Source organism: Calonectris borealis, chromosome 27, assembly GCF_964195595.1.
Source record: "Calonectris borealis chromosome 27, bCalBor7.hap1.2, whole genome shotgun sequence".
Taxonomy (NCBI): Eukaryota; Metazoa; Chordata; class Aves; order Procellariiformes; family Procellariidae; genus Calonectris; species Calonectris borealis.
This window is the reverse complement of record NC_134338.1, coordinates 6,247,878-6,511,874: the sequence shown is the minus strand read 5'-3', so window position 1 is coordinate 6,511,874 and position 263,997 is coordinate 6,247,878. Positions and strand designations below refer to the sequence as shown.

Genomic DNA, 263,997 nt, shown 5'->3' with positions numbered 1-263,997 from the left:
ATGGCATTCTGATAGCGTGTCGCGCGGTTGTGCGAGATCCAGGACTGAGAGGATTAGAGTGTCGCCGAAAACATGCGTGGCTGTCATTTGAAAAGAGGCAAAACGTAGCTTTTTTTAGAAAGGCTGTTCCAAGAAACTGGTTTTCTGCGAGGAACGTCTGGATCGCATGCAGCCTCCCTCTCCCCAACACCAGGAGCAGGCTGCAGACAAACAACTTCTTGAATTAGATTTCATGGGAAATTAAAGGCATGAAGAGACCTGTCACAAGAATTAAAGTCTGAACCGGAGCCAGACAGCTTCAAACAGATGTTGGACTTCAGCAGGAGAATATTTCTTTGTTTTACTCGGCATTTTCCCATACAGAAAAGGAACATCTGTTCCGATGCTTTCGCAGCGCTCCCAAACTGAGATAGGCTTGGATTATCCCCTGCTAGAAGAGAAGCAACTGGCCGCCAAAGCCCTCTTGGCTTCGCTCCTCCTGGAGAAGAGGGCAAGACCAGTTACGTGTTGCTCCGGTCTCAGATGAACATGCTGAAGCTATCTTAGTTGAACCAGGCTGATCGTGGTATCTATACATCCTTCATGCTTGCAGCGATACGGCTCGATGAAAACGTTGCATTCAGAGTGGTTATCGATCGAAAACTGATTCCTTAGCAGGGTTTTCTTTGTCCTCTGGGAGGTGCTTCAATAAGAGGAAAATTCTGGGGGTTGTCTTTGTTGCAGAAAAATCTGAATATCCAGGGTGTTTCAGTTTGGGCTGTTGTGGCAAGGAGGTCTGATAGCCCCTCTCCTCTTTTTTGGACAAGTTTTAGGCTACATTTCTCATGATGCTTAAGTTATCCTCAGAGCTGGCAGCTGAAATCGAGCCGGCAGCCCAGGGTGCGGAGGAGAGCCATGCGTGGAGGTCCTGGGGAGCTCTCTAGCAGCATTTCCCGGTTACAAGAATTCACTTTTCAAACTTGCAACAAAAAAACCAACTTTGCGGCCAAAGATTCCTGATTTTTCCTTTGGTCCCCCGAGAAAACGAGGCATCTGCCACAGCACGCTCCCTGGTCCTGCTTTGTAGATGACTTTTTTTTCCATAGGTTGCATCCCAACCACGTCCAACGAAGGGGAAAAGGTCAGGGAGGGAACGAAATGGTGTCACACTGAGAGTCGGCAGCAGAAGGAAGGGACAGCATGGTGTAAAGAGCAGGGGGAGGTGGGACAGCCGGATTCTGCCTTAGCTGAGAGGCACGAAACAGCTGGGACGGGGGACGTCGTGCCAATGACGGGGTCCCCGTTGCTCTCCCAGCTGCAGCAGATGTTGCCGTTTGCATGCACAGGTCAAGACGGTATCAACGCTGCGTGGGGCTAAGCCACGGCGGTGCGGAGGTGGGGTGAGGTCGACCTACTTGTTTGGGGTTTGCCGTCATCTCCAACAGCGGAGGTCCACGTAGAAAGTGCCGAGAAGCGGCAGGAGGTACGGACGGGCAGGAGAGCTGGCAGCAGCCGGGTGAAAGATGAAGCTGGAATTGGGAACGGGCGGCCACGTCCTCGGGAAATACACGTTCACCATCATTGCCACCCATTCCCAGAGTGAAACGAAGTCCGAGAAGTGCCTGATGTCTCCTGGCTGGGAATACTCCGGGTGAGCAATTACTGCGGAGCTGCCCTTGGGGTGGCCGGGGAGCCGGGCTGCGTCGCGGCAGATAGGCAGCACCAGGAACGGCACAGGGAGAGGGGAGGATGCGCCTGTGAGTCTGTCCCTGTCCAGAAACGTGATGTACCATAAAAAAAGGTCTAAAACCTTGATTAAAGGGTGCCATTTTTGTGACAAGCCCAGCCCTAAACTCGCTGCAGCTATTGTGGGGGGTTTTATTGCCAGGAGCTGGCGAACATCTCGTTAAGAGCTTGTCAAGAGCAAACTTCTGGGAGAGCTTGCTCTGGTGCGCGGGTAGCATCTGGGAGCCAGCTTGGTGCTTTCCCCACTTTTTTTTGGAAGCGGGGTTACTTCTGTCACCTCCGTCCGCTTGCTTAATTGCAGCCATCTTGATCAAACGGCCCCCAGCCCCCTCTCCCTCCGCAGCTCTGGCTATTCACTAATTGAAATGCCTAATGAGGTCCCAGGGGTCTCCTGCAGAGATGGAGCTAATTAGGGGCTCCGCCACGGACTCGGCAAGCAGCAGCAAATGAAACGAAGGTTTCATCGAACCTGCTTTTTTGCAAGGGGCCGGGGGGAGGGTGCACCAGATGTCCTGTTTCCCCGCTCCGCACTGGGGTAAGGCTGGCGCTCCACGGACTCCAGGCTCCTGCCAAAGCAGCTGGTGCAGAGGCAGTGGCTACACTTAATACATTTTAATTAGCATCATTAAATTCTTCCATTTGCTAATTGTTTCTCCTTTTGATCCTTTATCCTGACCAGATTAGCTCTCGGGGGAAAGGGACGGAATGGGGGATGCAGACACTTCTGACAAGGTGAGGACTTTATTATCTCCAAGCCTGGGGTTGTCACCAGACCTCGGGCGACCACGCTAAAACACCCTCGCTGGTGCTAAATTAAAGGCCAGATTTGTGTGTCCGGCCTGTTCTTGGCCGTCGTGGCTATTCTCGGAAAGAGTCATCCCCAAAAAGGGACATCCCACAAGGATTTATGAGAAGAGACAGTACCAGTCTAGGAAACCAACCAAAACCTTGCTTAAGTTTGAATGTAAAAGAGTTGTTTTTCAGGCAATAAAGGACCAGCAGCTGCCATCATGTTGGGAAGCAGCTGGGTGGGACCGAAAGAGAATTTCCTCCTTCTGCTTTCCAGCGGACAGAGATAATAATCCTCAATCCTCCTTCTTTTCCTCCTGCCAGTCTACATCTGCGTAATCGCGCTGAAGCCAGAAGCAACTTCCTTGTTGTCCACGTCGATGGCAGCTTCCCGTTCCTCGGGCTGCGTGGGGAGGGTGCAGCCGCACGGAGGTTAGGTAAGGTCGCTGGTCCTGTTTATCACGTTTTAGCCAAGAAAACTGTTGAAGGAAAACGAGCCTGGTGTGAGCCACCAGGCGCTGAGCTGATGTCAGCCTCGTACTCGGTACTTCGGGCAGAATTCTGTTCCCAGATGCATTGTTGTAAATCCAGAGGAACTTGGCCTCCGTTCAGTTACTCTTGACTTCCAGGGGTGTGAGTGAAAGCCGAACTGGCTGGGCATGAGAAATAGCCTCGCTTGTCTGTTTTAAATCTCCACAAAAGCATTGGGCCAACTGTTCTTCTGTCTCCTTAGAAAGGCAGGCATGGGCAGAACCGAGCTGCTAGGATTATTGGAATGTATTGAATTGAATAGAGGATTGGAAAAAAAAAGAAGAAAAATCAACCACATAATCCATCATGCTCTGAGGCCAAGTCAGGATTATTCCCCAAAGTATTATCGCTGTGCGGGACTCATTTGGTTTGCATGTTGAATGCTGCTGTGATATTTTTCTGTGTTTTAGCATTAAACGGACTGACTGGAGCCGCTAACAAATCCGTGATGTTATTGCAATTCCTTCCGGAGACACGTGAGACTTCGCTGCTTGTCTTTCAGCACTCAGCGCTGCAGGATGCCGCGTTATGGATGAGATAGCTCTGGTGACACCAAGCAATAGCGGGAAGCATGCATGGTCTGGAGTGGTTAAGCACCACGGAAGTTCATCCTGGGCGGAGATGAAGGCAAATCCGTTGATCTAAAAGGCAAGAAGTGAGATGACGGGGAGGAGATTGGGATTGTTACTAATAAGCCAAATTACAGAGACTTGATGGCATAATTCACGCATCTGGAAACTGATATCAAAGGTCTAGCTGGTTTGGGAAGGACAGGCAGGGAAAAAGCTGGAGACAAAACTTTTTGAAGAACGATGTACCCCCATGCCGACGTCCCTAAACAGAGGGAGACAGAGCTGTGCAAGGTCACTGGGTAGCAGCAATGAACACGAGGAAGACCCAGGAAGAACATCTGGAGCTCTTTGTTTTACCAGGATCCTCAAAAAGCCACAGCTGCGCAGACACCTGCTGGAAAAGGAATACAGCAGGAGGCAAACCCTCTGAGAAAGTCTTGGACAGTGGGTGGGGACAACTTTTGGGCACAGCAGGTGACATACAGCTGGAAGACAACCACAGATGACATCAATCACAGCTCAAGGGCACCCAGTGCCACAACCATCTTGACTCGTTGCGGTAGGGTCGCAGTTCATGGACCTGAGGACATCGAATCCACCTGAGGAGGTGGTAGAAGGATGATAAGCGGATTTGGGGATCTTCCTACATATTGATTTTATCTGCATCAAGTACACAGTAGACGTTGGTTTATATTCCAGGCAGCAGAGCATGAGGTTGGAGATGGGTGGGATTATCAGTAAGACATAGAATCATAGAATGATTAAGGTTGGAAAAGACCTCTAAGATCATCAAGTCCAACCGTCAACCCAACCCCCCCATGCCCACTACACCATGTCCCTAAGGGCCTCATCTACACGTCTTTTAAATACGTCCAGGGATGGGGACTCCACCACTTCCCTGGGCAGCCTGTTCCAAGGCCTGACCACTCTTCCAGTAAAGAAATTTCTCCTAATGTCCAGTCTAAACCTCCCTTGGTGCAACTTGAGGCCATTTCCTCTCGTCCTATCGCTGTTACTTGGGAGAAGAGACCAACCCCCACCTCGCTACAACCTCCTTCCAGGGAGTTGTAGAGCGATGAGGTCTCCCCTCAGCCTCCTCTTCTCGAGGCTGAACACCCCCAGTTCCCTCAGCCGCTCCCCATCAGACTTGTGCTCCAGGCCCTTCACCAGCTCCGTTGCCCTCCTCTGGACACACTCCAGCACCTCCATGTCCTTCTTGTGGTGAGGGGCCCAGAACTGAACACAGGATTCGAGGTGCGGCCTCACCAGTGCCCAGTACAGGGGCACGGTCACCTCCCTGCTCCTGCTGGCCACACCAGTTCTGGTACAGGCCAGGGTGCCGTTGGCCTTCTTGGCCACCTGGGCACACTGCCGGCTCATGTTCAGCTGTCGACCAGCACCCCCAGGTCCTTTTCCTCTGGGCAGCTTTCCAGCCACTCTTCCCCAAGCCTGCAGCGTTGCCTGGGGTTGTTGTGGCCGAAGTGCAGGACCCGGCACTTGGCCTTGTTGAACCTCATACATTGGCCTCGGCCATCGATCCAGCCTGTCCAGGTCCCTCTGCAGAGCCTTCCCACCCTCCAGGAGATCAACACTCCCGCCCAGCCTGGTGTCGTCTGCGACATGATGAAATCCTTAGGTTTGTTCTGCTGTCCAAGCTGGAGGATCGCCCCCAGTTTTGGGCAGTATCCTTCAAGGTGTGGAGTGCCTGGAGAAAGCCCAGAAGAGAGCAAGGACACAACCTACAGGAAAAGATGGACATTCAATCCGGAGAAGGGAGACATAACAGTCTTCAGCAGGTAAATTATCTACAGAGGAAGGGGATACGTGTTCCTCAGTGCCCACGGAGAGCCAAAAGCTGCTTTTCTGCTGCTGGTGGGAAGAGCTGCAGTTGAACGGGGCGCGTCTGGCCTGGCCAAAAACAAAAATAAAAGGTTATGGGAGCTGTTGGACTGGCCACGCTCCCCGATGTGGCCGTTGTCCTCAGGGGCGCTTTCGGAAAGCAGTCCTGAACCAAAGGAAGGGCAATTAGCCCCGATTTCTCACCGCTCGCCCCCCGCCACGGCCTGTTTCCTCCCCCGTAGGCCGGAGGCAGCCACAGGGTCAGGACGCCATCCGAACAGGGCCGAACGCGGGGGGAGGGGAGGCCCGGCCCCTCAACGGCCCCATTTTGGGCCGCTGCTCCCAGCACAGGGACTGGAAACAGACCCCAAAAGGGCAGGTTTTACCTCAAAATGCTGCTTTTACCCCAAAGATAGCGCGGTTTTGCGGAGGCGGCCATGCCCGCGGCGAGGCCTGCGGCGGGGGCCAGGCCTGGCACCCGCCATGGACAGTTAAGCCCCGGCCTTAATTTGCATAAACCCCACCCAATTCATGCTCCCTAAGCCCCACCCCGATTCTCCACAAGCCCCGCCCCGATTCCCACAAGCCCCGCCCCTACTCTCCCGAAACCCGCCCCCACGCGCAACAAGCCCCGCCTCGCTCTTAGCAAGCCCCGCCCCCGATTCGCTCCAAGACCTGCCCCAATCCTTTCAGCCCCGCCCCCCTCTTCAAGCCCCGCCCCTTCCCTCGTCTCGCACACACCCACCCCCGCGCGGCAGTTCCCGCTCCCGCCCGCCGCTTCCCCGCTCTCGCGAGATCTGCTGCCGGAAGTAGCACCTGTCTTCCCGGAAGCGGAAGCGGGCGGACCGGTGGGTGGCGGTGAGGGACGTCTCTCTCGGGCCGCCATGCCGCTGCGGCTGCTCCTGCTGCTCTTAGCGCTCCGCGCCGCCCCCCGGGTCGAGGGTGAGAGGCCGGCGGAGGGCGGCTGGGGTGGCCCTGAGGCGCTCGGGGCGGGGGAAGGCAGGGAGAGGGGCCCTGACGCCGGGGAAGCCCGGGGCGGGGGTGCTGGGGGGCACCTGCGGGGAGGGCAGCGGCCGGGGGCCCCGGGGTGGGGGCGCTGGGGAGGAGCGGGTGCGGTGGGCGCTCGGCAGCACCGGGGAGGGGGGGTAGCGAAAGCAGGGCAGCGCTTGCCCCCGGGCCGGGGTGGGTGTGACGCGGGCGCTTGGTTTGCGGGGGCTCCGGTGCCGCTGGGCCCCTCCTGCGGGCGGTGAGGGGGCCGGGGGGGGCTCCCTCGGGTTCGTCTCCCCTTTGGTTCCCCCCTCCCTTCTCCCTCGCAGGGGAGTTTCCTTCCCCTTTTGGCAGCGGTGGGGCTGTCTCAGCCAGCCAGGCCCGCTGCTGACACCCGGCGCGGGGGCAGGCGGTGACTGCGACCTCTGTGTTCGCTGGCAGCTGAGGGGCAGGCGCCGGAGCAAACAGAGTTCAGCAAGATTTTAGCAGGCACTGGGGCATCCGACCAGCAGGGAGCACGTAACAGCCTGGAAACTGGAGGGAATGAGGCCACAGATACCTCCAAAAGCAAGGAAGAGCCACGCACCGGATCGGATCCAACCAACAACGGAGCCTCCAGCTTGGGCACAAATAACAACGGGGTGACAGATAACAACCAGATCGGCGTGAATGTGCCTAGCCCAGGTAGCAGCGTGGAGAAGCAGACTGGTGGCCAGGGTGGCCAGAGTGACGGTGGCCAAGTCAGCGCTCAGAGTGACGGTGGCCAGAGTGTTCAAGGCAGCAACACAAGTTACCAAACCAACAAAGAAGGTGGCGGCGCTGGTAGCCAGGCCAACAGCCACAGCGGCGACCACCAGAACCAGGGCGGCAACCAGGAGAACAGCAACAAGAACCAGGATGGCAATGACAAGAAGCAGGATGGCAATGACAAGAACCAGGATGGCAACCAGGACAGCAGCAACAAGAACGAGGAGGGCAACCACCAGGACCAGGGTAATAACAGGAACGAGGGCAACAACCAGGGCGGCGACAACAACAACCAGGACAGCAAGAACAAGGACGAGGGCAGCAGCCGGGGCAGCAACAACGCAAACCAGGGCAGCAACACCGAGAACCGGGACAGCAACACCGAGAACGAGGGCAAGAACCAGGGCAGTAACAGCGATAACAAGGACAACAACCAGGGCAGCAACACTGAGAACCGGGACAGCAACACCAAGAACCAGGGTGAGAACCAGGGCAGCAACACCGAGAACCAGGGCAGTAACGACGATAACCAGGCCAACAACCAGGGCAGTAATGACAATATCCAGGCCAACAACCAGGGCAGTAACGGCAATAACCAGAACAACAACCAGGGCAGTAACGGCGATAACCAGGTCAACAACCAGGGCAGTAACGGTGTTAACCAGGCCAACAACCAGGGCAGTAACGGCGATAACCAGGCCAACAACCAGGGCAGTAACGGCGATAACCAGGCCAACAACCAGGGCAGTAACGGCGATAACCAGAACAACAACCAGGGCAGTAACGGCGTTAACCAGAACAACAACCAGGGCGGTAACGGCGTTAACCAGAACAACAACCAGGGCGGTAACGGCGATAACCAGGCCAACAACCAGGGCGGTAACGGCGATAACCAGGCCAACAACCAGGGCGGTAACGGCGATAACCAGGCCAACAACCAGGGCGGTAACGGCAATAACCAGAACAACAACCAGGGCGGTAACGGCAATAACCAGAACAACAACCAGGGTAATCAAATGGGCTCATCAAGGGATAAAAATGCATCACCACAATCAACTACTTCTGCTAATGAGAGCGACAGCTCTTTAGACGATGGAGAAAGCCCTGGAGAGGAAGAGGATGGGGCTAAAGAAGGCAACGATGCTTCCTCCTTTAATAAGGAGAGAGAGAAGAGCATCCCTTCTCCCCCCAGGGACCAGTCAGAGAGCAGCCACTTCTTCGCCTATCTGGTGACGACGGCGATTGTCGTTGCTGCCTTATACGTGGCGTATCACAACAAACGCAAGGTGAGTGGCTGTGCTCCTTACCCAGGCTCGACATCTCCCCTGCGGTTTAGGAGTTTCCTTTCCTCTCGCCCGTCGCCGCCGCAGATTGGGACCCGCTCGGTTGAAGTCTTTTCCCCTCACCCTGATTTTTGCTTCTTGCCAATACCTCCCGCTTGCTGCACGGCGTGGGTTTGGTTATTTGAGCCTCGGGAGGAGCAGAGGGGGTGTTGTGACTAGGAAAGGAGTCGAATCCCCATGGAAATTGGGTGGCCTCGGCTCTAGTGGTTATTTTCAGCTGAGAGAGGTGAAAAGGAAAAGATGTGTGAAGTTACCCTGTGTTTTCTCGCTGACAATGAGTTTTCTGTAGCAGGTTGCAGAAGACTTGTCCTTAAATAGTCTTGCACGGGGCGATGCAGCTCAAATGACGTAACTGTCTTTCGCTGTTTTTTTTTCCTCCTCCTGTAAAGCTATTTTTGAGGTAGGACAAAGAAAACAAATTCTTATTGTTTTCTGCATGTTAAGCAAACCTCATTATCGCCTGCTTTCGACCTTAGCTGGGTTTATATTTTGGCATTTATTTGTTTCGAGTGCTTTTTCAAATGAAACGTGGTCACTAGAAGGAGATAAGTGAAGCTGGTCGTTGCCCGTTAGAAAGCGCCTGCGTTTGAAGTGAGAAAAAGCTTATTTGGTCGCTTCTGTCCCGCTCACCTTGTCCCCGCTTCTCTCTCCAAAGATCATTGCTTTTGCTCTGGAAGGGAAAAGATCGAAAAGCGGTCGACGGCCCAAATCTGGCGATTATCAGAGACTGGATCAAAAGGTAAGGATCTCCCCAAAACGGGTGCTGCCTCACCCCGGGAGCCGGGCAGGCTGGGGGAAAGGGCTGCGGTGCCTGGTGTATGCTGTAAACGCGCTATATTGGCTTTTCACATATAGAAGTGGTCACAAAGCCCCTACTTGGTTGGTATTGGAAAGTGGTTTGGTTTTTTTTTTTAGCAAAAACCCCACTCTTGGTCTGGAAATGGGGTTTTGCCAGAAAATGGAAGCAATAATGCTGAGAAATGGTGGCAGAGAGGGCTAACGCAGAGCAGAATTTGTGAGTCTCAAGCTGGGGAGTGCTTGAGAATAGTTTGTCACTGGCTCAAATGACTTTTTCAAAGAAGTTCTTAGCAGAGGAAGGGTAGGATTCGGGGAGAATTCCCGTTGTTCTTCCCCTTGCAACTTTTTTCACCTGTTGTCCTTGAAGTCAGACGTGTCTGTAGTTATTTTCTGCAATGGGTAGAAGAGGCGACAAGGAAAGAAAATTTTTTAAAGTTGAAAAAATTAAGCTGAAACTTAATCTTTCATAAGGCTGTCAGCATTTGGGGCACCGCGACGATGGCCGTTTTCAAACGCCGTTAGGGATTTTGCATATAAAACTCGAGGCAGTGCCGTCCTCGGCTTGTCAGCGCTGCAGTGCACCGTTGGGAGTGGAAGCTCAGTTCTCTCCCTTCCCGGATTGCAGCCGCACCTGGCTGGGGAACCCGTCTGGGTGCCACCGAGACGATTTGCCTGCTTGAGCCTCCCCACTTAGTCTCACCAATATTTTGGGAATTTGTTTCCCTTGCCAGGAATTCCCAGACTTGTCCCTGAGGCACAGTAAAACAGGCAGGCAGTTAGAAAGAGCTTGGTTTTATTTGAAAGCTCATCAGAGACGCTCAGCCCGCTCAAACCCTGATGCTTTGTCAGAGTAGATAAAACAATGCTGAGCTTTTAAATTGTTTAAACCTTTCTTTTTGCCTTTCCAGATCTAGTTTCCTCCTCGGATGTTCAGTGGAATAATGACGGCTGGCGATGAAAATGCGGGAACACCCACCGGCTCCCCTGCTGAAGCAATCCCAGTTGTAGCTGTGCTGCCACGTTCAGATTTCAGACAACAGGAAGAAGGGGAAATGCTTTTCGTTTTGCACCTGCACCTTGGTAACGTTAAACCTCTCACTTCCTCGAAACGCGTTTCTCCTTTCCCAGCTGCCTGAAGATGAACTCGTTTTCCGCTTGGGTGTCTGGCTTCTAGCCTGTGACCCAGGAAAAGCCAGTCCCCAGCACTTGACAGAACTTTTGGGTCCAAACGAAGTGAAATTTGCCATCTACTGTACCGACGTCTCCTCTTTGGGGAGGGGGAAGAAAAAAAAAACATATCTGCCTGCGAAATGAGCCATCTGACTCTTCCCCTTCTGGAGCCGTAGAGCTGCCTTTGCAATCAGCACGGTCTTGCTTGAGACACAGACGTTCTCCTCCTCTGTCCATTGTATTTGGATGCTAAAGTTCGGCGCGTGACTGATTGCACTAATTTGGAAATGATCCGCCAAGGACTCTGATTCGATTTTTTTTTTTTTTTCCCCCTCTCTGTGATGAAGACAATGTTAGATTTTAACGTCTAGATTCTTTCTTACGTGCACATCTGTGGAAACGCCGGAGCAGCCTTTGGCCCTTGGGTTGTAGCTTAAACTTCCTCACCTGCATCTTACGCTCCACGCGGATCTCTTCCCTCGCAATCCCCGGAGTTCAGATGTTTGCACTGAAGGTGACAGTTGCGGTTTGATGCTGTGAAGGAGCACAGGTTAGGCTTAGGAAGCTTCGTGCCAAATTGCCACGCTGTCGTTGTAGCAGACTTTGCTTGGAAGATTGCTTTCCTACCCCTTGTAAAATGTAGTTATGTGGTAACGTAAACTGTACGGTAATCCTGAAGTGTTTGGGATGAGAGAAACTTGCGGCCATTCAAACCTCTTCCTCAAAAATACCGCGTTGAGGCCCTGGAGTGTCCAACTCCACTGAACGAGGCTCCGTCGGCTGTAGAGCTCGCCGCGACTGAGCCCTCGGCGTTGGCTCTTGCCGGTGAAGTGCCGCGTTCTTGCCCGGTGGAGAGGCGAGGTGGCTGCTCGTCCCCTGGGTTGCACAAGCCTTGGCAGCGCCTCTCGCCTTGGGAAACCGTTGTGGCCCGCGGCGCGGGCGCCGTCTTTTCTGCCCGTGAGTCACCGCGGGGCGTCTTCTCCCCGAGGCCACCTCCTGAGCAGGTGACCGACACGCGAAAGGGCTTACAGCCGGCACAACCTCTTCCCGCTCTTCCGCGGCTCTGCCGGCCCCAGCTTCGAGGAGTTTTGCGTGGTTGAATGTACGCGGAACCAGCTGCTTGTGGCTGAGCTGGTCGCTTCGGTATTACTGCGGAGCACTTAAACTAGGGCCTGGGACGTGCTGGTTATATTTAAGGCTGCAAAACACGTTGATTCGTGAGTTATAGCTGTGAGGTGGTTTTTATTTTTGTAGTTCTACTCCAAAGATGTTTGTTTGAGATGGGACGTTTCTGAAGAGGGTATGAAGTGCCTGCCTGGCTCGTGCTTTTGTTTTTTCCAATATGGGCAGAAAAAAATTGGTATGAGGCATCTAGAGCTCTTCACACAGGTCTACGCCCGAAGCTCGTGCCAGCCGTACGTGAGTCACCCGCTCCGTGCACTTGCCGACTGACTGCACAGGAAGAATCCCGGTCGGGTTAACTTCCCTCCAGCTGGCTGCAAAAGCAACTTGTGGGATGAGGCCGGCCTTTTTCCGGCCTTCCCGAGGTTGTGAACAATTGGTAATCTGCCCTGTGGTTGCTAAAGATAGTCACGTTTGACGGGGGCAAAGACGTTTCCTTGTCTGGACATGAAAGCTACAGCTGTATTTTTTTTTTCTTCCTAGTGGTTCATTCCCCACGTAAGAGGGGAGAAGGGGCTTGACCCTCTCTTAAAAGAAAAATCCTCTTTTTTTTTTTTTTTAATTTGCTGGCTGTTAGCAAGCACAAAGAGCAGGAGAAAGTCCCTCTTGGCTTTAAATAGCTTTCAAGGTTTCCGTAGTAAACTTTTCTGATGCTAAAAGTACTTGCAGAAGCTATTTTGGAGAAGGGGAGCATGAGGTGGAGGGAAGAGAAAGGAAAACAAGTCTGGGAACATAACCCTTGGGGGAAATGTGCCTTCTGAAAAGGGTGGGAACTCCTGCAACAAGACTCCACTGTTTCAGCGATCCCGTAGGATAAGTCTGAGGCGCGCTGTTGTGCCGCTGATTTATGGGCAGGATGCGGGGTGGGAGGTGGTGGCTTTTGTCTAATGACGGTGGGGGGAAAAAAAACCGTATTCCCACATGTGAAACACCATGTGCTTCCGAGCTGCTCGTTCCTGAATTTTTAGAGTGTGAGCGCTGTTTTCTTGCTTTGTCCTATTTTGTTTTTTTTTTTTTAAATTGAAAAATAATTTACAAAGGGTTTTTTTTCCACCGTCTGCTTGCTTTTCTACCCCGCGAGCTTTTTTCAAATGCCTTTCATCCCTCTGTCGTTCCAAGCTGTGTTGGAAATCCCACCCCCGTTACCAACGGCAAGCCGAAGGGCGGGAGTTCTTTGGAGAGCAGGACCGTCGGACCTCAAACATCTCGTTGGGCCGAGCACGAGCTCGTTCGTCAGGTTAACGAGGACGTACGTCACGTCTCGGTGGGAGCTGTTGGTTTGCTCGGTGCCCGGCGCGGCTCTGGCGAAACAAGTGCCCGAGAAGTGCCGGGTTTGGGGAGAGGCAGAGCTCGTGCCAGGCTAACGCGGGGGGAGCCCCCCCAACTCTCCTCCTACCCCGCAGTCCTGAGGGCAGCGCGTGTCTGGCAGCAGTCGCTGTAATTGTCCGAGCTGCGTGAAACCTCTGGGAATGAGTCCCGGTTTGTTGATTTTTATGGTATTTAAATTTATGCAACGTGTTTCAAATGGGTCAAGGTGCACGTAACCTTTTCCCTTTGGACACAACATGGTTTTGAACGGATGGTATCTGTCGGTAGTTTTTTTTGCCAAATGTTACTACTTTTAGGCCAGCTGCCTTGCCGGTTTGAATCAGCAAACGATTTGTTTTTCTGCTGCAGTGAAATGCAACTTGCTTTGAAGGATCAGAATTTTTATATTTCTTTGTACTTTTTTTTTTTTCCTGTGTGGTGAAGTAAATAAATGGATTTAAGAAAAATAAATAAGAAGTTTTCACCTCTTTTTTTTTTTTTTGTGCGTGTTCTTTTCCTGGTCTCCTTTGAAACCTGGTAACGACGGTTAGTTCCTCTTTGTGCCCCCCCCCCCAAAAAAAAAAAATGGTTTTAACAAAAACAGCGCTCTTTGAGCTGAGTGGTTTGCGCTCAAAGCTTCGCGTCCTCGATTTGCACATGCAAACTTGGTCCTTGCGTGACCAACTAACCCTGCAGCCGGAAGGAGCCGAGACAGGTTTCAGCCGAGAGCGGATTTGAAGTTTCCAGTCTGCTTCACGATCACCCTGTGTCGGCAACCCCGTTCCTCTTGACCGCCTCGGTCCCTCGTACGCGTGGGAGTGAGCGGGGTTATTTAGGACCTGACCTTAAGACGGTGTTTAAACCGCTTTTAAAAGAGCTCGGTTGGGGATCTCTCCTGTTGTATTTCTTCTTTCACCCACAGGGAGGCTCCGAGGAGGATGCAGCCCGGATCCCAGCACAGCCGAGACTGGGAGAGACTGGAAAAGAGAGAGCCCGGCAGTGCCGCTTCTGTTCCCCCACGGCGAGAGCAGCCTGCGTGGGATGCTGCTGCCCGAGCAGCCGTGGAAGGGGGAAGAGAAGGTGCCGCGATCCGCAGCAGATGATGAGGGCGCTTCTGGGGAGCGTTTACTGCTCCTTCCTGCAGCAAATGGAAGAAACTTTCTCCTTTCCCCCACTTTTTCCCTAAAAGGAGAAAATTCACCCTCCCGCGCTCTCCTCCAACTGGGCTGGACGCCAGCTGCCTGGCAGCGAGTGCGGGGGACGGGCTAGGAAAAAGGGAGGACCGCTTGTTTTCCTGTTGACGGGGCTGCGGAGAGCTTGAGGGAGGAAAAAAAGGGTGGAAATGGGGGATTAAAATAAAAATTCTCCATTCATCTGCACACGGGGCTGTTGAATCGAGTGCTCGTCCAAGTCTTCCTACGAGGAGATCGGAGCACCGCCCTGCTGCCTGTTTTTAGGGCGATTTCCCGAAGAAACGAGAATTACTGAACCGTGCTCCAAGAGCTCTTTGAACCCCTTGCCCAGTTCCACCCTGATTTGAGAGTAAAGCTCTCAAAACCATTTTATTCCTACAGGTAGAGCGAGTGTAGTGAGGAAGGAACAACCCTGCAGGTCCCTCAAGGGAGAGAGGCGGCGGCACGAGCATCCCATCGCGCGTGCCAGGACGCGGTGAGTGCCGAGCCGCACCGCGCGCCTCCCGTGAGTCAAAGTCCAGGGGTGGGGGGGGGGGAAAAAATGCTAAATGAAACCAAAATTATCTGCCAGCTGGGTTGGGCTCTGCTTATTGAAGCCGAATTGCTCCGCGCTGTGCCGAGAAATACCGATACGGCCAGAGTTTATCCGAGAGGCCCTTAGGGTGGGGGCGGCGCAGGTTTAAATAAAGAGCTTAATGCGTGAGCGCAGGGTGAAACTGCCGCTTCGGTGGGGGTCTCGGCCCCCTTCAACCGCTCCCTCCTCCTGCGGCCGCCTGAGGACCGGTCCCCTGTCCGGGGGGGACACAGCGACGTCGCTGTGTTTGCACAGGAGCCCTTCAGGCTTTTTTATTGACGCGGCTTTCGTGCTTATTCTTGGTACCAAAGAGACAACGGGGGGAGAGGACTTTGACTAAATACGTCAGGTCCAGGAGGTGTCCCAGCCCATCCCTTCCCTCCGCTCGCATCCCGGCCGGAGCTTTTCCCCTCTCCCCTTGTTCACCTAAGAAGGAAGCTCGCAAAGACCCAATTATTCATCACGAACTCTGAGAACTACCTTGAGCAAATGCTCTCGAATCCACTCCCTGATCTCCACTCCAGGTCCCTACTTAACCCCCCAACCTGCAAATCTTGCTAACCACCCTATTTTATTTTTTTTTTTCTTAAAGCCTTGAATTTTTAAACAGCCTCAGCTCGAACATGAGCAGGGCAGCAGTATTTTCGTTATGGGTAGGGCACCAGCTAGGTAAACACATCAGCTTTGCCTCTGTAAGACAAAAATCCATGGCCTGCGCAGGTTTGCTTACATTTAAGAAAAACCAAAGTGGGTGAGATTGGCATTTGCAAGGTTGGAAATCTTTCGTGTAAGAAAATCGGGGAGAAGCAGGTTTACGTCCCGCTCTGGAGCGGTGGGTAGCCCTGGCTGCTGTTGGGTGTTGGGTGTCGCTGCACTGTCCTGTGCTTAAATCAGATGTTTCTGCTCTGCAGAAGGTCCTGTGGTAAAATTTACCCCAGCTGCACTTATTTGTTAAAACCTCCCCCCAGGATGGCTCCGGCACATCCCAGGTGGAGCCGGTCTCCTTTCCAGAGGGCTTTTCTGTTGGTTTTCTTGTAACTTGTCCTTTTTTCTCCATGCATGACGGGGAACTTCTTGCAGCCAAGCTGCTGCCCTTCACCCCTCAGGCTTTTCTGCAGAGCTGGCAGCCCTCAAACACCGTCTGCCTCCTCCAGGATGGGCGCCGAGAAGGGGAAGACCTCCTGCAGCAGGTTGGTGACGAAGCAGGGCATCTCCTTGCACCCCTGGTAGGTGCCCCTGGCCTGGCAGTGAAACGCCACCTCCCAGTTAACGCGGGTCATGAGGCGGTTGAGGGCCAGGTGACGTTCCTCTCCCTCCAGGACCTTGAGCAGGGCCTGGAGGAACATGGATCCGAAGACGTTGAGGAAGGCCACGTAGCCTGCGGAGCGTAAAGGAAGGAGAGCAATGTTGGCTGTGCCGTGGCCCCGTGATGGCAACACGTCCGAAAGGAAAGGGTTTTGCCCGGCGTTGCTGTCTCGGGGGCTCTCCCTTACCTGGGCTGCAGGCGAACATCACGACGGTTTGGGGGGGGATGGAGAGGTACTCTGAGAAGCAGTCTGGCTCGCGCTCTGCCTTCGGCTCCCCGCTGTCACACTCCACGACCACTCCCTGGTCGAATTCTCCCCCCCGGCAAGCCTGCGGGCAGAATGGCTGTCGTGAGCTTCCCCCTGCTCTGCTCTCTCCCCCGTCTCCAGGGCAAGCCTAAAGCTCCTGGGGGGCTCCCTGTGGACCTGTACCCCCCCCCAAACCAAGCCTACAACCCATCCCGTGGTGCAGAACCCCTCCCAGCTCCCCTTCCCTGAGTCCTACAGCCCCACACGGTTCCTCTCCCATCTCCACCCCCTTCCCATCTCATCCGTCGTCCATCCTCCTCCTCTCTCATCCGTGGCAGCTCAGCTTTGCCAAGCCTCTCTTGGGACGAGCCGAGAGATGGGGCTCCCTCCTCTCTTCCCTACGCGTTTCTCACGAGGCTGGTTCCCCTTCTCTTTGCGTTTACCCCTTCCCTCCATGGTGAATGCATGTGCGACCCCAGAAATACGCCTGGAAACACAAGAATCCGCTGGGAAAATGCTGGCAGAGATTCCCCTTGGAGCACAGCCCGCCGGCAGCCCAGTTTGGGCACGGTCCTTTATTCTACGTGATGGTTTTGGTCTTTCTTGCAGGGACTGGTGCTGGAGAGGAACTGGAGCTGCTGAGGCTGCTCTGAGGGCACGTTTCACCCCTGCCTGGAGCCGTGCTGGTTGGGACCAGACCAAACGGCAGCGGTGGACGTCTCCCAGCGTTAGGGGAGAGGGGAGCATCCCCTCGCCTCTCCCGGTGCAAACTCCCCGCCAGACGCCAGCGGTAAATCCTCGCTCGGGACGTGGCCCGCAGAGATGCCCGCAAACTGGCTGCAACACCCTGGCACGGAACAGCCCAGAGAGGTGGTCGGTGGCCACCGGGACCTGAGAGCCATGGTGACGCCGAGGGGAAGCAGCTTCTTCTCTTCCAGCCCGGGCTCTGGGCACCCTCAGCCCCGCGGTGTTTGCTCTACGAGGACAGTGTTCATCAGCACGAGCACGAGCTTTGCCTGCCGATCGACGTGCCCAGACCAGTCTCCGGGTTTGTTGGCTTGTCTGGGGGACGTCCCCGGCTGTCACCGCTCCCTTGAACAGCGGCCAAGCCCTTTACCAGAAGGAAACGAAAGCCTTGAGTGATTTATACTTGCTTTCAGGTGGAAAGATTTCTGTCTATTTGCATAACGTTTGCAGGGCTCGCGCTATCTGCTTGTATCCATCCAGTCGCTGAATTATTTGTTTGTTCAGTGATCTAATCCTCCCCGTCGGATCGGCGTTACGGCGTACTTCCCGGGCTTCTTTCCTGCAAGGGCACGTTCGCGTTTCCCGCTGCTTCCCTGCTTGGGAACCAGCTCCGGGCTTTATTTTTTTATCCCTACTCCATCCCCAGTTCACAGCTGGGGCTTCTCCCAGTCCTACCCCAGGAGTTCGCTGTGCCCAGATGTCGCGGTGATGGGATTTGAAGGCGGCTTTTACCGCTTCGTTTATATCCTGGTGGTGTCTGGGAGGAATATTTGATCCCAGCAGTGTCATGGATCGTGGATTTGGATTCAGCCCAGGTAGTCCAGAGGCTGCAAACCACTGGGAGAAACGTTCCTGGCTGGAGACACTGGGAAAAGACGGAGGCTGTTTCCCCAAGAAGGAACACGTGTATGGGTGATGACAGGCGGGGAGAGGAGTGTTTGCAGTGAGCGAAGAAACCTCAAAATCAGTGAAAGCATGAAAAAAGAGGGATGGAGGGTTGTGGTGGGAAGCTGGAGGGCGACGGAAGGATGGAGCTCTCACGTGGATGTAGCAAAATCCACGATTCAAACAGATTTACACCAGCAGCAACCTTAAGCCTCGTGCTTGGGCCAGCCTAACTCTGCACAAACGTAGCAAAAAGGGGATCAAATTATCATCCAGCGGCTCTGTTACCTGGATAAAGAAGATTTTGGGTATTTTGGTGAGCACCGGGCACTTCTCTGACGATAAAATCTGGAAAATCCGGGTCAGTTTAACCGGCTCCGAGTCACAACCGAATATGACCCCCTCCTCTCCGTGGCTGGAGATGATGCTCACAAAGTACTCCCCGTGCTCGCAGCAGCGCTCTGCAAAGACACGGCCAAACCCACGCCGTCGAGCCTCCGCTCCGGCTGTCGCGGAGGGTGCTTAGACCGAGAGGTGGGAAAGGGGAGATAGGGGGGCTTGGGGGAAGATGAGGAGGGGGTTTAGGGGCTGCCGGGGGGGGGGGACGCGTACCTTGTCGGTAAAGGTCTTCTATCTCCTTGGCCGTCTTGTTATGCATCAGCTTCACCTTGTAGTTGAGCCGTGCGAGTACGTTGGAGAGCTTCTCCGCTTCTCTCTTGGCTCCTCCCCGGCTCCCAAGCACCACATCACCGCCGCTGCTGCAGAAATTGGTGTTGACGACGACAAGAGCCCGGCTTTGCCTTGGCTGGGACATTCTGGGATGTCCCCTGGGATGGGTAGGTGGTCTCCAAGCCCCCCCTGCCGTGCGGGCGCGGAGGTCGGGCTTGTCTAGCGGTGAGCCCCGAGTGCTCCTTTGGGAGGTCCGGGGGAGCGTATCCTGCTCCGCCGGCTGACTCAGCACCAGCGTGGCTGATTTTCAAGGGCAAGGCGGGAGCAATGCCCTGTCACCCGCTGAGATGGCACCTGGGCGTGACAGGGCTGGGCTGGCACCGTCCAGCCCGGAGCATACGGGGCATATAAAGAGATTTTTTTTTTTCTCCAAAGGGATGGCGGAGGGGCTGGGGGAGGGAGATGCCTGCCCTGCGGGAAGCTCCAGGAGCAGCCAGGCAATCCCTCCCTGCCTTTCTCACCCTTCGTTTCCCAAAAAAGCCAGGCAATTCCTGCTGATCCTGGGGAAAACGGCCCCTTCCAGCTTCCCCCGCCAGCTCCTGGCCGGGCTTTTGGTTGCTCATTGCCCGCTCCCGGGGAGGCAGCGGGTTTTACCCGCTTTTACCCATTTATGGCACTTCTGCAATTATTCCTCCCCAAAACAGTCTGTGGCGGTGCAGGACGAGCCCCCAGCCCCACGCTCACAAGGACGGGTCTCAACCGCATCCCCTCTCTCCTTCCCTTCCCAAAATTTGCCCACCTGGAGCGTCGGAAATCAGCCCTCTCGCACCACCCTAACCCCAGCCCTGCTGATCCCACATCACAAGGCGCAAATCACAAGACGACGACGATGATGATGATGATGAAGATTTTATTTATTTCTGGTCTCACGCGCTTCCCTTCCCCTTCAGAGAGGACTTTGATCGCGTTCCCAAGCTTTTCCCAGCAGACAGAAAGTCTAGACTTTTGGTTTTTTTTTTTTAAATTGCTAAAGGAGCGGGCGTTTGCACCATCGCGCGTCTCCGGGCGACGGAGGGTAGAGCAGCACCGAAATATCGCAGCATCGCAGGGCCGAGGGGCTGCATCGCTGCGCAACGCGCTGGTCCTGCTACTCTACTGCAGCAGGGCGCGACTTTGAAAGCACCGTACAGCACCGTTGCTCTTAAATAGCTTTAAACTTGGCTTAAAATCACTCCAGGCTTCACGCCTGGTCTTGGCACGCCAGAAGGACCCACTTACTCCACCGCCCCGTTGAGTCAGGAACCGGCTCCTGCCGAAAGGACCGCGTCCGTGAGCCTCTCCCCCGGTGTCCTCGTTAAAACACGGGGCTGAGGTTGGTCTGATTTCCCCTTTGCTTAAATGCAGCCGGTGCCCGTCCAGCGGCTGGCGGGGGTTTTACCAAACCTGCCTGACGCTGCCTGGACGAGCCCGTGCACGGCCCCGGCTCGGGGAGGTGCTGCTTCCGCAACCCCCGGGGCTGTCGAGTCCCACGTGGAGCTTTCGGAGCCTCGTGAAGCTTTAGGAGCCCAACTCGGCGCCAAAGCTGTCGTCTGAAAGTGGGGGGGGGTTCGCTCCCCTTGACCCAGCGGGTCTGGGGGATGAAGATGAAGGTTGATGCTCTTCCGATGGTCCAGGCGGCTGTCGGACACCGGTGGGGGATCAAGCGACCGTGGGTGTTGCTGGTAGAAGCTGTTGGGTTTTGTCTTCTGGTGCAGCCTGGTTTTTGGGGTTGCCTTGACTTCTCTCCTGGCCACTCCTGCACACGGCAGCTCTTGGAGCTCCTCTTCCCTACGCCGGGAGAAGGGGTTTGCCCTCAAAAAGGTGGCCAGGGATCAGCGCTGGCTTTTACTCGCTAGCGGCGGACGTTGTGGTGGAAGGAGGTGAGCTCTAGGTGGGTGAGGTCCAAGGCAAGCTGGCTGGAAATGGGTACGCGCCGTCTTCCCGGGCTGTAACCCTTTGACTTTGCTTGAGAGAAGGATGTGCTACGGGTGATTTACAGCTGAAAATAAGGTGCTGGGGGGAAAGGGAGGTCCTGGCCGGTGGGACGGCAGGCGTCAGTCCCTCTTCTTAGAGTTGGTGGCCCGCATGCGCTTTTTCAGCCACAGCATGTCGACGTAGAGGTTACGCTTGAGGACGGCGCTGGTGCAGATGAGGGCTCCTTGCAGGGCTCCCACGAAGCCGCCCAGGCACAAATCCTGCCCTGGAAGAGAGCGGGAGGTGCCGATGGCCGCGGCCGTGGTGGGGACCCGTGGCGCTCTCTGTCCCCAACTGACCCTCAATGCTGCTGGACGTCACCACCCCCACCCATCCTCTGCCCTCCCCACCTTCCAGCTGCCCCCACGCCAACCCTTGGGTTTGAACCCGCAAAACCCCTCCCTTCTCCCCAGCAGGGAAAGGGCCTCATCCTGCCCAGCCAAAATAAATCAGCAGGGAGACGAGGTGCAGGAGCTGGAGGAGGCACAGCCCTTTCCTCCTCCCGTTGGGACCATGCAGCTCCACTTGGACCTGCTCCAGCGGCTTGGCCCCTTATTTCATTGAAGGATTGAAGGTTTTTCTCCCCCCATATCCTGCTTCCCCAGAGATGTCCTCATCTGAGAACGTGGTGGCCGTGGTACCTGTCAGGTAGAGGTTGGGGACGGCCGTCTGAGCCCTCACGGCGGCAATGGCTTCGGCTTGCAGGCGGGCGATGCTGTGGTCGATGCCGTAGATCTCCCCCCTGGGGCTGGCGATGTAGTGCTGGTTGGTGAGGGGCGTCCCTCCGGACGTGTACTCGATCTGGGGGGGGGGACAAGGGGACAATGTGGTCTGCATGGGGTAGGTGTGATGGTGCGGGGTGTCTCATGCTCTAGAAAGCTGTTTTCATGGGGTAGGGGCTGGGACAGGTTTCCTCGCAGACCTTTGGGTGGTGGTTCTGGCCAAGTTTGGTCCCAGCACGGTCCTGGAAGCCCATCATACCCCCCACTTGCACCACGCGTGGTCAGGAGGCAGCAGCGATGGGTTGGTGCTGGACCTCACATCCAGCAGACCCAGACCCTGCTCCGACGTGTGCAGGATGGGGCTGGGTGGACAGGACCCAGGAGAGGAGCTGGAGGACCCACGAACCCCGGGTTTCCTCACCCTGTCCTTGATGCGAGGGTAGAGCTTGAAGACAGCCTGCATGACGCTGTCCACAAAGGTCATCTTCAACTCCTCGTAATCGTCTCCCCGCTTATTGACCTGCTTGTCCTTCCACTCCTCAAACCACTCGTATTTGGCGAAGGTCACGACGGACAGCGTGGATTTACCTGCAGCAGGACAAGGTTGGGACCACAAACCCAACCCTTCCCCACGCGAACACCTGGGATGTCCCCAGGTCTTTATGGTCCCATATCCTGGTCCAGTTATCTTGAAGACCGCTTTCCATGAGCAACCCGCTCAGCAGCTTTGACCGTGGCTATTTTAGGAGAACCTCCTCGTTCGCAGTCATCAAACCAACCAAATCCCAACAAGAGTTTTCAAGCCACTCCCAAGCGTGTGGGGTTGGGTTTCAGCCTTTACCTGGGTGCCTCGTTTCCCAGGTGGGGTCCTTGGCTGACGGGCAGGTGACAAACAGAAAAGGGATGTTCTTAGCAGCTTCTTCTCGGGAAGAAGCCAGGTAGCGATTCATTCTGCAGAGAGATACGAGGGTTTGAGGTGGGTTTTGATGCAAACCTTTCCGTGAATACTTGCTACGTCCGAATCTCCACGCAGCGAGAACCTGCCGAGAGCGTTTTGAGTCACCGCCCAGGAATTCATCTCCTTACGCTTAACGAAGCACGTCTAAGGGGAAGCCAAACCTACATTTCATCCAGGTCATTTCCTAGGTACATGAAGTAATTGGTGGGCTCCAGCCCCAGCTCTTCCCTTGAGCCGTTAAGACCTACAAAGACGGTGAAACCCCCTTCGCCGTGTGTCACCATGCGAAGCTGAGACTGGATCTCTGCGATATGGAGGGAAGAAGGGGAAAATTAATATTTCCTGGGACCCTCAGCTACGGAGAAGCGGTTTCTCCCGAGAAGCAGCCCCACTCGTATCTACGTGGCTCCCACGTTGGCTTGTAAAAGTGATTTTTCTTGAAACATCCCGTGTGTGCACAAGGGCTGGGATGGCAACTCCTGCAAACTGTAAGGAAGGCAGCAGCGCTGCCATTTCCTATAGGGGATGCTTTAGGGTACCCTTGGCTTGAGCTTTTGCTGGTTTTAATGGTCGTTAAATCACTGGATTCAAATGTGCCCCTGATCTGCCAGCGTTGAATGGTTGTAGACCAGGACCATATTGTTGCCCAGAAAGCTCCCACCCAACCGTGCCCCTTCCCACCCAACCGTGCCCCCTTCCACCCAACCGTGCCCCTTCCCACCCAACCGTGCCCCCTTCCACCCAACCGTGCCCCTTCCACCCAACCGTGCCCCTTCCCACCCAACCGTGCCCCCTTCCACCCAACCGTGCTCCCCTCCCACCCAACCGTGCCCCCTCCCACCCAACCATGCTCCCCTCCCACCCAACCGTGCCCCTTCCCACCCAATCATGCCCCCTCAAACCCCATCATGCCCCTTCCCACCCAACCGTGCCCCCTTCCACCCATCCGTGCCCCTTCCCACCCAATCATGCCCCCTCAAACCCCATCATGCCCCTTCCCACCCAACCGTGCCCCCTTCCACCCAACCATGCCCCCTTCCACCCAACCGTGCCCCTTCCCACCCAATCGTGCCCCCTTCCACCCATCCGTGCCCCTTCCCACCCAATCATGCCCCCTCAAACCCCATCATGCCCCTTCCCACCCAACCGTGCTCCCCTCCCACCCAACCGTGCCTCCTCCCACCCAACCGTGCTCCCTTCCACCCATCCGTGCCCCTTCCCACCCAATCATGCCCCCTCAAACCCCATCATGCCCCTTCCCACCCAACCGTGCCCCCTCCCACCCAACCGTGCTCCCCTCCCACCCAACCGTGCCCCTTCCAAAGCAGCAAGAAGATTTTGCGGCGGCACTGAACCCAACTTCAGGCGGCCGTTCCCCCACCTTTCACAGGTTTGGGGGCACCACGCTGTGGTTTTTAGGGAAAGCGAGCAGCAAGCCAGGGCTTTGCCAACTGCACGGCCAGTTTTGGCAAATTAATTTAGGCTTGATCAAAAAGAAACGTATGGCCAAAAAATGAACGTTTTGAATGCCGCAACACGAACGACAGGGTTTCGCTGATGTCTAAGAATTAATTATAAAGAAGCTGTTTTTTGATGCGGCTCAGAGGGGGATCAACGCCGTAACCCCAACGAAACCCAACGCTGCCGTGTTTTACCAGGCAACGCCCGCGCCTCCGCCGGCAGGAGCCGTTCGTAGGTGTTGAAGATCCCGGCATCCGAAATGATAACGGGAGCGAAGATGTTCACCAAATCTTGACCTTTCTTGACGCTGACGCCTGGAAGGAAAAGGCGAGAGGGGGAGGAACGGGTCCGGTTAAAAGCAACGCCGCGGCGGGGAGAAGCCACGTGTGCCCCATCCCGTGCCGACGCTCACCGCAGGCTTTGCCCTGGGAGTCCAGCAAGATCCTCTGCACCGGCGCCTTTCCCAAAACGTTGCCTCTGGCTTTCCGGATAACGGGAACGGTGTGGAAGACAATTTCTCCGGCCCCTCCTTTGGGGTACCACGCGCCACGGAGGAAGTGGTTCACCAGGATGCTGTGCATGGAGAAGCTGGCCTTGGAGGGGACCACGCCTGGAGAAAGGGGCAGCGTCAGGTGAGTTTGTGCCGAATGGTGGCTTTGTGGCTTATCCTAAAGTTTTTAGGGTGAGGAATGCCCTGTCCTCGGCTGGACGCGGTGCTGTGAGGAAGGACGGGTGCGGGTGAGAAACAATGGGTCGTCGGTACCCGGAGGAGCAGGGAGGGCGTCAGGCGTGGGTGGCCCCGCGGCTCTTTTCGCAACTCGGGCTGCACCCGCTGAACCGGCCGGGGGGGCCGCGAGCAAACCCCCGGGGCGGGCGGGAGGAAGGGAAGGGGAAAGGCTCAGGGCGAAAAGGTTACGGCGAGGCCGGAGCGACGGGTGCCAGCGCGAGGTTAAGGACGGGGAGACGTTCCCTAAGAGGAGCGACGCTGCCGCGCCGCGAGGATGCGGAGGGAAAGAGATGAAGGCGAGCAACGAGGACGCGGGGACAACCAGCCGCCGGCTTGGGGACAAAGACGCTGGCGGAGCATCCCTCCCCCCCGCACAACCATCACCCTCGTTAAAGCGAAGAGAAAAAAAAAAAAAAGGATATTCTTGGGGTTTTTTTTTGTTTTTAAAGGGTTTAACTTCACCTCCGCGGCACCCCGCAACCTGCCGGCTACCTACCGTAAGTGGGGAAAATGTAGCTGAAGACGGCCCGGAGCTCGCGGTTGGCGGTGAGACCGTCCACCACCTCCTTCAGGCTGCGCGACGCCAACCGGCAGAAGGGGCTGAGCCGCGGCAGCAGCCCCGAGCGGCAGAGCAGCGCGGCCAGCGCCCGGGGGATCATTTTCAAGACGCCCAACAGGACGGGGCCTCTGCCGACGCTCTGCGGACAACCCCGGGGTAGGCTCGAAAGATGCTCAAAAGCGGGTTTTTTGGGGTTTTTTTTGTTTTTTTTTCCCCTTAAATTTATCGCATTTCTGCCCGGGGAGCTGCGGGCAAGGGGAGCATCTGCCCCGCCCCCCCCCCCCCCCCAAAAAAAAACCTCCCCTGGGGCAGAGGTTCCCAACCTTGGCAGTGGTTTCAAAGCATAAATTAATTAATGCTGATTTAGCACTGATTGATAACGATTGTGATCACTCCATCAGCCGGGAGGAGCCGGAGCATCATCCCACGGGGCTCAGGGGGGCGTCGGGTCCCACATCCCGTGGGACCGCGGGGAGCGGGGTTAAAACTGTGGGTTTTTGAGGCAGAAAAAGGAGATTTTTTTGGACGTGTTTCCCAACGCTTTTGGGGTCGGGTTGTGTAACGCCATTATTCTCTGCAGTTGCCCAATATCTGAGCATCGGCGTCGGGCGTGGGGGAATTTCCCCTCCCCACGTGAGCCCACAGAGAGCCAAAAAAATCCACCCCCCCCCACGCGGCGAAGCCCCTTCTACCTTCAACAGCCGGGCGAACTCATCGATAGCTGCCCCCTCCCCGGGAAATTGCTCCTTCAAGCCTCGGAAATATTCCTCTTTTCCCGAATAGATGCGATACGTCCTGCCGCGACCGGGCTCCCCCAAAACCACGGCGTCGTAGACGGCCGGCAGCCGAGCCCACTCCAGCTGCCCCTCCGTCAGCTGGTCCATCAGCAGGCGGCTGACGGAGCCCTCCTGCATCTGCCCCACGTAGTGGATACCTGGAAGATGTATTTTTGCTTTATTTGGTTTGGTTTTTTTTTTCCTTTTTTATTTTTTTTTTCTTTTTTATTTTTTTTTTACACCCCTGGGATGCACAGGACCCTCCTTTTATTTCTCCACACACCCCCCCGCCAGCAGCTCCCTACGGAGGGGAAAGGGAAAAGCCGGGAAATATCCGCCTCCCGTTCTAGGTTGAAGGGAAAACCAAGCGCTCGCCGCCCCGGTTTTAAGCAGCTTTTAGGAATTTCGTGATTTTTTTTTTTTTCCCCACTCTCTATCTCGCCGTAAATAATTAATCCCGTGGAGCTCGAGGGAGGGACTTTGTCTTGCTGGAAGGACTTTGCCAAAGGGAGATGTGCCCTGAGATGACATCCCCCTCCCCCCCCTCCACCGACGGGGAATTCTATAGGGGCTGAGCCGGATACGAGGAATTCTATAGGGTTTTGATGTTACAGCGACGGGGCGCCACCGGCAGCACCTCGTCCTTCAGCGGGAGGATTTTGGGGCGAGGGAAGGCGTGTGCTATCACGTCGCTCACGCAGAAAAAGCGCTTGTATAACTCGGGGCGGGTGCTGGGGACGCCCATGCTGGGTCCCCACGGGTGTTTTGGGTGCGATTCCCACCACGGGCATCCCCCACCCCTCCCCGCGCCACCTCACAATGAGCCAGGGGTGAATTTGGGACCCCGAACGCCGCCGGGGGCCGTACCGGTGTCGAACTCGAAGCCCTTCTCGCTGAAGGTGTGGCAGCAGCCCCCCAGCTTCCCGTGCTGCTCCAGCACCAGCACCCGCTTGCCCGCCTTGGCCAGCAGCGCGGCAGCTGCCAGGCCCCCGATGCCGCTGCCCACCACGATGGCATCGAGCCTCTCGGGGACTTTATCTGCCGAGAAAACTTGGCGGGGGGGGGTGGCATCCTCAGTGTGGGATGTGGCACCCCCCCCGAGCGGGCACATGGTACCTGGAAGGTGACCCCGAAAGCTTGCTGGGGGTGGGGTGTCACCCCAAGGGGTGATGCTGTGCCGGGGGGTGATGCCACCCTGGGGGGTGATGCCACCTCACCGGGCAATGCCACCCCAGGGGCATATGCCACCCTGGGGGGTTAATGCCACCCCGGGGGGTGATGCCCCCCACCGGCGGGTGATGCCCCCCCGGTGGGTGATGCCCCCCTGGCGGGTGATGCCACCCCGGCGGGTGATGCCACCTCACCGGGCGATGCCACCCCGGGGAGAGATGCCACTCTGAGGGGTTAATGCCACCCCGGGGGGTGATACCCCCCCCCCCGCGGGCGATGCCACCCCGGCGGGTGATGCCCCCCCGGTGGGTGATGCCCCCCCGGTGGGTGATGCCCCGCCGGCGGGCGATGCCACCCCGGCGGGCGATGCCCCCCCGGTGGGTGATGCCCCCTCGGCGGGCGATGCCCCCCCGGTGGGTGATGCCCCCCCGGTGGGTGATGCCCCCCCGGCGGGCGATGCCTCCCGGCAAAGCGCAGGGACGGGGGGTCCCAGCGTGGGGGCCGAAGCCGCCGGCGGGCGGAGCCCCGTACCTGTCTTGAGCACCGTCCTGCGGGCAGCCTTGTCGGTGACGAGCGGGGCGGGCGGGCGGCGGGCATCGGCGGCGAAGGGGCTGGGGCCGCTGCCCGCGCCCCGCAGGAACCGGGCGAGGAGGAGGAGGAGGAGGAGGGCGAGGAAGAGCAGCACGTACGCCCACATGGCGCTGCGCCCGGAGGGAGACCGGGACCGGGAGCCGGGACCGGGCGCTGGGAAGTGGCACTGCTCGCTGCACGCCGGGTCCCGCCAGCCTCGTCCCGCCCCGACGGGCGGCCGCGTTCGCCGTATTCTGACCCTCCTGCGCCGCCGTCGGCCTCCCCGCGCGGCGCCTGCCGGGCGTTGTAGTCCCGCGTCCCTCCTCCAGGGGTCGCGGCGGGGCGGACTACAGCTCCCGGCATGCAGCGCGGCCGCGCCTGCGCACTGCGCGGCGGCGGCGGCGGCGGAGCGGGGCCGGCGGGCGGACTGGGAGGCCCGGACGCCGCTTCCGGTGGGCGCGGGGTCAAAGGGCAGCGGGTCAAAGGGCAGAGCGCCCCGGAGGGGCGGGGGTGATGGTCGGGGACCGGGACCGGGAGCGGGGTGGGGGGGCCGCGGGAAGGGGCGCCCCGGGGCCTGCGGGGGGGGGCAGGCCGCAGGAGAGGCCTGAGGCCTCTGGGGAGGCCCTGAGGGGGGGCTGTCACCCCCCGGGGCCACCCGGTCCCGCCACCTGAGGCTCCGCCGCGGCTCCCGCCGAGGGGGGGGAGGCCGCGTTCTTCCCCGCAGGCCATGAGCGGAGACGCCGGGGGCTCGGAGCGGCCCGAGGAGCGTCAGCGGTTCCCCCCGCCCGGCAAGTCCCTCCCCGTGCGTGTCAGGCCCGAGCCCTGCCCCGCGGTGTCAGACAGGCCCCCCCCGCCTCATCCCTTTATTTCTCCGTTTATGTCCGTATCTTTCGGGGTACCGAAAATGACCTTTCTGTTACCTGAGCTGCCACAAAAATGCGCCCAAAGGCGGCCGGCGCGGTCCTCGGCCGGCGAGCAGAGGACGGGGTTGGTTCCCTGAGGGAAGGGCTCAGGGTTTTGGGGAGCGGTTGGTTTTCTGGGTCTCTTCTGGTGGGTGACGGCTGCGTCTCTCTCTGTCTCCGCTTAGATCTCGGCTCTGAGACAAAATGGTCTCCTGCAGGCTCTCGTGCGGGGAGCGGGGCAGCCTGCGGGCGCTGGTAAGCTTCTCCTCTGCTTCCTTTGTCTTGATCTCATTGTTTCCCGGGGGGGGGAAACGCCTGGGGAGCCCGAAGAACCCCGCGCTGGGCCCACAGGCAAACCTGAGTGGCTCCGGCGTGGCAAAGCCTTTGCCTCGCTTTGTCCCCGATTTGCCGAGGAGAAACCTCGCAGCGTTTCGGGAGACGCTGAGGTTTTTCCCTCAGAGAAGGGGAAATCCTGCCCCGAGATGTCCTGGGCAGTGCTGGGGGAAGGGAGCAAACACCCCCCTGGGTCTCCCAGCCGACTCCAACCTCCAGCGTGCCTTTGTTCCGGCAGAGATCAGCGAGGAGCTGCGGCGAGCCCAGGAGGAATGGGAGGCTGTGGAAGAGATCCAGTCGGGTACGGCTGAGGCCGGCAGCGCCGGGGATAAGGGGGATTGTTACAGAGTTGGACAGAAAAAGTCTGGGCAGGGGAAGGGACCTGAGTCCTGAGGGCAGGAGCGGGTGGGTGTGCAGTTTTGGGGGGGTGGAAGAGAGCTGGGGAAAGGACTAGAGGGGGCGGGAGACCCGCTGCTTCCCCCCAGCTCCCCAAATCTTCGCCCTCCCGCCGTGCAGGAAGCTGGGAGCGAGCTCCCCACGCCGGAACGGCTGCTCTGGCCTGAGGCGGGAGCTCGTTTCGGCAGCGGGAAGCTGGAGCGGAGGGCAGGGCTCACGCTGGGGAGGGGGCTAACGCCGTTCTCTGTCTCCCTGCAGGGCTGGGGGGGACGTCGGCCGGCGCCGCACCCCCGATCTCCTTCAACGAAGCGCTGCAGTACTTCCAGACAGCCGACCTCTCCGAGTGCAGGGTACGGGCAGGGCCCCGCGCTCTCGCCCTCTCTCGTGGGGGTAGTTTTAGTAAGTAGGAGAGGGGAGTGCGGCGGGAGAAGCGCAGCGCTCCCCTCTTTCCCTTCCGCCTTCCCTCGGCTCGGCTCTTCGCGTGATCCCATCCCTCCCGGCTCACCCACGGGTTTTATTTTTTTTCTCCTGCCCCGATTCCCCGAGGGACCGGCCCTGATCGTTTCTTTGCGTGTTTTCTCCTCCGCAGAAGAAGGTCCGGGCGACGGTGCGCAGGCGAGGCCTGGCTGCTCTGATTCGCTTCCTTTTCGGCCCTCCCCGGCTCCAGCCGCAGCTGCAGGGAGAGCGGGAGCTGGCCCTGGCCATGGCGCAGTGTGAGTGTCCCCAACGCGAGCCGCTGGCCCGGCCGCCGTCACCTTTATCGTGAGAGCGTCGTGGGAATTGATTTGAGGGGGGCTCGGGGGTGCAGTGGGGTCTTTGCCTGCTTATCCCGTGGCAGCTGCTTATCCCGAAGGACGCGTTCTCCGTCTCTTTTGCCCCCCTGCTGCGGACGTACTCACTTTTGGGGGGGAACGATGGATCTCTTGATCCCTTCTGTCGTAGCCGTTCCACGTGTACACCTTGACGTGGCACCGGGCAGGCGCCCCACGGCTCTACAGCCCTTCCCGCTCCTCATTCCGTGACCAAAACAAACAAGACGTGAATCCTCCCGGTACCGTGGCGTGACGTGTGTCGTTTCTGGCTGTCCCGTGGCGGATTGCGCGTGCTGAGCACGCGGAAACTCCTCGCCTGTGGTTTGCGGTCGGTCGTGTTCCCCGGGCAGCGCTGCCTCAGCCAGCAGAACTTCACGTGGTGCCCGAATTATTCGTCACCCCCACGCTCACACACACACGGTCGTATTATTTGTGTTTCTGCACCTCGAAGGCTTTTTTTTTTTTCCTCCTTCCCTTCACCCCTCCAGCAGGATAAACACGGCCGGGACGCTCTCCTTCTCGCCGTAAGCCGTTCTCGGCTGCGGGATTTCATTTCCAGCGGGACTCTGGCTTTACCCTGCAGCTGGCGGTGGTTTCTTTCCCCACCTGCCGATGCTCGAGGGCAGCGGGGCAGGGGTGCCGAGGGGCGTTTTTTAGGTGCCGAGGGGCGTTTTTTAGGTGCCGAAGGGCGTTTTTTAGGTGCCGAGGGGTGTTTTCTCTCCGCCAGGTGGTTTGGATGACAACGAGAGAGTCCACATGAGGATCCTGCAGACCATCTACAAGAAGCTGACCCGCTCCAGGTTGGGCTGCCCGCGCTACGGGGCGCACTGGGAAGAGCTCGGCTTTCAAGGTAGGGCAGAAGGAGAAACCTCTGGAGCAAACCTGTGCCGAGAGAGATTGCGCTGGTCCCATTCCCTCCTCCGGAGGTGGGATCCAGAAGGATTTGCTGCTCGTTCCCTCTCCCTTCACGCAGCTGCTGCTTCATAGAATCGTTGAGGTTAGAAAAGACCCTCACGATCATCAAACCCAACCACAGTTGCCCGTGTCCAGCTGGCCCGGGCATAACAAGAAGCAGTTGGTCATTAATGCTCTTCATTAGCAAACGATCTCTGTGGCTAATGAGCCGTCTCCGGAGGGCTGGTTTATTAGCGAAGCGCAGATCAGGGCTCTGTCACTAAGGTTGCGTCGCAGGTTGCTTTCAGCCTCGGCTGTGTAAGAAAAACAGCGCGATTAAAGCTGTCACACGCGGCCTCGCAGGAGATTTCGGGCTGGTTGACTCACGAGTTAAATAGGCCGGGTTTTAATGAAGCCTAAAACCTTCAACAGGAGGGGAAGGGCTCCCGCTCCGCCGTCCTGTCGAGCACACAGCTGGTTTTAAGCGTTAATTTACCAGACAAATGTGCCCCTGGGGTGAGCTTGGAGCCGCTAATTGCTAGGGAAGATACGGGAATGGGTGCGTGGGTCGGAGAGCCCACGTGAAAGAGGCTACGGCACCCGTTGGGCTCCGGTTAGGGAAATCCCCCGAAAGCTTTCCCTCAGGATATGGTTCCTGAAGGGAATCACTGGGATTCCTCTGCTTTCGAAACACCGGGACAGGGTAGAAACAGCCCGTGGAAGCGGGGAGGTGACCAGAGAGCGACTCCGTGCTGTCCCTCGGCTTCACCAGCCTGTCCCGGCCCTTCCAGGTGCGGATCCCGGGACCGACCTGCGCGGGACGGGGATGCTGGGCTTGATGCAGATCCTGTACTTCGTCATGGACTCTCAGACGCTGCCTCTGGCTGAAGAGATTTTCCAGCTCTCCCAGCACGAAACCCAGGCACGTCCTTCCGCCTTCTTCGCTCGCTCCCTGCGGTGGCATCTACCCGGTTGTTTCTAACGCGCGGGGAAAGGGAAGCGCAAAAACCTCTTCAGAGTAAGGTTTTTTTGCTGCTGAACCCCCCTCGCGCTGGTCAGGGGAGGAAGGTGATCCCCAAAGAGCTGAGGAGCTCCGATCGGAGGCTGGAGCCGAGCTCCAGGTGTTGGCTTTAGTCTGGGAATGAGATTTTAAACGTCCTGGTGGAGGTTGGAGATTTGCTCCCGGGATTCTGGGTTGGAGCTGAACTTGTGCAGGTTAAAAGGGCGAAAATGGGAGCAAGCGGAGCCCCTCTCCTTAAACTTGGCGTTTTGGTCTCGGATATGGTTGAGTTTAAGCCTGGATATAAGCTTGGCTCAACCCCCAGCATCCTTCTAAGCCTGTATCCGCCGTATCATTATCCTGCTACGTGGATCTGCTGCCTGCAGCCGCCATCCCGTGGGTTTGGGGCCGCGCGGATGCGGCGTAAAAGGGCTGGGGGTGCCTGATCACCTCCGCCTGCCGCAGGAGAGGCGGCTTTTTCCAGCCCAGCTGCGATAACGCTCCTTCTCTTGCAGAATTTCCCCTTCTGCATCATGTCGGTGAACATCACCCGCATCGTCATCCAGGCCCTGAGGGAGGAACGTCTCTCCAGGTGAGATCCGGAGCGGCCGACGGCTCCGTAGCCGAGCCGGGGAGGGGGTGGTTTTGGGGACCTCGAAAGGCATCGGTGGCTCCTTCCCCTCCGTCCGTTTCAGGGAGTGCAACCGCAGGCAGCAAGTCATCGCCGTGCTGAACGACCTGTACGCGGCGGCTTTTCTGCAGCTCTACCGCGTCTGGAAATGGCAGCACAAGACCGTCGCCGACTCCGGCTTTCTCCTAAAGGGTGCGTTTCCCCTCTTTTCCCAGCCGAGGAAAATAACCCGAGCCCCAGAGGACAAACCCGGTGTGTTCTCAGGACGCTCGCGTCCTGCTGAGCCCAGCCCCGAGGGATGTAACGCCCAGAAAGCCCCGACGGTTCATCGTTTAATCTTCACGCCGAGATTTTCAACATCCGAGTGCCCTGTGGGGTGGTTTTTCCTCTCCCCCCTCCCTCAATTTTGCATCTCAAAGCACCCGTGGAAGCGCCCGCCGTGTTCAGAGGGGTGCCGTGTCCTGGTGGCTTGAGGTGGGGGGACAACAGGGGACGTTTCTCGCTCCCCAGGCTCGCTGGCGTCACGCAGCGAGCGCTAAATTAACCAGCGGGATTATTTACTCCGGAGGAGACTAATGTCAACAGAGCCGCTCGGATGCGCCGTGCTAATGGCTGCCTCTTAAAACGGGGCCCGGCTGCCGCGATCTGGCTCCGCTCCCACCCATCTCCCCGGGCTTTTCCCTCCCGGGTGGGGGGGTCTCGGGAGAGCTCGGCTGGGGCTTTTGGCGAGGAGCTTTTCGCGCTCTCTCATCCCAAGCAAAACATCATCGTGCCCTTTCCCGAGGGGATCCGTCGGGACGCCAGGAATAATACACGGCTCAAAACCTTACCCCGCGTTGCGTCCCCGCCGCCGTCCAGACCTCGCTCTCCGTCCTCATGCTTTTCCCTCTGACCCCTCCAGAGCTGGAGTCGTCCACCAAAAAGAAACCGAAGCGGCTCCTGAGATCCCTGGAGGCCTACGTGAACCGAAGCCCCGCGCCAGACGGCCTTCAACAGCCGCCCCCTCCCTCCGCCCCCGTCGGCGGCAGCCGGGCCGGCGAGGAGATCGCCTTCACGGGCCTTTGCGACCTGCGGGTTGAGCTGGAAGGAGAAGCCCGACTGATCTGAAACGGAGGGGGACGCGGTGCGGGGAGCTCTGCTCGCGGCCCGGCGCTCGCAGGGTGCCTGCCCCTCTGGTTGGGGGGCTCGGGAAGGGCCGTGCGGGTGGAGGTGGTAGCCGCAGAGCCGTGGGAGGTGGCCGCTGCCCCGAGAAGCGCAGCGAGGGAAGGGTCTGGGACCGAGCTGAGGGCGGTCGGGAGCCTGGGGCGCCGTCGAGGATTTTTGCCCTAAATCCCCAAAAAAGGGTGGCCCGGTTCTTCCCCCTCTCGCCCCTCAAGCCACCCGGCTGCGGCGTCGGCATCGCGCGGTGGGATTTGACCTTCTCCAGGCAGAAATCTCCGGGAGCAAAGGAGGAAAAAACGTGGCAGAGGGGGTAGATTTTATCAGCCGCCAACCTCAGGCTGGGACCGTCCGTCTGTCTGTCTGCAATCCGTGCTCCCGTCTGTCTTTACCCCTAAGAGGAAAGTTCAGCGATGCTCCAGGCGGGGCTGGAGCACGGTGACGGGGCTCCTGGATCAAGTCACGGCTCCGGCAGCCCCCCGGGAGGGTTTAAGAGCCCCCCGGGAGGGTTTAAGACCCCCCGGCTCCGGGCTGCGGCACCTTCGTGTCGCGGCGACGGCGGGGTAGGAGCGCGAGCTCGGCCCCGTTGCTGGGGCAATGGGGGCAGCTGGTCCCCCAAGATTTGGGGAGCTCCCTTGAATTCCCACCCCCCCGGGGCGTTACTGTGCGTGTCAGCGCCTAAATAAGTCAATAAAAAAAGGCAAAAAAATGCTTTTCTTGGCGTAACGGAGACTTTTGGACTTGGGTTCGCTCCTGGGGTGGGAGGAGAGGGTTTCTGCTGGCAGAAGGCCGCTGCGGAGAGCGGGGACGGGCGCCGGGGAGCCCAATTCGGGGCTCAGCGGCGGAAAAGCTGGTTCCCGGGGGCCGAGGTGCGGTTTCCCAACACGCTCCCTCCTTTCCCAGCCTTCCGTGCCTCAGTTTCCCCCTTTACGAAACCCAAATTACGGCCCCGTCCCCGGGTCGAAGCACGGGACCAAGCTGGGAGCGGTAACGGCTGCTCCGCGCCTGACACGAGCCCTCAGCGGGTGCTTAGAAATGTTCCAAAAGCATCTTTAGACCTCAAAAGAGGGGGGGGGAAAAAAAAGCTTAAAAAACCCAGATCTGGAGATAAAAGGTGGTTTTGAACAAGAGAAGCGAGGAGCTGGTGGGGTAACAGAGCTCTGCGTCGCCGTTACCCGCTGAAAAGGCGACCGCCTTCGCGGCAGCGGGGCTGGAAAATGCTTCCCCTGGCCAAAAAAAAACCCAATAAATGGGCAAAAACCCCAATAAATGGGCAAAAAACCCCCAATAAATGGGCAAAAAAACCCAATGAATGGGCAAAAAACTGCAATAAATGGGCAAAAAGGAGCCCGGTGCTGGGTTTTTTCTCTCCTAATCCTGAATTATTGCATCAATCGTTCGGAGGTGGGGGAGGAGAAGGGTGGGACGGGGGCAGCCGGGCTCGGGGGGGGGTGGGAAGCACCTTGGGGGTGGTTTTTTGGGGGGGGATGAGGGGAGCGGGGAGATGGGGGGATGGGGAGCGTGGCCTCGGCTCCCTGGGGAGGACGTGGGTGCCGGGGAGGGACGCGGTTACTGGGGGGGGGGGTGCTGGGGGGGTATGTGGGTGCCGGGGAGGGACGTTGGGTGCTGGGGGGGGACAGAGGTGCCAGGGAAGGGATGTGGGTATCAGCGAAGGAGGGGGGGCCCCAGGGAGGGAGGAGAGGGGATGTGGGTGCTGGGGGGGATGTGGGTGCTGGGGAAAGGGTGCAGGTAGCAGGGGGGGTGTGGGTGCTGGGGGGGATGTGGGTGCTGGGGAGGGGACATGGGTGCCAGGGAGGGGTGCAGGGACCTGGGGGGGGGGGGGATGCAGGTACCAGGGAGGGGCGTGGGTCCCGGGGAGGGGGAGATGTGGGTGCTGGGGGGGGGTGTGGGTGCTGGGGAAGAGATGGAGGTGCCGGGGAAGGGATGTGGGTGCCAGCGAGGGGGAGATGTGGGTGCTGGGGGGGGGGGGGGGGGTGCTGGGGGAGGGACGTGGGTGCCAGGGCGGGACGCGGGTACCGGGGAAGGGACGCGGGTGCCGGGCAGCGGGTGCCGCGGGACTGGGAGCCGCGGGGGACGGAGCGGAGCCCGCAGCGGAGCCCGGCCCCGCCGGCGGCCGCGTGTCCCCCCGCTACCGCCCGGTTCCGCCCCAGGGGCGGCGGCTCAGCGCCCCCCCCCACCCCGCGCCCCCTTAAAACCCCGCGGAGGCGGCGCCCGGCAGCGCAGAGCCCGGCGGCGGCGGCACCGGCACCGGCAGCGGGAGGTAGGGTGCGGGCAGCGCGGGGTGCGGGCAGCGCGGGGTGCAGGCAGGGCTGGGTGGGGGCAGCGCGGGGTGCGGGCAGCGCGGGGTGCGGGCAGGGCTGGGTGCAGGCAGCATAAGGGACTGCAGGCAGCGCGGGGTGCAGGCAGCGTGGGGTGCAGGCAGCGCCGAGTGCGGGCAGCATAAGGGGGTGCAGGCAGGGCTGGGTGCAGGCAGGGCAGGGTGCATGCAGCGCGGGGTGCAGGCAGCGTAAGGGGGTGCAGGCAGGGCAGGGTGCAGGCAGCGCGGGGTGCAGGCAGCATAAGGGACTGCAGGCAGCGCGGGGCAGGCGGTCGGGAGCAGGCAAGGCAGCGGTGCAGGCAGGGGAAGGCAGGGCTCCAGGTGTGGGCAGGGAAAAGCAGAGGTGCAGGCAGAGCAAGGGTGCAGGCAGGGCGAGGGGCTGCGGGCAGGGCAGGCAGCACAGGGCAGCGTTGCAGGCAGAGGTACAGGCAGCAGCAGGCAGGGGACCAGCAGGCAGCCCGGCGGGCAGCATGGCAAGGGGCACCCCGCACCCCGCGACCTCGTCCTCCCGCACCCCGGGGCACCGCTGAGCGCCGGCGGCCGGACCCCGCCATGGAGGGCCCCGAGGGCGGTTACTCGGTTCAAGCCACCGCCGCCATCGCCGCCGCCATCACCTTCCTGGTGCTCTTCACCATCACGGGCAACGTGCTGGTGATCATGGCCGTGCTGAGCAGCCGCTCGCTGCGAGCACCCCAAAACCTCTTCTTGGTGTCCCTGGCGGCCGCCGACATCTTGGTGGCCACCCTCATCATCCCCTTCTCCTTGGCCAACGAGCTCCTGGGCTACTGGTACTTCGAGAAGACGTGGTGCGAGATCTACCTGGCTTTGGACGTGCTCTTCTGCACCTCGTCCATCGTCCACCTCTGCGCCATCAGCCTGGACCGGTACTGGTCGGTCAGCCGCGCCATCGAGTACAACGCCAAGCGGACGCCGCGACGCATCAAGTGCAGCATCTTCATCGTCTGGACCATCGCCGCCGTCATCTCCCTCCCGCCCTTGGTCTACAAGGGGGAGAAGAAGGCGGCGGCGGGGGGGCGGCCGCAGTGCAAGCTCAACGAGGAGGCCTGGTACGTCCTCTCCTCCAGCATCGGCTCCTTCTTCGCCCCGTGTCTCATCATGATCCTCGTCTACCTGCGCATCTACCTGATCGCCAAACGCCGCCACCGCTCCCGTCCCGCCGGCACCAAACCACCGGGATCGGTGCCACCCAACATCACCCCCCCTGCCAGTGCGGACCCCCCCGGGACCTGCCCGCCGGCGGACAGGACCTCGCTGCTGAGCCCCGAGGAGCCCCCAACGTCCCCCAACGCCGGGGCAGGGACGTCCCCGCAAGCCGAGGGACGCCCCAGGGACACCTTGGCCACCGGGACGGGACGGGTGGTGTTGGCCCATCGGGCGCCGGCGTTGAACCCTTGGAGGAGGAAGACTCAGGTCAACCGGGAGAAACGTTTCACCTTCGTCTTGGCCGTGGTCATCGGCGTCTTCGTCCTCTGCTGGTTCCCCTTCTTCTTCCTCTACAGCCTGGGCGCGCTCTGTCCCCGGCGCTGCAAGGTCCCCAACGGCGTCTTCCAGTTCTTCTTCTGGATCGGTTACTGCAACAGCTCCCTCAACCCCGTCATCTACACCGTCTTCAACCAGGACTTCCGCAAGGCTTTCCGACGCCTCCTCTGCCGCTGCCGCGCCCCGACGCCCTGGTGAGGGGCTCTGGCCGCCCCCTTCCTCCTCCTCCTCCTCCTGGCTGCGCTCGTTTGGGCTTGGGGGGGGGGGCTTTGAAGCCCCCCAAAGTGATGATGGGTTCCCCCCTCCCCGCTGCCGGCGCCTGCCCGTCCGCTGCCTTCTCTCGCTGCCAGATTTCCCCGGGGGCCCCAGGGGCCACAACCCCTGTCCCCAAGCCCGGTGACATCCCGGCAGACCCCCCCCTCCCCCCCCAAGGCGGCACCGTGGCCTTTTAACAATAAAAGATATTTTGTAATAAGAAAAAACGTCACTTTTTGTCAAGGGGGGGGACGTGGGGGGTCCCGGGGGGTGTCCGTCCCCCCCATCCCGGGGGGGGTGTCCGTCCCCCCCATCCCTGGGGACAGTTGGGGACAAGAGCCGTGGCCCGTGACGGCCGGCAGCGCGGCCGGGAGGAATGTGTGCCGGCGGAGCGGGAACACGATGTCTGGGGGGGGCGGGGGGGGGGGGGGGGGCACGGTTATTTATGGCAGCGCCCGGGAAAGAATAAATAATAATAATTAAAAAAAAAAAAAACCCCAAACCCTAAACAACCCCAAAGAATAAATCTCGGCAGCTGCCGGCCCCGAGGACGTTCAACCCGAGGGGGGGGGGACGGGGACAGAGCCCGGCGGCGGGGGACGCGGTGGGGTGGGGATTCGGGGGGGTCTCGTATAGGGTTGTGCTGCCCACCCGGGGAGAGGGTGACGCGTGTCGGGGGCTGCCGGGGGGGGTTCGTGGGTTGTGTTGGGGTGTTGTGACCCACACCACGGTGTCGTGGTTCGTGGCGGTGTATCGCGACCCGCAGCAGGGTATTGCGACGCCCGCTGGTGTGTCGTGACGCACGGCGGCGTGTTGTGACCCACCCCGGTGTGTCGTGACTCAGGCTGCGGGACCAGGAGTCACGATGGCACCCGGTGGCCCACACCGGCGTGTGGTGACCCTCACCGGGGTATCGTGACCCACACCGGTCCATCACGACCCACACTGGTGCCTCGTGACTCATGATGGTGCGTGATGACCCTCACCAGTATACGGTGACCCACACCAGTGCACAGTGACCCACACCAGTATACGGTGACCCACACCAGTGCACAATGACCCACACCAGTATATGGTGACCCACACCAGTGCACAATGACCCACACCAGTATACGGTGACCCACACCAGTTTACAATGACCCACACCAGTATACGGTGACCCACACCAGTGCACAATGACCCACACCAGTATACGGTGACCCACACCAGTTTACAATGACCCACACCAGTATACGGTGACCCACACCAGTGCACAATGACCCACACCAGTATACGGTGACCCACACCAGTTTACAATGACCCACACCAGTATACGGTGACCCACACCAGTTCACAATGACCCACACCAGTGCACGGTGACCCACACCAGTGCACAATGACCCACACCAGTGCACGGTGACCCACACCAGTGCATGGTGACCCACACCAGTTCACAATGACCCACACCAGTGCCCGGTGACCCACACCAGTGCACAATGACCCACACCAGTGCACAGTGACCCACACCAGTGCACAATGACCCACACCAGTGTCTGGTGACCCACACCAGTTTACAATGACCCACACCAGTGCACAGTGACCCACACCAGTTTACAATGACCCACACCAGTGCACAGTGACCCACACCAGTGCACAATGACCCACACCAGTGTCTGGTGACCCACACCAGTTTACAATGACCCACATCAGTGCACAATGACCCACACCAGTATACGGTGACCCACACCAGTGCACAATGACCCACACCAGTATACGGTGACCCACACCAGTGCACAATGACCCACACCAGTATACGGTGACCCACACCAGTGTCTGGTGACCCACACCAGTTTACAATGACCCACACCAGTGCACAATGACCCACACCAGTTTACAATGACCCACACCAGTGCACAGTGACCCACACCAGTTCACAGTGACCCACACCAGTTTACAATGACCCACACCAGTGCCCGCTGACCCACACCAGTATATCACACCTCACGCTGGGGTACCATCACGCACACCAGTGTCCCCCATCGCCGGGGGACATGACCGGCGACACCTCACCCCCGCAGTGGCGCAGCCGGCCCCATCCCCCCGCCCCACTACAGGATTTCACCTCCATCCACCCCGAAACCAGTTGAACTTTCGGGAAGCCCTTTCCCAGCCCGGCTGCTCCCCTCCTCCCCCGCGAGCCCGGCACGGCCGGCGGCCGTTGGCCCGTCCCGGCGCGCTGGGAGGATGCTCGGGGTGGGAGAGGTCGTGCGAACGGGGCCGGGGCCGCGGGGCTGCGCACGCCGAGCCGCTGGGACCCCCGCCAGCCTGGCCCCGGGGCGGCTGGACCCGCTCCCGACCTCCGGCACCGCCTCCCACTGCAGCTCCTCTGCCCCACGGCCGCGTCCACGCCGGTCGCTTCGCACCCTACGTCGGGGGAGATGTGGGGCCGGGTGTGGTCTGGTTGGGATGGGGGGTTCTGTGGGGCTGGGCATGGGGCTGGGGGTCTCAGCATGGTCCTGTGGGGCTGGGCATGGTCTTGTGGGGCTTGACGTGGTCCTATGGGGCTGGGCATGGTCTTGTGGGGCTGGGCATGGTCTTGTAGGGCTTGACATGGTCCTATGGGGCTGGGCATGGTCTTGTGGGGCTGGGCATGGTCTTGTAGGGCTTGACATGGTCCTATGGGGCTGGGCATGGTCTTGTGGGGCTTGACGTGGTCCTATGGGGCTGGGCATGGTCCTGTGGGGCTGGGCATGGTCTTGTGGGGCTTGACGTGGTCCTATGGGGCTGGGCATGGGGCTGGGGGTCTCAGCATGGTCCTATGGGGCTGGGCATGGTCCCATGGGGATCTGAGCATGGTCCGGTGGGGCTGGGCATGGTCTTGTGGGGCTGGGCATGGTCCTATGGGGCTGGGCATGGGGCTGGGGGTCTCAGCATGGTCCCATGGGGCTGGGCATGGTCTTGTGGGACTGGGCATGGTTCTGTGGGGCTGGACGTGGGGCTGGGGGTCTCAGCATGGTCCCGTGGGGCTGGGCATGGTCCTATGGGGCTGGGCATGGTTCTGTGGGGCTGGACGTGGGGCTGGGGGTCTCAGCATGGTCCTGTGGGGCTGGGCATGGTCTTGTAGGGCTTGACATGGTCCTATGGGGCTGGGCATGGTCCTATGGGGCTGGACATGGGGCTGGGGGTCTCAGCATGGTCCTATGGGGCTGGGCATTGTCTTGTGGGGCTGGGCATGGGGCTGGGGGTCTCAGCATGGTCCTGTGGGGCTGGGCATGGTCTTGCGAGGCTGGGCATGGTCCCATGGGGCTGGGCATGGGGTTGGGTGTCTCAGCTTGGTCTCATGGGGCTGGTCATGGTCTTGCGGGCCTGGGCATGGTCCTGTGGGGCTGGGCATGGCCCTATGGGGCTGGACATGGGGCTGGAGGTCAGAGCATGGTCCCATGGGGCTGGATATGGTTCTATGGGGCTGGCCATGGTCCCACGGGGATTTGTGTGGTCCCGTAGGGATGGGGATGGCCCCGTGGGACCAGCCTGTCCCCAGCGGGACCCGATACCCCCCTGCCCACCCCGTGCCCCCCGGCGCTGCCGGCTCTGCCCCCCCGACCTTCTCCCCCTTCCACTCCCCACTAATTCCCCCACAACAGCCCACGGGTTGCCATGGTGATTCCTTAATTTCCCCCCCACCCCCCCATATATTCAGCAGAACCAGGTTTGCTGCAAAAAAAAACCTGGAAATTCAAGCAGGGTGAGCTTTTTGCCGAAAAATGGGTTAAAATGGGTTAAAATGGGTTAAAATGGGTTGGGGGGAGGGTTATTCCCCCTCCCGCGGCGCTCGGGGCAGCGGCTGACCCTCGCGGTGAAGCCGCCGTGCCGCTGACCCGGCGTTATCGCCGCCAGAATAATTGACATCCCCTCGTTAGCGCTGGGGAAGCGGCGGGAGGGGGAGGTTAATTAAGCAGAAATATTAATTGCTGACGTCCTCCCCCAGGCGCTTGCTCCGGTTTTGAGCTGGGAGGGGGATGTTGAGGACCCAAACTGGGCCCAGTATGAAGGCGCTGCCTTAAACTGGTGTGGGAAACCCTTGCAGGGAGCTCGGATGACGCCGTGAGGTGCAACGAGTTCTTGCCAGGGCTCAGCCTGCTTCTGCTGGGGCTGCTCCAGGGCTTACCCCCAGGGCTGGGCTTTTAATTAACGCCGGTTAATTATATGATGAAATATCATAAGGATATGATAGACGTGCCAAAACCCTCGGCGCCGGCGCTTGGGATGATCCCTCCCGCGCTCTTTGATTTTATTTTGGGGAGTTTTGACAAAATTTGGCCACTTTCGCCGGCGGAGGAAGGTCAGGCGTGAAGCCGGCGGGGGGGAGGGGGAAATGATTTCTTCACGGGGGGGGGAAAAAATGCGCATTCCCGTTCAAATATTTAAAAATAAGGAGCTGGGAACGGCTGCGAAAGCTTTTTATTTGTATTTGGGTTTAATGGCAGAGCAATAAAAGCCGGGGAAGGGAAGATACGGTAACCATAGCCACCGCGGCGGGGGGGGGGGGGAGCCACGGCGGCCGATTTATGCTCAAATTATTTAAAAATTTAAAATAAAACCAGGTTGGGTTGCCTGAAATGTTCCCGTTTCGGTGATCCGTGATGGGCGACGCAGCGTGAAGACGCTTTGCTGTTATCGGGGTCCCCCGAAAAGCAAGAAAAAAAAACAGAAAAAGCTGGGGAGGGGGGGGGAAAAGTGAGAAAAAGGCAGAAAAAGCGCAAACGGGTCCATTTTCGGAGCAGAGGGGCTCAGGGCAGGCAGGATCCGGCTAAAACGCCTCCCCCCCGTTATTTCTGGCCCCCTAAAAAGTGCCCCCCAAGCCCACGGGTATCGCAGTGCCCCCCCCCCCCCGCTCTCCCTCCTCCTCTTCCCTTCCAAGTAAATAATTTTTTTTTTTCTTACGTTTTTGCTTTTTTCTGGTCTTTTTTTTCTCCTTTTTTCTGGTCTTTTTTTTTCTCCTTTTTTCTTCTCTTTTTTTTTCTCCTTTTTTCTTGTCTTTTTTTTCTCCTTTTTTCTGGTCTTTTTTTTTCTCCTTTTTTCTTCTCTTTTTTTTTCTCCTTTTTTCTGGTCTTTTTTTTCTCCTTTTTTCTGGTCTTTTTTTTTCTCCTTTTTTCTTCTCTTTTTTTTTCTCCTTTTTTCTTGTCTTTTTTTTCTCCTTTTTTCAGGTCTTTTTTTTCTCCTTTTTTCTTGTCTTTTTTTTCTCCTTTTTTCAGGTCTTTTTTTTCTCCTTTTTTCTTGTCTTTTTTTTCTCCTTTTTTCTGGTCTTTTTTTTTCTCCTTTTTTCTTCTCTTTTTTTTTCTCCTTTTTTCTTGTCTTTTTTTTCTCCTTTTTTCTTCTCTTTTTTTTTCTCCTTTTTTCTTCTCTTTTTTTTTCTCCTTTTTTCTGGTCTTTTTTTTCTCCTTTTTTCTGGTCTTTTTTTTTCTCCTTTTTTCTTCTCTTTTTTTTCCTCCTTTTTTCTTGTCTTTTTTTTTCTCCTTTTTTCAGGTCTTTTTTTTCTCCTTTTTTCTTGTCTTTTTTTTCTCCTTTTTTCAGGTCTTTTTTTCCTCCTTTTTTCTGCTCTTTTTTTTCTCCTTTTTTCTTGTCTTTTTTTTTTCTGGTCTTTTTTTTTTTTTTTCTTCTCCTTTTTTCTGGTCTTTTCTTTTTTTTTTCCCCCCTCATTATTTCCCCGCCAGAGGATGATGAAGGGATAACAGCTCCCACCTGCACTTAAAGGCAGATTTGCAGCATCAGGCAGGTGAAAAACGTTGCCTTTTTTGGGGCGTTTTCAGGCAGATTCAGCCCGTTCGGGCTCCCCCGGTTCCTTGCTCTTTCCTGGAGGTTTTTGAGGTCTGGGGTGACAGGGATGGGGACCAAGGATGGGGGGGCTGGTGGGGACGTGGGGTTGATGTCCCCAAAGGTGATGGGGCTGGGACCTTGTGATGGGGCTGGGACCTTGTGATGGGCTGGGGCTGATGTCCCCAAGGGTGTCAGGGACCTGGGAAGGGGCTGGGGGGACCTGGGATGGGGCTGGGACCTTGTGATGGGGCTGGGCTGATGTCCACGGGGGTGACAGGGACCTGGGATGGGGATGGGACCCCATGATGGGGTTGGGGATGGAAGTGATGTCCCCAAGAGTGATGGGGACCTTGTGATGGGGCTGGGACCTTGTGATGGGGCTGGGGCTGATGTCCCCAAGGCCATCAGGGACCTGGGAAGGGGCTGATGTGCCCAAGGGGTGATGGGGACCTGGGATGGGGATGGGAACCCATGATGGGGCTGGGACTGATGTCCCCAAGGGCGTCGGGGACCTGGGAAGGGGCTGGGGGGACCTGGGATGGGGCTGGGACCTTGTGATGGGGCTGGGGCTGATGTCCCCAAGGGCGTCAGGGACCTGGGAAGGGGCTGGGGGGACGTGGGATGGGGCTGGGTTGATGTCCACGGGGGTGACGGGGACCTGGGATGGGGATGGGACCCCATGATGGGGTTGGGGATGGAAGTGATGTCCCCAAGAGTGATGGGGACCTTGTGATGGGGCTGGGACCTTGTGATGGGGCTGGGCTGATGTCCACGGGGGTGACGGGGACCTGGGATGGGGCTGGGACCCTGTGATGGGGTTGGGGATGGAAGTGATGTCCCCAAGAGTGATGGGGACCTGGGATGGGACCCTGTGATGGGGTTGGGACTGATGTCCCCAAGGGCGTCAGGGACCTGGGATGGGGCTGGGGTTGATGTCCCCAGGGGTGACGGGGATGGGGACCCAGGGGGTGACAGGGGTGGAGGCCACGTCCTCAGGGGGGACAAAGGTCCACGAGGGGGGGCAGGGGCTGGAGGCCCGGGGGGGGGTGCCCAGGCCCGGGGGGGGCGCCCAGGCCCGGGGGTGCCAGGCCCGGCCCGGGGGGGGGGTGCCCAGGCCCGGGGAGGTGCCCAGGCCCGGGGGTGCCAGGCCCGGCCCGGGGGGGGTGCCCAGGCCCGGAGGGGGTGCCCAGGCCCGGGGGGGTGCCCAGGCCCGGGGGTGCCAGGCGCGGCCCGGGCCGCCCCTCAGGGCCGGGCTCCTCCGGGGGCGGAGCGGGAGGGACCGGCCGGGCCTGCGGCGGGTGAGAGCGGGGGGCCGGGGCCTGGCGGGGGGGGAGTTACCCCCAGGCCTGTGGGGGTGTGGGGTGTGCTGCCCCCCCCGGTTCTATAGGGGCGGTGGGGCCTGTGTGGGGTGTGCTGCCCCCCCCCGTTCTATAGGGTGTGTGGGGCCTGCTACCTGCCCCCCCCAGGTCCTATAGGGTGTGTGGGGCCTGCTACCTGCCCCCCCCAGGTCCTATAGGGTGTGTGGGGCCTGCTACCTGCCCCCCCCAGGGCCCTATAGGGGCTGCGGCGTGTGTTCCCCCTCCCCCAGGTTCTATAGGGTGTGTGGGGCCTGTGTGGGGTGTGTTACCCCCCCAAGGCTCTATAGGGGGTGTGGGGTCTGTTACCCCCCCCCCCAGGTTCTATAGGGTGTGTGGGGCCTGTGTGGGGTGTGCTGCCCCCCCCCCCCAAGGCCCTATGGGGGGTATGGGGTCTGTTACTCACCCCCCGCCCCGGGTTCTATAGGGTGTGTGGGGCCTGCTACCTGCCCCCCCCAGGGCCCTATGGGGGCTGTGGGGTGCGTTCCCCCTCCCCCAGGTCCTATAGGGTGTGTGGGGTGTGTTACCCCCCCCAAGGCCCTATGGGGGCTGTGGGGTGCGTTCCCCCCTCCCCCAGGTCCTATAGGGTGTGGGGGGCCTGTGTGGGGTGTGTTACCCCCCCAATGCTCTATAGGGGGTGTGGGGTCTGTTACCCCCCCCCCAGGACCTATAGGGTGTGTGGGGTCTGTGTGCCCCCCCCCCATCCCCCAAGGCCCTATGGGGTGTGGGGGGGGTGTTACCCCCCCAAAGCCCTATAGCACATGTAGGGCCCAGGGGGGTGGGGTCCTCTGCCAGCAGCCCCTCTCCGGGTAACCAAAACCTTCCAAAAAAAGACTTTCTGCCTCTTTCTGTCGTCTTTTTTCCAGGACCCCCGAGCATCCCCGCGTCTCTTCTGCCCCGCTTTGGGGACGTCCCCCCCCCACCCCGACCCCACGCCGGGGGCTGCCAGCGCCGTCCCCCCACCCGCGACGCCCGGTCCCGGAGGTAGGTGACTCCCTGGGGACAAGGGTGGGCACCGAGGGGACGCTCCGGTCCCTAAACAAGGGGGGGGTGACCCCCCTTTCCCCCACACCATGAGCACCCCCTGGTAAATTCGGCCGCTGGGGGTGTGGGGGGGGGTTTCCCAGTGGGTCCCAAACCTCGCTGGGGTTTTCTTCTCTCCAACCTCGCTTTTCTTTACGCCCCCCCCGCCCGCCCCCCAGCAACATTTTAAAACCAAATTGTTTTTTGTTTTCCTCCCTCCTCTCTTTTTTGGGGGGAATAAAAATCCCCCCCATAACAAAGGGAGGGGGTAGACGTGATTTAAAAGCCCCCCATACCTTGCAGGAGGGGTCTCTCGTCCAAGCAGCCCCTCTGCCAGCACCGGGGCAGGGGGGGCAATGCTGGGTGCCCCAGCCTGATTTTTTTGGGGGGGGGGGTGGGTGGGTGTCGAGATCTCAGCGTTTGGGGGCAGGCTGCGCTGCGGAGTTTTTGGGTACAGATTGACATCTCCTTGCAGGGGGGGGGGAGGAGGGTGTGGGAGGGAAAAGTCAATTGTAGCGGCACCGGAGCTCGATTACGAAGAATAAATTCTTTTCCCAAGGGCTTTTGGCGCGTTGGTTGCTGGGTTGGGGTTTTTTTTCTACACCCCCCCCTCTTTTTGTGCTATTTCCCTGCTGAGGAGGGGAGAGGGGCTCGGCAGCTCCCCCCTCCGCGGGTCCCTGCGTCACCCCGTTGCCCCACAGCTCTGGTTATGGTGGTGGAAGGGTCTCCCGCTCGCTGCCAGGCTCGGTCGATGGAGGCGGGGTGGGGATGAGGGGTTTGGGGTCTCCCCGTGCACCCCCCTGCTCTCGCTGACCCCCCTCTTGCCCCCAGCTGAGCTCCGCGGGCTGGTGCCGGACGCGTCTCCGGGGGCTCATCCCTGCGCAGAACCCGCTGCCCGAGCACCCCCCGGGGGTGCTGATCCCACCGGATCCGGGTCCCCACGCTCCTCCGGTGACAGCGGCGGAGAAACAAAGGTGACTTCTTGGCCGGAGAGGTGGGCAGCGTCCCCCTTGGGGTGGGGGAAGCCAGCTTGAGTCTCCCCTTTTGTGGCTGCCCCTTCCATCCCAGATAAATTTGCTATATTTCTCCCCAGTAAACCCAGTAACAGGACTTCTCCCCGCAGCCCGAGTGCATTTTGGGGAGCATTCACCAACGTTTGGTATTTCCAGGACGAGCAGGGTTCGTGCCATCCCTCCCTCCCCCCCCTTGTTTTTCTTTCCCTTCTCAGATGAAAACCTGGGTCTGCGATTCGGGGCAGAAACTGGAAATTTTCATCCCTTTTCTGGGCAAATACCGTCCGTTTTCGGGGCGTTGCTGCCAGACCTGCACCCCGAAGAGCTGGGTAAGAACGTGGCATTGGAAGCTCTGGCCTTCCCAGAGCCGGTTGGGAAGAGACTCTGGGATCCCGGGATGCTGGCGAAGAGGACGAGCCCCATCCGAAGGGTCTCGTGCGCCTGGCGGGAGGGCTGGGGCACAGCCGAAACCTCCCCGCGCTGTCCTCCTCCGAAGTTGCCGTAAGAGCTGACCCCGCTTTCTCCTTCCAGGGTGGTTTCTACCACAAGCACCTCTCCTCCCTCGGCTTCCGCGACGCCATCCGGGTGACGGAGGAGGACACACGGTGAGGACGGGACCAGCTCTGTGCTGGGGATCGCTGGACAAACCACTTTTTTTCCCCAGGTTTTATTCTCCCTTTTGTCCGAATCCCCGTGGAAATCCCTTTCCCTGCTGTGCAGGAGTCTAGGGACGCCTCTCCGTCATCCTTGCTCCCTAATTAGTCCAAGAAAGAGTTCTGTTAATTATATTTTGAAAGGCTGGAAGCTGCATCTCCAAGCGCAGAGCGTTAATAACAGCAGAGGGGAGAGGGCTTGGTCTGTTCCTCCGGCTGCTGTCACGCTCAGGCTGGGGCGAGAAGTTGGCCACCGAGTCGAAGATTTGGGGTTGTTTCTTTTTTTTAAACAAAACTTGGTATCTTGATGCTGTTGGGAAGAGTTTGGCGGGGGAGGGGGGGGCTGGGGGTGTTTTCGTTCTCCTCTCTGGCTTCGGCACAAGGACAAGCTCACGCGCGCAGCGCTTGGAGCGAGCCCTGGCTCCCGGTTCCCCGGGGAGAGGCGAAATGGCCTCTTCCCCAACCCCTCCTGCTCTTCCTCCTCCCCACGGGCCCTCGCTCCGGACCCCCAGGAGCTGACGTGGAGCCTAGGAGCCGTTTCCTTGCCAAACGCCTGATATTTTTTTGTTCCAGAGGTGCTGAACTCCTTCGGTTCCTCTCCCCTTTCGGAGCAGTCCCTGGTGGCTCTAGCAATTTTGCGCTGTAATTTTTTTCCAAATCGGGTCATTATACTTCATTCAGCTCGAAATATCCCAGCTTTCAAACTCTTTGAATAATTCATCTCCCCTCGCAGCGACTCGGGAGTTGCGGGATGGCTAAAAAGAGCCGGGTGATGGGTGGCTGAGATCACGAGCGGAAAGACGAAGGTCTGAAGCTCCCGTGTCCCTCTCCGGCCACCTGCAGCCCTTTCGCTGGGTTGCCGCACGCTCTCTGATTTATCTAAAACCTCACTTGCGTCCTTTTCAGGTGCTGCCTTGCTCTGATTTGGGGACAGATTTGGAAAAATCCCCGATTTGGGACCTCTGCGGTATCCCCTGCGCGTTTCTAGCAATTGCAGGTTTCCTTCCTGCGCGCGGAGCGATGCTGCAAGGACCGGGGCGGCCGGGAGCATCGCTCTGCTGGTGCCTCCGTTTTTCCCAGCTGTAAAACGGGGAGAAAAATCTCAAATTCTTGCCAACGCATAGCTAGAGGGTTGGAAAAGCCTCTAACCACCGGGACGTCGCTGTCTGTCTCCCTTGTCCAGGTACCGGGGCTGGCTGGTCCGAAGGGTCTGTGGTTTCCTGGCTGTCTGGGACTGGAAAGTTCCTGCTGACACCCCGGGAGATCTCCCGGCGAGGATCTGCCGCAGTAAGAGGTAGGTGGGAGCAGCCGGAGGGGCTCTGCGGGGTCACCTTCACCCGTGGCAGGACCCGGGTCCTGCAGCCTCATCCCCCAATCCTGCGGGATCCCATTCGGTCACCGGAGCGAGGGATGCGCTCGTCTGCTCCCGGCGGAAAGAAATGTGCCAGCTCCTCCTCGCTCCTGCGCCCTTCCCATAAGCTCACCCCGAGGAAGGGGCTTTGTAGCCGCTCTCCCCGGGCTCAGCACCCCCAAAAAGGGGCTGGTACCCCGATTCGGTGCAGAACCGGCTCTCCCATCTCCGGGCTCTGCCCCCGGATGCCGCCGAGGCTCTCCCAGTCTCGCCCCGTCCCGAGCACGTGGCGTCTGGGGTGACTGGCAACTGTCACCTAACTCGTTATCATCGCTAATTACACGGCACGAGGCTGGCAGCCAGTACATTGTAATTACTGTAATGCAGAATGGTTTGTTTAAACCCCTGGCTCTGCCTCGTGCTTCCCACCTCCTCTCCATCCCCTTGGCAGGGTACGGGATGTCGCTACCAGCCGGTCCCGGAGAGGGGACGGTGAATCCCAGAAGGAGAAAATACTCAAGATCCTGGCTGAAATCCAGGCCCCGCTCTCCCTTCTCATCCTGAGGTCTGCATTCCCTCGCCGGGGAGGGTTGTGGGTGCGGAATCCCCCTTCACGGGCATCTCCCACCTCCTCCTGGAGGGATCCCAGTTCCTGGCTGGGGCATTCCCAGTCCCTCTCCTCCACTCCAGGTCTCTCACGCTCTTAATTTCTGCATTAAGCCCCTTCGGGTGGGTGTTGAGCGCTGGGTCGCTGCCTCGCTCCCACGCGCCGTTGTTTGGGGGACGCCGGCAGGGCTGGCAGCCCTTGGGGTCCCACGCAGCTCCTTGGGGATAGTTCCCCCAATTCCAGCTGGAATCTGACGCTGGAATGGAGAAGGGAGGGAGGAAGAAAAAAAAAAACCACTGGGAGGATGGAAATCAAAGCAAAGCAAAAGGGAACTTTTCCTTTCTCTCTCCGCTTTTTCTTTTTTTCCTCCTGTCATTGAGAAATTGGCAATTAAAGGTTGCATTGTAGCCTAATTGCTTGTCTGATTGAGCTGTAATAAAAGAACTCTCTGCGCAGTCTGAAGTATTTAAAGGGAAGAAATTACCCGGGGGATAAAAGCGTTCAGATCCTTCCCGTAAACAGCGTGCGGGAGGACGGGGAGATGGAGGGGTAATTGACTTCAGCTTTTGTTGCCGGGCGGAGAAGGGGGTGGTCTTGTCACATCCAGCCTTTAATGTTTTAACTTAATTTATAATAAAGCTGTTTATTTGCTTTACGGGAGCTGAAAAGTGACATTTCGAGTTGGGCTGTCTCATGCAACCGCCTCGCCTGCCTGCATGGGGAAACTGAGGCAGGGAAGGGTGGCCCGGATAAGGTCTCCGGGGGGGTTTTGGGAGCAGCTCACTTGTTTCTTGTCCTGCAGGTTCTGCCACTGGGCTCTGCTCAAGCTCCTGAACCGCCTCTTCCTCAGCCTGCAGCTCCACCGAGGGCAGCTGGAGATGGTGCTGAGGGCCGCCAGGACGGTAGGGAGCCCGGCGAGCCGCGCTCGGCCCTGTGCCTTGCCGTCGGCACACCGGGCGCTGAGCCCTGGCTTTCCTTGCAGCCCGGCGTGCCGCTGGTTTTCCTCTCGACGCACAAATCCCAGCTGGATGGGCTGCTCCTGTCCTTCCTCCTCTTCTCCCAAGGGTTGGGGGTGCCCAGGGTGACGGTGGGCGGCCAGGTCTGCAGCCCTCGCCTCCGGTAAGGCACGGCAGACCCCGGCTTGGGGCACTCACGAAGGCCCCGAGCCGTGGTGGGGAACTGGGGGGGACGTGGCCCCATGCAAGGTGGGCGCCCGTGGTGTCGTCTTTCCCCCGCAGAGCCTTGCTCGGCCGCCTGGGAGGGATTTTTCTGCCTTCGAGGACGGAGCAGACGCTGAGCAACCAGGACGAAGGGCTGCCGGGGGCTGTCCTGGCCACGGTAGGTCCAGCCCGGGCTGCTGGAAGGGATAAAACATCCCCCCCCCGAGCTCCAAAAGCGTCTGGGGGTGTCTGGACCGTGGGCTGGCCGAGCCTTTCGGTTGTGCGACGGATGCTGGCAGCTCCCGTGCATCCAGTGCCGCCAGTGTCCCCCAGCCTCATCCCGTCTCCTCCCCCAGTACGTCGAGGAGGTGCTGAGGAGCCGACAGCCCCTTCTCATCTTCCTGGAAGAGCCCCCCCTCGCCCTGCATCTCTCTGCCCCTGCCCGGGAGTGGCTGGCCCTGGTGTACCGAGCCGTGCGGGACGGCGCCGTCCCCGACGTCCTCCTGGTCCCCGTGGGCATCGCCTACGACGTGGTCCCCGGCGGTTTGCACCGGGAAGGAGCGGTGAGAGGTTTTGCCGATGTGGGTGCAGCACCCGAATCGTCGAGCGCCTCCCCCCCCCCCCCCTCGGGGAGCGACGCTCGCCTCCCATCACCCCGTTAATGCTTTGGTTCCCCTCTTCTCCCAGCGCGGTGCTCGACCCCTCGGTCTCGGCGCTTGCCTTTGGGCAGCGTGCCGGGCCGTGCGCCGAAACCTCGGCTGCGCCCGGGTGGACTTCGCCCAGCCCTTCTCCTTACAGGTACGGCCAGGGCTCCTGGCTGGATCCCTCCCGGCCCCGGAGGATTTATTGCCGGGATGTCGACGGCTGTGCGGGTCGGAATGAGGGGTTTGGGGTGGCTGGAGGGGATCCGGTGTCCTCCGGGGGATCCTGTGTCCTCCAGGGGATCCGGTGTTCTCCAGGGGATCCGGTGAGCCTCCCTTTAGGGGAAGCCGGGGAGGTTGCTGGGGCAATGGGGGCCCTGGGGACCCAAGGGATCAAGTCAGGTCGTCGGCGCCGAGGGCTGCGAGCGCCGACGGGCTCGTTTGTCCTTCCCAGGAGTTTATAGCCAAAAACCTCGTCAGGCAGAGCGGCGAGGGGAAGCCGCCGGAGGAGGAGCTGCTGCTGCCCGCCATCCTCGGCACGTGGTAAGCAGGGGCCTCGGGGCAGCGTCTCGCCTCCCACGTCTACTCCCGGCCCCGCTTTCTCACCCTTCTCGCCCCGTTTTCTCCAGCCCCAGCCAGCCGGATGGCAAAAAGGCGAAGATTTGGGGTCCTGGCCCCGCAACGGCCGCCGGTTTGGCGGCAGAAGAGGAAACGTTGGTGACCGAGCTGGGCTTGCACTCCCTGAGCGGTGAGGGGGTCTGCTGGGGGAGGCAGGAGTCCGTCGTCCCGCCGTCTGGGTGACACCCCCAATCCCCCGATGGCTAACGAGCGCCTCTCGTTCCCTTGCAGACGGCGTTGCCTGCTCCGCCGTCATGGCTGTGGGGATCACGTCCGCGCTGCTGCTGCACAAGCACCGGGAGGTGAGACAAGGAGATATCCAGGTTTCTTTTTCTTCGGAGCAAGATTTCCAGAGCCGTCCCCGTCGTGGAGGGGGCCAGCTCATCCTCCTCTTCCTCCAGGGCGTCTTCCTCTCCCGGCTGATGCCGGACTTTGCCTGGCTGCTGGAGGAGATCCTGCTGCGCCAGCACGACGTGGGCTTTTCCGGGCAGCTCCGCGCCCTGGTGCAGCACAGCCTCGTCCTGCTCGGAGCCCACCTCACCTTCTACCACCTCTCCCCCATCGGTGACGTCCTGGTGGTCCCCGAGGCCTCGGCGGAGGCCCTGAGGGAGCTGGGTCACCACAGCGCTGCCATCCTGCCCGTCTTTGCCAGCGAGGCGGTGGGAGGTGAGGAGCGAGGCGGGGGGCATCGGCGACACCAGGGATTGGTGACGCCGGGGGGGGAATTGGTGACGCCGGGGGGGAAATCGGTGACACCAGGGGGAATCGGTGACGCCGGGGGGGAAATCGGTGACGCCAGGGGGAATCGGTGACGCCGGGGGGGAAATCGGTGACGCCAGGGGGTATCAGTGACGCCAGGGGGGAAATTGGTGACGCCGGGGGGGAAATTGGTGACGCCGGGGGGGAAATTGGTGACGCCAGGGGGAATCGGTGACGCCGGCGGGGAAATCGGTGACGCCAGGGGGAATCGGTGACGCCGGGGGGGGGAATCGGTGATGCCAGGGGGAATCGGTGACGCCGCTTTGCCGGCAGCCTGTGCCATCCGTGCCTTGCTGATGGAGATGCTGCCCTTCCTGGGGGTGACCGTCGGACCCTCCAGCATCGTGCTCAGCCAGAACGAGCTGCACCGCAAGACCCTGGAGCTGCTCCGGCTGCTGCCCCCAAACCTGCTGGGGTTCCCGGTAGGGACTGGCGGCGCGGGGTGGCACTGCCATCGCGTGGAAGTGGCCCGTCACCGCTGCCTGGCTCCGGGGAGTCCGGCTGCCTGCCAGCCCCTTTCCTCCTCTCCCCCAGCCCTGCCAGCCCCTCGACTGCCGGAGCCAGGACATCGTGGACAAGCTCCTTCTCTGTGGGCTGCTGGAGACTGAAGAGGTGGGTGCTCCCCCCCCCGGGACCCCCTCCCCACGCTGGGGTGGCTCAGCCCTTTCTGCGTCCTCCGGTCCTGGCTGGGAAGGGGACGAGGAAGCGGGGTCCCCTGCGGGGTGACATCAAAGGTCCCCGTAGCCGGTTTGTCCCCGCAGCCGGAGAGCGAGCGCTGGGTCTGCGACTTGGCCCCACGGCCCTTCTGCAAGGGACAGCCCTGGGCGGGGATGGACTTCACCGACAGCGACAGTGACAGCGAGGACGAGGTCCCCAAACGCTGCTTCAAGGTACTCGAGGTGTCCCCCGACGCGCCCCCCCCTGCCTCGGTGGCGGGGTGAGGACAGTCTCACTAAACTTTGGCTTCCTCCACCCAGCTCAGCGAGCCCCAGGGCTCGCCCGGGTTCCTCCTCTTCCTCTGCCGGCTCCTGAGCCCCGTGCTGAGGACCTACGCCAGAGCGGTGGCTTTCCTGGACCGACCCAGCTGGCCCCAGCCCGGTAGGACCCCCCCCGGGGTGGGCAACCGCTCCTCCAACCTCACCAGCCCCCCTTGGCTTGGCTCTTGGGGAAACTGAGGCACAGCCGAAGCTCCCTTGCAGCCCTGGCTTTGCACCAAGACCGGCGAGGGGCTGCACCCCGCCCCCCGGGAGCTGGGGGCGGTGGGGTTTGACCCCCCTGTTTCTCCCCAACCCCAGAGGCCGCCTACGTGGAGGCGTTGCTGCAATTCCTGGCCGAGGAGGACGGGTTCGGTGAGTCGGGGTAGGGGGACGGAGGGGTCAGCACCCAAAAGCCAGGCTGTGGGTGCCCGGAGGGGGGGATGCGGGTGCTCCCTCGGGGTTTTCTCTCCCTCCAGAGTACCCGAACAGGAGCCTGGCCCTCAGCTCTCTGCAGACCTTCAAGAAGATGGGGGTAAGCTCTTCTGGGGGCTCTGCCAGCGTCCCCCCAACCTCGAGCTGCCCCCCCCCCAGTGACGCTCCTCTCCCTCCCCAGGTGCTGGAGGAGGAACAGACCCCCGCCGGACCCCTGCTCCACCTCTCCCAGCCTTTCCGCTCCAGCACGAACCGGGAGAAGCTGGAAGCCTTCATCCGGCAGTTCACCCAGCCGTAGCCGCCGGCGCGGCGCCGATAAACCTGGGAGCAGGTACCCGCCCCGGCTCGTGGATTTATTGAACCCCACGGTGGGGTGGGGGGTGGGGGGGGGAAGGCAGCCGAATCGGGGCGAGATTTGGGGTGTCCGTCTTCACACCACCTTGTTGCAGATGGTGCCCAGCTCCTCGATCTCGCACTGCACCTCGTCTCCTCTCTGTGAGGGGCAGGGAGATGCTGGCAGCCCCCCTCTCGCCTTGTCCCCCCCCTTTTATGTCCCCGCTCTGCCACCCCAGCCCTTTCCCTCACCTTAAGAAACACGGGGGGCTTCCGAAAGACCCCCACACCAGGAGGGGTTCCCGTCAGCAAGATGTCCCCAGGGACCAGCGTGACAAACCTGGGGGGCGGAACGGGGATGGGAGGCGGCAGCCGTGGGCCCCCCCCCCTAATTCCCCGGGGAGCGGTGCTGGTGCCGCCAGCCCCCTCCCAGCACTTACTGGGAGACCCATGCGATGAGTTTGGGCAGCCTGAAGATGAGCTGGCTGGTGCTGCTGTCCTGCATCAGCCGCCCGTTGACGCTGCAGCGGATTCTCAGGTTGTGGACGTCTGCGGGGACGGAGGGGACTGCGTCACACCGGGAGGGGACGTGGGGACAAGCGCCGTGGGACCCCTGCCACCGCCAACACCCCCCCCCTTGGGGAAAACATGGATGTTTTGGGGCAAATTTGGTGCCTGCTGCCTCCTGTGTTAGCTGGGAAGGAGTCCCCGTCCTGTCCCCGTCCTGTCCCCGTCCTGTCCCCACCTGCCACCGCCTCTTTGGTGACGAGGGCTGGCCCCAGGGGACAGAAGGTGTCGAAGGTTTTCCCCAGCAGCCATTGCCTCCCGTTCCTCCTCATCTGCCAGTCCCGGGCGCTGACGTCGTTGGCCACCGTGAAGCCCACGACGTGGTCCAGCGCCGATGACTCCTTGGAGGGGGGGGGGGTGACAACGGGGACTCGCTTAACCGGGGCGGGGGGACACACACACCCACAGACCCCACCGAAACGAGGAGGGGGCCGGTGGGGGGTTACCTCGATGTGCCGCCCCTTCTTCCCGATGACGGCGGCCAGCTCCACCTCCCAGTCCACCTCCTGCGGGGAGAAGATGGGGGGGACTCGGAGGGGCTGCACCCCATGGCGGGGTTGGGGGGGGGGGGACAGGGTCCCGGGGGGACTCACGCTGCTCTCCTCGGGGTGCACGATGTCATCGAAGGGTCCGATGATGGCGCTGGGGAACTTGCTGAAGATGATGGGTTCCTTGGGGATCTTCACGTCCTGCTCCAGGCAGTGGTCGCGGTAGTTGAGCCCCACGCAGATCACCTTCTCCGGGTCCCCGACGGGCGCCAGGAGCCGCACCGTCCCCCGCGGCAGCCGGTGCCGGCCCGATTCCAGCGCCCTGCGGGGCCGGTGAGGCTCAGCGCCGGGGTGGGATCCGGCGGCGATGCCGGTGGTGACGCCGGCGCGGGGGCACCCACCTTTTGGCGGCGGCCAGGCCGCTCTGGCCGGTCTCCAGGAAGGCGCGCATGGAGCGGGGCAGCGCCGGCTCGGCCGCGCTCAGGTCCACCAGGCTCCCCCCGGCCGCCTCCTCCAGCCCCAGCCGGGGCTCGGCCCCCCCGGCCCCCCGGAACCGCACCAGCCGCATGGCCCCCGGCAGGCGCATCCGCCGCCTGCGGGTACCGGGGATCAGATCCTCAGGATCCCGCCCGGAGCAGATCCCGGCCACCGGCCGTTGGCCCCAGGGTGCTTGGGGCTGGGGACTTTGTGTCGTGTCCCCCCCCCGCAGGTGGATCCCTCCCGCACCGGGTGGGATCCCTGGGGCTGACACCCTGCCGTGGGGCGAGGAGGGGCCCTTGGGGAGAGGGGGAAGGGGCAGATCCCAGCACAGGAGGGATCCTGGAGGGAGGGGAGATCCCAGCACCAGGGTCCCCGGTGGAGGCGGAATAGATTCCTCCAGGGGGGACAGATCCCAGCATGGGACAGATTGGGAGGGGAGAGGGGATCAGGCCCTAATAAGGAAAGGCTGGGGACAGTGGATCCCTCCCCGGGGGGGGGGCAGATCCCAGCACGGACGAGATCCCCGGTGTGGCAGCGAAACCCTCCCACGGCAGGGAATGGATCCCAGCGTGGGACAGATCCAGGGAAGAGCTGGGATCTCCTAGCACACCAGATGAGGGGGAGCAGATCACCTGATCCCACACAGCCTGGATCCTGGGGGATCCCTGCAATCCTGCACAGCCCCCATCCCAGGGATCCCCCCGATCCCACACAACCCCAGTCCTGGGGGATCCCTCCCCCTGATCCCACACAGCCCCAACCCTGTGGGATCCCCCCAGTCCTGCACAGTGGGGATCCCTGGAGGATTCCCTCCCATGGTCCTGCACAGCCCCACTCCTGGGGGATCCCCCCCCGATCCCACACTGCCCTGATCCCGAGGATCCCCCCGATCCCAGGGGATCCCGCACTGCTCCGATCCCAGAGGATATCCCCCCACCCCAACGCCACTCAGCCCAATGCCAGGGATCCCCCCTGATCCCAGGAGATCTGCCCCGATCCCGCTCAGCCTGATCCCAGGGATCCCCCCGATCCCGCACAACCCCAGACCCGGGGGATCCTCCCCCTCCCCCCCCGATCCCACACAGCCCCGATCCCAGAGGATATCCCCCCCCACCCCGTACGAGCTCAGCCCGATCCCACGGAACGCCCCTGACTCCGGGGGATCCCCCCCCAATCCCGATCCCAGGGGATTCCCCCCGGACCCCCCCGATCCCGCTCAGCCCCGATCCCAGGGGTTTCCCCCTCCCCCGATCCCGAAGACCCCCCGATCCCGCGGTGCCCGGACCCGGGGGGGCGGACAGGGGATTCCCCGATCCCGGAGGGGGGGGGGGCACAGGGGATCCCGGTGCCACCTACGTCACGTGCCGCGTCACTCCCCTCTCGGCACGCGCCGACCCCGCTCCCCGCCTCAAGGTCCCCGCGCCGAGTCCCCGCCCCGCCCTCCGATCGACCAATGGGAACGCGGCGAAGGCGGGGCGGCGCCGGCCGCGCCACCAATGAGAGCCGGCGGCGTTCTGCCACGCCTCCCCTCCGCTGGAGGGGAGGGGCAGCGGCGTTGCTAGGATACGGGGAGCGGCCGCCATGACAGCGCCCCGCCGCCATGACAGCGCCGCCATGACGGCGCCGAGGCCGGGGCCGGCGGAGCCCCTGGCCGGGAGCGAGCCGGGCCCAGGCGGGTGTTTCTCACCTTTATTTCATGGAAACACGCAGTGAGTGAAGGAGCAACAGGCGGCTGCGGAGGAGGGGGCCGGGCCGGGGGAGGGGGGCCGGGGCAGGGGCCTGGCTGAGGTGCGGCCTGGTCTCCCTGGCCCATTTGTGAGGAGAAAAAAAGCAGAAATAACCCAAATCACCTTCCTGGCTGCATCCCGCCATTTCGGTGAGCGAAGCCACCTCTGCCACCGCCACCCCGGGGCTCGGCGTCGCCCTCTCCGGCCCTCGCAGCCGTTGACTTCCCCCTCGGCTCCCCGGGCGGCACGTTTCATCCCTAAATCGTCGCCATTTGTTTTATTTAGAAAATAAACCCTCTCTCCTCCTGCCGTTGGGAGGTGGGGAGCGGCCTCTCTCCTCGCTGTGGGTCCCCTTAAGCGATGGGCGGGATGGGGGGAGAGGAGGTTCCTGTGCTTTCAGTCGGCCTTCGGGAGCTGCCATTTCACGGCTGCGATACAGAACCCCCCCCTCCCCGGAGGGTCCCCTCCCCGAAGGCGCGCGTACCGGGGGAAGGGGGTCCGGCTTTGTGCTGCGGCGAGGTCTCCTGCACCACCCGGGGCAGAGGGATCCTCAGTTTTGGGGGGGGGGGGGGGGCTCTGCCCCCCAAAATGGGTCCGGCTGGCGGGGCGGGCATCGCCAGGCACCGTGTCGGGGAGGGCTCAGGCGGATGAGCCGGCAAAGTCGTCCGTATCTTTTCTCGTCTCTTGTAACTGGAGTGCCGGGAGCCAGGTGGATTATTTTCTTCTTTCCTTTAACCTCTCGTTTTGTTTGAAATTGTAGGAAAAAAAGTTCCCCTCGGGCGCTGGCGGGGCCGAGCGGGTGGTCCCGGATTCTAGATCACGTTTTCGAAGATCTGCATGGAGCTCATGATGTCCTCGTCCTGGTCGGGGCAGGAGGGAGAGGTCAGAGCCCCCGGTCCCCCTCCTCCCGTCATCCCCCGTCTCTCCTGCCCCCCCCAGCACGTCATTTTGGGACGAGACAAGGAACGGGGTTATGGCAGCGAGGAAGAGGAGGATGGCGGTGACGCCGAAGGCACCGCTCACCTTCTGGCACGTCTCCAGGAACTCCTCGAAGGTCACCACGCCGTCGCCGTTCCTGTCCATCTTCTGCAAGGGAACAGCGGGGGCTCAGCGGGGACGTCCCCGTCCCCAGCGGTGGTGACAAACCCCGGCCCGTGACACACCGGGGGGGTGTTTGGTGGCCGCCGGGAGGGGACAAGGGGACAAAGCGAGACGGTCTCACCTGGAAGAACAACTCCACGTGCTCGGCGGGCGCGCTGTCCCGCAGGGTGGGGTGGGTGCAGCGTCCCATCATGTCGTAGATGGACTTCATGATCTCCAGCATTTCCTAGGAGGGGACAGAGGGGGGGCAGGGTGACAAGAACCCTCCCCGCCGCCCCCCCAGTCCTCGTCCCCCTTGCCCCGTGTCACCTCCTTGGTGATGTAGCCGTCTTTATTAATATCGTAGAGGTTAAAAGCCCACTTCAGCTTCTGGTGCACCGTCCCCCGCAGCAAGACGGAGAGGCCGACGACAAAATCCTGCCGGAGAAACCGCGGCCGTCAGCGGCGACGTCCCACGGGCAACCGCCGGCACGCCCAGACCCCCGGGGACGGACCCCTGTCCCGCCCGGCTCGGCCGTTCGCCCCCCCCCTCCAACGGTGCCGCGGCGCTGCCATCGATCGCGGGACGCCCCGGGGGATTTTTTTTTTTTTCCTATTGATCCCATTTCTATTCTCGCTCGTAGCTATTTTTAATCACAACGGTAAAACCGGCGCCGGCCCCCCCCGCCAACCACCCCTGCCGCAGTGCCTGGAACTCTCCCGGCACAGGCTCGCGCCGTCGAGGAGTCCGAAAATTTTGGCTGCGCCCAGCTTTTATCCCCGACCGCGCGCGGGCGAGGGGGGAAGATCTGATGAATCACGCCGCTGGGCACGCTTACAGCCGGCCGCGGCTCCGGGAGCGCTGCGCCGGCACGGCTTTGCCGGGCGAGAAGCCGGGCGCGGCAGCGGTGCTGGGACGCTCACCTGGAAGCAGAGAGCCCCGCTGCGGTCGGCGTCGAAGGCGTCGAACAAGAAATGCGCGTAGGTGCTGGCGTCTGCGAGGGGGGGGGAAGACGAGAGCCGGTGAAGCCCCCTCCCGCCCCGGCACGCGCCGGGATCGGGATCCAGCCCCCCTCCGACTCCCCCACGCCTCGGGGGTCCCCCCAACTCACCGCCTTGGGGGAAGAACTGCGCGTAGATGAGCTTGAAGGTCTCCTCGTCCACGAGGCCGCCGGGACACTCCTGGGGAGGAGAGCGGGCGCCCGGTGAACCCCGGCTCCACCAAAATTCGCCCCGCGGGGCGGGGGGCCGGGGCGAGGGTCCCCCCCCCGCCCCCACTCACGTTCTTGAAGCCGCGGTAGAGGGATTGCAGCTCCTTCTTGGTGAACTTGGTCTGCGCCAGCAGCTGCTCCAGCCCCTCGGGTTGGTGCCGTACGGCCGAAAGCTCCAGCTCGGCATCGCCGCCGTCTGCCGGCAAAGACCCCCGTGGCTCCGGCAACCTTTCCGCATCATCCCGCGCTTGATCCGGGCTGGTTCCAGCCCCGGATCCGACCTTGCTTAAAACCAAACCCCTCGACCCGGTGACGAAGCCCAAATTCTCCTCGTGCCGGGAGGAAAACCGGGGAGCTCCGGGTTTCACATCCCGAGGGAGAAGCCGGCCGACCCGGAGGGTTTCCCCAGGAGCCGCCGGACCCGTGCCCGCCTCCGGCAGCACATTCCTGGGGCGCGGAATATCCCGGAGCCGCCTCTCACCCTGACCCCGCTAATGCTCCCTCCCGCCCGCGGAAGGTAATTAATAAATGATGGCTCATTAATAATTCCAGCTTGGGAAGCCCCCGCGGAGCCGTTCAGCGCCGAGACGGGGATATCGGGAACTTCGGGCTGGGAAAACCGGGCCAGGGTTGGGAAGAGGCTCCGCCGTGCCGCATCGGTAGGGACACCCCGGAAAACCCCGGGGTCCCCTGGGTGCTGCCGTGGGGGGGTGTAACCCCCCCCCATCTCCTGCCGAGCCGGGGGTGCCGGGGGGTGCCGGGGCAGCGCCGAGCCCCTTCCATGCGGCTGGGGTGGGGTTGGGATTGGGGGGTCCCCAGTGTCCATCTCAGGGAGGATTTGGGGGGTCAGTGGGCGATTGGGGGTCCCCCCGTGTCCTGTCTCCAGAGGGTTTTGGGGGTCGATGTGGGCTCAGAGGCCCCCAGCATCCACCTCAGGAGGCTTTTGGGGGTCAGTGTGGCCTGGGGGGTCCCCAACATCCCACCTCAGGAGGGTTTTGGGGGTCAGTGTGGCCTGGGGGGTCCCCAACATCCCACCTCAGGAGGGTTTTGGGGGTTGACGCAGGCTCAGAGGCCCCCAATGTCCCACCTCGGGGAGGTTTGGGGGTCACTGTGGGCCGGGGTCCCCCCGTCATCCTGTCCCGGGGGTTGACAGGGGCGCGGAGGCCCCCAGCATCGCCCCTCAGGAGGGGTTTGGGGGTCAGCATGGGCTGGGGGGTCCCCAGCATCCCCTCAGTGGGGTGTTTTGGGGGGGCCGGAGCCGGCCCAGCCCCTCGGGGAAGGTCAGAGCAAGGCTGGGCCATGACGCGGCAAGTGCGGGGGGCAGGGCGGGGGGCTGCCGGCTCCCCCCGCACCCCCAAACCCTCAGCCTTCACCCCCAAACCCTCCTCTGAGGTGGTGCCCCCCCAAAAAAAAGCAGGTTTTACCCCACGGGGACCATTTTTTGGGCCCAACAGGTCCTTTAACCCGGGGCGGGGGGAAGGATGGGGACACCCCAAGATGCGGCGGGGGGGGCTGAAAAGAAATGAAATTAATTAATTAAAATTAATTAAGGGGGGGTGTTACCTTCCACGGAGATGGGCTCCAGGATGCCGAACTGCTTGAGGACGGCGATGAAGAGGAGGATGACCACGGCCACGGCGCACAGCTCCATGCCCTGGATGCCCATGGCCGGTGGGGGGGGGACCGGTGTCGGGGTGTCCGCTGTCTGTGTGTCCGTGTCCCCCCCCCCTCCCCCCTAAAAAAATAAAAAGCGGGGCACCCCGGGGTGGGGGTGAGGGTGCTGGCGGGTGCCGTCCCGGCGAGCGCTGGGGCGGCTGCCGCGGGGCCGGCCTGCGCCGTCCCGTCCTGCCCTCCTCCCTTGGCAGGCGCCCACGGCCCCCCCCCGCGCCGCCACCCTCGCTGCCATTTTTTTTTTTTTTACCATATTTTCTCCTTTCAGGTTTTTTTTTATTCCCACCCCCACCCCAAAGGAGGCCGGGGGTGCTTAGGGTGCTGCCTCCCTTCCCCGCCGGCCGCCCCCCGCAGCACCCATGGGTGCCCCTTCATCCCAGCCTGCAAAAACGGGGAGGGGGGGGTCCCAAACTTGCGCAGGCCTTAAAATGGGGTAAAAAAAGGTTGGTTTCGCCCCCCCTCCTCGGGCGGTAACGACCCCCCCGCCCCGTGGCCCCTTTGGGGGGGGGTTAATCGGAGGCAATTAGCGCCGGGGTGGCTAACGAGCGGCGCGGGGATCGATGGGGATGAGTAAGCAGCCGAGGGCTCCCTGGGGGGGTGGGGGGGAAACTGAGGCAGGGGGGGCCGGGGGGCTGTCCCTGCCCCCCCCGGCCCCGGGGACATCGTCCCTGTCCCCCCGGGTGCCCCCCCACGGCCACCCCCCGTCACCCCTCCCCAGCTCCTGCTGACCCCTGGGGTCGCACAGAGGGGCGGGGCTTCTGCCTCAGGGGTGGGGCTTCTACTCCCAGGGGCGGGGCTTCTGCTCCAGGGGCGGGGTTTCTATCTCAGGGGCGGGGCTTCTAGCCTAGGGGCGGGGCTTCTATCCCGGGGCGGGGCCTGTTGCTAAGGGCGGGGCTGTGGTCGCGGGGGGCGAGGCGCGCCCACCGCCCAAGGGGCGTGGCCGAGCCGCGCTCCCCGCCCCGCAGTGCCGCCACTTCCGCTTCCGCCGCCGCGCCCGGAAGTGCTGTTCGCCGCTGCCGCCGCCGCCATGGCCTCAAGGTTACTGCGGGTGAGCGCGGCCCTGCGGCTGCTGCCCGCCGCCTCCGCCCGCGCCGCGCCCGCCCGCTGCCTCGCCGTGCCCGGTGAGTGAGTGAGTGGAGGGGGGGGGAACCGGGAGGGGCGGCGGCGGCAAGGTGAAGCCGCGGCCTCCCGTCTGACCGCGGTGCCCCGCAGGCGGCCTCGCCAGCGACGAGGAGCAGGCGACGGGGCTGGAGCGGAAGGTGCTGGAGGCCATGAACAAGGGCCTGGTGAGTGCGGGCGGGGGCGGGGGGTTCGGGGGGGGGGGTTCGGGTGTGCCGGGGGGTGCGGGGCAGGGTCTGGGGGTGCGGGGCAGGGTCGGGGGGTGCCCCCCCCGCTCACCCCGCCCCCCCCGCCCCCAGGACCCCTACAGCATGTTCCGGCCAAAGCGCTACGCGGGCACCAAGGAGGACCCGAACCTCGTCCCCTCCATCGGCACCAAGCGCATCGTGGGCTGCGTCTGTGAGTGACACCCCCCTTGTCCCCCCCCCTCCCCCTCCGTGTCTCCCTCCCTCCCACCCTCCTCTTCCTCCTCCCAGGCGAAGAGGACAACAGCTGCGTCGTCTGGTTCTGGCTGCACCAGGGGGAGGCCCAGCGCTGCCCCTCCTGCGGCGCCCACTACAAGCTGATCCCCCACGAGCTGCCCCACTGAGGCACCCACGGGGCGGGGGGTGGGGGGGGAACTGCACTGACACCCCCACCCCCCAGCACCCACTGGGGGGCCCGTGGGTCACGCCCCCCTCCCCCCCACCCAGCACCCACTGGGCGTCTTCTGGGCCTGCCTCCCCCCGCTGTGTGTGCCCCCCCGTATAAAGAGTTTGTGTGTGGAGACCCGGGCTCTGTCTGTGCGGGGGGGGGGCGGGGGGCAGCACCCATGGGTGCAGCGGGGGGGCGGGGGCAGCACCCATGGGTGCAGCGGGGGGGCGGGGGGCAGCACCCATGGGTGCAGCGTGGGGGGGGGGGCAGCACCCATGGGTGCAGCGTGGGGGGGGGGGCAGCACCCATGGGTGTAGCAGGGGGTGGGGGGCCAGGCCATGGGGGTGAATTTATAGCTATTACTGTCATCACGAGCTGGGGGGGGACACTGGGGGGGGGTGGGAAGCGCTCATGACCTCGGAGGGGGGTATTTGGGGTGGGGGGGACCCCACCTTCACCCTCCCTGCACCCTGGGAATGGGGGGGGTCCTGGGGTGCAGCCTTGGTGTCCCCCTGGTTGGGTGGGGGGAGCTCCAGAAGCAAGACCTGCTTGACAGCCTTGACCCCCTCCCCAAAAATAAGCCCCCACCCACCAAGGGGGGGGCTGGATTCCCCCCCTCCCACACAAGGTGTCCCCCCAAAATGGTGGTCTGGGCTGCACCCCACCCCTCTGTGCCCTGGGGGGGCTCTCTGTCCGCACCGGGGGGGCCACAACTGGGCGCTGTCCTCCACGGTGGCCGCACCGCGGGGCCGGGGTGGTGTCCCCGGGGGTGTCAGTGGCCCCCTGAGGTCCCGGTAGCCCACGGCCACTCGCCTGTCACCACCCCGTCACCCCTGCGGACGGGCTCCTCCCGGGAGGGGGGGCTGAACCCCCTCGGGCCCCTCCCCCGCGCAGACGTTGCTCCTCAACGCAGGGCCCCGCGCTCACGGAACCCGCCGGCGCCGCGGCCGTTCCTGGCCCTCCTCGCTCCCGCCGGCGGGCACAAACCACCCCGGGGGCTCTTGGCGCCCGCGTGACCTCAGACCTCTCCGGACAACGGGGGGGGGGGCCCCGCGCTCGGCTGTCCCACGGGCGGGTGCCCCTCGGGGCCGGACCCTCCCGGGGCTCCCCCGGCCGTGGGGCGGCCCCTGCCCCGGCAGCAGCTCCCGGGGGGTCCCCGGCGGCTGCCAGATCCCCGGTGTGGCTCCTCCTGCCGCTGACGTGATCGATGACGCCAGGCTGGCCGGCCATGACGTCATGCAGGCCGGAGGGGGCGGGGCTCCGGGCCTCACCGCCGGCACCACCCTCCTCCCGCGCGCGGCCAATGGGAGCTGCCGGCGGGCGTGACTGGCAGCCGGGAGCGGCGGGGCTGCTGGTGACGTCACGGCGCCGCGCTTCGGGGACCGGCGTGGGGCGGGGCTTGGCCATCCCCGAGCGCGGCCCGCCCGCGGGGCGTGGCTCCGGCGGGGGGGGCGTGGCTGCGGCGGCGGCAGAGGGCGCGCGGGGACGCGGCGGGCGGGGCCTTCCCCCGCCCCACGTGAGGCGGGAGGGGCGGGAGGGAGGGCGCCCGCGGCGGAGTGCGGCGGTGACGTCACCCCTGTCGCAGAGGGGCGGGGCGGGGCGCGGGGCCGCGCGCCGGAAGCGGGGCGGCGCGCGCGGAAGGGCCGGCGCGGGGCGGGCGGGCGGACGGACAAGATGGCGGACGGGGACAGCGGCAGCGAGCGCGGCGGCAGCGGCAGCGGCAGCGGCGGGTTCGCGACCGCCCGCGGCGGAGGCGGGCCCGGGGCCGGCGGGGGGGCCGGCGGCGGCGGCGGGGCGGGCCCGGAGCAGGAGACGCAGGAGCTGGCCTCGAAGCGGCTGGACATCCAGAACAAGCGGTTCTACCTGGACGTCAAGCAGAACGCCAAGGGCCGCTTCCTGAAGATCGCCGAGGTGGGGGCGGGCGGCTCCAAGAGCCGCCTCACGCTCTCCATGGCGGTGGCCGCCGAGTTCCGCGACTACCTGGGCGACTTCATCGAGCACTACGCCCAGCTGGGGCCCTCCAGCCCCGAGCAGCTGGCCCAGGCCGCCGGCCCCCCCGGCGAGGACGGCGCCGGCCCCGGTCCCCGCCGCGCCCTCAAGAGCGAGTTCCTGGTGCGGGAGAACCGCAAGTACTACCTGGACCTGAAGGAGAACCAGCGCGGGCGCTTCCTCCGCATCCGCCAGACCGTCAACCGCGGCCCCGGCGGGCCGGGGGGCTTCCCGGGCGGCCCCCCCGGGCTGCAGAGCGGCCAAACCATCGCCCTGCCCGCCCAGGGGCTGATCGAGTTCCGCGACGCCCTGGCCAAGCTGATCGACGACTACGGGGGCGAGGAGGACGAGCTGGGCGGCCCCGGGGGCGGCGGGCCGGGCGGCGGGGGGCTCTACGGGGAGCTGCCCGAGGGCACCTCCATCACCGTGGACTCCAAGCGCTTCTTCTTCGACGTGGGCTGCAACAAGTACGGCGTCTTCCTGCGGGTGAGCGAGGTGAAGCCGTCCTACCGCAACGCCATCACCGTCCCCTACAAGGCCTGGGCCAAGTTCGGCGGCGCCTTCTGCCGCTACGCCGAGGAGATGCGCGACATCCAGGACCGCCAGCGGGACAAGCTCTACGACCGACGCGCCGGACCGCCGGGTCCCGGCAGCGGCAGCGGCGCCGGTGACGACTCCGACGGCGACGACGTGGACGACGACTGAGCCTCCCCCGCCCTGAACCCCGTCGCCGGCCCCCCCCCGACCCCTCCCCGACCCCCCCCGGGCCCCCCCTTTCCCCCCCACCCCCCCCGCGACGGGGCGAGGGGGGCCCCGACACCCCCCCCCCCCCCCCGCCGCCCGCCGCCGGAGGGGGAGAGAGGAACCGGCCCGACCGCGGCGCCGACCGCGTCCCTCCCTCCTCCGCACGCACCCCGCCGCCGCCGGGACGAGCCGCCACCGTCCCCCCGCCGCGGGGGACCCGCCGCCGGCGCCCTCCTCCCCGCAGCCCCGAGGACTCTTCTGCTTTTCGGGCGGGGGGTCGGGGTGGGGGGGGACCCCGCCCGGATCCCCTCTCCTCTCCCAAAGCCCGACACGGTGCCCCCCCCACCACCACCATCGAAACCAGCATCCCGGCGCCCACGCCGCGCGGAGGGGAGCCGCCCCGCGCCGAAGCCCTCGCCGGCGGAAGAGGAGCCGAGCAGGGGGGAGAGCGGCGGAGCCGGCGAGCGGGAGCTTTCGGAAGCGAGAGCCGGGGCGGGGGGGGGGCGGCGTCTGGACCAACGGCCGTTCTCTCTCCTTTTATTTTTTCCCTTTATTTTCCTTCTTTTTTTTTTCCCCCCCTTCTGCCCCCCCCCACCCCCCACCTTTTCCAGATTTCTGATTTTTTTTTTTTTTTTTTTTTTTTTGGGGATGCAAACTGCTAAACTCCGGGCGCCCGAACTGGAACCCGCACCCGAGCTAGCGCCAAGCTGGCAGGTCCCTGAAAATTAAGGAAGACTTTCTGGGTTTGGATGATTTAGTGCTATTCCCCCCACCCCCCCCCCCCGCCCCGTTTCCCCCCCGGTGGCGGGGGTGGCAGAGAGAGGCAGGTTCCCGCAGGCACAAAGCACAAGGAAAGCTCGACGGGGCGCAAGATCTTCCCCTTCTCTCCAAATAAGGCGGCCTCCGGCGAGCGCCGGCTCCGTACCGGGAAGGCCCGGCCGGGTTTCCTTCCCGTTTTACCCTTTCGCCGGCACAACCGGCACCGAAGGCGGCGGCGCCGGGACCCTCGGGCACCGTAATCCGCCCCTTCTCCTCTTTTTTTGTTTTTTTTTTCTTCCCAAAACCAACTCGCCGCCTTTCCTCAGTACCTCACGCCGCGGCGGCGGCTCGGTAGCACCGGCGAGACTCCGCGCCCCGGCAGCCGGGGCCTCCGGTGTTGTTTTTTTTTTTGGGGGGGTTTGGGGGTTTTTTTCCCCTTTTTTTTTTTTTTTTTTTTTGTTTTTACCACCTTGGCCACACTGGCTCTGCCGCCTCGGCCAGCCGCGCCGGAGCCAGCGGGGTCCCTCCAGCCATCACCTCCCGCATTAAATGGATTTTTCCACTCTCAAATGGTCTTTTTTTTTTTTTCTTTTTTTTTTTCCCCCCCTCTCTTTTTTTAGCTAAATCGGGTCAATCCTGCCCTTTCCAGAAAGGTATTTTTTTAGCCACGTTATCCCAGGAACTCTGAACTGGTTGGGGTTCATCGCTCTTCATTCCAAAGTTTCAGGTCTTCTCGTCCGACGGCTTCTCCAGTTTTAGGACTTTTTTTTAAATTAATTTTTTCCGCTATTTTTTGGGAGCCTGCGCACGCCCGCCTTCCGATCTCAGCTGCCTCCTTAATTTATTGTCGCGGATCCCGGCGTCTCCCTCTCTCCGCTCGCTCCGTATTTATTGGGAAGCGAGGAACGGCCGGCAGCGACTCGTCTGCGCAAGGCGGGGAGGGGGGACGACGCCAACTCCGTCCCCCGCCTCGCCCCAAAACCCAGCAGAGCCCCGGGGGACGTTGTCTGTCCGTCCGTCCGTCCTCCAAACCCCGTCCTGCCCTTCTCCGCCTCCGTAGCTCTTTTTAAAGGGATTTTTAAACGCAAAATTTCTTCCGTTTATCCCATTTTTAATTCTTCTCCGTCGCAAAGGACTGGGTTTCCTCACTCACACGGGAGCAATAGTCTTTTATCTCGATGTCCGAACCGCGTCCGTACTGTATTTTGTACCCTAAGGCAGCTCTTTCCAGTGACGTCCTGCTGTATTCGCCCATCGTCCCGTTCTTGTGTGCGCGCGCCTTCCGTTCTTTGCCGCGGAGAAAACGCCCGAACGCCGCCGACGGCTCCGGATCGGGGGAGACGGCGGCCACCGCTCAGCCGCCCCGGGGGGGACGCCCCGGCTCCGCGGTGATGGACTTGCCGGCGTTCGGCTGCCGGTTGCAAAGACGCAGGCGGTACCTCTCCTTTTATTTTTGAAGAGGATCATATATATATATATATATATATATATATATAAAAAAATATATATATATTCTTTTTTTTTTTTTTTTTTTGGCTGAATTGCGGTAATTTAGCCTTACCTTTCTACTCTGGGATAGCGGCGGGGTCGCCGCCGGCCCGGCTCGGCTCTCGGTAGCCGCCTAGGAAATACGTGGAAGAGGAAAAAAGGCAAGAAACGCCAAAAAAAAAAAAAAAAAACCAAAAACACCACCAAAACAAAACCAACAAAACACAAACCCAGGACCCAGCGCCGCAGACGGCGTTCGCTCTGGCAGCCGGAAACCTTTCTCCTGCCGGAGAAGCGACGCATCTGTACAGAAACCTTCCGCAGCTCCATTTGACCTTCCACAAATGGGTGAGAAGAGCAGAGCGCGTCGGGGGAAGAAATCTCACAGCGAAAAAACCATCAAAAACCAAGAAAAATGAGAAAGGAAAAACAAAAAAAAAAAAGGTGTTTTTTTTTTTAACCTGCCGGCGGCCGGCGAGAGCGATTCGGAGAGGCGGGCGGACGCGCCACGGGTGCGAGCGAGGACTCGGGTGGTTTCTGCGAGGGGGGAGACGGGGTTTTTTTTTGGTGAGTTTTGGGGTTTTTTTCCAGTCGGTTCAGCCTGCGGACGGCGGGGTGGGGCTGCCGAGGGGGGGGGAGCCGGCGGGGAGCCCCCCTCCCGGCGCCGCGGAGCGTTCCCCGAGGAAAAGCGGGACGACGGTTACGCCGAAGCCGTGCTGCCCACGCCGGCCTCTCTCCGCGGACTGGACCTCGTCGTCGCCAAAAACGCCTGCCTGCAGCCGGGGCGCGGGGAATCCGGCGGCGGCGGCGGCGGCGCGCGCGCGGCGGGTCGGAGGGTTTGGTTGTTCCCTTATATATATGTATATACACATATGTGTGTGTGTGTGTGTATATATATGAGATTTGGTTGGGGTTTATTTTTTTGGTTTGGATTCTGTAGAAAACAGGCAAATTGCTTTTTTTTTTTAAGTTGTTTTTTTTTTTTTTTTAAACCGGAAGGGGGGGGAAAAAAATGTCCCGAATTCTTGGAGCTTCCAGATTTCTGTTGCCCCAGGAGGGACGGTTTGAGAGCGCGACTATCGCTGTACAAAAAAGAAATCTTGTAAATCTTGTATAGCACCCCAAAATCAATGTAAATACCCAAAACGTCCGGGCCGAGAGCCGGGAGCCGTCGGTGGCTCCGTTAAAAGTTAAAACCGCTTCAATTTTTTTTCCCCCCAAGAGAAAAATATGGAAGAAAATGGGAATTATCCTGCCTTGTTTCCAGCCATTTTGGGGTCACGGGCACGAGAGTCCCCTCGTGGTCCCTCGCTGCCGGCGGAGGACGACTCGGGGGGAGGTGACCGGTCCCCGGGGCTGCTGTGCCGGGGAGAGCGGCGATTTCTCTTGTTGGCGATAAAAAAAAAAAAAAAAAAAACCCCACCAACCCCCTCGCCGGCTTCTCTTTTAAAAAAGAAAAAAATTTAAAAAAAAAAAAAAAAAAAAGAAAAAAATAGAAAAAAAAAAGAAGCGTGAGCGAGTGATGACGGTACTTGAGCTGATGCACGAGGAATCTCTCAGCAGATATTTGCCGCCGCGCTCGCCGGGAGAGGGTTCCCGGTGGGAAATCTGAACCGGCTCGGCGTCGCAGCGGCTCGCCGGCGTCTCCGTGGATGCTCGGAGAGGTGTTCCTCGTAGGGCGAGGCTCGGCCGCGGGCGCCGTCGCCCTCCTCTTCCTCGCGGAGCCGGTCGAGCCAGCGGTGCCTGTGCCAAGCGGAGCTGGCGTTCGGTGTGTTGGCGCGAGATCCCAAATCCAGGCGCCGGAATGGATCTCGGATCGAGCCAAGCCGGGAGAGGAACAGCCGGTGAAGAGCGCGGCACCGGCGTCGGCGGCTTCTCACCGCAGCGGTGGCGACCGTCGGGCTGGCGGTCGCAGGCGAGACCTCAGACCCCGCGCCGGTGTCTGGCGCCATGGTTTGGGGTTACCGGTGGCGTCGAGGCCCTCGGAACCACGGCGTTCCCGGCGAGCGAGAGGCCCCGGGGATTTCTGGCCTCGGAGCAGCGCCGACGCAGCGGCCAAGAGCGGGTCCGGCACGGGCGGCTCTCCCCGGGCAGAGGTGGAAACGTGCCGGCCGGTTGGTAAAACGTCGGCGCGGGAGAGAAGCGGATCCTCCTCCAGAGCCGCCGGGGCCGGGACTGGCTTCGGCCAATATCTGCTGAGAGACCAAAACGTTCACCCCGAAGTACCTTGACGAAAGAAGAAAGTTTTATTCCTCTTATTTTTTTAATGAAAGAAAAACAAAAAATAAAGCAAACCATGCACTTTAGGCGGCCCAGCGCGGGGCTGCCGGCGCCCGGGGGGGGGGGGATCCCGTCCCCCCCCTCTCCCTTCCTCTGCGGCCGGCGGGGCGGCTTCGGGAGACGCCGGGGAGCGGCCGGCGGTTGCCGAAGGCAGGTCCTGGATTTTACCACTAGCAAAGACGACGCCCGACGTGACGAACTCCTCATGCTAGCGAGCACTCCTTACCGTAGCAGATTTTTGCAAATGGAGTTTTACAAGTCTATATTTAAAGAATTGTATGTTTGTAACAAATAAAAAGTATGCGGAAAAGTGAATGAAAAACCCAGCCCGGCCCCGACTCGCTGCTTGGGGGGGTTGAGGGGTCCCCAACTGTCCCTGGGGGGGTCTTACTGGTGCCACCGTTAAGGGATGGGGTGGATAGGGTGGCCCTGTGGCGTTGTGGGGGTGTCTTGGGGACCCTCAGGGCTCGGGGGGACACACACGGGTGTCCTGAGGGTTGGGGGTGGCACAGAGGGGGCACGTGGGGTCCCCCACGCGCGTTGTCCCCAAGCAGGGCCCTGTCCCCAGACCCGGGGCGGCTGTGGGGGGCACCGCGGGGAGTTGGGGGGCACGTGGGGGGGTGCAAGGGCTGGGCAGCGTGGGGAGGGAGGAGGGTTTGGCATGGCACACGCGTGTTGCGTGTGTCACGGCTCAGGCAGGCACGCTGGCCTGCGCAGACGGGCCCGGCAAGCCATGTGCGCAGGCGTAAGGCGTGTGCGCAGGCGTGTGTGAGGCGTGTGCGCCGTGCACGCGGCTGCGTGGCGTGTTCACAGCCGTGTGCGTGGCGTTGCGGCCCGCGCCGGGCAGTCCCGTACCGCCACCGGCAGCGAGGCAGCCCCGCGTCCGGCCGGCGTGCGGTGACGCAGGCGCCGCAGCCCGCGCCACATTTAGCTCTGCGGCTCCCTGCGGGCACGGGCTCATCTGAGGACACGAGCGGGAGCCGCCTGCGCATGAGCCGCTGCCGCCCGCCGCGGCACCGCAGCCCCGCCGCCGCTGCCTGTCCCCGGCGCTGCAGGCAACCGGGGCTCTGGCCTGACCCCCGTCCCCGGGGGGCTGGATCCCCTCTGACCGGGGTCCCTCACCCCTCAGGCCCCTCGGGGAGCAGCTGGCAGCGTCCCCAGGCACTCCATCCCCCGGATGCCGGGGTGGGCAGCTGCTCCAGCCCCCCTTGGACGGAGCCGGGGGGCTGTGGGGGGAGCACTGGGGACAGCTGGGGGGGCCCTGGGGACGCAGCAGGCGCCTGCAGCAGTTGCTGCCCGCGGGGCAGGTGCCGGCAGAATTCCCCGCCGGGGGGAGCGGGAGCAGCTGCGAGGCCGGGGGGCTCAGGGCCCCCAGCTCCTTGCCCGCAGCAGGGTCACCCGGGCACCCCGAGCCCCCCCCCCAGCAGCTGTAGCGAGGGGCAGGGGCTGCACGGTGCCCCCCACACACCCTGCCAGGTCCTGGAGGGAAACTGAGGCACGGGATACCCAGGGTGGGACAGTGAGAGTGCAAAGGTGCCTTCCTCGTCCCTCTCCTCTCCTCCTCCTCCTCCCCAGCCCGGCACTCCCCTACCTGCTCCATCGTCGGCAGAGCCAAAGGGCAGGGCAGGCTCCAGGGCTCCTTCCACCATGCCGAGGCTGGGGCTCCACCGCGCGAGGGCCTCTTGAGCTCCCGAAGCTGCCGCTCCTGTTAGTCATCAACCCTCGCTCTCTAAAATCCAAAGTTTCTCTTCTAAAATTAACCTTGTCACGTAAATCGGGTTCGATTCGATGCCAGAACAGGCTCATCATGAGAAATTAAGAATTTTTATTTCCCGTCCCTAACACCACACCGACCTCCGATGCGGACCAGAAATTTTTTGGGCTTTTTTTGGCCATATTTTATCCCTGCCGTTTCCAGCGACCATCCCTTCTGCCTCTCAACGCCCCCCCCGTGCTCCGTCCCAAATCCCCCCCCGGGGCTGACAGGGACGGCCGGTGTTACCCCACTGCCGCTGCCCTTCTTCTCCCTTATCTCGCCCTACGGGGCAGGACCAGCCTTTATTTCTGTATTTCCTGAAAAACACACAGGGACGGACTCAGGCACCGCTCTCCCGAGCCACCCCCGGGCCTCAGCGTCACCTGGGGGGGATTCCCCTCACCTCGGTGCTGCCCAGGCCGGCCGCTGCCTCCTCCAGGCACGGAGCTGGCACTGTCAGCAGCCGGGCTGGGCCCGGCGCAGCGGCTTGTAACCGAGGTGGAAGCCTCCCTGGGCTGCGCCTCAGGCCCGAGCCCTTCAGTCGGCCGTGGGGGCGGTGACGGGGCCTGGGCTGGACGGGGCCCGGGTGGGAAACGCCGTCCTCCCCCGAAGGCGGCGGAGGGGAGCGGTGGGTCGGGGATAACCCGGGGTGTGTGGAGCTGCCCCGAGGCCTACAGAGGCCGCGGGCCCCAGGGAGGGCCGGGCCCTGTCAGGAGCCGAGCCCCGTTGCCCGGGGAGAGCCCGGCCCACGGCCGGGCAGGCGCGGCGGGACCCGCCAACGGCCCTGACAACGGCCGTGCCCGCGGAGCGGGGCCTGGGCCCCGCCTGTAACGGCGGCGGAGCCGGGCGAGCCCCCCCCGCCGCCCCGCTCCCCTCAGCGCCGCATCCGCCCCCTCCCCCGCTCCGCGCAAACAAACAACACGGGGGGGCGGGGGGAGAGAATGGGCGGGAAAGGCTTCTCTCCTTCCATTGGCTCCGCGAGCTGTCTGTCCGCCCAGCCCCGCCTCTCGCCAGCCGGTCAGCTCTTTCTATTGGTAGACGGTCACGTCACTCCGCTGCACCGCCCACCGGCTCGAGGCCGCCGGGCACGCCCCCCGCCCTCACCCCTGCGTGCCGTGTGCAAAGGAAAAACAGCCGTTAAACGGGCCGCGGGGCGGAGCTAGCGAGCGACCAAGAAGCGGCGCCGGGATTGGTGGTAGCGGGATGTTCAAACAAATATGGGACGCCTTGATTGGCTTGGGGCTGCCGCGGCAGGCCGGGCTCCCTCCTCGCGCTCGGGCGGGTCATTGTCTGGCGGCTCCTGAGGCGGCTCCAGCGCGGACTCAGGACCACAGGACAGGCGGCGGCGCCGACGCTAAGAGCGACACCATGGTGAGGGGCGGCGGCGGCGGGCGGGCTCGGTCCGGCTCCTCTGGGGGGGCTCTGGGGCCGGTACCGGAGCCGGTGGGAGGCTGAGGCCGGGAGGCGCCGCTGGGCCGGGGCGGCCGGCTGCAGGCCCGGAGGTGACAGGGGCGCCCGGCGGGGGCTGGAGCCGGCGCTGTCAGCGGGGAGCCGCCTCCGGGGTCGCGGCTCCGCTCGGCGAGACGCCGGGGCCGCGGCGGGGTGGGGGGGTGGGGTGCGGAACGGGCGGCTCCTGTGCCGGGCTCTGTCACCGGATCCGTGACCTTGGGCACGGCGCCGCTCCCTGCCCTTCCCGAGGGGCTCCCCGGCAGCCTCCCCTTGACGAGGCGCCTGGAGGTGCGCCGAGAACCGCTGCACCCCAACCCCTCCCCGCGCTCCCCGGGGCTGCCGCCGTTGGGTAACCGAAGCCTCTCGCCGACTTTTATCTCGTTGCGAGGCCCCTCGGGAGAGGATTTGGGCCGCTTCCCGAAAGCCCGGCCCCGCCGATCGGGCCGGCGGGAGGCGAGCGGCGCAGCCGGTGACTCCCTCGGGCTGTCAAAGCTTTTCCGGGGGAGCTGGGGGACGCCGTGAGTGCCTTTATTTCATCCGTTACGGGTTTGGAAGGAAACTGCCTCTTTTAAAGCTACTTGTCGCGCTTACATATTTTAAAAGTTGATTGTGTGATAACGAACTGACTGTCACGGGCGTAAAACCCGCTGAGCGAGGAGCGAGTGGCCTGAAGGACGTCTGACAAGCGGCCCGGCCGCCTTCCCCAGGTAGCCCCTGCCCCGAGGAACGTTTGATTTCAACGGTTTGGATTCTAACCGACATCTCCGTGCGCGTTGGCGCTCGGCAGAGCTCGCTGGTGGCTTCCCAAGGAAAAGTCTGGTTCCGTAAGGGGAGAAGGCTGGGGTTTAATCCTCCCTGGTGCCTCGTTCGCGTGGCCTGGCAACTGAAACTTGTGGTTGCGGGGTCTGTAACTGTCACTTAGGATACGAGGAGGTTCCCGAGCGGGAGATAAGGGCCCCGATCGCTAAGGGTTAATGTGGAAATGGTCTGTGAGATTATGCAACCCTCGCCGGCGCTGGAGGATATCTTGTGGCAATAGATAAAAAGTTGCTTTTTGAAGTATTTTAGTCCTGTTTGAAATAAGAAGAAGGAAAAAAAAAAAAAAGCTGCTTGCTGGCTGCGAGAGACCCAGCGCGTTCAATCCGGTGCGGTTTCGGTGTGGGAACGTGCTTCCAGCAAGCGACTTCCGTGGGGAGAAGGGAAGGCGACGTCGCGTTCCTGCGCCTGTCAGCGCGGTCCCCTCCGGATGAAGAAGCGAATCGCCGCTGTCTCCGACCCGACTGAGCCCCGAGAGCGCCGCATCCCGAGGAAGAGAAGGAAATCCCCGCGCTGCGAACGTGACGTTGGTCAAGGAGCCCTCGCTTCTCCGCCGGGACCGTGGCCGGGAGGGGGATGAGCTTCCGCAGGGAGCCGGTGGCGGCTCGGCTGTGGGAACCTGTTGCAGCGTTTCCTCTTCAACCCCACAGAGGGTTTAGACGTTGGTGAAGATGGAGGCAAACCTCGGCACTTCCGCTGTGAGACTTCCCTCTTTTTAGTCAAATATCACGTAAAGAATCATCAGGCGGGCAGCTGCCAGCTGGAAAACTTGACAGAGAAGTGGGAAAGTTCACAGCTGGCTGATAAAAGCCCTCGGTGTGAACAGCCAGGGCTTTTCCCAGAGCTGTCTTTTATTTCTAGAGCGAGGAAATATCCCCACATCCCCCTTCCTGATTTTTGAAGTTTTACTGAGTGACGTTTTCTACTGATAAAAGTAACTCCTGATGCTTCACCGCAGCAAAGTGTTGAGTCGGCGCTTCAAAGCCTTTCTGGATACATCCAAGTCATCCCTCGGCCGCTCTCCTAACGAACGAGAGCCAACTGCTTCTAAAGACGCTCCTGTCCCGGCGTCGGCTGCCAAAATGCCGAGCGGGTTTGCCGGGTGCCAGCATTCCCGCAGCCGGATCTCCGCTGGCAGCCCCGGCGCTGCCACGGGGAGGATCCCACCTCCCGGCTCTCCTGCCAACCTCGCCCAGCTCCGATCCACTTGTTTTATTGCCTCCAGATTACATATTTTCCCCTTGCGATTTATTTTTTTTTTTTCAATGTTTGAGTTTAAACGGGGCCAGCGCTGGTGCCAGCGCGTGGTGTTAACTCCCACCTCGCTGGGATGGGACGCGGATCTCAGACATCCCCGTGTTAAGCCGGTGTCTTATTATTTTAAGGATTAATACGCTCGATTCGCGTCACCTTGGTCTCCTGGGGATCTCTGGATCCTGCGGTTCCTTCCGAATGAGGGGGAAGGGCTGGTGGCAGCTTTCAGCTCCCTCACGGCGAGACGTAATTCCCCCTTTTTCAGAGGGGATGGGAATTGTGTTGGCATTGTGGGATCAATATGTGGTGTAAAAATTACAAGTATGGATACTTTTAGGGCTCCGCTTTCCCTTCGCGGTGCCTGTACGGGGGCTTCTCCGCTCATCGCGGGCCGGGAGACTTAATTTTGGGGGTTCTAATTGCCGTCATTTCTTAAACGGGCCAGATTTTGGGTTGGTAACAGCAGGTCTGGGTACTGCACGGCCGATAAATGTTACTCCCATCTTTGAGAGACTTCTCCCTTTTCCCTCTGGTAAAAAACACACGTGGGCTCTTTCCGACTGCCCTGCTGCACCGCCTGCCACTCTCGCCTTCGTTAGAAGCGGTTCTCGTTAGCTCTTAGTGACATCACGGTTTCTTTCAATATCCCTTGAATCAATCGATTCCTTACAGCATGGGTGCGAGAGCCTGGCAAACCCACGTTTGATTCTTCCTCATTGCTCGGTACCTTCCAAATTCTCACGCTTCAGGGTTTTAGCCGCTCCCCGCAACACGATTTTCATTAAATCCGTGATTTCTGGGGCTCCCTGATGATTTTCCGCTCCGGAGCAGGAAGGGAATTGCCCTTGAATCCTGCAGGGCCGGGTTGCAAATTCCTACGCTCAGGAACAGTATCCTGCCGCGCGGCCTATGTCAGCGCCTGCCTTCGGAGCGGAGAAAACGAATCTGAAATCAAACTGTTCTCACAACCACTGCAAAAAAACCCCGGGGTTCTTTGGGCTGGTTTCCTCCCGTTTGGCATTTTTCTGGAAAATAATGGGAATAGCGGTAGGAGGAAATGAGAGACACCCGGGGCGATAAAGCAGTTGCCGCACCCCTCGAATTCGCCTCTTTTCGGGTCCTTTGAGAGGCCACAAGTTTCTTGCAGCGGCAGAGAGCGTGTTTGCCTCTGGATTACAGCGCAGCAGGTCTCTCTGGATTAATTAAGATTAATTAATAGGCGCGTTTCTCTCTTGCAGGCTGGTGGCAAGGCTGGAAAGGACAGTGGGAAAGCCAAGGCAAAGGCGGTGTCGCGCTCGCAGAGGGCCGGCCTGCAGGTAAGGCACGACCGTGCCCGCTGGTTCCCCGATCTCATCGTAAAATGTGAATTTCTGAGTAAAACTTCCAGTTCTGGGGGACAGGTTGCCCCAAACCTTTTTTTTTTTTGGGTGAAAACTTCATGTTTTGTGATTTGTGTTGTCATTATGGAGCGACAAGGACCCCGGAGCTGTTTGCTCCCGGCTGACTCCTGACTCAGGCAGGATCCCTCTCTCCTACAGAGAGGGTGTGAGGATTAATTGGGATAATTATCATGAAATCCCACGGGAAACGTGTGGGATCTGCCGTTGAGTGGGTTCTGTGTCTCCCTCGGCTGCGCCCTCGTTAAAGCCCACGTTAACGTTGTTACAGGAGCTCCTGGAAGCCATAGACATGCAGGGTGGGCTAAAATCAGGGGGTGTAATTATGCAAATGTATAGGGTGTTAATGAAGTGTTGATTGCTCCCACCCCAGTTCCCTGTGGGCCGGATCCACCGGCACTTAAAGACCCGGACCACCAGCCACGGGCGAGTGGGAGCCACCGCAGCCGTCTACAGCGCCGCCATTCTGGAGTACCTCACCGCTGAGGTGCGTCCCTGCGCTTGCCTTGGTCCGGTAAAAAAAAAAAACCACCCAAAAAATCGTTTCCCTCGGGATCCCGAGTCTCTTCCCGATTTCTCGGCAGGTGCTGGAGCTGGCGGGCAACGCCTCAAAAGATCTAAAAGTCAAGCGGATCACTCCCCGTCACCTGCAGCTGGCGATCCGTGGGGATGAGGAGTTGGATTCACTGATCAAAGCCACCATTGCTGGTGGAGGTGGGTGTCATCCCCCCCCCCTGCCCCCTTCCTATCCCTAACTGGGAATTTTAGCGAGAGGAGGGGGAAGAAAATATGGGAAAATATATGGGAATTTGGGAGCGGTGAGAAATACCGGAGGCTCGCTGCTTTCCCGGATCCAACCGGAGCGTGATCCATGGCGCGGGAGGAAATGTTCATGCCGGGTTATCGCAAAACTCCGCTGGGAATCGAAGATTTCTCAGAGCTTTTTTTTTTTTTCGGGGGGAGGGGGGAGCTTTTTTGGGAGCGTCTGACGGGAATCCTCCTCTTCTCTCGGCAGGCGTCATCCCACATATCCACAAGTCTCTAATTGGAAAGAAGGGACAACAAAAAACGGCATAGAGAGGGGGGAAAAAAAAAACCCAAACAAAGCGACCCGTTCCCTCCTGTCGTTGTACTGTGCCCGGGACAGAAGAAATCTTGGGGATATGTGGAATTTTTTTTTTTTTTTAAGGAATAGTTCAAAGGAAGACCATAGGTGATTGACTGTAGGAAACATTGGTATGGGCTTTAGATTTAAAGTTTGATGCGAAGTTGTACCTTGGTGGGGGGGGTGGCAGTCGGGGTGGTGGGTGAGGGGCTCGGCTGCTCCCCTGGGTTTTATACAAAAATGGAAGGGATAAACCATTTTTTACAAAAAAAAAAAAAAAAAAAAAATCCAAAAACCACACCTCTCCGGTGGTGTCGGGGGGTTGTTGGGGCTCCCTGGGGAGCGGGTGGGGGCTGGGGGGGGGATAACCGGGACCCCCGGCTGCGGGCGGTGGGTGCCAGCGCGGCGCTGTCCCGCGCCCAATGCAAATTTGTCCCCGCCCCGTATGTAAATAAGCTCCTGAGCTGTGCGGTCCGGCCCCTATGCAAATAGGCGGTGGCAGGGGCGGGGCGTGCCTCAGGGCTCCGCCCCCCTCCCCGGCCCCACATGGCCGGGGCTCTGCTGTGTCCCGGACCCCGCCCCGCTGGCGGCTTGGGGAGGGGCCCACGGGGTGGTGCGGGGGGGGGGGGGGAGGATCTGTCCGTCTGTCTGTCTGCCCTGGGGGTGTGGGGCCTGGGGGTGTGCGTCCCGGGTGTCCAACTGTCCTGAGTGTCCGTCTGCCCGGGGCGTGTGGGTCCCCAGGTTGTCCGTCTGTCCTGGGCATGTGGGTCCCGGGTGTCCATCTGTCCTGGGTATTGGGGTCCCAGTTGTCTGTCTGACCTGGGTGTCTGGGTCCCCATCTGTCTGTCTGTCCTGGGCATATGAGTGTTGGGTGTCCATCTGTCCGGGGTGTCTGGGTCCCCGTCTGTCTGTCTGTCCTGGGCATATGGGTGTTGGGTGTCCATCTGTCCGGGGTGTCTGGGTCCCCGTCTGTCTGTCTGTCCTGGGCATATGGGTGTTGGGTGTCTGTCTGCCCTGGGCGGGTGGGTCCCAGGTGTCTGTCTGTCCTGGGTGTCCGTCTGACCTGGGTGTCTGGGTGCCCAGTTGTCTGTTTGTCCGTCTGTCCTGGGCATGTGGGTGTCGGGTGTCCATCTGTCCTGGGTATTGGGGTCCCAGTTGTCTGTCTGACGTGGGTGTCTGGGTCCCCATCTGTCTGTCTGTCCTGGGCATGAGAGTGTTGGGTGTCCATCTGTCCTGGGTTTCTGGGTCCCCGTCTGTCTGTCTGTCCTGGGCATATGGGTATTGGGGTCCTGGGTGTCTGTCTGTCTGTCCTGGGTGTCTGGGTCCCCAGGTGTCTGTCTGTCCTGGGCATATGAGTGTTGGGTGTCCATCTGTCCTGGGTGTCTGGGTCCCTGTCTGTCTGTCTGTCCTGGGCATATGGGTATTGGGGTCCTGGGTGTCTGTCTGTCCTGGGCATATGGGTGTTGGGTGTCCATCTGACTTGGGTATTGGGGTCCCGGGTGTCTGTCTGTCCTGGGCATATGGATGTCAGGTGTCTGTCTGTCCTGGGCATATGGGTGTCAGGTGTCTGTCTGTCCTGGGTATTGGGGTAGGAGATTTTTGTCCTGGGTGTCTGGGTTCTGGGTGTCCATCTACCCTGGGCAGGTGGGTCCCAGGTGTCCGTCTGTCCTGGGTGCATGGGTCCCGGGTGTCTGTCTGTCTGTCCCACATATGCAGGGCCTGGGCGTCCATCTGTCCTGGCCACGCAGGTCCTTGCCCAGCCCATCCTGGCACACCAGGGAGACGCCGGCGCCAGGACCCGGCTCCTGGGGCTCCGCGTGCTGGCGCCTGACCCTGGGAGGGGCCGCGCCGGGCCGGCAGCCGGGCAGGTGCCGCAGGCCGCTGGCGGTGGAGGAGGAGGAGGGAGCTGGGAAGGCTCCAGCACTGGCAACACCAGCGGCCGGTTGCATCAGGCGCCAAGAGGTCACGGTGCCATCCACCGCCCGGTGCCATCCACCGCCCCGCCGCCGCCTCAGCCCCGTCCCACCGGGCCGCAGCCCCTCGGGTGGTCCCGGGGACCCGGTACCGGCTGGCAGGGCCTGGCTGGCCTGCGCGCCCTTGGCCATGGCGGTGCCTCCGCTGTTGTCACAAGATGGCGGCGGGAGGCGTTGGGGTGGGGCGGGCAGCGTTCGGGCGGGGGACGAGCGGGCGGCCCAGGCGGGGCGCGGGCAGCCGGTGCCGGGGGGCGGCGGGGGCCGAAGGCCGCACAATGGCGGGGCCGCTCAGCCCGCAAGATGGCGGCGGCGGGGAGGGGCCGTCCTCGCCGCCCGCGGACGAGGCACCGCGCATGCGCACTCCGCGCCGCCACAAGGCGCATGCGCCAGCCGCTCCGCGCCGCAGGGCCGCGCGGGAGGCTCCATGCGGCCGCACCGGGGGGGGAGCTGAGGGGGACGCCGGTTCCCGCCCGCCCCGCCGCGCCCTGGGAGAAGGCGAGACGGCCTGCTCGCCCTCTCGGCCCCGTTGGCCGCCCGGTTGGCCGCGGGGGGCGCGGGGCAGCCCCAGCGGGGGGAGGTCGCGCTCGGCGTTACGTAACCCGCCTCCCCCGCCCGACGGCGGTGGTTCCGCCGTCCCGCCCCCGCGGCGCGTTCGGCGCTCGCCATTGGTGGGAGGAGGCGGAGGGGCGAGGCCAGGAGGGTATAAATAGAGGCGGGGCGGCGGGTGTCGCGCTCAGTCCGCCGCGGCCGTTGCAGCTTTTCGTCGCTTCTCGCACTCCCGCCGCGCCCGCGCTCCCGCCCGCCGCCGCCGCTCCGCTACTGCCATGAACGGGCAACTCAACGGCTTCCACGAGGTGTTCATCGAGGAGGGCACCTTCCTCTTCACCTCCGAGTCCGTGGGCGAGGGGCACCCAGGTGCGGGCCGCGGCGGGGCGGCGAGCGCGCAGGCGCGGCCCGGCGGCGCGCGGCAGCCTCGGGGCGGGCGGGGGGAGGAGGAGGTGGAGGAGGAGGGGGGAGGGGGCGCGCCCGGCGGGGGTGGGGGTGGGGGGTCCTGGCGGACAGGTTGGTGGGGGGTGGGGGCCGGTGACGCCAGCGGGCGCGCGCGCAGTGCGGGGCGGCGCGCGCCGCATTGCGGGCCCCGGCGCGCACGTGCTTCCCGCGTGGGGGGGGGGGGAGGGGGGCACACACACAGGGGACACGCCACGCCACGCACCGGGGGTGGCGGGGGGGGGGCCGCCGTGACTCAGTCGTGACTAAGCAGCTCCCGCGGGGCGGCGGGACCCGGTGTGTCCCCTCCCCCGTAGCGTCCCCGGTTCGCCCCGTGGGCCCTCCCCCACGCAGCTGAGCGTCCTCAGAGCACCCTGCTCCCCCCCCCACTCCACCCCACCCCACGGGGTGTACCCGGCTCTCCCGCCCCCCCCCCCCCCCAGCGGTGGGCTGATGGAGCACCCTGCCCGCCCACCCAGGGCTCCTCAGATGTTGCCCCCTCCCCAAACAGCTGGAGGGTGGGGACCCCCGTGGGGGGCTGCTTTAGGGTCCCCCCGAGCTCCCAGGCCTCGCTTCGGCGCAGTGCCGTGGCGTGCCGGGCTCCCACCCTGCCTTTGTGCTCGCCGGTTGGGGGCACATGACTGGAAAACCTGCAGCACCCACCGCCTGGGTGCTCCCCGACTCCCAGCCAGCCATCCCGGCTTCCCTTCGCTCCAGCTCGCCCGCTGGCACCCACACTGCCCGATGGCGTAACCAAAACCCTGGGGGTACTTTTGGGGCTCCTTCTCCCCCACTTTGCTGGAAGGGCTCCCCGTACCCGAGATCGCGCGCTGCCGTGAGGGATAAGGAGTTTGGCAACCGTGCGTGGGTTCCGTCCGTTCCCTCCCCTCTTGCACCCCAAGAAGTGGCCGGGGGAGCCTCCTCCCCTCGCCCCAGCGAGGCGCTGCCTCATCCTCTCCCGAATCCGGCTCGAAAGGTCACTGCCAAGGACGTCCGCAGTCCAAGGGAAGTTGCTTATTCCCCGAGCGGCCCTTGGGAAGCTCCGGGAGCAGGAGGGGGCTCTCCCTCTCCCAGAATAAAACATCCCGGGTACTGGAGGGAACTGGGTATCCAGTGGGAGCTGGCTGGGCGCACGCCAGGGCAGCTGCCGGCACCGGGCACCCCCCCCGGGAGCTGGGGGCAGAGCTGCCGGGAGGCCGGAACGCTCCGGATTTGGAAAGCCGGGGCTGGAGAAGGGGGTGCCGGTCCCCTTCGGCGATGCCGTAGGTGGCTGAGCCCAAGCTCTGACCTGACTGTAACTGGAGCTTAACTGGTAAATGCCTGAAATTCCAGGCTAAAAACCCAGCGCGGGGACAAGGCGAGGGCTGTGTGCGCCACGGGAGGCTGCCGGCTTAAGGGGAGGCTTGGGCTTGGCCGCGGCTCCAGTTCCCGGCTTAGCGTGGGCTCGGCTGCGCCGAGGGACAGCGGCTCAGGAAGGAAGGGCTGTGCCGCGCCGCCGTGACGGCATCCCGCTCTCTGTGTCCCCCCCCAGATAAAATCTGCGACCAGATCAGCGACGCTGTCCTGGACGCCCACCTCAAGCAGGACCCCGATGCCAAAGTGGCCTGCGGTGAGTCGCTCCCTGGGGACGTGGGGTGACGCCGGCGCTGGGTGGGTGACGCCAGCGCTAGGTGGGTGACGCCGGCGCTGACGTCGTCCTCCTTTCCTTCAGAAACGGTGGCAAAGACGGGGATGATCCTGCTGGCGGGGGAGATCACCTCCCGGGCCGCCGTCGACTACCAGAAGGTGGTCCGGGACACCATCAAGCACATCGGTTACGACGATTCCTCCAAAGGTATGTGCCGGGGCGGGGGTCACCGGCTCGCGCCGGTGTAGGGTTCGGCGCGCCGGGTTCACCGCAGCCTCCGCTCTGCCCCAGGCTTCGACTACAAGACGTGCAACGTGCTGGTGGCCCTGGAGCAGCAGTCGCCCGACATCGCCCAGGGCGTCCACCTGGACCGCAGCGAGGAAGACATTGGTGCCGGGGACCAGGTGAGTCTCTGCGCCGCGTGAGCCGCCGCAGTTCAGCCGGGAGGAGTCGTGACTTCATCGCCCCCTCCCTCTGCCGCAGGGCCTGATGTTCGGTTACGCCACGGACGAGACGGAGGAGTGCATGCCCCTCACCATCGTCCTGGCCCACAAACTGAACGCCAAACTGGCCGAGCTGCGGCGTAACGGCACCCTGCCCTGGCTGCGCCCCGACTCCAAGACGCAGGTGAGGGCCCCGACGGACCTCACTGGGAGCCGCCGCCTCAGCGGGGGGGTGTCCCCAAAACCGCTTCCGAGTCCCCAAACCTCCCGCCTGACGCCCCGGCGTTCCCCCCCGGCAGGTGACGGTGCAGTACATGCAGGACCGTGGCGCCGTCATCCCCATCCGGGTGCACACCATCGTCATCTCGGTGCAGCACGACGAGGAGGTGTGCCTGGACGAGATGCGGGACGCGCTGAAGGAGAAGGTGATCAAGGCGGTGGTGCCGGCCAAGTACCTGGACGACGACACCATTTACCACCTCCAGCCCAGCGGCCGCTTCGTTATCGGCGGCCCCCAGGTACGGCGCCTTTTTCGGTGAAGCGGTGGCGACGCGACGGCGGCACGACGGTGACGGCGATGTCCTTCACAGGGTGACGCCGGTCTGACCGGTCGCAAGATCATCGTCGACACCTACGGGGGCTGGGGGGCCCACGGCGGCGGCGCTTTTTCGGGGAAGGATTACACCAAGGTGGATCGCTCGGCCGCCTACGCCGCGCGCTGGGTGGCCAAGTCCCTGATCAAGGCCGGGCTGTGCCGCCGGGTGCTGGTGCAGGTGGGTGCGGGCGGGTCTCCCCCTCCCTGTCCTTTCAGTGGGGGGGCTCCTCGGGCTTAATCTGTGCCCCCCCATAGGTCTCCTACGCCATCGGGGTGTCCCACCCCTTGTCCATCTCCATCTTCCACTACGGCACCTCCCAGAAGAGCGAGCGGGAGCTGCTGGAGATCGTCAAGAAGAATTTCGACCTCCGCCCCGGGGTGATCGTCAGGTAACGGGCGCCGGAAAGGGGGGGACACGCGCCGCTGGGAGAGGAAAGAGGGGGGGACACCGGGGCGGTGGCAGCGTGTGGGGGTCCCCTCCCCGGCCCCGGAGCAGCCGCGGTCACCGCCTGGTGCGACTGGAACCGGCAAGGAGAGCCGCTTATGCCGGAAGATAAAAGCGCTTTCGGGCGCGGACGGGGGTAAGTATCCGCTGAGAGCCGAGCGCTTGGAGCTTCTCCGGCTTCTCGGGAATTTGGGGGGCTGGAGGGGGGGGGCAACCGGGGAAGCTCCAACCGCCCCCCGGGGATGGGGAGGAGACGGAGGCGACGCCGCAGACCCCCCGGCCAGGCAGGGAAGGGGCGAGCGTGCGACCGGATCCTCTTTACTGAGTTGAGGACTTGTATATTCCAGGGATCTGGATCTGAAGAAGCCCCTCTATCAGAGGACCGCAGCCTATGGCCACTTTGGTAGGGACAGTTTCCCTTGGGAAGTTCCCAAAAAACTAAAATACTGAAAAAAAAAAACAAAAAACAAAACAAAACAAAAAAAAAGCCTTGTTAGGCTTTTTCCCCCCATTCCTGCGGGCGTAGGCTACAGAGAAGCTCGCGGGCTCTGGGGGAAAGAGCTCCTCGGCCCCCCAGGCTCTCCTGGCCCCGTGTCCCCCCTCCCCCTCCACTTCTCTCTCTCTCTCTCTCTCTCTCTCGCCATCGTTTCGGTTGCGTGGGGACCACGCGCGGCCTCGTGCCTCTCCCTGAGCCCCCCCCCACCTCCGTCTCCCCCCCCCCTCCCCGGCCGTGGCCGCCGATCCCTCCGGCTTCTTTTTAAACAAAAATCTGGTGTGACGTCTGAGCTCAGAGACGGCAAAAAGCCCCCGAGCGCTTCCCCCACCCCCCCCCCCACTCTCACCGTCCCGCTGCCGTGGCGGGGGAGGGGGGGGGGATGACATTTTGACTCCCTCCCCCCCACCTTTCCCGCCGGGACCTCGCTGGTGCTGGTTTTGTTCTTAACAAAATTAAGATTTTAAACCTCTCTTCTCTCGGAGGATGCACGTTTTGGGGTGTGGGGGGGTGGGGGATGGTGTTAAAACCGCCCCCCCCACCACCACCCCTCCCCCCAAATCCCCCGTGCGGGTTTGGTACCGGAGGAAAATGTTTTATGGTTCTTTTTTTTTTTTTTTTTTTTCTTTATAAGAAAGCTGAAAGTGACTCCACAACTGCACAACCCCCCCCCTTCCCGCCCCCAGCTCGGCGCTGGGGTTGGGGGGGGGTGGGGGGGGCTCAGCCGAGCTTTATAATATATATTTTTGGGGGAAAAAGGGGAGGGATTTGGCCCTTCATACTTGAACGTTTTTTTTTTTCTAGCGGTGTATTTATTGTGTGCTGAGGCGCGGGGCGTGAGTACAGAGAAGCCCCCGGGCTCAGACGGCAGCTCTTGATTTTCCTGAAAGCCCCCCCCCTAGCACCTTCACCCCCCTCCAGCCCCCTTTCCCCCACCCCAAGGAGACCCAGACGGTTTCCGAATCGGGGTGAAAAAAGGGGAAATCGGGTTTATTGATGGAGGGGGGGGAGAGGGGCAGGCAAGCGCTGGGGCTGCCCGGCCCCGGGACCGCGGCGCATTTGGCCGGTGTGGTACAGAGAAGCCGGCTTGTTTACCTGCCCGTCCCGGGGGGGGCCGGTGCCCCCAGAAGTGCCTTGGTGGGGTGGGGGTGACGGCGGGGGGCTTTCTCTTTTGGTTTTTTTTTTTTTTTTTTTTTTTCTTCTTTCTTTTAATATTTTTCTGGAGGTTTTATTACATTTGTTTCGAATTTCACCAATTCCAAAAAGAAACTAAAAAAGAAATCTCAATAAAATTTGCTGGGTTTGACCGTAACCGTCTCAATCTGCACCCGGGGTGGGGGGGGAAACTGAGGCACGGGGGGTGGGGCTTAAAAAAATTGAGTTTATTGGGGGTGCTCAGAGCTCGGGGCCCCCCTGTCCCTCCCTGCCGCCCTCGGGCCGAGCCTCCTCTTCCTCGCCGCGCCAGTTGGCGAAGGTCACCTCCTGCGCCAGCTGCTGCAGGGGCGGCCGGCCCAGCGCCAGGTTGCGGAGGGAGATGCAGGTCATCAGGGCGCTGCGAGAGTTGGGAGGGGGGGGGTCAATAAATGGGGGGGGGGGGTGTGGAAATGAGGGGGGGGAAAAAAAAGGTGATTTTGGGGCCTCACCTGCGGCGGAAGAGGTAGAATTTCTTGCGGAGGAAGCGGAGGAAGCGCTGGGCCAGGCCGGCCTCCCGCCGCCGGCTCTGCTCTTCCAGCCGCCGCTGCTGCCGCAGGAACGCCGTCACCACCGGGTCGGCCACGGCCCCCGCCGCCAGCGGCTCCCCCAGGATGGGCCGCAGCTCGGGGGGCAGCGGCTCCTTCTCTGCGGGGAGGAGAAGGGGGTGAGCTTAGCGGGGGGGGGGGATTGGAGGGGGTCCCCGAGACCCCCAAGCCCCGGGGCTCACCGGTGCCGTTGCGCACTCGCTCCCGCAGCTCCTGCAGCCGCGTCAGGTTGCGCTCCAGCGCCAGCGCCGTGGTGTTGACGTAGAGGTACATATAGCAGGAGGGCTCCGGCGACACCGTGTGCACCTTGTGGTACTGCCCCGCCGGCACCTGGGGGGCAGGGGGTGTCAGCAGCTCTGGGGGACCCCCCCCAAACCCCCTCGCCCCCCCCCAAACCCTCACCTGCATCCCCTCGCCCTCCCGCAGGGAGCGGTTGCGGCGCTGCTCCACCAGCTCCACCAGCACCTCTCCCCGCAGCACCCGCAGGCTGGTGTTACCCAGGTCCTCGCTGACGAAGTTCTCCAGGTGCAGGCCTGGAAAAGAGGGGGTGCAGCCCCGCGGCGCCCCCGCTAAGGTGGGTGCCCCCTCCCCACCAAACCCCAGGGGATCCCCCTCACCACCATCCGCCTACCGGGGAAGTCGGCGATGAAGACGGCGTCCGTGTGTCCGTCCAGCCGGCTCTCCAGCTCCTGCAGCCGCTCCCGCCAGGGCGACAGCTCCAGCAGCAGCGGCAGCAGCCAGGGCGTGGGGCTCCACGGGGACCACGGCGCCCGCACCACGTCCACCCGCGGGTCCACCAACCTACGGGGGGGACGGGCCGTCAGCAACACCCCCCCCTCTGCATCCCCCCCCCCAAACTGCGTGGGGGTGTCCTGTCTGCCCCCCCAAAACCTCTGCTGGAAGCGGTCGTTGATGGAAACCCAGATGTCGAAGTAGATCTGGGGCTGGGAGACGTTGTAGCGCGGCAGGAGGCGGCTCAGGCAGGTCGAGTATTGCTTCAACATGTCCGCGTGGTCCTTCCAGCGCCGGCTCTGCGTGAACACCTACCCCACGGCGGGGGTGTCACAGTGATGGGGACCCCCCCTCATATCCCCCCCCCCACCCTGCCCCGGGGTCCCCGCTCACCCCCGGTTTGAGGTAGCCCACCTCCCCGGTGAGCCCGTCCCGGTAGGTGATCTTGACGTGCTGGTGGAAGCGGGAGTGGACCATCATGTCCCAGGAGTAACCGTAGAGGCCGTTGGTCCAGTTGTTGTAGCCCTGGGGGGGGGACACGACACAGGTGGGGGTGACACCAGGGGACAGCGGTGTCCCCACCCCACAGTGACAAGGGATAGGGGACCCCCCCACCACCTTCTTCATCCCCTGGGTGAGCCCCCTCCCATGGCAATGCTTCCCCCCAGTCCTTACCCCCCCTGTTGTCCCCCCCCCCCATGCTTGTGTCCCCCCCCATGCTGTCCCCAAGTCCCCCCCCCCCCACCCCCAGCACTGCCTTCACCCCAAGCCGCGCCTCGGCACTGCCCCTGTGCCACCTCCCCCCCCCGCCCCGCAGCCCCCAGCATCCCCAAAAATGCCCCCGTGTCCTAAAAAAAATACCCCCCACGTCCCCCAAAATAACCCCCATCTCCCCCAAAATGCCCCCTCGCCCCCCCAAAATGCCCCCTCAATCCCCCCAAATAAACCACATCTCCCCAAAAAGGCCTCCCGCATCACCAAAAATGTCCCTTCACCCCCCAAAATCCCCCCTCGCCCCCCAAAAATGCCCCCCGGCCTCAAAAATGCCTCTTCCACCCCCAAAAATGCCCCCTCACCCCCAAAAACATCCCCTCACCCCCAAAAACGCCCTCCCATCTCCAAAAATGCCCCCCCCCATTACCAAAAATGCCCCTTCCCCCTCCCTAAATGCCCCCTCACCCCCAAAATGCCCCCTGCCCCCCCCTCAAATGCCCCCTGGCAGTGCCCTTCTGCCCCCCCCCCCCCACCTGGGTGATGAAGTGGGAGTAGGGCAGGAAGAGCTGCTCCAGCACATAGAGGAGGGTGAAGGCGGCGGCCAGATGCTGGCGAGGCCGAAGGCTCCCCCGCCCCCCCCGGCCCCCGTAGTGGCAGTCGGGGCTGGGCCGGGGGGGCTGGGTGCTGGGCAGCACCCGCCGCAGCCAGGGTGGGCAGCGGGCGCAGAGGCGGCGGGGCCAGCTGGGGTGGCAGAACAGCCCGCTGCTGGCCAGCATGGTGTAGGGGAACATGCCTGGGGGGGGGGACACCCCTTAGGGACCCCCCGACTGCACCCTGGGGACCCCCAGGGTGTTGGGGAGGGTGTTGGGGTGCCCCTGGCCAGGCAGGGGGTGTTTTGGGGGGGCTCTGAGGGTGCCCTGCCCTGGGCTGGGGGTGTTTTGGGGGGGGTGGGAGGGTGCCCGGGTGCCCCTGTCCTGGCTGGGGGTGCTTTGGGGGTGCCCAGGGGTCCCCTGCCAAGGCTCAGGGTGCTCTGGGGGGGGGTGGGAAGGTGCCCGGGTGCCCCTGCCCAGGATGGGGGTGCTTTAGGGGGTGCCCAGGGGTCCCCTGCCCAGGCTCAGGGTGCTTTGGGGGGGCTCTGAGGGTGCCCTGCCGTGGGCTGGGGGTGTTTTGGGGGGGGTGGGAGGGTGCCCGGGTGCCCCTGCCCTGGCTGGGGGTGCTTTGGGGGGTGGCCAGCGGTCCCCTGCCCAGGCTCAGGGTGCTTTTGGGGGGGCTCTGAGCGTGCCCTGCCCTGGGCTGGGGGTGTTTTGGGGGGGGTGGGAGGGTGCCCAGGTGCCCCTGCCCTGGCTGGGGGTGCTTTGGGGGTGCCCAGGGGTCCCCTGCCCAGGCTCAGGGTGCTTTGGGGGGGCTCTGAGGGTGCCCTGCCCTGGCTGGGGGTGCTTTGGGGGGGGTGGGAAGGTGCCCGGGTGCCCCTGTCCAGGATGGGGGTGCTTTGGGGGGTGGCTGGGTGCCCCTGACCTGGCTGGGGGGGCTCTGGGGGTACCTGGGTGCCCCTGCCCAGGATGGGGGTGTTTTGGGGGGTGCCTGGGTGCCCCTGCCCAGGCTGGGGGGGCTCTGGGTGGGAAGGTGCCGTGTGTCCCCCCCGCCGGTGCCTCACCGATGCTGAAGAGCTGGGAGTTCATGCAGTGGAAGTACGTGACGAAGATGAGGGCGAGGGGCCGGGTGGCGTCGAAGAAGAGGAGGAAGCCGGCGGAGAGGTCGAGCACCAGCCCCCCCCCGTGCACCACCAGCAGGCTGGTCATCTCCTCCGACAGCACCAGCCTGCGGGCGGGGGGCCTTCACCCTCCTCATCCTCACCCCATCACCCTCCTCGTCCTCACCCTGTCACCCTCCTCGTCCTCACCCCATCACCCTCCTCGTCCTCACCCTGTCCCCATCACCCCATCACCCTCCTCATCCTCACCCCGTCACCCCCCTCGTCCTCACCCCATCACCCTCCTTGTCCTCACCCTGTCCCCATCACCCCATCACCCTCCTCATCCTCATCTCAACCCTGTCACTGCTCCCATCACCCTCCTCATCCTCACCCCATCACCCCCCTCACCCTCCTCATCCTCACCCCATCACTGCCCTGTCACCTCCTCATCCTCATCCTGCCCCATCGCCCCGTCACCCTCCTCATCCTCACCTCGACCGTCACTCCTTGTCACCCTCATCGTCACCCCGTCACCCCCCCTCACCCTCCTCATCCTCACCCTGTCCCATCACCCCGTCACCCTCCTCATCCTCACCTCAACCCTGTCACCCCCCCTCATCACCCTTTTCATCCTCACCCCATCACTGCCCCTCACCCTCCTCATCCTCACCCCATCACTGCCCCGTCACCTTCCTCATCCTCACCCCATCGCTGCCCCATCACCCTCCTCATCCTCACCCTGTCCCCATCACCGCCCCTCACCCTCCTCATCCTCATCCCATCACTGCCCCGTCACCCTCATCCTCATCCTGCCCCATCACTCTGTCACCCTCCTCATCCTCATCCCGACCCCATCCCCATCCCCCCACCCTCCTCATCCTCACCCCATCACCCCCCCTCACCCTCCTCATCCTCACCCCATCACTGCCCCGTCACCTCCTCATCCTCATCCTGCCCCATCGCCCCATCACCCTCCTCATCCTCACCTCGACCGTCACTCCTCGTCACCCTCCTCATCCTCACCTCGACCGTCACTCCTCGTCACCCTCCTCATCGTCACCCCGTCACCCCCCCTCACCCTCCTCATCCTCACCCTGTCCCATCACCCCGTCACCCTCCTCATCCTCACCTCAACCCTGTCACCCCCCCCCATCACCCTTTTCATCCTCACCCCATCACTGCCCCTCACCCTCCTCATCCTCACCCCATCACTGCCCCGTCACCTTCCTCATCCTCACCCCATCGCTGCCCCATCACCCTCCTCATCCTCACCCTGTCCCCATCACCGCCCCTCACCCTCCTCATCCTCATCCCATCACTGCCCCGTCACCCTCATCCTCATCCTGCCCCATCACTCTGTCACCCTCCTCATCCTCATCCCGACCCCATCCCCATCCCCCCACCCTCCTCGTCCTCACCCCGTCACCCTCCTCATCCTCACCCTGTCCCCATCACCCCATCACCCTCCTCGTCCTCACCCCATCACCCTCCTTGTCCTCACCCCATCACCCCCCTCGTCCTCACCCCATCACCCTCCTCGTCCTCACCCCATCACCCTCCTCGTCCTCACCCTATCCCCATCACCCCATCACCCTCCTCATCCTCATCTCAACCCTGTCACTGCTCTCATCACCCTCCTCATCCTCACCCCATCACTGCCCCGTCACCTCCTCATCCTCATCCTGCCCCATCGCCCCGTCACCCTCCTCATCCTCACCTCGACCGTCACTCCTCGTCACCCTCCGCATCGTCACCCCGTCACCCCCCCTCACCTTCCTCATCCTCACCCTGTCCCCATCACTGCCCCTCACCCTCCTCATCCTCATCCCATCACTGCCCCGTTACCCTCATCCTCATCCTGCCCCATCACCCTCCTCATCCTCATCCTGACCCCATCCCCACCCCCCCACCCTCCTCATCCTCACGCTAACCCTGTCACCCTCCCCCCGTCACCCTCTTCATCCTCACTTGAAGGGCGCGAAGAGCCAGTGGCGGGCAAGGGAGCCCATGGAGTAGCCGCCCACCCAGTCGGCGTCCAGCTTCTTCAGCCCCGCGATGAAGTAGACGATGAAGATCTGGGGGGGGGGGGGGGAGGGGGTAAGAGGAGGTCCCGGAGGGACCCGAGGCGTGCGGGGTGGGGGACAGGGGACCCCGGGCGCCCACCTGGGCGCGCAGCAGGGCGTAGTTCCACAGCGGCACGTGGGCGTTCCTCTTCTGGGGCCGGAGGAGCCCGTCCAGGGACCTGCGGGGACACGGGGGGGACCCCCGGAGAAAGGGGGTGAGCAGGCCACTGTCACCCTGTTGTCAGTGCCATGGAGGACACGTGTCACCACCTCATGGGGAACCCTGGGGTCACCCCGTGGGGACCCCCAGTGATGTGAGGGACACCGGGACCTGTGCCACCCCACGGGGACCCTGGTGCCACAGGGGACACCGGGCTCTGTGCCACCCCACAGGGACCCTGCTGCCACAGGGGACACCGGGACCTGTGCCACCCCCTGGGGACCCTGGTGCCACAGGGACCTTGGTGCCACAGGGGACACCGGGACCTGTGCCACCCCCTGGGGACCCTGGTGCCACAGGGGACACCGGGCTCTGTGCCACCCCCTGGGGACCCTGCTGCCACAGGGACCTTGGTGCCACAGGGGACACCGGGACCTGTGCCACCCCACGGGGACCCTGGTGCCACAGGGGACACCGGGCTCTGTGCCACCCCACAGGGACCCTGCTGCCACAGGGGACACCGGGACCTGTGCCACCCCACGGGGACCCTGCTGCCACAGGGGACACCGGGACCTGTGCCACCCCACAGGGACCCTGCTGCCACAGGGGACACCGGGACCTGTGCCACCCCACGGGGACCCTGCTGCCACAGGGGACACCGGGCTCTGTGCCACCCCACGGGGACCCTGCTGCCACAGGGGACACCGGGACCTGTGCCACCCCACAGGGACCCTGCTGCCACAGGGGACACCGGGCTCTGTGCCACCCCACAGGGACCCTGCTGCCACAGGGGACACCGGGACCTGTGCCACCCCCTGGGGACCCTGGTGCCACAGGGACCTTGGTGCCACAGGGGACACCGGGACCTGTGCCACCCCATGGGTGCCCTAGTGCCACAGGGGACACCGGGGCCTTTGTCACCCCATGGGGTCCCACAGCCAGGGGACCTTGGTGCTACAGGGGACCCCAGGGCCTGTGCCACCCCCTGGGGACCCACAGCCAGGGGACCTTGGTGCTACAGGGGACACTGGGATCTGTGCCACCCTCTGGGGACCCACAGCCAGGGGACCCTGGTGCCACAGGGGACACCGGGCTCTGTGCCACCCCATGGGTGCCCTGCTGCCACAGGGGACACCGGGCTCTGTGCCACCCCCTGGGGACCCACAGCCAGGGGATCCTGGTGCCACAGGGGACACCGGGCTCCGTGCCACCCCATGGGGACCCTGGTGCCACAGGGGACACCGGGCTCTGTGCCACCCCATGGATGCCCTGCTGCCACAGGGGACCCCAGGGCCTGTGCCACCCCCTGGGGACCCACAGCCAGGGGACCTTGGTGCTATGGGGGGACCCCAGGACCTGGGGACACAGAGCCACAGGGACCCCAGTACAGTGGGAGGGATCCCTGTGCCACCCCACAGTACCACGGGTGACACCGGAGTTTGCACCCCCCCCCCCAGAGAACACCAGCTCTGCCACCCCAGCGACCTCAGCACCTCGCAGGACCCCCGGAGCGCTGCAGTGACCCCCATCCCACCCCGTATCCCCTACGGGCACCCGGGGGGGGGACCCCGCGAAGCCCCCGGGGTGCCGGCGGTGCCCACCCGTAGCGGTCGGCGCCCAGCAGCGCCAGCTGGAAGGCCAGGAGCCCGTAGAGGTAGGAGTGGTTGTTCCAGGAGGTCTTGTCCAGCAGCAGCAGGTACCAGTAAGGCCCCAGGAAGGCGACGCAGCTCAGGCGGTAGCAGCACCCCGCCATGACACCCAGCGCCCCTGCGGCACCGCCGCTCCTGTCACCGCTCCCAGTCCTGGCCCCCGGTTCCGCTCCCGGTGACCGTCCCAGTCCCAGTCCCACTCCCCATGGCCATCCCAGTCCCTGTGCCCAACCCAGTCCCGCTCCCCATGGCCATCCCAGTCCCAGTCAAACTCCCCATGGCCGTCCCAGTCCCTGTGCCCAACCCAGTCCCGCTCCCCATGGCCATCCCAGTCCCTCTGCCCAACCCAGTCCCGCTCCCCATGGGCATCCCAGTCCCTCTGCCCAACCCAGTCCCGCTCCCCATGGCCATCCCAGTCCCTCTGCCCAACCCAGTCCCGCTCCCCATGGCCATCCCAGTCCCTCTGCCCAACCCAGTCCCACTCCCCATGGCCATCCCAGTCCCTGTGCCCAATCCAGTCCCACTCCCCATGGCCATCCCAGTCCCTCTGCCCAACCCAGTCCCACTCCCCATGGCCATCCCAGTCCGTGTGCCCAATCCAGTCCCACTCCCCATGGCCATCCCAGTCCCTCTGCCCAACCCAGTCCCGCTCCCCATGGCCATCCCAGTCCCTCTGCCCAACCCAGTCCCACTCCCCATGGCCATCCCAGTCCCTCTGCCCAACCCAGTCCCACTCCCCATGGCCATCCCAGTCCCTCTGCCCAACCCAGTCCCGCTCCCCATGGCCATCCCAGTCCCTCTGCCCAACCCAGTCCCATACCCAGTCTCTGTGCCTACCCCAGCACCAGTCCCAGTGCCAGTGCCCATCCCAGTCCCAGCACCCATCCCAGTCCCAGCACCCATCCCAGTCCCAGCACCCATCCCGGTCCCAGTCCCTGTGCCTACCCCAGTCCCAGTCCCAGTATCCACCCCAGTCCCAGTCCCTGTGCCCACCCCAGTCCCAGTCCCTGTGCCAGTGCCCATCCCAGTCCCAGCACCCACCCCAGTCCCAGACCCAGTCCCCATCCCAGTCCCAGTGCCCACCTCAGTCCCAGTCCCAGTCCCCCTCCCAGTCCCAGTCCCTGTGCCCACCCCAGTCCCAGTCTCAGCACCCACCCCAGTCCCAGTCCCCCTCCCAGTCCCAGTCCCTGTGCCCACCCCAGTCCCAGTCCCCATCCCAGTCCCAGTCCCCCTCCCAGTCCCAGTCCCTGTGCCCACCCCAGTCCCAGTCCCAGTCCCTGTGCCCACCCCAGACCCAGTCCCCATCCCAGTCCCAGTGCCCACCTCAGTCCCAGTCCCCCTCCCAGTCCCAGTCCCTGTGCCCACCCCAGTCCCAGTCCCAGCACCCATCCCAGTCCCTGTCCCCCTCCCAGTCCCAGTCCCCGTGCCCACCCCAGTCCCACTCCCCCTCCCAGTCCCAGTCCCCGTGCCCACCCCAGTCCCACTCCCCCTCCCAGTCCCAGTCCCAGTCCCTGTGCCCACCCCAGTCCCACTCCCCCTCCCAGTTCCAGTCCTCATGCCCACCCCAGTCCCAGTCCCACTCCCCCTCCCAGTCCCAGTCCCCGTGCCCACCCCAGTCCCCGTGCCCCTCCCAGTCCCAGTCGCAGTGCCCGCCGCTGCCCCCCGTACCCAGGAACATGGTGGCGTAGAGCAGGTACATCCAGTCGAGGGGCAGGGGCCGCAGGAAGGGCAGCAGGGGGAAGCGGCAGAGCTCCAGCCCCTCCAGGAACCGCGCCTCCAGCTGGCCCAGGCCCCGCTCCTGGGGCACGTCCAGCGCCATCAGCAGCCCTGGGGGGGCGGGGGGGGGTCAGCGACCCGGGCACCCCGCCCCCACCCGGGCACCCCGCCCCCACCCGGGCACCACCTCCCTCCCCCGCTGCCGGGCCCTGCGAAGGGGGGGCGGGGGGGGGGGGGGCCGGGGCGGCCGGGCGGGCACTGACCCCCCCCCCACCGGAACCTTTGCTCTGCTGGGGACGTGTCAGGGCCTGGGTGCCTGGGCCCCCCCCGGGACGTGGGCCCCCCCCCCCCCCGGGATCCCCAGCCCCCCTCCCGAAGCCCCAGTGCCCCCCGGAACCCCCCAGCCCCCGCTCTCCCTGTCCCCCTGGTGCCCCCCCCCCCCGGAGCCCCGCCCTCACTGAAGACCCCCCCCGTTCGCCCGAGCCCCCCCCTTACCGACATCCCCCCAGTCCCCCCAGTGTCCCGGAGCCCCCCCTCACCGAAGGCCCCCCAGCCCCCCCCTCACCGAAGACCCCCCGGTCCCCCCGAGCCCCCCCTCACCGATGTCTCCCCAGTCCCCCCAGTGCCCCGGAGCCCCCCCCTCACCGAAGGCCCCCCGGTTCCCCGGCCCCCCCTCACCGAAGCCCCCCACTCCCCCGGAGCCCCCCCCTCACCGAAGGCCCCCCGGAAGGCCCCCAGCGCGGCGGGGTCGGCGGGCCGGTGCAGCAGCCGGACGAAGCGGTGCCACCGCGCCAGGTCCCGCAGCTCGAAGCCCAGCAGGCGCCGGGCCAGGCTGGGACCGGTACCGGGGTCCTCGGGGGGGGGAAGGGGGGGACCCGGGGGTCGCCCCGCCGCTTCCCGCCGCCTCCGCCGCGCCGGGCCTGCAACGGGGTCGGGGGTCAGGGGTCGGGGGTCAGGGGTCGGGGGTCAGAGTGCACCGAACCGAACCCCCCCGCCCTGGCCCGTACCCTCCGCCGCCGCCGCCGCCGCCGCCGCCGCCGCCATCGCTACGGCCCCGCCCCTTCGCGCCACGTCACGGGGCGCGGCCGCCAATCGCCACCGCCCTGGCGCGAGGGGCGGGGGGCGCGTGCCTCACCCCCCCGCCCCCAGCCCCCATCACCCCCTGACCCCCCCCGTCACCCCTGACCCCGCCGCGACCTCTGACCCCGCCGTCACCCCCCACCCACCCCTCCGGTCCCGCCGCGACCCCTGACCCCGCCCCGCCGCTCCCGGAAGCCCCGAGCGGGGCGGGGCCGGGGCAGGGGCCGCGGCGGGAGCGGAGCGGAGCGGGCCCGGCCATGGTAGGACCATGGGGGGGGGTATAGGGGGGCTATAGGGTGCCCCGGGGTGCCTATGGGGCGCCTATGGGGCGCTTAGGGGGTGCCCGGGGTGCCCATGGGTGGTCTGGGGTCCATACGGGGCGCCTATGGGGCGCTTGGGGGGTGCCCGGGGTGCCTATGGGTGCTCTGGGGTCCATACGGGGCGCCTATGGGGCGCTTGGGGGGTGCCCGGGGTGCCTATGGGGGGTCTGGGGTGCCTATGGGGCGCCTATGGGGCGCTTGGGGGGTGCCTGGGGTGCCTATGGGTGCTCTGGGGTCCATACAGGGCGCCTATGGGGCGCTTGGGGGGTGCCCGGGGTGCCTATGGGGGGTCTGGGGTGCCTATGGGGCGCCTATGGGGCGCTTGGGGGGTGCCCGGGGTGCTTATGGGTGGTCCGGGGTCCATACAGGGCGCCTATGGGGCGCTTGGGGGGTGCCCAGGGTGCCTATGGGTGCTCTGGGGTCCATACAGGGCGCCTATGGGGCGCTTGGGGGGTGCCCGGGGTGCCTATGGGGGGTCTGGGGTGCCTATGGGGCGCCTATGGGGCGCTTGGGGGGTGCCCAGGGTGCCTTTGGGGGGTCTGGGGTCCATACGGGGCACCTATGGGGCGCTTGGGGGGTGCCCGAGGTGCCCATGGGGGGTCTGGGGTCCATATGGGGCGCCTATGGGGCGCTTGGGGGGTGCCCGGGGTGCCTATGGGGGGTCTGGGGTCCATACGGGGCGCCTGTGGGGTGCTTGGGGGGTGCCTGGGGTGCCTATGGGGGGTCTGGGGTCCATACGGGGCGCCTGTGGGGTGCTTGGGGGGTGCCTGGGGTGCCTATGGGTGGTCTGGGGTCCATACGGGGCGCCTGTGGGGCGCTTGGGGGGTGCCTGGGGTGCCTATGGGTGGTCTGGGGTCCATACGGGGCGCCTGTGGGGTGCTTGGGGGGTGCCCGGGGTGCCCATGGGGGGTCTGGGGTCCATACGGGGCGCCTATGGGGCGCTTGGGGGGTGCCCGGGGTGCCTATGGGGGGTCTGGGGTGCCTATGGGGCGCCTATGGGGCTTTTGGGGGGTTCCCGGGGTGCCTGTGGGGGGTCTGGGGTCCATACGGGGCGCCTATGGGGCGCTTGGGGGGTGCCCATGGGGTGTTTGGGAAAGTGCCTATAGGGTGCCTGGCAGGTGCTTGGGTGGATATGGGGCACCTATAGGGTGCTCAGGGTCACCTATAGGGTGACTATAGGGTGCTTGGGGAGGTCCCTTTGGGGTGACCAGGGTGCATATGGCGGGGGCTGGGGTACGTATGGGGTGCCATGGGGGTGCATATAGAGTGCTGAGGGGTGCCTGAGGTGCTTATAGGGTGCTTGTGGAAGTACCTATAGGGTGCCTGGCAGGTGCTTGGGGTGCATATGGGGTGCATAGGGGGTGTTCAGGGTGCCTGTGGGGTGCTTTGGGGGTGTATAGGGGGTACTTGAGGTGCGGGGGGGTGCCTGGGGTGCCTATAGGGTGCTTGAGGAAGTGCCCAGGGTGCCTATGAGGTGCCTGGCAGGTGCATGGGGTGCATATGGGGTGCTCGGGGGTACATATAGGGTGTTCGGGTTGTATGTAGGGTGCCCAGGGTGCCTATAGGGTGCTTGGGGAAGTGCCTGGGCTGCATATGGGGTGCTTGGCAGGTGCTTGGGGTGTATATGAGGCACTTATGGGGTGCTTGGGGGTACTTTTGGGGTGCTCAGGGTGCCTATGGGATGCTTGAGGTGTATATAGGGTGCCTAGGGGGAGCTTGGGGTGCGTATGGGGTGCTTGGGGAAGTGCCCATAGGGTTCTGGGGGGTGCCCAGGGTGCGTATGGGGTGCTGGGGTGCATATAGGATGCCTGGGGTGCCTATAGGGTGCTTGGGGAAGTGCCTGGGGGGGCACATGAGGTGCTTGGGGTGGATATGGGGTGCCTATGGGGTGCTTGGGGGTGTATAGGGGGTGCCCATGGGGTGCTTGAGATGCATATGGGGTGTTCGGGATGTGTCTGGGGTGTATGTAGGGTACCCAGGGTACATATACGGTGCTTAGGGAAGTGCCTGGGCTGCATATGGGGCGCTTGGGGTGGACATGGGGCACCTACGGGGTGCTCGGGGCACCTATAGGGTGCTTGGGGGTGTATATCTGATGCTTGAGGTGCTGTGGGGTGCCCACGGGTGCCTATTGGGTGCTTGGGGTATCTATAGGGTGCTTAAGGAAGTGCCCGGGCATCACATAGGGTGCGTGGCACATGCTTGGGGTGGATATGGGGTGCCTATGGGGTGCTTGGGGAGTGCCCAGGATATATAGGGGGTGCTCAGGGTGCATATGGGGTGCTACGGGGTGCCCAGGGTGCACATGGGGTGCTGGGGGATACCTTTGGGGTGCCCATGGGGTGCTCAGGGGGTGGATATGGGGTGCCTATGGAGTACATGGGGTGCTGGGGGGTACCTTTGGGGTGCCCATGGGTGCTCAGGGGGTGGATATGGGGTGCCTATGGAGTACATGGGGTGCTGGGGGGTACCTTTGGGCTGCCTATGGGGTGCCTATGGGGTGCTCAGGGGGTGGATATGGGGTGCCTATGGAGTACATGGGGTGCTGGGGGGTACCTTTGGGGTGCCCATGGGGTGTTCAGGGGGTGGATATGGGGTGCCTATGGAGTACATGGGGTGCTGGGGGGTACCTTTGGGGTGCCTATGGGGTGCCTATGGGGTGCTCAGGGGGTGGATATGGGGTGCCTATGGAGTACATGGGGTGCTGGGGGGTACTTTTGGGGTGCCCATGGGGTGCTCAGGTGGTGGATATGGGGTGCCTATGGAGTACATGGGGTGCTGAGGGGTACCTTTGGGGTGCCCATGGGGTGCCTGTGGGGTGCTCAGGTGGTGGATATGGGGTGCCTATGGAGTACATGGGGTGCTGGGGGGTACCTTTGGGGTGCTTATGGGGTGCTCAGGGGGTGGATATGGGGTGCCTATGGAGTACATGGGGTGCTGGGGGGTACCTTTGGGGTGCCTATGGGGTGCCTATGGGGTGCTCAGGGGGTGGATATGGGGTGCCTATGGAGTACATGGGGTGCTGGGGGGTACTTTTGGGGTGCCCATGGGGTGCTCAGGTGGTGGATGTGGGGTGCCTATGGAGTACATGGGGTGCTGGGGGGTACCTTTGGGGTGCTTATGGGGTGCTCAGGTGGTGGATATGGGGTGCCTATGGAGTACATGGGGTGCTGAGGGGTACCTTTGGGGTGCCCATGGGGTGCCTGTGGGGTGCTCAGGTGGTGGATATGGGGTGCCTATGGAGTACATGGGGTGCTGGGGGGTACCTTTGGGGTGCTTATGGGGTGCTCAGGGGGTGGATATGGGGTGCCTATGGAGTACATGGGGTGCTGGGGGGTACCTTTGGGGTGCTTATGGGGTGCTCAGGGGGTGGATATGGGGTGCCTATGGAGTACATGGGGTGCTGGGGGGTACCTTTGGGGTGCCTATGGGGTGCCTATGGGGTGCTCAGGGGGTGGATATGGGGTGCCTATGGAGTACATGGGGTGCTGGGGGGTACTTTTGGGGTGCCCATGGGATGCTCAGGTGGTGGATGTGGGGTGCCTATGGAGTACATGGGGTGCTGGGGGGTACCTTTGGGGTGCTTATGGGATGCTCAGGTGGTGGATATGGGGTGCCTATGGAGTACATGGGGTGCTGAGGGGTACCTTTGGGGTGCCCATGGGGTGCCTGTGGGGTGCTCAGGTGGTGGATATGGGGTGCCTATGGAGTACATGGGGTGCTGGGGGGTACCTTTGGGGTGCTTATGGGGTGCTCAGGGGGTGGATATGGGGTGCCTATGGAGTACATGGGGTGCTGGGGGGTACCTTTGGGGTGCCTATGGGGTGCCTGTGGGGTGCTCAGGTGGTGGATATGGGGTGCCTATGGAGTACATGGGGTGCTGGGGGGTACCTTTGGGGTGCTTATGGGGTGCTCAGGGGGTGGATATGGGGTGCCTATGGAGTACATGGGGTGCTGGGGGGTACCTTTGGGGTGCTTATGGGGTGCTCAGGGGGTGGATATGGGGTGCCTATGGAGTACATGGGGTGCTGGGGGGTACCTTTGGGGTGCCTATGGGGTGCCTATGGGGTGCTCAGGGGGTGGATATGGGGTGCCTATGGAGTACATGGGGTGCTGGGGGGTACTTTTGGGGTGCCCATGGGGTGCTCAGGTGGTGGATGTGGGGTGCCTATGGAGTACATGGGGTGCTGGGGGGTACCTTTGGGGTGCTTATGGGGTGCTCAGGTGGTGGATATGGGGTGCCTATGGAGTACATGGGGTGCTGAGGGGTACCTTTGGGGTGCCCATGGGGTGCCTGTGGGGTGCTCAGGTGGTGGATATGGGGTGCCTATGGAGTACATGGGGTGCTGGGGGGTACCTTTGGGGTGCTTATGGGGTGCTCAGGGGGTGGATATGGGGTGCCTATGGAGTACATGGGGTGCTGGGGGGTACCTTTGGGGTGCCTATGGGGTGCCTGTGGGGTGCTCAGGTGGTGGATATGGGGTGCCTATGGAGTACATGGGGTGCTGGGGGGTACCTTTGGGGTGCTTATGGGGTGCTCAGGGGGTGGATATGGGGTGCCTATGGAGTACATGGGGTGCTGGGGGGTACCTTTGGGGTGCTTATGGGGTGCTCAGGGGGTGGATATGGGGTGCCTATGGAGTACATGGGGTGCTGGGGGGTACCTTTGGGGTGCCTATGGGGTGCCTATGGGGTGCTCAGGGGGTGGATATGGGGTGCCTATGGAGTACATGGGGTGCTGGGGGGTACTTTTGGGGTGCCCATGGGGTGCTCAGGTGGTGGATGTGGGGTGCCTATGGAGTACATGGGGTGCTGGGGGGTACCTTTGGGGTGCTTATGGGGTGCTCAGGTGGTGGATATGGGGTGCCTATGGAGTACATGGGGTGCTGAGGGGTACCTTTGGGGTGCCCATGGGGTGCCTGTGGGGTGCTCAGGTGGTGGATATGGGGTGCCTATGGAGTACATGGGGTGCTGGGGGGTACCTTTGGGGTGCTTATGGGGTGCTCAGGGGGTGGATATGGGGTGCCTATGGAGTACATGGGGTGCTGGGGGGTACCTTTGGGGTGCCTATGGGGTGCTTATGGGGTGCTCAGGGGGTGGATATGGGGTGCCTATGGAGTACATGGGGTGCTGGGGGGTACTTTTGGGGTGCCCATGGGGTGCTCAGGGGGTGGATATGGGGTGCCTATGGAGTACATGGGGTGCTGGGGGGTACCTTTGGGGTGCCCATGGGGTGCCTATGGGGTGCTCAGGGGGTGGATATGGGGTGCCTATGGAGTACATGGGGTGCTGGGGGGTACCTTTGGGGTGCCCATGGGGTGCTCAGGGGGTGGATATGGGGTGCCTATGGAGTACATGGGGTGCTGGGGGGTACTTTTGGGGTGCCCATGGGGTGCTCAGGTGGTGGATATGGGGTGCCTATGGAGTACATGGGGTGCTGGGGGGTACCTTTGGGGTGCCCATGGGGTGCTCAGGTGGTGGATATGGGGTGCCTATGGAGTACATGGGGTGCTGGGGGGTACCTTTGGGGTGCTTATGGGGTGCTCAGGGGGTGGATATGGGGTGCCTATGGAGTACATGGGGTGCTGGGGGGTACCTTTGGGGTGCCTATGGGGTGCTTATGGGGTGCTCAGGGGGTGGATATGGGGTGCCTATGGAGTACATGGGGTGCTGGGGTGGTACGTGGGGCACTTGGGGGGTACGCCCAGGGTACATACGGGGTGCCGGGGCGTATATGGGGAATGGTGGAGAGTGTCAGGGTCCCTATGGGGTGCTGGGGTGCCACCGACTGCCCACCCTAACACCTACCCCATGCTACCAGGCGGGCAGCGTCGCAGGCAGCGTCGCAGGCAGCGTCGCAGGCGGCGAGGCGGGCGGCGTCGCAGGCGGCGTCGCAGGCGGCGAGGCGGGCGGCGGGCGCGTGCGGGCGCTGCAGCGGGAGGTGGAGGGCGTCAAAACCATCATGACCCAGAACGTGGAGCGGATCCTGGCGCGGGGCGAGAACCTGGAGCAGCTCCACAGCAAGAGCCAGGACCTGGAGGCCACCGTGAGGAGCAGGGGGGTCACCGGGGTGGCACTGGGTGCCCAGGCTGGGCACGGGGTCCCCAAGTTGGGCAGGGGGTCACCGGGGTGGACATGGGGTCTCCAAGGGCACTGGGTCCCCAAGTTGGGTGCAGGGCTTCAGAGGTGACACAAGGTCCCTGAGGTGGGCACGGGATCCCTAGGCTGGGCACGGGGTCCCCAGGGTGGGCACTGGATCCCCAAGTTGGGCATAAGGCTCCTGAGGTGTCACAAGGTCCCTGAGGTGGGCAGGGGGTCCCCAGGGTGGACATGGGGTCTCCAAGGGCACTGGGTCCCCAAGTTGGGTGCAGGGCTCCAGAGGTGACACAAGGTCCCTGAGGTGGGCACAGGGTCCCCAAGTTGGGCACAAGGCTCCTGAGGTGACACAAGGTCCCTGAGGTGGGCAGGGGGTCCCCAGGGTGGACATGGGGTCTCCAAGGGCACTGGGTCCCCAAGTTGGGCACAGGGCTCCTGAGGTGTCACAAGGTCCCTGAGGTGGGCACAGGGTCCCCAAGTTGGGCGCAGGGCTCCTGAGGTGACACAAGGTCCCTGAGGCGGGCACGGGGTCCCCAGGGCGGGCAGGGGTCCCCAAGTTGGGCACAGGGCTCCTAAGGTGACACAAGGTCCCTGAGGTGGGCGTGGGGTCCCCAGGGTGGGCAGGGATCCCCAAGGTAGGCACTGGGTCCCCAAGTTGGGCGCAGGGCTCCTGAGGTGTCACAAGGTCCCTGAGGTGGGCACGGGATCCCTAGGCTGGGCACGGGGTCCCCAGGGTGGGCACTGGGTCCCCAAGTTGGGCGCAGGGCTCCAGAGGTGACACAAGGTCCCTGAGGTGGGCACAGGGTCCCCAAGTTGGGCGCAGGGCTCCTGAGGTGACACAAGGTCCCTGAGGTGGGCACAGGGTCCCCAAGTTGGGCACAAGGCTCCTGAGGTGACACAAGGTCCCTGAGGTGGGCAGGGGGTCCCCAGGGTGGACATGGGGTCTCCAAGGGCACTGGGTCCCCCAAGTTGGGCACAGGGCTCCTGAGGTGTCACAAGGTCCCTGAGGTGGGCATAGGGTCCCCAGGGCGGGCAGGGGTCCCCAAGCTGGGCGCAGGGCTCCTGAGGTGACACAAGGTCCCTGAGGTGGGCATAGGGTCCCCAGGGTGGGCAGGGGTCCCCAAGTTGGGCGCAGGGCTCCTGAGGTGACACAAGGTCCCTGAGGTGGGTACAGGGTCCCCAGGGTGAGTATCGGGTCCCCAGGGTGGCACCAGGGCCCAGAGGGGGGTGCAAGGTCCCAGAGTGGGTGGCACCACGTCCCCAGGGGGGTGCAGGGTCCCTGGTTGGGTGCAACGTCACCCTAGGTGGCACGGGGTCCCCAAGGTGGCACAGGGTCCCCAAGTGGGATACAGGGTCCCCGAGGTGGTAGCAGGTCCCTGTTTGGGCACAAGGTTCTCAGGGTGGGACTGGGTGTCCCTGGGTGGCACCAGGTCCCCAAGGTGACACTGGGTCCTCAGGCTGGCACTGTGACCCCGGGGAGGGGACATAGGGTTGGGGGACACGGGGTCCCTGAGGGAGAACGGGGTCCCCAAGGAGGCTCCAGGGCACTTACGTGGCAGCGGTGTCCCCAAGGTGGCAGGGGGTGTCCCTGGGGTCACAGCGGGTGTCCCTGGGGTGGCAGTGGGGGGTCCCCGGGGTGGCAGGGCTGTCCCCAAGGGTGGCAGAGGGATGTCCCTGGGGTGGCAAAGGGCTGTCCCCAAGGTGGTAGCTGGGGGTCCCCAGGGTGGCAGCAGAGGGTCCCCGGGATGACAGTGGGGGTCCCTAGGGTGGCACTTAGTGTCCCTGGGGTGGCACTGGGGGGTCCCCAGGGTGACAGTGGGTGTCCCTAGGGTGGCAGTTAGTGTCCCTGGGGTGGCAGTGGGGGGTCCCCAGGGTGGCAGGGCTGTCCCCAAGGTGGCAGGGGGTGTCCCTGGGGTCACAGCGGGTGTCCCTGGGGTGGCAGTGGGGGGTCCCCGGGTGACAGGGCTGTCACCGGGGTGGCAGGGGGTGTCCCTGCGGTGGCAGTGGGGGGTCCCCGGGTGACAGGGCTGTCACCAGGGTGGCAGGGGGTGTCCCTGGGGTGGCAGTGGGTGTCCCTAGGGTGGCCGGGGTGGCAGGACTGTTCCCAAGGTGGCAGTGGGGGGTCCCCGGGTGACAGGGCTGTCACTGGGGTGGCAGGGGGTGTCCCTGGGGTGGCAGTGGGGGGTCCCCAGGGTGGCAGGGCTGTCCCCAAGGTGGCAGGGGGTGTCCCTGGGGTCACAGCGGGTGTCCCTGGGGTGGCACTGGGGGGTCCCCGGGTGGCAGGGCTGTCACCAGGGTGGCAGGGGGTGTCCCTGGGGTGGCAGTGGGGGGTCCCCCGGGTGACAGTGGGTGTCCCTAGGGTGGCCGGGGTGGCAGGACTGTTCCCAAGGTGGCAGTGGGGGGTCCCCGGGTGACAGGGCTGTCACCGGGGTGGCAGGGGGTGTCCCTGGGGTGGCAGTTAGTGTCCCCCGGGTGACAGTGGGTGTCCCTAGGGTGGCCGGGGTGGCAGGGCTGTTCCCAAGGTGGCAGTGGGGGGTCCCTGGTTGGCAGGGCTGTCACCGGGGTGGCAGGGGGTGTCCCTGGGGTGGCAGTGGGGGGTCCCCGGGTGACAGGGCTGTCACCAGGGTGGCAGGGGGTGTCCCTGGGGTGGCAGTTAGTGTCCCCCGGGTGGCAGTGGGTGTCCCTAGGGTGGCCGGGGTGGCAGGGCTGTTCCCAAGGTGGCAGTGGGGGGTCCCCGGGTGACAGGGCTGTCACCGGGGTGGCAGGGGGTGTCCCTGGGGTGGCAGTGGGGGGTCCCCGGGTGACAGGGCTGTCACCGGGGTGGCAGGGGGTGTCCCTGGGGTGGCAGTGGGGGGTCCCCGGGTGACAGGGCTGTCACCAGGGTGGCAGGGGGTGTCCCTGGGGTGGCAGTGGGGGGTCCCCGGGTGGCAGGGCTGTCACCAGGGTGGCAGGGGGTGTCCCTGGGGTGGCAGTGGGGGGTCCCCGGGTGACAGGGCTGTCACCAGGGTGGCAGGGGGTGTCCCTGGGGTGGCAGTTAGTGTCCCCCGGGTGGCAGTGGGTGTCCCTAGGGTGGCCGGGGTGGCAGGGCTGTTCCCAAGGTGGCAGTGGGGGGTCCCCGGGTGACAGGGCTGTCACCGGGGTGGCAGGGGGTGTCCCTGGGGTGGCAGTGGGGGGTCCCCGGGTGACAGGGCTGTCACCGGGGTGGCAGGGGGTGTCCCTGGGGTGGCAGTGGGGGGTCCCCGGGTGACAGGGCTGTCACCAGGGTGGCAGGGGGTGTCCCTGGGGTGGCAGTGGGGGGTCCCCGGGTGGCAGGGCTGTCACCAGGGTGGCAGGGGGTGTCCCTGGGGTGGCAGTGGGGGGTCCCCGGGTGACAGGGCTGTCACCAGGGTGGCAGGGGGTGTCCCTGGGGTGGCAGTTAGTGTCCCCCGGGTGGCAGTGGGTGTCCCTAGGGTGGCCGGGGTGGCAGGGCTGTTCCCAAGGTGGCAGTGGGGGGTCCCCGGGTGACAGGGCTGTCACCGGGGTGGCAGGGGGTGTCCCTGGGGTGGCAGTGGGGGGTCCCCGGGTGACAGGGCTGTCACCGGGGTGGCAGGGGGTGTCCCTGGGGTGGCAGTGGGGGGTCCCCGGGTGACAGGGCTGTCACCAGGGTGGCAGGGGGTGTCCCTGGGGTGGCAGTGGGGGGTCCCCGGGTGGCAGGGCTGTCACCAGGGTGGCAGGGGGTGTCCCTGGGGTGGCAGTGGGGGGTCCCCCGGGTGACAGTGGGTGTCCCTTGGGTGGCCGGGGTGGCAGGGCTGTTCCCAAGGTGGCAGTGGGGGGTCCCCGGGTGACAGGGCTGTCACCGGGGTGGCAGGGGGTGTCCCTGGGGTGGCAGTGGGGGGTCCCCCGGGTGACAGTGGGTGTCCCTAGGGTGGCCGGGGTGGCAGGGCTGTTCCCAAGGTGGCAGTTAGTGTCCCTGGGGTGGCAGCGGGGGGTCCCCAGGGTGGCAGGGGGTGTCCCCGTGTCCCCCCCTGAGCGATGTCCCCGCAGTCGGAGCACTTCAAGACGACGTCACAGAAGATGGCCCGCCGGTACTGGTGGAAGAACGTGAAGCTGCTCGTCATCCTCGGCCTCGTGGGCGCCATCGTCCTCATCCTCATCATCCTCCTGGCCACCGGCACGATCCCCACCTAGAGCCCCCCCCCTCCGTCCCCACCCGCGGGGACCCCCCCCCGGCCACCTGCGCGTCCCCAGGAATAGAGGGGTGACGAGCCGTGTGGGGCTGGGTGTGTGTGTCTGTACCGGGGGGGGCGGGGGGGGGACACACGTGGGGACAGGCGTGGGGACAGGCGTGGGGACAGGCGGCGCCGTGCCGGGGGGGCGGGGAGCGGTGCCAGACGGGTGGCTGGCACCGGGGGACAAAGGGCGCAGTGTGGTGGCACTGTCACCCTGGTGGGGCCTGTGGAGGGGGGGGGGGGGCTGTGGGGACATGGGGGTCCCTGGGGACCCAGGTATGGGGGGGGGCATGGGGGGACCTGCATCTGGGGGCGTTTGGGGACGTGGGGGTCCCTGTGGGGACCCACGTCTGGGGGGGGGTTTGGGGACATGGGGGTCCTGGGGGGACCCACATCTGGGGGGCTGTGGGGACATGGGGGTCCCTGGGGACCCAGGTATGGGGGGGGGGTATAGGGGGACCTGCATCTGGGGGGGTTTGGGGACATGGGGGTCCCTGCGGGGACCCATGTCGGGGGGGGGTTGGGGATATGGGTGTCCTGGGGGGACCCACATCTGCAGGGACCTGGGGGGACCCACATCTGGGGGGCTGTGGGGACACGGGGGTCCTGGGGGATCCGTTTGGGGGGGGGCACAGGGGGACATGGGGCGTTCTTGGGGGACCCACGTCTGGGGGGTTTGGGGACATGGGGGTCCTGGGGGGGGACACCCTCACATCTGGGGGGCTGTAGGGACGGGGGGACTTTGGGGGACCCACATCCGGGGGTGCTGCGGGGACCTGGGGGGCTTGAGGGGGGGGTCCTGGGGGACCCGGGGCCGGGGGGTCCCGGGGGGAGGTCCCACACCCGCGGGGTCCTGGGGACACCCCCCTCGGGGGGCTGCGGGGCCGGAGGTGCCCGGGGAGGGGACAGACGCTCCCGGTGTGGGGACGCGGGGACACCCGGGGGGCGGTCCCGGTCCCTCCCGCCGGGGGCGGCCGCTGGGGCCCGGGGTGGGACGGGGACGGACGCTCCGGTACCGGCACCCACCCGGGCACCGACCCCGGTACCGGCACCGACCCCGCGGGACCATGGTGAGCGCCGGGGGCTTCGCCGTCGCTTTCGCTTTCGCTTCCCGGGGGGGCGGACCGGGACCGGCACCGGCACCGGCACCGGGGCGGGGGGCGGGAGACACGGGACCGCCGGGGCTAGGGACCCCCCCGGGGCTCGGTGACTCCCCCCCCGGTCCCGGTGCCCCCGGGGCTCTTCCTGGTGGCGGGAGGGACGAGCCCCAGCCGGGGGGGGGGGAGTGCGGGGTGGCCCGCGTGGAATTTTCCGTGTCCCCGTGTGTCATTGTCCCCGGCCCCGGGATCCTCGCGTGTCCCAGCCCGGCCACCCCACCGTGCCCCGTCCCCACCGTGTCCCCACGTGTGACCCGGACCCCACGGTCCCCGTGTGCCCCACCCGTGGGTGCCCCTGTGCCCTGTCCCCGTGGTGCCCCTGCCCCCATGGTCCTGCTGTGCCCCATGGTTCCCGTGTCCCCGTGTCCCCGAGGTCTCCTGTCCCCCACGGTCCCCATGGTGCCACTTCCCTGGGGTGCCCAGGTCCCCATGTCCCTGTGTGCCCCCTCCTCACCGTGCCCGTGTCCCCCTGTGCCCCATTCCTGCAGTGCCCAGGTCCCCATGTCCCCACGGTCCCCTATGTCCCCATTGTCCCCATGGTGCCCCTTCCCTGGGGTGCCCGTGTCCCCGTGGTGCTTGTGTTCCCACGGTCCCCATTGTCCCCACAGTCCCCTATGTCCCCATTGTCCCCATGGTGTCACTTCCTTGTAGTGTCCTTGTCCCCATGATCCCCTATGTCCCCATTGTCCCCATTGTCCCCATGGTGCCCCTTCCCTGGGGTGCCCTTGTCCCCATGGTCCCTGTGTCCCCATGGTCTCCTTGTCCCCATGTTCCTTTTGTCCCATGGTCCCCTTGTCCCCGTTGTCCCCATCTCCCCCTGGTCCCCATTGTCCCCATGGTGCCCCTTCCTTGCGGTGCCCTTGTCCCCATGGTCCCCATTGTCCCATGTCCCCGTGGTCCCTGTGTCCCCATCGTGCCCCTTCCCTGCAGTGCCCTTGTCCCCATGGTGCCCCTTCCTTGCGGTGCCCTTGTCCCCATGGTCCCTGTGTCCCCATGTGGGTGCCCATGTCCCCATGGTCCCTGTGTGCCCCCCTCCTCACAGCGCCCTTGTCCCCATGGTCCCCTTCCCTGGGGTACCCTTGTCCCCATAGTCCCTGTGTCCCCATTGTCCCCATGGTGCCCCTTCCCTGGGGTGCCCTTGTCCCCATGGTCCCTGTGTCCCCATGGTCTCCTTGTCCCCATGTTCCGTTTGTCCCATGGTCCCCTTGTCCCCGTTGTCCCCATGTCCCCCTGGTCCCCATTGTCCCCATGGTGCCCCTTCCTTGCGGTGCCCTTGTCCCCATGGTCCTCATGGTCCCTGTGTCCCCATTGTCCCCATGGTGCCCCTTCCTTGCGGTGCCTTTGTCCCCATGGTCCTCATGGTCCCTGTGTCCCCATTGTCCCCATGGTGCCCCTTCCTTGTGGTGCCCTTGTCCCCATGGTCCTCATGGTCCCTGTGTCCCCATTGTCCCCATGGTGCCCCTTCCTTGCGGTGCCCTTGTCCCCATGGTCCCCCTTGTCCCATGTCCCCGTGGTCCCTGTGTCCCCATCATGCCCTTTCCCTGCAGTGCCCTTGTCCCCATGGTCCCCTATGTCCCCATTGTCCCCATGGTGCCCCTTCCCTGGGGTGCCCATGTCCCCACGGTCCCCTTGTCCCCATGGTCCCCATGTGCCCCTTTCTCACAGCGCCCATGTCCCCATGGTGCACCTTTCTTGCAGTGCCTTTGTCCCCATGGTCCCCTATGTCCCCATTGTCCCCATGTGCTCCTTCCCTGGGGTGCCCGTGTCCCCATGGTCCCTGTGTCCCCATGGTCTCCTTGTCCCCATGTGCCCCCTCCTCACTGTGCTCTTGTCCCCATGGTGCCCCTTCCTTGCGGTGCCCTTGTCCCCATGGTCCCCATGTCCCCCTGGTCCCCATTGTCCCCATGGTGCCCCTTCCTTGCGGTGCCCTTGTCCCCATGGTCCCCATGTCCCCACAGTCCCCTATGTCCCCATTGTCCCCATGGTGCCCCTTCCCTGCAGTGCCCTTGTCCCCATGGTCCCATATGTCCCCCCCCATGGTGCCCCTTCCCTGGGGTGCCCATGTCCCCATGGTCCTTGTGTCCCTATGGTCCCCTTGTCCCCGTGTGCCCCCTTCTCACAGCGCCCTTGTCCCCATGGTGCACCTTTCTTGCAGTGCCTTTGTCCCCATGGTCCCCTATGTCCCCATTGTCCCCATGTGCTCCTTCCCTGGGGTGCCCGTGTCCCCATGGTCCCTGTGTCCCCATGGTCTCCTTGTCCCCATGTGCCCCCTCCTCACCGTGCTCTTGTCCCCATGGTGCCCCTTCCCTGCAGTGCCCTTGTCCCCATGATCCCCTGTGTCCTCATTGTCCCTATGACCCCATTGTCCCTATGTCCCCATTGTCCCTCTATGTCCGCCTAGTCCCCATGGGGCTCCTTCCCTGCAGCGCCCTTGTCCCCATGGTCCCCTTGTCCCCATGTTCCTTTTGTCCCATGGTCCCCCTGGTCCCCATTGTCCCCATGGTGCCCCTTCCTTGCGATGCCCTTGACCCCATGGTCCCCATTGTCCCATGTTCCCATGGTCCCTGTGTCCCCATCGTGCCCCTTCCCTGCAGTGCCCTTGTCCCCATGGTCCCATATGTCCCCATGGTGCCCCTTCCCTGGGGTGCCCATGTCCCCATGGTCCCCTTGTCCCCATGGTCCCCAGGTGCCCCCTTCTCACAGCACCCTTGTCCCCATGGTGCACCTTCCTTGCGGTGCCCTTGTCCCCATGGTCCCCTATGTCCCCATGTGGGTGCCCATGTCCCCATGGTCCCTGTGTGCCCCCCTCCTCACAGCGCCCTTGTCCCCATGGTCCCCTTCCCTGGGGTACCCTTGTCCCCATAGTCCCTGTGTCCCCATTGTCCCCATGGTGCCCCTTCCCTGCAGTGCCCTTGTCCCCATGGTCCCTGTGTCCCCATGGTATCCTTGTTCCCATGTTCCTTTTGTCCCATGGTCCCCTTGTCCCCATTGTCCCCATGTCCCCCTGGTCCCCATTATCCCCATGGTGCCCCTTCCTTGCGGTGCCCGTGTCCCTATGGTCCCCATGGGCCCTGTGTCCCTATTGTCCCATGTCTCCATGGTCCCTGTGTCCCCATGTTCCTATTGTCCCCTATGTCCCCATTGTCCCCATGGTGCCCTTTCCTTGCGGTGCCCTTGTCCCCATGGTCCCTACGTCCCCATTGTGCCCCTATGTCCGCCTTGTCCCCATGGGGCTCCTTCCCTGCAGCGCCCTTGTCCCCATGGTCCCTGTGTCCCCATGGTCCCATTGTCCCCATGTCCCCATTGTCCCCATGTCCCCCTGGTCCCCATTGTCCCCATGGTGCCCCTTCCTTGTGGTGCCCTTGTCCCCATGGTCCCTGTGTCCCCCTGGTCCCCATTGTCCCCATGGTGCCCCTTCCTTGCGGTGCCCTTGTCCCCATGGTCCCCATGTCCCCATGGTCCCCTATGTCCCCATTGTCCCCATGGTGCCCCTTCCTTGCGGTGCCCTTGTCCCCATCGTCCCCATGTCCCCATGGTCCCCTATGCCCCCATTGCCCCCATGGTGCCCCTTCCTTGCGGTGCCCTTGTCCCCATGGTCCCCATGTCCCCATGGTCCCTGTGTCCCCATTGTCCCCATGGTGCCCCTTCCTTGCGGTGCCCTTGTCCCCATGGTCCCCATGTCCCCATGGTCCCCTATGCCCCCATTGCCCCCATGGTGCCCCTTCCTTGCGGTGCCCTTGTCCCCATCGTCCCCATGTCCCCATTGTCCTTATGTCCCCATTGTCCCCATGGTGCCCCTTCCTTGCGGTGCCCTTGTCCCCATGGTCCCCATGTCCCCATGGTCCCCTATGTCCCCATTGTCCCCATGGTGCCCCTTCCTTGCGGTGCCCTTGTCCCCATGGTCCCCATGTCCCCATTGTCCTTATGTCCCCATTGTCCCCATGGTGCCCCTTCCTTGCGGTGCCCTTGTCCCCATTGTCCCCATGTCCCCATTGTCCCCATGGTCCCTGTGTCCCCATTGTCCCCATGGTGCCCCTTCCTTGCGGTGCCCTTGTCCCCATGGTCCCCATGTCCCCATGGTCCCCATGTCCCCATGGTCCCCAATGTCCCCATTGTCCCCATGTGCCCCTTCCCTGTGATGCCCATGTCCCCGTGGTCCCCACGGTCCCCATAGTCCCCTTCCCCGCGGTGCCGCGTCCCCGGGGCGCGGGTGTCCCCCCCGACGTGTCCCCCGCTGTCCCCAGGCGGGGCTGGCGCAGTGCCAGCGCGAGGCAGAGGAGGTGACGGAGCTGATGAAGCAGAACTTCGCCCGGGCGCTGGAGCGGGACGGGCGCCTCAGCGACCTCGACAGCCGGGCCCAGGAGCTGCGCGCCATGGTGGGCACCTATAGGGACATATAGCCCTGGGGACAGACACACACAGAGCCCTTGGGGACACTATAGGGATAGACAGCCCCGGGGGGGGACACATTATAGGGACATATAGCCCTGGGGACACTATAGGGGTAGACAGCCCTGGGGGGGACACACTATAGGGACATAGAGCCCTGGGGGACATTATAGGGATATACAGCCCCGGGGGGGTGGGGATAGCCCTGGGGGACACTATAGGGACATATAGCCCTGGGAGACACTATAGAGCTATACAGCTCTAGGAGTTGGGCATAGCCCTAGGGGACACTATAGGGACATATAGCCCTAGGGGACACATACTGTAGGGACATGCAACCCTGGAGAACACTACAGGGACACACAGCTATAGGGACACACTATAGAGAGACACACTATAGGGACATATAGCCCTGGGGGACACTATAGGGATATACAGCTCTGGGGGGGTAGGCATAGCCTTGGGGGACAATATAGGCACATATAGTCTCAGGGGACGTATACTGTAGGGACATAGAGCCTGGGGGACACTATAGGGACACACAGCCCTGGGGTGACACACTATAGGGACATAGAGCCCTGGGGGACACTATAGGGATATACAGCTCGGGGGGGGTAAGCATAGCCCTGGGGGACAATATAGGCACATATAGTCTCAGGGGACACATACTGCAGGGACGTAGAGCCCTGGGGGACACTATAGGGATATACAGCCCTGGGGTGACACACTATAGGGACATAGAGCCCTGGGGGACACTATAGGGACATACAGCCCCAGGGGACACATACTATAGGGACATAGAGCCCTGGGGGACACTATAGGGATATACAGCCCCCCAGGGGGTGGGCATAGCCCTGAAGGACACTATAGGGACATATAGCCCCAGGGGGAACACACAGCCCTGGTTTGACACACTATAGGGACATACAAGCCCTAGGGGACATACACTACAGGGACATATAGCCCCAGGGGACACTATGGGGACACACAGCCCCAGGGGGGACACACTATAGGGACATACAGCCCCGGGGGGGGACACACAGCCCTGGGGGACAGTATAGGGACATACAGCCCTGGGGGGGGGTGGGACAGGATTCTAGGGGACACTATAGGGACATATAGCCCCAGGGGGACACACACTATAGGGACATACAGCCCTGGGGAGCAGGGTGGGACAGGACCCTGGGGGACACTATAGGTACATATAGCCCCAGGGGACACAAACTATAGGGACATATAGCCCTGGGGGACACACACTATAGGGACATACAGCCTTGGTGGGGGATGGGATGACACTGGGGGGTATGGCTCTTTGGGGGGGATGGGACACTATAGGGACACTATAGCGACCTGCAGCCCTGGGAGGACGGCCTGGGGGGCCACACTATAGGGCCATATAGCCCCAGGGGAAGGAGGGCACTATAGGGACGTACGGCCCGGAGGGGGGGTGCTATAGGGCCATACGGGCACTATAGGGACGTACGGGCACTATAGGGACGTACGGCCCGGAGGGCGGGTGCTATAAGGCCATACGGGCACTATAGGAATGTACGGCCCGGAGGGGGGGTGCTATAGGGCCATACGGGCACTATAGGGATGTACGGACCGGAGGGGGGGTGCTATAGGGCCGTACGGGCACTATAGGGACGTACGGACCAGAGGGAGGGTGCTGTAGGGCCATACGGGCACTATAGGGACGTACGGCCCGGAGGGGGGGGTGCTGTAGGGCCATACGGGCACTATAGGGCCATACGGCCCAGAGGGGGGATGCTATAGGGCCGTATGGGCACTATAGGGACGTACGGCCCGGAGGGGGGGTGCTATAGCACCTATAGCACCCCCCCTCTGGGCCGTACGTCCCTATAGTGCCCCCCCCCAGGCACTCTAGGCCCATATGGCCCGGGTGTGTGTAGGGGGGGACCCTATAGATCCCCCGTCCCCGCAGGGCGAAGCCTTCACCCGCAGCACCCGGGCGGTGGCGCGGCAGCAGCGCAGGGGGCAGCGGCGGTGGCGTCTGGCGGCCATCGGCCTCGTCGCCGCCTTCCTCCTCCTCCTCGCCCTCGGCCTGGCGCTATGGCTGTCACGGCCACCCCCCGTCATCGTCACCGTCACCGTCCCCCCCGGTACCCCCCCCGGCGGGGACTGAGCCCCCCCCCCCCGGCACTGCGGGGAGCCTGCCAGGTCTGGGGGAGACCCTACAATAACAAAGCGGTGGGATCTGTTTTGGGAAGACCCTACAATAAATAAGAAGCAGGACTTGGTTTGCGGAGACCCTACAATAACAAACCAGTGGAAGCTGCTTTGGGGAGACCCTACAATAACAGAGCAGCAGGATGATCTCCGGGGAGACCCTACGATAAATAAACACCAGGATCTGCTTTGGGGAGACCCTACAATAACAAACCATCGGGATCTGTTTTGGGGACACCCTACAATAACGAACCAGCAAGATGATCTCCAGGGAGACCCTACAATAACAAACCAGTGGAACCCGTTTCGGGGACACCCTACAATAACAAACCAGCGGGATGATCTCCAGGGAGACCCTACAATAACAAACGTGCCAGACCCTACGATAACTAAGCACCACAACCTGCTTTGGGGAGACCCTACAATAACAAATCAGGGGGATTGGCTTGGGGTAGACCCTACAATAACAAACCAGCAGGATGAACTCCGAGGACACCCTACAATAACAAACCATCGGGATCTGTTTCGAGGAGGCCCTACAATAACAAACCAGCAGGACCCACTCCAGGGAGACCCTATGCTAAATAAGCACCAGGATCTGCTTTGGCGAGACCCTACAATAACAAACCAGCGGGATGATCTCCAGGGAGACCCTACAATAACAAACATGCTGGACCCTACGATAACTAAACACCAGGACCTGCTTTGGGGAGACCCTACAATAACAAGCCAGGGGGATCGGCTTGGGGTAGACCCTACAATAACAAACCAGCAGGACACACTTCAGGGAGACCCTACAATAAATAAGCACCAGGACCTGCTTTGGGGAGACCCTACAGTAACAAACCATCGGGATCTGTTTTGGGGAGACCCTACAATAACGAACTGGCAGGATCCTCTCTGGGGAGACCCTATAACAAATAAGAACCAGAACTGGTTTTGGGGAGACCCTACAATAACAAACCAACAGAACCTTCTCCGAGGAGACCTGACGATAAATAAGCACCAGGACCTGCTTTGGGGAGACCCTACAATAACAAACCACTGTGCCTTACTCCAAGGTGACCCTACAATAACAGACCAGCAGGACCTGCTTTGGGGAGACCCTACAATAACAAACCACCCTGCCTTGCTTCCAGGAGACCCTACAATAACAAAGGGACCCAATTCAGGGAGACCCTACCACAATAAACCAGCACAACCCACTCTGAGGAGACCCTACAATAACAAACCAGTGGGACCAGCCCTGGGGACACCCGGTCTTGTCCCCAAGTGCCACCAACCCCGGGTGGGGGAGGACAGACGGGGGGGGGCACCCTGGGGACACGAAGGCACCCGGGGAGGGGACAGGGACCCCAGGGAGGGGATGGGGGGGTCCCTGGGGACATGGCACCCATCGTCACCCACGGGGGGTGGCACCATGGCACCGGGGACGTGACATGGTGACACACCGGGGGGGATGGGTCACCTCGTGCCTCAGTTTCCCCAAGCAAAGCCAGACACCGGAGCCTCGCAGCACCTTTATTGACACCGGGCGGCGGCTGGCACCCGTCCCCGGGGGTGGCAGTGTCCCCGGGGGGTGGCACCCGTCCCCCGGAGGGGGTCAGCAGCGTCACCCTGTCCCTCGGCGCTTGCTGAGCTCGTCCTGCACCCGCTGGCAGAGGGCCCGGCGCAGGGCGGGCTCCAGCGGGCTCCGGGCGCACACCCGTCGCGTCACCTCCTCCGCGCTGTCCCCCTGCGGCACCCTGTCACCCGCCGTGCCCCACGGCGGCACCCACACCCACCCGCTGCATCCCAGGGGACCCACCGGGCACCCGCTGCGCCCCACGGCACCCACCCGCACCCATGGGTGCCCCTCCCCTTGTCCCCGCCCCCCCCCATGGGTGCCCCTCCCCTTGTCCCCCCCCCCTCCACACCCACGGGTGCCCGGACTCCCCCCAAGACACACACAAAGCCTCCCAGCCACCCTGCACCCATGGGTGCCCCCCGGGGTCCCCACCTGGTGCACGATGACGGCGGTGACGCGCCCGTCGTCCCCCTCGTACTCCAGGCAGAAGAGCCGGGGCCCGCGGGTGTCGGCGGGGGGGGGCCCCGGGCTGGGGTCTCCCCCGGGACCCCCTGCGGCGCCTGCACCCTCAGGGGGCTGGCAGTGCACCCCGCCCTCCCCCACCCCCCTTTGGGTGCTCCCCCACCCACTCCAGCCCACCCAGGGGTGCCCCATCCCCATCCTCCCCTTGGGTGACCCCACCCAGGGGTGCTCCCCCCCCATCCCCAACCATCACTTGGGTGCCCCCCCATGTCCCAGCTCACCCTGGGGTCCCCCCCATGTCCCCCCACCCATGGGTGCCCCCTATCCCTGTGTCTCCCTTGGGTGCCCCCCCATGTCCCAGCTCACCCTGGGGTCCCCCCCATGTCCCCCCACCCATGGGTGCCCCCTATCCCCGTGTCTCCCTTGGGTGCCCCCCCATGTCCCAGCTCACCCTGGGGTCCCCCCCATGTCCCCCCACCCATGGGTGCCCCCCACCCCTGTGTCTCTCTTGGGTACCCCCCCATGTCTCAGCCCACCCTGGGGTATCCCCCCCACCCTTGGGTGCCCCCCCCATCCCCATCGCTCCCTTAGGTGCCCCCCCCTCCTCAGCCCACCCCTGGGTGCTCCCCATCCCTGTCGCCCCCTTGGGTGCCCCCCCATGTCCCAGCCCACCCAGGGGTGCCCCATCATGTCACAGCCCACCCAGGGGTCCCACCCATGTCCCCCCACCCATGGGTGCTCCCCATCCCTGTGTCTCCCTTGGGTACTTCCCCCCATGTCCCAGCCCACCCTGGGGTCCCCCACATTTCCCCCCCACCCATGGCTGCGCCCCCCCAATCCCACCCCACCCCGGGGTGCCCCATCACTCCCATGGGAACCTCCCCATGCCCCAGCCCACCCTGGGGTGCCCCATCACCCTCCCCGTACCCATGGGTGCCCCCATGTCCGAGCCTACCCTGGGGTCCCCCCCCCATGTCCCCCCACCCTTGGGTGCCCCACCTTCTTCAGCCCACCCTTGGGTGCCCTCCCCCCACGTCCCAGCCCACCCAGGGGTGCCCCATCACCCTCCCCCCACCCATGGGTGCCCCCCATGTCCCAGCCCACCCAAGGGTGCCCCATCACCCTCCCCCCACCCATGGGTGCCCCCCATGTCCCAGCCCACCCTGAGGCCCCCCCACCCCCGATTTGTCCCCACCCTTAGGTGCTCCCCCAGGGTGCTCCCGCCGCTCACCGGGCCGGCGGGGCCGGTACACCTGCTGGTCGGGGCGGCGGGGCCGGGGGGGGGTCGGGGTGAGCCGGCCCCGCGCCCGCCCCCGCGCCTGCCGCACCGCCCGCTCGTAGGCGTCCCTGCGCACCGGGGGGGGACCGGGGGGTTACCGGGAATGTCACAGGGGGCCCCGGAGCCGCGCTAGGGGGTCCCCGGGAGGCCGCGGGCCGGTTCAGGGCCCCGCCGGTGCCGGGACCGGTACCTGGCGATCTGGTTGCGGCGGATGTGCCGCACGAAGCCGTGGCTCATATCGAGCCGCCCACCCGGCCGGCAGCGCCAGCCCGCGGCCGCCTCCATCAGCCGCCGCCACCGGGGCCGGCCTGCAGGGGGGGGCCGCGGGCGGGGCCGCCCCGCCGGTAACGGGACGCGGTCCCTTTAAAAGCCCCGCCGGCCGCCGCGGGCCCTACGCGCATGCGCCAGCGGAGCGGCGCCGCAGTGCGCAGGCGCAGAAGAGGCGTTGCCCGCCCCGGCGGCTGCGCACATGCGCAGTAACGAGAACGCGGCAGCGCTGCCGGTTGGCCGATGGCGCATGCGCAAAGTGACGGCTGCGGCGGTTCTGCGCATGCGCAGTCGCCACTTAGCACGGTCTGACTCCGCCCCCTCGGTTGCGCCTGCGCGGTGCCACCGCCGCGCCTGCGCACTGCGCCCCCCGCGCCTGCGCAGTGGGCGGGATGTCGAGCCGCGGGAAGCGGGAGCGGGAGCGGGAGGCCCGGGCGGCCCCGCGGGGGGCGGGCGGCGGCGGCGGCTCCTCCTCGTCGCGGGGCTCGTCGCGGAGCCGCCGAGAGGGGGAGGCGGAGCGGTCCCGGGGGCGGCGGGAGGCGGAGCGGGACCGCGGGCGGCGGGAGGCGGCGGAGCCGGGCCTGGCCCTCCCGCTCCCGGTGGATCCCGCCCGTATCAAGCGGGAGCCGGGCACCGGTACCGGCTTCTGGGGGGGCTCCGGCACCGCCACCCCCACCGGCCCGGTGCGGGTCAAGCGTGAGCGTGAGCCTGATGGCGACTCCGATCCTGAGCCCGAGCCCACCGGTGGGGATCGGGACCGGGGGTGGGGGGACCGGGGGGTGGGACCGGGATGTGTAGGGGGACTGAGTGTACGGGGGGGGGCACCGGGGTGGTGGTGGTGGTGGGGAACCGGGGTGTGGGGAGGTGGACACCGGGGTGTACGGGTGGGCACCGGGACTGATCCTGGGGGTCCCGGGTTTAGGTCTGGGGAGGGGAGGAGGCACCGGGGGGGGACCGGGCTCAGCCCCGGGGGTGCTTAATGGCGGGGGGGGGGAGGCATTTGCTCCATCTCTGATGCAGGGTGTCATCCTGAGCCCCCCTGCACCCCTCTTCGCTAACGAGCCCCCCTTCGTTAATCACCCCCCTTCGCTAACGAGCCCCCCCTTCGTTAATGACCCCCCTTCGTTAATGACCTCCTTTCGTTAACGAGCCCTTCCCCCCGCAGTGCGCTATGGCCGTTTCGACCCCGAGGACCAGCGCAGCCGGCACTGCCCCTACCTGGACACCATCAACAAGTGAGCTGGGGGGGACGGGTCAGGGCGTTTTGGGGTCCCCCAGGGGTTCCCCCCCCTTCCTGGGGATCCCCCCCTATCCCTGGGGGTCCCCCCCCAGCTCACCCGCAGCTCTGTCCCCATCCCAGGAGCGTCCTGGACTTTGATTTCGAGAAGCTCTGCTCCATCTCGCTGTCCCACATCAACGTCTACGCCTGCCTCGTCTGCGGGAAGTACTTCCAGGGTGAGCCCCCCCCTCGCCCGGGGACCGGGGTGCTGCTGGGGGGGGACACCCAGGGGCCAGGGTGCTGCTGGGGTAGACATAGGGGACACTCAGGGGCTGGGGGGCTGCTTGGGGGGGGACACTGGGACACCCAGGAGCCGGGGTGCTGCTGGGGGGGGACATCCAGGGTCTGGGGTGCTGCTGGGGTGGACATGGGGGACACTCAGGGGCTGGGGGGCTGCTTGGGGGGGGACACTGGGACACCCAGGAGCCAGGGTGCTGCTGGGGGGCGACATCCAGGGGCTGGGGTGCTGCTGGGGGGACACACGCAGAGGCTGGGGTGCTGCTGGGGTGGACATGGGGGACACCCAGGGGCTTGGGGGCTGCTTGGGGGGGGACACTGGGACACCCAGGAGCCGGGGTGCTGCTGGGGGGGGACATCCAGGAGCCGGGGTGCTGCTTGGGGGGACATGGGGGACACCCAGGGGCTGGGGAGCTGCTGGGGGTGACATGGGGGACACCCAGGGGCTGGGGTGCTGCTGGGGGGGGACACTGGGACACCCAGGGGCCGGGGTGCTGCTGGGGGGGGACATCCAGGGGCTGGGGTGCTGCTGGGGTGGACATGGGGGACACCCAGGGTCTGGGGTGCTGCTGGGGGTGACACGGGGGACACCCAGGGGCTGGGGTGCTGCTGGGGGGGGACACCGGAACACCCAGGGGCCGGGGTGCTGCCGGCGGGGACATCCAGGGGCTGGGGTGCTGCTGGGGTGGACATGGGGGACACCCAGGGGCTCGGGGGCTGCTTGCGGGGGGACACTGGGACACCCAGGAGCCAGGGTGCTGCTGGGGGGGGACATCCAGGGACTGGGGTGCTGCTGGGGGGGGGGACACTGGGATATCCAGGAGCTGGGGTGCTGCTTGGGGGGACACAGGGGATACCCAGGAGCCGGGGTGCTGCCTGGGGGGACACGGGGGACACCCAGGGGCTGGGGTGCTGCTGGGGGTGACATGGGGGACACTCAGGGGCCGGGGTGCTGCTGGGGTGGACATGGGGGACACCCAGGGGCTCGGGGGCTGCTTGGGGGGGGACACTGGGACACCCAGGAGCCTGGGTGCTGCTGGGGGGGGACATCCAGGGACTGGGGTGCTGCTGGGGGGGACACACCGGGACACCCGGGAGCCAGGGTGCTGCTAGCGGGGACGCACCGGGACATCCAGGAGCCGGGGTGCTGCTGGGGGGACACATTGGGGACACCCAGGGGCTGGGGTGCTGCTGGGGGTGACATGGGGGACGCCCAGGGGCTGGGGTGCTGCTTGGGGGGACACACCGGGACACCAGGAGCCGGGGTGCTGCTGGGGGGGGATACTGGGGACACCCAGGGGCCGGGGTGCTACTGGAGGGGGGGACACCCAGGGGCCGGGGTGCTGCCTGGGTGGGGACATGGAGGACACCTAGAGACTGGGTGCTGTCAGGGGACACAAAGGGGACACCTGGGGGGACTCTGGGGACACCCAGCGGCTGAGGTGCTGCTGGGGGTGGGACACTGGGGACACCAAGGGTCCAGGGTGGGGAACAGGGGACACCCAGGGGCTGGGGTGCTGCCGGGGGGGACACTGGGGACATCCAGGGGCTGGGGTGCTGCCGGGGGGGACACTGGGGACACCCACGACACCCAGGGGCTGGGGTGCTGCCTTGGGGGCACACGGGGACCCTCAGGGTGGGCAAAAGCAGCCCCAGGTGCGGGTGGCGAATCGCTTCTGTCCCATCTCCACCTTCTCCTGGCTTCTCCACCCCCCCGTCTCTCCTCTCCGGGGACCCGAGGCTCCCCGTGATCCCCCCTCGACCCCCCCAAGCCCCCACCTTGACCCCCTCCTCTTCCTCCCAGGCCGCGGGCTGAAGTCTCACGCCTACATCCACAGCGTCCAGTTCAGCCACCACGTTTTCCTCAACCTCCACACCCTCAAATTTTATTGCCTCCCCGACAACTACGAGATCATCGACTCCTCGCTGGAGGACATCACGGTGCGGCGGGGGGGGGGACCGAGCCCCCCTCCCCGGGGCGGGTTCAGCTTCGTGTCCCCCCCCCTCCTCACCTTTTCCGACGCCGTTTCTCTCCCGCAGTACGTGCTGAAGCCCACCTTCACCGCGCAGCAGATCACCAACCTGGACAAGCAGGCCAAGCTCTCCCGTGCCTACGACGGCACCACGTATCTACCCGGCATCGTGGGGCTCAACAACATCAAAGCCAACGACTACGCCAACGCCGTCCTTCAGGTATCACCCGTGGAGGAGAGCTCCACGCTTCATTTTTGGGGTGGAAACCCTCCAAATTCCCTCCCCGGGATTCTTCCCAGCTTCTTTTCCCGCAGGCTTTATCCAACGTGCCGCCGTTGAGGAATTATTTTTTGGAAGAGGAGAATTACAAGAGCATCCAACGCCCGCCCGGGGACATCATGTTCCTGCTGGTGCAGCGTTTCGGGGAGCTGATGAGGAAGTTATGGAACCCCCGGAACTTCAAAGCGCACGTTTCGCCCCACGAGATGTTGCAGGCCGTGGTCCTCTGCAGCAAGAAGAACTTCCAGATCACCAAGCAAGGTGAGGAGCAGGATTGGGGGGGGAGGGGGTGCTGGGTCTGGCCCCCCACGTTCTGATTTACCCTCTGGTTTGTAGGGGACGGGGTGGATTTCCTCTCCTGGTTCCTGAACGCCCTGCACTCGGCCCTGGGCGGCACGAAAAAGAAGAAGAAGAGTGAGCGGAGGGTGATGAAGGCCCTTGGGGCACCCCCTCGGGTAACGTTTGTCACCCCCGGTGCCCCCCTCAACGTCTTTCTGTCCCCACAGCCATCGTCACCGACGTCTTCCAGGGCTCCATGCGTATCTTCACCAAAAAACTGCCTCACCCGGATCTGGTGAGTACGTGGAGGGGCGAAGCGGGGGGCATTTCTCACCCCCGTGGGGGTCTACGAACCCCCCCCTCTGAGCCCCGTCTCCCGCAGCCGGCCGAGGAGAAGGCGCAGCTCCTGCAGAACACCGAGTACCAGGAGATGATGGTAGAATCCACCTTCATGTACCTGACGTTGGACCTTCCCACCGCCCCGCTCTACAAGGACGAGAAGGAGCAGCTTATCATCCCCCAGGTCCCCCTCTTCAGCATCTTGGCCAAATTCAACGGCGCCACCGAGAAAGAGTACAAGACCTACAAGGAGAACTTTCTCAAGCGCTTCCAGCTCACTAAACTGCCTCCCTACCTCATCTTCTGCATCAAACGCTTCACCAAGAACAACTTCTTCGTGGAGAAGAATCCCACCATCGTCAACTTTCCCATCACGTGAGTGGTGAAGATGCCTCGGTGGGCGCTTGGCGTCTTCGTCTCCCTTTCTCTGTGCCACGTTGGGGGTTTGGAAGCATCCAGGAGAGGTTTGAAAGCATCTGGGGGAGGTTTGGAAGCATCTAGGAGGGGCTTGAAAGCATCTGGGGGGGCTTTGTAAGCATCTGGAGGAGTTTGTAAGCATTTAAGAGGGGGTTGTAAGCATCTAAGAGGGGGTTATAAGCATCTGAGGGGGACTTGAAATAATTTAGGAGAGGTTTGAAAGTATCTGGGCGGGTTGAAATAATCTAGGAGGGGTTTGGAAGCATCTAGGGGGGTTTGAAAGCATCTAGGAAGGGGTTGTAGGCATCTGGGGGGGTTGAAAGCATCTGGGATGCGTTTGTAAGCATCTAGGGGAGTTTGTAAGCATCTAGAAGGGGATATAAGCATCTAAGGGGGGCTTGAAATAATCTAGGAGGGGTTTTGAGGCATTTAAGGGGGGTTTTGAAGCATCTAAGGGGAGTTTTGAAGCATCTAAGAGGGGTTTGGAAGCATCTAGGAAGGGACTGTAGGCATCTGAGGGGGTTGAAAGCATCTGGGGTGCGTTTGTAAGCATCTAGGGGAGTTTGTAAGCATCTAGAGGGGGTTATAAGATCTGAGGGGGGCTTGAAATAATCTAAGAGGCATTTGGAAGCATCTAAGGGGGGGTTGGAAACATCCAAGGGGAGTTTGAAAGCATCTAAGGGGGGTTTGGAAGCATCTAAGAGGGGTTTGAAAGCATCTAAGGGGGGTTTGGAAGCATCTAAGAGAGGTTTGGAAGCATCCAAGAGGGCTTTGGAAGCATCTAAGGGGGGTTTGGAAGCATCTAAGAGGGGTTTGGAAGCATCTAAGAGGGGTTTGGAAGCATCTAAGAGGGGTTTGGAAGCATCTAAGGGGAGTTTGGAAGCATCTAAGAGGGGTTTGGAAGCATCTAAGAGGGGTTTGGAAGCATCTAAGAGAGGTTTGGAAGCATCCAAGAGGGCTTTGGAAGCATCTAAGGGGGGTTTGGAAGCATCTAAGAGGGGTTTGGAAGCATCTAAGGGGGGTTTGGAAGCATCTAAGGGGGGTTTGGAAGCATCTAAGGGGGGTTTGGAAGCATCTAAGAGGGGTTTGGAAGCATCTAAGAGGGGTTTGGAAGCATCTAAGAGGGGTTTGGAAGCATCTAAGAGGAGTTTGGAAGCATCTAAGGGGGGTTTGGAAGCATCTAAGGGGGGTTTGGAAGCATCTAGAGGGGTTTGGAAGCATCTAGGGTGGTTTTGTGGGTGGTGTAGGGGTTCCTCTGAGGTTTGGATGCTGGTGACACCCAGTTGAGGGGTGTCGCGTGCTCCGGGGGTGTCCCCCACAGGAACGTGGACCTGCGGGAGTACCTGTCGGAGGAGGTGCAAGCGGCGCACGCCAACACCACCTACGACCTCATCGCCAACATCGTGCACGACGGGAAGCCCTCCGAGGGCTCTTACCGTATCCACGTGCTGCACCACGTGAGTGTCCCTCTTCCCCTGGGTGGGGGGGGGGTGTGACAAGGAGGGGTGGCCCCCCCGGTGTCACCGCTGTCCCCTCGCAGGGCACGGGGAAGTGGTACGAGCTGCAGGACCTGCAGGTGACCGACATCTTGCCGCAGATGATCACCCTCTCGGAGGCGTACATCCAGGTGAGGGGCTTGGGTGACAGTAGCCGGGGGGGGGGTCCCAAGGGCCACTTGTCACCCCCAAAAATGTCCCCTGACCCCCACCCCCCCACCCCGCTCTGCTGCAGATCTGGAAGCGGCGCGAGGAGGACGAGACAAACCAACAAGGCGCCTGAGCCCCCCCCGGGGACACCCATTCCCCGCCCCCCCAGGGACACCCGCAGCCCCCCTGGGAGCACCCACAACCAGGGGCACCCACAACCCCCGCGGGGGCACCCACAGCCCCGGCGGGGGCACCCAAATCCCCCCCCCTGCTCCCAATTGAAGGCCACCCGCCGTATTTTTGTAACCGTGTCCCGCCTTCGCTCCTTTTTGGGGGCGGGGGGGTCGTGGTTTTCGCAGCTTCTGGGAGGTGCAAAAACCCGCCTGCTTTCCGAGAAAGCCGCACCCCGTCACCCCCCCCCGCAACACCCCGAAAAATTGGGGAAACTGAGGCAGCATCCAAGCTTTATTTGGGGGCTGGGGGGCGGGTGGAGGAGGGGGTGTCCTTGTGCCCCCCCCCCCCTACACCCAGACGTGCTCCTGGCAGTGCTGCAGGGCCTGGGGGAGAGCGGGGGGGGGTAAGTTGGGGGGTGAGGTGGGTGCCAGCCCCCCCCTTTGTCCCCCCCCCCCCCCGCCTTGTCCCCTTTGTCCCCCCCTCACCTGGCAGCGGCGGGCGGCCGCGGGGCTGGAGCACCAGTAGGTCGGGCCCAGGGCGCAGGGTCCCGGGTTTAGGGACAACGCGGGGAGGTCCTTGCGGGGTGGGGACACGGATGTCACCGGTGCCACTCCCCCCCCCGAGGTGGGGACACCCCCAGGAACCCCCTCCCCAGGGCTGTGACGTCCTTGGTGAGTCCTTTTGGGGTTGTGGCACTCTCGGTGTCCCCCCACCTTGGGGGGTCCTATAGCTGGTGGCACCCCTGAGGGTGTCCCCTGGGGGCTGTGACACCTTTGGGGGACCTGGCACGTTCTCTGGGGGTGTGACACCTTTTGGGGACCTCGCTGTGTCCCCAGGGGTCATGGCACCCGCTCGGGGATGTGGCACCCCTGGGTATCACCTCTGGGGCTGTGACACCTCAGGATGTGTCACTTGGGGCTGTCACACCCTGGGACATGTCCTCAGGGGCTGTGTCACCCTTTGGGCCCCCAGCATGTCCCTCGGGGCTGTGACACCCCTGGGATATGTGCCCAGGGCCTGTGACACCCCAGGACATGTCCCTGGGGGCTGTGACACCCTGTAGGTCCCTAGGATGTGCCCTTGGGGCTGTGACACCCCCAGGATGGGTCCCCAGGGCTGTGGCACCCTTTGGGTCCCCAGCATGTCCCCAGGGGCTGTGACACCCCAGGTCCTGTCCCCAGGGACTGTGACACCCTTCAGGTCCCCAGCATGTCCCCAGGGGCTGTGACACCCCAGGACCTGTCCCCAGAGGCTGTGACACCCTTTGGGTCCCCAGCATGTCCCCAGGGGCTGTGACACCCCAGGACGTGTCCCCAGGGGCTGTGACACCCTTTGGGTCCCCAGGACGTGTCCCCAGAGGCTGTGACACTCTTTGGGTCCCCAGCATGTCCCCAGGGGCTGTGACACCCCAGGACGTGTCCCCAGGGGCTGTGACACCCTTTGGGTCCCCAGGACGTGTCCCCAGAGGCTGTGACACCCTTTGGGTCCCCAGCATGTCCCCAGGGGCTGTGACACCCCAGGTCCTGTCCCCAGGGGCTGTGACACCCTTTGGGTCCCCAGGACGTGTCCCCAGAGGCTGTGACACCCTTTGGGTCCCCAGCATGTCCCCAGGGGCTGTGACACCCCAAGTCCTGTCCCCAGGGGCTGTGACACCCTTGGGTGCCCTGTCACATCCCTGGGGACCATCACCCCCCCCCCAGGCACGTCCCCAAGAGCTCACCCCGCAGTGCCACCCCCACCCTCGTCACCCGGTGCCACCACGGCCATCCCGTCACCCCGCTCACCTCAGCGCCGACAGAAGCAGCCGGTGAGACCGCGGTGGCCCCGAGGGGACGCCGGGGAGGTGACAACGGGGCGTAACCCTCCTCGGGGCGGCAGGAGAGGAGCAGGTGACAGAGCAGGCGGGGGGCCAGGCGCCCCAGCAGCCCCTCCAGCGCCAGCACCGCGTACCGTTGCGCCAGGCACTGGCACGCGCCCGCCACCGCCACCGGCAGCACCCGGCACAGCCCCGCCGCCGCCGTCGCCACCGTCTCCTTGGGGACGGTGGCCTCGGCGCGGGCCAGGAAGGTGCGGCACAGCCAGCACAGCGGCAGCGGCACGGGCAGGGCCTCGCCGGCGGTGACCTGGGGACAAGCGTTCACTCTGGAGGCTAATGGTGGGGCTCTGGATGTGCTTGTGTCTGTAGAGGGGCCTCTGGGTGCCCGGCTCTGTGGCTGTGTCTACACCCGTGTAGGTGCCCACAGAGGTGCCCCCGAGGGTGCCCCTGTTCGTGGCCGTGTAGGGGCACTTCAAGATGCCCGTGTAAACACCCGCGGGGTGCCCCTATAGAAGCCTGTGTAGATGCCCGCGTAGATTCCTGTATTTATGGCCATGGTTATGCCCACATAGACACCCGTGAAGATGCCCACAGGGATGCCCGCATAGATGCTCACAGAGACGCCCATGGAGATGCCCATGTCCATGCCCATGTAGATGCCCACAGAGATGCCCAGAGACACCCATGGAGATGCCCACAGAGATGCCCATGGAGATGCCCACAGACACCCATGGAGATGCCCATGTCCATGCCCACAGAGGTGCCCAGAGAGACATCCGTGCCCATGTCCATGCCCACGTAGATGCCCACAGAGACTCCCATGGAGATGCCCATGTCCATGCTCACATAGACGCCCACATAGACACCCACAGAGATGCCCACAGAGACGCCCACATAGATGCCCAAAGAGATGCCCATGTAGATGCCCACAGAGACATCCATGGAGATGCCCATGTCCATGCCCACGTAGATGCCCACAGACACCCATGGAGATGCCCAGAGAGACATCCACATAGATGCCCATGTCCATGCCCACAGTGGTGCCCAGAGAGACGTCCATGCCCACGTAGATGCCCACAGAGACACCCATGGAGATGCCCACAAAGACACCCACATCCATGCCCATGTAGATGCCCATGTCCATGCCCACAGAGGTGCCCACAGAGATGTCCATGCCAATGTCCATGCCCACGTAGAAGCCCACAGAGACACCCGAGTCCATGCCCACGTAGATGCCCATGCCCACACTGATGCCCAGCAGAGCCCATGCCGATGCCCCCGGGCACCCACCACCCCCAGCCCCCAGGACCCGTACCTGCAGGCGGGTGCTGAGTGTCCTGAGGGGGGGCACGGCCGGGGCCCCCCCGGGCTCGCCCGGGCACAGCTCCAGGTGGGCACAGACGGCTGAGGGCTTCTGGGAGAGCAGGGTGAGGGCACCCAGCATGGGACACTCCAAGGTGACCCGGATGGCACCATGTCCCCAAGCACCCCCAGGTGTCCCCAGGTGGGCAGTGTCCCCAATCCCCCCAGCACCCCAAGGTGCCCCCAAGCACCCCCAAGGTGTCCCCAATCCCCCCAGCACCCCAAGATGTCCCCAACTGGCACAGTGTCCCCAAGGTGGGGACAGATGGCATGGTGTCCCCAGCACCCTAAGGTGTCCCTGGATGGCATGGTGTCCCCCAGCACCCCTGAGGTGTCCCCAGATGGCACGGTGTCCCCAATCCCCCCAGCACCCCAAGGTGTCTCCACTCGATGCGGTGTCCCCAATCCCCCCAGCACCCCCTGCCGCCCCCACCCATCGGCCGCAGCACCCGTGGGTGCCCACTCACGAGGTACCCCTCGAGGTCAGTGAGGAGGAGGCTGAAGTACTCGTGGACCAGGTTCTGGCAGGGTGGCACCATGGTGGGCACCGGCAGCGCCGCGCACTCCCGCCGCAGGAAGCCCTCCACGGTCGCCTGCGCCCACAGCCACCATGGCACCTGTGCTGTCACCCGTGGTGGCACCCACGGTGGCCACCCCGTGCCCACCCCATCCCCATGGGGCCCACCTTGGTGGCCGACTCGTTGACCATGTGGGTGAGGAGGGTGACGATCTGCTGGCAGTCGGCGCATATGTCCTGCGAGAGGTGGCACCAGCCACGGGGACATGGGACACGGGGACACGGGACATGGGACATGGGGACACAGGGTCATGTGACGTAGGGACATATGGCATGGGGTGTAGGATGTGGGGAAATGAACTTGGGGACATAGGGAGATATGGCATGGGGACAGGGGGACATATGGCATGGGGACATGGGGATGGGGCATGGGGACATGGGGACATATGGGGACATGGGGATGGGGCATGGGGACATGGGGACATGGGGACATATGGCATGGGGACATACAATTGTGTGGCATGGGGACATGGGGGAATGGGGACATGGAGACATTGGGACATGGGGGACATGGGGGAATGGGGACATGGGGACATGGGGGAATGGGGACATGGGGGACATGGGGACATTGGGACATGGGGACATGGGGGAATGGGGACATGGGGGAATGGGGACATGGGGACATTGGGACATGGGGGCATGGGCGACATGGGGACATTGGGACATGGGGGACATGGGGACATTGGGACATGGGGACATGGGGGACATGGGGGAATGGGGACATGGGGGACATGGGGACATGGGGACATGGGGGACATGGGGGAATGGGGACATGGGGGACATTGGGACATGGGGACATGGGGGACATGGGGGAATGGGGACATGGGGGACATGGGGACATTGGGACATGGGGACATGGGGGACATGGGGACATGGGAGACATGGGGGAATGGGGACATGGGGGAATGGGGACATGGGGACATGGGGGACATGGGGGAATGGGGACATGGGGGACATGGGGACATTGGGACATGGGGACATGGGGGACATGGGGGAATGGGGACATGGGGGACATGGGGACATTGGGACATGGGGACATGGGGGACATGGGGGAATGGGGACATGGGGGACATGGGGACATGGGGGACATGGGGGAATGGGGACATGGGGGACATGGGGACATTGGGACATGGGGACATGGGGGACATGGGGGAATGGGGACATGGGGGACATGGGGGAATGGGGACATGGGGGACATGGGGACATTGGGACATGGGGACATGGGGGACATGGGGACATGGGAGACATGGGGGAATGGGGACATGGGGGAATGGGGACATGGGGACATGGGGACATGGGGGACATGGGGGAATGGGGACATGGGGGAATGGGGACATGGGGACATGGGGGACATGGGGGAATGGGGACATGGGGGAATGGGGACATGGGGACATGGGGGACATGGGGGACATGGGGGAATGGGGACATGGGGACATGGGGGACATGGGGGAATGGGGACATGGGGGAATGGGGACATGGGGACATGGGGGACATGGGGGAATGGGGACATTGGGACATGGGGGACATGGGGAAATGGGGACATGGCACACGGGGACATGGTGCATGGGACATGGGACGTAGGGTATGGGTCCCTACAGGGGGCATGGGGACAAAGGGAGGGGACATTCGGGGGGGCTCTGGGGACACACGGGGGCCCGGGGGCGGTGGGTGGGGGGCGAGGGGCTCTCACCGTGGCGGGGGGTGCCCAGGCGCGGCGGGCGCAGTGCCCCAGGGCCCCGCAGCGCAGCGCCGTCTCCCAGCTCTGGCACCAGGCGGGGGGGGGCACCCCGCAGCGTCCCCCCGGCACCCCCAGCCCTGCAGCCGCCGTCAGCACCCAGCACCCCCACCCCGGTCTCGTGGGGGACCCGGGCGTCCGGGACCCCCACCCCAATACCACCCCCCCTCCCAGGTGCCCCATCCCGCCCCCAGCCCTCATGGGGGTACCCAGGTGTCTGGGACCCCCCCACCCAAGGACCCACCCCTAGCCTCAAGAGGGCACCCAGGTGTCCGGGCCCTTCACCCCCAATGTGGGTCCTCCCCCACCCCCAGCCCAGCCCTGGGGAGGGGACCCAGGCGTCTGGGCACCCCCCACTCCACCCTAGGGTCCCCGGGGGGGGGTGCACCCAGCTTTGGGTGGGCACCCAACCCTGGGTGGGGTTGCACCCAGCTCTAGATGGGGGGCACGCAGATCTGGGGGGGGGTTGCACGCAGCTTTGGGTGGGCAACCAGGTCTGGGGGGGGGTTACCCAGCTCTGGGAGTGCACCCAACTTTGGGGGGCACCCAGATCTGGGCATGCACCCAGCCCTGGGCGGGGGGGCACCTAGCATTGGAGGGGCACCAAGCTTTGGGAGGGGTAGCACCCAGATCTGGGGTTGCACCCAGCTTTGGGGGGGGCACCCAGCTTTGGGGGGGGCACCCAGCTTTGGGGGTGCACCCAGCCTGGGGGTGGGGGGGGGCCCTACCTGGGGTGGCACAGAGGAGGGCGAGGAGGAGTGCCAGCGCGGGTGACGGTGACGGTGGCGGTGCCATGGCAGCGCTGGCAGGGCCAAACCCTGCGGCCTCTTATAGCCCCGGTGGGAGGTGGCCGCTGGGACGATGCCAGCGGCGCAGGGACACGTGCGCCCCGGCCACGGGGACATCTGGGGGCTGCCACCCCGTCCCCCACCCCCTGCCTCTCCCGCTGTCCCTACACCCCCGTGTTCCCCATGGCCATGTCCCCATCGGGGTCCCCGTGTCCCCGTCCCACCCCGGTGCCCATGGTGGCAGGGGACACAGTGCCACTCTTGCGGTGACAAAGACTTTATTGAGCTGGGAGGGTCGGGGTGGCCCATGGCGTGGGGGGACAGCACGGGGGGACAGCACAGGGGGACGTTGGTGACATCGGGTGCCCTCGGAGCTGGCTGGTGCCTGGCGGGGGAGAGGTGGCAGCGGGGACAGGGCACCCATGTGTCCCCATGTCATCACATCCCCACGTCCCATGTCCCATGCCCCCATGTCCTAGTCCCCATGTCCCCCCGTGTCCCCCGTCCTATACCCCCATGTCCCCACACCCCCACGTCCCCATGTCCCCCCCACCCCTCCACGCCCCCTTGCTCCCATGTCCCCAAGCCCCCATGTCCCCCCATGTCCCCATGTTCCTACACCCCCAAGTCCCCATGTCCCCATACACCGATGTCCCCATGTCCCCAAACCCCCATGTCCCCCCACACCGCAGTGCCCCCCATGTCCCCCGTGTCCCCATACCACCATGTCCCCACATCCCCATGTCCCCATGTCCCCCCTTGTCCCCTTACCACCATGGCTCATGTCTCCATGTCGCCGTGTCCCCCCCTACCCACATGTCCCCATGTCGCTCATGTCCTCCCATGTCCCCGTGTCCCCATACCCCCATGTCCCCCCATGTCCCCATGTCCTCATGTCCCCATGTCCCCCCATGTCCCCACATCCCCATGTCCCCATGTCCCCCCATGTCCCCACACCCCCATGTCCTCCCATGTCCCCGTGTCCCCACACCCCCATGTCCCCATGTCCCCCCGCCCCCCCACACCCCCATGTCCCCATGTCCCCACACCCCCACCCCCCCACACCCCCATGTCCCCCCATGTCGCCACACCCCCACACCCCCATGTCCCCCATGTCCCCACACCCCCATGTCCCCATGTCCCCACACCCCCATGTCCCCACACCCCCATGTCCCCATGTCCCCACACCCCCACACCCCCATGTCCCCACACCCCCATGTCCCCATGTCCCCACACCCCCACACCCCCATGTCCCCACACCCCCATGTCCCCATGTCCCCACACCCCCACACCCCCATGTCCCCACACCCCCATGTTCCCATGTCCCCATGTCCCCACACCCCCATGTCCCCACACCCCCACACCCCCATGTTCCCATGTCCCCACAACCCCACACCCCCATGTCCCCATGTCCCCACACCCCCACACCCCCATGTCCCCACACCCCCATGTCCCCATGTCCCCACACCCTCCCGTTCCCACGCTCCCCCTCCCGCCGTGGCAGCACCCATGGGTGCGCCCCCCCCCCCGCTCCCCTTCCCGTCAGGGCTCTGAAGCACCGCGCCCCACCCTCCTCCACTCGAGAGCCCTCGTGGGCCGGGCGGGGCCCCGCGTGGGGCGGGGGGGGGGGGTCCTCACCTGCCTCAGCGCTGCGGGTGGCACCAGCGCAGGTGGGCGCAGAGGTGGGCGGGGCTCTCGTGCCGCGCCAGGGCCTTCTCGATGCGTCCCAGGGCGTGGCCCAGCAGGCGACGGCAGAGCCCCGCCCCCGCCGGCAGCCGCCCGCACACGCGGTGGGTGACGCGCGCCACCCCCGCCTGCGGCACGCGTCAGCACCCGCCACCGGGGGGGGGGGCGGGGGGGGCTGCGCACGAGGGGCGGCGCGGGGGGGGGGGGGCATCGCCTTGCACCAGGGCCTTGCACGAGGGGCGGCGCGGGGGGGGGGCGGCACCTTGCACGGGGGGGGGGGGATCCCCTTGCACGGGGGGGGGGGATCCCCTTGCACGGGGGCTTTGCACGGGGGGGGGGATCCCCTTGCACGGGTGGGGGGGATCCCCTTGCACGGGGGGGGATCACCTTGCACGGGGGGGATCACCTTGCACGGGGGGGGGATCACCTTGCACGGGGGGGGGGATCACCTTGCACGGGGGCTTTGCACGGGGGGGGATCCCCTTGCACGGGGGGGGGGATCCCCTTGCACGGGGGCGTTGCACGGGGGGGGGGATCCCCTTGCACGGGGGCGTTGCACGGGGGGGGGAATCACCTTGCACGGGGGGGGGATCCCCTTGCACGGGGGGGGATCCCCTTGCACGGGGGCGTTGCACGGGGGGGATCACCTGGCACGGGGGGGGGATCACCTTGCACGGGGGACGGAATCCCCTTGCACGGGGGCGTTGCACGGGGGGAGATCGCCTCGCACGGGGGAGGGGGGGCTTGGCACGAGGGCACCGCGTGTCATTGTCCCCCCCCCCCCTCACCTTGTCCTTGGGGTTGACCACGACGTCCCCGAGCGCCGTCACCACCCGCTTGCAGAGGGCGCAGCGCACGGTGCCGGGGGGCAGCCCCCCCCCGCTCTGCGCACCCGCGCCTCAGCACCCGGCGCTGCCACCACGCCACCCCAGTGCCCCCCAGTGCCATCCCAGTGCCCGCCAGTGCCATCCCAGTGCCCCCACAACGCCACCCCAGTGCCCCCCAGTGCCTCCCAGTGCCCCTACAACGCCATTCGTGCCCCCCAGTCCCCCCCAGTGCCCCCCAGTGCCATCCCAGTGCCCCCACAATGCCACCCTAGTGCCCCCCAGTGCCCCCACAACGCCACCCCAGTGCTCCCCAGTGCCATCCCAGTGCCCCCACAACACCACCCCAGTGCCTACCAGTGCCCCCCAGTGCCATCTCAGTGCCCCCACAATGCCACCCCAGTGCCTCCACAACGCCATCCCGGTGCCCACCAGTTCCCACCCAGTGTCCCTTCTTGGTGCCCACCCCAGTCCCCCATGGATGCTCCCCCAGTGTCCTCCCAATGCCTGTCCAGTCCCCCATGGGTGCCCTTCCAGTGCCCACCAGTACCCCCACCAGTACCAGTACCCACCAGTGCCCACCAGCACCCCCCACTGGGATGCCACCCCCAGAGCCCTTACGGGTGCCCCCTTGGTGCCCACCCCAGTACCCCTGTAAGTGCCCCCCCACTGCCTGCCCAGTCCCTCATGGGTGCCCCCCCCAGCCCCTCACACCCCCGGACCCCGCCGTGTCCCCTCACCATGATGTCATCGTCACTCAGCTGGAGCCCGTCCTCGGTGTCGGGGGGACGCTGGCACCCCGGGGTGCCCAGCCGGGGCCCCCCAGCACCCACCGGCAGGGTGCCCGGGGGGGGGCCCTCAGCCCCCGCCAGCAGCAGGGCTGGGCAGTGCCACATCAGGGGACACGTCCCCACGTCCCCTCCCCTGCCCCCATGACCCTCCTGTCCCCCCCATGTCCCCATCGCCCCCATGTCCCCATCGCCCTGGTCCCCATGTCCCCCATGACCTCATGTCCCGTCCCCCCCATGTCCCCCTCCCTGTCCCCTATAGCCCCATGCCCCCATGTCCCCATGTCCCCCTCCCTGTCCCCCATGTCCCCATGTCCCCCTCCCTGTCCCCTATAGCCCCATGCCCCCATGTCCCCATGTCCCCCTCCCTGTCCCCCATGTCCCCATGTCCCCCTCCCTGTCCCCCATGTCCCCATGTCCCCCATGTCCCCATGTCCCTGATGTCTCCATGTCCCCTTCCCTGTCCACCATAGCCCCGTGTCCCCATGTCCCCCTCCCTGTCCCCTATAGCCCCATGCCCCCATGTCCCCATGTCCCCCTCCCTGTCCCCCATGTCCCCATGTTCCCCATGTCCCTGATGTCTCCATGTCCCCTTCCCTGTCCCCCATAGCCCCATGTCCCCATGTCCCCCTCCCTGTCCCCCATGTCCCCATGTCCCCCATGTCCCCAGATTCCCCTCCCTGTCCCCCCATGTCCCCACGTCCTCCTCCCTGTCCCCCATAGCCCCATGTCCCTGTCCCCCACGTCCCCATCCCCCCAACACCCTATGTCCCCAACCCTATCCCCCCTGCCACCCATGTCCCCATCCCCATGTCCCCATGCCACCCATGTCCCCCTCCCCGTCCCCATGGGGTCCGCACCGGTGACCCCGGCGAGCAGGGCCAGCAGCAGCGGGGCCATGGCTGCCTGTCCCCGAGCCCCGGGAGACCTTTATGTCCCCGCAGGGTGGGGTAGCACCCAGGGTGACAGCAGGAAGGGGCCCCCACAAAACCACGGTGGCCGCAGCGGGGGCGGGGGGCCCAGGCATCCGGGAAGGTGACCCCGGCCACATCTGCTGGGGGGGACAGGGGGGAGAGGGGGGGCTGGGGGGGACAGCGGGGGTTGGGGGATGGGGGAGTCCTGGGGGACATTGGGGGGACATTGGGGGGGACAAGAGGAGATCATGTGGACCTGGGGACATTGGGGGGACATTGGGGGGACAAGAGGAGACCATGGGGACCTGGGGGACATTGGGGGGACATTGGGGGGGACAAGAGGAGATCATGGAGACCTGGGGACATTGGGGGGACATTGGGGGGGACAAGAGGAGATCATGGGGACCTGGGGACATTGGGGGGACATTGGGGGGGACAAGAGGAGATCATGGGGACCTGCGGACATTGGGGGACACTGGGGGGACAAGAGGAGACCATGGGGACCTGGGGGACATTGGGGGGACATTGGGGGGACAAGAGGAGATCATGGAGACCTGGGGACATTGGGGGGACATTGGGGGGACAAGAGGAGACCATGGGGACGTGGGGGACATTGGGGGGACATTGGGGGGGACAAGAGGAGATCATGGAGACCTGGGGACATTGGGGGACACTGGGGGGGACAAGAGGAGATCATGGGGACCTGGGGGACATTGGGGGGACATTGGGGGGGACAAGAGGAGATCATGGGGACCTGCGGACATTGGGGGACACTGGGGGGGACAAGAGGAGACCATGGGGACGTGGGGGACATTGGGGGGACATTGGGGGGGACAAGAGGAGATCATGGGGACCTGGGGACATTGGGGGGACATTGGGGGGACAAGAGGAGACCATGGGGACCTGGGGACATTGGGGGGACATTGGGGGGGACAAGAGGAGATCATGGGGACCTGGGGGACATTGGGGGGACATTGGGGGGGACAAGAGGAGACCATGGGGACCTGGGGGACATTGGGGGGACATTGGGGGGGACAAGAGGAGATCATGGGGACCTGGGGGGACATTGGGGGGACATTGGGGGGGACAAGAGGAGATCATGGGGACCTGCGGACATTGGGGGACACTGGGGGGACAAGAGGAGACCATGGGGACGTGGGGGACATTGGGGGGACATTGGGGGGGACAAGAGGAGATCATGGGGACCTGGGGACATTGGGGGGACATTGGGGGGACAAGAGGAGACCATGGGGACCTGGGGGGACATTGGGGGGACATTGGGGGGGACAAGAGGAGATCATGGGGACCTGGGGGACATCGGGGGGACCTTGAGGGGGACGAGAGGAGATCATGGGGACCTGGGGGACATCGGGGGGACATTGGGGAGACATTGGGGGGGACAAGAGGAGACCATGGGGACGTGGGGGACATTGGGGGGACATTGGGGGGGACAAGAGGAGATCATGGGGACCTGGGGACATTGGGGGGACATTGGGGGGACAAGAGGAGACCATGGGGACCTGGGGGACATCGGGGGGACATTGGGGGACATTGGGGGGGACAAGAGGAGACCATGGGGACCTAGGGGGACATTGGGGGGGACGAGAGGAGACCATGGGGACCTGGGGGGACATTGGGGGGGACAAGAGGGGACCTGGGGTGCTGGGGAATGTAAGGGTGGCCGTGGGGGGGGAGCAGGGGAGCTCGCGGGGGGACAAGGGGGGGCAGTGCCACCTTCCTGTTCCCGGCAGGTCCCGGGGCCACCGCAAAGCCCAAAGCCACGGGGGGGGGGGACACGGGGGGGCCCTGTCCCTGCCCCCCCCTTCCTGTCCCCATCCCCCCCCGTGAAACCACAAACCTCCGTCACGCGGGGGGGGACGGGGGGACGGGGGGGCAGGGCAGAGCCGGCAGAGCCCCCAGTGCCCCCAGTACCCCCGCCCTCGTTGCTCCCCGGTGCCCCCAGTGTCCCCATTACCCCCCAGTACCTCCCAGTACCCCCCAGTACCCTCCATTACCCCCAGTATCCCCCAATACCCCAAGACGCCCACTCCCCCCCAATACACCCAGCACCCCAATTACCCGAACCACCAGTACTCCCAGTATCCCCCAGTGCCCCCCAATGCTCCCCGTTACCCCCAGTGCCCCCACTACCTCCAAGTACCCTCCATTACCTCCATTACCCCCAATATTCACCAGTGCTCCCAATATCCCCTCAGTACCCCCAGTATCCCCTAGTGCCCCCCATTACCCCCAGTGCCCCCTGGTATCCCCCAGTACCCCCAGTAACCCCCAGCACCCCTACTACTCTCAGTTTCCCCAGTACCCCCATTACCCCCAGTATCCCCCGGTGTTCCCAGTACCCCCAGTACCCCTGTTCCCCAGTTTCCCCAGTATGCCCCATTACCCCATTACCCCCATTACCCCCAGTTTCCCCAGTACCCCCCATTACTCCCAGTACCTCCAATGCTCCCAGTACCTCCATTAAACCCAGCATCCCCAGTTTCCCCATTATCCCCCATTACTCCCAGTACCCCCAAGTATCTGCCAATAGCCCCCGTTACCCCCATTATCCCCAGTGCTCCCAGTACCCCCCTTAACTCCAGTACCCCCAGTTTCCCCAGTATCCCCCAGCACCCCCTGTTACCGCCCAACACTCTCAGTATCCCCAGTGCTCCCAGTATCCCCCCAATACCCCCCTGTTACTCCCCATTGCCCCCAGTACTCCCCAGTACCCCCCAGTTCTCCCAGTATCCCCCCAGTACTCCTCAGTACCCCCCATTACTCCCAATATTCCCCCAGTACTCCCAGTAGGTACTGGGGGGATACTGGGAGCACTGGGGGTACTGGGGGTAATGGGGGGTACTGGGGGAGTTACTGGGGGTAATTGGGGGTACTGGGGGTAATTGGGGATACTGGGGGTAATGGGGGTATTGGGACCACCGGGGGTACTGGGGGTAATGGGGGGTACTGGGGGGATACTGGGGGTACTGGGAGTACTGGGGGAATATTGGGAGCGCTGGGGGATACTGGGGGTACTGGGGGGGATACTGGGAGTACTAGGGGGTAATGGGGGGTACTGGGAGGGATACTGGGAGCGCTGGGGGATACTGGGAGTAATGGGGGGTACTGGGGAGTACTGGGGGGATACTGGCAGAACTGGGGGATACTGGGGGTACTGGTGAGTACTGTTGAGAACCCCCCCATTACCCCCAGTATCCCCAATTACCCCAGTACCCCCAATTACCTCCAGTATCCCCCCAGTACCCCCAGTACCCCCAGTACCCCCAGTACCCCTCATTACCCCCAGTATCTCCCCAGTACCCCCAGTACCCCCCATTACCCCCAGTATCCCCTCAGTATCCCCCCAGTACCCAGCAGTGCCCCTCATTACCCCCAGTATCCCCCCAGTACCCCCCATTACCCCCAGTATCCCCCCAGTACCCCCAGTACCCCCCATTACCCCCAGTATCCCCCCAGTACCCCCCATTACCCCCAGTATCCCCCCTGTACCCCCAGCACCCTCATTACCCCCAATATCTCCCCAGTACTCCCAGTACCCCCCATTACCCCCAGTATCCCCCCAGTACCCCCAGTACCCCTCATTACCCCCAGTATCCCCCCAGTACCCCCCCATTACCCCCAGCATCCCCCCAGCACCCCCCATTACCCCCAGCATCCCCCCAGCACCCCCCGTACCCCTCATTACCCCCAGTATCCCCCCAGTACCCCCAGTATCCCCCATTACCCCCAGTATCCCCCCAGTACCCCCCATTACCCCCAGTATCCCCCCAGTATCCCCCCAGTATCCCCCTAGTACCCCCCATTCCTCCCCGGCGGCCTCCAGCCGCCAGGGGGCGCTCGCCCGCCCCGCCGTGCCAAGATGGCGGCGCCCGCGGCTGCCCGGGCGCTGCGGGTGAGGGACGGGACGGGGCGGGGGGGAGCGGGGCCACCGGGCCTGGGGGCCACCGGGCCTGGGGATACCGGGGCCACCGGGCCTGGGGGCCACCGGGCCTGGGGATACCGGGGCCACCGGGCATGGGGGACACCGGGCATGGGGGACACTGGGAATGGGGGACACTGGGAATGGGGGACACTGGGAATGGGGGCACTGGGGATTGGGGACACTGGTTATGGCGGGCATGGGGGACACTGGGTATGGAGGGCACCAGGGGCTCCAGGCCTGGGGGGGTCTGGGCTGGGGGGGGGATGTGGGCATGGGGGGGCTCTGGGGACTCCGGGTATGGGGACACCAGGGACACCGGGTATGGGGGACACTGGGAATGGGGGACACTGGGGATTGGGGACACCGGGCATGGGGGACACTGGGAACGGGGGACACTGGGGATTGGGGACACCGGGCATGGGGGACACTGGGAATGGGGGACACCGGGCATGGGGGGACACTGGGAACGGGGGACACTGGGCATGGGGGACACTGGGAATGGGGGACACTGGGCATGGGGGGACACTGGGAACGGGGGACACCGGGCATGGGGGACACTGGGAATGGGGGACACCGGGCATGGGGGGACACCGGGCATGGGGGACACTGGGCATGGGGGACACTGGGAATGGGGGACACTGGGAATGGGGGACACCGGGCATGGGGGGACACTGGGAACGGGGGACACCGGGTATGGGGGACACTGGGAATGGGGGCACTGGGGATTGGGGACACTGGTTATGGCGGGCATGGGGGACACTGGGTATGGAGGGCACCAGGGGCTCCAGGCCTGGGGGGGTCTGGGCTGGGGGGGGGATGTGGGCATGGGGGGGCTCTGGGGACACTGGGCAGGGGGACACCGGGTATAGGGGACCCCGGGTCTGGGGGACACAGGGGACAGCGGGTGTGGGGGACACCAGGGACACTGGGTACAGGGGACACTGATTATGGGGGCCATGGGGGACACTGGTGATGGGGGGCACCAGGCATGGGGGGTGTGGGCATGGGAGACACCAGGTGTGGGGGACACAGGGGACACTGGGTATAGGGGACACCGGGCATGGGGACAATGGGTATAGGGGACACCGGGCATGGGGGACACAGGATATAGGGGACACTGGTTATGGGGGCCATGGGGGACACTGGCGATGGGGGGCACCAGGGGCTCCAGGCCTGGGGGGTCGTGGGCTGTGGGGGGGTTCCAGGCATGGGGTACCCTGGGGACACTGGGTACAGGGGACACCGGGGACCGGGCAGGGCCAGCCCCACCCCGGCTGCTGTGGGGTGCCCACTGTCCCTCACCCCTGTCACCTCAGCAGGCAGTGCCCCGCATCCGCCCCCTCCCCATCCCCGATGCCACCCGGCACCTCCACACCACCCCCGCCTGCCTCAAGGTAAGCCCCGGGGGTGCCCCCTCCCCGCCTCTCCCGCGGGGTCCCCCCCACCTCTGACGCCACCGTCCCCGCAGACACGGGCGGCGCGGGTGCGCGTGGGCAAAGGGGACAAGCCGGTGTCCTACGAGAAGGCGCACGCCCCCCACTACATCGCCCACCGCAAGGGCTGGCTCTCCCTGCACACCGGTGGGTCACCCCACGCCCCCTCGGGGCCGGGGGGGCACCGTGCGGGGCACGGGGCGCTCGTGGGCATCGCGGGGATGGGGGGTGCAGGGATGGGGACATGTGGGGCACGAGGGCATCACGGGCGTGGGCTATAGGGTGTTGTGGGGACAGGGACGTGTGGGGCACCTGGGCATCGCAGGGATGGGGACACGTGGGGCACGAGGGCACCGTGGGGATGGGCCATGGGGCAGGGTGGGGACAGGGACATATGGGGCACATGGGCGTGGTGTGGGCAGGGACGTGGGGCACGTGGGCATCGCAGGGATGGGGCACACGGGGACAGGGCCATGTGGGGCACGAGGGCACCGTGGGGACGGGCCATGGGGCAGGGTGGGGACAGGGCCATATGGGGCACGAGGGCACCGTGGGGACGGGCCATGGGGCAGGGTGGGGACAGGGACGTGTGGGGCACAGGGGCATCGTGGGGATGGGGCACGTGGGAAGGATGGGGACAGGGACGCGTGGGGCGGGGGCAGGAATACGTGGGGCATCGCAGGACGGGGCACGCAGGGACAGGGCTGCCACGTGGGCGCTGTGGGGACGGGTCATAGGGCGTCGTGGGGACGGGGACACGCGGGGCGCACGGACGCCGTGGGGACAGGGCCGCGCGGGGCGGGCACACGGGCACGGCCGTGCTGGCGTCACCCAGGACGGCGGTGCCGGCGCCGACGACCCTCTCTGTGCCCGCAGGGAACCTGGCCGGGGAGGCGGGCGCGGCGGAGCGGGCGGTGGAGGACGCCTTCCTGCGCCGCTTCCTCTACGGCACCTTCCCCGGCGCGCTGGCGGACGAGGCGGTGCTGAAGCGTCGCGGCAACCTGCTGGTGATCTGTGCCGTGCTGGCGCGGGGCCTGGCGCCCGCCAAGCTCTACTTCTTGGTGGGCTACGCCGAGACCCTCCTCGCCCACTTCTACAAGTGCCCCGTGCGCCTGGAGCTGCAGACGGTGCCCGCCAAGGTGGTCTACAAGTACCTCTAGTGCCCGCCGGGGCCGCTCAGGGGGGGAATAAAGAGGGGGTTTGTGCCCACCCTGCCCCGCCTGTGGGTCTTGAGGGTTTTGGGGGGGGGGTGGGGACAGTGTGGGGTCGGGGGTGGAGATGGGGACAGCGCAGGGGACATGGGGACGGTGTGGGGGACATGGGGTCGGGGGTGGAGATGGGGACAGCGCAGGGGACATGGGGACGGTGTGGGGGATGTGGGGGACGTGGGGATGGGGATGGAGATGGGGACGGTGTGGGGGACATGGGGATGGGGATGGACATGGGGACAGCACAGGGGACATGGGGACGGTGTGGGGGACATGGGGACAGCGCAGGGGACATGGGGACGGTGTAGGGGACATGGGGATGGGGATGGACATGGGGACAGCGCAGGGGACATGGGGACGGTGTGGGGGACATGGGGATGGGGATGGACATGGGGACAGCGCAGGGGACATGGGGACGGTGTGGGGGACATGGGTCTGGGATGGACATGGGGACAGCGCAGGGGACATGGGGACGGTGTGGGGGACATGGGGACGGGGATGGAGATGGGGACAGCGCAGGGGACATGGGGACAGTGTGGGGGACATGGGGACAGCGCAGGGGACATGGGGACGGTGTGGGGGACATGGGGACGGGGATGGACGTGGGGACAGCGCAGGGGACATGGGGACGGTGTGGGGGACGTGGGGACGGGGATGGACATGGGGACAGCGCAGGGGACATGGGGACGGTGTGGGGGACATGGGGATGGGGATGGAGATGGGGACAGCGCAGGGGACATGGGGACGGTGTGGGGGACGTGGGGACGGGGATGGACATGGGGACAGCGCAGGGGACATGGGGACGGTGTGGGGGACATGGGGATGGGATGGACATGGGGACAGCACAGGGGACATGGGGACGGTGTGGGGGACATGGGGACGGGGATGGACGTGGGGACAGCGCAGGGGACATGGGGACGGTGTGGGGGACATGGGGACGGGGATGGAGATGGGGAGAGCACAGGGGACATGGGGACGGTGTGGGGGACATGGGGATGGCAATGGACGTGGGGACAGCGCAGGGGACATGGGGACGGTGTGGGGGACGTGGGGATGGGGATGGAGATGGGGACAGCACAGGGGACATGGGGACGGTGTGGGGGACATGGGGATGAGGATGGACATGGGGACAGCGCAGGGGACATGGGGACGGTGTGGGGGACGTGGGGATGGGGATGGACATGGGGACAGCGCAGGGGACATGAGGACGGTGTGGGGGACGTGGGGACGGGGATGGACATGGGGAGAGCACAGGGGACATGGGGACGGTGTGGGGGACATGGGTCTGGGATGGACATGGGGACAGCACAGGGGACATGGGGACAGCGCAGGGGACATGGGGACGGTGTGGGGGCCATGGGGGCAGCACAAGGGGCATGGGGACAGAGATGGGGACACTGTGAGGACATGGGGACGGGGATGGGTGTGGGGACAGCACAGAGGGGACACAACAGCGTGAGGGACATGGGGACAGCGCAGGGGACATGGGGATGGCATGGGGGACACGGGGATGGGGATGGACATGGGGACAGCGCAGGGGACATGGGGACGGTGTGGGGGACATGGGGATGGGGATGGACATGGGGACAGCACAGGGGACATGGGGACGGTGTGGGGGACATGGGGGTGGGGGTGGACATGGGGAGAGCACAGGGGACATGGGGACGGTGTGGGGGACGTGGGGGTGGGGATGGAGATGGGGACAGCACAGGGGACATGGGGACAGGGATGGTGATGCCCCTGTGCCCCGAATGGCCCCATCCCTGTGGTGCCCAAGTGCCCCACAGGGCTCTGTCCCCACCGTCCCCTTGTGCCCCACATGTCCCCATCCCCGAGGTGCCCACGTGCTCCCCCCCTCCTGTCCCCGTGTCCCCTGTCCCCGCACAGACCCCCATGACACTTCAAAGCCAAGCTGCAGTTTCTATATAACCTGCCCCTGCTCTCCTGCCCGTCCCAGTTAAACCCAGTCCTAAATCTGAGAAAACCAGTTTAAATACCACGGTGCTAGAAAAAAAAGTGGTGTCGGGGAGGGGGTGCACCTACGGCGATGGCTTGTGGCGGCGGGGGGGGGGGTGGCCACCGTCACCTGCAGCACCCCGCTGCCGCAGCGGGGGGGCTCGTGCGGGGCCCGTCCTCCCGCCAGCGGGGGTGGTTTTTAGTAGGTCTGGAAAAAAATCCTCTTGGGTGCTGGGGGTGCAGAGCAGTTGGGCTCGACCCCCCCCCCCCAAAGACGGACGCTGGTGCAGCACAGGGTGACAAAGGGCTGAGAGCCGGGGCTGTCACCGGCAGCACGGGGGTGGGGGGGTGGGGGGTCACTGCGTGTTGGTGTTTGGCTCTGTCCGGGGGCGGGGGGGGGTAAAACAGCCTCGGGAAGAGGCGAAGGACACGGAGCGAAGCGAACCGGATGCAAGAAGCTGTTTTGCGGTGACGGTGACGACGCGGCGGCTGCGGGAACGGAGATGTTCGGAACTTGAGCGGGGTGGGGGGCGGGGAGGGGGGGGGGCTGGAACCACACAACCCCCCCTCCGCCCTCACATTTCTACCCACGCAGGCAAACCGGAGCTGCTGGGGTTGGAGGGGTCTCCCCCCCCCGGGAGCTGCCCAGCCCCCACGGTGGGCGAGGGGACGCCGCCAGCCCCTTGGCTCGTGGTTAAGGCAGGCTGCTTTTTGGGGGGGGGGGCGGCGGGGGGGGGGGGAAATACAGCAGCAGCCAAAAGATTCCCAACTCCCCTCGGGTTTCCAGCAGCTTTTCCCCTCGGGAGTGGGAAACACGGGAGCAGGGGACACGAGGTGAGGGGGACGCAAGGCCTCTGCGATGGCCAACGGCTCCGGGGCGAAGCCCAGCCTGGCCGCGGGCTCGGTGCCCGGCCGGTGGCACCAGCAGCACAAGTCCAGGAATAAAGCCAGGCCCAGCAAAGCTCAAAGCTAAGCTAAGCTCAAAGCTAAGACTTTGTTCCCTGCCTTTGAGCCCAAGGGACTGCACAGCCCTGGTTTTAACGCTCCCTCCTACGCTAGCGTGGAGCCTAAAGCCAGGCTTAAGCAGCCGCTCAGGGCTTTCTGCAAAGTTAAATGCGTCGTGTCGGTGCCTCGGGAGCACCGGCTCCGTCGGTGCCCGCACCCGCCCGTAGCCGGACCTCGGCACCGGCAGAGCCGCCGCCGCTCTCCGAAGCCCGGTACCAGTTAAGCTTCGCTTTATTGGCAGCTCTGGCTTAAGAGAGCCCTGGAGAAGAGCCCGCGAAGCCAAATGCCCGGGGGCTGCCGCCCAGAGCAGGCGGAGAAGCCGCAAACTGGAGCGAGAGCGAGAGAAAAGGGGGAGAAGAAAAGGTTGAAAAAGCACCCCGAGGCACCCCAAGTTTCACAGTGAACCACAGCCCCCCCCCCCCCCAAAAGACTCTCCCCCCAGCATGGAAGCAGCAGTCCCCCCCCCCCCCCCCAAAAGACTCTCCCCCCAGCAGCAGCCCCCACCAGAAGCCTGGAGCGACACCTGCGTGAGCTGCAGAGCTTTGGGGGGGCCCAGGGCCACCCCCTGCCCCCCCCCCCCCACTTCCCAGCAGTTCTTCTACGTGCTGCCTTGGTCCTCCCTGCCTGGGCCTGGGGGGGGGGGTCCCCAGCAAGAGCAGCCCCCCCACACACTGGGAGGCCAGTTCCCAGGAGCAAGGGGGCTGCCGGGGGTCCCCAGGGCTAAGGGGGTCCCCAGGGCTAAGGGGGTCCCACTAACAAGGCCCCCCCTTGTTTCTACCACACACAGGGCCCCCAGTCATAAGGGCCCCCCCCCCAGACCCCCAGCCAGGGGAGCCCCTGAAACCCAAAGGGCCCCCCCCCCCCGACCCCCACCCAAGGGGGCCCCCTCCTCAGAAGGGGGCCTTCCTCTGAGGGGTGGGTCCCAGCTCCCCGCCCCCCCACCCCACAGCTCAGGTAAAAATTGCACCCCACCCCTCCCCCCCATACAAAAGCCCAGCCCTGGGGGGGGAGGGGGGGGGGCATGAGGACAGGGGCCCCTGTACTGCAGCCCCCCCACTTTGGGGAGAACTGGGAGGCTCCAGCTCAGACCCCCCCCCAAAGGGCCCAGGGGACCCCAACCCACACAGCTGAGCCTGGCACCCAGCATGGGGGGGGGGGGCTACACCCTGGGAACCCCCCCAGATAAGAGGGGGCTCACACCCAGGGCAGCCCCTGCCCAGGCAGCCACAGCCCAGGGTTCAAGGGGGGGCTTCAGCCAGGAGCCAGGGCTGGGGGGGCACCCAGGGGGCTTCAGGGGGGGCCCTGAGGTCCAACCACGCCTGGGGGGGAAGCCCCCCAGCCCCAAAAGAGAAACACGGGCCTGCTGTGGGCTGGGGGGGCCATCCAGGACCCCCCACCCCTGGGAGGGAGCCAGGAACCCCCTGGGGAGCAGTGGAGCTGAGGGGGGGCCCATCCAGGACTCCCCCACCCCTGGGAGGGAGCCAGGCCCAGCCCCATCCCCAGGGCATCGCCCCCACCCCAGGGCTCGGGGACACCCCCTGCTCACAGCAGGGTGGGGACACAGCACCCCCAAACCCGCCTGGGGGGGGGGGTGAGGGCACCCAGTGATGCTCTGTGCCCCCCCCCCAGCAGCCCTCCCAGGCACCACCCACAGAGCCCCTGCAAGCAGCAGCAGGCTCCCAGTCGGCACCCAGTCACTCCCAGTAGGCACCAAGCCACTCCCAGTAAGCAGCTAGGAGCTCCCAGTAGCCCCCACAGGGGGTTAAGAAGCCCCGGGAGCCGGCCCTGCCCAGGCCCCCGATGGGGCACAGCTGTGCTGGGGAGGGGGGGGCAGCCCCCCAGCACCTGGGGGTCGTTGCTTCGTTAGCACAGCCGGTCCCGTTAGCACCAGCACCCAGGCACCCTTCCCGGGGAGGGGGGGGGTTCGCTCTATGTCCCCCGCCATCCGTCCCCACATTTGGCCCATCGCCAAGCCGGGAACGCCGTGTCCCAGTGCTGGGGACCCCCAGCAGGACCGGGACCCCCCCATCTCCCCCGGGGCACGGCGGGGCTGGAGGGGGGGGGGCCCTTCCCCAGGAGCAGCCCCCCAGCACCGTGCGGGATGGGGTGGCAGGGGCTCGGCTGCCAGCGGGCGGGATGGGGGGGACGCGGGATGGGGGGGACGCGGGATGGGGGGACCAGCACCCAAAACCAGAGCATGACCTGCCCAGGGACCCTCAGCCGTGGGGCAAACCCCCCCCCCCTGCAGGGAGGCCAAGGGGGGCCCCGGACCCTTCCCAGCGGCGAAGCTCTGCCCCATCGGGTGCAGAAAAGGGGGCTCGGGCAGGGGGGACGGGGAAGGGTGGGATGGAGGCGGCCGCCCCCTCAAATAAAAGCGATGCCAACGAGGTGCCCGCGCCGCCGGCTCTGCCTGCCCGGGGCAGGGGGGGGGGTCCGGATCCCCCCTCCGCCACCATCTCCCCAGCGGGCGACGTCCCTGGGTGCCTCCCGAGTCAGCGGCCGGCACGCGCTTCTCTTTCGTAATGAAATAATTTATTTTCTAACAGTCGAACAATACAGAAGTATCCATGTACACAGCAAAGGTCTTCTAAAACACGGAGTTTCTAAAAACGCCTGTGCTCACTGTAATAAAAAGCACCATCGGTTGGGCTTGACACAGGATTCAAAATGACGACGTGGTATTTACAGCAGGAACCCAACGGCTGGAAACAGAATTCGCGTTCTGCCGCTCCCCGGCTCTCGACTGCTCAAAATAAAGCCGGCGCCGGAGCGGGTTCGCTTCTCGGGAAGTAAAAAGAAAGGGAAAAAAAAAAATAAAAAAAAAAGGAAAAGCGCAAATAAAACGTCTCGGAAAAAAAAAAAACAAACCCAACGCCCGGACGGTTCTGGCTGGGACGTTTCGGACGGCTCGCGTGCCGCTACAACGGATAAATGGAAAAGGATGAAACGAACCTCGCGGTTTTCGGCTGGCGCCGCGGCAAGAGCGAGGATGCGACGCTTCCCGGGGAAGCGAGCGCGGAGCTCGGCTCCAGCACCTTTCCCCCCCGGCGCGGTGCCGCGTCCAGACCCGAAACCTGCTACAAAGAAAGGCGGGCGATGCCCGGACCTGTTGCTACGCAATGAGGGGGGACGACAATTTGGGGAGCAAAGCTCCGGGGCGGCGATCGGCTCCAGAGGGTTTTGGATAGAGCCCCGTTCCCGGCAGCTTTCCCCTTCTCCGCCTGGATGCGGGTCCTGTCTCTCCCCAGCCGGGACGGTGGCTCCGGATCTGCCTTCTGCAAGGAAAAAGAAAAAAAAACAAAACCACCCAACGCCCCCCCCCCCCCCCAAAAAAAAAAAGCGCGTTTTGGACTCACGCCCGTCTGTGCAACGATCCCTCGTAAACGCGGGGTGCGCGAGCGGCTCCTCGCACCCCCCCTTTTTTTTTTTTTTTCTTTTTTTTTTTTTTTTAAATTTTAAATCACAATCTACAAAAATGTCCTTCCTGCAGCTTATTTCTTAGGAATGCTGGTGGATCAGTGAATTCCAGGAAAAGGCTGGCACAGCCGCCGGGCGCCTCGGCCGACGAAAAGCAGGGGGGGACCCGGAGAGACCGAAAGTCACTGGAAACGGTCCCGGCCGTTCGCTGGGAATCAACCGCCGGATTTCCAGCCTCGTTCCAGGTTAGTGCATCGTTTCGGAAGGTTCCCGTTTCTCTTCGCCCTCAGGCTGGAGAGGAGCTCATCCCAACAGTGCAAAGGTCCGAGAATTCTTAGTTTGGAACAGAAAGAAAAAGAGGTGGGGGGGGGGGGAGGAGGAGAAGCAACCCCCACGCGGCGTTTCGCCAACAGAAGTAACTCAAAAAGGCAGAACACCGAAAAAAACCCCAAGAATTTACGTCGAGTCGAAACCGTAAGACTCGGTCTATCTAAACGACAACCAAAAATCAACCGTTTTCTGCCTCCCCTTGAACCCCGACGGTGCTTTCCCCCCCGACGCCTGACGTCACCCCGCCTTGCTCAAAGGTGGCAAAATCCGCGGCTCCGTTGGGATTCCCGAGGCGGTTTCCGGAAGAGGGCGAGGGAGGGCTCTCGGCAAACGTCCACCGGAGCCACTGGGCCTCGAAGTGCTGATATTCCACTTTTTTCTCTGTGCTTTTCATCTTTTTTTGCCTTTTTTTTTTCTCTTTTTGAAAGCGCAGGGGTTTTGAGCTCGCGCGCCGAAGGCCGGCTGCCGGGACTCGGGCTAAGGGCACCCGAGCCGCGGGTCCGTGCAAATCTACCGGACGTTGGAAAATTCCGGCTGCTTTAAAAAAAAAATAAAAATCCCTCACGGTTTTGATTTTCTCTCTTTTAAGACGTAGCTCGCGCAAAAAGAGCTGAGACTTCGGAGATTTTTGCAATCCGCTAGCCCCGTCTTCCCATCCTCTTGCTTCTCGAAGACTTGAAATCATCCAAAAATAGCTTAAGGATATTAAAAAAAAACCCAAAAAGAAAAAAACCAAATCGAGTTAAATATTCTTCATACGCTCGCACTTTGTGGAGCGTCTCGGTGGCTTTTGGAAACTGCGTTTGAAGGGATTCGTACAGAGCGCGGGCGCGGGGGGACGCCGAGTTTTGTCACCCACCGCTAAGAAAAGCCCTCGGAGAGCGAAGCGGCTCCTCGCCGACGGGGACGGGGCTTTGCCGAGGGGGGTGGAAAAGACCTTCGACCGGCTCAAGGGGAAAAGAAACGTCTCCGTTAGCAGACCTCTACGTATCAAAGTTTCCAGAACATCTATAAAAGCAGAAAGTCGTACGAATGTTATCTCCAGTACATAGAAAAAGGAATAAATACTATTTATAGCTCGCGGGTTTTCTGTACATTTCCGTGTGCTCTCAGGTCGGGACCCCCCCCGCCGTCGGGGCGGTGGGAAGGGCTCTGGCCCTTTCTTGGCGTCTTCGGGTTTGTCTCCCTAAGGCGGCGACCGAAATCCTTCGCGAGCCCATTTTGAGTGCCCGAAAAGATCCCCGCCGGCTGGAGAAGGGCTTCGGACGCGCCGGCGGAGATCCGTGGGGTCCCCTCGGGCGCCAGCGGCCGGAGGCTGCCCCCGTTCCCCCTCACCGTCGGGTTATTGCTAAACTGTCGCGCGATGGATTCGAAAGGGGCCGGGCATCGCTTCCGTAAAACAAATGAGGCATCATCTTTGTTGTTTTTGTGCTAAAGGGATGGAGATAATCTTTGTTCATCTCTCCGAGGTAGAAAAAAATTTGTCCCAGAGACCAAGAAGCGTGGAAAAAAAACTCCAGGAGCCCTCGCCTAGAACAGCGATGTGCAGCCGCGACGCAGGAGGCGGGACGTCGCGCGGGACGGGGACCGTTTGGTTTTAGGTAGGACAGAAAACTTCCCAGACCGAAGGCGTCCGACCCGAGGCTCTGCGAGAGGGGGGGGGGGGACGACGACCGCCGAGCCCCGCAGTCCCCCCTCCCCCGGAGCAGCGTTCCCCACGCGAGTACGGCTGCGGCTCCGGGAAGAGGGCAGGGCTGGGGTGTACACGGCTGCTCCCCTGAATATTTAGAGTCGGCGGAGACGAGCCCTCCGACTAACGCGCCGGCGGCGGACGGTGCAAGCCCTGTGCCCCCGTCCAAGAGGGGACGTAGCCGAAACGCTCCGCGTGCCGACTGCTGCCTTGCCTCCGCTCTCTCCCGGATCTAAACTACCCAAAAGTCCAGCTCGGCCTTCGGATCGTTGCCCAAAAACTCTAATTCTGGGCCCTGCCGCCGATTATGTGATGTTGCCGGGCAAATGCGGAGTAGATCCGGAATAGCGGGCAGTGACAGCAAGCCAAAAAACTCAGCGGAGGGCTTTTGAGGTTGCTGTTACTGCTGCGATATTCTCGGGCACGTCAAAACGCGGCTGGAACGTTCGGTTTGGCGGAGAGGAGTTTCGGATGGGAAGAGAAACCAGCGAACGCGAGCGGAGGGGCGCTCCGGGGAGCAGCCGGCCCCGCCGGCCCCGCGCGGTGTTTTGGGACTTGGGCGAAGCTCGATTTCCTTTCGGTCGGCGGTACGTTAAGGATTTTGACGTGCAAGAGAACGGCGGGACGGTCCAGTGTGCTACCTAACGAGATCCAAAAGGGAAAGAGGGACGGGTGAAACGGCTACGGGAGTTGCTTCTTATAGACCGAGAGAAGGCTTGCGATTGCTCTGCGACTTCAGCCTCTTCACGCCGGAGCTGGAATAGCCCTCGTCGCTACAGACGCTCTGCAGGCTCCCTCTTTCGTCCGAGTCGCTCGGGCTGCTGCTGCTCCAGTCGAGGTCCGCAGGAAGGTCGTCCGTGCTCTCCACGTCCACGTCTATCTCTTCTGCAAGAGAAACCGTCAGCGTTACAACGCGGCCGGCCAGATCTCTCGTCAACGAGAGAGCGGGGGTCTCACCTCTATCCGAGTCCGAGCGCTCCGAAGAAACGGTGGATCCGATACTGTCCATCCTTATCCTCTCTATCCCCAGCTTCTCCAGCTGCCTTTTCAGGTGCCGCTGCTCCCGCTGCAGCTGGTCTATTTGGTGTACGGCTTTCCTGTCGTAGTCTTCAAGCTTCTGCGGAGGATGAAAAAGGCGGCACCCTGAGCTCCCCCAGCCTCCGGCCGCGCGTGAAACATCGCTGTCGCTACCTGAGCCACCTCAACGTGGCCGCCGTCAACTGCCGAGGGGTTCCCCGGCTCCGGCTCAGGACGTCGAGCACGTGCGGATGCGATTTGCATCCTGCCGCAAGCCGACAGACTTGGGCGCAGCGATGGAGAGGTCCGGACCTGCCCCGAGGCCGCCGGAGAAAATACGTAAAGGACGCTTTCCCCTCCAGACAGTTTATACGCGCAGCTACGCTGGAGCCGGCCCCATCCTATTTATATCTTTTCAGAGTTTTTGATAACCAGGGAGTCGAGCGCAGGCCGATGCCAGCGCTCCCCCGCTTATCTCTCAGCTCGTGGAGCTCTAAATACGCCCAGCGAGGAGAGCCCTGGCGAGTCAAAGCCTAAAGGACAGAGAGCGAAGTACGAAATACTCTAGAAAAGAAAGGAAAAAAGCAGCTGTCCTCTAATCCTGCGGCCAATCTCATCCCGAAGGCTCCCGGGCGTCGCTGCGGCGTAGGCGGCGTGTAAAGCCGCGTGGCCGCCCTCTACGAGCCCGTCGATAAGGAGAATCGCAGGGATTCGCCGTGCCAACTGCGAGAAGGGCGATGCTGAGCCGCAACAGCATCAACCCCCGGCATTATTTCCAAAGCAACGTCCTGATCTGGCCGTTACCTTCGTCCCGCTGGAGGATCCGGATATCCCGAAACCCCCCGCGGCCCCGTCCGGCAGTGCTGCTCTCAAAACCGAGCTCAGCACCCACCCGACGGGGACGGAGCCCGATTTATTACGTCTCCCAGCGAACGGACGCGCGCTCACCTTGATGTGCAATTTAGCTTTCGTTAGTAAACTGAGGGTGGTGTGTCTGCTGGCTTCGGGTCCGAGCGGTACCAGCCCTTTCAGCTTCTCCAAACACAACCGCAGATGGGCACGCCTGTAAGAAAGATCACACGACGCGCTTGAGCGTTCAGGTACCCGCTTCCCCAACGGCGTTTCACCCCTCCGAGTGTGAATCGGGGTGGTTGGGAGCTAAACCGAACCAGACGCCTTCCCACCCTCCGGCGGTTTCCATACGCTGGGCAAAAACTCTCCGAAAAACCCGATTCCGGCTTTGGCCGACCCCACCGGCAAAACCCTGGCGGGACGCTGGCTGGCGAGGAGCTGCCAAAGCCCTCGACTTTTTGGCCGAGGGTATCCGCTTTTGGCCTTTCTCCTCCCAAAAAGCTCCACTACAGGGACGCTGTTTGGTCACCACCTCGCACCACCGACAGCTAAAGCCATCCGGGTCGACGCCACGCAGCTGTAAACCCGGCGCGTCCCTCGGGAGCGCTTCCTTTCCCTATTTTTTAGTAGGAACGGGCCGGGTTTTTTCAGATCCATCACCTCGGCACACGCAGCTCCGGTTAAAACAAAACCTGGTGAAAGCCAAACCCGAGCAGCACCACGCTCCTCGGCCGCCCCGGCGCAGGAGCCTGCCGGGAATCCCTCCCTCCCCGCGTAACACCCGGATTTCGTCGGCGTTAATACGTAGGTTAACGCTTTACCGCTGGCATAGCACCGCCGAGGGAGACTCTGGCTCCTCGAGGGAGTCCCCTTATCCGTCGATAACCGAGATGCTGCCAGCATGGGCCGGTTTCCCTCGCGTTCGGCACTCCAACCCCAAGATTTAGGTGACATTTTTGGGCAGCGGTTGCAACACCCGCCTTTGAAATACCCGATCGACACGGGCAGCTGCAAATTGGGATTTTGCAAGTACCTGCCTATCTTGTTTTGGGCACGCTGGGAGTAAACAGGTATTTGCCTACGTTCTGAATTACAATGCAAACAAAACACGTGGTCTTTACCGTTCGGGTAAATCCCAAACACCGACAGGCTCAAAGATGAACCTTTGTAAAGATGATTTTCCTGAGCAGGGGGAGGAAGAGCTGCCCGGAGCGGTGCAGACCTGTCCGACCGTGCCGTGCCGGCTTACAAGTGATTTACCTACGAGATTTACGGATAAGGAGTTAGCCCAGCCGCGCTCCACGAGGGCTGCGGCAGCAAAATCGAAAATCCTCGGCTACCTCTAATTAAAAAAAAAAAAAAAAAAAAAAAAGCCTTGTCACGCTGGCCGATCGCACCAGAAAAAACAACGAATGGAAAAAACCCGCCCGGCCTGCCGAGCAGAAGTTACGCAGCGGGGGGAAGGCAGCAGCAACCCGCCCCGCTCGGCCAGCGCCGAGCAAGTTTCTGGATTACACAACGCCAACGCCGGCGTCAAAACTGGGGTTTCCGCTTCGAAGTGAGAGGCGCAGCGTATATAAAAACACGTTTCTGCCACCCTTCACTCAGCTGAAACCGCTGCCACGCTTAAAAAAAAAAAAAAACCCCAGAAATGCCACTGGCTCATAATACTAAAAGAAAAAAATAAAACCCTGAAAGGATTTATTTCCCCAGCAAAGGACCTTCCAAGCCCATCGGCTCGTTTCACGGCGCTTGTCCTTACGCTCCGTGAGATCTCCATCGCCCTCCCGCCCCGTAGCAAACCAAGCTGCTTCCTCGTGCCGGCGGGGGGAAGCCGGAAAACTTTGGTCTCCCCTAGATTCGGCGGCTCAGGACGGGATTAAGGTGTCTCTAACGAGGAGCGAAGGGAAGAAGGGGTGCGTAACCCCTGTCCAGAGAGAAACTCATTTCTCCAGCCTGTTCGAAGGGGCGGAAAAGACGGAGCATTTACTGCACTCGCTTGTGCAACGTTACCAACAGGATTTCGACACGGCTCTGGTCTGAACAAGGCGAGAGGGACGCAAGGTGAGCCTGAAGTAATCAAATGCTCATTTTCTCGGTCTTTTCAAATGAGGAATAAACAAATGCTGGCCTTTTCTAGCCCACGTCACTTGGGATAAGGGCAGTTCTGCCTCTTAAGATACAAATCGATCGAGTTGACGCCAGTCCGGCGCCGGCAGCGGGACACGGTGAGATGCGAGCCGCGTCCCAGCCGAGAAAAAGAGCAGCCTGTCGAGGAGGCGAAGCCGTCTTTCAGCTGGGCGACAAAGACCGCGCCGGTCTGTCGCAAATAATCGGAGTTACTTGTGCGCACAGCTCCGGCCGTGCACCTACACCCCGACCGCGGGCGAGCAGAGGATAACGACCGTCCCGCCGGCACGGGATTGCCCCCGGGAATCGGGAGAGGGCTGGAAACCCTTCTCCCCAGCAAGCTCAGAAGGGTGAACTGGGAGCTGGCAGAGGAGATAATTATCGTTCCCACCTTATTGCACAGTGGCCAAGGACAGGGAATGGCTTCAAGTCCGAGCGCTCACCTCGGGCAACATCAGGAACCTCCTCGGCAGCCGCTTTATCCAGTCGCCCCGTCCCTTCTCTCCCGCTCCCCACCTCAACGCCGCCTCGGCTCCCCGACCCCCTGGAAAAGCCGCGATTCACCCAAACCCGGCTCCTAACAAGGCTCCGACACTCACCGGTTCTTTTCCATCTCGTTGTGCGTTGACCTGAAAAAGAAAGAACAAGTTATTAACTCCTGCGTCTGACTAGGTTAGGGTTAACAATTAGGGTTAACACGAGGGCCTTAGTAAACGCTCGCCGGAAAAGTTGCAAAGCTCGGGGGCTCTCGGAGCCGCTCGGTACCCTGAGGACGGCGAAAACGGTGGAAGGGACACAGACAGCCCGGCGCAACGGAGAAATTGCCAGGTAAATGGCAATAAAAGGGCCAGTAAAACCGTAAGATGGGATTTTAACGCGGAGAGGCTCAGTTTTAGAGCTAGGACTAGGATTAAGCAGCCGTATCAGCGCCGTGACGCAAGAGAGGGTACGCCATCCAAAAGCGAACGCTCTCTGGGCTCGCGGTGGAGAAGGGGAAGCGCCAACCCCGAGATCCACCGCACGCTCGGGGCAGAAGGGCTGATCTCTGGGCAGGGAAATTGCTCCATCGCAAGACAAACCCGCAACCGAGCCTCTATCGGGAAGAAAGCGGGTTTTCGGAGGTGCCCTGCAGCGCTTTTTTTTTTTCGAAGCAGCTTTTTAAAGGCTTCTTGCACAAGAAGGGCAGAGAAAGCAAGAGGAGTATCTGCAATTCTTGGCACGTAAAGCGAAGGGCCGGGGGCTGACGGCTCCGGGGCAGCTCCGGTGCTCGGTGCCGGCTTCGGGGAAAGCACGCCGTCTTAAGGCTCGTCCGAGCGGTCGTGTCTCGCGCCAGGAGCCCCAAACCGGCTCAGAACATGAGAGCCATACAAGATGGTGGCCGGGAGCCCCCAAAGACTTGATGGCCTCCGACTTCCGTGCCCATCTCCGCTGCCCAGCCAGCCGTCTCTCTGCAAAACTGGGGCGAGGCGCCAGGAAGACGACGTGTAAAGAAAAAGATTCCCCGCGGCCAACAAGGGGTTAACACCTCCTAAAGGGAGACGCCAAACGCGATGTTGAAACCCAGGCGGGCGTTAACGTCCATTTACACGTTCCCCTGAAGCTCCTAATTTCGACGAAGCTAAGAAAAGGCAGAAAACGCAAGCTGCTGCTTATTTTCTCTCCGTCGAAACCCGGGACAGCTACACGAGGCCACGTTGCGCGTGACACCAGGACCGACGCTTAGGGAAGAGCCGCTTCCCTGCCCGGGCTCTCCTTTCTCCTTCACAAAAAGCATTGTTATGCGCCTGAAAACTTAAAAGATGTAAAAAACCCACAGGCTGTTCGGTTAAGGACGCCTACGTGGAAGCCCCCGTCGGCTCTGGGAGCGCTGGCTTCCCCCAGGCCCTGACGCCGAAGGAAAAACAAGGGATGCCACCGACGCAGCAGCCGAAAACGCTCGCCGGGGTCTTCTTCGCTTCGCCAGCGACATTTCGCGATGGATCAGCAGCGCTCGGGAAGCTACCGCAGCCCTTCTTTCGTCTTTCTAATGAGATTCATCTTAGCCCGGCTCCTTTCGTTTGCTTTCCGGTGGCGTTGGTTGAAGCAACCCGCTCCCAAAGGCCAGCGTCCCGCTCGCAGGCGATCGGAGAGAGTCCAAAAACGTTCGATTCTCACTTAAATGGACGGGCGTTATCCTGAAGCGCAAGGGAATGGCGAATTCTCCCGAGCAGAGCGTCTGCGAAGAGCCGGGAAGGACTCGGGTCTTTGGCTGCCGTGGGATCTCTCCATTAAATTTTTTTCTGGATAAAAGTCCCGTGTTTTACAGCGCCACAGACGCTCGCAAACCTCACGCAAGGCGATGAACTGCAGCTCCACCCTTGGTGGTAAATAAGCCAAATGCTTTTCGAGCATCGACAGAGATGAAGGCTCCCATCACCACTACGCTTTTATTAATAACAAATTCATTCCCTCTTCCGCGGCTTTGTTCTTCATCCTTCTCAGCACCAGGGTTTTTTTGGTTTTTTTTTGGTTTGCATCCACAGTCGCTAATATTTAGGAAAAGGTTCCTTAGTTGACGGATTTTAATTTTGAATAAAATAAAAGGGGAGAGGACATCAGAGGGGACCGTAGCTTCACCCCGGGGCTGGCGGACCCCTTCGCTGCGTGCCCCCAGACCCCTTTCAGAGCGTCTTCGTGCCCGCGGAGCCGCTGGTCGCGCCTCCCGCTAACCGAAACCTCGCCTGCCAGCCCCAACACTTGAGCCGATCGCCAGCGTCGCCTTCGAAACGCGGCCTTTTCTCCCGCAGACCATAACAACAGAAGGTAACGGCACGCGCTGCAGCTACCTGTTCTCTTTTTAATACCACGCAGACCTTTGTTCTGAACAACTTAAGGGCTGTTCTGATTCGCTTTAAGCGAAGAACAAGCTCCAAATCTTCCGAAAAGGAAATTCGGAGCACGTGCAGGCGCGACAAACACCTACGAATTCACTCGGAGCCTGCTTGAGAGGAGACCGAGAGACCTCACCTGCCTTCACCTCCCTCGACGGGAACCCGGCCGCCCCGAAATCCCCGTGCGGGAGGGAGACGGGAACGCCCCGGCTCGGGGAGACACCAGGATTCAGGCTATAAACAAAATTCACGGGGCGTTCCGGGCGGTATTTGTTGTTACGGCAGCTATCAAAGGTCAGCCGTCGCTGCGTCACGCAGACAAGTTTGCTCCCAACCAGGAAAATGTGACATATCTGGTGACATCGCCGCGTTGCTCCTCCCTGGGCAAACAGCCTAAAATAGGCCAGGGAGAAAGGAAGCGATCGGTCGCCGGTGACGTGTCGAGATGAACCTGCTCGGGCTGCGCTCCGCCTGACGAAGTTTCCCTCGTAGCCGTTGCGAGGGGGTTGGATGTGCGCGTCCTGGCACAGAGGCGGGCATTTCGGAGCCAGCCCTCCCGAAAGTCAACCGATAATTTCACCTCGACGACGCCCCGAGTGATTTTAACGTTATTAAAAGCGAATTATTAAACCCAATAAAACCACGACGGGCGCTGGAAAGAAAGAAGTCCGCACGGTGACTCCGGTCCGCGCCGTTGCCGCAAGCGTCGGCTACGAGGTGGCAGCGTCTGTCGTACAAAAGAGGAGAGCGAGCGAATAAAAGAAGACACGGGAGCGTTAAGTGATTAATCCGCGGGCCTGGGAGGCATAATTAAATATTCCCTGAAAAAAAAACCAAACCCCAAGCCCAGCTGGGACTTGAAAAATTTCGCTTTCTTTTACGGAGAATCCTCACGGACTGAGAGCGGTTTCGCTTCCCGAGCTTCGGCGCAAGCGAGCCTGAAATCAAAAGCCCAACTTCCACCTTCCCTTCAGCAAACCCAACCGCCACGTCAGACGATCGCAGGTTTCGTCCCCAAGTTTGCCCAAAACGGGAGGTTTTTCCCTCACATCTCAGGGGGACGCTGCGGAGAGACCCCGGCCCGGCAGGGTGGGCGCGCGTTGATCCGAATTGGGGAGCGGGGAGGCTGCCGGTGGAGGCGTTAGGGGGGAGGCCGGGTGGTGGGGGAGGACCGCGGGGCTGGCTGTGACGGCAGGACCCTGGCAGGGCCCGAGCAACCGCCCGTGACGGCCGGGTCCCCCCCCCCCCGCCAGCCCCGCCGGGTGGGACCCTGACCGCGGGGCCTTACCGGGCCCGGTGAGAGGAGCCCGGCCCTGCCAGGCGGGACCCCGACAGATCCCAGGCCGCGATCCCTCCCCCGCTCCCGGTGCGGGGCCGGGTTCCCCCCCCCCCGCCCGCCCGGTACCGGCCGTTACCTGCTGCCGCCGCCGCTCCTCCTGGCCTTGGCGCGGCGCCGCAGGGCCTCCCCGTCCTTACCGCCGGGCAGCAGCGAGGCGTAACCGTGCTCGGCTTCTGCGGAGACACAACCGCGGGCCGCCCGTCACCGCCGGGCCCGGCTGAGGCGGCGGGGGGGGGAACCGGGCCGGGCCTGAGGGGGCCCGCGGAGGGGGGGAAGCGGTACCTCGCTCCCGCCGCTCCAGGTACTCGGCCGCCTCCAGCAGCATCTGGATGCTGAGGCCGCCGCAGGCCGCCATCTCGCCGCGCTGTGAGGGCCGGGCCGGCCGGGCCGGGAGCGGCGGCGGGGAGCGGGGGGAGCGGCGGGGGGGGCGGCGGCGCCGTCTGTCCGCCTCGCCCGGCCGCTCCGCCAGGCCTCGCGTGCCGCCCCGCCCCGCGCCGCCGCTCATTGGGCGACGCCCCCCCCCGCCGCCGTTGCCCATTGGAGGAAGGGTGAGGGAGACCCCGCCCAGCGCTCGGACGGGAGGGAGGGCGGTAGGGGGCTGTGCCCGAGGCCACGCCCCGCGCTCGCTGTCATTGGGCGAGAGCGCCCCGCCCACCCGCCGTTGGCCCGGCCCCCGCGGCGCCCCGCCCACCCAGCCACCTCTCTGGCCCTTCCCAACCGCCTCGCCCCATTGGGCGGCACGCCCTGCCACACCTCTCGCCCTGACTCACTTCCTGCCCGGACAGCCAATGGCGGGGCGGGAAGCGGAAAGGGGGCGGGGCACCAGCTTCAGGTGGCAACGTGGGACCGCGGGGCTGGGACCCCCCCGACAGGGCAGGGAGCACCGAGGGACCCCCTCCCCCCCAGGCAGGAGGCACCCAGGGGCCCCCCAACAGGGCAGGGAGCACCCAGGGACCCCCCCCACCCCCCCCCCAGGCAGGAGGCACCCAGGGGCCCCCCAACAGGGCAGGGAGCACCCAGGGACCCCCCCCCCCAGCCAGGAGGCACCAGGGACCCCCCAACAGGGGAGGAAGCACCCAGGGACCCCCCCCAGGCAGGAGGCACCCAGGGACCCCCGCCCAGTGAGGCAGCACCCAGGGACGCCCCCCCAAAGCAGGGCAGGGAGCACCCAGGGACACACAGACACACACCCCCCCCCAGGCAGGAGGCACCCAGGGACCCCCCCGACAGGGCAGGGGACGCACCCAGGACCCCCCAGGAAGCACCCAGGGACCCCCCCAACAGGGCAGGGAGCACCCAGGGACACCCCCCCCAGCCAGGAGGCACCAGGGACCCCCCAACAGGGCAGGGAGCACCCAGGGACACCACCCCCCGCCCCCCAGGCAGGAGGCACCCAGGGACCCCCCCCAGGCAGGAGGCACCAGGGACCCCCCAACAGGGGAGGAAGCACCCAGGGACCCCCCCCAGGCAGGAGGCACCCAGGGACCCCCCCAACAGGGCAGGGAGCACCCAGGGACACCCCCCCCAGCCAGGAGGCACCAGGGACCCCCCAACAGGGCAGGGAGCACCCAGGGACACCACCCCCTGCCCCCCAGGCAGGAGGCACCCAGGCCCCCCCCCCCCCCAGCCAGGAGGCACCAGGGACCCCCCAACAGGGCAGGGAGCACCCAGGGACCCTCCCCAGGCAGGGAGCACCCAGGGACCCCCCCCCAGCCAGGAGGCACCAGGGACCCCCCAACAGGGGAGGGAGCACCCAGGGACTCCTCCCCAGGCAGGAGGCACCCAGGGACCCCCGCCCAGTGAGGCAGCACCCAGGGACCCCCCCCCCCAAAGCAGGGCAGGGAGCACCCAGGGACACACAGACACACCCCCCCCCCCCAGGCAGGAGGCACCCAGGGACCCCCCCAACAGGGCAGGGAGCACCCAGGGACACCCCCCCCAGCCAGGAGGCACCAGGGACCCCCCAACAGGGCAGGGAGCACCCAGGGACACCACCCCCCGCCCCCCAGGCAGGAGGCACCCAGGGACCCCCCCCAGGCAGGAGGCACCAGGGACCCCCCAACAGGGGAGGGAGCACCCAGGGACCCCCCCCAGGCAGGAGGCACCCAGGGACCCCCCAACAGGGCAGGGAGCACCCAGGGACCCCCGCCCAGTGAGGCAGCACCCAGGGACCCCCCCCCAAAGCAGGGCAGGGAGCACCCAGGGACCCCACCCCAGCCAGGAGGTACCCAGGGACCCCCCAACAGGGCAGGGAGCACGCAGGGAGCACCCCAAGAGGGCAAGGAGCACCCAAGGACACCCCCCCCCAGGAGGCACCCAGGGACCCTCTCCACTCAGGAGGCACCCAGGGACCCCCTCAAACTGGGCAGGGAGCACCCAGGGACCCCCCCAAGCAGGGCACCCCCACCCTGGGCAGGGCTCGGTGCCCCCTTCCAGGGCAGAGAGCACCCAAAGCCCTCCCCACCAAAACTGGGAGCACCCCAGCGCAGCACCCCGTATCCCTCAGCCTCCCCCTCCGGCCACCCACGGGGCGAGCCAGCCGTTAATTAGCAAAAGAGGTTAATTAGCAAAAGAGGTTAATTAGCAAAAAACGGAAGCAAAGCAGCGAGCGGAACACCCCGCTGTTGGAAAACACCCAGCCGGGCCGTCCAAAAATAAGCAAAAAAAGGGGTTTTCCACAAAAAAAGGCCCCAAACGGGCGCTGCCGCCGTCACACGCTTTTTAATTTATTTGTATAAAATTTATATGTATTTGAGTGACACGGGAACGAAAACCGCAACCGCAGCGGCGCACGCAAACACCGGCCGGAGGTTTCCGGCAGCCGCTTGAGTTATTCCTAAATTATAAAAATAAAAAGAAAAATCTCTACGGGGTTTTATCGGAACAGCGTCAAAAAACAACAACGGGAAAACCACTACGGGAATCCCGGTGAGGAACCAACCCCGAGGGATATCGTAAAAAAAAAAAACCACATACAAAAAAAATCAAAGATTCCCGGGAAACGGTGACTCGTACCCGCTCCGGCTGCGGGGCAGGGCGAGCGCGGCGGGATTTGTTGGGAATAACCCAAATTCCTCTGAAATCCGGTCTCCGAGCCGCGTGCGGCGGGAAGCGAAGTCCGTCTGGGCGGTTCTCCCCCGAGCCAGCCCGGCGTCAGGCGATGAAATCCAGGGGTCGGTTGAATCCTCCTTTCCTGTTCATGTACTGCCTGCCGCCGCGGGGAGGGAACGGCGTCAGCCCCAAAAATACCCGAGGGCGGCCCGGAACCGCGCTCGGTGGCCGCGGGGAATGGAATTCCCCAGGGATTTGCACCAAGGAGGGCGGGAAAGCTCCCGGCGAGGAGGCGCGGGCTGTTCGAGGAGCCCGGCGCTTGTCTGGCTAAAAGAAGCGCCCGAGCCGCCGCTGTTTTGCTCCTCATCTCTCCGCTTTCACCGTTTTTAGGAGAAAAAGAGCCCTCTCGCCTCTGTTTGAGAGTAAAAACTGCAAATTTCACCTTCGCCGGTGGCGTGGGAAGCCGGATCAACCCCCCCCAGCGCGCGCCCAGAGACGGCGGCTGTCACGTCCGGCTGCGGAGTTTCCTCCGCGCTGCGTTATCTGGTCAAAAAACCTCTCTTTCTATCAAAAAAAAAAAAAAAACCAAAAAGGCTGGGCACAAACCTGTACTTCCTCTTCTGGGACACGTTGATGGCGTACGCGTTGGCGGCGCCGTCCACCTTCTTCCCCTGAAAGACATTAAAAAAAAAAAAGGTGCCAAAACTCAGCATATTATCCCCAAAAAGGGCACGGCGCCACCGTGGGAGGCAGCTGCGGGCTCCAGCGCGCCGATCCGCACTCACTTTCGTCGTGTCGAAAGAGGCGAAGCCCATCGTCTTCATCATCTCAATTTCCTCTTCCGTCTTGCCCTGCAAATCTTCCTCTGCCGAGGCAACAAAATAAAAGAGTTCGACGTAACGCGGCCATCGGGATTCACCAAAAACATTTTAAATCAAGCACCCGGGGCGTCCCCTGGGCTGGTCCCAGCGGGGAATTCAACGCCCAGGATGTATTTAAGGAGGAGAATCCACCCCCTCACCCGTGATCTGACGCTCTTTGCCTTTGGAGTCTTTTATCTCTTTCTTTTCTTCATCCCGCCTTTCCTTCAGCCGCGGCGGGGAGGAGGAGCTGGATCGATGCCGTCTCGGTGACCTGACGTTGCAAACGCAGCCGGGTTTGCGGTTCCCCGGCTGTGCCGTTACCGCAGACGGTTTTCCAGCGTTAACGACTTCCCGCCGTTCCCGTGCCACCCCAACCGTGCCTCAGCCGGGCTCTCCAGCTTGCCCCCAACCCCGGCATTGGCGTTTCTGCCCCTCACCTGGATCGTCTCCTGTGCGGGGAGCGGGAACGGCTCCTCCTCCTGTCCCTGTCCCGGGACCGGGATCGCTCCCTTCGTCTCCTCTCCCTCTCCCGTGAGGTGGACCGCGAACGCCTGCGCTCTGCTCGGAGAAAGGCAGCGCGCTTTCACGTCTCTCCCCCTTCGCTGCCCGCTTTTCAAAGAAAATCCCGTCGACGCTGCGACAGCTTCCAAGGAGAGACCCCATAACAACCCCCGCTCACCTCCTCCCCCCGATCCCTCCGTGCCTGGGCTCAGAGATCCCCACCGGCACCCTCGGAAGTGGGAAGAGCGGCAGGAAAAGCCCTTCGCCCAGGAGTGGGGTGACCAACCTGTCGGCAAACCGGTCCCCGAAAAGCTGAGGGGCGTGGAGGGGGACGGGAGCCGGTGTGCGGGGGGAGGAGGAGGAGGAGGAAGGCAGCCTCTGCTCTCCTCAGAGCGAAGACCCGAGGCCTCATCACCGCCCCCCCCGCGCCGTGGAAGAGGTTCACCCCCTCGCCCAAGGGTTGGCGGGGGTCCCAGGGCCCTCTCCTACCCCTGGGCCGGGGCCTGGGCTCCCCGCCCCGGGCCTGGCTCCTCCATCTTCCCCCCCTCAGCGCAGCCCCGTCCCCTCGGGGCCGGATCCGCCCCTCGGCGCAGCCCCAGCCCCCCCGGACTCTTTCCTCCCCCCCGGCCTCTCCCGGTGGCCCCCCCCCGGCCCCGGCCCCCCCCTCACCGCGCCGCGGCGGCGACCGGGAGCGGCTGCGGCCCATGGCCGCCCCTCAGCGCCCGCACTTCCGGCCTGACGGCCCCTTGCACCCCCACTTCCGGCTCTCCCGCTCCGCGCTCCTCCCTGCTCTCCCAGGAACCGACGCCACTGCACTTTGGTTCCGCAGCGAATACGGTCCGGGGGGGTGCCCAAGGCGGTGAGGCGGCTGAACCCTCCCTCCCCGGCGGCCTCCCCTCCGCATCCAGAGCCGGGGCGTGCGGGCCCAGAGCCTCGGCGAGGCCGTGATCCCCCCCACCCCGGTACAGGCCTGCAGCGAGGCCGTGATCCCCCACTCCAGCTCCAGCCCCAGCCCCAAACCCAGGCCCAAACCTAGCCCCAGGCTCAGGCCCAGGCCCAGGCCCAAACCCAGCCCCAAGCCCAGGCCCAAACCCAGCCCCAGGCCCAGCCCCAGCCCCAACCCCTGCCCCTGCTGCAGCCCCAGGCCCAGGCCCAGGCCCAGCCCCAACCCCTGCCCCTGCCGCAGCCCCAGGCCCAGGCCCAGGCCCAGCCCCAACCCCTGCCCCTGCCGCAGCCCCAGGCCCAGGTCCAGGCCCAGGCCCTGCCCCAGCCCCTGCCCCAGCCCCACAGGAAGGCCATGACACCCCCTCAGCCCGCCCCGAGCTCCACAGCGCTGGCGGGTGCCAAACACGGGGTTTATTTACAGACAGGCGTTACACAGCGCTTTCCAGCGACGATTGTCAGACACCGGCGGTTGCCCTCGCCAGCCCGCAGGCAGGGGGACGCCCCGCTCCCGCCCGGCCATGCTCCCCTCCGGCCGTGGAGGCAGAGCCGGGGGCGGGCAGCCTCCTCTCAGGCTCATTTGGGTGGGTGTTCAGCAACCGCACCCTCACCGGGGCTCGCTGAGCCGGTCCCGGGGTGTCTGCCAGCCCCAGGTAGCAACATGGGCTCTAAATCCAGCTGAAACCCCGGCATCGCCCTCCTTTCCTGCGGTGTGTCGACATATCTGTGGCCGAAGATGGAAATCCGGCCTCTCTTCTTTTCAATTGAGGGTGCAAATATGGAGGGCGATGGCCCCGTGGGCAGCGATCGGCACCTCTCGGAGCACCGGATCAACGATTTGCCTCACAGCCGGCAGCCAGGGATACATCCCTGCCTCTCCGCCGCAGTAAAACCCACACCCAGAGCCCGGCCCGGGGTGCTTGGGTCCGGGCAGCCTTGCCAAAAAGAGGTGAGGAGAAAGCAGCGAGCCAGGGGCTGCCCGCAAGCGGCAGGCGACACGCTGGCAGGGGAGAGGGGGGAAAATGATCCGGAGGGATGGTCCCGGGGATACCCTGACAGACGGGGGAGCCGCGGCATCGATGTGATCCTGTGTCTGTTTTCTTCTAGCGGAGCGTCGAGGCCCCACATCGCGGCGGTGGCCATTTGAGCCTTCCTCCCTGCTGAAGGCACCGGTGTCTCTGGCTTCCCTACCCTGCATGAGACGCCGAACGCACCCCGGACTTCCACAGCGGGATGGTGGGGGGGGAAAATAAATCCCTGTCTCCTCTGCAAAGCCCCTGGCCCTGAGAGAAAAGGGGTTGCAAAGCCCCTGGGAACAGACGGGAAGGATTCGGGTCTTCGGCAGCACTGGCCGGTCCGGCGGTGGGGTGTGCGGCAGTGTTGTAATTCAGGTAATCACCCTGGGAGCGACCGTGCCGTCTTGGGGGGGGGCACCGCAGCCACCCCTGCGGGGGTTTTGCTGGCCTGGGTCATGCAGAGGGACAGGTTCGATGACAAAAATGGCCTGAAAGAGCCTTAAAATTAGCGGCAGTAAACACCACCCCGTGGGAAACGGTTACAGAGCTGTGGTTTGCCTCTCGAGGGCTGTCTGCTGAATAGAACTGGATATAGGCAAGAGCGGGGGGCTGGTGTTTGCGCCATCCCTCGCAGACAGTGAATTTAGGAGCTGAGGGTCCCCCCCTCCTCTGCAGGAACACGATGGGGAGCTGTGGCTCTAACCCCGGCGCGGACATTCGGCAGGGCAAACGCTCTCCCCAAAAACCGGGCTCAGGTTGGCCCTGGGGCTCTGGCAAGGTACCTGCCAGGTGTGTATTTTTTTTTTTGCAATTTTTAAAAGCTTTTGGATGTTTTACTTTTCAATTCAGGCCCAACCTGCCTTTACAAACCTCCTCCCCTCGACCCACGGCTGCCTGCACCGGCCCCGCTCCCTGCCTGCGCCCCGTGTCCTCGCTGCCCCCAAAATCGCCACCTCGCTCTTCCGGAGGGGAAAATTAAAAGCCGAGAGCTGCAAAAAGATTTTGAAAACACGGTGCTGGCGCGTGCGAAAACCATATTGGGGTGAGGAAACCCAGTGCCCTCAGAGGAGGGGGGGGGGTTCTGGGGCTCCCCGCCACAGCCCAAGCCCCCACTGGGCAGGGGTGCCCGGTCCCCACGGGCAGCGCTGCCCACGCAGGCAGGCTTGGGGCGAGCACCCCAAGATGCCAAACCCCTGTGGCTTGCGGGAGGATGATCCTGTTGGTTTTGTCTCCTAAATATCAGCGTGGGAGCGGCTGCGGGGCATTCGCTGGTTTTCTTCTTCCCTTGGGGAGGTTGTAACGGGGGTCGTGTCGCCGTACGGAGCGCTGGAGGCAGGGAGGCGAGGCTGGGTGGGAAGGAAACACCAAAAGAGGATTTTTAACTTGTGCTCGGGAGTCCGGAGCTGGGGAAAAGCAACGATCCGGCCTCAGCCGCGTGGACGGGCGCTCGCCGAGCCCGGGATCGGCGCGAGCAGAGACCTGGCACAGCCTCGGCCGCGCGTGCCGGCGTCGCCGTGAAGTGGTGGCGGGGATGGGGGGTGGCGGTGTCGGCAGTGCCTCTGACTGAAGTGAATCGGCAGCGTGTGTTCATCCCGAAGTAGCACTTAGTGAGTGAAGTTTTGCTCAGTTTTAAATAACGCAGACGCTTTGCGGAGGCTTTTTTCTTCTCCTTTCTCAGGTGCGGTTGCGGCGGGGGCTGTCCCGGCGGTGTGAAATCCTGCCGCTCTTCCTCGTACGGCAAATACGTGAGACGGTGGCACCAGGAGAAGGGGACTGAACATGGCTTCTCCGGCCCGGGGAGAGGAAGATTACGATCCGGGAAGGAAAGGCTCCCAGGCCCACCGCCTCGGCCTCTTCTTCGGGGAGAGCAATCCCCCCGCGTTCGGCTTGATCCGATTCCCCCAGCGAAGCGGCGAACAATTTTGCCCCGGGGGTGAAGCCAACGCCATTCCAGCGGAACTTGAAACAGAAGGTAAAAAAAAAAAACAACCAAAAAACAACAAAACACCCCTTTTCTTCCTCAAACCAAGCGGATCCGGGCTGCGCCCCATGTTTCATGAGGGCTCTGCAAGCGGCGGGTGGGGGAAAAAAAAAACCCGACCCTTAGCCCGCGCGTGGGAAGGGGCTGATGCCCGGGAGGGAGAAGGGAGAGCTCGTGGGAGGAGGGAGATGGCAGCGGGTATTTCCCCAAGCGGCAAACGGGGGCCACAATCTTTCGTAAGCTCGGTGACCGCCTCCAAAAGCGGGTGACGGGGGACGAGGTGCCTCGGTGCCAGGAGTACCCGGAAAACAACTCGCCTCCGGGGTTTTCGGCTGCGCCTCGGCCAGACGCACGACGCAGGAACTGTCCCCTCCGCCTCGGCGCCTCCATCCAGAGAGGTGCCCGGCCGCCGTTGCGGCGGGAGGCCTCGGAGGAGACTCAAGATTCAATTTTTTCCTTCTTTTTGCCTTTTTTCAGGAAAGATGGGGTCCGGAATTTCTTCTTCTTCTTAGAGGGTGATTTGGAGGGTGAACCTTCGGGGGAGACGGGGCTGCTGGTCACCGTCTCCTTCTCCTTGGGGGCATCCGGGTCAGCGTTGGCGGGGGAGGTCGTCCGGTCCCCCCCTTTGCCCAGGCTTTCCTCGGTGCTTTGCTCCTCGTCCTTCCCGTTCACCACCGCCGGCGGCTCCTTCTCGGCGGCGGAATCGGCTGGCGCTTGGCCGCCGTCCGCCTTCTTGTCACCTTGGCAAGGGGAAAGGGGAGACGTGAGGGTTGGGGCAGCAGTGCCCGGTGCTGTGGGGGTTTAAATCCCCCCCAGCTCGCCGGTTTGACCTGGGCAGGAGCAGGATTTGGCCCCCGTGGATGGAGAGCGCCGGGACCCGATCCCCTCCTGCCGCAGGCGCCGCTTTCCTGAACCTTCCCCCCCCTCCTCCCCGCGGGACAAGCGACAGCGGGATGGAGAGCCGGGAAAAGGCAGGCGGGGAGGGCGGCTGGCTCCGTCCCGGCCTCGCCGCTGGAAATAAAGCGGGCGGCAAAGAAAACGAGGCAACCCAAGGCATTTCCTTCTGCGAAACCCTGAGCAGGGCGTCGCTCCCCGTGGGAGCGCGTCCGAAACGGACCAGGGAGAGCAAAGTCACCCCGAGCTAGCGGGGAGCGCGGTCGCCCGCGTCCCTCCTCCCGCAGCGAGGCTCGAGGCCGGCCTCTCCGTACTTACTACAGTGACAAGTATTCAGAGTCAGAGGTAACTCCTTGGGGGAAAGCCACGCGTGGAGGAAAGAGAAAGGAAGACGTTGTGGAGACAGACAGACAGACAGACACCATGAGACACGATGAGAAAGCGAGAAGCCGCGCGCTCCCGCTGCCCTCTCCCGTGCCCCCGAGACCCGTCCGCGATTTGTAGATGACAAATTTGCGCTCGGGGGAATATAATAATGGGAATATTGCGTCCGTCGGCGTGTTAGGAGGGGGGACGGAGGTGTCCCCTGCCGCCCCGCAAAGCCACCGGCGGACGCTCGCGTCCTCCCGCCGTGACGTTCAAGGCAAACGGCGGCTTTGGTGCCTTTGCGGTGTGAATCCCCATCGGCTCCACCGGAGCGGGGACCCCCCTCGGGGAAAGGCGAAGGGACCCGGGGGTGACATTTATCTGTCTTTCAGTGGACTTTGGCTACAGCCACCCCTCGCTGGAGACCCGCTCCTCCATTCCGCTCGGCTGGCGAGCCGGGGCGCTCGCTAGCCCACTCACCCTCCGAGGGCTCCGCAGGCGTCGGGGCCGGGCTCTCTGCCGGCGCCGCGGCTGGGCTCTGCGGCGGGGAGGTGGGGGGCGATTTGGCGGGGGGAGCCTGGCTCTCCTCTGCCGCGGCGTCCTTCTCGCCTACCAGCAGAGAGATGTGCTGGCCCCGAGGTCCGTCGGGTGCCGGCCCCGAGGGGGATTTGGGATCAGGGTTCCCCCGTACCCCTCCTACCCTGCAGCCCCAGCTTTTTCCTCTCCACCTCCTGCTTGTACTCCTCCAGCTCCTGGTCGGTGAGCTGGCTGAAGGGGTTCGGGGGCTCCGGCTCGGGGGGTGCCTCCTCTCGGGACGCCTCTTTGGCCTCCGCATCCCCCAAATGGCTCTCTGTGGACTGAAACACACCCCCACCCCCCCAGAGCAGCGTCACCCCCCTCCCCCCCGACCACCGGTGGGGTGCCGGGGAGCCAGGGAAGGGCTGGGTGCTGCGGGGAGGGGAGATGGGGACGGGGGGCTGGGGACACGGGGTGACGCACGGGGCTGCGGCTGGTCTCGGCGATCACGCTGGCCAGCAGCTGCGACTGGGGCCCGGCCGACTTCACGTCCTGGCGGTTTTGTTCTCGGATCTGCGGGCGAGATGCAGAGCGAGGGTGGGGAAAAAACCCTCCCCTGTTAACCTGGGGTCTGCCGAGAACCCCTGCACCCGCGTCCGAAAACCTCTGGGGGTTTTTGGAAGGGGACCGTACCTTGTTCCTCATCTCCAGCACCTCCTGCGGGTCCGTGTAGAGGGGCACGAACTGGTTGGGGTTCTCGATTCGGATGGGGGTCCCGCTGCTGCCTTTTTCCACCTCGTCCGCTTTCAGCCACTGCGCATCGCAGAGATGAAACCCCAATAAATATGCGCCGTGGAGAGAGGAGACCCCGATAAATGCATCTTGCATAGAGGGGAGACCCCGATAAATGCGTCTTGCATAGAGGGGAGACTCCGATAAATGCGTCTTGCTTAGAGGGGAGACCCCGATAAATGCATGTTGCTTAGAGGGGAGACCCCGATAAATGCGTCTTGCTTAGAGGAGAGACCCCGATAAATGCGTCTTGCTTAGAGGAGAGACCCCGATAAACGCGTCTTGCATAGAGGGGAGACCCCGATAAACGCGTCTTGCATAGAGGGGAGACCCCGATAAACGTGTCTTGCTTAGAGGGGAGACCCCGATAAACGCGTCTTGCTTAGAGGGGAGACCCCGATAAACGTGTCTTGCATAGAGGGGAGACCCCGATAAATGCGTCTTGCTTAGAGGGGAGACCCCGATAAAGCCCGTGGTGCTCGGCCCCCTGGGCTGGGGAGGTGGGATTTTAAAATAAATATTAAGGTGGGGGGAATAGAGGAGGGAAGGAAAACTTGCGTTAAATAAGGGCACCAGATGAAGCATTTCTCACTTCTGGGTGTTTCTGCACACCAAATTTTGGTGGGATCAATAAAATCCCAGGCATCCCCCCCATCTGCCTTTTTTTTTGGTACCCAAAAATTCCGCCCCCCCCCATCCAGCTGATGCCATTCCCCGTGCCAGACCCCTTCCCAAATTAACCCCCCCCCCCAGGGTGGCCGCAGCAGCCCCGCACCGTCGTCTTCGTCTTCTGGCTGCCGGCGCTGCCCTGCTGCTCCTCGGCCACGTTGACCCTCATGTAGGTGTTGGGGGTGTTGAGCCACCGCGTTTTCTCCTTCTGTTGCTTCTGGGCGTGCTGCCGCAGCGCGGGGACGGGGGCGGCCTCCTCCTCGAAGACGAAGGCCGTCACCGTGGCGGGGATCAGCACGTCGCTTTTGGGCTTGCTCTTTTCCTGCACGAAGGGGTAGCGGTAGGTGTAGCCCGTGCGGTAACCCTGGAAAGAGAGCGCTTGGTCGTGAATAATACAGGGATTAAAAAAAAAAAAAGATTTTTGTGCGTTTTGGGGGAATTCGCCGCATTTCGGCACCGGTTGGTGCTCACCAGGTTGTCCAGCATCCTCATCAGGGCTTCGAATTCGTGCTCGCCCAAGCGGCTCTTCTGCATGGGCCCGAAGGTGCTGCCGGCCCAGCGCACGGAGCCCACCTCGTGGGGCCGGTGCTTGGCGCGCTCCAGCACGATCAGGTTCTCCACGCCGCCCGCGCTCGCCAGCGCCGACACCTACGGCCGAGCCCGGGGAGAGGCAGCTGATGCAGCCGGACGGGGAGCAGCGGGAGGACCCAGACCTGCCCACGGCCCCCCGTGGCTGCAGGGCTGCGCGGCTCTGTCCCATCCGGGGCACTGCGCTGGCTGCAGAGACCTGGCACAGCTCAGTGCGTGGTCTTGGAGCACCACGCTGGCTGCAGAGACCTGGCACAGCTCAGTGCATGGTCCCAGGGCACCACGCTGGCTGCAGAGACCTGACGCAGCTCAGTGCATGGTCTTGGAGCACCACACTGTCTGCAGAGACCTGACGCAGCTCAGTGCATGGTCCCAGGGCACCGCACTGGCTGCAGAGACCTGGCACAGCTCAGTGCATGGTCCCAGGGCACCACGCTGGCAGCAGAGACCTGGCACAGCTCAGTGCATGGTCTTGGAGCACCACGCTGGCTGCAGAGACCTGGCACAGCTCAGTGCATGGTCCCAGGGCACCACCCTGGCAGCAGAGACCTGGCACAGCTCAGTGCATGGTCCCAGGGCACCACCCTGGCAGCAGAGACCTGGCACAGCTCAGCGCATGGTCTTGGAGCACCACACTGTCTGCAGAGACCTGGCACAGCTCAGCGCATGGTCCCAGGGCACCACACTGGCTGCAGAGACCTGGCACAGCTCAGTGCGTGGTCCCAGGGCACCACGCTGGCTGCAGAGACCTGGCACAGCTCAGCGCATGGTCTTGGAGCACCATGCTGGCTGCAGAGACCTGGCACAGCTCAGTGCATGGTCTTGGAGCACCACGCTGGCTGCAGAGACCTGGCACAGCTCAGCGCATGGTCCCAGGGCACCACGCTGGCTGCAGAGACCTGGCACAGCTCAGTGCATGGAGCACCACATTGGCCTCAGAGACCTGGCACAACTCAGCGCAAGCTCCCGGGGGCACAGTGCTGGCAGCAGAGACCGTACACAGCTCGGCGCTTATTCCCGGGGGCATCCCGCTGGCAGCTGAGACCGTACACAGCTCGGCGCATGCCCCGGGCGCTCACCTGGATCTCGCAGGCCGCCTGCAGGTGGAAGATGCTGTAGAAGGCCTCCTCGGCCGTGTCGCCCAGCGCCAGCACCCCGTGGTTGCGCAGCACCAGGATCTGCAGCACCGAGCACGGGGGGGAGGACATCAGCGGGACAAGGAGGAGGGGACGGGGTCGGCACGGTGGCCTTCGTCCCCCCCCCTTCTGCCCCGTCTCCCCTCACCTTGCAGGTGGGGCCGAGGGATTTTTGGAGTTCGATCCGATCGGCTTCGTCCTCCACCTCCCCGCGGAAATCGAAGTAGGCGACGTCCCCCAGCAGCAGGGCGGCGCGGGAGATGGGCAGCACGCCGCAACGCATGGCCGACACCTGCGGCGGAGCGGGCAGGGCAGGTAGGGTGACATCCCCCCCCCCAAACCCCCCCCCCCAAAAAAAAATCCCACCACCCCCCCAATATCTTACTGCGGCGGTGGCCGGCGTGTGCAGGCGGACGATGCAGCGGGTGTCGGGGCGGGCGGCGTAGATGGCGGCGTGGAGGCTGAAGCTGCGGGCGTCGGGGGCGAAGCCGGTGCTGCCCTGCTCCACCACGGCCCCCAGCACGTTCACCTTGATCTTATGGGGGGGGATTTGGGGGGCTCAGAGGTGGTTGGTTCCCCCCTGGCCTGGGGTGCGGGGATGGGGACACTCACCAGGCTGGCGGCTGTCACCTCGCTGCACGCCAGCCCCTGCGGGGCCACCAAGAAATGCTCCTGCTCCTTGCTGACCCGCAGCTGCGCCGGGGAAAAAAATCCATACAGGTATAAAAAAAACCCCCCAAAACCCCCAACATCCCTCCCCAAAACCTAACCCCCCCCAACAACCCCAATGCCCCCCCAAAAAAAAACAACTGCCCCAAAAATCCCCAAAACCTCCCCCAGAAAAACCCCAAACTCCCCCCCAAAACCCCACCTCCCCCCAAAATAACAACTCCCCCCAAAGAACCTCCCAAGCCCCCCAAAAATCCCCAAACCCCCAACCCCTCCAAAATCCCCAAACCTCCCAGACTTGCCCCCACCCCCCCAAAATCCCAAAACCTCCCAAACTTGCCCCAACCCCCCCAAAATCCCCAAACCTCCCAAACTTGCCCCCACCCCCCCAAAATCCCAAAACCTCCCAAACTTGCCCCAACTCCCCCAAAATCTCCCAAACTTGCCCCAACCCCCCCAAAAAAACAGCTCCCCCCAAAGAACCCCAATCCCCCAAAACCCCCAACCTCCTCAAAACACCTCAAAACCCCCAAATCCCCCCCAAACCCCACCAAAACCCCCAAATCCCCCCAACGCCCCCCAAATCCTGCCTCCAAAAAACCCTCAAACCCCCCAAAACCCCCTCAAAACCCCCCCACCCGAAAACCCTACCCCCAAAAAAACGCCCAACCCCCCCCAAAAAAAACACCAAACCCCCAACCCCCCCAAAATCCCCAAACCTCCCAAACTTGCCCCCCCCAAAATCCCAAAACCTCCCAAACTTGCCCCAACCCCCCCAAAAAAACAACTCCCCCCAAAGAACCCCCAACCCCCCAAAACACCTCAAAACCCCCCAAACCCCCCCAAAACTCCCCACCCCCCAAAAAAAACGCCCAACCCCCCCAAAATCCCCAAACCTCCCAAACTTGCCCCAACCCCCCCAAAGAACCCCCAACCCCCCAAAAACCCCCAAATCCCCCAAAACACCTCAAAACCCCCAAATCCCCCCCAAAACCCCCCAAATCCTGCCTACAAAAAACCCCCAAACCCCCCAAAACTCCCCACCCCCAAAAAACCTACCCCCCCAAAAAACCACCCACCCCCCAAAACCCCCAAAACCCCCAAACCCCCTCCCAAAATCCCCCAACCCCCACCATCCCCCCCAAAAACCCCCTCAACCCCCTCCCAAACCCCTCAAAACAACCCCAAGCCCCCCCCGCAACCCCTCCCTCTCCCCCAACCCCCCCCTCAAAAGACCCCCCCCCGGGTTTTGGGGTGCTCACGGTGACGGCGGCGTGTCCCAGCTGCGCCCAGCCGTAGAGGTCGAGCAGGCGGTGGATGCTGCCCACCTTGCAGCGCATCAACCGCTCCCCCTTGGCCAACGCCGGCGCCTCGGGGCCGTGCAGGTCATTGATGGGGGTGACAGCCGCCAGCCCTGGGGACGGGGCACCCCCCCACCCCTGTAAGTGGGGTTTGAAACCCACCCCCCAAACCTGGGGGCTTCCCTGGGGACAGGGGAGTGGAGGGTTATGGAGTTGGGTTTGGTGGGTCCCAAGGTTTGGTGGCCTCCATGGTTTGGTGGTCCCCGAGGCTTGGTGGTCCCCAAGGCTTGGTGGCCTCCAAGGCTTGGTGGTCCCCAAGGTTTGGTGGCCTCCAAGGCTTGGTGGTCCCCAAGGCTTGGTGGCCTCCAAGGCTTGGTGGTCCCCAAGGCTTGGTGGTCCCCAAGGCTTGGTCGCCCCCAAGGCTTGGTCGCCCCCAAGGCTCGGTGGTCCCCAAGGCTCGGTGGCCTCCAAGGCTCGGTGGCCTCCAAGGCTTGGTGGGCCCCAAGGCTTGGTGGCCTCCAAGGCTTGGTGGCCTCCAAGGCTTGGTGGTCCCCAAGGCTTGGTGGCCCCCAAGGCTTGGTGGCCTCCAAGGCTTGGTGGGCCCCAAGGCTTGGTGGGCCCCAAGGCTTGGTGTCTGCATTGTGACCCCCCCCTTCTGTCCCCACGGTCCCCAATCCCCTCCCTCCCCCCTTGCCCTTTTCTACTAAAAATAAAAAAAACGGAGCCCCGCGGGATGTTTTCTCGCCTACAACATCAAAAATTAAGGAAAACCCTCAAGAATTTCACCAAACCGTTCCATTTTCCCCCCCAAAAAAAAGCCTTTGGTGGGCGCGGCCGTACCCATGGGGGAGGTGGGGAGGACGGCGGGGGACGTGGTGGCCATGAAGTCGGCGATCTGCCGCAGGGCCCAGACGTGGGACGAGTTGTTCCCCTTCTTCATCTGCTCCTGGATGAGGCTCTCCAGCTCCTCCCTGAAAGACTGCGGCATCCCGGCCCCGCCGGCGTCACCTCCCCCGGGGAAGGGACGCGGTGACCAAACAGGGACCGTCCGGTGGCACCGGGATGGGGGGCAGCACCGGATCGGTGGTGGCAGCATCACCAGCTTGGTGGAAGTGACACCACTGGCTTGGTGGCACGGTGATGGTGGCACCACCGGCTTGGTGTCAGCGACACCACTGGCTTGGTGGCACGGTGATGGTGGCACCACCGGCTTGGTGTCAGTGACACCACTGGCTTGGTGGCACGGTGATGGTGGCACCACCGGCTTGGTGTCAGTGACACCACTGGCTTGGTGGCATGGTGATGGTGGCACCACCGGCTTGGTGTCAGCGACACCACTGGCTTGGTGGCATGGTGATGGTGGCACCACCGGCTTGGTGTCAGTGACACCACTGGCTTGGTGGCGCGATGATGGTGGCACCACCGGCTTGGTGTCAGCGACACCACTGGCTTGGTGGCACGGTGATGGTGGCACCACCGGCTTGGTGTCAGTGACACCACTGGCTTGGTGGCACGGTGATGATGGCACCACCGGCTTGGTGTCAGTGACACCACTGGCTTGGTGGCACGGTGATGGTGGCACCACTGGCTTGGTGCCATGATGACGGCACCACCAGCTTGGTGTTGGTGACACCACTGGCTTGGTGGCACAGTGATGGTGGCACCACCGGCTTGGTGTCAGTGACACCACTGGCTTGGTGGCATGGTGATGGTGGCACCACTGGCTTGGTGGCACAATGATGGTGGCACCACTGGCTTGGTGGCACAGTGACACCACTGGTTTGGTGGCACGATGATGGTGGCACCACCGGCTTGGTGTCAGTGACACCACCGGCTTGGTGGCATGGTGATGGTGGCACCACCGGCTTGGTGCCATGATGACGGCACCACCAGCTTGGTGTCGGTGACACCACTAGCATGGTGGCACAGTGATGGTGGCACCAGCAGCTTGGTGGCACAATGACACCACTGGCACGGTGATGGTGGCACCACCAGCCAGGTGGGGACATGCCCCGAGCCAACACGTGGTGGCATTTGCTTTGGGGCAGGAGGGATGAGGTTGGGGATGAGAGGGACGGGGTTGGGGACAGGAGGGGACGGGGCGGGGTCCCTCACCGGGCTCTGGAGGATCATGGTGACCCTCTTCTTCTGCTCCATCATGTTGAAGTCCTGCCGCAGGTCGGCCGCCACGTTCCGCGCCCGCAGGTACTCGGGGTCCTCCTCGGCCGAGCGCTCCAAGTACCGGGGCCCGGGGGCGGGGGGCGAGGGCAGGGGCTCCGGGCTGGCGGCCGAGCTCATCCTGCCGGCGGGGACGGACGGACGGACGGCGTCAGTCCCCGTCACCCTCATCCCCCCCCCCACCCCCCCAAAAATACGGATTGCGAAGAAACCACCAAACCCCCCCCCCGCCTGCGCCCCGCAGATAAGCCCCGGCCAGCCCCCGCCCTGCCCAAGGCGCCACCCATCCGTGTGACGAGTTGGCAGGCGGGGGACACTCGGGGGGGGGCTGGGGGGGTCCCCGCTGCCCGCACCCCCCGGGCTCGGTTCCCCCCCACCCCGCCCCCGAGGAAGCAGCAGCTGAGAACGGGCAGCTCGGTGCACCGATGGGCGCAGCGTCCCTGACCCCCGCCTTTGGGGCGGCTGCGAATCGGGGCCACCCGCCACCGAGGGGGTGACGCCGCACATTTCGGGGGGCCAATCCCCACCGCCCCGGACCCCAAAACGCCGACGCTACCCCCCTACGCCCCCCCCCCCCCCCCCGCACCAGCTGAGAGCATCTTCAGTGAGGAGTTTCGGGGGTGCTGCTGCAAAGGGGACCCCCAAAATACAGGGCACCTCTCACCCCCCAAAATACGGGGGGGGGTGCACGTGAGCAGGTTGCCCAAACCCAAGCTACTCCCCCAAATCCCGGGGGGGTACCCCCCAACAGAGCCCCCCCCCCATATCACTCACCAATGCAAAAGCAGAGCCCCCCCCCCAGCCCCCCCAGTTTTGCTGCTCCGGGACCGACCTGGCTCAGAGGGAAGCGGGGGGGCCTTTTCCAGGCTAAAATTCCCGGGTGGGGGGTCCCACGGCAGCCCCCGGCCCACGCCGGAGGGTGAGCGTCAGGCGGCGGCGGGGTCCTGAGCATCCCAGCGGGATTTCCCCCCCCCCCCCCCAAGAAGAAGGAGGGAGAGCAGAGGGGTCTCTAAGGGGCCCCCCCAAATCACTCGGTGCCTGGGGGTGGGGGGGGACGACACCCCCAGGCTGCACCCACACCCCCCCCCCCCCCCCCCCCAGCATCCCCGGCCGCCTCCGCCCTCGCCGCACCCAACGCCGCTGCGGCAGCCGCAGGGATGGCGGAGGAGGATAAAAATAATAGGGGATTTTTTTTTTTTGGGGGGGGGGGGCTGCAGCATTGCACCCCCCCATGGGTGGGGATCGATGGGGGGGGGGGTCGGGTACCCACCACCCTCAGAGGATAAAGGCCTTGGGGGGGGGGGGGGGATGCACTGCAGCCCCCCCATATCTGCATGCAGACAAAAGAAGGAAAAGGGGGGGGGGTGTCACCCAGCTGGTGTGTCCCCCCCTCCCCCCCCAGCCCCCCCAAATCCCCCCCCCCGGGGGAGGGGGATGCTGCGCTGCCATCACCCACCTCCTCCTCCTCCTCAGAGCATCCTGACAAAGAGCCGCCCCCCCCCCCCCCCCCCCCCCGCGCAGGTCCAGCTCCCTCTGCCGACACGCCACGCGTGGCCCCGCCGCCGCCCCGCCCCACCCCACGGGGGGGGGGGGGGGAGCCCACGGACACCCCCCCCCGGGAAAGTCAGTGAGTGTGAATAACCAGGGAAGCACAGACGAGCACCGCAGACACCCCAAAAATCCCATTTTATGAGGAGATCGTTAATTGGGAGCCGTTACCTGGCAGGGGGAGGAGCAGCAGGGCTAATTGCTAATTACAGTTTCACAGAGCAATTAATTACCGCTCTGGCCTCCCACCGTGTTTTAGGGGTGACAGACACCCCCCCCCCCCATTTTGGGGCCAGGGCTGGTGTAATGGGGTGCAGGGCTGGATCCCCCCAAGATTAAACTGGGACCCTCCTAGGATTAAATTGGGGTCCCCCAGGATTAAACTGGACTCTCCTAGGATTAAACTGGGTCCCCCCCAAGAATAAACTGGACCCTCCTAGGATTAAACCAGGGTCCCCCAGGATTAAACTCGGACCCTCCTAGGGTTAAACCGGGGCTCCCCAAGATTAAACTGGACCCTCCTAGGATTAAACCGGGGTACCCAGGATTAAACTGGACCCTCCTAGGATTAAACCAGGGTCCCCCAGGATTAAACTCGGACCCTCCTAGGGTTAAACCGGGGCTCCCCAAGATTAAACTGGACCCTCCTAGGATTAAACCAGGGTCCCCCAGGATTAAACTCAGACCCTCCTAGGGTTAAACCGGGGCTCCCCAAGATTAAACTGGACCCTCCTAGGATTAAACCAGGGTCCCCCAGGATTAAACTCAGACCCTCCTAGGGTTAAACCGGGGCTCCCCAGGATTAAACTGGACCCTCCTAGGATTAAACCGGGGTACCCAGGATTAAACTGGACCCTCCTAGGATTAAACCGGGGTCCCCCAGGATTAAACTGGACCCTCCTAGGATTAAACCGGGGTCCCCCAGGATTTTTGGGGCCACGGCCCCAAAACTTAGGTGCTCAAGCATCGAACTTGGCCTCGCGCCGGGTCCCCCGCGGGGCACCCCGGTTTCTCAGGGATCAGCAGGAAAAACCTTAAAAAAAAAAAAAAAAAGATTTTTTGCTCTTTTAGAATATTTTTGGGGAGAAAAAGCTGATTTGAAGCAACCTCCGGTTTCTGTCGATATAAACCAGAGGCTCCCCAAAACCCCAAGGCCCACGGGTGCCCCCACCCACCCCCAGGGTGTCCGTGTCCCCCCCCCCCCCCGGCTGGGGTGACCCCCAACTCACCAGCCCCCCACTCTCCTGCAGCGGCCCCGGGCAGGGGGGCAGGCCGGGGGGACCCCACGGGCAGGGGGGGGCACTGCCAGGCCAGGTCCCGGGGATCCCCCGGGGGGGCACCCGCCCGCTGTCACCCAGCTCCTGCTCCGCATGGGTGTCCTGCCGCTGGGAAAAGCGGGAGAAAAGGTAAAGGGGAATTAAAAACCCACCAAAATTGAGATTCCGCCCCCCCGCAACCCTCAGCTGAGAAACACCAGAATAATTTCTTCTTTTTCATTTTTCAATTCATTACCACCTGAAAAATGGCATCAGCCCCCCCAAACCCTCCCAGGTGTTCTGTTTTGGGGTGATCCCCCCCCCACCCCAGTACCTCGAAGCCCCCCGTCTCTTCCAAAACCAGGCGCAGCAGGCGGATGTACTCGGCGGCGGCTTTCAGGGTGTCGACTTTGCTGGGCTTGCGGTCGCGGGGGATGAGGGGGACGATGGTCTTCAGCCTCGAGAAGCCGCTGTTCAGGTTCTTAATCTGCCGGGAGGAAAGAAACGGGGTCACACCCCACGGGGATCCACGGCGAGGGGACCCCAGGATTAAACCGGGCCTCCCTAGCGTTAAACTGGGTCTTTCCAAGATTAAACTGGGTCTTCAGGATTAAACCGGGGCCCCCCCCCAAGGATTAAACTCAATCCCTCCCAAGATTAAGCTGGGACCCTCCTAGGATCAAACCGGACTCTCCTAGGATTAAACCAGACCCTCCTAGGATTAAACCAGGTCCCCCCCCAAGATTAAACTAGATGCTCCTAGGATTAAACTGGGTCCCCAGGCTTAAACCAGGATTTCCCCAGGCTTAAACTGGATACCCCCAAGATTACACTGGGGACCCCTTGGATTAAACCAGACACTCCTAGGATTAAACTGGATCCCCTCAAGATTAAACCAGCCACTCCTAGGATTAAACTGGGTCCCTAGGATTAAACTGGACCCCCCCAGGCTTAAACCAGACCCCCCCCAGGCTTAAACTGGATACCCCCAAGATAAAACTGGGGCCCTCCTAGGATTAAACTGGATCCCCTCAAGATTAAACCAGGGCTCCCCAAGATTAAACCAGACCCTCCTAGGATTAAACCAGGGCCCCCCCAAGATTAAATTGGACCCTCCTAGGATAAAACTGGATCCCCAGGATTCAACTGGACCTTCCTAGAATTAAACTGGGGCCCCCCAGGATTAAACCAGACCCTCCTAGGATCACACTGGGACACTCCAAGGATTAAACCAGGGCTCCCCAAGATTAAATTGGACCTTCCTAGGATTAAACTGGGTCTCCAGGATTAAACTGGACCCTCCTAGGATTAAACTGGGCCTCCCCAGGATTAAACTGGACCCTCCTAGGATTAAACTGGGCCTTCCCAGGATTAAACTGGGGCCCTCCTAGGATTAAACCGGGGCTCCCCAAGATTAAACCGGACCTTCCTAGGATTAAACTGTATCCCCTCAAGATTAAACCGGACCCTCTTAGGATTAAACCGGGGCCCCCCAAATGCAGATGCAAAGACACCCCCCCCCCCCAAGCACCCTCGGGGTGATGCTGCTGGACGTCCCCCACCTAGAGCCACCCTGGGGTGGCCCTGGGTGCCACCACCACGGGACATCGCTTCCAGCCCCCTGGGATTTGCAGCCAGCTCCATGGTTTTTGGGGGGGAGGGGGCATGCAGAGGGGTTTTGGGGGGGTCCCCTCACCCTCTCGCGCTCCTTGGCGTTGGCCGCCTGCCGTCGCTCCAGCATCTCCGCCAGGTCCCCGGCCGGCTGGTAGCCCCCGGCCGGCTGCTTGCGCAGACGGGCGATGGCGGCGGCGCGGGGCAGGGGGCCGTACCGCTGGCTCAGCACCCTCTCCAGCACCTCGGGGGCTGGGGTGGGCAGCAGGACCCCCGCCGGCCGCCCCCCAGCTCCGCTGGCCTCCCCCATACCTGGGGAAGGGACAAATCCTGCACCCCAACCTCACCCCACTGCGCTGCCTCCCAAAAAGAAGGAAAACACTTAAAAAAGGTCCTTAAATACCCCGGGAACCCAACGAGCTGCAGGTGGGGCCCAGCCCGGGTTAACGAGCGGGGCGGGTGCAGGGTTTGGCCGCTGAGTAGGGAAACTGAGGCATGGCCCGAGCCCCCAAAGCCGGTAGCCACAAAGCCTTGACCCGAAAAAGGACCCGAAAACACCCCCAGGAGCACGAGGCGGACCCTCAGTGGGGGATGAGGCCTGACGCCCCGGGGATGGGCAACCAGCATTGCCCCGCAGGGAGAAAGAAGGGTTTGGGAGGCTTCGTGCGTCCCTAAAAACGTGGGAAGCTCTTTTGGGGTGGGGAAAATAAAAATATGAGGAGTTTAATAACGGCGAGGGCCGTTTCGGTAGATGGCAGTGTTAGTCCCTGCGACGCTGGAAACCTCAGGGCTGCCGGAAAAAGGGGAAAATTTCCCTTTTGCCCACCAAAAATTGAGGCTGGCGGCCGCCTCGTCACCCCGGGGGGGAACCTCATCCCAGTCCCATCCCTGGGATGACTTTCCCCCTCCCGAAACGCCGCTCGGCCTCCCTGCGTGCTCCCCTCCGGTGTTTTTGGGGAGAAAAGCCCCCCCTAGGCGGCTCGCCCCGCTTTTCCCAGGGTGGTTTGGGGAGCAGGTGCCAGGGGTCAGTGCGGGGAAGATGGATGTGCTCCCCCGTGCAGGGCTGTGGCCGCCGTGCCTCAGTTTCCCCAAACCTGAAAGCACTTGGGGGGGGGCTGAAAACCACCCCCGGGCTGCACCGGGGTCCTGCCATTTTTCACCCGGAGGGAGAGCGAGGCTGGAGGAGCAAATTGCAAAGAAATCCCCAAATGAGCCCCAAAACGAGCCTCGGAGACGCCTGGAAGGCAAACGAGCTTTTAATAGAACCTCAGAAAACCCAATTTTCTCCTCTTTAATGCTCCGTAATGAGCTTCCCTATCCCGCAGCCGGATCTGGATAATCCCATTATTACTGTCCCGATCGGGGGGGGGCAGCAGATCTTCCAAATTAATCCGAGGGCGGGTGGGTTTAAAGCCACCCCCAAAAAAAGATCTGTGCACGCCTGCTCACTTTTAGTCGGAGGTGGAAGCATCCGAGGGGGAACGAGGGCTGCCGAAATCCCCCGCCCCCCGGCAGCCGCCGTTTGCTCCTTTCCCCTTGTTTCATAGCTGGGAAAATTGCCCCGGTTTGGATTAAAAATCGAGGGAAAAATGGGAATCGGGGGGGAGCGGCGTGGGGGGGTGGGCGACGGAGGGATTTGGGGGTTGCTTGTGCAAAGGGGATTTGTAGGAGTCTCGCCCCGAAGGGAAGCGAGCAGAGCTGGGGGGGGGGGCAAAATTATTAGGCGTCAGGGTTATTAGGGGACGTGGTTATTAGGGGTCAGGGTTATTAGGGGACGTGGTTATTAGGGGTCAGGGTTATTAGGGACCATGTTTTCTAAGGGTCACAGTTATTTGGGGTCACTGTTATTAGGGACCATGGTTTTTAGGGGTCGTGGTTATTAGAGGTCACAGTTATTAGGGGTCAGAGTTATTGGGGACCATGGTTATTAGGGGTCAGGGTTATTAAGCGTCGCAGTTATTAGGGCTCAGAGTTATCAGCCCCTGCTTGCAGCAAGCGCAGGGGAGCATCTCCGGTGGGTGAGGATGCTGCAAAGCCAGTCAGGAATTTTTCTTCCCCCCCTCTATTTTCTGCTTCTGCCGGCCCGGGACATGGCCCCCTAAAAATAGCAGCGGCCTCGTGGAGCCGGCGCGAGCCAGCCGAGAGCAGAAGTGAAAAGCCGGGGGGGAAAGGGCCGAGCTCCTCCAGCAGCGAAGCCTCTCCGGCGGGTTCGGATAACGGCTCGAGTCGCCCGAACCTGGCCTGAGGGCATCCCCAGGATTTCTGAGTTTTGGGGGATTCACCCCAATTTCCCTCCCGCCGGGGTCGCAGCCCGCTTTGCTCCAGGCCAAGCACCCTCTGCACAGCTCCCGGCAGGGATGGGAGCTTGGGAAGCATCCGGGGCTGAATTCCTGGAAAACAGCAGCCCGGGGGCGGTTTGTCCGTTGGGAACGCTTCGGGCCGAGGCTGTTTTCCAACCGTTCAGGCTCAGACGTGCCCAGTTATCCCTTGCATTTTTCCCAACTCTGAGCATGGCCGGAGCAAGAGCCGGGCTTTGATCCCAAAGCCCCGGCACCGACTGCCATCCCTAGGGATGCTCCTTTGAAGCTGGGTGACCACATCCCATCGGCTTCGCCCCATCCCGCCCGGCCGGCAATGCCGACGCTCCGGTTGGGATCTGACATTTGCCGTTATCATGAGACTGGAAAAATTACCAGGCGGTTTCTAATTACCACAGCCGGGTCGGTGCCGGGAAGGTCAGGGAAAAGGGCTGGTGCCAGGGCTGCGGCGCAGCCGGATCCCGGCGCGGGGCAGCTGCTGACATGCGATTAAACCCAATCTTTCTTGGCGCGGTCCCAAACGTCTCGGAGGTGGCCGGTCCCTGCCGGAGCCACCGGCCTCGTGCCGACTCCCAGCTGCCCGTGAGCGCCCGTGATGGGCTGGATCCTGGCCACGGGTGGGGAGCGCTTTAATTTAACGCTTTAATAAAACGCTTTGAGGTGCTTTATTGAGCGGTGGCATCGCCGCCAGCCGCGGCAGAGGATGCGGGAGCTGCGGTCGGCGTTTCCACCTCTCCCTCCTCCTCCTCTTGCTGTCAAACGTGTCCCGAGATGCCCGCTCTGCCGGGCAGCTGCACCCAGGAATTCGTGGCATCGTTTGCAGCTGGGGTTCCTCATGGAGCTGCTGCCGAATTGGCAAATCCTCGTCCCCGAGCTCGCCAGGGGCCGAGCCTGGCTTGGCATCAGGACCACCCGTCCCGCTTCCAGCGGGTACTGGGTGCCCGGGGACGGGGCTCGCGGCCGCTGGTGTGGGCAACGGGGGAGCGCAGGTGGCCGTACGGCCGGTGAGGCCTCCTTAAAAGCTTTTATCCTGCTATGAAAGTCATAAAATCATCTCTTTGGCTGCCACCAACGCTGCCGGCGATATCCATAGCTGCGTCTCCTTGAACGCCTCGTCTGAGCAAAACATCACCGTGCTCCGGCAAGAGGCAGAGAGCTCCGTCTCGGCCGAGGTTTTCCGTCTCGGCCGAGGTTTTCCGTCTCGGCCGAGGTTTCCCGGCTCACCCGGCTGTTTGAGCAGGAAATTTGAAGGCGTATTTGTGAGGGAAAGTCCGGAGGCTGCTTTCGCACCCAGCCGTGGTGGTGATGTTGCGGGAGTTGCAGCCGGGTGGGTTCCCGGCACGATGCCCGGGGGGCTGAGGGGGGGCATCCCGGGGGGTCGGAGGGGGGCATCGCCGTCCTGCCCGCGTCCCGACCGGCCGCTCCTCCATCGCCTCTTTCCAAAAAGAGGTTTAATGAAAAGCAGGAGGGGCGGCGCTGGGGAGGTGGGGACGGTCCCCAGCCCCCCCGCCCCCCGAGGACCCTAGGGGGTCCCACGGTGGGAAAGGGCAGGTCTCGCCCCCGCCACGTGCCGAATTATCCGCGGGTCAGGAGGGACGCTAACGGGGTTTATCGGCTGGCACCCGCCGCGACGAGGATTTCGGCAGGGCGATGGGTCCAGCATCGCTTGGCATCGACCCGACCTTTATTACGGTGGGAGATGAAACAATCCCGGCTTGGTTAAATAAAAAGAATAATTCAAGTCCTGCTGGGACTGGGGACGGGGCCGGGCCACCCCAGCCCCACTCCCGTCCTGGCACATCCGTGAAATGTTCACAGTTGATTTTCTTTTCCCATTCCTGGAGATTCCCAGCGCGGACGTGCCAGGAGGTGGATTGTAAAGCCGCCGGTGCCGAGGGCTCGGTGACGTTTCCTCCACGCCGGCAGCAATAGGAGCGGGTACGGAACAAAGGTGGCTCTGTCCTTCCCGGCTTGAAGAAGCCTTTTTGTAAAAGCCGGCGGCCGGAGGATCCCAGCCTGGAGCCGCCGGAGTTCTCCCTGTCCAAGCGCAGAGGAATTTTTAGAGATAAAAGAAGTTTCCATCAGTCGAAGGTGTTGCCGTGGCCGGTGGCTGCCGGGGGGAGTGGCTCGTGGCACGGCTGCCATCGCAGCCGGTGTGGCTGTGAGCGCCGGGGGGTCGGGGTTCTGGCTGCCGCCAGCCCCCCGCCCCCGTCCCGGGGTCTGGATTAGTGCTGGGCTGTCACCGTCCTGGGGCTGGATTAGTGCTGGGCTGTCACCGTCCCGGGGTCTGGATTAGTGCTGGGCTGTCACCGTCCTGGGGCTGGATGAGTGCTGGGCTGTCACCGTCCTGGGGCTGGATGAGTGCTGGGCTGTCACCGACCCGGGGCTGGATGAGTGCTGGGCTGTCACCGACCCGGGGCTGGATTAGTGCTGGGCTGTCACCGTCCCGGGGTCTGGATTAGTGCTGGGCTGTCACCGTCCCAGGGTCTGGATTAGTGCTGGGCTGTCACCGACCCGGGGCTGGATTAGTGCTGGACTGTCACCGTCCTGGGGCTGGATTAGTGCTGGGCTGTCACCGTCCCGGGGTCTGGATTAGTGCTGGGCTGTCACCGTCCTGGGGCTGGATTAGTGCTGGGCTGTCACCGTCCTGGGGCTGGATTAGTGCTGGGCTGTCACCGTCCTGGGGCTGGATTAGTGCTGGGCTGTCACCGACCCGGGGTCTGGATTAGTGCTGGGCTGTCACCGTCCCGGGTCTGGATGAGTGCTGGGCTGTCACCGTCCTGGGGCTGGATTAGTGCTGGGCTGTCACCGACCCGGGGCTGGATTAGTGCTGGGCTGTCACCGACCCGGGGTCTGGATTAGTGCTGGGCTGTCACCGACCCGGGGCTGGATTAGTGCTGGGCTGTCACCGTCCTGGGGCTGGATTAGTGCTGGGCTGTCACCGTCCCAGGGTCTGGATTAGTGCTGGGCTGTCACCGACCCGGGGTCTGGATTAGTGCTGGGCTGTCACTGTCCTGGGGCTGGATTAGTGCTGGGCTGTCACCGTCCCGGGGTCTCGATGAGTGCTGGGCTGTCACCGACCCGGGGCTGGATTAGTGCTGGGCTGTCACCGTCCCGGGGTCTGGATGAGTGCTGGGCTGTCACCGTCCTGGGGCTGGATTAGTGCTGGGCTGTCACCGTCCCAGGGTCTGGATGAGTGCTGGGCTGTCACCGTCCTGGGGCTGGATTAGTGCTGGGCTGTCACCGTCCCGGGGTCTGGATTAGTGCTGGGCTGTCACCGTCCTGGGGCTGGATTAGTGCTGGGCTGTCACCGTCCCGGGGTCTGGATTAGTGCTGGGCTGTCACCGACCCGGGGCTGGATTAGTGCTGGGCTGTCACCGTCCCGGGGTCTGGATTAGTGCTGGGCTGTCACCGTCCTGGGGCTGGATTAGTGCTGGGCTGTCACCGTCCCGGGGTCTGGATTAGTGCTGGGCTGTCACCGTCCTGGGGCTGGATTAGTGCTGGGCTGTCACCGACCCGGGGTCTGGATTAGTGCTGGGCTGTCACCGACCCGGGGCTGGATTAGTGCTGGGCTGTCACCGTCCCGGGGTCTGGATGAGTGCTGGGCTGTCACCGTCCCAGGGTCCGGATTAGTGCTGGGCTGTCACCGTCCCAGGGTCTGGATTAGTGCTGGGCTGTCACCGTCCCGGGGTCTGGATTAGTGCTGGGCTGTCACCGTCCTGGGGCTGGATTAGTGCTGGGCTGTCACCGACCCGGGGTCTGGATTAGTGCTGGGCTGTCACCGTCCTGGGGTCTGGATTAGTGCTGGGCTGTCACCGACCCGGGGTCTGGATTAGTGCTGGGCTGTCACCGTCCCGGGGCTGGATGAGTGCTGGGCTGTCACCGTCCTGGGGTCTGGATTAGTGCTGGGCTGTCACCGTCCCGGGGTCTGGATTAGTGCTGGGCTGTCACCGTCCCGGGGTCTGGATTAGTGCTGGGCTGTCACTGTCCCAGGGTCTGGATTAGTGCTGGGCTGTCACCGTCCCAGGGTCTGGATGAGTGCTGGGCTGTCACCGACCCGGGGTCTGGATTAGTGCTGGGCTGTCACCGTCCCGGGGTCTGGATTAGTGCTGGGCTGTCACCGTCCTGGGGTCTGGATTAGTGCTGGGCTGTCACCGACCCGGGGCTGGATTAGTGCTGGGCTGTCACCGTCCTGGGGTCTGGATTAGTGCTGGGCTGTCACCGACCCGGGTCTGGATTAGTGCTGGGCTGTCACCGACCCGGGTCTGGATTAGTGCTGGGCTGTCACCATCGGCCACGTGCCCTGGGGATGGGGACAGGAACCAGGATGGGGCCAGGTATGGGATGGGGACAGGGACCAGGAAAAGGATGGGGATGGGACAGGGATGGGGACAGGGATGGGATAGAGACAGGGACCGGGATGGGGACAGGGATGGGGATGGGGACGGGGACGGGGATGGGATGGGGATGAAATGGGGACAGGGACCAAGACAGGGATGGGGACAGGGATGGGGACAGGGACCATGACAGAGATGAGGATGGGAATGGGGGGACAGGGATGGGATGGGGACAGGATCGGGACAGGGACCACGACAGAGATGAGGATGGGGACAGGGATGGGGATGGAGACAGGGCCAGGGCCAGGGATGGGGATGGGGATGAGGACAGGGCTGGGGACAGGAACAGGGACAGGGATGGGGATGGGGATGAGGACAGGGCTGGGGACAGGAACAGGGACAGGGCTGGGGATGAGGATGGGGATGAGGACAGGGCTGGGGACAGGGACAGGGACAGGGATGGGGATGAGGACAGGGGCCTGGGGCTCAGTTCTGCCTCGCTCTCCCCAGCCAGCGCAGCACCTTGCAAAGGGAAGGTGCCAAGCTTAGAGGCTGGACTAAGATTTAAGGCTGGGTTTAACATTCAGCACATCCAGGTGGTGCCTGAGCCCTGGCGGGGAGCCTGCTTCCCCCCAAAATGAGCCTTGCTCCTTCTCTCCAGCCCCCGTCACGGCCCCTGGGAAACCTGGGGCTGCAGCTCCATCCCCCTCCTCCTCGACGGCACTTTCTGCCTTGCCCGTCCCAGATAACCACGCCGGCACCGATTGCCGGTGCTGCCCGGCCCTCCCAGACAGATAATCTCCGTTTGGTAGAATTAATAAGCGCAGCAACCTTAAAACTCTTTGCTCGGCAGCTCCTCTCCGGCAGCGGGGAGGGGGGACTCGCGTACCCACGGTCGTGGAGGGACGGAGCCACGAAGCCACGGGGCCGGGGAAGCTGCCAGGCCACCCCCCCTCTTTTTACCCCCCCGTCCGGGTTGCTGGGGGTGCTCCGGGACCCCCAAAGCTCTGCCTAAGCGGAGGAGCCGCCGCCGCCGCCGCGCCAGATGCCCGCAGATCCCGATTAAGCGCTTGGCCGGGTAAGAGCCATGTGGGTGGCCCTGCCCCACGTGCACACACACGTGCGACACGCACACGTGCACGCGCACGATACCTCGTCTCCACGGCTGTTACCGGGACCCGACCCAGCTTGGAGCTTCCAGCCCCCTTGCAAACGCATCCATCCCACCCCAGCATTCATTTCTCCCTTTTATTTTCCCTCCCCAGGAAAAAGGAGAGAGGATTCCTCGGTAAAACTGTCCGCACAGAAATTGGGGCTGCGACAAATAAGCCAAGTCACCCCCCCCCCCCAAACGGGGTTGGGGCATCGCGGGGGTCGCCCGTGGGCTGGTCCGTGATCCGGCCGCTATTTATTGCCATGCAAAGGGGTTCGGCACGGCGGGATGCTCCGCGGGGGATGGTGCACGGTGCGGGACAGGAGGAGCCCAAAGCCACCAGCACCGCGCACAAAGCATCACATCCCCGACGGCTCCGTCGTGCTCATCCCACGGCTCCGGGATTACACCGGTGCCGCTAAAATCCCATATTTATCTCCGCAGTGCCCAGCCAATGACCTCGGGGCTGACGCGCAGGACCTTCCTCCGCAGGGATCAGAGATGATAAAGCTCTGCCGCTCCCGGCTCGCCGCGGGGCACAAGGTTCCAGTCCCAGCAAACCGTCTCGGATGCTCCAAGGATGACGTCCGAGCACGCGGCAGACGGGATGGACAGCAAGGGCTTCACCCAGGTAAGGGGATTTTCTCCCTGGATTTGGGATTTGGGGGTTTTTTTTTTTTGTTCTTGTACCTGGCTAAGGAGCTGCGATGGCCCCGGTGCGAGGGGATGAGTGGCCAATTCATCCCAGTGCCGCTCGTCGGAAAAGGGAGGAACTGTGGGTAGCAGGGGATCGCAGGACGGATGCCGGTGAAATAATTCATGGAAGGGTGTAGGAGAGCTGTTTCCCAAACCTCTGGCCCCGAGCCGGGCGGGCTGATGTCGAAGCAAGGCGCGATGTAATATTTGGGATGTTTTTCTGCCCGGCAGAGTGAATTGAATTAAAAATAAATGAGCGGGGGCGTTGAGACGTGGTCCTCCCTGCAGGGAGAGGTGCGAGATGCTGCTTTGGGCGAGCGATGGTCCAGGGGAGAGCCCGGCTCTGCTCCTGCATCCCGGGGAGAACTGGCCAGGCTCCGGGCTGGGGTTAGGGATTGCTCCGGATTTGGGGGGGGGGTCAGTGGGGTTTTAATCCTTCCCTGCTCACCAGTAGTGCCATCCGCTTTCGGCTGGGCTTTTTGGAGGGGCGGGAGGTGGATGCCCAAACCAACCTGGGTTTTAAGAGGCTGCCCAGCTCCCTCCACGGCTCTTGCCAGCATCTCACCCCGAGGGGGGGTTGGGGGGGAGCACCCATCCGCACGCGGCTTCGCTGCGCGGACGCGGGTGCTGGTCCCCGCCTGCACGATGGCTTTCCCTGCAAGCCCAGCGAGGGTTACAGGGTGGGATCCTGCCGTAGCCGTGCACCCGGGTCCTCCTCGACGCCGAGTTTTGGGTTATTTCCTCCAATCCAAAAGGATTTTGCAGGGATTGGAGCTGACGGAGGCCCTTGGGGGGGGGGGGTTGCATTTGGGATTTGACCCCAGCTCGGTCCCTGGGCTTTCCCCGAGCCTTCACCTCGCTGCTTCACCTCCGGCTGCTGCCGCCTCCACGGCCCTTCCCTCCAGCATCCCGGCAGAGCCGGAGACTTCCCACGTGCTCCCGGCTGCTGCCAGCCAGGGCTCGAGGACCGACCCTGCACCAAGCCTGGGCTGGATGCGGCCGTGGCACAGGGGTGTTTCGGGGCTCCTGGGTGATGGCAGGGTTATCCCTGCCGGCACGCTCCGGGGTGGGACCCCTGAGACCCAGAGCTCTGGGAGCCTGGTGTAGCTGGGGGAAAAAACCAGGGGATCTTCCGAGCATCCCAACTCTTTGGCTCAGCAATAGAAGTGGCACCCGCACACTTAGCACCGGCTACAAATCCCCCGGGGCTTGCTCGTACCCAAAACTCCGGGAGGAAGCACAGGGGGTCCCACGGAGGAGGCGAGGGAAAAACCCCCGGCACCGAGCGTTCCCCTGCCTGCTGCTGCCTGCTCTCCCAGCACCCTGCCCGCTGCCGCTCGCCCCGCTCGTGCCCCAGCTCCGCTTCGGTGGCACCGGGGACGTGCGCTCGCCCCACGCCGCGGGACGTGGCGGTGACCCAGCTCTGCCGCTGCCGACGGCCGGGAAAGCGCCTGGGGGACGCAGGAGAAACCGCCTTTTCCGCTGCGATTGAGAAAGTGCCGCACGCGGGAGTTATTCATCCCAGGGCGCCGTGACTCAAGGTCCTGTGTCCTCGCCGGGACTTTTGACCTCAGAGGTGTGCCAGGCTTGCGCGGTGCCCGGCACAGCCCTTGCCAGCCTCGGGGACCCCCCCCCCAGCTCTCCCTAAATTTGGCCATGGCAGGTTTTGGGGACACCAGCCATTCTGCCAGGGTTTCTGCCAGCTCCGCCATCCCCTCTGGGGTTTGGGGACCTTGTTGGGGGTTTGGGGACCTTGTTGGGACTTTGGGGACGGTGCAGCTGATGGAAGTGCAAAGGGCTCAGACGTCTCCTCTCCCCATTGCATCGCGGGGCTGATCCTGGGGCTGGTCCCACTGGGGATCCGATGTCCCCTCAGATCAGGAGATGTTTGATGGAGCTGGCAGACTCCTTGGCAGCCGGATAACCCGAGAGCTTACGGCCGGCGCCGCCACGAGGGAGGTCAGGGCAGGCAGCGGAAAGCAAACGTCAACCTCACGCCACAGTAGTTCGGCAGGAGGCAGAGGGACAGCGGCAGAAGCTTGGCGTGGATGGGGCAAACTGGAGTTGCCAACGCTGAGGCTCCCACTATAAAAATCCTCCTGGGCAGGGGAGGCTGCTCAGGGATGGGCATGCTTCCAAGGTTGGGGATGGCCACCAGCAGTGGAGGATGGCCACCAGCAGTGGAGGACGGCCATCACCAGTGGAGGATGGCCACCACCAGTGGAGGATGGCCATCACCAGTGGAGGATGGCCACCAGCAGTGGAGGACGGCCATCACCAGTGGAGGATGGCCATCACCAGTGGAAGGTGACAATCACCAGTGAAGGATGGCCACCACCAGTGGAGGATGGCCATCACCAGTGGAAGGTGACAATCACCAGTGAAGGATGGCCACCACCATTGGAGGATGGCCATCACCAGTGGAGGATGGCCATCACCAGTGGAAGGTGACAATCACCAGTGAAGGATGGCCACCACCATTGGAGGATGGCCATCACCAGTGGAGGATGGCCATCACCAGTGGAAGGTGACAATCACCAGTGAAGGATGGCCACCACCAGTGGAGGATGGCCATACACCAGTGGAAGGTGACAATCACCAGTGGAGGATGGCCATCACCAATGGAGGGTAGCCACCACCAGCGGAGGGTGACAATCACCAGTGGAGGGTGGCCACCACCAGCAGAGTGTGACCATCACCAGCAGAGGGTGACCATCACCACCGGTCCCCTCTCAGCAGAGGTCCAGCGACCACCAGTGCCCCCCGCACATCACTCGCACCCGCCACCAGGTACCACTTCCCAGCCAAACCCCGTTTGGTTTCCTCCTGGCCTGGCTGGTGGCCCCGTGGCTTCGGGGCGAGTGAAGGGTTTGAGGAGAGCAAGGGAAGAACCAGGGCGCCTGTAACACGTGAGGAAGCTAAAATTAGGCGGCTGCATCTAATCTAATTTAATCTCCCCTTTTCCGCCCGCCTCATGGAGATTAGCCTGGTTGTGCGGGGTGGGAAGGCTGGGCCGCAGGAGCTCGGGGTGGCCCAGCCTGCGGGCACCCGGTGTCCTGGGTCCCGCCTGACCCGCGGGGAATCCCTCCGGCCGTTTTGGGGGGGGGGCTGGCTGTCGGGGGAGGATGGCCTCGGGATGCGGCTGGACGTTTTAGGATGGGTGGGTTGGACGTCAGCTCCGGGGTTATGAGCACCCGCAGAGGAGCAGCGGTAGGACGGACGGACGGACGGACGGACGGCTTCCCACCAGCCCCCCCCCCCAGCACAGCCAGGGCCCCTCTCCTTCCACCTTACGGAGCGGTTTGGGATGGACGAACCTCATCCCTCGCCGCAGAGCTGGGGAAAGGCTCTTTCGCCGAGCTCAGCCCCAAGGTCACGCGTTCCCTCCCACGGCTGCCGAAGAAAGAAAAGTTCTCGGACCGGTTTTCTATTCCCAACCCCGTGCGAGGGCTGGGTCCGGCCAAGTTCAAGGTTTCCGGTGCGTTGGGTGACCAGGCAAAGTAAATAAATGGTCACCGGTGTCATTCTTCTGCCGAGGGGTTCGGTTGGGATGTGTGTGTGTGTGTCAAATGAAACGTTGTTGGAAACTATGTAGAGCACCGATGGAGCGATGAATCACGGGGCAGGTGATCTAAGAGGAATTAACGCCTCTCCTGGAGCGGATCCAGCTCCAAGATCATCCTGGCTGCTCCGTGCCGCACAGCGGCCTCGAAAAATCGGATGCGCCGGGTCCGGTTCCCAATTCCTTTATCCCCATCCTGATCCGTGCCTCAGTTTCCCCAGTACAAAAGGGGGATATTACCCTCGCCAGGTTTGCAACGCTCTCTCTTGGGGGGTCCCCAAGCCCCTGGGGCAGCAGCGGTCCAGGGCTGCCATGGGTCAGGTTGACCCCGCTTGCATCCAGAGCTGGTCCCATGACTCCGGAATGCTCCATCCCTGCTCCGGCTGCTGGGCACGGCCCTTCCTTTCAAGCTCCGACGTTGTCATTACCGCAGTCATTCGTCTTTAAAGAATCGCATTAGAGAAATTAGAGCCGGTTGTAACTTCAATCCCTGCAATCAGCCCATTTCCTTTTGCTAAGGAACGCGGCATTAAATGCCGATAGATTATTACAAGCCCATACGAAGCCGGGAAGCAGCTGGGAGGGACGGCTTGAAAAGATTTTGATTTTGAGGTTTATTACGTGAAAGGAATTATGAAACACCTTAGAAAAACTCATTTTAAATAAAAAAAATCACTTTAAAAGCAAGCGCTATTTAGAGAAATGCATTGACCGGAGACCCGCTCCTCCTGCCTTTTCTTGGCTAGGCTGTTATCCGGCAAATAAATTGAGTTTTGGGGAACGTGCCTCCCTGAATAAACTGATTTTGCAGAGGTGAACTGAGCTCCCGAGCGGGACAGAGGGACGAGACAGACCCCTCATTTTGCACATACAGTCGCTTCCTTCATCCAGCCGGGCAAGCGACAGATGGAGAAGGTGGCCAGATGTGCCCGGCTATTTTTAGGCTAAACTCTGCTTTTAATTTCATCTTAACCACTGAGAATTTGGGTATTTAGCAAAAAAAAAAAAAAAAAAAAAAAAGCTGGATGAAAGGGTGAATTGAAGTGCAGGCGCAGGGATAAAGATTAAAAACCATCAGCTGCCGATACGGGGCTTTAACCGAAACCCTGGCCAAACGTGGGCTGGATGGGCAGGGTCCGGCAGGACTGGATCACCCAGGAGAAGGCGTCTGGCAGCGGGGTTGTCTCGGCTCCGTTTCTTTGGCTCGATTTCGGTTGCTTCCCCCCCCCCCCCCCCTTTTTTTTCTCTCTTTTCTTTGAAATGGAGTTTCAATTCCTTGGAAAAATGATGTAAATGACCACTTAGAAAGAAATATTACAAAGTAAAAGCCGGGAAGGGTTTGAGCTGCTCAAAACTGGTTGGGAAAGCGCGGCGGGGAGCGGGCAGACGGGTTGGGTAACTCCTGCCCCAGGGCTGCCGGGACCGGCTCTTCTGGGAGCCGGGAGCCGGGCAGCAGGAGCCGCTCCGGAGGGCCGGGCGGGCGGAGGACGTGCCCCGGCCCTCGTAGGGCTCCGGCCGCGGGTCTTCGCACGGCTCCGGCCCTTCCATTCCCAGACGGAGCCGGGAGCAGGGAGCCGGGATGGAGGAAGGAGGGATGGTGGGGGCAGATCCCGGCTTTTCCCTGGGATAACGCGGGGAGAGGCTTCCCAAAGCTTCGGGGTGCACCGAGCACCCCCCCCCCCGCGCCGTCAGCCCTGGGGGAGCGGGGCACACGCGTGCGGGTGGAGGAACCGCCACGGGCTGTGGGCTGATGGATGCACCCTGACGGGTGCGCACGGATGCGCACGTTGATGCGCAGGTGATGGCGCGCGCGCGCACACGCCCACGCGGTGCGCGGACACCCGTGCACCTGCAGGAACACAGCGAGGCACACGCAGACGTGATGGGCACGACGGGTGCGTGCACGGACACACGCCGATGCGCGTGCACACGCATGCAGACACTCACGCACACGCGTGCACACACGCACACGCATGCACACGCACACACAAGCTGCTGTGTGCCCCCCCCCCCCCGGCGTGCACACACAGACAGCAGTGCACTCCCCCCCCCTCAGCGCACCCCCCAGACCGTGCAACCCCCCCACTCCCTGCGCACTCCCCCACGCACACATACCCCCCCCAGTTCACGTGCACCCCCCCAGTCCACCCTCAATGCGTGCACAACCCCTGGTACACCCCCAATGTACCACCTCCCCAGTGCGCTCACAGCCCCCCCAGTTCACCCACACTCATCTCCCCTGGACTGCCCCAGTGCCCACCCGAGATCCTGTTCACCCCCCCCACCACCCAGCACCCCACACCAGCTCACCCCAGTACCCCCCACTACACCCCCAATGCACCCACACCTCCCCAGTGCACCCACAGCCCTCCCCAGTTCACCCACACTCATCTCCCCTGCAACCCCCCAGTGCCCACCCGAGATCCTGTTCACCCCCCCGCCACCCAGCACCCCACACCAGTTCACCCCAGTATCCTCCATTCACCCCAGTAACCCCCCAATCACCCCAGCACCCCCCCATTCACCCCACCACCCCACACCAGTTCACCCCACTACCCCCCCATTCACCCCACCACCCCACATCAGTTCACCCCAGCACCCCCGCATTCACCCCACCATCCCACACCAGTTCACCCCAGTACCCCCCCATTCACCCCACCACCCCACACCAGTTCACCCCACTACCCCCCATTCACCCCACCACCCCACACCAGTTCACCCCAGCACCCCCGCATTCACCCCACCATCCCACACCAGTTCACCCCAGTACCCCCCATTCACCCCAGTACCCCCCCATTCACCCCAGTACCCCCATTCACCCTAGCACCTCACACCAGTTCACCCCAGTACCCCCCCAGTTCACCTCACCACTCCCCATTCACCCCACCACCCCACACCAGTTCACCCCAGTACCCCCCCATTCACCCCAGCACCCCCCATTCACCCCCCATCGCCCCCTCCCTCGGGCGCCCCCTAGCGGCGCGCGTCAGCCCGGCGCCGGGCACACACCCTCGCGGCTCAACCAATCAGAAGCCGCCGCGGCGCCGCGTCACTCGTGGGCCGGGGAACCTCCTCAATGAGCCACATTGTCGCGGGCGAGTACCGCGGCGCGCGCTGCTCCGGGGCCGCCTCCGCTCCGCTCCGCACCGCTCCGCACCCCGCCGCGCAAGATGATCGCCTCCCACCTGCTCGCGTACTTCTTCACCGAGCTCAACCATGACCAGGCGCAGAAGGTGAGGGGGGGGCGCGGGGCGGGATGCGCGGGACAAAGGGGTCGGCGAGGGGAAATGGGGGGGGGGGGGGGGAAGGAAGAAAAAAGGGGGGGGTAAAAAAAAAAAAGAGAAGGGAAGAAAGGAAAAAGGAAAAAGGAAAAGAAAAGGAAAAAGAAAAAAAAAAGGAAAAAGGAAGAAGGGAAAAAAGGAAAAAAGGAAAAAAGAAAAAAAGGAAAAAAAAGGAAAAAGAAAAAAAGGAGAGGGGAAAAAAGTCAAAAAAAAAAGGAAACAGGAAAAAAAAGAAAAAGAGGGAAAAAGGAAAAAAGAAAAAGAAGAAAAAAGGAAAAAAAAAGGAAAAAGGAGAAAAAAGAAAAAAAAAACCCACAAGAAAAAAGGGGAAACGGGGGGAAAGCAGCGGGCAGGGGAGGGGGCGGGCGGGAGGCGCCGTTGTCGCCCCGCGGGCCCGTGCGCTGCCCGGCCGGGGCCGCCGTGCGGTACGTGCCGCGGCGGGCGGCTGCGGGACCCCGCGTGGCCGGGCGCCCCCCGCGGGCCGGCGGCGCGGAGCAGCAGGAGGAGGAGGAGGAGAAGGAAGAGGAGGAAGGGGGGGTGTCTCCGCTCCCCTCCCCGTCCGCCCCCGCGGGACTCGGGACCCCCGGGCCGCCCCGCGCAGCACGTGTCGCCGCTTCCTGCCGCCTGCGCGGAGCATCCGCGGGCGCGGAGCATCCCCCGGAGCCGGGACCTTCAGCCCCTCGGCGGGATTCCGCCTCCCCCCGCCCCCGCCCCAGCTCCCCGGGGCGCCGAGCCGAGGTCCCTGCGGGGAGCGGGGCCCTGCCTTGGCCCGGGGCGCGGCGGGGATGCCGGAGGGGGTTGCTCCGAGCTCGGAGGCAAACGCAGCACCTCGGGCTGCCCTTCCCCAGGCTGCGCCCCCCCCACCTCCTGCACTGACTGGGATGGAAAAACATCTTCCTGCCTTCCCCCTCCCTTAATTTACGGGTCCTGAACGACCAGAGCCTGTTCCTGGACCGCAAACGCAAGTCGAAGCGTCCCGTTGGGATGCACGGAGCGTTTGTCACCAGTAATTCATGAGTTCAGGCACTTGAAAAATGCAAGTGTTTCTGCTCTCCTACGGCTGGGGGAACGCAGCCGGCCTTTGTTTGGCCAGGACAGCGCTTAGGCTCTAAACAAGAATGATTCCTAGAAAAAAAATGCTGGCTGGGAGACTTTGTGAAGGCTCAGGCTCTTCCCCCAGCGTTTGGGGCATCTAAGGATATGTCAGAGAGGGTTTTGGCTCCGAGTCCTGAGGTCGTGCAGCGGTTCCCATTACCAGGGTGACAGTGCCCGGGTGTGGGGTGGTCGGGATTTGCAAATGCCCACTTAAAAAACCCAAGCAAAATGCAAAATGCACGGCCGCAGAGAGCCCCGTCTCGCTCCATCGGATAACGCTGGGGACGCCGACGGAGAAACAAAACTCGCCACGTTGGCCCTTCGCCTGCATTAAATAGGAAGTAAAAACGAGAGGGAACATTAAAAAAAAAAAAAAACCGAAACAAAACCAAAGTGCGTAGAAATAACTTCTCGACACGAAGCGATCTGTAAGGAAACACGAGCTCGGCTTCTCCCTCCACTCGCGAGTGTCCTGGGGTTGTGCAACAGCCAAATCCACGGGAAGGGGTTGTGTAACTCGACGGCAGAAATAGGCCAGCGGCGCAGCCCGACTTCTGCCTCTCGGGCTCCGGGCAGCTTCTGAGTTCCTTATCGGGAGCTGGAAATAATGGAGAGGGAAGGGTTTGGTTTAAGGTATTCAGCTTCATTACCCACTGGGAAAAGGGTGTGCGAAGCCGCGGGAACCGGCTTCGTTTTCTTCCCAGTTCCGAAGCCCAAACAAAATGGGTTGCTGAGATGCAGGGGGGTGGAAAAAATATCCAGGAGCCGTCGGCTGGGGCTCTGGCTGCTGTGGGAGATGGCTCTGCCCTCCCGGCCCCACACAGCCGCCTCCGCAACTGGATTTCTCTGGGTTATTTTTAAACAAATGCCTGTGAATCCTGCCGGTAAGGCAAAGCTGGGGTCGGCGCAGCCTCCAGCGAGCGCACGGAGCTCGGCTTTGCTGCAGGGGAGGGGGGAGAAGTGGGGGAAGCAGCTGGGTTTCCGAGCTGGATGCTTTCACCATGAATGCAAAAATTATTCCCGGCTTATAAATCTTCCCAGGTGGGGGGGAGTCCCCAGCACAGGGAGACGGAGAGGCTGAAATTCTTGGAAAGCTGGGAATTTTTTTTTTTTTTTTCACCAAACCCAAAGGCTTTACCCAGAATTTGAGACTATTTTTGGGAAAAGATTTGAGGGCGATAGGCCGGCGTGTGTTCGAGTCGTGCGTCTTTTTGCTTTGGATCGGGCAGAAAAGGGGCTCGGCCGTGGGAAGAGAGTGCCCTTTCCAACAGCTGTGCTTTGCGTCCACATCAGGGCCTTGAAAACAGCCCCCCAAAAATAGGATTTTTCTTCCCATTCTTGACACGGAGCAGCTTTACCTGCTCCGCTGCCCACCCGGGGGGATGTCACATACGTCCCCGAACTCCTGCCCTTCGCTTTGCCCGGCCGGGAAGTGGGTTGCAGCGCTAACTTATCTAACCCCCAAGCGATTGTGCAAACTTTAATTAACCTCAGCAGCGTCCTTTGAGATCCTGGCTTGAAAGTTTGCCACGGATGAACCACGTTCCCTTCGGATGTGCCGGCTCGCGCTGGGTTTCCTGGTCCCTGAACCTCAGCCTCGTCATGCGACGGGAGGAGCGGGAAGCAAACGAGCTCCATAACCGGGCTGGCGGCTCTTCTTCCCCATCGCTCCTTCGAAAGAAGGAAAAACTGGCGATGGAGTTAATTTTCCCGTAGTTGTGGCCGTTCCCAGGCAGGGGCAGGTTTTCCTTTGGGTTTTTTTTTTTTTTTTAATTTTTCCTTTGCTAGGGGGATTCGTTTAATCCAGCCGGTTCCTCCCTGGCCGCCTCTCGCAGGTTCCTCCGCGGCTGTGGGAGGGGTGCCTGATTGCAAATTCCTGGAAACCAACTGAATAACTTCTCTTAAGCCCGTCAAGGTCAGCGGCAGGACGGCCTTTCCCGTCCTTGGCACCTTCCGGGAGCCATCGCGTATCCCCTCGCTCCTCGGCTTCTCGTTTGAGTTACCGTGGGGAGCCTCAGTTTCCCCAACTGTGGTGGGATGCACCCAGCACCCACGGCGGGGGGGGGGGTCTGGGTGCCACAGCGCGGCTTTCCGATCCGAGGGGGATGCTGCCTCTTCTATCTGCCCGGAGACCTTCTGGGTTTAAACTGGGAGAGGAAGAGGACGCGTGGGCAGGGAGGCGTCTCAAAGGCCGGCTGGGGCTGCTGGGAGCTGGGAGCACTTTGACGTCTCCGACTCCTGAGCTGGAAACCAGAACGTTTTCCCAGTTAAACTGGGCTTTTTTGGGGGGCAGTGGGGTCACCCAAGGACTGGTCCCCGGTGCTTTGCAGTGCGACTTCTCCGCCGTGGGTGCCCGGCTCCACCTCCGGCGCGGGGTTCAGCTGCCGTCCCGGGGGGGGGCGAGGATGGGGAGGAACCGGCCGAGCAGGAAACCATCTGACTCACTCGGGTTCAAGATGACTCCGGGCGTGTGTCATCAGAGGCTTGGCTGCGGCGGGGAGGGCACGTGGGGTTTAATTCGGCGCGGAGCCCTCAATAGCAGCCAAGGACGTGGGTGCTGCCGGGGTCAGGGCTGGAGGAGGGTGGGTGCAGCCCGGCATCAGTCCTGCGTCGCCGAAGGCTGGGGAGGTCGGGGAAGGGGACGAGCCGGTTTCCCGGCGCTGAGTCAGCCCAGGCTGGGTAACGGCGCGGTGACACGAGGATGGGGAGCGCTGGTTTTCGATATGCAGGGGCCAAGGACGTGGCACAGGGTCCGTCCCGTGCTGCGGTGCCCATCCCCGATCCGACAATAAAAGCTGTAAAATGCACGCTGGGTTACGGTCCCGTGCCAGGCAGTAAAACGCTCTCCGTGCTGATTGCTTTCCCGGATTCACCCTGTAACCTCGGTGAACTGCTGCCGCTCCCTCTGCCTCAGTTTCCCCGAATCTGTCACATCCTGCTGTGGATCCGGGCAGGATGGGGGCACGGCTCTGGCTCGCCCTGGTAACTGCTGGGTGCTCGCACAGCGTCCCCCTCTGAAAGAAGCAGGGAGAGAGTCGGTATTCCGAAAAACTTCAGTGATTTTTAAAAAAGCAGCATGTTTGAAGTTAAAAACTGGGATAGGGAGGGAAGGAATTTAAAGAAAAAATAATTTCAGGCAGAAATTACCCTGGGGAGAGGATTGACTCTGCTCACTTGTGGGTTAGGAGTGCTCAAGCCTTCCCCAAACTTGAACATCTCCCTGTTGTTCTTGTCCACAACAAAGATTTGACTTTCTGTTGCCAAAAAGGAAAAGAATCCAGCCCAGAAACCAGCTGCTAACCTCTCCCAGCGTTACGCTTTTTTCCCCAAACGCTGCTGAAATTATGCACACCCAGCTGAAAACTACGGCGAGCAGATACTGGGAGACTGGAAACCTTCGCTCCCAGTCTGGTTCTCCCCAGACACGTGGTTTTGGAAAGAGACCCAGAGCAAAACTGAAACTAAAGAGGAGCGGTTTCCCCTTCCCAGAGCCCGGGATCGTTAACAGGGCAGATGTGGCCAAGACCTTATTGCATGAGAATAAAGCACCCTGAGTCCTTCCCCTTCCCCGCCGCTCTTTACCGGGCAGGAAACGGTTGCGCTGTGCCGGAAGCCGCTGTCACGCTGTAATTTCCATCACCGAGAGCAATCCTGCCCCACATCCCCACCGAGCAATGGGGAAAAAGGGTCCCCGCTACCGCTGCGAGGGGAAGGGCACCCTTCACCCTCCCTGCCGTACCGCCGGCCGTGCGTCCCCCCGCCGAGGGGGGGGACGGCGATACGGGGTAGATCTGGGTAGATCTATCGGGGAGGGGTTTTCCACTCTGCGGTGATGGGACCGTCTTGCAAACATATAAGCCGAGGAATTGATTTTTTTTTTTTTTTTTTTCTCCGTGGATAATGGCATTGAATTGGGGCGAAGTTATTCGCAGGCGAATATATTTGTAGCGCTGACCCCTTAGGGTCTAGCCCCGACGGGAGGATGAAGAGAAGTCTTCAGGCAAAAGAACATCATCCAGCTGTGGTGCTGGTACTGGAACCGTGAGTTATTACCGTCATTGCAAAGGCGAACCTGGCTTTTGGGGTACTTTAAGCCCGGCTCAGGCACGGCGCAGCTCACTCGGCTTCCAGCTGGCGGCAAAAATTGGGCAACTTGAGGTTTTCTTCAGCCTTGGGGCGGATGGACCTTGCCCAACGGTGGCCTTGCAGCTGGGAAGGGCGACGCTGGGCACTTCCCCAGCACCCGGCGGCAGATGCTCGGTGTAGAAATTAGCTGAGCCTTTGGAGACAGCCCTGAGCTAGGAGGTGGGGATTTGCTCGGGTTTAGTTCCAAAAAATGACATCCAACTCGTTACACCCGCAGCGGCTCTAACGATCCGGTTCTTTTAACAAAACGTCCTGCCCCTGTGTGCAACTCTCGGGGGCTGTGAGCACGCCCCGCACTTCCCAGCTTAAATCTGTTCCTCCTCCATTCAGTTTAGATTTCCTCAGGGAAAGATTATTATTTATGATGGAAACTTTCCAGAAATTAAATTGCTCCGTTCCGGATCCTAACCTAGTGACTTGATTTATTTGGAATTGGCAATGATCTTAAGAAAGGTTGAAGAACCAAGGAGGTTGGTTGTCTTGAAAGATGCTCGTGCTTCGGCGCTGCCGACTAAATTCCCCTGTTTCACCCCATCTTTGCTACAGTTTGAGGTGCGCTTGGGTGCAGGGGGGGGTTAATTGAAGTAACGAACCGGGCCATGGAGCTGGGAAGCCTTCGGCGTGAAGGTGGCCGTGGCTTTTCCTCGGCGGGGCTCGGGTGCACCCCAAGGTGGTCTCGCTTGGGAAGGAGCTGAGCTGCAGGACGCCCTGACCCGCCTTAGCTGCCAAGTGGGACGACGTCTACGTTCGTAGGAGAAGATGATCCAGGTTTTAAAGGGCTTTGGAGATTAGAAGGAGGTCACCTTGTTTCTCACCCTACCGATTATTCCTGGGACGGTGGAGCCTGGAGGACATGGGGAACGTGCTGAGCGGTGCCTGTCCTGGAGAAAGGAGGTGAAACCTCCGCGTCGTTTCCCCGTGCTGTGGTTTCGGGGGCTGGCGGGTCGTGCACGCAGCATCTTCGCTGCCCCGTGCCTTGGGCAGGAATCGAGGAGCAAACAGCGATGGCTTCTTGTGCATCCCAGCTTCCAAAGCACCCAGCTTCTCTGGGGTGAGACCTTCCCCTAGCAGCACCTTGCCAGTCTAGGAGGAAAAGCAAGCACAGTCGGGGTGACAGACGGGAGAGGAACACCGGCAGCTTGCGGTTCGGGCAAGGGTGAAGCTCTGCCCCGAGCCCTGCTGGTGCGGTGCCCCACCGCTGGGATGGGGACACCTCGCTGGGACCCCATCCCCACTCACGCTGGTGTCACCAGGACCCCCTGAGCACCCTAGGGTGCCAAAGAAGTCCAGTGAAGGAAGGTCTGGCGGGGGGTGAGAGGCTGCTGGGGGGCAGAGCACCCAGCGTCGGCCGGGTTTGTCTCTCGTTATCACCGACGCCCCGGGTCAGATGCTGCTGGAGAGAGGAGACGGGGGCTGGTTGAGGTCCTCCCCGTGCCGAGGGCAGGTCGGTGGCTCCCGAGGAGGTTGTGAAAGGCCAGGATAACGCTCTCTCTCTGTCTCACAGCTAAGAAATGGGGTTGGGCCGTCTGTCCTGGGTCGACGGCATCGACCGATAACCATCGGGGCGGCTAAACGGGAGATCTCCTACCCCGGGGCCGGGGTGGAGGTGGGCTCCGCACCCCGGACCCCTCTTGAAGCTGGAAGAGGAAGGAGAGGGTGGAGGTGAACTGGGGCAGCGGCCGCCTTCCCTGCGCCCGTAACCGGAGCCTGGGTACACGGGTGGCAATTTTCAGCAAGCGAAAGCAAATAGGAGGGGAAGGAGGGGGGTGTTTGACTTCCTGCCGCTGGGGTGGGGAAGGAGGAGCCGGTAAACAGCCGGCACCGGGAAACCTCCTGGTTTCCTTATCCTCGTTCTTTCCCTCGCGCCTGCCTGGTCTCCCAGCTGGTGGGTGCTTGTTCTCCGCTCCCGCTTAATGGGAAGGAGCGAAAAGCAGCAAGAGAAATCAGGAGGAGGTTTTACCCATCGCACCGGCGAGGATGCCGTTCCCCAGGGAATAAAGCATCTCCTGGAGCGTGCTCGGCTGGGCTTCCCTCCATCCTCGCCGCAGCGAGCGGAGCAACTGGGGACTCGGCTTCCAAATTTCCAGCAGAACTGGGAGGGGGAAAGGATACGCCGGAGCATCCCAAGCCTGAAACGCAGGCAACCAAAACCACAGCAGAGCTGTTTTGGTTCAGCCCGGGGTCCGAGCGGCTGCATCCGTGAGCGAGGTCACGCTGGGGCGGATGGCTATTACTCGCCCACAAAATGCCCATTTCCTATAGCGTAGCCCTATAAAAAAAAAAAAAAAAAAAAAATTGGTGCTTGATTTCGGCTGACCTTATGTTACGTGCCTACAGACAGGTGAGCTAAGCGGGTGGAGTTTTCCTCTGACTTCGCAGGGCTTGCAGCTGCCCTTTAATTAATTTTAAGTGAAGTTAATTGAAACAGGGCATAGTTTGGGAGCTGGCAGTCTGTCCGCCTCTCCGTTTACCTTCCCTGCTCCGGTCAGGCTGCGGAGACGTGCACGGGGCTACGGGATGGGTCGGGGAGGAATTTTTCCATGCCTTTCCTGGGAAAGACGAGACGCTTTGATGGCATTTAGGGAAGGAGCTGGGCATCTTCGTAGCCTCAGCGTAAGGGTATAAACTATTGCCAGGAGCACGGGGGGGGTGGATTTCTTCCCTTTCCGGCCACGGCACCCACTTGTGTCACACAGCGCTGTTTGCTCAAGGGCACCGTAACCCTTTGTAGGGGTGATCTCAGCAGCCAAGAAATGAATGGGCAGTGGATTCCTGCCGAGCATCCTTCACGTAGGAAGAGGCCCTGGGGGGGGATCAAGGTCGAGGCACGTTGCCGCCGCGACGTAGGAAAGGTTCCGCAGCTGGAAAACCTCCGGCACCGACCTCCTGACTCACAACCGGGATGGGGAAGGTTGTTGAGTTTGGGTCCTACTTCTGTCGCAACCTGTTTGGGTGCCCGTAGGTGAATGAGCGGAGGAGATGCTGCGGAGCATCGGGAGCTCCTCGGCGTTTGAGCGTTCCCAAATTGGCACCCGTCCGGGCAGCCGAGGAGGGCACGGGGTGGCTCTTTGGAGAAGGGCCCCGGATGCTCAGGGAGAGGTGCAAGAACGGCGGCGGGCGTTATCGGCGTGCCTGGAGATAAGATGTTGCGGCGGTGCCGTGTTGGCAACGTGCCGGCACAGCCGTGTCCTGCCCTTCAGGGTGGGTCACGACCTGCTCCTGCTTCTTGCATCAGCCCCAGCAGACGTGAGGGGGGGCTGACCGCTGTCCTGAACGTGTCACAGGGGTTGTGCCCGTGTCCCCAACCCTCCGGCTGATTTTTTGGCTTTATGTCCACCTTTCAGATCGACAAATACCTCTACCACATGCGGCTCTCCGAGGAGACCCTCCAGGAGGTGTCCCAACGTTTTGGGAAGGAGATGGAGAAGGGGCTGGGAGCAGACACCAACCCCACCGCCTCAGTGAAGATGCTGCCCACCTTCGTGAGATCCACCCCGGATGGGACAGGTACCGTGAGACGGGGAGCAGAGGGGGAGCGCGGTGGGGAGGTCTCGGTAGGTGCCAGGAGGGAGGGCTGGGGCCACCCATCCTCATGCACTGCCGAAATGAATGGCACCCATGGCCACCTTCACTCCCGGTCCCTGGGGCTTCATCCTGCTTCTGCCGGGCGAGGCTTAGCGTGGGGACAGGTCTCGTTCCCCACTCTGTGCTGGGACTGGGGGGGATCCCAGTTCCCGCTGGTGGGAGGGAAGGTGGAAACCAGCCCTCGCGTGCCCTTCCTGGCAGGACGGAGACAGTCACGGGTCCGGCTCATCAGATTTCATTAGCGCTGAAGCGGGCAGCGGTGCCAGCCGCTGTCTGAATGCCGTGAGGGCCACGGGAGGAGAAGGGGCCTCTCCGGACTCGGCTTCTCACAATGCGGCCTTTCTGCCCGCTTCCCGTGCCGGCAGGAGCCGGGCTGCCTGCAGCACGCTCCCAGCCCGGCGCATCCCCGTTTCGGGCTCCGGTTTGCTCCTCTCGACCCAAAAAAATGCTTCCTCAAGCATCCATATGGGAAATTTCCTTGTGCCTCCCCCTCCTAGCTCGGTGTTTTAGGAAAGAGCTTTGTCGGGGTCCCTGCAGCGTCGCCCCTTGCCCGCCGGCACGCAGCGGGATGCAGATACCCCCAGGACCTGCCGAGTCTCCCGGTGCTCGAAGCCGGTGGGGTGGTCCTGGCTGCTGAAGGGCAGGGAGGGTCAGAGAGCCCCGAGCAGCCGGAGCTGCCCCCAGTTCTGCATCTGGGCTGGCAGCAGCCCTGGAGAAAGTCCCCGGGCCAGTCGGTCCCGTTGGCTGAAGTTGCTCAGAGTTGGGGTGGCTCCAGCGTCGGCACCTTCACGGGGATCCTTGCAAAACCTCGGCGGCAGAGGTGGCCGACAGCCAGCAGGAAAGGTGGAAAAAGAGGAAGGGAGCTGATGGAAAGACCCATCTGCCCTTCCCTCCCCATCCCCAGCTCTTTCGCCACCGCTGTAGTTTCATACCGGGCTTTCTGGAGGCGAGCGGGTCCCAGCAGATGCTGGGGCTGGGGTCTGAAGCCACCTGGCCTCGGTGGGCAACGACTGGGCAGACTGGAGTTTCCTCCCCCGAGAAGCACGCCGGTTGAGTGATGGCGTTAAATAGGGCGTACCCGAGAGGTACGAACGGGCAAGGAAACCCCATGGCTGCTGGCTGCCCGCTCCCTTGAGGCAAGGACGGAGGTGATGAGCTGAAGGTCTGCGTCACGGCCACCTCTGGCTGCTTGCTGGAAACATCTCAGCGAGGTCTGGGGTGGCATCTCCCAAGTCCCTGGAGAGTCGCAGGCGTCATAGAAGGGTTTGGGTGGGAAGGGACCTGTAAAGGCCACCTAGTCCAACCCCCTGCCGCGGGCAGGGACATCTTCAACCAGATCAGGTCAGATCCTGACCTTGGATGTTCCCAGGGATGGGGGATCCACCACCTCTCTGGGCAAGCTGTGCCAGGGTTTCACCACCCTCATTGTAAACAATTCCTTCCTTAGATCTAGTCTAAATCTCTTTTAGTTTAAAACCATTCCCCCTTGTCCTGTCGCTACAGGCTCTTCTAAAAAGCCCCCATCTTTCTTCGAAGCCCCCTTTAAGCGCTGAAGCATCCCTGCACCCAGAGCCATCCTGCCTGCTGCATCCCACGCGCTCGGCCCCCCCCGCTGCACGTACACCCAAAAGCTGGACCTGGCTGCCTGCCCCGGGATCGAGATTTCAATCTATTTAAATATTTGAGAATATTTTTTAATTACAGGGATAGTCGGAATGCCGCCCCTGGGCATAGGAACTATTGCAGCCAAAGGTGCTGGGTGCTGGCGGAGCGTGTGTCAGAGCTCCCGAGAGGCAGGAGCAGGGCCCTCAGCACCCTGACCCGTGTTGGGGAGAAGGTGCAAGCCCTCTCTTTGCCCTTCCTTCACCGTATCCTCCCCATTAGCAGCTTCTCCAGTGGCCCAGCTGGCATTTCTTGCCCAAAGCAAGCTCAGCACGTGGGGAAAAGCGGCGCGGCAGCATGGAAAACGTTACGCAAAAGGGACGCTGGGGCAGTCACGGGGCTGCAGCTGCCCAGGGACTGGAAAACCGGAGGTTTTCGAGCAAGTCCCAGGGAGCCAAGAGCTGGGATTCCCTGTATGGCTCCAGCTGGATCCGGGCCGTGGGCGGCATCAGCATCTCTGCTGTTGGGTTGCGGAGAGGGGGACGGGAAGCCCCCAGCCCGAGGTGGGGCTCCCCGACACATCGCTTCGCGAATGCGGCAATGGCTCGGGGAGAGCTCAGGGGCGCGAACTTCCTTCTTCCACCTTTTTTTTTTTTTTTTTTTAAGCTTCTGAGCCAAAATCTGACTTCGGCTGGGCACGACGCCCTGCTCCCACCTTGCTGGGGTGTCACCTGAAAGATGGGGTGCCACGTCGGCTTCGGGGCTCCGTATCTTCCTCCTCCAGAGCATCCCTGCCCTTCCCACCCCTCCTTGCTGTAGCACAAGTTGTCTCTGCTTTCGGATTATGCCCCGTCTAATGCGCAGCCGGCAGCTCCCCGGGATCCGGGCGGATGAGAGGCGCTTATGGAAACACAAGGTCACATCTGCGGGTTGAAGTCAAAACACAGACCCGGCTCCCGACCCCTCCACCCTCCTCTGCCACTCTTGGTGGCTTCGCTGGTCCTGATGCGCTGTGATAAGGGGGGGGGGGGATTTCGGCTTCTGAAGCGGAATCTCGCCTAAAAGCGACTTTTCTTGCTTTGCTCGGCTCCAGCCCCCACCGAAACGCCTGGTGGGCATCCTACCGCAGGCTGGTGGGGGAAAACAGACCCCAAATAAGTTTTTCCTCGGAGCCCCGGTGACTCTGAGCAAAGGTTCTCCTTGCTTAGTGCAAACACCACCTTCCTCCCTGCTCCTTTCCTGGTTTTTCCAGGCGTTGCCGCCGTCACCGTGTTTCCTCCTCTGCGCTAACATTGACACAAGGATCTTCTGGTGCGTCCGCCGTTAATCCCCACCAGCTGATATCGGTGGCTTGGGGTTTTCGGGAGGATGCTGCAGGACTTCGGTGGTCAAATCCCTGGAAAGTCAAAGGATGGTTCTTTGCAACACCCTTCCCTTGGCCGGTGGGCTCAGTTCCTGCCGATAACCGGCTGCTTCCGCAAGGAAACCAGCTCGCACGGCCCATGGTCTTAAAAGGTTTTAAAGAAAACGCCGTTTTCATGCCCAGAGCCCCTCGCCCGGCGATTTGCAGCAAGGAATCGCGTTGGGGAATTGCTGCCGGGCGACTCTCACCGCGGGCAGCGTGAGCTGCTCTTTGCTGGACCCGACTCTGTCCAGAACAAGCCACCAGGTTCATCCCGGATCTTTTGTTGCTGCAAACCCGGTGTTTTACACCCAATACATCCTAAGCCCCTTCGCTGCTCTCCAGCAGTGGAGATGCTGATGCGAGCACCGGGGTTTTTATATTCCCTCTTCTGCTCGAAGCCTCTCAACTTGCTGAGAGGAGGCAGGGGAGGGCTGGCAAGGGGATGGAGTGGGAACCGCGGGGTGGGCTGCGCCTCCACCTCCTCCCGCACCAGAGCCTGGACCCGCTCCAGCTTTTCTCTTCCTCTTATTTTTTTTTTTTTTTATGAAGCTGATTCAACCGAGGATTCCTACAAAATGGGATTGCAGTCAGTCGGGAGCCTTGAAGTTTGAGGTGAAGGTCTGGGGTGAGCAACCTCCTGCTGGGGCATGATCCTGCCCACGATGCTCCGGTCCCCTGGCCCCAGCCTGGCCAAGGACGGGAAAACTCCCTGCCCGCTCTGCCCCGTGCTTTCTTCCCGGGAGCGCAGGCGTTTTTAAAGGCAATAAACACTCACCCTGAGGTGGTTTGCTGAGAGCGAACCAGAACTTGAATCACAGCTAAGTGTTTGCCCTCGTTGTTTGGTTTCTGAGCTCAGCCTCAACGTTATCGCGTAACGAGCTCTAATCGAAGGGAGGACCCAGACGTGGTATTGGCCAGCGGAGCCCATCACGCAGCTCTATTGCTTCAGCCTGGGGATTTTCCAAGGGAGATTTTGCTGCCTTTTTCCTCCTGCAAAGCCGTTCCGCCCGGGAATCCGCCCCTCGAACCACTTAGAACCTCTCCTGTGGCTGTTGAGCAGCTCGTGAGGGGGTTTTGGGTTGGGTCCTGCTGCTGCTTCGCGGTGAGGGTCGGTGGGCGAGGGAAAGCCTCGCGGGGGTGGTTCGGCCAAAATACCGGGTGTGCGGAGGGCTGGGCAGGACGGGACAGCCTTGTCCCCGGCTCCTTCGCCTTTTTTTTTTTTTTTTCCTGGGATGTCTGTTCCTTCTGGGTTCCCCGCATTATCTCCAAGGAGCTGAGCAACCGGCGACCCTCTTGGCTCCAGCGTCCTTCGCCCTGGCATATTTATCGGCCCCCTGAGGTATTTTTCATGCTCTGCTAGCAAGCAGAACAGCATCTGTGCTGACGGCAAGGGAAGCAGGAGCACGCCTTGACCCGTGTTTTTGGGGCAGAACACGATGCCAGCGGTGCCCAGCCAAGCATCGCATCCAGCTCTGCCCGTCCGTGGCTGAGGCTAAATCCTCACGGCGGCATCAGGACAGCTGAGGAGCTTTGCTCAGGGTTTTCCCGGTTGCGTTTTCAGCATCCGCGTAAAGAGACGTGGCCAAGGCATGTCCTGTGGCTGGCAGACAGGCTGCAAAATGAGCTGCCAAACTGGTTTAAACCTCAAGCCTGCAAAGGGTCAACGCAGGCGTGAGGCGAGGAGGAGAAATGAATATCCAGGGTTCCGCTGCCCCAACGCATGAGCTCGGGCACCCCGGTGCTCCGCTGGCTCCCGTGCCGTTCTCCAGCCCTGTAAGCGCTGACCGGGACGGCTCTTGGCTACGCTGCCTCGCTCAGAGCTTTGCCGAGGGTTTTATTCGAGGAGGAATGAGTTGCAAAACTTCGATGGGGTCCAGATTTGGGGTGCTCTCTGGTCCGGGGTTACCGGCTCTCGCAGGGAGGGTGCGCGTGTTGCTCCAGAGATGAAGCGAGGGGTGGCCAGAGCCCGCGCAAGGACTCGGCTGAACTTCAGCGTTGGTTAAAATAACGGTGTAGCTGCCTCGGCATCTCCTCGTCCCGCCGGTCGGTCGATCTCGGGGTGTAACCTTAACCGACGGGGCTGCAGCCAGAGCATCGCAGCGGGGCTGGTACCGCCGCAAACCAGGACCCGACCTGCCCTGCATCACCCCTGGGGTGACGCGCTGACCCCCCGCGCGCCCCCTCTTCTCCGTCCCGAGCCGCAAGGCCGTTGGACGGACCTCTGAGCCCCTCTTATTCCTCATCTTCTCATGGAGCACAAGGACTGCTTTTAATAGACCTTTTTCAGCTGCAGAGGGACTTTATAAAGCCGCTCTCAGCCCAGAGTCCGTCACCGTCCGCAGTTCCCTCGCCCCGAGCCCTCGCAGGGTCAGCCCCAGGAAAGACGCCAGGACAGATGGACGTCCCGCAGGCTTGGACGGCGAGCTGCCTTTTCAACTGGAGTCACTGGAGATGCTGGCTGGCCTGGTGTCATTTGAATACTAATAAACCACATTTTTTGTTTCAACTGGAGCCCCTTTGTAAAAGCATCGGCGGGCACAATGCGGCCCCCGGGAGCCGTAATCTGCCCGGGGGAGCCAGCGCAGCACATTTAGGGCATTCAGAAATCAAACTGTGCTGATAGAGGGCTTTCCCCCGTCCCTCTCCCCGCACTGGTAGGTATTTAAAACAGCCAGCTTGGCATTTTTCCCGCATCCCAGGTCTCAGCTGGGTCCAAAATTCAGCGAACTGCCTTGGCGCCCGGTACAATAAAAACAAACAGGAGGTGAAACCTGCTGGGCTCAGCCCTTGGGTCTTGGAGGCAGCAGGACCCCAGGCTCCTCTCCCCCAACACCGACGGAGAAACTCGGCTTCCCGGGGAAAGCAGCAATGAGTCCCCGAAGGTCTTTGGGATTTTTTTTTTTGGTTTTTTTTTGTTTTCCTCCCTGGTTTCCTGCTTTCAATCTTGCCTTCGGCAAGAAGCCGCATGCCGGGAGTGCACGGGATTCCTGGGGCAGGGGAGGTTGTCCTGGACCGCGGCAGCCAAGCCTGAACATGAGGGGTTTTTTTCCCCACATATCAAATGTTTCGCCAAACTCTAGCGTTTCGACAGCTGCCTCGCAGGGTTTTAACCGCTTGGGCTGGAGATTTAGGAGCTTTCGCCAGCATCCTGCATCCGTAGGGTGAGGACCGGATCTGCCGCCTTCTTCCTTATGGAGCCCGAGGCTGGAGCTCTTCTTCCCTGGCGGCGCCGTGGGTTTGGGCAGGGGCTGGTCTGGATGGGGCCGGTGGGATCCGTCCTCCTGCCGGCCGGCGCTCCCGGCTCGGCCGCCGCCTCTGCACTCCCTACCCAGGGCACGGGGGTACGTCTCAAAGATATTGCTTTGAGCCCCATCAGCTCTGGGGGTGCCCGGGGTGCAGAGGAGGGGCAGGAATACAGCCACGGCTCTGATAAAATATAATAATAAATAAAATAATGAAAAAATATTAAAAAAAAAATCTACCTTACCCTCATATTTATGAGGTGGCTGGTTACCTCCTCGCCTGCTCCAGGGCTGTCCGGCGCGGGCACCGATGCTGCCGAAAGGGAGCCGCCGAGTTAAACGGTTGTTCTTGTCTGGGCTCCCGCAGAGGACGGGGACTTCTTGGCGCTGGACCTCGGTGGCACCAATTTCCGCGTGCTGCGAGTGAAGGTGTCCGACAACGGCCTGCAGAAGGTCGAAATGGAGAACCAGATCTACGCCATCCCCGAGGAACTCATGCGCGGCAGCGGGGTGCAGGTGGGTTCAACCCTTCTCTCCCCCATCCCCGCTCTCCTGGGCAGCCCCCCAACCGCAGGGCTTCCCCCGTGGGGGGGGGACCACCCACCTTGGGGCAGTTCTCCTGCCTGAAGGGAGGGCTGGTGTCACCCCAAGACCCCGAGCTGTGTAATGGGGTTGGAGAGCACCCTATGGCTGCCTTGCCCAGCAGGATCCAGGTAGATCCTTGCCGTCCTTTGCCTGGAGCTATTAATTCCTGACACCAAGTAACCATGATGGGTGAGGACCACGGAGGGGTGATGGGGGTGGCAGACCACCCGTCCCTCAAGCGGGCAGGGATGCAGGCGCTGCTCTGGTGCATCCTCTCGGTCGGGGCAGCCGGGCGAGGGCTCACCCTTTGCCTTTTTTTTTTTTTTCCCCAGCTCTTTGACCACATCGCCGAGTGCTTGGCCAACTTCATGGAGAAACTGAAGATCAAAGACAAGAAACTCCCCCTTGGGTTCACCTTCTCCTTCCCGTGTCACCAGACCAAGCTGGATGAGGTGAGTGAAGGTCTCGCCTCCTCGCGAGGGTTGTGGCTGAGCCCGGGGCGCGGCGGGATGAGGGCGAGCCGGGGGCAATCGCCGTCCCACACCAATTTAACTTGTGCTTTTAATTAGGCTCGTTGGGTTTGGGTAGCGGGTAAGGTCTTGGTGCTGATGGGAGCGAAGGGGGTTCCTGGGGCTTGCAGGAGGTGATGAGATGCTGGTTGCTCCGTGCTTCTGCTCTGGCCGGGTGCCTCGACAGAAGGCAGCGTTTCCCCCTCGGCAGTCGGAGCTCAAGGCGAGCGGCCGCGGTGCGGAGAGCGGCTCCAGCCGCCCGCAGCCAAAGCAGCCCAGACGTGCCGAGCATCACATCCCCCGCCAGCGCGGGGAGGGGGGCGGGGGGGGGGAGATGTCACCCGCCCCGGCTGCTCGCCGTGCTGCAGGCAGCCGGGAATCGATGGCTGTCAGCTCCGCTCAGCTGCGCCGGCTCTCCGCCGGGAGCCGGTGACCTCGCTGGGAGACAAAACGTCTGGGCAAGCAGAGCCCGGCGGAGGCACGTGGCCCCGCTCCTGCCGCCCACGGCCTCTGCCGGGCTCTTGCTCTTGGAGCGGGGGGAGAGCTGGTGCCTTCCTTGCCCTTATCTCACCCGGCTTCCCGGGCAGGATGGGAAAGGAGGGCGGCTCCATGGCGTGCTGGCGATCCAGCACGTCCTCGCCGGGCGGGAACGCGGCGGCGTTTTGTACCAGGGATGGGGCAAGTCGTGCTCTCGTGCCTGAGCGATTCAGCAAAAGTAATGAGGAAGAAGATTAACGCTTTCCTCGTGGGGGTAGCGAGGGCTGTAAAAAAGCAAAAAAAAATAAAGAAGTTGGGAGGGGAAGCACCTGTCCCCGGTGACCTCGTCCAGTTTGCTTCCCTCTGTGCCTCGGTTTCCCCATCTGTGAGGCGGGGCGGGTGTTTGCCTCGCTAAGGCATCTGGGGCTCCAGGGTTGGAGATTTTGAATGCAATCGAGTCCTTTCCCTTCCCCCAAGGCTCAGCGCAGCCTCCGGCCGGGTGACTGCGACACAGCCGGTGCCTCCGGCTGCGGGGGACGGTGAGACCCCCACCCCGCAGGCTCTGGGTGAAGGAGCTCTCCCTACGCTCGGGAACAGGTTTTGCTCCAGGGCTCCATAAAATCCAGTCACGGGAATCACGTTCCCTCCTGCCGGAAGCAACAACGAGCGACTCGCGTGCTATTTCGTGGCTATAAACTTTATCTGCGCGGAGATGCGGAATTCATTGCCGATACCGCAGCTCGCAAACTGAGAACAGGGAGGGACCCACCTGGCCTTGCCCCGGGGAGCCCTGGAGACACCGTGGCTTGGTGGGTCTGTCCTCCAAGCCCTCCTTCTTGCTCTTTCTCCGTAGAGCATCCTCGTTACGTGGACGAAGGGCTTCAAATGCAGCAGCGTGGAGGGGAAAGATGTGGTGTCGATGCTGCGCAAGTCCATCAAGAAAAGAGGGGTAAGAGGTCGGGCAGGTCTGTCAGCTCCTGGGGTGGTGGGACGGGGGCACACGGTTCCCTGGGACAGGCTCCACATCTTGGCTCCCCGGTGACAGCAGAGAGGTTTCGGTCTCTTTTGGCCGCGCTGACTCGATCTCTCCCCTCTCAGGACTTTGACATTGACATCGTGGCCGTGGTGAACGACACCGTTGGGACCATGATGACCTGCGGCTACGACGATCATAACTGTGAAGTTGGCCTCATCGTTGGTGAGCTGCAGCGAGGGGGGAGAATTGGGGTCCATCTCCTCACAAACTCCGGGAGGGGATCACGGTTTTTTTGCAGGTTTCAGGGTCTTTTGGGGGAAAAAGAAAGGGGATAATGATGTTAGAAAACCAGCGTTGCCCGGTGTTTGTTTTCTTCCACCTTCGCTTTCTGTGGTGCATTTGGCTGTTGCTAATTATGGGGAAAAGCAGCAGCCTCGCTCACCGCGTCCCTGTGCTTGGTTCAGGTACCGGCACCAACGCCTGTTACATGGAGGAGATGAGGCACATCGACCTGGTGGAAGGGGACGAAGGTCGGATGTGCATCAACATGGAGTGGGGGGCCTTCGGTGATGACGGCGTGCTCAACGACATCCGGACGGAGTTCGACCGCGAGATAGACATGGGCTCGCTCAACCCTGGCAAACAATTGTAAGCAGATTCTTGGCTTGGGCTCAGGCTCGGGGTTTGCTCTGCATTGTCCGTACTCCCATCGCGCCGGCGTTAGTGGGGCCGAAGGGGTCGGTCCTGGTTAAGTAGGTCACCGCGTCCTCCGCCGCGCCAGCTACACCAATGCAAACAGGGGCTGTATCACAAATTTGGGTTGGGTACGCCCAACCGAACCACTCAACACCCGCTTCCCTCATCAGCCTCTCACGTGAATGTGTCGATTGCTGTTTCTTTCCCCGGCCAATGAAGTTATCTGCTAGCCAAGGCAAACACCACCACCTAATGTCCACATCCAAGTCCTACAGATCTCCCATTCCCCAAATGGCTTCTGGCAGCACGGGTGGGATTTGGGGGGGGGGGGTCTCTGCAAACTGACAGACCCCCTTCAGGTGGCCATAAGTTCTCCTTGCAGAATGATGGTTATGTCAACATGGCTTTATTTTCTCAGTGATGGGATAAACTACTCTGGAAAGAGATTGCCTAGATTGCATTTGGGCCTGGAAGGCTACCAAGTGTTTTTAAGGTCAACCTGTGGCCACCTCACGGCACACGTAGCCAAAACAAACACGTCTTGCGCTTCCCCCGTCGGCAGGTTCGAGAAGATGATCAGCGGGATGTACATGGGAGAGCTGGTCAGGCTCATCCTGGTGAAGATGGCCAAGGAAGGGCTCTTGTTCGGAGGAAAGCTCACACCAGATCTGCTCACTACCGGCCACTTTGAGACTAGATACGTCTCCGCTATTGAGAAGTAAGTAGGATCCGGATGGTTTCCGGGGGTCCCAGCCCATCTCCTGACATCCGTGCTGGTGGAAAACAGGACCCATCACAGGGCTATCCGCTGAGCAAACCGGGACGCTTCAGATGGCGAAAGTTGGATTTCCAGGCATGAATCCTGTTTTGTTCTTTGATGTGCAGGGAGAAAGAAGGGCTGCAGAAAGCCCACGAGATCCTCACCAAGCTGGGCCTGGAGCCGTCTCATGAAGACTGTGTGGCCATCCACCGCATCTGCCAGATCGTCTCCACCCGCTCGGCCAACCTGTGCGGGGCCACCCTGGCAGCCGTGCTGCGACGCATCAAGGAGAACAAGGGGGTGGACCGGCTGCGGTCCACCGTCGGCGTGGATGGCTCCGTCTACAAGAAGCATCCTCAGTGAGTCCTTGAGGATAGGCAAGGCTGGTGGGGAGAGAGAGGGAGAGAGCACGGATCTGCTCCTGCCAGCAGGGGATAAAGCTTGGCACAAGCAGAGCATCTCCAAATGTTCCCCTGGGCACCTCCGTTTGGATCCCAAAGGATCATTTACAATCCCAGAGGGTCACATCACACTCAGGTCCTCTTCCCTCCTCCGTAGCTTTGCCCGGCGCCTCCATAAGACAGTGCGGAAGCTGCTGCCGGACTGCGAGATCCGTTTCGTGAGGTCAGAAGATGGAAGCGGCAAAGGAGCAGCCATGGTGACGGCGGTGGCCTACAGGCTGGCCGCCCAGCACAAGGCACGGCAGAAGATTTTGGAGGCGCTCAAGCTGAGCCACGAGCAGCTCCTGGAGGTGAAACAAAGGATGAGGATAGAGATGGAGAAAGGGCTGGGCAAGGAGACGCACGCAGAGGCAACGGTGAAAATGTTGCCCACCTACGTGTGCTCAACTCCAGATGGGACAGGTGAGGTACCACGCGTATAAGCCCACGTACGTCCTGCGTGGGGCAGAGAGCCAGCATCGCTGCTCCCAACATCTGCACCACTTAGGGAAGGGCTGGGACCGTTGCCATGGCCAGTTCCCTCTTCGTGGTGGGAGCAGCACAAAGCTTTTTAACCTCCAGTACGATACTGGGAAAAGCGGTTGAGCCTCCAGGACGTTCTGCACTTGACTTAACACAAAGCCTGGCTTTCACTGCGGTTGTTGCCACCGCAGGTTCCTCACCACCATTGTCCTGGCTTGCGCTCCCAGTTCTGTCGGTGGCTTGGGTGTGCGCCTGCCCCTTGGCTTGAAAACCCGTGATCTCCCCGAGTCTGGAGCAAACCTCTCCATCCGTTGCCTTCCGACCTGCGCCTGCTGATCTCCATTCCCAGCCCCGTCTTGGTTTCTGGTCCTCTCCCAGGAAGAAGGCAGATTCGGATCCGCTTTGCGCCACGTTCACGATGCCCCTCGTCGGGATCCCTCTCCTAATGATTCTCTCTTGGGTTTCAGAAAAAGGAGATTTCCTCGCCCTGGACCTGGGAGGTACCAATTTCCGCGTGCTGCTGGTGCGCGTCAGGAACGGGATGAGGCGCGGCGTCGAGATGCACAACAAGATCTACTCCATCCCGGTGGAGATCATGCAGGGGACGGGAGAGGAGGTGAGGATGGGCAGCTGGAGGTGGAAAACTGGTGGAAATCTTCTCTGGGGTGGCAGCAGAAGTGGCAGGCAGTAGTGCCGGCTGACCACAGGAGCTGGTTTTTGCCTTGCTCTGCTTTCCGGGGTGCAAATCCGGGAGGGTGGAGAAGGCTGGTGCTCTCCTGCCTTCAGAGCAGAGAGTTCTGCCCAAGGCTCTCGAGTTTGAAGCGTGCTTCAGGAAGCTCGAAACTGGTTTTTAGGTTAGAAATCGTGTTATACCCAGACATCACTGAACCTCCCTGAATCCCACACGCTCCGCAAGGGCAGATAAGCATCATCCCGGTTTCCCAGATAGAGAAACCACAACACAAGTTAGAGACGTCTCCAGAGTCTTATTTGCAGATGGGAAGAGTTTTGCAAACCACCCCAGGCAGTGCTCGGGTGTATTTCTAGCAGGAGCCGAGGCAGATGGGCTCTGGGAACGCCTTGCAGAGGGACCGGATTCCCGTGTCACCCCTGGGAAGCTGGTGACCTCCCCGCTGGCCCCTCCATCCCTTCTGGGTGCAGTAGGGGACCTGCAAGGTGGAGGTATCACAGTGAGGTGACCGCATTCTCGGTGGGGAAGAGGAGGAAAAAGGAGCCCTTTGGGGCTTGCTCCCCTCCCGCAGCGCAGCCGAGCGGCACGCCGGTCCACTCAAAGCCCTGTTGGCTTGGGAATGGATCAACATCTCCAGGAGGTCAGGCGGGCTGGCATCCAGCTGAGTTTCTTGCTGTGACGGTAACTTCTCCTTTTGGCTTTGTGCACCCAGCTCTTTGACCACATCGTCCACTGCATCTCCGATTTCCTGGAATACATGGGGATGAAGGGTGTATCGCTCCCGCTGGGATTCACGTTCTCCTTTCCTTGCCAGCAGACCAACCTGGATGAGGTAACCCCAACCCACCTCGTAGCATTCAGGGCTGGCTGAAAAGCCACAACCCACTGGCAACTCCGCGTACCAGCATCAACAGCCACGTGGCAGCTCAGGGGAGACCCAAGGGGGGGGGAAGGCAGCAGCTGGGAGCTGCCGGAGCTTCTGAAAAGCTGCGTCAAAGCAAATGCAGATCCCTTGAGCTCTAGGGACAACCCAGTTGAGGCATCCTCCACGCCTGAGGATCTGACCTCCACCGAGAGCTGGTGGACGTGGGGTTGCTGTCCCTCCCGCCCAGCGGCCCGGGTGATTTACCGCAGGGTATTTCCACACCAGGGGATTCTCCTGAAGTGGACGAAAGGTTTCAAGGCGACCGGCTGCGAAGGAGAAGACGTGGTGAACCTGCTGAAGGAGGCAATTCACAGGAGAGAGGTGAGCGTCCGTGTAGCTGTGAGAAGCCGGTTGCTTGCTCCCACACCCCGGCTGTCTTTGGCATCTTTAATTGGCCTGTAAAGCAAATTAATGGGCTGAGCACAGGGCTAATGAGTGTCTGAATTTTAACAACCACCCTTAGTCATCACTAGAGGTTGGATTTTCAGACCCCGGAGCTAAGAGCTGGCTTCTGGCCAGGGCTGGAGCAGACTTGTCTCGCCGTGAGTTAGGGAGACACCGTGCTCGTTTCCTGGGTGCAGACCACCCAAAGCTCCTGCCCCGGGGGGTGCTGCTGGCAGGGCTGTCCCAGCGTGCCAGCTCCTCCGCAGTTGCGTCTTGCTGGAGGTGTCTTGAGGTTTGAGCGTCCACCCGCAGAAACGTGGGGCTGCAGGAGGTCCGTGGGTGCCTGGAGGACTCCCGTGCTCAGCAGACAGGTCCTTTCCCAGTCGTGGGAGCAGACGTAGCAAGCTGTGTCCTCCAGGAATAACCCACGCGATCCCATCCCTCTGCAGGAATTCGACCTGGACGTGGTCGCGGTGGTAAACGACACAGTTGGCACCATGATGACCTGCGGGTATGAAGATCCATATTGCGAAGTTGGGCTGATAGTCGGTGAGGACTGAAACTTTCTCACGGAGTTCCTGTGCCCGCGGTCCCAAACCTGCCCCCGTGGGGTGCCCCTGGCTGCAGGAGGTGTCCGAGGGCTTCTCCAACGGCCCCGTTGAAAGATGCTTCTCTCTTCTGCAGGCACAGGCAGCAACGCCTGTTACATGGAGGAGATGAGGAACGTGGAGCTGGTGGAAGGGGAGGAGGGCAGGATGTGCGTCAATATGGAGTGGGGGGCGTTCGGTGACAACGGGTGCTTGGATGACATCCGGACGGAGTTTGACTTGGCGGTGGATGAGCTGTCGCTCAACCCTGGGAAGCAAAGGTGCGTGGTGGCTTTGGGGGGCTGGGGAGGGACCCCCGATGAGGCTGGGTGTCCGGGAACGGTTCAGAGCTGCCCCACCAGCCTCTTGGTGGAGCATCAGGGGACGATGAGCAGGGCCACACACTGGTGTGTCCCTTGTCCCCTGCCCGCAGGGTGGGGACCGTGCTGCTAGACTTGCTCCAGGGTGTCAGGGGTTGTGACAAAGGCAGAGCTGGGATCCCGATCCAGACCCAGTGTCCCTTCTTGTCCTGATGTCCAGCCTTGCCCTCTCCTTCCCAGGTTTGAGAAGATGATCAGCGGGATGTACCTGGGGGAGATCGTCCGAAACATCCTGATGGATTTCACCAAGCGAGGGCTGCTCTTCCGGGGACGGATCTCAGAGAGGCTGAAGACCAGAGGGATCTTTGAGACCAAGTTCCTGTCCCAGATAGAAAGGTGAGGTCCAACGGGCAGGGTGAGCACCAACTCCGGCCTTACAGCTGCAGGTCAGAGCAGAGAGGTGGTTGGGGGCGAGCGTTCCCAGGGCTTGCGGGAGAATTCCCACCCAGGAGCCAGGGTGACGTAGGGTGGTAGAATTCCCACCCAGGAGCCAGGGTGACGTAGGGTGGTAGAATTCCCACCCAGGAGCCAGGGTGACGTAGGGTGGTAGAATTCCCACCCAGGAGCCAGGGTGACGTAGGGTGGTGCAACGCAGATAAATTGGCAAAATCCAGGTGGTTCTGACAGCGCCGGTGTTGAGAGACAAGGAAACCCTCTGGGGTTGGCAACACAGACGCCTCTTTACCCTCTGCCCCGGACAGAGAGGGGCCACATGCTCTAAGTCAATGGCTTTGTCCTGAAATAGCCTCACTGTGACATCAAAGCCACATCCAGGTCTGAAAGCTGAGGTTAGAGGGGAGCTGTAGGGTCCCTCCAGTCAGTGTCACCCAAGCCACGAGTCCCTGGGATGTAGAGAGGAAAGGAAAAGCCACACATCCAAGTTGCTCCATCTCCTAATGCTGCCTGGTCCTCCTGTCCTCCCCAGCGACTGCCTGGCCCTGCTCCAAGTCCGCTCCATCCTCCAACATCTCGGCCTGGAGACCACGTGCGACGACAGCATCATCGTGAAGGAGGTGTGCACGGTGGTGGCCCGGCGGGCAGCTCAGCTCTGCGGAGCCGGCATGGCGGCCGTGGTGGACAAGATCCGGGAGAACCGTGGGCTGGACTTCCTCAAGGTCACGGTCGGCGTGGACGGGACGCTCTACAAGCTGCACCCTCAGTGAGTTGCTCGGTGGTGTGCGGTTGTCCTCCAAGGAGGCTCACGCTGGTGCATCTGCCCATCTTGGGGTGCCAAGTAAGAGCCAGCGTGGGAAGCTTCACGGGGTAGTTGGAGAGGAGAGGACGTATTTTAGGGTCTGAAGGGTTGCCGGTAGCTCAAGGCACAGCAAGAACCAGCTGCTCCCTAAAGGATGGGGCACCAAGACAGATAACGCAGCAGGGACCTCGCACCAGCCAGGACCCAGTCCCACAGTACCTGAGGCCAGGCTGACCCAGGGATGGTGACCAGGTTCAACCAGGAGCCCGGATCACCAGGCAAAGCCATGGGTACGAGGCAGGTCTAAAGCAAGAGATCCATGATCCGGATCAAGACGGCCCACGGCCAAGCAGAAGCATGACTACGCCTGAGCTGAAAGCCGGTGCTCCCAGGACAACGTTGCTTAGACAGGGACTAAAGGCACAGGGCTGAGCTTAAATAGGGCTCAGGGGCCCATGGGTAGAGGGAGGGCTCTGGAGATCCCCCCAGGTGGGGCTGGTTGGGGCTGTTAAGGTTTATTAGTGCTCTCAGGGCCGGATTTAGTCCTGGGTGGAGGGAGAGCGTGATTCCGTTGTGCTGGACTTGCGCTGGAGCGCGGAGGCTTAAGCTTTCCGGTGCCTCGTGCCTGGCAGCTCCCTCTCCATCCTCCTCCTCGGAGTCTGCAGCGCTGTCTGGGACTGTTGGAGGCAGCTGTGACCATCGGTGTGGTTTGGTCCTCGTGGGGCTGGCACCCTCAGCCCGCGGCACGTTAAATCAGCATCTCTTCCTTCCCCCCCCCCCACCCCGTGCCCTGCAGCTTCTCCACCGTCATGCGCGAAACAGTGAAGCAGTTGTCTCCGAAGTGCGAAGTGACCTTCCTCCAGTCGGAAGACGGCAGCGGCAAGGGCGCAGCGCTCATCACGGCGGTGGCCTGCCGGATCCGGGAGGCCGGCCAGCGATAGAAGGAAGGAGGTTTGCCGAAGAGCTTGGTTTCAGCAAAACAGGACGTTTCCCCCCCCCACCCCCCCCACCCCGGTCCCTCCCCCCCGCGGCCGCCCCTTGCAAGCAGACTCTTAGCTTTACTTGTTCTCTGGAGATCCCACCAGTGGGACCGGAGATGCTGTGTGCTTTGTATAAAGAGTTGTCTTAGGAGTTTTATTGCATGCCATAAAACCGTGTATCAAGTAAAGCTAAAAGCGTCTTTTGGCTGTCTACCTACATTTGCAGTTAGAGCCGGACCTGTTCCGCTCGCAGCCTCCTTCAAGCACCAGCTCTCCCCCCCGCACCTCCTAACCACTCTCGCACCTTCCCTAACAGCAGAAAGGATAACGCTCGAATAATTAAGACACTGCATTGTCACTTTATAGTAACTGGTACCTATTTATGTATGTCGGAGTTGTAGCGCGTCCATGCTGTAGAAAGCAAACCTCGTTAAGATTGGGCTAAAGACCTCCATTAGTCTTTTACCCTGATCAAGGCTGTATTATTTCCATGAAAGTCATGGTAACTCTTAAAGCACAGGGTGCAGAATTTCAGCCGGCGTGTTCTGAGTCTGCACTGAGAGATACCAAGTATCTCTGTTGGTGAGAAATATTAAAGAACCTGCTGGACCCGAGTTAGAGGTGCCCCTTTAACTGCTCCAGCAGAGCAGGTGCCTGGAAATAATTGGGGACTCAGGGTCTAATCCCATTTCCCGACCTCTCACCCGCACCCTGAACAGAGCGTAGTGACGTGGCCTGTTTGTACGGTTGTGTTACACCCCCCGGAAACCACTAGCACCCTGCCCTGGCGCGGACACAAGGAGCCGCCGGCGAGACGGGTCGGTCTCTTCCCTGCCAACACCCCCCCCCCAAATGTCGTGGCCGTGTGTCTCCGCTTGGCGCGGTGAGTTTGGTTTGCTTTTTGTCTGTGAAATAGTTCTGCGTCTTCAGCCTTTTAGGTGACACCTGGATTTATACACTGTATATTTATGTTTCAAGAGATCTTACGTCTTTTTATGTACATAGTCTCGGGGGGTTGTATTGCTTAGTTTTGACTTCACCTTTTAATGTCATTTAAGAACGGTACAGAGTACTTATTTTCTTCTTTTTCTTGTGTGATTTTTTTTAATTTAAAATTTCCTGGGGGTAGACTGGAGAGAGAGACCCAAATTCCTGAGCACAGTTGTACAAGAGGCTTGGGCATTCTGAATTTATCTTCAGAGCAAAAGGGAAACCAGAAAGCCGGGGATGCGACGCAGCGGGGCCCTGCAGCGAAGCTTTCAGGATTAGGCTGGTTTTAACCTAAGGAGAGGTTTTATTTTGTCCCCCTGCCCTCCCCAGCCTGCTTTGCTCGGGAAGGTCACATCGCTTCCTATTGCAGTGGTGAAATAACCCAGGGCTCTGCAGGGACCCGCGCCTGAGCCCGCATCCCTCACGCCACCGTCCCGGTCCAACGAACGCTGGGCACGGGGGACGTGCGCTGGAGTGCTGACGGCTCGCAGCGAGGCACCGGCCAGGGCAACCTCAAGGTGTTCGGTGAAGTTAGCGGCAATAATCGGTGTCGCCTCATTTCCCTTTGGCATCCTCAGGGCTGTCTGCAAGCGTTCCCAGGGACGCGCGGGCCCGGAGCATCACTTTGCGTGCCACGGTGAAAAGCAGCGATTAATTTTTGCCGACAGAAAAGCCGACGGATGAACTAAGCGCTGCAAGTTCTCTGCCTGAGCGAGCAGAGGCCTACGGATGGGGGTGGGTACGTTTCTGTAAATATTTAGCAGAAGATAATGAAATTCCAGTGATGTACAAAAAAAAAAAAAAAATTAATAATTCCCACGAACAGACCTTCAGTTTGGAGGATAGAGTTTTTGTCTATTTTTATGTATATTTTTATACTGCTTGGGGTAACCTCATTACCAAAAGTATCTCTTCTATGTTGGGGGTCAAGTTCAGTAGCACAATTTTAAAGCAAAATTACTCTTTGGGCATTTTAAATGCTTATTTTTTTATAAGCCTCAAGACAATTATAACAAGTAAAATCTGACTGTGTATAGAAATGATGTAAGAAACCAAGTTTAGTGGAAGTTTTAGAAGCTGTTAAATAAATCTTTGAAAGATGATACAGAAATCCTCTAATACGGTACCAAGCAGTCGTGTGTGATTCTTTCCTCAGAAAATCAGCATTTTGCCTACTGAAAAATTGAAACGGAAATGGTTTTGCCTGCTGCACGGCGCAGAAGGTTGCATTAGCGGCTGTGTTTTTAAACTCTTATCCAGCTGTACCCCTTTTGGAATACGTAGTGTTTTCATCAGGTAGCGAGCTAAATTTTATACAACTGTAGTTTTGGGGGGAGAGTGGGAAAGATTGGGACTATGGGGCAGCCCTGCTTTTGTAGCCGATTCAGGCTCCGGTTCAGCAAATGGTCGGAGCGGGTGACTAAAAGGGTGAGAAGAAACCGTGGGTCGTTAAGTACCTGGTTGGCAAGGACGGGTGGAGCAGGGTAACCTCGCTCCCCTCGCCTTTCTTTGCGGCAAAGGACGGGCCGTGACTTGACGGCGGCAGGAAGGATTAGCCCTGGGCTCGCGGGGTGGTGGTGAATTGCTGAGAGTTTTCTCTTCTCCTGGAGCAGAGGACGTCAGCAAGGCTCCTGTAAAGCTTGAGCGCTTTTGCTTCCCCTTTGCTTTGACTCAGGATAAAGCAGGGTCTGAAACATTCCCAATTAAAAAGCAATACTTGAAGCGTTACAAGACACCTGTGTTAACCCGCGACCGCAGGTACGGCCTTGGCTGTGGCTGTAAGAAAGGTTTTTATTGAACACTTTGAGCAGTTTGCGCTCCTTTTTGTCTCAAAGGGGATGAGCACCAGAGATGTTTGCTGCGCAGTCTGATTGTAACCTCGGTGGGACTGTAACCTCACACCAAAATGTTGCCATGGGATGTTATGTGAATGTGTTTAAAATGAAGAAGGGAAGATTAAATCGTAACTGTCGATATGAAGGGAAGATCGAATCTGTTCTCTGTAGGGAGAGATGGACAGACTGATCAACTCGACTTGCTCAGTCTTCTCTTTCCCCCAGTAAGAAGTGCTGCTCTATGGATTTGGGATGGCTTTTGTTTTGCTTGGTTGTTCCCATTAGGATGCATTTTCTTTGCGCTCCTGGGGTTGTGCTGGCAAGTTCTCTAGCCACGCAGGCAGCAGAACAGGGTCTTCCGCTGCATCAACTGCTACGCTGGAGACGCTGACCTTTCCTCCCTGGCAATTCTCTCCTTGTTGGTACTTTGGGACAGGATTTTATCGTTACTGCTTTTTTTTTTTTAAAAAAAAAAATATATATATATACAAGCAGCAAATTATTGAGCCTTGCAAGAGGAATTTGCCTCTTCCCTTCTTGGAGTCAAAGGCTGTGTAGGGAGCAGCATCGTATTCAGTCACCCAAGACGTACGAGGAGTGTCTGAGAGCACCCGAGACGCGCAGATCTCTGGCCTGGAAGCCCTCGAGGTAGTCTGACCGGAGGGGGTTGGTGCCTCTGCGCCGCGCTCTCCTATCAGGCAATCCAAACCAATCCGAACGTGTCCAGGCTATCTGAGAGATAAGGGGGTGAAAAGGTCCAGCGCGTGGGAGGGGAACGGGGAGAGGTGTAAAACAGTGACGAAAACCACAAGTCCCCATGCAAGGGGTGACAAGGTACAAGACAGCAACAAAATAAACGGGAACGGGGGAAGCCTTCGTCCCCCACCTCACCACAATCTCCTCCCCTCCAGCAGATAAAGAGAGGAAAACCCCTTCTTTTGACAGATCATTTTGCTTGCTCTGGTAGAAAAGTGGTCACTGAAGGCAAAAGAGGCGATTCCTGGTCACAAGGTAATCTGGAGTAAGAAAGAGTCAAATCATTTACCTTGTGACATCCCTGGCAAGTCTGGAGTCTTTTTGGCCCGAAGCAAAGAAAATGCATCTTAATGTGGGTGTTGGCTCCGCGCGGGGCAGGGGGAGTTAAATAAAGCCAAAGACTGTTCAGCTGCTAGCAGAAATGAGTGACTGTAGATTCACCCGATGTTGTTATTTTGTGTTTACAATATTTATTTTTAGTAATTGACTGCAATTATATTATATAGAAGCTTCCTTATTTTTGTACTTTTCATACCGTTTTCCTGAGTGTGGTGTTGTGCTTCTCAGCTCCCCTTTGCCACGATTGCTGCTCCTAGTCAGTGACAAATAAAAGAGAGAAAAAAAAAACAAAACCACTCACCCATTTTCTGGGGTAAGTTGTGATGTGTTTGGGTTTCGGTGCTCCTCTCACTCCTGCCCCCTGCACTGAGGCACTCCTGAGCAATCCCTTAGCAACGGCACCTGCACCACTGCCCCATCCCAAATCCCCGATCCTGTCCACTGGGAAGAAGGACCAAAGCTGGGAAGGGATTTGTTTCTTTGCACTGACAGTCCCTCCACAACTGGGAGGGCGAGGGGGGGCACAGGTAGGACCAGGACACCCGTAGATCAAGGGAAGGAGTCGTTAGTGTCTGGAAAAAAAAATCCAGATGAGTTTCATGCAAGCTCTTGCTCCATATCCCACATCCTCATTGCGCTGCAGCGTGGCGGTTCCCCGGCAGCAAGGGCAGATGTGCAGGGGGGTGTCCCTGGCTTGTCCAGGGTGAGCAGGGGCTGTGGGTGGACTGGGAGCCAGCGGGGTGCAAGGGCAGCGCAGGATCTGGACCTGAACGGGAGGTGCTAAGCCCTCAGCACAAAGCAGGAGCCCTGCGGCAGCTCAACCCACCACCAAAGCTTAGATTTCAACTCTGGCATTACATAAAAAACAGGTATTTTAACGTACCTGTTCTCTTTGGCCGTTAACAAGCAGCCCCTATTTCTTTCCACTTAATCAATCCACAGTTTTAAAGTCTCAGTACTTCTAGTTTAAAAAAAAAAAACAAACCTGCTTCCTTAAGTATCTAAATACCAAGTTCGATTCTGTAGCAGATGAACGCCTTAAACTGCTTCTGCTTTCTGCTTCCGAAGGAGTACGACACAACGCAAGATCATACAGAGGTGCATGGGGCTGAATCCAACAGAACAAGCTAGTCATGGCAGAAAAGGATAGACACTGGTGAGTATTCCACTTGAAATCATTTATTGACAAGTTGCCGTGTTTTTCCATCTTGCCTAACACATTTTTATCCTTGTTATAAACTACAAATGGTTTTATACTTTTCTGACAACATTAAAAAAATAGGCTACTAAAGAGGCAAAATTCCCACTTTGAATCCAAAAATCCTGCTGTAAGAATTCAAAATTGCAATAGACAAACATAAAACCCAACACATACAAAGAACAAATACAGTGTACCTCTTACACTTGACTCGTTCGTCAAACCAACTGAAAAGGAATCCCTTGTTCCCAGCTCTCACTTTGGACCCTGTGACCTTGCTTAACTGATGTGAAGTTTGTGTTAACACATACAACTCAAAAGGCACTCAAAGGTCACAAGTTCCTGAGCTAAAAGGGGATATGTTCCCAATGTAACAGTTAAAACAAGTCACAAAAAAACAATGTTTAAAAACTGGTATTTGGTTCATGTGAGTATAGTAAGCATTCAGTAGAACCCTAGCTGAAAGCTGCTGTAAAATCGACTCAAATGACGGTTAGTACAGTAGAGTATTTTCAGTACATGGAAAAAAATAATTCACTTAGGAGCATCCTTATTAGCAAATTCACGTGCTAAAAAGAAGAGATAAATATTTGCTGCAACGTTAAGAAAAGCCCAAGAACAAGAAAGAAATGTACGTGTATGAGATGCAATAAAGGCTTAAAAACAAGCAGGCTTGAAAGTCTGTACAGTTAAATAACTAACAAAAGTTGAGAGGCAACATTTACACAGATGTATTTGGCCCTAATGGAAAAGGACCACAAAAATAAGCAGAATATGGATCTGGTATTTACAGATCAGTTATTAAAAAAAAGCCCAAAAACCACACTAACAAAAAACACACAACGTGTGCTCAGAATCTGACAGGTAAGTTCGTAAGATGTCATTCACACAAATTCCCTATTTCCAATTTGGCTCAGTTTTCGCCCAGAAAAATAAACGTGTAACACCTCTCAAACACGGAATGGCTACTGTCTGAAGATGCAGGACAGAAATAAAAAAAAAATATGGGATAACTAGTTTTGGCCTATATAATTTCTGATCGTCTCTTCAGATATGCATAGGAGTATACTAAGGCCATATATATTTGCTACAGTGTAAGGCCTTTTTTGTTGTCAAAGCTCTGTGCGTCAGCAGGGCATTTAACGTAAAGCAGGCATACAGAGTTATAGAAGTGCTACTATATTCCACTGAAGAGGTCTCAGGCTTCCGAATTATCTAGCAGTGCCTCACTGTCGGCCTTCTTCTCTGGCGATGTGTACAAAAAGTTACAGCAGATATAGAGCGGGAAGATCAGGAGCGTACTGTCCAGATTCATTACTATCTCCTCCTGTAAAGCAAACACAGAGGACATTTGCATAGTAAGTGATGCCGTTAGAGGGAAGGGCATCAAAAAGCACACAAGACTGATACTAACAGGCATTCTATAAATTTTAATTCCTGTGTATTAAAAAGCAGAAGATAAAAAACCCCCCAAGATAGTAATTCCCCTTCACCTTAAGTAGATGTTTTATAATATTAACACTGGTAGGATATTCTCAAAATGCTTATAACCCTTTGACCCAGCGCTGCAAAACCTTCTGCATCAAAGATAACAGAACCGTAAGAAATGGCTGAGCAAACTTTACCTTCAAGCATGCTGGAGAGAAAGGGAGACTTTTCTGCCACTATCAGTTTCAGGAGATTTAATCAACCAGGCAACCCACAGCAGTCCGTACTTTAAAGCAAATTACAGTTTGTTGGTAGGAATTTTTTGGTTTTACTCTAGGAACTGGTTTTGGGGCAGCAAAAGTGAAACTTCATCCTACAGTCAGGATGGCATTTACAAGGAAAAGTTTTCTGTGTACGCACCATCTACACATCACCGCTGATTAGGATTTAAGAAACGTGATGATCAAGGCTTTCACATTCCTTACTAAATTCTGCTGTCACAGATGGGTGGAAATGGGCGCATTCTCTTAAGAAAACTCCCTCCTCTCTGAGGCTTTTTTTTTTTTTAACAGAGTAATAAATACCACCCTTGAACAATTTGCAGACATTCTTTTAACTCTTCAGCTTACAATACAAGAGAGTCTTCAAACAAACTCCAAATTTGCCTCTAAATAAGCAGGAGCCTGATGGACGTATTATTCAGACGGGCGATCGCACCAGTGTTGGAAGTCTGGGAAAGCGAGCAGTCGTCCAGCAGAAAACCACGCCAACAGCTGATAGCTTCAGCAGCTCCATGGGAACTAATTTCACTATTATCAACTCTAATGAAATCCACGCTATCCTACTGTAGTTACACTTCACAAATTAGCTTAATCTTCCACTACCGATAAAAGGAACACTTGAAATCCCACATAAGCAATGACAACAAGAACAACAACTCTTCAAAAGCAATGTTGACAGCATTTTTTCACGTCCTGGACTCCACAACTCAAGTTCAACAGCTGAAAAATCCACAGACATACCTGGTCCTTCTCAAGGGCGAGGATCTGATATCCTGTTGTTCTACTGTAGACAATTTTCCCACTGCTATCAAAAGAGGCTAGACGTAACCTAGGGATATAACAACAGTTACATTACTTAGTCTCCCATAACTTAGTTTTTCCAGCACAAAGCGCTTCTCCCAAGGAGACAGAATAACATTTTCAAACATAACTAACTTGGTGGCAACAAAATTTAATGCAAGCGCAGATGGAAAGACTTAGTTAAGGTAAGACATTTTAGCATACACCCCAGGGTCCGCCTTCTTGGTTATTGTTTACCTGAAGGCTATGTTTCTCCGAGGCTGCAGACTGACTGATCCACTGCATGGCTGATTCAGCGTATTCCGTTTGAAAATGATGTAACGATTTGTATAAGTAACAAGAAGGTCAAAGCCAAAGTTGAACCCAGTCCACCGCCAGCAGTACTGAAGGATGTAAGTTAAAAAACAAAAACTAGTCTGAGTATTGGCTACAACGTGAATGATAAGTACCGCTTCTCCAACAAATCAAACTTGGGAATGGGATTCTCAGCTACAGAGATGTACGGTGGATTCAGGGATCCTTGCCAACACCTATTTTAAACATAAGGCATCTTGGTAGGCAACCACTCACTTTAGCAGCCAACCTTTGCAGACAGATGACTACACGAGACGAGCTTAGTATCAGCTGCCTTCCCAACATACAAAAATACATTTAACACAAGTAGATCTAAAATACTTCTGCAGTCTAGTAACTGGTGCTGTATTTCTGAGTAGCACTGAACTACACGTCCCATTCACGCTTAAAGCGCTCCCTGGAGTACAACATCCTTATGTTAAGAGACTTCAGTGGGAAAAAAATTCACGTTTCCTGTTTTTTCACAGGACCTGTTACCTAAAGACACATATACGTATATGGAACACACAGGGGTTCTGGCTGTGGCTATTACGCATTTTATCTAGACAGCTTCCTTTTCCAGTTAAAACAAAAAAGACATCAGTGATCAGAGCTGTATTTTAACTGTATGTATTTTACAAGTCTCAAATGAGAAGTCACGGCTACGTTCCCTCCTTTCACACACTAAAAGTTTTTCCAAACATGGGCTTGCTTGCAGCGCTAGAACACAATTAAAACACTAATTCCTTATTCATCGCAAAGACAGCAAGCGTTTTCATCCTTCTAGGGAGAACAAAATAACTCCTTTAACGTACCATCTCCATTACATCTTTTTGATGCAGTTTGACAATTAAGACCTACGTGTTTTGAAAATACCTAACATGTCTAAGACATGTCAGCTATGCACAGGCTTAGCCACATGCCATACTTACATCACCATCCTTTGCAAGTTTTCGACCACACCTCATGCTGTTTCCTTCCAGTTCCTCTTTATTTATTTCTCGAGGCCTACAAAAAAAAGGGCATCTTTAAGGACACTTAAACAGCTTTGTACGGTACTTGAACGTGGGAAAGATGAACAGACCTGAGTAAACTGGTCTGAACGCACAACTGACCCTTCTCTGAGCAGAGCTTAGACTAGATGACCTCCCAGGATCCCTTCCAGCCCAAATTATCCCGTGAACATCCAACTACTCTACAAAACTGCAATATAAACCTCAGTTAGGTAGGACTTTTACAAAAGAACCTTTCCAGATAAGAAAATAATAGCTGTTGCAGCGACATACATTCTCCAACCCTCCTAAAAAAGCTAAGTCCTTTTTAAACACAGGAGTCCCGACTTAGCAGGCACAAACGTCCATGAGTGCTACTGCTAAGGAAGAGCTGCAGGACTCCGCAGAATAGCAGCGCCATGAAGAAGCACCCGCAGAGACATTGTGAAAGATTGCTCAAGTGGCTGGTTATGCAACTTGTCTAAAAAAAGTTTACCCACAGTGATCACGAAGTGCCACAAGCCTCTTGATTCTGTCATCCTATACCAACATGAACTTGTTTCACCCAACAGTTTCCACTGGCGCTTCCAAGACGTAGAAAATCTTGCAGAGCCAGCATCAGTAAAATCAGTCCCAGTTTTCCAGAGGTATGCCACTCACTTAACTTTAGACACGATTACATCATTAATCAAATAAGCAACCATTGCCAGAAAGTCTTCAAGTTACACTGAGGACAAACGTTTAAAGTGAGTATTATAAATCACAATGAAAGGCAACCCCCCCCCACGCAAGTTAAATTATAAACCCACAATATCAAACAATATACTTCAAGCTATATAAGCAAGAAGAAATGCAGCATCTGTTCTCTTCCTACTGTACACACACCACAAGAACTTGCGGCTATAGCTTTTAGGAACAAACTCAGTCTGTGGTCTTTTCGCCCCGTTTCTGTAAAAAACAATCCTGGAAGATTAAGTATTTTATGAATAAGTTAAGCAAATAAGCTAATCATGCTAACCAAATTCATCCAAAAACCTCCTATGTGCTTTTTCCACATCTTCTAGCTGAACTGGTTATGTAGCTGACCTAAATTCAGCAATGGTGATAAAAGATTTATTTCTGTTTAATTAGTGACAAATTTCACAAACATTAGTACATAATGTTCAGACAGACATTAGTATTCCCCCTCTCAGTTCCTCGAGCAGCCTCAGAAGATGCAAAACTTCCAGCTTTAACCACTTACACTGGCCTACCATATGCTTAGTGAACAGTCAAGTTATTCTGTTTCATTCTTAAAGACTGCCAAAGAGACTATTAGAGTAGAAACGATTCCAGTCATGGACTTGAAAGATCTGTCTTGCATCTGCCACAGAACAAATGTTTAATTAAAAAAAAAAGTGATCCACTTTAGCACAACAAGTAAACCTTGAGCAGCTACAGTTCAAAGTCACAAACTCCAGTATTACACTACAAAATTCTCGAATTCTGAAGAGTGAATAAACAGTTTAGTCCTTTTAAATGCAAACTACGTAAAGTAGAAGAGAAGCATTTTCTTCTCCTCTCTAAAGTTACCAAAAGAGCAAACCACATCACACATTTCAAAGCAATACCATTTCCATATTGGCAGTCCTAGAATAAGCAGGTGCAATTATGCTATGCACCAGGTGGGATATGAAAATAGAGCCTTACTTCAGCTCACTGGGAGTCAGACTTCACATTTCATTCAGCTTACTAAGTTTGCATCCTTATCTCCAAGGAAAAAAAATGCGTTAAGATACCGATACAGGCAGTAAGTGTGAGAGGAAGGGCAGCAGATCTGGATAAAAGTCTTATAAAACCTTAATTCTTTTCTTTCAGCTACAGGTTGGTCGAATGTCCACAATATTTGCTTTAATACAAAGGAACAGTTGCATGTCTTCCCTTCTAAGACACGAGTTACGAACCACAGGCATCTCACTGCAGGGTGGCACGACAGCTTGCCAGTAGAATACAGAGAAGTGATCTCGGGACTTCAAATAACATTTATCTTCTCAGAGATTGCATGCTGCGGCTTAGCGACATTACAACTGAACTGCACATAACTACAGGGAAGCACTCCAAGCATGCATGCACACGCACCCCCCTACCATCTCCCTCCCACACAACTCCAGAGAACACCCTGTTCAAAGACAATTAGTCCATTATTGACTATTAAACAAACAGGAACCTGGATGCCACCTTGAACCATTACGTTTGTGTACTACTAAAGTCAAAAGCTAAGACATACTGAGAAGAAACACTACATCTCACCCACTTCTTACCATTGCCATTAATGAAAGACCTTGGCAATGAATGGCAGAATAAGAGACTCGGACAAAGAGATGTCTACTGTTAAGTACAACTTTCTTTGCCTGAGATTTTCAGTTTTAGCTGTCTTAAAAAAAAAAAAAATCCCATACTGCAAAAGAGAAAACTAGACAAGCAAGAAAAACATGGAAAAATAATCTGCTCATTCCAAGAGTCACTGAAATAATCAGCACTGTAGTTGAACATAAAAGTTACTCATTTTAAAAGCTGGTATGATCCCCATCATCTTCACTTCAGTTTTGTATGAGAGCTTACTTTTTCAGAAGCATGTGTATCTGATGACTGACAATTAAAATACTCTCACTGCATTACAGTGAGCTACGAAAAGACATCAAAAATAAGCAAATACACGGTCTTATCTTGTGTCAGAATTTTGATGACTATGTTAATACTCACTTTCATATTAACCGTGGTTCCCATACGAGCTAGAAGGTAATGCACAATGTACGTTCGTCTACTGTTAGATACATCAATGACAGCGTTATAAGAAAAGTCTTCCCAAGAAAGCAATAGTATCAGAAACAAGCTATGACCACCTGACATTAATCTTCAGGAGCTGAAATGATGAGATTCACAGTTACATACTTTACGATTTTCTAAAGCACTGCTATTGATAAAGAGAACCACTTCTTCAAGATCTTCTTAAGACCAAAGTCTGAGTTCTGGGGATTTTTTACACTATTGCATGATAACACGAAATGGAAGTAATTAAGGAAGTATTTCCTACATAATACGCAATTAAGCCACAGAAGCCACTGCCACAGGGTGTTGGAGCTAAAGCATAAGCTGTTTCAAAACAGAACTGCACGTATTTAAGAACAGGTCTATTGGTGGTTGGTCGTTCAATAACGATCCAGCCAAAACCTCCAGGTGGAAAATCCTTAACTACTCGCTGCCAGAGAAGCACATCAAGAGAACACTCACTCTTCACTTTAAAGGAAGATGGGAGATTTGTAACTCTACCGCTGAAGGCTGCCACAGTCTGCGTGGCCTTTGGTTCAAATCAGGACAGTGGTTCTTACGCTTTTCAGACTGCAATTAATAAGTTAAGCCTACCATTGCAATTGAACATGCTCATCTTCAGAACGGCAAATGCTGGGCTAACAGAACTGATGGAAGAAAATAAAGAAGTTGGTTTATTGGTTTTTGAAAAGTAACAAACATTTTGCAGCTTCCTGACCTGATATTTATTCTCCAAAAGCACACCAAGATCTAGGAGAGAAGACAAAGGCAGGAACAACTTCCCCAGCTGCATTTTGCCATAGTTTCAGTATTTAGAAAGAGATCAAGGGACCTGGCTCGATGCAACGTGGCAAAAAGCAAGCAGAAGGAAGGGAAACAGTTTGCGATTACACGCATACATGTAACGTACACTAAATCAACATGCCTCGCTGCCCAAGCCACCAGCGACAACCCTTGTTAGGCACAGGCTCAAGAAACGCAACTACGCGTTACCCACACAGACACCAGTCAGGGTGTTACAGAAAGTACAGCTACATGCAAATCTTTGAGAGGGCACAGAAACATGGTAGTCGTCATGGAATTTCCTCAATGGCAATGCAATGCCAACACAGCGCAGCACATGGTCTAGGAAGGAGAAAAGGTAGGATATAAAATAGGAGGATTACGGAGAGAACAGGGTTTTAGCAGTGGGGAAGGATGCACTGGCTGGGAAAAGCTGGAGGTGCTGGCAGCGAAGAGAGCTATCAAACAGAAATGCTGGGTGGGGGAAAGGCTGTGAAATTAGAAGGGAATGAGGCGAACAGGTCACAGGATGCCAAGCCCTGCTGGGTGCTGGGCCCTCGCTCGCTGCCTGGGAGGCTAGGATGGGAGAGGCAGGAACAAAGGTTAGCGCGCAGTAATCCCCACATAAACAAAAAATGACAAATTGCCTGCTACGCCAATACAGTTAGTTACACCGCACCACAACCTCTTGCCCACCTAGCCCAGGGAGGAAGGAAGCAGGGCGGAAAAGGCTTCTTCTCCATCTGCAGTACTTTTCCTAAAACAGTCCTTAAAATGGAAGGCTAATAAGTTATTCTTTCACAGCCTCAACACGTGTTTCAAGGCAAACTACTGGTGAGAAGCATTAACCAACATAAAAGAAAATACAGAACATCCCTCCCCAGCGTTTACCTCTGGTCGCATTATACAAGTTTTCTAGAGTTCTGCTGTTTAAAGGACGGGAGATCAGCCAGCCCAAGGGAACAGACGGCTCCACAGAGAACAACAGAGTTTAAAACCACTGAAGTATGCTTTCCCCCCCGCTCTCCTTAATGTAAACTCCAAAAGTTAATCATGTCAGAATTTATGACAGGAAGGTTTCTAATTTAAGAAAGAAAAAAAGGAAAGCCTGTAATATACCTACCCAATATCATTGTCTTGTTCTGCTCTGAGCATGGCAAACCACTGCTGTTTGTAAACAGAGGACAGCCATTCTAAAATTAAAAAAAAATAAATAAGCTTGGTGTTGTCTTTGGAGCTGGGAATGGGGATGTTCATAAACATTTGAAATATAGAAATAAAATTACATTGAAATAATAAGGTTACACTTATTAACTGGATGGCCTATGCAAACCCACCACCTGATAACGCGCTTGTGTTATTCATCTCCAGGCCTCAACTACAGAAGAAGCGGTACAGATAAAAATCAACAACTAACACTAAGTAACTCAGGACTACGTTCACCTTATCAAGCATTCATGATTGCCAGAAGTGATGCAACTCAACACATTTTCTCGGCGCACAAAGTTCTGTTAAGCCAAGGAGCTTGTTAACAAGCTCTTGGGAGAAGATGCTGTTTTCTGAATCCCCAGCAGAATTCTACACAAGTTAAACAAGAAGAAAACAGAATCAAAGGATAAAGGAAACAGTGACTTATCACGGATATGGTAAAAACAAACAGAAATTGTCCCCTACTAGGAATAAACATAAATCATGTCTTCCTCTGAGAACACCATAAAGATTTTATCGGCTGTATTAATTTAACAGTTGCAACCAAGAGATAAAACAGAACAAAAACTAATAGCTTGTAAATCAGTTACACGAAAGGGATCAGAGACACCCAAAAGCACAGTATGTAAGTTCTTCTTAGTCAAGATAACGAACAGGGGCAAGTATGCAAGGTCACGTACGAGAACAAACTCGATGGAGGACTGGACTGGGATGATAGAAACAGTAAGAACCACTGTTACCACGAAAACAAAACAGGTAGTTGATGAAGATGATAGAAGGGAGAAAAAGTGAGATCATAGTGCTGAGATCGCCTTAGAAGTCTCAGACACAAAAAATAAAACCAGCCCTTGCTCTACTAACTCTAGAGTTAAGATTCAGACTGCGATAGGACCAAAATAGGAATTAACCAAAGTACAACAGAAAGTATAAAAATGGTTTAAGGAAAACTACACAGGTTAGGAACAGAGAATGGATGTGCTGGAAGGAAAAAAAATGAAAATCAGGAGATAGAGCATCTTCTCTATTTTTGTATATGTACATATCTATTTCATACCTCATATTTCAACTGTAGTTCATCTGTTAATTTGTAAACATTAAGAGGGAAAATACTGTTTAGGAAATGTTCAGAAGTTACGAGGTAAAACAGAACAATGAACGCTTCGCTGCTTACAGACAGACACATCATGTATTTCTGTCTCTTACACCTTTTCTGTGCAAACAAGAACAGACTCCCTGTTGTGAATGCCTAATGCAGTATTTCAATTTTCTCCTGAAAACACATACAGGTTATTAAAAGGAAAAAAAAAACCAAACCACCGTTTCTTTCAACTATTCAACATGATTGCCTTCTTTACCTCCCTGAGAACAATTTAATCTAGAATAATCTAAACGGCTTAGACTACAATACAAACTACCCAGCAACTTCCACATTTGTAGACTCTCTCAGGTACGATGCAATCACCTCAAATATAAGATGCTGCCAGCCAATAATCTGTTTGAAAGTGCAGCACCAACATTTATCTAAGCCTCCTTTTAAATGATGAGCAAAAGTTCCTGATCTTAACACAGCTTTTGGCTACAAACTGGTATCAACAGATTACAAGGGCTATCAAGTATTAAACTCTAACAGCACTTCATTACACACATAGAGGTCTCCACATTCTATTCTTCTTCCCCTCCCGCTCTCCCAGTTCTCTTGGAATTCAAACTTTTTTCTTTTTAATTAATAATCAGTGGTAGAGCGTAAACAGCAGATACTCTTCCTGCACTAACCACACACTCATTGTCACCACACTGCCTTTCCCCCTGTACGACTGCAGAGCGACCAAGCCTGTTTCAGCATTTATCACAGCTTATGAACGGTTTAACTATGAAAGAGTAAACATTTTGCTCTCTAATACCTTGTGAACTAAGCAAAACTTGCACATTCTTTTTCAGTAAGCACAAGCAAATCAGCCTCAAAGCTGCAATTAATCTTGTAACAATTTAAGAAACACTCTTCCTCTGACGTACGTAGATAGAAGGGTTTGAGTATGGACACAAAATTTATCCACTGAAGAACGCCAAGAAAAGGCTGCCCATCACAGTTCTGGTAAGTGATAACAAGAGCAACACTGAGAGAAGGAAATCAAGCCTAGTACTGGCAAATTTCTGGTTTGCAACATCTTATTCAGATGCTGACAAAGCCACTTCACAAGGAAATAATCCACTGTTCTCCTGCATCATCATTAAATTAAGGATCTAAAGGGTCCAAAGTTGTCTTATTTTGTATTACAGGATGAAGATGCCTTGCACTTAGATTATAATCTGTACCAATATCAGCCTTAAGTAATATGGATGATATTTACTTTATACATCACTTAAGCGTATAAAATATCAGATATCAAAGATCAGATCTGTTCTTTTTATGCGTAATAGAAAATTTTATCACTTGCTCGAGGTCAAGAACTGCCCCACCTACTGGACATAACCGACCAAACCATTCCTCCAAAGCGCACCCCCGCTCCACGCAGCAGTCCGTAAGGCACTGCCTCCACCTGCTGTTCGAAGAACACTTTTAAACAGACGTTTTGAGCACAGGATAACCGAGTTCCTTCATATTTTGCTTTGTCAGAACTAGTGCAGAAGACAGTCTCTTCTCCACCTATTACGGCATTCATTTCAACCAGAACTGGGAGTAGGGAAAGCCAGGACATTTAAGCAGCAGTAGTTGTCCACTTCCACTCACGAGACTGAAAGATTTCTAGCACGGTACCCTCCCCACAGGTACCCCCTATCACAGAGGGTCGTAATTCAGCTTCCGACAGCTGCATTCTTCAAACATTTCAAAGTGTGAGAAAGAGGTGCTCAAAGTTATTCGGACACGCCGCTACAAAGAGCAACTAAGGCACTATTTCTGGCAGAGACAGGATACGGCAGTACGAGACAAACCGAGTCAAGCGAAGCTCGCTACATCATCTTAATGGCAAGGAAAGTGTTTTAAAAGCATCTAACAATTTGATCAGGCTTCAGAAGAAATATCCCGACAAGTCTGTTCTGGAATTATATCATCATTGTGTTGACATCTATGGCAGCATGAAGGAAAAAGCCAGTATGAGATGAAAAAAATAATTTTAATTTTAGAGGAAGATAGCAGTGTAACTCAAAGACAGGTTAAATATTTACGTATGGCAAGAGTCCAAAGCGACCCCCTACAAGTATGGACAGATGACAAGAACACAGTTGTCAAGAAGTTACAAAGAAGAGTGATAAACAGCTCAATAAAAGCAGTCTTAATTAACATTTGGCAATTACACCTATAAATAGACATCACAGAGACACAGATGAATGGATAGTTATACTGTGGACAGATATTAAAAATTCAAAGGCAGAGCATGAGAAGTCCAAACACCATTACAAGGAGCACAACTAAATAAATATTAAAAAAAAAAAGGAAAAAGAAGGAGGGGCAGGCGTTTCACATGATAAAAGATATGAATATAGTAGAAAAACTTTTTCAAGTGAGAGCCCAACTTGATAACTCAATTCCAGTCTTATTTGTCTATCAGCAGCCAGGTTTACACAGCTTCCAAGCTAAGAACAAAGCCTATCTGAACTCGGACTTCAGCAGCAAGATGAGAATGGGGCTTTTTATTTTCCAGTGATAACGTAATGTTAATAGCAGTAATCTATAACAACATTAAATGGCATTTCACTCTATGGGCTTCAAAAAGCACCAGGACCTAGAATGAGGATGTATTTTATACAAGTCAAAATGCAAAAAATAGGACAAGAGTGGGATACGTAAATACCCTAAATATCTGTTAGTAAACAACACTTTGAAGATAGGAAAAGAGTTCACAGCATCTTATGCTTTTGGTTTTCATTTTCAGGTATTATTCCAAATGCTATCAAAAACTACCCAGCTCTTTTTAAAAAGATAACGGCTAGAAAACAGTTGAGTCACAGCAAGTTTTGCTCTCTTAGAAGGAAAAGGGTTTTTGCATGTCTGGGGCTCTGGGGTCTCTTAAACGCTGATAATGTACTATGTATTGATTATAGAGTATTTTGATAAACCGACTGATCAACGAAATGCTTAACACACCTACGTGTGTGCCTATTAAAACTTTTACGCATGTAAATTTAATATTCAGCTCCTGCTGGATCTTCAGCCACAATTCAGACGTTGGAGATAAACACGTGAGTGATAAGACCAGTAAACGCACCTAGATCTTCCCAATTACTCTCGTGCAGGACAGGCTAGGAAAGGCACACAAAACGTGATGAGCTGAGTACTCACTCACCTGAGGGTATTAGGGAATCTCTCTCAATAATTCTGGCTGATGCCAAGTCACTGATGATATACTGTAATCTCAGGTGTGTGAACACCGGCAGGAAAGCATTCCCCTGTTCTGATTCCAGGAATGCAGTGTCATCCTCAAAGTCTGCAAGACAGAGCACCTGTATTACAATTTGTTCTCCTAAATATTTTCCAGACCCTGTTTGTATTTGAGATTGAGTTTTAACTTATTGATCAGAGGAAGTTATTATGCACAGGCAAATCATCTTTTGCAGCTAAAATTAAGAAATTACTTACATTCAAATCCTTTCAGCAGAAATGTTAGACGAAACTTTTCCTCTTTTGAAACACACTAGTGCCTTCTAGTGAGAAGGCAACAAAAGCTTGCCCTAACTGAACAACAGCAAAAGCAACAAAGCAAAAATAGTGACCATGTCTGCTCACTCGAAAACATGGGGACAAAACAGTGAAAAAGCTATCCATGTTGAGAATCTGATGCCAGGGACCGCTAGCAGAGGCAAGCCTTCCCAGAGAAAACGGGAGGAAGTCTGGAAGCGGAGGAAGACTCCTGTATTTTACTTCTAACCAGCACCTTCCACAACCCAAGGCCATGCCAATTAATCCTACCTTTCCTACGCTTGGCAAACCAGGCATCAGCTTCGGTTAAGAGTTGTTTCAAAGACCCATTCCAAGAAGGCACTAGCTGAAGGAACATCCACTAGGTAAAATAAACAAACTCTAGTGAGTTAATTGAAGAAGTTTTCAAATAAGTAATACATGCATTATCAAAGGGACATTTTCATAATGCATTCATTCCTACAAGGATTCTGATATTATATTAAATACGTCCAGTAAATACCCAAAAGGTTAAAATTCTCATTGCGTTACAAATCAACTACTTCTCAGGAATTCAGCTTCATAAAGCCCCAGCCAGCCCCTTTGCTAAGTACCTTTTTGAGAGCAGTATACACATCCATTTCCACTTGCATTACAAATAGGTTAGAAGAGCTAATCAGCTGTTTCATGAGGTTTATGCTGAAAAAAAAAAAAAAAAAAGTCGGTAAGAGTTCTCTGAGACAATATAGACAAAAACAAGAAAGGAAGCTAGGTAACCAGCCGTCATCAATAGCCTAGAAAGTCATTTGCAGTGAGCTATATACTTCGGAAGAAATTGTACTTCATCACTCAAAGTTAACTGAAGCCTGAATACCTGAGTTCTTTGAAGAGTTCAACACTCTGGTGAGTCATCAGGTTATTCAAGAGCCATTCAAGGCACCTAGATTAAAAGCAAGGAGTTAGGACCTTCTTTTTTTTCTTATATACGTCAACATTCCCGCAACAGTTGCTCGGGCTCACAAAGCCTAATTATGTACCGCATGATTTTGAAATACTGCTTTAACCCAAGACATGAATGCATAAAAATATGAAAAACAGTTATTTCAAAAACATGAAGGTTACCATAAAATCTTCCAGACTTTTCTGTAACTCTTAAAGTTGCATTTAGTTCCTCTCAGGGTACAGTGGAAGCTAAATTCAAAGTACTATTACTGCCACAAAAAGCTCTGAGAACACACTAATTCACAGCAGAAGGAAGCAGTTAGCACTAACCTCAGCATTCTGCTCCCAAATGTAATTATCCCTCCTAATTAAGATAAAGTTAAGCTTAAGTTCTGAATATTAAAGCAGCTTTGCGATAAAACAGTCAGTGATCACCAGTATTATTTCATTGTCAAACTGAAGCCCAAACGTATCGTCTTTACTAATATACTTCAGTAATTAATTCATTCACAGCACAGGCCAATCAATCTACCATAATCTACACCAATTTTAAGGTAACTGATTATAGCAGAAACTCAAAAACTAAATAGGACAAGCACAGCCCAAGTCAGATAGCTTTAAAAAAAAAAATTAACTCGGGCATTATTTTACTGTTTGTAAATTCACACTTTTAATTAGCAATGTACAAAGCAGCTTGGAGAAAGTAATTCTTACTTTTTCTTCACAGAGTCTAACCCGTATGTCCCCGCTGAATTATAATAACCACACACGGTTTTTGCATTAATGGTTTCCTTCATTGTTTCACCACATTGCTGGATTAAGCCATCCTGTGGGGAGGAAAAAACCCACAAATATTCAAAGTTTTAATTTCCCAACAGGAAGTGTCAAAGATCGTGCAGTTCATACAAATTTTCATGTCTGAACAATTACCAAAGTCACACATGCTACAGTGACCTATGCTGTGCTACCCAGAAAATTTAAACCAACATTCCTCAGAAAAATAGATTTTTCTTAAGAATATATCACGTGAAAGAAAACCTTAATGAATACCTTCAGGGTAGAACAAATGAGCTGTTGTTAAAACATATTTTAATCTACTTCTAGATATGATTCTCAAGGCAGCACTTAATATTACAACTGAATCTTAGTCATAGCATTTTTAAATAAAACCACTGCATTATGTTTGGGTTTCTTCCCACTTAGTCTGAAAAGATGATTCATTTCTCTGGGTGAAACAGTACACGCGTGTGAGTATATTACGAACTGTTATCTTTATCTGAAAAGAAAGCGTAAAAATATTGCATATTTATTACTTACAAGCTGCAGCATGCAGGCTGCTGCTAAAAGTGCAACTACTCGACTGGGTTTTATTAACACATCATCTCTATACAGTGAGCCAAAAGCCACCTGTAGAGCTGAAAAGAGTACAAGTGTCAAACAAAGATAGGACATTAACATGGATAACAAAAAGAATCCTTAAATAGAACCAACCAGTGCAGCACACGTTCTCTACAATCTTATTTGCTCTGGATAAAAAGCTAGTGTTTAGCAGCCTAAGCACACACATAAACAGAAAACACAAAACATGGCATTAATCAATAAAATACAGTCCTTTTCACCATTTAAACAAAATATTCATCTTAAAACAGCCACCAAGTCACGCCACGGAGCAACGCGGAGAGCAGTAAAACTAGATAAAAAGAAGCTAAACCTCATGATCCTTCTCTGCAACTGATCACTAGCGTAATGTTGAAATATTATGATGTTGCAAGTTTCTATGTAATTCTTCTGAAAAACACTACTTCTTCACTCCGTGGGGCTTGGAACCCTAGCAAAACATTCTGCCAACTCCCATCGGTCCCCTGCGAGCACTCCACTCGGTCGCTTTTCAAGACCAGACAGATGAAGATGTGATTCCCACTAAGACTTGGGTCTCCACAAGAGTTGCATACATTGATCTCAAGAGCCCCGATGCCAAAACAACAGGACAAGTGGTTGTTTTTCAGCTGCACTTCCCGACTCAGAGATACAAAAATGAATTCAACTCTACTGGTGACCCAAATTAAGCTCAAAACTGAATGAGCACAGAACTCATTCTCTCAAGTTTCTTATTTACTACTTTGAAAATTATTCTTTTAAAAAAAAAAATTTCAGTTATTTTTTGTCAGGTTCAACTTAACCTTTACCTTCAGAGTTTACGTTAAAATAAAAAGTTCCCCGTTACCTTCTATATCAATATTTTGGTCAGGAATCTCCAACTCTATGATGTTCATGCTAGATTCTTTCCAAGATCCACTGAACATACTGGAAAAGTAGCCTGACTATATGAGGGAAGACGAGAGAAAAAGAACTCAAGTAAGAGACTTCATTCAAATTAAAACTGTCAAAAGCAGAACACGGAACAAAAAATCGTTAATATTTACCTTTATGCAGAACAAAATGTATTAAGGGACCTTTTCACAAGCTAAAACATTCTGACATACTTGAGAAAGGGCTAATTATAGTTGCTCTATTTCTGAAAGTGAAAATGCGTATAGAAAATTTGGACTACATGTCTGTAATCAGAGTAAGTAAAGAGCTTTCAAGGGCCAGAAAAGCCACATAAGCTCTTTTCCTACAAACCACACCACCAATGGGGATATAATTAGTCCAAGAATTAAGTCCTTAATGTTACCGGCGGACAACAAATCCTGCAGGCATTAGGGAATGCCAGTTGGGGTATTGGGGGCGGGGGGGAAAGCATGCAAGACATACAAATTAATGTACAGGGTTGTGGTCTCATACCAAGGACACATACACATACACCATTTATGTAAATATACCTTTTATTATAAAGTGTAAGGCATATAAAACTAGAATTTGATAGGTTTCCATCCAAATGAAGTGAAATACACTGCTCTACTAGGATTCATGATTTTCCTTCTCAGCAGCAGATGTGCCCATTATGAGATGCTATCACTCACTGAAGTTTACCTGAGAGATCAAAAAAATAAAGTCTATTTGTACAGCACCATATTCCCTGACCTCTTAACTCAGCATTTCAACTCAGGGCAGCAAATAACATACAATCCAATTTTGGTTTTATTTGATTATGTAACTATTTCTATACCTTCGGCATATCCCCTAACTATGATGACATACAACACACTACTCTCAAAACCAGGACCTTATTCATCTTACCAGTCCTCACGAGGCTACCTTAGCTTTGCCACGTAGATCAACTCCTCAATTTCATGAGAATTCATTTTAGTAAACAGTATCAGAAAAAGGAAATCCTCCGTTTCTCAGATCTGCCATTCACGGGTAGAGCAGCACCTTACTGACATTTATCAAACTAAATGCAGTAACTTGAGAGACTAGGGGAACAGAAACATTCGGACCGACATAGTCTGCTCAACGAGGCAGAGGAGTCACAATTTCACTAAGAGAGAGTTATTTTTAACATCCAAAAATATTTTACCTAGAGTAACATAATTCAAATGACAGAGCGTGAATTGAAATAGAAACCTGACTTAGGAGAACGGTTAACTTAACCCCAAAATTTCATCTCACAAGAACACCACTTGTACAACAAGGCCTCTACAGAACAAAACTGCAATTTCCAAAGTCTGTTAAAAAGCATCCACGGAAGCGATTTAATATTCAGTTTTAGTCATCAATCCAGACTAAGTTTTTAGGACTAGCTTCGTGAACTTGAGACGTAGCAACAACAGAATCACAAAGACATTAAAAACATCATCGCCAACAACAGTCTAAGGACGCACCAGCAATGTGCCCACCCTGTTCACGCCGCACAACACCCGTCTGACTGTCCAACCCACTCATATCCTCCCTCTGTTATAGAGTCAAAAGCGAGCCGACGCTTACAGCCGTGTCTGCCAGCTGCCCTCCCTGGTCAAACACACCCACGGTTCTATCCAGAGACAGCTGTCGCTGGTCAACCTTGGGCTATACATAAGTGACTTTCCTGCCCTCATTTTATGCTCTTTAAAAGGTTCTAACGCATGGGAAAGGCTTCTTCCTACAAGAAAGCAATGAAGTTTCCCTCACTGTGGCCGATGTAAGTAATTGCTGTACCCGCACTGGAATCATGGCTTTAACACAACAACAAAAAAATCAAGAATTCGCTTCTACCATCACTTGTTACACCAGAGAAACCGCACTCAGCCTGCTGAGCATCCCACAGCGACACCTCCACCTTCTAACACAAAAAAACTGCTCTGTGTTTGACTACAGCTAACAAAGAAGCGCACACACATCTTCAGGTATAGTACCTGACGTTACTTTCTCTTCTCGCTTCAAATAAATTGCTTCCAAGGTTAGACTCCCGCTTTAAAGTTAACGGCACAACTGAATTAGACATTTCAAGACAAAGCCATGGTTTCTCCCCACTTCTGTCACAGGAAAAGTAATAAAGAGAACAGACAGTAAAGATAACAGCACCTCTTCACTCCCAAAACACAAAAAGTAACACAAAGAACTTCACCTTAATACAAGCCCAAAATAAAATGCTTGTAGAAACAGCATCTTTTTTGTAGGTACGCACTAAGATTTATTCCTTTTTACAGCTTCTGTGCATACCTTTCTCATGCAGTAGCAAGAAAGCCTTCATCCAAGGATGAAGGCTGTGTAACAGAGACCCAGCTCCAGCAATTTCACTTCAGGTTCCTACACCTGAGCCCCAATGAACAGTAACATTGAACTGGGTCAGCACGTGCTTTACAAATCCATTCTGGAAGCGCTTTCTTTGCTCTGCAATGATATTAACATCGCAGGAGACTCTCAGCCATTTGTTTAGCAAACAAGAACATGTTCTCAGGACATCAAAAGACAATTTGCAGGACTGTTTTCACAAAGGATGCGCCAAGGTTAAGACGAGTAGATTAAAAAAATGAAATAGCAAGAGACAGAAGCAAAGAAAGTTTTCAAACACGAAGCTACAGCTACGCTTCCTAACATTACCACCAAAAGCACAACACAAGTTGTTTAACTGTTTGCATCCACAGAAAGAGTGATAAGTCAGAAATATAAGGGGGGGAAAAAGAAAATAAAAAAGTGCAAGTCACACTTAACATTTACCAGATGTTCTTGTATTAAAAATACAGTTTCTATTGCGAGTAAGAAAGAAGCCGCTTACCTGACACAAATATATCTTATGCAAATTCCACTCCTCTCCCAGAGCACAGATCTTGATATCACTGTTCTCCCCATTCAAAAACAGAGTCTGATAAATATACTTAGAAGTGCTTTTCAATTTTTTCCTATACAAAAAGGCAAACAGAGACACACTCCTTCAAATTTTTCTGTTACAGAAGAAACACTAAGTATAAAGTACTCGACAGCAGTTTTTTTTCTCCCCATAATGGATTGACCTCCCCCCCGCCGTTGCCCCCATGACTTCCCTGCTCTTGTTTACTACAGCTGCTGCTGGGACCTTTCCAAAGCAAACAAAAAACTATCCCCTGGCCCAGGCCCACCACCAGCCTCGCACCTCCCCCTCCCCCCCGCCTCCTTCCTGCACGACAAGCCCCTGAAGACCGGGCTCGGTCCTCAAGTGTCCTAACCCCTGCCCCCATAACCCATCACCCACTCCCGACCCTCCCAGGCCCCTCAGCCCCACGCAGCCCCTTCTTCTCGCCTCACCACCTCAGGGACAACGCGACAGCCGCCGGGCCTGCGGCCCCTTCCCGCCACCCACCCCCTGACAGACCCACGGCCACGACCGAGGCCCACAGCCCGCTCAGAGCCGGCGACCACCAGCCCCCCCTCAGCCGCGGTGCAGCCCGGACCTGCGGGGCGTGTTGAGGAGCCGCTCCTCCCGCTCGGCCTCGCCGTCGCTGTCGCTGTCACCGGGCCCCTCGGCCCCACCGCGCTTCCTCTTGCCGCCCCGGCCGCCGCCGGCCCCGGCCGGCCCATCGCCGCGCGGCAGGCGCACCCGCCGCCTCAGCACCCGGCTGCTCAGCGAGCCCATCGCCGCTCCGCCGTCTCCGCCGTCTCCTCATGGGGCCGCCCGGAGCGGAGCGGGGACGGAGCGGGGACGGCGCCGCGGGTGACAGCGGCGCCTCAGCAGCGGCCGGCGGCGGCCATTGCCACCGCGCCTCTGCGCCTGCGCGGGGAGGGGGGCGAGGGCGCATGCGCGGCAGCGGCTGCAGTCTGCGCATGCGCCGGCGCGAAGGGCCACGCGCAGCCGCCGGGGGTCCCGGCCCGCTGCAGGGACGAGCAGTAGTGCAAAAGCAATAATGCAACCCAATGCAGCGCCCCAGCGTCGTCACAGCTCGGTGGATGACCGAGAGGAACCGCCCGGGTTACTGAGCTGCAAGCGGGAGCAGCATCAGCAATGCAACTGCAGCAGCGGGGGGGCGCGGGGCTGCACCCCCAAATCTGCCCCACAGACACTGGTGGTTCCCCCCAGACACAGCATGGGATTTTATAAACCATTTCTCAAAGTGCTGCTGGAGGGGGATGGACAGCATTTGCCTCTTCCTCATGAGCAGGAGACGTGCCCCCCAGCAGCGTGCCACCGGCGGGACGGGGCCCCGGGCACCCCGGGCACCCCGCTCCGAGGCGGAGGAGCTGAAGGACATCTCCCTGCAGCCTCTTCCCACTTAGCGGGCGCAAGGAGGTCCAGGCATAGGAGAAAAAGCACCTGTGGAGCACAGAAGTTGTTCAAAAGACAAGGGCACGGTTATTTCACATTACCTCTCCCAGAATACACAATCATGGCAGAAGGTACGGAAACGAGTTGTTTATTCATTTTTAAAAAGTCAGCAACATAACACGGGGCATTTAAACACAAAACCAAGCCTGAGTGCATCTGTTAGCCTGTTGTACTGGGTAAGACAATTTTTCCTTCACTGAGCAGAAGGCTACAGTAGAACTGGGAAAAGCTCTGCCTCCTCTCCCAGCAAAACTAAGGAATGTATCTCCAATTACAGCACAGAGAGCAAGAAAGAAAATTATTTTATTTGAGGCCACAGAAGTATCTCCTATTCAAGCCAACAGTAGCCTAATTTAGAACAAAATGAGTGACAGAATTGGGTGTAGGCCATATCGGTATTTGTGCCTTCAAATTCTAACCTCAGTGTGGTGCCTTCAAAACAGGATTATATACCAACAGCTAAAAAAATAAATTGCTAAGCCAAACAAGAACCACATTTTTGTAGTGAAAACAACGCTTAGCTTAACAGGCAGTTGTGTAGGGTCTGGGGGAAAAGTCTCTTCCAGAGGTTGGTGTGGAAGTCCACGTCAGGCAGAGGCACAAAAACCGGCCCCTCTAACGGTAGTGTCACACGGGGCTCCAGCCAGCCAGCGCTGGTGAGATTTGGGGAGCTACCCCAGCACAAGGCATCCCAGTCTAAGGCATCGGGTAGAGCCGATGAGATGCATTTTTGGGGACAGGTCATTCCTTAAAAGGCACCGTTCTAATGACATCACTGTATCCAGAGGAAGGGTTTGTAATATAACCCTGATGATTTATACTCCCACGAGTCAAGGAGGACAGACGAAGAACACAGGGCTGACCTCTAACCAGGGCAGTGAGAGTTTTTTCTGATGTCACCAGTGACATCTTCCCTACCTACAGATCTACAGGCAATATATACATAAAGTGCAGCAAGGCTGTTAATGCTCCACACGAACACAGGGCAAGTTAAGATCTAAACGTGCTTGTATTTTAGATGATTGATTTCTTTGTGTTTTAATTATCTTGCAAAAACTGAAGCAAGCCTGCATTCTGCAGTCTCCATCTATTGATGAGGTTCATTTTTCCCTGTGCAGCCTCTCACATTCTGCATCCAAGTTTGCTTCAGTTGATAAGTTTTGCTGGTGATTGCAACAGCAAAGGGACAGCTTGTCAGGAAACAAATTATTTTTATATGTATCTGGTTACAGCATTATGTTTAAGATGGGCTTTACTAGCCCAATTAGTAGACAAATGGGTGTTCCAAGCATAAAAGCGTATCAAAAGGGTCAATCGGAATGGCCATTATCTAACCAGAGCATTAACTAACCTAAGTCAATACCCATAGCAATTAACAGGATATTTGGCAAAAATTAACAGGATATTTGGCAAAAATTAAAAAGAAGGAAATCCTTATGATCAACTGCTTCCCATCACCCAGGCAGTACACCAGGCATCCTTTAATCCTCCCCACCACAGAGCCTGAGCAGAACTTTCCTATAGTCTCCTGAGCAGTCTCCCTAGAGAGAAAAGAAAAAAGGAACACCATTAATTTTACAGCTCCATACAAGGCTGGATTCTTCCCAGCGCATACAATTTGTTGTAGGGTTTGTATCCTCTTTGACAATTGAAGAACTAAGAACATTCAGGAACATTTTCAGTACATAAATGTAAAGTCTCCTTAATTCCAGCTCCTCTAAAATACCCAATAGGTGTCGAGTGGGGACCTGTCTCCTTTAAGCTGCTTAGCAAAACCAGCTCTTTGTTTTTAACACTGAAAAGCTTACCTTAATGAAGGAGTAGAGCGATTTCCCATACATGGTCAGGAATTCCCTTCTGATATCCAGCATATCTATTTCAGAGCGGGACACCATCACCCGGATCAGCGTGTTGTCATCTGTTCCCAAGCCCTGAAGAAATAAACCAACCATGTACAACTACAAAGCCTTTTGGATGAATCAGTGACAGACACAAAGGTTTTATCACTTGGTCTTCTGTGGGATCTATTCCTAATCAGAGCATTTTGCATTAGCAGCTCGCTGCTGGGTAAGAATATTGCTCGGAGCTTCCTGAGGGAAAAGAGGTCTATATAAAAACTCAGACTGTTTTTTTTCCCCCCAGTTAATAGCAGAGTTTCCTTTTATCTAATGATTGCTGTCATGCTACTGACTCAAGCATGGAAAGGCAAGGGAAAAAAAAATAGCAATCTCACACCAAAAGCTCTTTACCTTCATGGATTTATACAATCTCTCAGCAAAATAGGCAGGTTTGTTTCGCACGCACTTTACTGTAAGGGAGACAAGAACAAGAGAATTAAGGTCAATAAAAACTGAAGGAGAAGGTCTTCCAAACCTTTACAGCGCTTTCTCAGTGAAGGTGTTTATTCTGTAAAGATGCAATTCAGGGCCAACAAACAGCAAGTGCAATGCAGACATCCATAGTCCGTGACCTGCTGTAAATTGATGTCTCCCTGCCCAGGGCAGAGCAGTATTTTCTTTAAGGCTTTAACGCTTCCTGATAGCAAATGTCAGCTACCAAAGCATCACTTCGGAAAGCAAACAATATCATCAAGCACAGAGCTTTCTCACCCAATTGTATCTGCAAAGAGTAAAACACTGTTTGCAGACAGGTTTGCAAACAGAATCTGCCTCCTGAAGCTATGTAAAGAGCCAGCCAGGGCAAGACACAATATCTCTAATTATTAATTACTTCGTAGACAAAGTTTAAAAGCAGGGCACTCACCCACAGCCAACAAAGCATCTTCGAGGTCTCCTGACATCTCGGATTTAATGCTGTCTGTTATGTCCTTGTTAGCAATCCCTCTGTATGCATCAAAAACTAGGAGGAAGAGCCAGTGATAAAAAGAGCAAGTGAGGTGCTGCAGGGCACACGGTGTGTAAACCACCAAGGATCGCTTTGCAAGATCAAGCTCCTCCTGCTCTGTATGAACATTGTACCATTACTGTGACATTGTACGCTAGATCAGAGCTGTCCAACAGAAATAATTAATTTTAATTATCAACGGTCTTGCTAATTGGCCTACCACTGCTGCGAGCATTTTCAAGAACTGCTAGTTAATGATGGCAGTTTAAACGCTTAGCTCTGCCCCAACGGGAGTCACACTGCATTATCTCCAATTTACAGGCTGGAGCGAGTTGCACTGATGTTTTTCTCAAGTCCCTTTTTGTCTCAGGAGGGAATAAAACGGTCTGAAAGAATTGAGTGTGACTGGGGTCTAGGATACCTCTGTCTCAGGAAGAGTTCACAATCAGCTAATGAACAAGAACAAAACTCCTACAAAAGTATCATCCTCAAACAAGGAAAAAAAATCGAGGACGCCGCGGAGGGTCCTACCTCTTAGTAGGTGGCATCTGTTCCGTGTACAGAGGATGGCCATAAATTGTACCTCATCCGTTCCCCATTTCTTCTCCCCAGCTTCATACAGGCACTTGAAGGCATTATGAATAGACAAAGTAAGGCTGGTTGAGAAGACCAGGTGTACATAACATGAGATTTTTACTTCCTTGGTGCTTGAGCACTGCTGGCCTGTGGCTTGTCTAGATCACAGATATATTCCAACAAACACAACCAAGCACAGCAACTCTCCAATGAAATGTCGTCTCCCCTCCCAAACACCCAGCCTGTCTAGAGACCTCTCGCCACGGAGTTGCAAAGGAGGCTAGAACCATTATCCCCATTTCCTTGCGAGGAAGCAAATTGCTACACACCTGAGCATCTTGTTGAGCAAGGGCATCATCCACATACGTTCCCTCATCTCTGTTTCCCTGCAAGGGGAAGGTACAGATACAAGATACAGATACAAGGATGAAAAACTCATTTCACCAGAGCAACTAATGGAAGCAAGTCCTGCAAATTCCTCATTCAAAACAAGTTACTGGAGATGCATAATGGGATCCTTAAAATTGAATAGTAGCTTATAAAGACAGTGAAATGTGGCTCAGATGTGTTTTGCACTTTTGAAATGAGCAGCAATCCACGTTAACTGGGCCATTTTAAAAAGAGCACATGGCATTAAGGCATACCCAGAGTCGGACTCCTCTCCCTGCAGAAGCTGGGTGTGAAATGCAGGCGAAGTGAAATGCAAGATAAGTGAAATAAAAGCCAGCCTGAAACACCTCATCACTGAAGCGAGAGGCACGTCCATCAGCAACAGGAAGATTCACCCCCATTTCCCTTAGCCTGGACTTACCGTCGTGAGGGAGACGAGGACTCTTCGAAACATGGAAGATGTGTCAGAGACAATGTCCTCCTCGAGGGTACAGCCGTATTCTAGCAAGAGCACACACACATGTGACGTGTGTTAATAACAGGTCCACCACCTGGACACTGTTTGACCACAACATTTGCCAACCGTAAGCTAGGTAAGTATATAACTGTGCTCAGGGCTCTGAACATCATCATAGCAGCCCAGCTATGATGGGCTGCTAGACCACCAGTGCTACGGGTCAAAATGAAGAAGCACAGCCAGTATAAAACTGGCAATAGATCCACACACGGACAGACATCCAACTGACAGACATAACCACCCCATCCCGTTTTATTTACACCAATTCAATTTCTGGGTGAAATTCTAATCTTTGAGGCTGTTAGCAGTCCTGCTGTTGACACCTATTGAACTCAGAGGTTCTCTCTGGACAAATGGCAATAGTTGCATTGGCTGATTTGTCACATCTAAAGGCTAACAGACCCCTCGCCTTCCTCTTCACGTGTCCATGCGTACACACAAGTGACTTTTCAGACAGTATGCTTGCAGTTTGCGCTACATACGAAGTTGGTAGTTCTCATTAATGCGCCGAATCTCTTCGTTTGTGCGAGAAGCCAGAATTTCAATCAGGCAACCTTCATCTGTTCCTGCACCCTAGGGAATTGCAAAGACGAGATCCAAGATTATAATGACAACTGTTTTAAAAAAAAAAATCCTAGCTGCACATTAACTTACATAAAATTAATAATACTAAATAAATAATAAATGTATAATTATGCCATATCATACTAAATTGACCAGAACTTAAGCAACATAAAAGGAAGATTTCCGAACCTTCATAGCCCTCCTCAGTTCATGCACGTCGTACATGGTGGTAGGAGTCATCATACCAACAATCACCCTTTCAAAATTCCCACTCAGCTCAGACTTCAAGTCGTCAATCAAATCCTAGAAGACAGAGAGAAGAAAGGAGTTGGGAGAAGATACAGCCTTTGAGAACTGAAAGAACTCATTCACCACTTTTCTTCATGCTCCAACCCTCCTTGGATGAACAGTTGCTCTGAAGTGAACAAGACTAAAAACTTGGCCAGGGAAAGCTTGTGCTAACCTTACTGTCATGGAGACGAGGACGTTGTTCACATTTCACCCAAGTGATATAACCCAAAAATTGTCTGCGTCTCCCAGTTAAAGCCACAGTCGCTAATCTCTGAAGATCACCTACCCTGCCAATACTGCTTTTATAGGTGATCAGAACTTGCTGACGTTGGGAAACGTTTAGTTTGGTCAAGATCTCGATGATGGCATCTTCATCTGTGCCTGGAAGAAACCAATGGAAACTAGTCAGGCTGCTTGCACAAGAACCAGAAGCATGTTCTGGTCTTATCCAGAGCGTGCCATTAGCCATCTTCTGTTCCTTACACAATCTGGTTCTCAACATCTTCTGTTCCTTACACGACCTGGTTCTCAACAGTACTGGGGACTAGATCAACATACACAAGTGCCTCAACCCCGCCAGCAGTACCACACCGCAGGAGACACAAGACAAGAGCTCGACTAAGGATGGTTTTGTGGCCGAGACTTGGATTTCAAGTTGCGTTCAAGTCTCAGCCTGATCAAGTCGCTCGATTCCTTTCAGCGCCCTCATGGGCCAGCGGGGCGATGCAAATGGCTAGACCTCCTCTCTAACAAACCACCAGACAAAACAGTCCCAATGCTCAGGGGTGAAAAAGAGGGTTTAACAGTGGAGGGAGACCGACTTACCAAATCCCTTCATAGCCTTCCTTAGTGCCTGTGCTTCTTGCTCAGCGCTGAAACTGGAGACCCCCTTTATTGTTGCCTAAACCCACAGGAGAGGAGTTATCAAAGGCAGACTCAAAGTGATACATATATACAGTAGAGTTGAATTAAAAAAAAAAATTCAAAGATGCAAACACGGTGACAGAAAGTAAAGTCCACCCACCAAACATGAGAGATTTTATATCAGGCTTCCATCCTACCCTAAAGAGAAACAGTTTGTTCTAGAGGGACTTCCCAGCCACATAAGAAATAAGCCACAGGGACACAACTAAAAGGAGAAAATATCTTCATGTAGCTGCCCGTGGAGTATCTGGTTTCCAATTAAATAATGGCAAGCAGCCTGACACCTCTGTTCAGTCCCGCTGGGGCTTCTTCCCAGCAGTTTTCCATGTAAATCGTAGAAGAAGCTGTTCCCATCAAAGCCCTATTCCTGACTTCTCTAAGAGCAGCTAAGGACCATCGTTCTGTAAAATAATGCACCAGGAAGCGCAGTGTTTTGCTCAAAACAGTGATTCACAAACAGGTTTCTCCTGCCTCCCGTCCAGTGCCATTTCTGTGGGACTACACTGCCTCTTACAAAGCTCTCCCTGTTCCCATGAAAATCATCAGGAAAAGACTGCTTAACGTTTGTATAGGTTAGGCTTTCTGAAACAGGCACGGGGATAACTACCATATAGATGGCTACCTTGCAGGTTGAACCTGGAAAGAATAATATGCTCAGGAAGTTTACCTGGAGAAATTCATGCTCTTTGAACTAATATCTGATCGGATTTTCCATTAACTCCCCAAATGGAAAAGCCCCTACGTGTGGGTCATTCTCCTCTAGTATGAGGAAGCAGAGAGAAGTGATAAACTCACCCCCCATAAAGGGACAGAGAGTGACAGTGTTCTTCCTGCTGTGTCCTTATCTGAGCTACGCTCCCCACATTTATCTGATCAGAGCAAACGCTTGGCACAGCACGGTACGGAAAACACGCACGCTCACCATCGCTGTCGTATTTGGTCAATCTGTTATTGTCTGAGTCCCCAGGCAGTTAGAAAACTGTAAAAAAAAAACAAAGGGAGTGTTAGTTTTCTAGCAAATAATTAATAGAACATACCTACCCTTGCCAGTTAATGGGGCTGGTTAAGTAACCATCTAATTTCTCTGAGGACTAAAAGCAACACCTGAACAGCCCTGCTGAACGCCCATAGCAGCGTCCCCGAGTTTCCAGTCCTGCTTGGTACCGAATGAGCAAAGGCTGGCTTGCAACAGCATCGGGCCAGGGCGTGCGCCCTGTCTGAAGGAGGGATGTGGTGCACAAGCGGATGATTAGCACTAGTAATTTAAGAAATTTCTTTTCTATTGCTAGTGTGACAGCCTGGCTGAGGCTACAAGGAGAAGCAGACAATGGTGCCCTGGGAGCAAAGAAAATAGACTTGATTCCCATGCCCTTCAAAACACAGGGCTTTGACCTTGCCAGGTGGGAGCCTGAGGGTGAATTTGGGTGAGGGTGCCTGCACAGTCCTAACAGCCTTCACAGATACTCCTGGGAGGCAGAGACAACGTCAAGGTGTAGACGAGCATGCAAAGGATAACCTCACTTGAGGACTGGGACAGGAGAATTATTTTCCCTCTTACTTAAAATCTGTATTCAAGATTTCTTCTGTTTGGTGCAATGTGTAATTCCTTGCAAGACTGCAGTTTTAACTGACTGTTAAAGCCCTCAAAAAAAAAAAAATCCTACTTGCCATCTCCCCAGGGTTATTTTTTCTGCTCATAATACTGTTTTCATGCATAGGACCTATACATGAACACACTCAAAGTATTTTCCCGTATCCCTGCTCAGTTGACAGGACGTCAAGTACTAGGACAAGGTTCGCTTCCCTGCAACTCAAGTTCAACACAGCATGCGCTGAGGTTCTCGCATTAAAGCCCTTAAGTGGAAGGAGTAATGCCAGCGGCTGACGACATCTCTCCTTAATCCTGCTCATGGTGCTTAATAGCTGCTATCAATGAGCCCAGACAGTTGTGCAAGAACAGGAGTGTCGTTGCTCATGCTTCACATGACCCTTACAAATCCGGAATACCATCGGAGGGTGCTGTTCAGGCAAGTAAACTCTCCGTATGACATTTGCCATAGATGTGTTACAGGCACTCCCGAATGCTCTCCAGGTCATCTGTACGTTATTACACCCTGTGCAATCAGGCAACCTATGGAAAATTATTAGCGTTGAGTTTGCTTTCTTTCATTTGATTATAGATTTCAGTGGTCAAATTATGACCTAGACCTCAGAAAAGTCATCTTTGCTCTTCTCTAATCTTTTACAGAAACATAAAGCCAACTTTATGTGCTTTAGCCAGACACTAAATAATGGCTTCGAATTTCACAGATGTTTTTCTGATGCAGTTTTACCACTGTAGGAACAGAAGCAGGAATATTAGACAGGCTGGTTTAGCGAGTCGATTAGAGGGCAAAAGAAAAGTCAATAAACAAGGAAAAGGGGGTAGGAGGCAGAAAAATTCTGACTGGAAATGAGCTGGCAGAAAGAAACCAAAACATGAGGAAAGGATGCGTGTACTGGATTCAGGGCAAATGCTCCTGCAATATCAAATTACAACAGAAATGTCACATTGAATATTGACTGTAAGATTCCGATTTCTTCATCCAGCTTAAACGTCACTGGGAATATAAAGAGTAGAGCACTGCAGAAGGCTAACCCCACTGCGCAATCTGCAAACGCGGTTTTGTTCCCAGTATATTTCTGTGTGTGGTGCCACGAGAAATGGCACTGAAGTTACAGGTGGAAGCGCTCGGCAGCTCAACCAGGGTCTCCAGCAATGGTCCCTGCCCCTGTAACCCTCTTGCTCCCTTCCACAGGTGAAGGTGTCTCCATGAACTGCTCAGGCTGGGGCATTAGATGAATAAAACTCTCCTAGCCACCCCCTTTGCTAGTAGAGAGAGAGAGAGAAAGGAATTGCTCAGTCAGATTTGCCAGCACTCTGCAGCTTAACACAATTCCTGGCCTGCAGCTCAAATGGGGAAAAACAGCTTCAGGATAGGAGCAAGACTTAACTCCGTGTTTTGAAGAATTAAACTATGCATGCAAAGAGTCAGCTAGCAAGTGCTAAGGTGCCCTGGCTAATTCCTGTCCTGATGTTATTTACTTCATGCCAGAATAAAGGCCTGAGCTGACTGATAGAGTAAACCTGGCTTAGGAGAGGTCAAAACACTGTGGCCAGATAACAGAGTCTAGGAGGCATCCCTCCCGTTATTCAATTTATTTCCATGGATGGCCTTTTCCTGGCAGGCTTTATCAGCTAATCAGGCATTTATAAGTCCACATCAAAGTTCTCTAAAAGCTGAATGCAGAATAAACTTCATTTATCAGAAAACAGCTGAAACTATCGTGTGTGCTGGCCAATTCAAATCTAGGCTTGCTCTGAATCACGTTTCCCTGACTGTGCGTAGAGCACACGCAGCTCCCAGCAAGCAAAGCTCCAAACAGCTTAACCGGATATAAACACAGGGCTTTTTTCTCCCAAGATTGAGCTCATAGACATGTTGCCAGTCCTACACCTAGGATCCGGAGTGGAAAACCACCGTATGGTGACCCATCCCCTTGCAAGGCAAACACCGGACTTGTTTGACTAGTTCTTTCATTCGGTGCGTTTTTACTCGAACAGAGACCCACACCCTGCGCCTGATCAGCTTTTCCGTGGCTCTGCCACCGCCAGCTGTTTCCAGCGTGCTGGATACAACCTGCTTCCTCCGCAGCTGGCTGTGCTTCAGGGAGACAGCGTGCCCCGGGGTAGGTCTGGGGCTCACAGCAGGGTGACTGACTGATCCCAGCCCGATTTGCAGCTCAGGAAAGGATCTCCCTTCTGCTGGCGAGCCCCGAGCCAGCTGAAATATCCCAGCACCTCCCACACGATGACCTTTGCGTGGTCACTGCCCTCAAAAGGAATATAAATATAATACTGAGTTAGCAGAGCCTCGTACGCCTCGCTTCAGCCTGTGCACCCACCCAAAGCCGCTTCACGAGCCCCCTGCCCTGCCCTCCACACTCCAGCATCCAGCGGGGAGGACGTGCCAGCTTGGCCACAGGGCACGGCAGAAATAGGAAGCAAAACCTGCACTCCCAGTGCTTGGGAAGAGTCAGCCATCTTCCTCCTTCCCACAACCCGCCTCCCCGTCCTTCCTCACCCCAGCCCCGCGCCCTCCAGGGCTGCCCCAATGCCTTGGCATCGTGGCCGTGACGGGGCATCCGCCGAGCCAAGGGCTGTCCCGCTCCCGCCCAGCCGCGCTGCCAGCCGCTGCGGTCTGGCAAGCGGGGACGGTGCTTGGCATCTTCCCAGGCACCTCTAGCCACGCGACCCCTTCCCCATGCCAAAGGGGACCCCCCAGTTACTTTGGCACTCACCTGCTGTCCCAAGCGGGTGCCTTGGCAGGGATGGGGAGAGCTTTACTCGGCTTGTCCTGGATGGCAAAGTCCCCGCCCTGGAGCAGGGTGGGACTCGCCGGCGCAAAGCAGCTTTTCTCGAACGCCTGACGGGAAGGCAATCCAGCCCTGCTCCCCTCCTCTGCCCTTCCGTAAACAGTTGGTTGTAATCCAGAGCAGGGAGAGATTCCCCAGGGAGCCTCACGCACCTTTAGGAAATGCGCGTTTGGGGTTACGCAGAGGCCCTTGCAAGTAAAGGTGGCCCGGCAGGCTCAGATGGCTTCCGTGCTCCCCAGCATCGCCCGTAAAAATCTCTGGGAACAGAGGGTCTCTCTGACCGCAGCCCGAGCGCGCAGCCAGCGTCTGATGTCTCGCTTTATGTAGAAGGGCATAGCCAAGGGGGGAGCGAGGGGGACGACGGCGTGGAGCACACAGGCTGCAACAGCCTTGAGCAAGAAGTCCTGTTCCGCCCCCCCTGTTGTTCGTGGGGATTTCTTACCTGTATTGTGTCTCCTTTGCTCCCACAGCATCTCTCCAGGTCTTCAGCATCGTCCCCCCTTGTCTGAGAACTTTGCGTCACAAACAGCCATGATTTCTGCAAGAATGATTATTTTCATAAAGATTATTATTTTTGCCCCAATAAATGGCACCACCCCCGAGTCAAAACACTTCAGGCAAAGGGACTTCAGTTTTACCCCGATGTGACACTGCCGGGGTCAGCCTTGGACAAGATCGTGACGCTGACAGAGGGAAATCAACCTTGCAATAACACATATCTTGTCTTCACTGTGTTTATCCTCAGGGACTTTGGTCTCCTCTGATGCCAAAAGTACAGTTATTGTAAATCAACCCTCTCAGGTTCTTTTTTCCAGCTCATACGACAGTTGTATCTCATCGCTGTGCCTCTTTGCACATGCTCTTTTGCTGGAAGAGACCTAAATTTAGCAGCTGGGATGAATGCAGGCTGTGCTCCAGGGAGCATGTCTGTGCAGCTGGCTTATTATAGCTCCCACTGCAGCTCAGTCTCCCGAAACCAACCCCACAGAGGCCAGCATCTGCTCACTCCCTGCTGATGTGGGGGGACACTGAACGGAGGGTAACAGAAAAACAGGGTTCAAGCCACAAGCACTCTCCTTTTCCATTGCAGAGTCTCTTTCCTTGCAAAATCTGGCACTTTACCCCAAGGATTCAGTGTGGACCAGTACATATTATCAACAGTCACTAAGGAGAAACTCTTCTCTTTCCTACATCTGTTAAAATTTCCATTCTCATCCCTTCCTCTCACGTCAGCTGTCTCCTGCTCTGGGCCCATACCCACTCATTTTAATCCACCAGCAGGAGAACTGCTGTGTTTCTCCATCTTATGTTGCCTCTGATTTTTTTAGCCTGTGTATTTTCAGAAGCTTCGTTCTTCTGTTGGCTTTCTAGCCTCTTCAGCCCCGAGGACTGGATGGCTCTGACAGTGAAGTCAATGGTATATGCAACAGTAATTATTTAAGACCTTAAGTTATTCATCTTCTTTGGAAGTTATTTGTCCTTTAAATATTGCACCAATCCTGCCATTTATGATTTGCATAATTTAACCTTTTCTTTCCCCCTGGGAGAAGCTCCAAGTAGGGAGGAATACTTGAAGATGCAAAGTGTTTGTGTGGATGTTTTTGGCCCTCCAGAATTAGTCATGTAAGTGTAGTCCATTCGGAAGCCAGATCCTGACCCAACACACATCCCAGTTCCCTATAATCTTGGCTGGTTATGGATGCTGGCTCCCTAGCCATCTGATTCAGACAATCACAATTATTTGGACCAGAAAGGAAAAAAAATACAAAGTACAAAAGCTTCTGACCATGCTGAGAATTAGCCGAGCTTCTCTGGAAGGTGGATGGAAGGACAGGGGATTTAGGGCAATGGTTATCTGCGCCCTGTTGTACCTTGCTACGGGAGCTGCTCCCTTCAGGAAAGCGAGGCGTTATTGCTCTAGGAGAAGATTCCTATCTAAGGCTCAGGAGACAAAGCTTTGCCTCTCCAGAAACCCTTCGTCTAGGGTCTGCTCAGCATGTTGTCTTCATCTCTTAAAGGATGGAAAGGCTATGGCTATCCTTGAGTATCTCCAGCCTGAAGCCCTGTCTAGCATAGCGTTGCTGTCCTCACATCAGAAGAGGGACACTAACGGACAAGCCCACGGTTCCTATCAGTGTGCTAAGTGACAAAGTACATTGCTTTTCTTTTCACTGGTATTTCCTGTTTGTCCCATCGATCATTTTAACCCCCCCCTGTTATAAAGCTCTCCAAATACCCAGACTTTACTCGGTCGCATACCTGCTCTGTATTCCCACTCCATCCTGCTGCTCTTCCTTCTCTACAAAAGACGTAATAAAAATTAAAGGTCACAGAAAGACAGGGCAGTGTGCATTAAGTAAATAGATTGAGCTCGAGCCGCCAGCCTGTTAAGCAGGAGGTGTTTATTCTAGGCCCCACAACGAGAAGAGAGCTGAATCTCTCGGGAAATGGCAGCATTTGTGTTTTTGCCCTATGGACCTGGCCTTTTAAATTTGCACCTTGAAGAGTAGAGGAGCCTGGTGCTGGAAGGAGAGATTTTCGGTGTGTCATTTGATTAGGAGGCACCTACCTTTAGCTTTAGAGAAACAGCCTCACCTCATTCACTGGGTTCCAAATCCTGGCACTAACGAAGTCATTAGCCAATCTCCCACAGACTTAAGTGGGGGCCAGAATTTGGGTCTTTGGGGATTATGCAGGTGTTTTCAGGAAGTTCATAAGGGAATGCTCATTTTTATACCTGAGCACCAGCAGTTTGCATTCGGCAGCCCCTGAAAATGGGGTTGTTCAGCTGTTGCACAAGCGCTGTCAGAGCTGTGTTGCAATGCTGTAGCTCGGTTAGACTGCTGTCTCCATAGCAGCGGGTAGCTGAGGTTAGGGTGGAGGCTGAAAACCAGCGCTTGTTTTTCTAAAGAAATGTGCAAGAGGGTAAAGAATTCTCACATTCTACACATTAATCACAAAGTTAACTGCAGATATTAGGACTCGCCGCAGAGATGTAGGAGTTCTTTTGATGCTTAGAGCAAGAATGTCTCCTTACCTCCAGCTCAGCACTGTATAAGATGAAATGTCCATCTCCGCAAAGCAGAGGTAGCCTTGGTATAGAACAGTGGTGTTTTGGGGAAGACTCCAGGAAGAGCCAGCCTAAAGCTCTTCTTCTATTCTTTGAGCAAAGCCCTTTTAACACGAAGCAAGGAAGGAAGGTGACAAACAGACTCGCAGAAATAGCTAAGCAGTGTTTATCTGAGGTGGGAAGACTGAAATATTCCAATTCATGTAAGAAATGAAAGTGTTCTTAGCCCTTCATTACTTACCATAACCATTAGAAACACTGTTTTTACAGTCAGTATTACCAGGGGAATGTGCAGCACTCCGCCTCTTAGCAATCCAGACAGGACTTTACAAAGCCCTGAGTGTAGCGTACCAGTACCGCTATGCAAGTCAAGGGCTCTCTGGGTAGACCCGGGATGATTACGTGAACATACGTGTCACATAAGGCCAAGAAGGAACAGGGGAGCAAAACTGATTTGAGAAAATCCCTCTAACCTAAAGTGCATTTAAAACAAGAGACCACTTAGACATGGTGGTCTACCTGCCTTAGAAAATAAACTGTAAGGGGAGACAGGAATGAGCAGCCATATGAAAAAGCCAGGAGTCAAACTCCCCATTTCAAGCGTGCTTCAATTACAAAATTTTTAAGACAGGGATGCTTGCGTGTTCTGCAGGCAGGCACGCAAGAGGAGATCCTGGATGCTATTACAATTTATAACCGTGACAACTATAAGAGTGTGTCAGGTGCTACCACTCGCAGTGCTTGCCACGCTGCTGTCCCACAGCATATGCCGTGTTGACACTGTCTCAGAGATACCCACACACTCTGCCTTTCTCTTACAGAGAAACTTAAGGCTGCACTTGGCCATGAGCCCAGTCTACTGTTTTCTTTTATTAACTAAAGCTACAAACAGCAGGGAAGGCAAACAGTCCTGGGCCATTGGTTGACAGCTTCATCGGCTGCCTGTGTTCATGAATGCCATCCAAAGGGGGACCGGAGTCAGCAAGCACCTCTAGAGCGGGGTTGGGGGCTAGGCACTGTGGAGTGCCATTTTTCTCTTCAAAAGAGCCTCTTGCAGTCATACAAGTTGTTGCTTGCTTTTGATCCTAGTTGCTTGTGTTGTTTCACCTTCCACTGGTTCAAACTGCATCCAAAGCGGCGTGGCCAGCAGGTCGAGGGAAGGGATCCTGCCCCTCTGCTCTGCTCTGGTGAGACCCCCCCTGCAGTGCTGCGTCCAGCTCTGGCGTCCTCAGCACAAGACAGACATGGACCTGTTGGAGCGGGTCCACAGGAGGCCACGAAAATGATCAGGGGGTGGAACACCTCTCCTATGAGGAAAGGCTGAGAGAGTTGGGGGTGTTCAGCCTGGAGAAGAGAAGGCTTCGGGGAGACCATATTGTGGCCTTTCAGTACTTAAAGGGAGCTTATAAGAATGATGAGGACAAACTTTTTAGCAGGGCCTGTTGCGACAGGGCAAGGGGAAATGGTTTTAAACTAAAAGAAGGTAGATTTAGACTAGCTATAAGGAAGAAATTTTTTACAATGAGGTGAAACCCTGGCACAGGTTGCCCAGAGAAGTGGTAGGTGCCCCATCCCTGGAAACATTCAAGGTCAGGTTGGACGGGGCTCTGAGCAACCTGATCGAGTTGTAGATGTCCCTGCCCACGGCACAGGGGTTGGACTGGGTGGGCTTTAAAGGTCCCTTCCAACCCAAACTATTCTATGATTCTATGAAACTGAACTGGGGAAAACAGGCCAGCTTTAACATCCCGGCAGAGCTTAAGGCACAGGCTGTGGCAGAAGACGCACAGGAGTCTTAACATGATCTACGTTGCCTGGCCTTGATAAGCCATTCCCTTTACTTGCTGGGAAGACATCACCTCATGTGGGCTGCAGTGCAATCAGGATTACACTGCTTGTCGTGGTATAGCCTATTTACATTAAGGACAAGAGATGGGCTAGACACTACAACTGCATTCACATTACAGTTTGTACAAATATAACAACTTTGTCTCAGACAAACCCCCACTATCACAACTAATTTATATAATTTAAGCCTCAGGCCCTAGGGCATTTGCCAGCTCCATGGGGAGACATTCAGGGAAACTCCTAATGCCCCTGTGGAAGCTTTATATTATTTGTGGTACAAACCTAAATCCTCCTTCCCCAACGCTGCAGGCTATGAACTGCTACCCCATTGCTTCCAGCAGCCTTAAATGCATTATCAAACCTAAATTTCATTTAATGGGCTTAATGAATGTTTACTTCAATTAGCATACATATAGTTCTGAAGAGGAAATGAGTAGCTTTCATTTTTTCTTCTTAATTAATATCTGCCTCTATGTAGCTTTATCTTACTTAGCTGCTCTGTAATTTGGCTAGAACCCAGCTCTAGGGGATGAAAACAGAGCTATGACTGCCCAGCTAAGGGGGACTAAGGCACACATGTATTTATTCCTTCATTGAAATATGATAGAAACTCACTGGCTGATGAAGTGCTTGGTGTGGGGAAAACACATTAAGCATCTTAACATGATATAGCTAGTGTTTAAAAACAGGGCTGCTCCACAAGAGAAAACAAGCAAGGAGCAAAGGATGCCGACAGCACTGCAGGTAAGCATGCAAACAGGACCCAGTCCTAGCACGCCTAAAGAGAGTTAGGGGCAGTAACCAGCTTTGTCAACCACCCAGCCATCACGAGGCAAAGCAACTTCCACAATCTACCCAGGAAACCAAGTTAGAAACAGCACTACTTACAGCACAAGTCCAGAGCTCACCCAACAAAGTCAAAAGACAGAACCACAGCTAGGACTACCCTACAACTGCTTCAAAGAAAGAGGGAGCCTCCTTGGGCTGCGCTTAAATGGAGATCACGGTCGACGAGCAAAGGTTGCTGGGCAGAGGCCCAGGTGAGACTGCTTGGGGCAATGAAAGCCCCGAGGGTACTCTCAGGACCCTCACACTTGAAACACAGCTGATAAATCCCTCGTCAGCGAGAACCCAATCTGCAAATTTCTCTTAATGTGATGATACCTGCTTTAAACAGTAGCATGTATTTGTAGGGCAAAGTCATGCTCCTTGAGAAACATGGCTCTTTTTGACTTGGTGGTCAATCCTATTGATGTACGCAGTATCAATCCAGCCTATGCATAGTATTGCATCAAAAATGCATGAGCCTACAGATCTCAATCAGGTCAATTAATTCCATGTGTGCCTACTATATA

At 59.9% G+C, this 263,997-nt stretch overlaps 26 protein-coding genes and 3 long non-coding RNA genes across 56 annotated transcripts; 15 read left to right on the top strand and 14 right to left on the bottom strand.

Moving 5' to 3' along the window:
• Positions 1-6,273: 6,273 nt before the first annotated feature.
• On the top strand, positions 6,274-13,482 carry TGOLN2 (trans-golgi network protein 2). Its single transcript, XM_075174788.1, has 4 exons — positions 6,274-6,398; positions 6,885-8,476; positions 9,189-9,272; positions 10,240-13,482. Exons 1-4 carry the CDS (start codon positions 6,341-6,343, stop codon positions 10,243-10,245), a joined length of 1,740 nt encoding a protein of 579 aa, XP_075030889.1. The 5' UTR covers positions 6,274-6,340; the 3' UTR covers positions 10,246-13,482.
• Positions 13,483-15,888: 2,406 nt separating this feature from the next.
• LOC142093460 (caspase-7-like) lies at positions 15,889-18,757 on the bottom strand. The gene is made up of 4 exons (XM_075174640.1): positions 18,556-18,757; positions 18,232-18,404; positions 16,252-16,393; positions 15,889-16,136 (listed from the first exon to the last, which is right to left on the bottom strand). The coding sequence occupies exons 1-4, from the start codon at positions 18,755-18,757 to the stop codon at positions 15,889-15,891; spliced, it is 765 nt and encodes a 254-aa protein (XP_075030741.1).
• Positions 18,758-19,615: 858 nt separating this feature from the next.
• Positions 19,616-27,850, bottom strand: RETSAT (retinol saturase). Its single transcript, XM_075174787.1, has 11 exons — positions 27,530-27,850; positions 26,696-26,878; positions 25,745-25,986; positions 24,990-25,191; positions 24,179-24,376; positions 23,961-24,080; positions 22,471-22,609; positions 22,189-22,298; positions 21,769-21,935; positions 21,267-21,426; positions 19,616-20,851 (listed from the first exon to the last, which is right to left on the bottom strand). The coding sequence occupies exons 1-11, from the start codon at positions 27,693-27,695 to the stop codon at positions 20,706-20,708; spliced, it is 1,833 nt and encodes a 610-aa protein (XP_075030888.1). The 5' UTR covers positions 27,696-27,850; the 3' UTR covers positions 19,616-20,705.
• Positions 22,608-25,068, top strand: LOC142093541 (uncharacterized). Its single transcript, XR_012677455.1, has 3 exons — positions 22,608-22,699; positions 23,964-24,398; positions 24,943-25,068. It is a non-coding gene; the product is annotated as an uncharacterized LOC142093541 (long non-coding RNA).
• A 98-nt stretch (positions 27,851-27,948) lies between the features above and the next one.
• ELMOD3 (ELMO domain containing 3) lies at positions 27,949-34,766 on the top strand. Of its 10 annotated transcripts, none has more exons than XM_075175005.1 (11): positions 27,949-28,020; positions 28,293-28,370; positions 28,656-28,725; positions 29,042-29,104; positions 29,458-29,598; positions 29,789-29,912; positions 30,739-30,861; positions 31,697-31,827; positions 32,421-32,497; positions 32,601-32,728; positions 33,438-34,766. In XM_075175005.1, exons 3-11 carry the CDS (start codon positions 28,675-28,677, stop codon positions 33,641-33,643), a joined length of 1,044 nt encoding a protein of 347 aa, XP_075031106.1. In that variant the 5' UTR covers positions 27,949-28,020; positions 28,293-28,370; positions 28,656-28,674; the 3' UTR covers positions 33,644-34,766. The 10 variants fall into 10 exon arrangements, with proteins under 10 accessions (XP_075031106.1, XP_075031108.1, XP_075031100.1 ...); XM_075174999.1 differs by having other exon boundaries at positions 27,957-28,020; positions 29,458-29,549; XM_075175001.1 differs by having other exon boundaries at positions 27,958-28,020; positions 29,042-29,165; positions 29,458-29,549.
• Positions 34,767-36,342: 1,576 nt separating this feature from the next.
• On the top strand, positions 36,343-38,630 carry ADRA2B (adrenoceptor alpha 2B). The gene has a single exon (XM_075174551.1). It carries the CDS (start codon positions 36,585-36,587, stop codon positions 37,728-37,730), a length of 1,146 nt encoding a protein of 381 aa, XP_075030652.1. The 5' UTR covers positions 36,343-36,584; the 3' UTR covers positions 37,731-38,630.
• An 8,559-nt stretch (positions 38,631-47,189) lies between these two features.
• On the top strand, positions 47,190-54,493 carry LOC142093441 (glycerol-3-phosphate acyltransferase 2, mitochondrial-like). The gene is made up of 20 exons (XM_075174620.1): positions 47,190-47,303; positions 47,506-47,579; positions 48,811-48,921; positions 49,430-49,543; positions 50,388-50,487; positions 50,568-50,704; positions 50,824-50,923; positions 51,102-51,305; positions 51,433-51,543; positions 51,841-51,929; positions 52,016-52,134; positions 52,236-52,306; positions 52,406-52,670; positions 53,037-53,185; positions 53,298-53,375; positions 53,525-53,653; positions 53,741-53,861; positions 54,059-54,112; positions 54,217-54,272; positions 54,354-54,493. Exons 1-20 carry the CDS (start codon positions 47,190-47,192, stop codon positions 54,468-54,470), a joined length of 2,313 nt encoding a protein of 770 aa, XP_075030721.1. The 3' UTR covers positions 54,471-54,493.
• A 2-nt stretch (positions 54,494-54,495) lies between these two features.
• LOC142093440 (oxaloacetate tautomerase FAHD2B, mitochondrial-like) lies at positions 54,496-56,924 on the bottom strand. Its single transcript, XM_075174619.1, has 7 exons — positions 55,962-56,924; positions 55,666-55,882; positions 55,519-55,578; positions 55,251-55,413; positions 54,946-55,054; positions 54,758-54,845; positions 54,496-54,665 (listed from the first exon to the last, which is right to left on the bottom strand). The coding sequence occupies exons 1-7, from the start codon at positions 56,144-56,146 to the stop codon at positions 54,603-54,605; spliced, it is 885 nt and encodes a 294-aa protein (XP_075030720.1). The 5' UTR covers positions 56,147-56,924; the 3' UTR covers positions 54,496-54,602.
• Positions 56,925-57,603: 679 nt separating this feature from the next.
• LOC142093523 (uncharacterized) lies at positions 57,604-60,604 on the top strand. Its single transcript, XR_012677443.1, has 2 exons — positions 57,604-57,749; positions 58,528-60,604. It is a non-coding gene; the product is annotated as an uncharacterized LOC142093523 (long non-coding RNA).
• On the bottom strand, positions 58,580-61,984 carry LOC142093522 (calsenilin-like). The gene is made up of 8 exons (XM_075174741.1): positions 61,622-61,984; positions 60,130-60,254; positions 59,960-60,029; positions 59,772-59,842; positions 59,178-59,285; positions 58,990-59,094; positions 58,791-58,853; positions 58,580-58,627 (listed from the first exon to the last, which is right to left on the bottom strand). Exons 1-8 carry the CDS (start codon positions 61,722-61,724, stop codon positions 58,580-58,582), a joined length of 693 nt encoding a protein of 230 aa, XP_075030842.1. The 5' UTR covers positions 61,725-61,984.
• A 655-nt stretch (positions 61,985-62,639) lies between these two features.
• On the top strand, positions 62,640-63,614 carry COX5B (cytochrome c oxidase subunit 5B). The gene is made up of 4 exons (XM_075174740.1): positions 62,640-62,850; positions 62,942-63,015; positions 63,148-63,247; positions 63,325-63,614. The coding sequence occupies exons 1-4, from the start codon at positions 62,757-62,759 to the stop codon at positions 63,435-63,437; spliced, it is 381 nt and encodes a 126-aa protein (XP_075030841.1). The 5' UTR covers positions 62,640-62,756; the 3' UTR covers positions 63,438-63,614.
• A 1,530-nt stretch (positions 63,615-65,144) lies between these two features.
• On the top strand, positions 65,145-68,657 carry PURB (purine rich element binding protein B). Its single transcript, XM_075174739.1, has one exon. The coding sequence runs from the start codon at positions 65,156-65,158 to the stop codon at positions 66,173-66,175; it is 1,020 nt and encodes a 339-aa protein (XP_075030840.1). The 5' UTR covers positions 65,145-65,155; the 3' UTR covers positions 66,176-68,657.
• A 4,962-nt stretch (positions 68,658-73,619) lies between these two features.
• LOC142093519 (histone H2A.V) lies at positions 73,620-78,813 on the top strand. Its single transcript, XM_075174738.1, has 5 exons — positions 73,620-73,868; positions 77,255-77,332; positions 77,787-77,900; positions 77,998-78,127; positions 78,429-78,813. Exons 1-5 carry the CDS (start codon positions 73,701-73,703, stop codon positions 78,488-78,490), a joined length of 552 nt encoding a protein of 183 aa, XP_075030839.1. The 5' UTR covers positions 73,620-73,700; the 3' UTR covers positions 78,491-78,813.
• A 2,403-nt stretch (positions 78,814-81,216) lies between these two features.
• Positions 81,217-86,393, top strand: MAT2A (methionine adenosyltransferase 2A). Of its 2 annotated transcripts, none has more exons than XR_012677457.1 (9): positions 81,217-81,406; positions 83,010-83,087; positions 83,190-83,312; positions 83,397-83,509; positions 83,589-83,732; positions 83,848-84,066; positions 84,139-84,321; positions 84,399-84,724; positions 84,936-85,032. XR_012677457.1 is itself a non-coding variant. In XM_075174807.1 (9 exons), the coding sequence occupies exons 1-9, from the start codon at positions 81,316-81,318 to the stop codon at positions 85,036-85,038; spliced, it is 1,188 nt and encodes a 395-aa protein (XP_075030908.1). In that variant the 5' UTR covers positions 81,217-81,315; the 3' UTR covers positions 85,039-86,393. The 2 variants fall into 2 exon arrangements, 1 of the variants encoding a protein (XP_075030908.1); XM_075174807.1 differs by having other exon boundaries at positions 84,399-84,532; positions 84,936-86,393.
• On the bottom strand, positions 85,871-96,605 carry GGCX (gamma-glutamyl carboxylase). Of its 3 annotated transcripts, XM_075174804.1 has the most exons (15): positions 96,555-96,605; positions 96,261-96,467; positions 95,500-95,658; positions 93,784-93,949; positions 92,123-92,201; positions 91,928-92,034; positions 89,921-90,084; positions 88,800-89,059; positions 87,946-88,077; positions 87,712-87,863; positions 87,452-87,621; positions 87,223-87,353; positions 87,003-87,150; positions 86,725-86,920; positions 85,871-86,633 (listed from the first exon to the last, which is right to left on the bottom strand). In XM_075174804.1, exons 1-15 carry the CDS (start codon positions 96,589-96,591, stop codon positions 86,477-86,479), a joined length of 2,265 nt encoding a protein of 754 aa, XP_075030905.1. In that variant the 5' UTR covers positions 96,592-96,605; the 3' UTR covers positions 85,871-86,476. The 3 variants fall into 3 exon arrangements, with proteins under 3 accessions (XP_075030905.1, XP_075030906.1, XP_075030907.1); XM_075174805.1 differs by lacking the exons at positions 96,261-96,467; positions 96,555-96,605 and adding an exon at positions 96,193-96,200; XM_075174806.1 differs by lacking the exons at positions 96,261-96,467; positions 96,555-96,605 and adding an exon at positions 96,087-96,092.
• Positions 96,606-96,790: 185 nt separating this feature from the next.
• Positions 96,791-107,289, top strand: VAMP8 (vesicle associated membrane protein 8). 3 transcript variants are annotated; one of them, XM_075174809.1, is made up of 3 exons: positions 96,791-96,887; positions 102,769-102,993; positions 107,067-107,289. In XM_075174809.1, exons 1-3 carry the CDS (start codon positions 96,885-96,887, stop codon positions 107,208-107,210), a joined length of 372 nt encoding a protein of 123 aa, XP_075030910.1. In that variant the 5' UTR covers positions 96,791-96,884; the 3' UTR covers positions 107,211-107,289. The 3 variants fall into 3 exon arrangements, with proteins under 3 accessions (XP_075030910.1, XP_075030911.1, XP_075030909.1); XM_075174810.1 differs by having other exon boundaries at positions 96,870-96,887; positions 102,817-102,993; XM_075174808.1 differs by lacking the exon at positions 96,791-96,887 and having other exon boundaries at positions 102,669-102,993.
• A 779-nt stretch (positions 107,290-108,068) lies between these two features.
• Positions 108,069-116,192, top strand: LOC142093553 (vesicle-associated membrane protein 5-like). The gene is made up of 3 exons (XM_075174812.1): positions 108,069-108,321; positions 112,653-112,784; positions 114,743-116,192. Exons 1-3 carry the CDS (start codon positions 108,319-108,321, stop codon positions 114,941-114,943), a joined length of 336 nt encoding a protein of 111 aa, XP_075030913.1. The 5' UTR covers positions 108,069-108,318; the 3' UTR covers positions 114,944-116,192.
• A 302-nt stretch (positions 116,193-116,494) lies between these two features.
• C27H2orf68 (chromosome 27 C2orf68 homolog) lies at positions 116,495-118,705 on the bottom strand. The gene is made up of 4 exons (XM_075174558.1): positions 118,486-118,705; positions 118,248-118,363; positions 116,987-117,105; positions 116,495-116,722 (listed from the first exon to the last, which is right to left on the bottom strand). The coding sequence occupies exons 1-4, from the start codon at positions 118,578-118,580 to the stop codon at positions 116,600-116,602; spliced, it is 453 nt and encodes a 150-aa protein (XP_075030659.1). The 5' UTR covers positions 118,581-118,705; the 3' UTR covers positions 116,495-116,599.
• Positions 118,706-118,954: 249 nt separating this feature from the next.
• USP39 (ubiquitin specific peptidase 39) lies at positions 118,955-125,318 on the top strand. The gene is made up of 12 exons (XM_075175040.1): positions 118,955-119,306; positions 119,728-119,797; positions 119,923-120,017; positions 121,883-122,019; positions 122,119-122,271; positions 122,367-122,592; positions 122,668-122,745; positions 122,838-122,905; positions 122,993-123,324; positions 124,688-124,823; positions 124,907-124,993; positions 125,098-125,318. The coding sequence occupies exons 1-12, from the start codon at positions 118,955-118,957 to the stop codon at positions 125,143-125,145; spliced, it is 1,782 nt and encodes a 593-aa protein (XP_075031141.1). The 3' UTR covers positions 125,146-125,318.
• A 148-nt stretch (positions 125,319-125,466) lies between these two features.
• On the bottom strand, positions 125,467-131,471 carry SFTPB (surfactant protein B). Its single transcript, XM_075175041.1, has 8 exons — positions 131,405-131,471; positions 130,632-130,756; positions 129,050-129,118; positions 128,832-128,957; positions 128,318-128,416; positions 126,971-127,309; positions 125,672-125,761; positions 125,467-125,569 (listed from the first exon to the last, which is right to left on the bottom strand). The coding sequence occupies exons 1-8, from the start codon at positions 131,469-131,471 to the stop codon at positions 125,534-125,536; spliced, it is 951 nt and encodes a 316-aa protein (XP_075031142.1). The 3' UTR covers positions 125,467-125,533.
• Positions 131,472-139,538: 8,067 nt separating this feature from the next.
• On the top strand, positions 139,539-142,273 carry LOC142093648 (small ribosomal subunit protein uS3m-like). Its single transcript, XM_075175036.1, has 4 exons — positions 139,539-139,589; positions 140,939-141,013; positions 141,088-141,199; positions 141,929-142,273. Exons 1-4 carry the CDS (start codon positions 139,557-139,559, stop codon positions 142,210-142,212), a joined length of 504 nt encoding a protein of 167 aa, XP_075031137.1. The 5' UTR covers positions 139,539-139,556; the 3' UTR covers positions 142,213-142,273.
• Positions 142,274-147,731: 5,458 nt separating this feature from the next.
• Positions 147,732-159,271, bottom strand: MXD1 (MAX dimerization protein 1). Of its 2 annotated transcripts, XM_075174872.1 has the most exons (6): positions 159,149-159,262; positions 158,943-159,039; positions 155,257-155,286; positions 152,624-152,738; positions 151,616-151,775; positions 147,732-151,543 (listed from the first exon to the last, which is right to left on the bottom strand). In XM_075174872.1, exons 1-6 carry the CDS (start codon positions 159,219-159,221, stop codon positions 151,356-151,358), a joined length of 663 nt encoding a protein of 220 aa, XP_075030973.1. In that variant the 5' UTR covers positions 159,222-159,262; the 3' UTR covers positions 147,732-151,355. The 2 variants fall into 2 exon arrangements, with proteins under 2 accessions (XP_075030973.1, XP_075030974.1); XM_075174873.1 differs by having other exon boundaries at positions 147,732-151,775; positions 159,149-159,271.
• A 2,297-nt stretch (positions 159,272-161,568) lies between these two features.
• Positions 161,569-164,046, bottom strand: SNRNP27 (small nuclear ribonucleoprotein U4/U6.U5 subunit 27). The gene is made up of 6 exons (XM_075175052.1): positions 163,951-164,046; positions 163,218-163,338; positions 162,939-163,051; positions 162,703-162,782; positions 162,524-162,588; positions 161,569-162,074 (listed from the first exon to the last, which is right to left on the bottom strand). Exons 1-6 carry the CDS (start codon positions 163,985-163,987, stop codon positions 162,020-162,022), a joined length of 471 nt encoding a protein of 156 aa, XP_075031153.1. The 5' UTR covers positions 163,988-164,046; the 3' UTR covers positions 161,569-162,019.
• A 576-nt stretch (positions 164,047-164,622) lies between these two features.
• ADD2 (adducin 2) lies at positions 164,623-177,864 on the bottom strand. Of its 5 annotated transcripts, XM_075174587.1 has the most exons (16): positions 177,786-177,864; positions 177,162-177,273; positions 176,267-176,450; positions 174,992-175,130; positions 174,113-174,264; positions 172,794-172,874; positions 172,567-172,716; positions 172,330-172,473; positions 172,125-172,223; positions 170,929-171,105; positions 170,564-170,821; positions 169,690-169,809; positions 169,480-169,569; positions 169,181-169,337; positions 168,961-169,089; positions 164,623-167,960 (listed from the first exon to the last, which is right to left on the bottom strand). In XM_075174587.1, exons 3-16 carry the CDS (start codon positions 176,447-176,449, stop codon positions 167,659-167,661), a joined length of 2,181 nt encoding a protein of 726 aa, XP_075030688.1. In that variant the 5' UTR covers position 176,450; positions 177,162-177,273; positions 177,786-177,864; the 3' UTR covers positions 164,623-167,658. The 5 variants fall into 5 exon arrangements, with proteins under 5 accessions (XP_075030688.1, XP_075030685.1, XP_075030684.1 ...); XM_075174584.1 differs by lacking the exon at positions 177,786-177,864 and having other exon boundaries at positions 172,567-172,680; positions 174,992-175,159; positions 177,162-177,362; XM_075174583.1 differs by lacking the exon at positions 177,786-177,864 and having other exon boundaries at positions 174,992-175,159; positions 177,162-177,361.
• A 1,080-nt stretch (positions 177,865-178,944) lies between these two features.
• Positions 178,945-181,130, bottom strand: FIGLA (folliculogenesis specific bHLH transcription factor). The gene is made up of 3 exons (XM_075174639.1): positions 180,830-181,130; positions 179,468-179,620; positions 178,945-179,262 (listed from the first exon to the last, which is right to left on the bottom strand). Exons 1-3 carry the CDS (start codon positions 181,052-181,054, stop codon positions 178,945-178,947), a joined length of 696 nt encoding a protein of 231 aa, XP_075030740.1. The 5' UTR covers positions 181,055-181,130.
• A 14,757-nt stretch (positions 181,131-195,887) lies between these two features.
• On the top strand, positions 195,888-223,350 carry LOC142093427 (hexokinase-2). Of its 4 annotated transcripts, none has more exons than XM_075174578.1 (18): positions 195,888-196,043; positions 204,677-204,839; positions 211,534-211,682; positions 212,084-212,203; positions 213,591-213,686; positions 213,836-213,935; positions 214,178-214,361; positions 214,972-215,127; positions 215,295-215,528; positions 215,728-216,032; positions 216,560-216,708; positions 217,496-217,615; positions 217,934-218,029; positions 218,542-218,641; positions 218,777-218,960; positions 219,240-219,395; positions 219,985-220,218; positions 221,051-223,350. In XM_075174578.1, the coding sequence occupies exons 1-18, from the start codon at positions 195,981-195,983 to the stop codon at positions 221,193-221,195; spliced, it is 2,754 nt and encodes a 917-aa protein (XP_075030679.1). In that variant the 5' UTR covers positions 195,888-195,980; the 3' UTR covers positions 221,196-223,350. The 4 variants fall into 4 exon arrangements, with proteins under 4 accessions (XP_075030679.1, XP_075030682.1, XP_075030681.1 ...); XM_075174580.1 differs by lacking the exon at positions 195,888-196,043 and adding an exon at positions 200,973-201,227; XM_075174579.1 differs by lacking the exon at positions 195,888-196,043 and adding an exon at positions 200,973-203,673.
• Positions 223,091-225,146, bottom strand: LOC142093435 (uncharacterized). Its single transcript, XR_012677425.1, has 2 exons — positions 224,951-225,146; positions 223,091-224,508 (listed from the first exon to the last, which is right to left on the bottom strand). It is a non-coding gene; the product is annotated as an uncharacterized LOC142093435 (long non-coding RNA).
• A 1,169-nt stretch (positions 225,147-226,315) lies between these two features.
• Positions 226,316-246,645, bottom strand: GMCL1 (germ cell-less 1, spermatogenesis associated). Of its 3 annotated transcripts, XM_075174608.1 has the most exons (15): positions 246,334-246,637; positions 245,682-245,805; positions 242,769-242,865; positions 241,862-241,959; positions 241,259-241,371; positions 240,477-240,542; positions 240,217-240,301; positions 239,894-239,984; positions 239,271-239,411; positions 234,902-234,971; positions 230,128-230,203; positions 229,100-229,245; positions 228,803-228,890; positions 227,978-228,066; positions 227,602-227,679 (listed from the first exon to the last, which is right to left on the bottom strand). In XM_075174608.1, exons 1-14 carry the CDS (start codon positions 246,513-246,515, stop codon positions 227,980-227,982), a joined length of 1,464 nt encoding a protein of 487 aa, XP_075030709.1. In that variant the 5' UTR covers positions 246,516-246,637; the 3' UTR covers positions 227,602-227,679; positions 227,978-227,979. The 3 variants fall into 3 exon arrangements, with proteins under 3 accessions (XP_075030708.1, XP_075030709.1, XP_075030710.1); XM_075174607.1 differs by lacking the exon at positions 227,978-228,066 and having other exon boundaries at positions 226,316-227,679; positions 246,334-246,645; XM_075174609.1 differs by lacking the exons at positions 227,602-227,679; positions 227,978-228,066; positions 228,803-228,890; positions 229,100-229,245; positions 230,128-230,203 and adding exons at positions 230,214-230,668; positions 233,590-233,642.
• A 628-nt stretch (positions 246,646-247,273) lies between these two features.
• Positions 247,274-258,640, bottom strand: ANXA4 (annexin A4). Of its 4 annotated transcripts, XM_075174556.1 has the most exons (14): positions 258,363-258,640; positions 258,167-258,262; positions 254,231-254,287; positions 253,210-253,285; positions 252,671-252,765; positions 252,283-252,396; positions 252,012-252,102; positions 251,434-251,513; positions 250,952-251,008; positions 250,578-250,671; positions 249,966-250,061; positions 249,452-249,510; positions 249,011-249,133; positions 247,274-248,743 (listed from the first exon to the last, which is right to left on the bottom strand). In XM_075174556.1, the coding sequence occupies exons 3-14, from the start codon at positions 254,231-254,233 to the stop codon at positions 248,684-248,686; spliced, it is 948 nt and encodes a 315-aa protein (XP_075030657.1). In that variant the 5' UTR covers positions 254,234-254,287; positions 258,167-258,262; positions 258,363-258,640; the 3' UTR covers positions 247,274-248,683. The 4 variants fall into 4 exon arrangements, with proteins under 4 accessions (XP_075030657.1, XP_075030656.1, XP_075030655.1 ...); XM_075174555.1 differs by lacking the exons at positions 258,167-258,262; positions 258,363-258,640 and adding an exon at positions 257,650-258,050; XM_075174554.1 differs by lacking the exons at positions 258,167-258,262; positions 258,363-258,640 and adding an exon at positions 257,650-257,756 and having other exon boundaries at positions 252,557-252,765.
• Between the last annotated feature and the right edge of the window lie 5,357 nt (positions 258,641-263,997).

Bases quoted from the DNA above. Each gene is read 5' to 3' on its own strand.
- TGOLN2 (XM_075174788.1), top strand. From the start codon at position 6,341: ATGCCGCTGCGGCTGCTCCTGCTGCTCTTAGCGCTCCGCGCCGCCCCC. The intron at 6,399-6,884 runs GTGAGAGGCCGG...GTTCGCTGGCAG, and splicing joins CGCCGCCCCCCGGGTCGAGG to CTGAGGGGCAGGCGCCGGAG. The intron at 8,477-9,188 runs GTGAGTGGCTGT...CTCTCTCCAAAG, and splicing joins CGTATCACAACAAACGCAAG to ATCATTGCTTTTGCTCTGGA.
- LOC142093460 (XM_075174640.1), bottom strand. From the start codon at position 18,757: ATGTCCCAGCCAAGGCAAAGCCGGGCTCTTGTCGTCGTCAACACCAAT. The intron at 18,405-18,555 runs GTACGCGTCCCC...GTGTCTTTGCAG, and splicing joins AGAAGACCTTTACCGACAAG to AGCGCTGCTGCGAGCACGGG. The intron at 16,394-18,231 runs GTAACAGAGCCG...TTCTGCCCGCAG, and splicing joins CCAAAATCTTCTTTATCCAG to GCTTGCCGGGGGGGAGAATT.
- RETSAT (XM_075174787.1), bottom strand. From the start codon at position 27,695: ATGTGGGCGTACGTGCTGCTCTTCCTCGCCCTCCTCCTCCTCCTCCTC. The intron at 25,987-26,695 runs GTACGGCCCCCG...TACATCTTCCAG, and splicing joins GGGCTTCGAGTTCGACACCG to GTATCCACTACGTGGGGCAG. The intron at 20,852-21,266 runs GTACCACGGCCA...GCTCTCTTCCAG, and splicing joins CCCCAACCTCTACCTGACAG to GGCAGGATTTGTGCCTGGGC.
- ELMOD3 (XM_075174998.1), top strand. The intron at 29,913-30,738 runs GTGAGTGTCCCC...TCTCTCCGCCAG, and splicing joins GGCCCTGGCCATGGCGCAGT to GTGGTTTGGATGACAACGAG. The intron at 30,862-31,696 runs GTAGGGCAGAAG...CGGCCCTTCCAG, and splicing joins GGAAGAGCTCGGCTTTCAAG to GTGCGGATCCCGGGACCGAC.
- ADRA2B (XM_075174551.1), top strand. From the start codon at position 36,585: ATGGAGGGCCCCGAGGGCGGTTACTCGGTTCAAGCCACCGCCGCCATC.
- LOC142093441 (XM_075174620.1), top strand. From the start codon at position 47,190: ATGAAAACCTGGGTCTGCGATTCGGGGCAGAAACTGGAAATTTTCATC. The intron at 47,304-47,505 runs GTAAGAACGTGG...TTCTCCTTCCAG, and splicing joins CCTGCACCCCGAAGAGCTGG to GGTGGTTTCTACCACAAGCA. The intron at 51,930-52,015 runs GTAAGCAGGGGC...CGTTTTCTCCAG, and splicing joins CCCGCCATCCTCGGCACGTG to CCCCAGCCAGCCGGATGGCA.
- LOC142093440 (XM_075174619.1), bottom strand. From the start codon at position 56,146: ATGCGCCTGCCGGGGGCCATGCGGCTGGTGCGGTTCCGGGGGGCCGGG. The intron at 55,883-55,961 runs GTGGGTGCCCCC...CCGGCCCCGCAG, and splicing joins GGCCTGGCCGCCGCCAAAAG to GGCGCTGGAATCGGGCCGGC. The intron at 54,846-54,945 runs GTAAGTGCTGGG...TCCGCCCCCCAG, and splicing joins CTCATCGCATGGGTCTCCCA to GTTTGTCACGCTGGTCCCTG.
- LOC142093522 (XM_075174741.1), bottom strand. From the start codon at position 61,724: ATGGGCATCCAGGGCATGGAGCTGTGCGCCGTGGCCGTGGTCATCCTC. The intron at 58,854-58,989 runs GTGAGACCGTCT...GTTCCCTTGCAG, and splicing joins ACGTGGAGTTGTTCTTCCAG to AAGATGGACAGGAACGGCGA. The intron at 58,628-58,790 runs GTGAGCGGTGCC...TGCCCCGACCAG, and splicing joins TCCTGGAGACGTGCCAGAAG to GACGAGGACATCATGAGCTC.
- COX5B (XM_075174740.1), top strand. From the start codon at position 62,757: ATGGCCTCAAGGTTACTGCGGGTGAGCGCGGCCCTGCGGCTGCTGCCC. The intron at 63,016-63,147 runs GTGAGTGCGGGC...CCCCGCCCCCAG, and splicing joins AGGCCATGAACAAGGGCCTG to GACCCCTACAGCATGTTCCG. The intron at 63,248-63,324 runs GTGAGTGACACC...TCCTCCTCCCAG, and splicing joins GCGCATCGTGGGCTGCGTCT to GCGAAGAGGACAACAGCTGC.
- PURB (XM_075174739.1), top strand. From the start codon at position 65,156: ATGGCGGACGGGGACAGCGGCAGCGAGCGCGGCGGCAGCGGCAGCGGC.
- LOC142093519 (XM_075174738.1), top strand. From the start codon at position 73,701: ATGTTCAAACAAATATGGGACGCCTTGATTGGCTTGGGGCTGCCGCGG. The intron at 73,869-77,254 runs GTGAGGGGCGGC...TCTCTCTTGCAG, and splicing joins ACGCTAAGAGCGACACCATG to GCTGGTGGCAAGGCTGGAAA. The intron at 77,901-77,997 runs GTGCGTCCCTGC...ATTTCTCGGCAG, and splicing joins TGGAGTACCTCACCGCTGAG to GTGCTGGAGCTGGCGGGCAA.
- MAT2A (XM_075174807.1), top strand. From the start codon at position 81,316: ATGAACGGGCAACTCAACGGCTTCCACGAGGTGTTCATCGAGGAGGGC. The intron at 83,088-83,189 runs GTGAGTCGCTCC...CCTTTCCTTCAG, and splicing joins CGATGCCAAAGTGGCCTGCG to AAACGGTGGCAAAGACGGGG. The intron at 83,733-83,847 runs GTGAGGGCCCCG...CCCCCCCGGCAG, and splicing joins GCCCCGACTCCAAGACGCAG to GTGACGGTGCAGTACATGCA.
- GGCX (XM_075174804.1), bottom strand. From the start codon at position 96,591: ATGGCGGCGGCGGCGGCGGCGGCGGCGGCGGCGGAGG. The intron at 92,035-92,122 runs GTGGGCGCCCGG...CCCCCCCCCCAG, and splicing joins ACGCCCTGCTGCGCGCCCAG to ATCTTCATCGTCTACTTCAT. The intron at 87,354-87,451 runs GTAGGCGGATGG...CCTCTTTTCCAG, and splicing joins CTTCATCGCCGACTTCCCCG to GCCTGCACCTGGAGAACTTC.
- VAMP8 (XM_075174808.1), top strand. From the start codon at position 102,682: ATGGGGAATGGTGGAGAGTGTCAGGGTCCCTATGGGGTGCTGGGGTGC. The intron at 102,994-107,066 runs GTGAGGAGCAGG...ATGTCCCCGCAG, and splicing joins GCCAGGACCTGGAGGCCACC to TCGGAGCACTTCAAGACGAC.
- LOC142093553 (XM_075174812.1), top strand. The intron at 112,785-114,742 runs GTGGGCACCTAT...CCGTCCCCGCAG, and splicing joins CCCAGGAGCTGCGCGCCATG to GGCGAAGCCTTCACCCGCAG.
- C27H2orf68 (XM_075174558.1), bottom strand. From the start codon at position 118,580: ATGGAGGCGGCCGCGGGCTGGCGCTGCCGGCCGGGTGGGCGGCTCGAT. The intron at 118,364-118,485 runs GTACCGGTCCCG...CCCGGTGCGCAG, and splicing joins CGCCGCAACCAGATCGCCAG to GGACGCCTACGAGCGGGCGG. The intron at 117,106-118,247 runs GTGAGCGGCGGG...CAGGCGCCGCAG, and splicing joins GTACCGGCCCCGCCGGCCCG to GGGGTCCCGGGGGAGACCCC.
- USP39 (XM_075175040.1), top strand. From the start codon at position 118,955: ATGTCGAGCCGCGGGAAGCGGGAGCGGGAGCGGGAGGCCCGGGCGGCC. The intron at 119,307-119,727 runs GTGGGGATCGGG...TTCCCCCCGCAG, and splicing joins TCCTGAGCCCGAGCCCACCG to TGCGCTATGGCCGTTTCGAC. The intron at 119,798-119,922 runs GTGAGCTGGGGG...TCCCCATCCCAG, and splicing joins TACCTGGACACCATCAACAA to GAGCGTCCTGGACTTTGATT.
- SFTPB (XM_075175041.1), bottom strand. From the start codon at position 131,471: ATGGCACCGCCACCGTCACCGTCACCCGCGCTGGCACTCCTCCTCGCC. The intron at 130,757-131,404 runs GTAGGGCCCCCC...CGGCGGCTGCAG, and splicing joins CCTCCTCTGTGCCACCCCAG to GGCTGGGGGTGCCGGGGGGA. The intron at 125,570-125,671 runs GTGAGGGGGGGA...GCTCTCCCCCAG, and splicing joins CGGCCGCCCGCCGCTGCCAG to GCCCTGCAGCACTGCCAGGA.
- LOC142093648 (XM_075175036.1), top strand. From the start codon at position 139,557: ATGGCGGCGCCCGCGGCTGCCCGGGCGCTGCGG. The intron at 139,590-140,938 runs GTGAGGGACGGG...TCACCTCAGCAG, and splicing joins CGGCTGCCCGGGCGCTGCGG to GCAGTGCCCCGCATCCGCCC. The intron at 141,014-141,087 runs GTAAGCCCCGGG...CCGTCCCCGCAG, and splicing joins CCACCCCCGCCTGCCTCAAG to ACACGGGCGGCGCGGGTGCG.
- MXD1 (XM_075174873.1), bottom strand. From the start codon at position 159,221: ATGGCGGCCTGCGGCGGCCTCAGCATCCAGATGCTGCTGGAGGCGGCC. The intron at 152,739-155,256 runs GTGAGTGTCGGA...TCTTTCTTACAG, and splicing joins AACGAGATGGAAAAGAACCG to GCGTGCCCATCTGCGGTTGT. The intron at 151,776-152,623 runs GTGAGCGCGCGT...CATCCTCCGCAG, and splicing joins AAGCTAAATTGCACATCAAG to AAGCTTGAAGACTACGACAG.
- SNRNP27 (XM_075175052.1), bottom strand. From the start codon at position 163,987: ATGGGCCGCAGCCGCTCCCGGTCGCCGCCGCGGCGCG. The intron at 162,783-162,938 runs GTGAGGGGGTGG...TTGCCTCGGCAG, and splicing joins CAAAGAGCGTCAGATCACGG to AGGAAGATTTGCAGGGCAAG. The intron at 162,075-162,523 runs GTTTGTGCCCAG...CCGCGGCGGCAG, and splicing joins TCCCAGAAGAGGAAGTACAG to GCAGTACATGAACAGGAAAG.
- ADD2 (XM_075174583.1), bottom strand. From the start codon at position 177,281: ATGCTCAGGACCCCGCCGCCGCCTGACGCTCACCCTCCGGCGTGGGCC. The intron at 176,451-177,161 runs GTCGGTCCCGGA...CCCCGCCGGCAG, and splicing joins CCCGCTTCCCTCTGAGCCAG to GATGAGCTCGGCCGCCAGCC. The intron at 174,265-174,991 runs GTACGGCCGCGC...CCCCGTCCCCAG, and splicing joins CCTCCCCACCTCCCCCATGG to GGCTGGCGGCTGTCACCCCC.
- FIGLA (XM_075174639.1), bottom strand. From the start codon at position 181,054: ATGGGGGAGGCCAGCGGAGCTGGGGGGCGGCCGGCGGGGGTCCTGCTG. The intron at 179,621-180,829 runs GTGAGGGGACCC...TCCTCCCGGCAG, and splicing joins ACGCCAAGGAGCGCGAGAGG to ATTAAGAACCTGAACAGCGG. The intron at 179,263-179,467 runs GTACTGGGGTGG...CGCTTTTCCCAG, and splicing joins AAGAGACGGGGGGCTTCGAG to CGGCAGGACACCCATGCGGA.
- LOC142093427 (XM_075174578.1), top strand. From the start codon at position 195,981: ATGATCGCCTCCCACCTGCTCGCGTACTTCTTCACCGAGCTCAACCAT. The intron at 212,204-213,590 runs GTGAGTGAAGGT...CTTTCTCCGTAG, and splicing joins ACCAGACCAAGCTGGATGAG to AGCATCCTCGTTACGTGGAC. The intron at 214,362-214,971 runs GTAAGCAGATTC...CCCCGTCGGCAG, and splicing joins CTCAACCCTGGCAAACAATT to GTTCGAGAAGATGATCAGCG.
- GMCL1 (XM_075174607.1), bottom strand. From the start codon at position 246,515: ATGGGCTCGCTGAGCAGCCGGGTGCTGAGGCGGCGGGTGCGCCTGCCG. The intron at 240,302-240,476 runs GTATTCAGGCTT...TTTTTTTTTCAG, and splicing joins GAACTCTTCAAAGAACTCAG to CATAAACCTCATGAAACAGC. The intron at 234,972-239,270 runs GTGAGTGAGTAC...TTTTAATTTTAG, and splicing joins AGATTCCCTAATACCCTCAG to AATGGCTGTCCTCTGTTTAC.
- ANXA4 (XM_075174554.1), bottom strand. The intron at 251,514-252,011 runs GTATGTAGCGCA...TGCTCTTGCTAG, and splicing joins TAATGAGAACTACCAACTTC to AATACGGCTGTACCCTCGAG. The intron at 251,009-251,433 runs GTAAGTCCAGGC...TTCCCCTTGCAG, and splicing joins TCCTCGTCTCCCTCACGACG to GGAAACAGAGATGAGGGAAC.